The following is a 288358-nucleotide window of genomic DNA, read 5'->3' on the forward strand; positions in this document are numbered from 1 at the left end:
ACAGGTCTGTCTCTCTTGAATGACCGGAGGCTAATGGAGAATTCTAAGATGGCCACGATTTATAGTGCTGGCTGGCTGCTGATTGGCTAATGCGATCACATGTCATGAATGCATTATGGGTCAGTGCGCCTTGTCTGTGTGCCTTCCCAGAGATCCACGCCCCATCTTCTCTGTCCATTTTCTCCGTGGCCACACATGTCGCCGCCATTTTTGGGAAAATTCGATTCGTGCATCCGAAGTTTGCTAATCTTCGGATTCGTCGCGAATAGAATTTTTCCAAATCTTCGGAACGAATTCCACTTCGTCATGTTCGATTCGCTCATCTCTAATAAATACAATTGTTTGCAGCACTAATAAAAATAAATAAATAAAATCCAACAACACCCGTAACAAGTGTGTTAATTAACACACTTGTCACAGGTTTTGTTTATTTATTTTGTTTTTTATTAGCGCTGCAAACAACTGTATTTATGTATAGTAGATCTCTCTTCATCTAGGACTCCAGTCTGTACTGTAGACCCCCCTTTATCTAAAACTAGAGTCTGTATAGTAGATCCCCCTGCCTCTATGACTCCAGTCTGTAAAGTAGATCCCCCTTCCTCTGACTCCAGTCTGTACAGCAGATCCCAATTCCTCTATGACTCCGGTCTGCACAGAAGATACCCCTTCCTCTATGACTCTATTCTGTACAGTAGATCCCCCTTCTATGACTCCAGTCTGTACAGCAGATCCCCCTTCCTCAATGACTCCAGTCTATATAGTAGATCCCCTTTCCTCTATGACTCCAGTCTGTACAGTAGATCCCCCTTCCTCTATGACACCAGTCTGTACAGTACAGTAGATCCCCCTTCCTCTGTGACTCCATTCTGTACAATAGATCCCCTTTCCTCTGTGACTCCAGTCTGTACAGTAGATCTCCATTCCTCTAGGAATCCAGTATGTACAGTAGATCCCCTTTCCTCTGACTCCAGTCTGTACAGTAGATCTCCATTCCTCTAGGAATCCAGTCTGTACAGTAGATCCCCTTTCCTCTGTGACTCCAGTCTGTACAGTAGATCTCCATTCCACTAGGAATCCAGTATGTACAGTAGATCCCCCTTCCTCTAGGAATCCAGTATGTACAGTAGATCCCCCTTCCTCTAGGAATCCAGTATGTACAGTAGATCCCCCTTCCTCTAGGAATCCAGTATGTACAGTAGATCCCCCTTCCTCTAGGAATCCAGTATGTACAGTAGATCCCCCTTCCTCTAGGAATCCAGTCTGCACAGTAGATCCCCCTTCCTCTAGGAATCCAGTCCGCACAGTAGATCCCCTTTCCACTAGGAATCCAGTCCGTACAGTATATCCCCCTTCCTCTAGGAATCCAGTCCGTACAGTATATCCCCCTTCCTCTAGGAATCCAGTCCGCACAGTAGATCCCCCTTCCTCTAGGAATCCAGTCCGTACAGTAGTTCCCCCTTCAACTAGGAATCCAGTCCGTACAGTAGATCCCCCTTCCTCTAGGAATCCAGTCCGCACAGTAGATCCCCCTTCCTCTAGGAATCCAGTCCGTACAGTAGATCCCCCTTCCTCTAGGAATCCAGTCCGTACAGTAGATCCCCCTTCCTCTAGGAATCCAGTCCGTACAGTAGATCCCCCTTCCTCTAGGAATCCAGTCCGTACAGTAGATCCCCCTTCCTCTAGGAATCCAGTCCGTACAGTAGATCCCCCTTCCTCTAGGAATCCAGTCCGTACAGTAGATCCCCCTTCCTCTAGGAATCCAGTCCGTACAGTAGATCCCCCTTTCATTGATGTATCTGCAATGAGATAAATATGTATATTGTGCCGAGATCACAGCTGTGGTCTCTCTTGCTCCCTCTAGCGGCCGTCCCGGACATCGCACTGGTACCCTGTCCTACTGTTGCAGTGCAGGTATTTCTTCTGGCAAGCACCGCTGACGTCAGCATGGTGCATCCCTCTCGCAAGGGATGCTGGTAAAATCCCAATGTTTTCTGCTGCTGCTTTAGGAAAAGCATTGAACGGGAGGATTTGGGGAGGGGGGAATCTGGTGTCTCCCTGGCCTGGGTGGATTATGCACAGCAGGTTCTGGAGATCCAGATGATGCAAGGCATCCCAGGGGGGATAGAATCCAAGTGATCTCCATCCTCAGCATCTGCTGAACTGAGGTCTGCTCCTTCCACTGCTCAGCTGGCTCACATAAGCTTCTTTAATGCAACCTTCTCAAGCAACATCGCAGCTGACAGCCCATGGCAACATCACAGGAGCTCCCGGGGTCATACGTGCACAGAGGGAGATCCAACAGTGACCCCAACATCATCCACGGTGACCCCACAGAGCTTGGCTCAGAGTCAGAGGATTGCACAGGTAGGGAAGGGGGTGTGTATGTGTATGAGAAAGGGGGGAGGGGAGCTGTGGTACTCAAGGGGTTAATGGGAGCAACGGACATCACACCCATCGCTTGCGTCCAATGTGATTGTAGATTAAGTAGAGGCTGTGACCAGTATTAGCGAGGATTAATTCATGCTTCTCTAGCCACCATTGATGTGCATTTACAAGACATCATACAGATGCTCCCATTCTTAATGCTGCTAATGCTCTTTCTGTGGCAGCAGCTGCTAATGAGCAGATAATGAATGTGCCCAACCAGTGCATGCACTCTTTTCATTATAAAATGTAAGATACAAGAAACAAATATTATTATTGGGAGCCAGAATATATTTTACAATCATTTTTTCCCCCTTGTATTCTTACATTAAAAAAAAAAAAATACTAATAGAAGGGTGAGCCATGTTCATGAATGAATATATCTTTTTTTCCCCTTACATTTTTTTTTAAATTATTTTTTCATTTTTATTAATGTTCTTACAATTTTTTCGCTTCCTTCATGTGTATCCCTCTGTATTTGTAAATAGGAATTCAAGTTTGAGTCATATGTAAAAAAAAAAAAAAAATTTATATATTTTTTATTATCATTAAATTATTATTTTTGAGATATATGCAAAACATTATATATATATATATATATATATATATATACACACACACACACACATACACACACACACCCAAAATTTATTTTGCACATGGCTCCAAAAAATATTAATAGTAATATTTTATATTATATATATATATATATAAAAATTTAATTACATTTTATTTATTTTTTTACATTTATTATACCCCAAATCCTACCGTAGCATTACACTTTGCACTTAAGTATTAAGGCAGGGAGAATTATGGAATGTGTGATTTTTTTTTTTTTTTTTTTTAATTTCCCTGCCTGCTCCATGCGGATGAGATTTGATTGGTTACCTTGTTTTACTGCGCTTTGGACATGCTGTTTGCACACTTGTGCTGTGTCATGAGTTACTGGGGTTGGAGCACAGCTGTGCTGAACAGGATATTGCTGCAAGACTAATAGGGCAGGGCATTGAGGTCCTTTCAGGAAGTGTCCAAATGCGTTTCAAGGTAGGGAAAATATTTAATATTTTTACAAGTTCAAAAACATGTATGTGGGTTATATGGGGGGGGGGGGGCATTTTTTTTTAACACAGAGAGAGGAACAACAGGTGTGTGGTCAGTGGTGACCATCCAGGTATAAACATTCCTACTTGGGTGCAGTTTGTAGTGACCATCCAGATGTTCAGATTCATACTCATGTGTGGTTAGTAATGGCTATCCAGATGTTAACTTTCCTACTTGTGTGCAGTCTGTAGTGACTATCTAAATGTTCATACTTGTGTGCAGTCTCTAGTGACCATCCAGATGTTCACATTCACTCACGTGCGGTCAGTAGAAACCATCCAGATGTTAACATTCCTATGTGTGACGCCTGTAGTGACCATCCAGATGTTAACATTCATACTTGTGTGGTAATGACCATCTACATGTTAACTTTCCTACAATGTGCAGTCTGTAGTGACTATCTAAATGTTCATACTTGTGTGCAGTCTCTAGTGAGCATCCAGATGTTAATATTCCTACTTTTGCTAAACCCATAGTGACCATCGAGTTATTAGAGTTGATACTTGTGCGCAGTCTGTAGTGACCATCGAGTTATTTGAGTTGATACTTGTGCGCAGTCTGTAGTGACCATCGAGTGGTTAGAGTTGATACTTGTGAGAAGGAGTGGACTGACAACTCATGGGGCCCCTGGGCAATAGGGGATCATGGGGCCCCTGTGTCCTTGCCCAAACTCAAAAAATCCTATGAAAAAGGTACCAGGGGCATCTCATGGGGCCCCCCTACTGACCCCGGGCGCTCGCGCAGTGCCCGAGTTTCCAAATGGTCAGTCCACCCCTGCTTGTGAGATGTCTGTAGTGACCATCGAGTTGTTAGCGTTCACACTTGTATGCAGTCTGTAGTGACCATCGAGTTGTTCGCGTTCACACTTGTATGCAGTCCGTAGTGACCATTGAGTCATTAGAGTTGATACTTGTGTGCAGTCTGTAGTGAGCATCCAGATGTTCGCATTCATGTTTAATGACAACTGGAGTCTGTTTAGTTGTCAGGTCAATACCTTCACTTTGGTTGATGTTCTTAGGGCTCATTCACAAAGAAAAAAAAACGTTGCATTTAGATGTGCACGGTTTTGTGTGCATCTAAACGCAATGAGCCCATACACACAACTGTGTCTTCAAATATGCGCTGCAAAAAAAAAAAGGGGGGGGCGCAGCTGAGTCCAGGGTCTGCGCAGATGTGTAGTCATTCATCTGAATTCAAAAAAGAATTGTATGCATCTAAAACTCTGTACCTGCTAAACACAAGTACATTAGACGCACATTTTACGCAGGATCATCTGCTAGCTCTGTCAGCAAGAACCTCCATTCCCTGCAGAAAATACACATACTGTATGCACTGTGCTTCACTTTTTGTACACTGCTCTTTGAAAGGACTATTTTTGGAAAATCTAATAAAGTCTTCTGTAAAACAGAAAAGGCAAGCATGCGCACAATTTCCATGAACTTGAATTGAGCTGCATTTTCCCTATTTTTATTCAATAGGATAGAAAATACTTTGATTTATTTTTAAATCGTGTTCTAAAATAGCATTACATCTCCAGATGACAAACATTATTTAAAGGGACAGACCCCCTACTAACAGCCAGGACCTATGCTATGTGAGATTTTGGGAAAGCAAAGTCCAATTTATGAGGGTTTTAGGATAGAACATTATGAATTGACTTTGTGAATTTTGGGGATCATTGGAATAATAGTCCTTCTTGTGCTGGTTGACTGTAGCATGCAGGTATTCTGCTGCCGTTAGCACGAGCCTGTAATAGAACGGGACCCAAGAGGTGAATTTTTTTGTCATCTCCATGGCAACGAGCACAAGCAGAGTCGTAATTGCACCCATTGAAATGTTTCATAGCAGGGCAGCAATTAGCAAGTGGTTTTGTATGTTTCGGTTAGAGAGCGGTGCAAAATGCCAGATGTGGCCATTTCTATTTATATCGACATCTCTGCAGTTCACCCCAAGAAGGATGAAGGCTGCCTTCTCAGTTCTCTGGAATGGGGGGGGTCACCACAATCACACATGAAGACTGACAGCTCACGGAGGCCCATGGCTTTGCAGGGCGATCATATGGCTCAGGCTGGTCTGTTGAGCCTCTGGGCCCTGTAGCCACTACTCTTTGCAGCTCCATAATTGGCAGATCCTAGCATGCGTGGAGGTGTTTAGGAAATGAATCAGACACAAAGGGGGGGGGGGGGGGAGGAGGAGGGGGTGAGAGGGGAGAGGAAATAGGCAGGAATAAAGTCTTTGTTCATACAAAATAATCACTACACCCCTCCCGCAGACAGCAAATCTATTAACACGTTTTAGGTCACGTGCCCATTGTGACATTGTCAAGTGACCATAGAGCCATCGTCACCGCATCATTAGACATTGGGGGGGGGGGGGGGGGGGGGTTTAAAACGTCATGCAATGGTGGAATGCAAGCTCATTAATTTTGCCATCTGAGGCCTTTTCTAATGATTGTCATGCATTGCAATTTTAGAGTGTGCATGTGTTAGAATGTGCCCACTCAGCGAATTTGGCTGTCATTGGTGGGGGATGGGACCTCCCCTGAGATCACCTGATTCTTGTCACACACACAACAGACACACTGCTCCCCTAAGGCTCTTTGTCAGGAGTCATTCCAGAGCCTGGGACCCCTGAACAAAGAACAAAGACTACTTGTGCTGAGAGCCAACCACAACGTCATGCCAGGTGACTATTGGGGGTTATTACTGTGCTAGGGACTGCTGGCATGAATAATAATATATTACCATAAGCTGAAAGACAGGTAACATGATATTATAATAATGACCCTCATATGTCTTTATATCATGGACAATGTCTTCAGCCATTATTATCATCATTTTATAAATTCCAGGCACTGACAGGTGACTTTGCATAACTGCTATATATAGGGCAATGTCTTGTTTCTTTTTATTATTATTGTTATAATATATCGATCACTGACAGGTGACTTCATATAGATGCTATGGGCACAGCATGCATGGAGAGTAGTAGTCGTTACAGTAGAATTATAAAAGATAAAACTTTGTAATATTGTATAAAGACAAGAGGCATATATATATATATATATATATATATATATATATATAAAATTAAATTTATTTTTATTGTGGTTGCACATAGCAGCAATGTGATGTTAGTTATGGGGAGGTAATAAGCAGTTGTAGTGGTAGAAATAGCTAGGCACCGGCTTTATATTATTATAGCATTCCATAGAATGTTTAATGACTGGATCAGCTAAGTAGCAATGTAAAATCTGTGTAAGGCTGGCCATATACTATACAATATTCTTCCAATTTTCTGTTCAGTTTCTGCTCAATTTCCTTTAGATTTAATTTCAGGTATGTAGTGCAAGGGCCTGCCTAATTGGATGCAATTGAAAGGGTTGTTTAGGTTTGACCTCATATGTTTTTGGTAAATCTAATGCAAAATTCTCAAGAAAATTGTATGATGTATGGCCAGCCTATTTTTGGAGAGGTTTGTGCCAATAAATATCTTAAACAAAGTAAAACAACAGCACTAAAAACAGGGGGACCTTTCTACAAAATCTGTAACAAATTGATTGGTTGTTGCCACAGAAATGCCTCAGTTTTGGAAATGCATACAGATAATCTAATCTACAAAGAGCGTAAACATCAAAAAGGACACTCCATCTTCCTAAGGCTCGTCCCCAGTAGCCAAATTTTAAGGTCCTATTGAGCAATATATATGCCTTTACTGAAGGAACATTTCTACAATAATACGGTGGTATCCATTCTTGTCACTAACGTACCTGTTCAGGGGGCAGCCAGGCAGCTAGCATTTTCAGAAAGACAACTATGGCAGCCTTCATATTCCTTTTCATAAAAGTTTACTCTGCAGCTCGTTCAAATAATGAATTTTGTTAATGCAATGCATTATTGTGTATGAAGGCAGCACATTCATGGTAGGGCACCTTCTGCACAAAAAAAAAAAAAAAAAAAAAACCTAGACTTTTTTTTTCATGTCTGTGCTGCAATGCACTGCCTGCTATAGTACTGTGTTGCAATGTATTTCAACATGTATGGCGCCACAACACACTGCACCAAGGTTTGTGTGTTTGTTACGGTAGCACATAGTGAAACCATGCATGTTACCACCTAGAAATGGGACCTCATAATAAAGGGCTTTAAAGTAAAGGACATTCATGTATGTGCCTAGAGGTTCTATTGTGCAATATAACTTTTCAACTGTCTGCCAAACACAGTTCACTTTAAAAACACATATCAGCATGTACTGTATCTTTAACAATCATCTTACAGAGTTTTTAGTAGGCATTTTGCCTTAAAGCATAAAACACATGTGAGATCACTCTTAGAAGAATATACTACTTCCAGAACAAGTAATATGTAAAGTCACCAACCATTTAAAAAAAAACAATTTTGTACTGAAGGTGATGCTACATACCTGATCATGAGGCTCTCCCAATAATCAGAGATTTTCAGGTGCAATGCTTCCAACAGGTGACATAATTAACACTTTTGCATGGGTTGCTAATGAGCTGTGCTTACACCTGGAAGTTTGCAGAACATGGCATGTTTCCTACTTGAACCTCATTTATAACATTTCCATGTTGCCTTGGGCTACAGCCACATGGGTGACTTTTGATTGTGTATATTTTTTATTTAATTGAAAAAAAAACCCCATAATGTTATATGTACACTAATGTGTGATTTTGCTGTGATCTTTGTTAGAGTTAGGTCGATTTTTCGATCGTTCAAAAATCGGACCTAAGAACAATCGGACGATTTTCGCTCTGTTAGTGGGGTGATTTTCGTAGTTCCTCCCCATTTCGTTTATTGGGCATGCTGGAAAATTCTTGAAAAATGACCGATTTTCGAAATCATTGGTGGCACCATCGGATTACAGAACGAACGATGCTTTCAATTTTTGAAAAATCGTTCGGAATTCGACCCATGTATGGCCTGCTTAAGTGTTGAAACTAATTCTCTGTGTGCAAAGCTATACAAAGACATAGAAAAAAGAGCATAGTCTAGCTAGAGTTGCTAATTTAAAAGATAGAGGAGAATATTACCATGCTATGACTGGTTTGGAGCAAGGTGCTCCTGTCTGCCTTCAAGCAAGTGACCAGTCATGTTCAAATGTAGTTGCACAATTGTGCGATCAACATTTACCCAAGGAATTCAAACCTGTACTAGGAGATACCAGCCAGCAAAGAAAGTTTGATTCAGGTTGGTATAGAGCAATACAGATAGCTCTTAAGAAAACATTTTCTATGGGAAAATGGCCCAGACTGAAAGCAAATATGATTTCTAAAACAAACAAAACTGAAGCAGCATGACTGTTACCTATAGAAGTTGTAACAGAATGGGTTCATTCAGTTTCACACATTCATTGGTGATTGGATTAAGGTGATTAAGTTAGTTGTGTAGCTATAAGGCAAATAGACTGCTGAGTGCATGTGCGGCGAAATATGACCACATATAAACTGGTTGATTAACTGCAGCCTAACCCAGAGGCATCCCTAGGGATGGTGTCACCCCTCCAGAGAGGAAGGAGCGGTGGCGGTGTAGCGGTAAAAAGAGTATCCCTGACCCGTGAAGATATGTATCCCCTGAAGCAACTGCGCATGTGTCGGTTTCAGGCCGAAGAAGCCGATCTCCGACTTTAGCACAGAGCTGCCACAGTTAACCTCTTACAGGCTGCAAACCGCTGAAGCTGATCCCGCGGATCACTATGGGTTGCAAGATCATTTAACCCCATATAGGTTAAACCTATAGGGGGTTAACTGATTTTGCAACTCATAGTGATCCGTGGGATCAGCTTCAGCGGTTTGCAGCCTGTAAGGGATTAACTGTGGCAGCTCTGTGCTAAAGTTGAGTTGGAGATCGGCAATCAGCTTCTTCGGCCTGAAACCGGCACATGCGCAGTTGCTTCAGGGGATACATATCTTCACGGGTCAGGGATACTCTTTTTACTGCTACACCGGAGGGCCGCTGTCACTGTGCCAGGAATCCGGGATCACCCCAATAACTGGCCAGGACCTTCACAGAGCCCAGAAGCTCTGCTTGCATCCTGCTCCCGCACCCCTGTGATGGTGTCATTCGGTGCGGCCCGCACCCCCCTAGGGACGCCACTGGCCTAACCTTTGAGATTTCAAAGTCGGGTGAGATGCTGATTTCAGGTGCGATTTGCAAGAAATCTGACACAGATGTCTATGCAAATCACACCAAAAGTAGTACATGTACTACTTTAGAAATCGGTGCGGCTCTGACCAAGTCGGAACCGCACCGATATGACCGCTCTAATTGCAGACAATAGGGTGCGACTTGGCACACGATTTGCAAGTCGCATGGCATGCAAATCGTATGCCAAGTCGCACCCAATGTGACCATGGGGTTAAGGTCACCCTGGACTCAAAGGAGGAGATTTACTAAAACTGGAGCACTCAAAATCTGGTGCAGAGGTGCATGATAGCCAATCAGCTTCCAACTTCAGCTTGTTCGGTTAGGCTACTTTCACACTGATCCCCGTTTGTACCCTGTTTTTTTAAAAGGATATGTGACTCAAAACCCACAACAACATTGTTTTTCCCACGTTTTCAATTTATTTAAATGGGGAGGTGTTTTTTTGGTGCGTTTTGTTTACCACACCAAAGATGCAGCAAGCAGGATTTTAAAAATAGCACCGGGCCCACGACAGATGATGGACCACTCGGATGAGCATTAGAACAATGGTAGTGCCAGCCATTGAATAGTACAGGGCTGTTAATTTTTTCACCAGTAGGAAACGCCAGTTTCTCGCCAATAGATGCCTGTCTGAATGAGCCTGGTTGCTGGGGTTGGCCTGGACACTCACTAGAACTAAAGAATCTGTTTGGACAAGCAGCAAAACATCTGCAACATTATAGAACAAGTCTAATTGAAAGTGACTGACTACTAGCAGCCATACTTTGACTTATATAATGAGACCCTTCATAGACATACTGCCTATGGTAACCAATCAGACTACCTGTCTAAAGCCGGCCATACATGGGTCAAATACCGAAAGAATTTTCTTTAAAAAATCTTCTCTAAGAATTTTCGTTCGAATTTCGCATCATCAGTGGACCACAGAAACGGCCGATATTCAGGTGACCATCAAATTTGAGTGATCGGGCATGTTGGAAATTTGTTTTGAAAAACAAATGAATTTTGAATCAATGATGGGAGAATAGTGTGAGAAAAATAATCGAAAAAGAAATAGGCATGAGCACTGTAGTTATGTATATATACATGTGTTTCTCAACCTTTTTTCAGTCAAGGCACCCTTAAAAATAATATACAGTCTTGAGGCACCCCATTCTAAATGTGAAAAGTTTTATATAACGCAGTAACATCCACACATGTAGGACACCCAATATTAAAGGTGATTTATTCTTCCAAAGCAAATACACTTTTGCACACTGGTACTGACTAGTATTCCATTGTTTCTCTTCTCCTTCAGTTTTTCTCCATCACTGAGCTAAAGTGAGCCCAGCACTGATGAAGAGTGGCGGGGGAGGGTAAAACTAGGATGCTGTGCAGGCAGCCGATATCCTCCTTATCAACTGATGATGTCATTGGTTGTCAGGATGCCGGCAGCTAGAAGGTCATAATGGTGCACAATGCAAACCTGTGGCTTTGTGTAACTAAAAGGCAGGCTTGTATACAAGTTTTGGGCAATTTGTAGACATTTTGCCAAGGCACCCCTGAAGAAACCTCAAGGCACCCCTGAAGAAACCTCAAGGCACCCTGGTTGAGAAAGGCTGATATATACCACAATGCGTTAACAATTCTGTGTCAGTTCACTACCGGACAGCCAGAATTATTTGTTGTATGTGAATGTTTTACCTTGGAGTTCATTCATAGGGGTGTGTTCTATTCTGTTCAGCAGGGGATCCATGAACAAATCCCCAACTGAATCAGAGCAGAACAGGATAGATATCACTTTTCTGTCATTTGTGCCAGTTTACTTTTTTTTTTTCACAGTGGACTGTGGTATACCCATGTTTTTCTATGGACTGCCACATATAAACGGACTTGTGTTCATATATATCAGGTTACCTCCAACCTGTCATGTTTAGGTCTGGAAAAACAGAAAAGGACCCGGAAGGACTCGGAGGTAGGCAGATGTAAACGGACACAATTGCGTTTACATCCATCTGCCCATAGACTTAGAGCAGTTTCTCAATCTGAAAAACTGACAGGCGGAAAGCTTGTATGAAAGGGGACTTTCCAAAATGGTCTAGATACAGTACAAGTATATATATTTGCAGAAAAAAATGTGCATATATTATTTATTTGCACATGAGTCTTTAAGTATTGCAACTATGATCAGTGGACTTTTGGTAGACAGCTGGAAGAAGTGTCAATGGACTATGAGTGCAGTGATCACCACACTTGTGATGCACTGAGAACTACAAGTCCATCAGCTGCAAGCCATGCACAGCTGCACCAATTTCAAATCTGAGAAGAACCCCCATAAGCTGTCAGAGGAGGGTCTGTTTTGGGGATGGGGGTCTGCTTGGCATCATGTTACATCCTAAATATGGGAATAACATGGCTTTAAATGTTTAGTTAGCCTTTAAAGGATAAGTTCATCTTTGGGAACATGTTACATGTTCCAACCGTTTTAGGGTGGAACATGTAACATGTTCCCATAGCTGCCGCCACCCCCCATCCCTCTGACAGTTAGTACAGGGAGAAGTTTCCCTGTACTATCTGTCATATTTGAAAACAGCGCGGCCGTGTGGGTCTTTGCCTACTGAGCTGCATCATTCATTCACGGACTTCCGTGAATGAATGAACTGCAAGTCCCGGCATCCTTAGCGGCTGTGGGCTTGTGGTTTTCAATAAACTACCACGGCGCTGTGGAGCACTGTGATAGTACATTGAAGCTTCCTGTCAGAATATCTGCTTGCCCGTACATCCCCCATGGCAAGCAGATATTCTGACAGATCTGCAGGAGACCTGAATGGCATCAGTGATCTACTGATCACTGGTGCAATGCTTTCCTAGCTCCCATAGACAAAAAAAAATAAACGCACATTTTTGTTACCTGTAAAAAAATGTGCATTTATTATTTTTGTCTAAAAGGTGAACTTATCCTTTAAGCACAGTCAACTAGACTTCTGTCATATTGAAGACATTTTCTATTTATCCAAGCAGCTTCATCAGTTTTTATGAGTATGAGGAACGCTAGGGAACAATGACAACACATCAGAAACAATAAGTGAGGCTTTATGTTGGGAAATGTTCCAGGCACTCAGTTGAAAGAAACCATTTGGGTGAGTACTGATGAGATATCTTCTGCCTTAAGCAGGCCATACATGGGTCAAATTCCGCATGAATTTTCAATCGAAAATCAAAAACATTGTTCGTTGTGTAATCTGATGGTGCCACCAATGATTGCGAAAATCGGTCGTTTTTCACAAATTTTCCAGCATGCCTGATAAACAAAATGGGGAGGAACTATGAAAATCGGCCGGTGCCATTGCCCCACTAACAGAGCGAAAATTGACCCATTATTCTAACAGAGCGGAAATCGCCCCATGTATGGCCGGCCTTACAGAACAAACCAATTTTAATGTAATTAACTACTTCAAGCTACCCAGTCATAGAAACATTTTGTGCAGCACATTCCTTGTATGGTCTTCTCTACCAGGATTATAATCTTTAGGCCTCATTCACACAGGTGTACTAATCTGGACACCCTTGTGAAGGGCCAGCATCATCTACGAGGGATGTTGTTCTGTGCAGCCCCATGCAGGCAGCTTGTTCAAATCAATGACAGGTGGGTGGCTGTATATACCTGCTCGGATCTCTAAGCACATCCCTGACTGTACATCCATGATGCACAGATTAAAACACAGACTATCAGGTATGGCTTCCCCTGATGTTCAGCATGTTGTAACTGAGCAGATCCAAACCAGGATGGGAAAATAACTTGTCTTTCGTGGTGCAACATGCCTCTGCTGCCTCTGTTCTTGTTCCTTTAAAATCAATGCTTACAGTTGTCATATGTAGAGGAATAGGCACATAAACACAATTATAGATTCTGCATGAAAGTGGATGTAAATTTAAAGTGAATGACATGTACCTTGCTGTGTACACGCAAGGTATATTATAAACAAACAACATATGAACACAATGAAATATTGTTTTCACCTTTTTTTCATCCTTTGTAGCATCTTAGTGCTGTTGATCATCTGCAGCCACTTCCATTTTACATACACTCCAGCTGCATGATATTTCTTTGAGCGGGTTTCCAGATGGTGATAACAGTAACCTGTGCCTGCAAAATGTGTATTGAAACCTCTATTTGTAGTCTCCTGGTGACAACAAGGAGCACATTTAGAAGACAGGATAAAAGCGTTGTCACCCTGTTACATTGCTTGAAAAAAAGTCCTTCATGGCTTGGTATCATTTTTAAAAAATGCAGTTTTAAAAGGATTTACAACTTTTACAATTATATTAACATGTTGAAGATTATATGAGATTTTAGTGTATAGGTTTACGTTTACTGTAAATATTAGCTGCTGCAACATTGTGAGAAAATGTGCTGAAAGTGTTAACTGATTTCTGATTGAGCTAATATTAAATAATCGTTTCATTAGATCAGAGTTCTTCTTTAAGAGTCTTCAATTACCGAAGGGAAATCTGTGTTATCACAGAAGGTATGTTATATTTTTCCAGTTCTTTTGAAGACGCTCAGTAGAGAAAGACAAAGAAAGATTCCTGTGGATAATTTAAATGCTCTTGTCATTGATCTTTCATTACACTCCGCAGTCCTCATGTGATTTATTACTGGTTCTGTTACAGCTTGTCCTCCTGGGAGCTCTGTACAGTAAGTGCTTGCTGTACACTGTAAATACAGCTGGCCAGTCTTGATACAAAACTGCTGCAGGATGGAGACAATACGATAGGCCCTGTGTGAAGGTTTTATATCCCACTACTGCAGAGAGGAAACAAATATTCAAAGGTGGATTAGTACCCTCCAGAACTTGTAAAGTCAAGCTGTGACCTGACTGGTATGGTTCATCACCATTGCTGGCAGCTTTACTATACAATGGTAGGGTACTGGAGGAAGTGTGTGGTCAGACTAGCCCTTCATTGTTACATAGTTAGTCTGGCTGAAAAAAGACAAAAGTCCATCCAGTTCAACCATTAAAAAAAAGTTATAATCCTATACCCACAGATGATCCAGAGGAAGGCAAAAAAATAAACAGCAAAGCACAATCCAATTTGCTCCTGCAGGGAAAAAAATTCCTTCCTGATCCCCCGAGAGGCAATCGGATATTGCCTGGATCAACTTTACCTATAAATATTAGTATCCAGTTATATTCTGTGTATCTAAAAAAGAATCCACTGAGCTGGCCAGAACTCTTGAGGGAGTCTATTCCACATTTTCACAGCTCTCACTGTGAAGAAACCTTTCTGTGTTTGGAGATTACATTTTTTTTCCTCCAGACGTAAAGAGTACCCCCTTGTCCTCTGTGATGACCTCAGGGTGAATAACTCTACACCAATGTATTATACATGTTGATCATATCCCCCTTATGTATTATACATGGAGATCATATCCCCCCTTATGTATTATACATGGAGATCATATCCCCCCTTATGTATTATACATGTTGATCATATCCCCCTTTATGTATTATACATGGAGATCATATCCCCCTTTATGTATTATACATGGTGATCATATCCCCCCTTATGTATTATACATGGAGATCATATCCCCTCTTATGTATTATACATGGAGATCATATCCCCCTTATGTATTATACATGGTGATCATATCCCCCCTTATGTATTATACATGGAGATCATATCCCCCCTTATGTATTATATATGTTGATCATATCCCCCATTATGTATTATACATATTGATCATACCCCCCCCTTTGTATTATACATGGAGATCATATCCCCCCTTATGTATTATACATGGAGATCATATCCAGCCTTATGTAATATACATGGAGATCATATCCCCCCTTATGTATTATACATGGAGATCATATCCCCCCTTATGTATTATACATGGAGAACATATCCCCCTTATGTATTACACATGGTGATCATATCCCCCCTTATGTATTTATACATGGAGATCATATCCCCCCTTATGTATTTATACATGGAGATCATATCCCCCCTTATGTATTATACATGGAGATCATATCCCCCATTATGTATTATACATGTTGATCATATCCCCCCCTTATGTATTATACATGGAGATCATATCCCCCCTTATGTATTATACATGGAGATCATATCCCCCTTATGTATTATACATGGAGATCATATCCCCCCTTATGTATTATACATGGAGATCATATCCCCCCTTATGTATTATACATGGAGATCATATCCCCCTTTATGTATTATACATGGAGATCATATCCCCCCTTATGTATTATACATGGAGATCATATCCCCCCTTATGTATTATACATGGAGATCATATCCCCCCTTATGTATTATACATGGAGATCATATCCTCCCCTTATGTATTATATATGGTGATCATATCCCCCCTTATGTATTACACATGGAGATCATATCCCCCCTTATGTATTATACATGGAGATCATATCCCCCCTTATGTATTACACATGGAGATCATATCCCCCCTTATGTATTACACATGGAGATCATATCCTCCCCTTATGTATTATATATGGTGATCATATCCCCCCTTATGTATTACACATGGAGATCATATCCCCCCTTATGTATTATATATGGTGATCATATCCCCCCTTAATCTCCTCTTTTCAAGAGAGAATAAATTCAGTTCCTCTAATCTTTCCTCATAGCTGAGCTCCTCCATGCCTCTTATCAGTTTGGTTGCCCTTAAAATTGTATACCATAAATATGACACAACCCGTCTTTAAAGCTGAATTCCAGGTATAGTATATTTTTACATAGTTAGATTGATCCAGCATGGACCAATGTAACTATGTATATACAATACCTGGCTAATGCCCCTGGAAACTGTAAATCACTGAAGTAAATGCTGATACGCCAGTGATCTTTATTATCTTCTGAGGTCTGTGCTGAGCGACCAGCCTGATGCATTTTGAACACAGGAGGTCAGCCATTTAACACAGGTGGCATTCAGAGAATGCTTAGAATGAATGCACAGCATTCTCTGATTGGACGAGGTGGAGAGCGTAAGATCACCATCCTGCCTTTCCCCTACATCTAATCAGAGAATGCTTTGCACTCAGAACGGGACCTGGATAAAAGTGGAGATCACTGGAGTTAGAGGTGTCTACTTCAGTGATTTCCAGCTTTCAGGGGAAATGGACAGGTATGGTATATACATAGTTACATGGGTGCAAGCTGGACCGATTTAACTATGTAAAAAGATACCATTCTTGGAATTCATCTTTAAAGATGGGTTCTACTGATTGACACAAGGACTGTCATTTCTATTGTATACAATGAAGGTCTACTTTGCAAAACCCACTTCCTCCTGTGCCTTCTTTTGTATAGTATAGCTGCCAACAATGGAGATGGACCACAGGAGTCAGGCCACAGCTTGACTTTACAATTTTTGGAGGGTACTAATCCACATTTGAATATTTATTTCCTCTCCACAGTATTGGGATGTAACCCTTCACACAGGGCCTCTGCTGGACCAATGTAATTATGTAAAACTATACAATACCTGGAATTTATCTTTAAATATTAGTCCATACACCAATACATATTCTGTGGGACTTTTAAGACATCACTATTAATCTCATCTCTCAAAAATTCTCATTGTATGTTATACATAATTAAAGCATCATTGTAAAAAACAGATATACAGGCTCCCCAAACTATGAGGAGCATTCAAGTCAAACTTTTGAGTTTATATAATAAAAGAACAAATTTCAAGGAGTGGAAGCTTTATTTTCCAACATACTCCCCTGCTACATTTACACACTTGCCTGGAAAGCTTCAGCATAGAAAGATTCTTCAGCACGCCTGAGCCATCCTAGATCAGCCTGCTTTGCTTCATCACCATTGTGTTCAACGTTCCCATAGAAAGATTTGTCTCTTGTGCAATTTCATGACAGGTTATGCATTGATTATCCAGGATCAGGCGTTCCACATGCTGAATGTTCATAGGAATGACTGCTGTGGGCTTGGAACCACCATTACCGGGATTGTCACACAGTGATGGACCTACGGCCATATTTGAAATGTTTACACCACCCAAATGTTTTACTGCGGCTGAGCATCTCATCACTGTACTGTGCATAAAGCCTTCTGTAGATATCCAAGGGTTTTACACTTTCATTCACAACTTCATCACCACACACTGCTCTATGCACGCACTAACACTGTTGTCTGCCATCTTGATTAACGGTTTCTGGACAGGCCCTGCGACATGTGTGCCACCTATCAGTAATAGGACACACTTGTCACTACTGTGTGTAGTACCACCACGCTAGTATCCCTTTTTATACCGGTTTGACTTGAACGCCCCTCGTAGTACACAAACAAGAGTACATACTGTATACATAAGTGTCATAGGTATCCTTACAAGGATAGACTACCCTTTCCCAGCCACCTAAAAAGTCCTGCAAAACAAGTACAGTGCCTTGAAAAAGTATTCATACCCCTTGAAATTTTCCATATTTTGTCATGTTACAACCAAAAACATAAATGTATTTTATTGGAATTTTATGTGATAGACCAACACAAAGTGGCACATAATTTTGAAGTGGAAGGAAAATGATAAATGGTTTTCAAAATTGTTTACAAATAAATATCTGAAAAGTGTGGCGTGCATTTGTATTGAGCCCCCCGGAGTTAATACTTTGTAGAACCCCCTTTCTCTGCAATTACAGCTGCAAGTTTTTTGGGGATGTCTCTACCAGCTTTGCACATCTAGAGAGGGACATTTCTGCCCATTCTTCTTTGCAGAATCGCTCAAGCTCTGTCAGATTGGATGGAGAGCGTCTGTGAACAGAAATTTTCAAGTCTTGCCACAGATTCTCCATTGGATTTAGGTCTGGGCTTTGACTGGGTCATTCTAACACATGAATATGCTTTGATCTAAACCATTCTATTGTAGCTCTGGCTGTATGTTTTGGGTCGTTGTCCTGCTGGAAGTTGAACCTCCACCCCAGTTTCAAGTCTTTTTTGCAGACTCTAACAGGTTTTCTTCTAAGATTGCCCTGTATTTGGCTCCATCCTTCTTCCCATCAACTCTGACCAGCTTCACTGTCCCCTCTAAAGAAAAGCATCCCCACAACATAATGCTGCCACCACCATTTCACGGTGGGGATGGTGTGTTCAGGGTGATGTGCAGTGTTAGTTTTCTGCCACAGTGTTTTGCTTTTAGGCCAAAAAGTTCAATTTTGGTCTCATCTGCCCAGAGCACCTTCTTCCACATGTCTGCTGTGTCCCCCACATGGCTTCTCACAAACTGCAAATGGGACTTCTTGACTTCTTATGGCTTTCTTTCAAAAATGGCTTTCTTCTTGCCACTCTTCTATAAAGGACAGATTTTTGGAGTGCACAACTAATAGTTGTCCTGTATACAGATTCTGCCACCTGAGCTGTGGATCTCTGCAGCTCCTCCAGAGTTACCATGGGCCTCTTGGCTGCTTCTCAGGTTAATGCCCTCCTTGCCCACCCTGTCAGTTTAGGTGGACGGCCATGTCTTGGTAGGTTTGCAGTTGCACCATACTCTTTCCATTTACGGATGATAGATTGAACAGTGCTCCATGAGATGTTCAAAGCTTGGGATATATTTTTATAACCTAACCCTGCTTTAAACCTCCCCACAACTTTATCCTTGACCTGTCTGGTGTGTTCCTTGGCCTTCATGATGCTGTTTATTCACTAATGTTCTCTAGAAAACCTCTGAGGGCTTCACAGAAGGGCTGTATTTGAATTGAGATTAAATTACACACAGGTGGACTCTATTTACTAATTAGGTGACTTCTGAAGGCAATTAGTTCCACTAGATTTTAGTTAGGGGTATCGGAGTAAAGGGGACTGAAAACAAATGCATGTCATATTTTTCAGATACTTATTTGTAAAAAAATGTTGAAAACCATTTATCATTTTCCTTCCACTTCACAATTATGTGCCACTTTGTGTTGGTCTATCACATAAAATCCCAATAAAATACATTTACGTTTTTGGTTGTAACATGACAAAATGTGGAAAATTTCAAGGGGTATGAATACTTTTTCAAGGCACTCTGCCTACGAGCTAGTAGACCTCCATTAAAATTAGATAACCCTAGGTTTCAGAGTGCTTTGGAGCAAAACTGAGCCACTTACAAGCACTTTTTGGTATCTGCTGCTTCACTAAAGAGTCAGTTAATTCATTTGACACCTTCTACAGAACTGCTTTAAAGCTGTCCTTGCATCAAAATGAGATTGCTAATTACAAATTGTTTTAGTAGTAAATTGTGAACCAAGTCTCAGTTTTCAGAATGTAACAGAATTTGGTCAGTCAGTAGTACTGTCAGTAGGAAGAAGCATTATGTAGGGAGTAGCTGACCAAGGTGCTGAAATGAGAGCTTTTTGCCTTTGCAGGGTTTTATTGTCTGAGCAAGGGACTGAAAGTATTGCAGCCAAAGGGTCAACATAACAATCAGGCATCTATCACTATTTAGCTAACCTGAAATAAACATGTGCATAGCAAGTGATGTGTATGATTGTTGCAGGGCAGTAATTCACAGCTCCAGGCTCGGACCAGCAATGGTATTTCTGTCCTAATAGGTTAAATTTAAAGCTAAAGTTTAGATATGGCAATATTTACATAGTTCCATTGGTCCAGCGTGGAAGTCCATGTTCGGAGGTAAGGTTTGGGGGATGATAAATATTTGGGGCACCTTTCCTGAGTGTTCTGTCCCTTCTAGGCTTCTGCAAGGAGAGGATGTGTTTTCTGGAAAGATCTCAAAGGACTTTGGACTTGTATTGACCAAGGGCATGTACTTTAGCTGCCTGCTGGAGTGTGTATCTGGATGGAGCTGGCCTTTCAAAGAATCTTCTTGCCAAAGAGTTTTGTTGAGGGCCTACATGGAAGCTACTCCTGGACAATGTAATGAGGATCCCTCATCCTTCAGTTGAAGTATCCAGATTCATTCATGCACGGTAAAGAGATGAACCGCAACTTTAGAAAGACGGAGACAGCTCTTACAGGGTCATAAATCTGCCTGGCTGATCACAGAGGACCAGCATGTACCAAGAGGCCACTCTAAAAGTATCTACTACTTCAACTACAACCAGAATACCTGTCCTATATTTGTGCAGTTTGTGTGTATACTGCACCCTTTCTCATACATTTAAGTTCAGCAAGAAAAGGTAAAAAGGCTAAAGTAAATGGCACTTATTTTTCAGCCTACCACACCCCAAGAACCCAACCCTGAGATGGAAATGTTGGACTGCTACAATACTTTGGGGGTCATTCTACATCACCCTAAGAGGGGAAGTGCTACAATAAAGCAATCCGACAGGAATAATGGGAGCTAAGTAGAAAGAAAAAATCCACACTTTCAGCAGGTCTCTTTTTTCCTTGCAAACAACTTTATTGTCCACAGGATTATGACATCTCATTGCCAGACTGTGCAGTTGACGCGTTTCACCCCTTCATGGACTATAGGGATAAAGGGAACCCTTCATAATGGCCACAACAGGTGTGCAGACCTGGTACCTCATCACTGTCCTATCCAGCAGACCAATGCTTTATATCCCGTGCAAGACTGAACACTGTTGGACTCTACCTAAAACTGAAAAGTACATTTTAGGTGGAGAGACAATTTTAGATGCCACCCTGGATGTTTCTCTATCTTCTATCCAGATGGATGTACAGATAAAAAAGGATCATGGCTGTTATGTCAGGCATTACTCAGGAGATACCTGTCCTCCAGCCAGCACTGTAATTTTCTCCCAGTGCCTTGTATCATCTACCGGTGTCACTTCTCGGCCCACGCTGAGGATATAATGCTCCATCTCTCTCACACGCTGCTCTACATTACAATTTACATGAGAATGACTGAGTGGTCGCAAGGTGACAGGAAAGCTCTCGAACAAGGCACAATGATATAATCACTCCACCGGCAGTCGCTTTCACTCCGGTCACAATGGGGAACGTGTATTATTAATTTTCTCCCTATGATTTCAAAGAGCTGCAGCTGAATTTCAAACTGTGCTGTTGTGACACAAATACGCCAATCAATATGCAAATCTATGGAAAGCACATATGGAATCGGAACACGACTTTAAGCTTTTTTTTCAGAAGGAGGTAAAGCTTGTGGTTATTTATATTTTGGAAGAACAGTCTTGGATCCCCAAAATGGGGCATGGGTGAGGATCCACTGTAAGCAGGACTGTGTGGGTGTAGTTGACTAAGTTTTGACACCCCTTGCTTTTTTATGATAGCAAGGCTTGTCTTTTAACTGACACACAGCATGAGCAGCAATGCATTTTAGAAATTAATTCAAGAGAGGGTTGGGGGATTTTTGCTAATCATTACAATCTTAATGAAAATCTGTTGGTTTTGAAAAATAAATGACCCCCCAGCCCATGTAACGTGCTAGGCCTTATGTATGGTAACCTACCTTTGGCTCTCAATTGGCACTGCTGCTTGGTTTAAAATTCAGGTATGGGGAAAGACATTTTGTTTCCTCTGCCTTCCCACACTGCAGTGTCCAGTTCCGGAGTCAGGATTGGTCAGACTCCAACATGGCCACATTGGGCAGGAGAGTGTGGGGAGAGTGCTTAGCTGTGTACAAGTACTGACTCAATCAGTTATAATGACTGAAGAAGTAGCAGCATTTGATAAGCAACACTAACAGGAAGTTAAAGTTATAAAGGTTTGTTTTTTTCCTCTTCTCAGGTCCCTCGCCAGTGCCTCTGGCCTCTCCCCCCTGCTGAGTGCCTTCAGAGCAAGCGTTTTGCTGTGGGGGCACACATGCATGCTTGCTCCCGAGCCACCTCTGTGTTGTCACCTTCTTGGCTTTGCAGGCATACAGAGCTTGGCTCAGTCCCCCCGCGCCATCCTCACTGGCTGCGATTGACAACGCCAATGGTTCCCGCTGCTGTGTCTCAGCCAATGACGAGAGAGAAACCTGGCAGAGCCTTGGCTCTCATGCACATTGCTGGTTCGGGATTGGGCAGCAGAAGGTTTTTTACCTTAATACAGGGAATGCATTAAGGTGAAAAACTTTTTGACTTTAGAACCACTTAAAGTGATTGTATAGGATACATTTGTAATTGAAAAAAAAAACAAGCATGTTGTACTTACCTGCTGTGCAATGGTTTTGCACAGAACAGCCCTGATCACTCTCATCTGGGGTCCCCTGCCAGCGCTCCTGGATCCTCCTCCCCTATGATTGCCCCCATAGCAAGTTGCTTGCTATAGGGGCACTTGTGTGGGCTCTCTCCCAAGCCGTACTCTGTATGTCCATTCACACACAGAGCATGGCTTGGCCTTGCCCCTGCTCTCTGGTTGTGATCAACAGTAGCAGGAGCCAGTTGCTCCCACTGCTGTCTCTGAGGCAATGAGAAAGGAAAGAGCTGAGAGAGCTGCAACTTTCATGCACGTTGCTGAACTGAGATAAGGCTCAGCAAAGCATAAGGGGGATAGGGGGATAGCTACACACAGAAGGTTTTTACCTTAAAGGAGAAGTACAGCCAAAGCTTGTCTGGCTGTACTTCTCGTGTGACTCACAGGAGTGCAGTTTGTTCTGCACTCCTGTGACCCGTTTTCAGCTGACAGTGGGCTAAAGTCTGCTGTTGGTTGACGTCACTTAGCCAGTCCAGGCTGGGGTAAGATCCCGACCTTATGGTCAGGATCCATCCAGGAGCCTAGGCCGGCACTTGGCTCAGCCTCTCAGTGAGTTGCTGAGAGCCTGAGCCAGCTGCTCACACTTCACAGCCCAGGGTTCCAGGGAGTGCTGGGGAGGGGGGGAGCAGAGCAGAGAGGTGGTGACTGACAGCTCTGGCTTTCTGTTCAGAGCGGCAGAGAGAACTGAGCGATCATCCCGATTACCTAGGTGGATGCAGTATCCACCTAGATAAGTATAATTTAAAAAAATATTTCACAAACTTCTCTTTTAATGCAGAGAATGCATTAAGGTAAAAAAAAATTCAAAAAAACACTTCTACCTTTAGAACTGGTTTAATGGCACCCCCGTGCATCTGAAAATGCAGTGCATTATACTAGTGTGTGAATCCACATACAGTAGTGCTGCAGCATCATACCTATCGGTGCATTGTGGGAAAAAGTTTTGGGTCCTTTTCTCTGTTTCCTGCATGTACAGCAGCCTATTCAAATGAATGTGCTGCTGTGCCTGTGCAAGTGCAGCACGCAGGAAACATGAAGGTGTGAACCTGGCCTAACACAGGAGGTGTGTTCCTGGGCAGATCACCAGGTGAAAGCAGAGAGGAAAAAGCCAAAGAAAAGAAAACTAATGCAGCCACCACATCTAATGATTAGTAATCTGCAATATATTACATTTTGTAGGTTTAACACCGCTTTAACTCATGGTAATATTTTGACATTCATCTTTAGGTAAAATCACAGCCTCAAATTGCATCTTTTTTTCTATCCCAATCCTGCCTTTAAAACCCTTTTACCCAAATGGTATTATATACTTAGTGATCCTATCCTGTTGGTGGTCTATCTAGGACTGTGATCTGTACCTGGAGGTGTGGGGATGACACAGGAGAGCTCTGTCCAATGCTGGCACTGATATGACATTGTGGGTGGCAGGTGACTGAGGATGGGGACCAGGTGACTGAGGATGGGGACCAGGTGACTGAGGATAAGGACCAGGTGACTGAGGATGGGGACCAGGTGACTGAGAACGGGGACCAGGTGACTGAGGACGGGGACCAGGTGACTGAGGACGGGGACCAGGTGACTGAGGACGGGGATCAGGTGACTGAGGACGGGGACCAGGTGACTGAGGACGGGGACCAGGTGAGGCACTGCAGGAACTCCCGATGGTGGTGTAGAGGAGGGGGGATGAGTCATCTCCGGAGACACCTCCTCACACAGGAGCCGATATTTTGGCCGCAGTCTCCCCCACATGGGATCCTGCAGCACTCCGCTGACAGCTCCGGGAAATAAATTATTCTGCAAGATGGGACGAGCGCTGCGAGCTGCTGAACGTCCGCGAGAGGCTGCGGGCTGCCGGAGGGTGTAGGCAGAGCCCGGATCTCCTTCCCAGGGATGTCCGGATCACTGGCTGAGCTCAGCGCACAAGGACGACTCGGGGCTTTCCTGATCATGGCTCCGGGGATGCCTGGCAGCTGTCATTCCGGGGAGCTGTGAAGGTGAGTGCTGGGAGAACGCAGAGTACACGGTGTCCGATCACAGGGGATGCCGGACAGAGTTGGTGCTCGGTGCCCAAGGTCAGAGGAGCAGAGAGGGCACATCCCTACACTCCACATACCTCCTCTCTGTATGATGAATCATGGCATTGTGTACTCAGCAACGCTGCCAGCCGGCATTTATTACAGCTATTGTTACTGTCTAACCATTCCCATTATTACTGGGCTGCGATTAACTACACAGGCTCTCTACTCACTTCATTCTCTTCTCTGTTTCATCCTCTCATGTTCTCTCCCATTATACCCTTCTCACCTTTCTACTTTATTAGGCTTTCTTTCTCTGTCTGTCGTCCCACCAACCCCCCTCACTCTATGACACTTTCCTTATCTCCCTTCTCTCGTTTTTCTTTTTCTCTCTCTAATTATCCAATTTCTCTCATCCCTGTCCTCTGTCTCTTATATTCCACCATACTATCCCTTCCTCTCTCTCCCCTCTTTCTTTCTTTCTTTCTTTCTTTCTTTCTTTCTTTCTTTCTTTCTTTCTTTTTCTTTCCTTTTCATTTCCCCTCTCTCTATCTCACCTTCTATCACTCTTTCTTCCTCTAACCATCCCATTACTCTTATTTAGTCTCTCTCTCTCTCCCCCCCTTCCCCCCTCTCCTCTTTCTCTACCCCTTCTCCCCCCTCTCTCTCCTCTCTCTACCCCTTCTCTCTCTCTCCCTTCCCTCCCTCTCTCTTCTCTCTCTCCTCTCCCCCTTCTCTCTCTCATGCTTTCTCACTCTCATTATCTCTCTCATGCTCTCCCCCCCTCTCTCTCATTCTCTCTCTCCCCCCTTCCCCCTCTCTCTCCCCTTCCTTCCCTCTCTCTCGCTCTCTCATGCTTTCTCAGGGTCTCTCATGCTCTGTCTCCCCCTCTCTCTCATTATCCCTCTCTCTCCCTCCCTCTTCTTAGCAGTATAGGTTGTACCATAATATTCATGGGTAGAGGAAAATGTAATTACTAGTTTTATTGGCTGGGCTTTCTTTTTCTTGTTTGCTTTTTCATCCATCCACCCCTTTTTATCTCTCTCATCTCTTTCTCCTCTCTCTCTCTCTCTCTCTCTCTCTCCCCCCTCTCTCTCTCCCCTCCCTCTCTTCCCCCCTCTCTCTCTCATGCTCCCTCTCTCCCCCTTCTCTCTCATTCTCTCTCCTCTCTCTCTCTCCTCCCCCCTCTCTCTTTCTCCTCTTCTCCTCTCTCTCTCTCCCCCTTTCTCTCACCCCCTTCTCTCTCCCTCCCCCTTCCTCCCTCTCTCTCTCATGCTCTCCCCCCTCTCTCTCTCCCTCTTCTTAGCAGTATAGGTTGCACCATAATATGCATGGGTAGAGGAAAATGTAATTACTAGTTTTATTGGCTGGGCTTTCTTTTTCTTGTTTGCTTTTTCATCCATCCACCCCTTTTTTATCTCTCTCTCTCTCTCACCCCCCCCCCCCCCCCATCTCTCTCATGTATTTCCTCTTCTTAGCAGTATAGGTTGTACCATAATATTTATGGATAGTGGGGAAATGTAATTACTACTTTTTATCAGCTTTCTTTTTCTTGTTTGCCAGCTTTTTCATCCATCCACCCCTTTTTCACCCACCTCTCTCTCTACCTCACATTCTCTTTTTTCTTCTTAAAATGCTAATTGTCTGGCTATTTAAGGTCACCACTTTCACTTTCCCAGAACATGTGTGCATTGTGAACTCAGTAGTGCTAATACTTCTTCGGGGCCGAGTGACTCTAAAAGTCTTGAAATCTGTGGAGATGTTTAATAGCCAGGTAACTAGCATTTCCAAAAGGAGGGGCAGTGATAGTGGGCAATGGCGGCCTATTTATTTTCTCAGTATAGGTTTCTTTTAAAGAATATGTAAACCCAACATTTCATATTCCTGATATGTGCCTGCTGTACCTTGTACTTGTATGAAAAAGTATCCTGTTCTCCTTTTATTACTTCCTGCATGTGAAATCCCTGGTGTTCCTGCCAGTCCCTCTGCTTTCCTATTAAAAACTGACTACACTAGACTTGAGAACACAGTGTGGTCAGTTTTCTTCATTATCTTCAGTTCTTCATTTTCTATGTGTTTATTATAATACTGAGATCAGAGCTACACCTTCTGTTCTATCCATATCTTATAATACTGAGATCAATGTTGTTCATCCTGTTCTATACATATCTTCCAACACTGAGATCAGAGATGTGCTCCTGATCTATACATTGCTTATAATATACTATAAAACTGAGATCAGAGCTGTGCTTTCTGTTCTATACATATCTTATACTATTGAGATCAGAGCTGTGCTTTCTGTTCTATACATATCTTATAATGCTGAGATCAGAGCTGTGCTTTCTGTTATATACTATAATACTGAGATCAGAGCTGTGCTTTCTGTTATATACTGTAATACTGAGATCAGAGCTGTGCTTTCTGTTATATACTGTAATACTGAGATCAGAGCTGTGCTTTCTGTTATATACTGTAATACTGAGATCAGAGCTGTGCTTTCTGTTCTATACATATCTTATACTATTGAGATCAGAGCTGTACTTTCTGTTCTATACATATCTTATACTATTGAGATCAGAGCTGTGCTTTCTGTTATATACTATAATACTGAGATCAGAGCTGTGCTTTCTGGTATATACTATAATACTGAGATCAGAGCTGTGCTTTCTGGTATATACTGTAATACTGAGATCAAAGCTGTGCTTTCTGGTATATACTGTACTATAATACTGAGATCAGAGCTGTGCTTTCTGTTCTATACGTATCTTATAATGCTGAGATCAGAGCTGTGCTTTCTGTTCTATACATATCTTATAATGCTGAGATCAGAGCTGTGCTATCTGTTCTATACATATCTTATAATGCTGAGATCAGAGCTGTGCTTTCTGTTCTATACATATCTTATAATGCTGAGATCAGAGCTGTGCTATCTGTTCTATACATATCTTATAATGCTGAGATCAGAGCTGTGCTTTCTGTTCTATACATATCTTATAATGCTGAGATCAGAGCTGTGCTTTCTGTTCTATACATACTGTAACTCATAATATGGAGATCAAAACTTTACTTCTGTTTATAATTGTATCTCATAATATGGAGTTCAGAGCTGTGCAATGTTATATGTATTTTATAATTCAAAGATCATAGCTGTGCTTTCTTTTTAGTTGTATATTTTGGAGAGCAGATAGCTTATGTCCCATGTCTGTTCTAAAATATAAATATTAGAGCTGTGTTTCCATTTCTATATATATTTTTAATATAAAGCTTAGGGCTGTACTTCCTGTTCTATATTTACCATATATTACAATTTGAAGATCACAGCTGTTCTTTCTCTTCTAAATGCACCTTTTAATATGAAGGTCAAAAATGTGCTTCTGTGCGTACCTAGGAAGGCCACAGCTGTGCTTCCAATATTTCCCAATCATCCTTGCGATTCAACCATTTTATTGCTTTATCTATGAATTTTTTTGTATACAACAACTCTGGTTGCAAAGGGCCAGCTATGCATCAGTTCAGACTTTTCTTCACAAACTGCTTCCTTACCAAGGTTGCTGTTAATTGCACTGTGAACTACAGAGAGGAGTTCTGCATTGTGCACATGGCAGGCCCATTGTTATTTTCTTGGTCACAATATGTGGGCAGAAAGGAAAAGGAAACACTTGTTTGTTAGGTTCCCATACTTCTAACTGTTAAAGTGCATGTGATAGTATTTCTAAAAATTGGATTTATATCTATCCACTTATCAGTCACGGTTGAAAAGTAGCTTCCTCTTGTTCACCCTACATTGGTTTTTCAGTCAGCATGATGTAGAAGAGAGGACGGCACAGACAAAAAAATATTTTCAGACCCTGAACTGTGTATTAGCACCTCTCCGACTGTAAGAAAATAAGAATGGCAATTGGTTCTATTATTTTAAAATAATTTTATTTATGAGATTGATTATATTTAGTGATTTCAACAGCCCCTCATTTTACCCTACTTTTCTAAATTACTTTTCTAAAAGATTTAAAATCTTTTAGGTAAACCTATGATTTCCCATTTGCTCACCTCTAGTTTTGGATCTTCATGTACCGAAACAGGTTTTGGATAGAGTGGTCTAGGGGAATAGGAAGGTTTGGGGGGGGGGTTATGGGACACATGCCCCCCAAGTTATTTCAGTAATTTACAGCAAGACTACACAATCTATGCAGACACTACAGCCCTGGAGATTGACCATCCACATACATAATAGATAACTGTGTTAGTCGTGTTCAGGCCCGATTCATTATTAATGTGACGGCCGTTCCTTGTTTAAAATCTGCTGATTTTTATTTCCAACCTCAGTTCATGACAAATGAGCATGTTATTATGTAGAAGCGATCCGGCCTTTTAAAGACGGCTGGTGGTTTTCTGAAATCGATCACCAATTCTGACACATAAAATACAGGAAGGTGTTGAGCCACTAGCTTGTTAACCCTTAGGATGGCCGCAAAGGATGATATGGGGCCAAATATCTTAGGTTTTCCCTATATGTTAAAAGATGTCTGTACAAAGTGAATGGTTTTTCACATGCATATAGATGAGAAAATATGAAGAGAAATTGCTGTGGGTCCTTTTGCATCTGCAATTTTTAGCATGTTTTGTTGTGTACATTTTAGTTCATTTTCATGTGTTCTGGGTTTTTTTGTTTGGACATGAAAGTCAAATAAAGTAGATGTCACTAGAGGTTGGGTTTTTTTCAGGAGCTAAAACACATGAAAATGCATGCTACATGCATTTTTCATTTACTATCATTGAAGTTTACTGATGCCAAAAATGCACATTGATGCACCAGAAAAAAAACATTCCTGTACTATTTTTCTCAATGCACAGCAGCACAGCACCAAGGTGTGAATGGGCACCATAGGAAAAAAATTACAATTCCTTTTTGTGCATTAATACGCATTGGACAATGCTTATTATCACAAAGGTGTAAATGGGGCCAAAGGAGTGTGAGCCTTTGTACTTTGGGAGATATCTACCCATCCATGGGCAGCTTTACTTGATCACAGGGCTATATTCTTAGGTTATGCTGCCTTGGTACATCTTCATTGTAGTGCACCTCTGAAAAGGCTCTACCACTTATCCCACCTAAATATTACATAGCTACATTGGAGCAAAATGAAAGGACATTTATATTGAGAGGGATACGGAAGCTAGCATTGCTTACTTCTTTTTAATAATGTTTTATACATGACTGACCCAGACCAAACACACAGAGTAGAAGCACACTCGGATCCATAGCACCGCTGAAAACTCACTCCTCTTTGCATACACAGACAATCCGCATGCCGGCTCCCATAACCTCTCCCTGCTCTTCATTAAAAGATAAAAAGATATCAGTTGCATTCCAACTTTAGCTCTTGCTGCATTTATTTGACTGTTAGCAAAGTGACTTCATGGATTATGTTTACACACAAAAACCAACCTTCTTTGGCACATTATACTGCTCCCAGCTTGTTCACAAGAATAGGGGCAAGTCCTTTGCTGATCAAATAAATATAGGAAGAAGAGCTAAGGTTGGAGTATGGCTGTAATCTTTTTAACTTTACATAGACTAGAACAGTGGTTCTCAACCTTCCTAATGCCGTGACCCTTTAATACAGTTCCTCATGTTGTGGTGACCCCCAACCATAAAATTATTTACCCAGTAATCATAATTCATGAGTGTCGTTTTACCTCCAATACTGCTGCTGTCAACACAGTAGCTGCTTTTAACAGAGTAGCTGCTTTCAACACAGCAGCTGCGTTCTACACAGTAGCTGCTCTTTACACATCGGAAATATGTGTTTTCTGATGGTCTTAGGGGACCCCTGTGAAAGGGTCGTTCGACCCCCAAAGGGGTCGCAACCCACAGGTTGAGAACCAATGGACTAGAAAAACAGACTGAAGTCAGAACGCCCGATCTGCATACTTGTTTCTGGTTGAAGTTAATAGCATGACAGCCAGACACCCAGCATTTTCAGATATAAAGTAGGCAGCTCAGTACAAGTTTTATTTTTAAAATCAGACCATACTATTGCAGATGGAACACAGTCTGATCTACATGCAGACCTACCATTGATCTGCACTGTCCATTTATTAAGGATCTGCAGAAAATAACAGAGCGAGTAAACAAAAAAGATACATATGATGATCATGAAGTGGCCCTTTTCTTTCTGCTATCCTTTGCAGGGGCCCAGTATTTCATTATAGTATACATCTGCTTGGGTTTGATTTATCAGATCCAAAGGCTAGCATCTGATATTTATGTAACTTTGCTGTGCAGACATTTTTGTGTTAGGGCCTATTCATACTTGTCTGTTTTTCTGCACTAAAACATAAGCGCATGAAGCTGCATTTTTAAAGGGAAATTGTAACAGCCCATACATGTGTGCATTAATACACATGCTGAAACACACATGCAAAGGGCTGATGTGCTTGTTTTAGGCTGAATGTGCAGTTCCAAACCTTCCAACTTTCTGAGATAAGAATTAGGGAAAACCATGAGCTCAGCATACTGTATGTAGGCAAGGAACAGGTCCCTCTCTTTACAGGGACTACAGAGAATTAATGCACAGTTTAAACCCACAAGTATTATTTTCACTAATAGTTTTCCTTTTATGCCCTGTGTGCATAAGGCCTTAAGCTCTATGATATTGAACATTATGTTAACAATTGCAATGTACAATGCTTTACCCCCCAGAGGGAGAGGTTTAAAGTTTAACTACAGGCAAAATCAAAATGACATCTATGATACAGTTTGTACGTAGCATTAATACAGCTTTTTTTGTTTTGTTTTGTTTTGTTTTTTTAATCCCCCCAAAAGACAGTTTTTATTACCTGTTGATCCTGCCAGTAGACCCATTGGGGTTGATTTACTAAAAGTCGAGCATGCAAAATCTGGTGAAGCTCTGCATAAAAACCAATCAGCTTCCATATTGTATTGTCAAAGCTGAATTGAACAAGCTGCAGTTAGAAGCTGATAGACTACAATGCACATCTACACCAGATTTTTCACTCTCCAGCATTAGTAAATTAACCCCACTATTTTCCTCCGCTGTTCCTTCTCGTCTGAAATTTAAAAGTAAAAAAAGAACAATAAAAAAGTAAAGTTGATAGAATAGTAAATATTTAAAAAACTGACAAGAAAGCATTTTTCTTTTAATTTCTCTGTAACCCATTTGTGTTTCCTCATTTTGCTGTGAGCTGGTGACTGCCTTCTTCTTCTAATTCTACTGATAGCCCTGGGTGTTCATGCACAGACTGTCCCCACTTGTACGCAACTATGGCTGTTGGAGGCCCCCTAACCAGGCTTGTCAAACTGGTGGTTTTTTTTGGCCACTTACAGCTCTCTCACACCTTCTACGTGGTCCTCAGTGGTTTAGGAATTTACGTGGAACAAGGTCGCAGCTGTCTTCCAGTTGCTAATAGCTACACTTCCTTACATAATTTTGTAGCTCAATACTGCAATTATGTTTTAATCTCGATTTTGGGGCCACCCACCTCTAACCCATCCTACCAGACATTTAGATGTTCTTACCTTGTGAAGTCAACTATACTTACCTGAGTCACCCATCCAGGTCCCTTGATTTTTGACTGTGGGGATCTCTAGTACAGTGCCATGTGTTAACCCTTGTTGGATGGTCCCTTTGTTCCTCTCAGTCTGACATCAGATGTCTTTTGGATCATAAGAGAACCCCTCTGCTGCCCAACCAAAGGGAAATGTCCACAGCACTCAGGCAGTGGTGACGTGGATACCCGGAACAAAGACCCCTTTGTGAGAGGAGAAGTGCACGGCGCAGGATGATCATATGACCACACCTTAAGGTAAGCGAAACCAAGTTTCAGAGCGTTTATTTTTTTTTTCATCTCAGAGATCAGATAGTGAGGGGTGAAAGGGGGTGAATTTTATCCCTGAGTTGGGCTTTAAACTGGAGTTGTGGGAAAGAAAATGATGGTATATATAAATCATTCTTTCACCAGCTGTAACAGCAGTTTTTGTTTTTCTTCCTCCCCACTGTAACACCATTTTATTAGAAGTTGATCCTGCCAGTAAGTCAGAAGCAGCTCAATGCAACTGTATGAGTGACGGTGAAGGCAATTGAAGGCAACTCGGAAGCACATGACAGCATGTTACAATTGACCATATACTTCAGCTTCAAAGCCTGATCAGTAGGGTTTTCATGCTGCTTCTGGGTGGGTTTGGTTGGCCCTCATCGCAGCCAATTAGGTTTACTGAACAAATTCACAATTTAGTAATATTGTAAATCTTTCTCCCTTGTCACACAGAGGAAATGGCTCAGTCCCCGGCCCTACGGACGGAATATCTTGTGTCGGGCATGCGGACTCCCCCTGCCAGGAGGAACAGCAAGCTGGCCACGCTGGGCCGGATCTTTAAACCATGGAAATGGAGGAAAAAGAAAAGCGACAAGCTCAAACATTCGCCTGCAGGTGGGAGCAAATCTATTCATCTTTCTATATTTGTAGCTGTTATTTATCTATTCACCAATCGTGTTCCTATTCTTTAAGGCTGCAATGTAGGTAGAACAAATGCAGGGGCGGATTGACCATTTGGAAACTCGGGCACTGCCCGTGGGCCCAGGGTCAGTAGGGGGCCCTATGAGATGCCCCTGGTACCTTTTTCATAGGCTTTTTTGAGTTTGGGCAAGGACACAGGGGCCCCATGATCCCCTATTGCCCGGGAGCCCCATGTGCTGTCAGTCCACCCCTGAACAGATGACCCTTAATTGACTCCTACAGGCCTCACAGACAATATGTAACTCTCATTAATAATATTACAAATTGGAGGAAATAGTGCATGTAACTTTCAACCATCCTTCCAGCAGAGTAAGAGTAGTGGGTGGCAGAGGAAAGAAGTTTTTACAGTTGTCCCTTCAGGCATAAAAGAATGTTCATCCAATTAACTGTAACATCAGAAAACAGTTGTATGTACGTAGACTCTCCATAGTGTCTCCTGGTCAAGCAAGGGGGCAAGAATTAACTGTAGGGGATTAACGTTTTCCAACTGGTTGCTGTTGATTTTTTTGAGACAGGTAGGCATCTAAGAACGCCCTCCTTTTGAATGTGCATATTTGTACATGCACTAGTGAGAACGGTTATTTGGCAATGCATGCATGACTGGCTGCCTTATCTTAAGCTATCTTAAGGACTTAGAGCTTAATTACACTTGTAGCCTCCATCTCTTGCACCTCCATCCTGCACTTATTTATTTTTTTCTTTTACATGCATTTTAAATGTAGTCGTTTTTTGCCTGGCCACATAACATCCCGTGGTTCTGCCTCTTCTGCTTCAGTGTTTGCAGTGGGTGGTGTTCAGTACTGAAGAGTTTGGCATTGGCGATATGTTGTCTCTCTGCAACATTGTACTGTGAGCCCAGGCCAAGGTGGTGACGTACCCCTCCAGAGGTTGTTTCCGTCACAGCCTGGGCTCACATGAAGTGGTTTAAATGATGCTGTCTGTCCTTCAGCCTGGAGGAGGACTGGTGGCTGATAGCAGATTGGACGTTCAGTTGTTAGCCTTGCAGGTAACTGAAGTGAGAGCTGCATGGCTTTATTCTAAAACTTCTGGACATTTTGTGCAATTAAAACAAGGTATTCTGCTTTACTATACTATATGATAAACCATGGATATGAACTTGTGTGAAAAGTGTAACCAACGTTTTGGGTAGATTGGGTGGGGGAGGGGGGATTATAACTCCTATCAGATTTTTATTGCCCGTGTCCCCTATTAGCCCTGTATACGGGTATCATCGAGAATAAAAGTGAAAGAAAGTCCCGGGTGGGGGTGGGTGTCACCAGAATAGGAATAGAGGAGAAATCCTCTAATAGGGACATTCATTTGGGTGATCCTGGTGACAGCACTTTGGAGGGATTTCCTCTCTCTTCCTGTTTTGGCTATGGGAAAATGTTTGCTTTCAGTTCTACTTTAAATACGTACAGAGCATTAAAAGGAAGAAGTTCCTATGGAAGCAAAGTAAATACTTTGATCCAAACACCTAGGCCATAAGAAGAATTTGATTGGTTGCTCTGGGCACTCTGACAGTGGGAACTCTGGGCTTTTTTGACACATTTATATTTAAAGTAGAACTAAATGCAAAGCTTTTTTCATATTGGATACAGTACGGGAGAGTTTACCCCTGTCAGTTTTTTTTTTTGTGCCCTCTGTGTCCCTTTGGAGAGATTTCTCTTCATTTCCTGGTCCAAAGCCAAAACAGGAAGTGAGAGGAAATCCCTTCAGAGTGAGGGAATCCCTGGGTGTCCCCATTGGAATATTTGCCATCTACTCCTGTTCTGATGACCACCCAAAATTTCAAATTTTCTTCCACTCTATGCTATAATGCTAACCAGGACAGATAGAGAGGGTGAACCTCCCTAACAGGGGCACAGACAGCGATAAAGAGCCAACAGGGATTCTAATCCCTCTATACTCTATCCCAGTGGTCTCCAAACTGTTGCCCGGGGGCCCTTTGCTTGCCTGTATCTGGCCTTGGGGCACTATTTCTTCCACTGACATCTACTATGGGGCATAATCCTGCCACCGATGCCAACAGTGGGGCACTAGTCCTCCCACTGACATCAACGACAGAGTACTATTCTTCTCAATGACACCCACAAAGGAGCACTATTCCTTCCACTGACAACCACGATGGGGCACTACTCCTCCCACTGACACCCATGATGGGGCATTATTCCTCCCACTGACACCAATGATGAGGCACTAGTCCTCCCACTGACACCAACGACAGAGTACTATTCTTCCCAATGACACCCACAAAGGAGCACTATTCCTTCCACTGACAACCACGATGGGGTACTACTCCTCCCACTGACACCCATGATGGGGCATTATTCCTCCCACTGACACCCATGATGGGGCATTATTCCTCCCACTGACACCAATGATGTGAGACTATTCCTCCCATGGACAACAACGATGCGGCACCATTCCTCTCGTGGACTCCAATGATGGGGCATTGTTACTGATGCTGCGATATTTTCTACTCCCACTGGCTACAGTCTGGCCCCTCTAAAGTCTGATTGGTGGAAAACTGGCCCTTTGTTTAGAAAGTTTTGTGACCCCTGCTGTTTCCAAAAAAAAAAACAGTTTTGCCTTTATTATTATTAACTGCAGTGTTGTGCACATGATGTATTTTGGAAATACAGACAAATGTTTTAGCAATTATTTGTTTATCCTCCAGGTCTGGAGAAGAAGAGCAGCACCAAGCAGAACCGTGATGAGGTCATTAGGAAAGGACTGATAGAGATTGTAGATATAGGTAAGATGCCACCAGCAAAGCTTCAGCCAATTGACTACAACATAAACCATTTGCAGATCTATAAAATACCCTTTGGTTGAGTGCCCCCAAGGAGCCTATAGTCCGACATCTTTATTATATGTACACTGTATAAGCAAACGCCTAAACATTTAGATAGAAGAGAATGTTTTTGCATTATGGAAGCCACAGGAGAGCATACTACTTTCATACACTTAGTGTCCCCAGGGGGAGTTAATCGTAGGACCCCTGCACTACCATTCTCAATCGCTAATCAATCAAAAATATAATCATTGTTATTGCATTTTGACAGGCTCTACATTTTAATCTTAAAGCTGAACTCCAGCTAAAAACAGATGAAATATAAATATGGGAGCTGCTTTACCTGCCAAAGGATTTGTAAATGTGTCTATTGTATATTTGTCTGTTTGTTGGTCACCCCACTTTTGTTTACTGCTGTTAAGTGATACAGTATGGTCACCCCCTGCTCCCAGTCTGTGACTGCACAAGGAAGGATATGAAACAGCTATTGTGGTGTTATCTCCATCCTCTGTAACTGTGTTTTTTATAACACATGTTCATGCAGAAGAGCCTGGTTGTCTCAGAGTACTGCCTCACTTTCTCCCAGGCCATTTGTACAGATGAGCCAGGGTGTATTTACCACAAGGCAAACAAGGCATTTGCCTAGGGTGGCATTTTTCAGGGGGGGCAACACCCCCCCAGGAAGAAGAGACAGGGCTGCTTGATGGTGTATGCAGAGCCCGACTCTCATTCCCCGGGATGTCAGGAGCTGTGAAGTTGAGTGTCTTTCTCTCTGTTGCTGGAGGGGGGGTGTGTGTGGGTATTTGCCTAGGGTGGCATTTCTCAGGGGGACCAGCACTGCCCCTCGGAAAAAGGGACGGAAGTAGGGACACATGCAGCATGGGAACCTGGTGGGTTCCGAGAGAGGCTGCGGGTTTCATGACGGTGTATGCACAGCCAAACTCTCATTCCTGGGGATGTCCAGAGCTATTAAGGTGAGTGTCTGTCTCTCGCCATGGGGTATGGTGGCTGATGTATGGGGGGGGCAGTGGTAGTGAAAGGCTCTCTTGGGTGGGAGGCAGGGGTGTTTTTGGTCAATGTCAGGCTCTCTCTGTGGGGGGAGATGATTTTTTTGTTGCCTAAGTCAGCACAAAACCTAAATACACCAATGAAGTTGAGGGTGATATGAAGACAGATTCAGGTGCTTATATTGGAAATACATGTGATTTTTCAATGCAAAACTCTATTACAATGTGTTTTTTATGTTTGCCAGGAAATTTGCGTTGAGAGGAGTTTGGAGGCTGCCACTGCTGCTGACTTGCCTTCTGTAAATACTAGTTTCCTGGGTGTCACGCTGACCCAGTGGTTCTAATACTGAGTCACTGTTCCAAAGTAAAAAAGCAAATCAAGAGCTGTGACCTCACTCTGATTTTTTACACTGCATGTTTGTTCTAGGTCAGTGATTCAAAATCATTGAAGCTTGAAACGACTAGGCACCGAGTTTTCCTGGAAGTAGTTTGGTAATGGCAGACCTGGTATTCTACTTTGTACAGCTTTCTTTTAAAGTGGCTGTAAAGGTAAAAAGTTGTTTTTATCTTAATGCATTCTCTGCATTAAGGTAAATAAACCTTTTAAGAGCAGCCCCCCCTCCCCGCAGCCCCCCCTTAAGCCCGGTTTCACATACATGCGGTGCGGTATATCGCATGTGATTCGCACAGGAACTGCACCACATTCCTGTGCAAATCACATGCGATTTGTAAGCGGTGCGATTTGAGCCATACATTTTGTATGGCTCTAATCGCACCGCACCAAAAAGATTTTTTTTAAATTGCCAAAGCTTTAATATCACTTAAAAGATTCAAAAATAATGTGTATAAATGTTAATTTAATATTTAAAATAAATTGCATTGCTGTAAAAGACACTTTTCAAATAGAACTGATGTGTGCGTCTCACATCAATTCTAAAATCCAGGGAGTCAACCCTTCAGTACATGAAAGAAAATCCATGCAAGAAGTCTCAAAGTGTGTGATGGACACCAATTGCCAACACTTGGGGTGCTCACTCACCAAGCTGTAGGACTGCACATGTACAAAGCTCAGTATACGTCTGCTTCCATCGGGGAAAAGCCAGGGGTGTATTTACCACAAAGCAAACAAGGCATTTGCCTAGGGTGGCATTTTTCAGGGGGAGCAACACCCCCCCAGGAAGAAGAGACAGGGCTGCTTGATGGTGTATGCAGAGCCCGACTCTCATTCCCGGGGATGTCTGGAGCTGTGAAGTTGAGTGTCTTTCTCTCTGTTGCTGGAGGGGGTGTGTGTGTGTGTTAATGGAAGGTTCTCTTGGGTGGGTGGGGGCAGGGGTGTTGTTGGTGGTCACTGTCCTGCTCTCTCCAGGGAAGGGGGGGGGGGGATGGTAGTCGCTCTCCTTATCCACAGAGTAGAAAAAAAGACTCCAAATAGCAGAAGATTGACTGTAAAATGTACTCAACAGCAGACTAGATAAAACAAACAGGCTGGAAGTTACAGTCGGCATTGTCGGTAGGATTTCTGACAGCGTTGAACGTCAGTCCGTTTAGCTCTTCCCAACACATTTAGTCAAATGGGACATCCTCAGGGGCTCTAGGCAGACTCATACATCTCACTTAAATATTAATGAAAATTGCAGCCATAGCCATTTCTACAATACATTCGGTTTGCAATACATCCACAGATCCACAGCCCTTATCTGTGTAAACGTGTAAAGATGTGTAAAATAAACCGAATGCAAAATATTACGTTGCATTCTTCAAATAATAGCAGGATTGGCAATCATAGTCACCACTGCAATACATTGGCAGGTCTGCAATATATTGGCAGATGATTTTTAAATGTACACATCATAGCCCACTGCAGGGGCGGACTGACAACTCATGGGGCCCCCGGGCAATAGGGGATCATGGGGCCCCTGTGTCCTCGCCCACACTCAAACCACACCCAAAAAAGCCTATGAAAGGTACCAGGGGCATCTCATGGGGCCCCCTACTGACCCCAGGCCATCAGGCAGTGCCCGAGTTCCCAAATGGTCAGTCCGCCCCTGGTCCGCTGTAAGTTGTAGCCTGCTTGTGTAGTTTGCTCAATAAATTTTACCAATGATATTATTTTATTTGGAGCTTTTTTTCTATTTTTCTCTGTGGATTGGAAGAACATCTACCATCCTAAGGTATTAGGAAAGGTGGGTGACCTAAGGGCTCATTCACACTAGTGGTTGAGTGTCAGTAAAACCCTGCTGTTGAGCCATGTTTTTACTGCCCCCCAACCGCTCCCCCTTTAGCTGAAAGGCAGCAGCTGGTGGTGTACGCATGCCCCAGCTGTGATGCTGCTGCAGGAATTATACCCCCTATCAGTTTCAGCAGGCATAGTGCCTACTGAGCACGACCTTTTCACCCATTCAAGTGCGTTGCATGCATATGCGCATGCTAGTGCAGGGCTCAAGGGCTTAAAGCAGACAATGAGGAGGCAATACAGTGCCTGTCAAATGCTCTCTGAAGAGCAATCTAGCAAGTTTGAACAAGCCCCAAGAGTGCAGGTGCAGATTCTCCCTAATGGGAATAAATGTGTACTGACCTCTGTACATGTTTGGTGAGTGTGCAGCCTGTATGTTTGGTGGCAGTTGCACAGATTTCCTCTTGTACTGAATAGATTCATAACTTCACCTTTCATTACATGTTACATGTTGTACCTATATCCAGGGTGTATCATGTTAATAAATGAGCAGCCCTCGCACCCTCCTGAGCCCCCGTTGTGAGAACGGGCCGGGGATCTTCTCCCCACACCCGCTATCACAATAAAAAAAAAAGCTGCTGTGCGGGGCTCCGCCTGTCTGCCGTCATCATTCATTCACAGAGTTCTGTGAATAGAAGAGCTACAACTACCATCAGCCATTGCGGCTGAGAGCTTGTAGTTCTCAGTGAACTACCAGGGCGCTGGTGAGCGCTCTAGTAGTCCATTTATTCTTCCCGTCATTCAGTAACTGCCTGCCCATACAAGGTATAGCCAGACAGCTACATTGACCATCTGCAGGAGCCTGATATTGCACCCACAGTCTGTTGATTGTGGGTGCAATGCTTTACAAGCCCCTAATAAAAAAATATTATAAATGCACATTTTTTTTAACTATAAGCAGCCCTTACACCCTCCTGAGCCCCCAATGTGAGAATGGTCTGGGGATTTTCTCCCCACACCCGCTATCACAATAAAAAAAAAAAAAAAGTTGCTGTGCGGGGCTCCGCCTGTCTGGCTAGAGCATTCATTCACGGAGTTCTGTGAATAGAAGAACTACAACTACCATCATCCATTGCGGCTGACAGCTTGTAGTTCTCAGTGAAGTACCAGGGCGCTGGTGAGCGCTCTAGTAGTCCATTTATTCTTCCCGTCATTCAGTAACAGCCTGCCCATACAAGGTATGGCCAGACAGCTACATTGACCGTCTGCAGGAGCCTGAGATTGCACCCACAATCTACTGATTGTAGGTGCAATGCTTTACAAGCCCCTAACCAAAAAATATTATAAATGCAAATTTTTTTTACCTACAAAAGGATGTGCATTTATTACTTTTTTTTAAAAAAAAGATGAACTTATCCTTGAAGGGCTGACCCCCAGGATACCAGGATTGGACACACACTCTGGTATCTAAAAGGTCTGTTTACATAGCTACAATTTATATTAGATTCTGAACAAAGTCTTTATAAATCATTCTTTAGCGGCAGGTTGAGTTGTTTATTTTATATAAATAACTAATGTAATGTAACATACTAAAACACGGATTTTATTGTGACTGTAGGAAATGTTCCATGTCACTGTTTTTTCCAGGGAGGGATCTTAATACCCAGAGGCTGTTCCTGGCAGCTGGGGAGAGATGGAAGCAATGGATTTATATTATAGCTATAGTTGGAGAAACCCTTTAATGTTCTTTCTCCATAATGTGTTGAACATGAAGGTCTTTCTGTAACTCCGCGCTCCTCTCAGTAAGCATGTAAACACAATGCCGACTGTGTTCAATTAAGAGGAATCCTGCAAAGCTTACTGGGCTGTGCAGTCACGCTGCTCCAATTATTTGCTGCTGTTCTCTTGCTGAATCACAAGGATATTACGTGGGAGCTTTTAACATGCAGTTTTGTATTCCCGCCCACATGTAGCTCACTGATATGCCAGTTTAGCTACCCTGTCATTTCATGGCTCCGTTCTTGGCTACAGAGTACATTCCAGCTTCCAAGATATTTTTGATTACACAAAGGCTGATCCTTCCCCCCTTAAAGGGAACTTTGTAAAGTGCATGTAAAGACAATTTTTTTTTAATTTGATAGTGTAGGGAAAGGTCAGAGCGTTTGCCAAGTTTTTAGTATTGTCTGTATCCCTGATGGGGAAATTTGCTCCCTCACCTCGTCCTGGTTATCTGTCATCAAGACAGAGAATAAGGGGAACTCAAAATTTTACACTAAAGGAAGAGGTCATGAAAAATCCTCTATTGAGGACATCTGTTTTTCTGACAACTTCATTTATTTAGGAGTGATTTCTTTTTATTTCCTGGATGGGAGGTGAAGCAAAATCTCTCCAGCAGGACACAGGCAACAGAAAAGATCCTAATTCTTCCATACTCCATATTTAAAACAAACCAAAACATTGTCTTGGCTTTACACACAGTTTGAAGCAGGGGCGGACTGACAACTCATGGGGCCCCCGGGCAATAGGGGATCATGGGGCCCCTGTGTCCTTGCCCAAACTCAAAAAAGCCTATGAAAAAGGTACCAGGGGCATCTCATGAGGCCCCCTACTGACCCCGGGCGCTCAGGCAGTGCCAGAGTTTCCAAATGGTCAGTCCGCCCCTGCTTTGAAGTAAAAGTGGACCCGTAATAAGCGAAGCATGGAAATGACCATGGCTAAACTCTTTCTGAAAGTGTTAACTGCTTGGCTAACTCTGGCTACCATACTTTCAGGCACTGACCTGAAACAAGTATGCAGATCCGGAAAAACATGGGGGTTGTTTATTAAAACATGCATGGTGCAAAATCTGGTGCGCAGAAACCAATCCACTTCGAGGTTTTATTGTCAAAGCTTAATTGAACAAGGTAAAGTTAGAATCTCCCTCATAATGAATCTGAATTTCCAATCTCCTGCCAATATTAAAGTTGGTGGATCAATATGTACAAATATCGGTAAACAAGTTGCATTGAAGCAGACCAAGTGTTAGCCACTTTGGCCGGACGGGAGCAGTTCTGGAGCGGGTTGCTGTTTATAAACGGTGCCCGCCATTTTAGCCTGTGCGCGATCCCTGGGAGCGTGTGGCACCACGATCCGGTGCCCGCTGTGTCCTCTGAACACCGATCGCTGTATGGGACCTCTGTGTGAGGTCCCGATCATGTGATCACTGATTGGCCAATCAGTGATCACATGAATAGTAGTAAGCAAGATATCACTTCTGACATCATTGCTTACTACGTGTGAAATCTGTGAATGATCACAGAGATCACATGGTACAAGGCTATTCACAACAGCCTTGTACCATGTGACAAGCATGACCAATCACAGCTCTCACAGTATTTCTCAATGGCTGAAAGAATGCAGCCAGAAAGAAAGAGAAGTTATTGCTTTTACAGCCTTTATGGGTGTAAAAGCAATCAGTGTAAAAAAAAAAAATCTTCATCACCCTCCACAAGTAGTACAGTATCACTATGGTGACACTGTACTGCTAGGGTGACAGTATGTTAAAAAAAACATAAATAATAATATAAAAAAAATTTAAAAAAAGTTTGTAAAATTATAATTTTTGGTTATAAACTAATTTGGGTTATTTTTTTATTTACTAAAAAGATAACTGAATACATTTTGGCCATGATTTATGAAGAAAGATTATTTGCAAAATTTTATAAGAAAAACACTTTTTTTTCAAACTTTTTTGACTTTTTCATTTATATAGCAAAAAAAAGTTAACCAAAAAAAAAATAAGAAGTTGTAATCCTATACCTACCATTGATCCAGAGGAAGGAAAAAAAACCCCCCAGCAAAGCATGATCCAATTTGCTCCTGCAGGTATATTCCCTGGATCAACTTTACTTACAGTAGCTTTTACTTACAGTAGCTAGAAAAAAGCTGTTAGGAGCATTTTAGTAACGTTATTCTATTCATTTATACACTTTTTATGGATTTATTTTATGCTTTCCATGTGTTTTTATGTGATCTGTGGTCCTTATATGATTTATATTATCTATTCTATATGGCATCACTCAAATGATGTCTGCATTTATGTTTACATTCTTATTTATGATGACATGTAAAAACAGCTCATGTGACGCCAGTCTCCACCTCTGGTGCAACCAGGGACGGCCCACTTGTGTTTCTAGAATCTGCATTAGTTACATATATAAGAGAGGTACTGACTCACTGCTTGGTGCCTCTGAGGAAGAGGTTGAGACCTCGAAATGTGTTAGCCTGTTCAGGGGCGGACTGACAACTCATGGGGCCCCCTGGGCAATAGGGGATCATGGGGCCCCTGTGTCCTTGGCCAAACTCAAAAAAGCCTATGAAAGGGTACCAGGGGCATCTCATAGGGCCCCCTACTGACCCCGGGCCGTCGGGCAGTGCCCGAGTTTCCAAATGGTCAGTCCGCCCCTGAGCCTGTTGGAAATCCAGGGTTCCATTTTTTTGGACTTCTATGCAATTTGGATTGGACACCGCTGTCTAGCGTGATGTGCCTCTGACCTGTTTGCCTATTGTGAGTACGATACTTACTTTTTATCCTTCCAATAAAATTTGTTATGATAATGCACTAGGCCGGTGAGCCCTCTGTTTGTTTTTCTTTGTATCCAGAGCAATTGGTGTGTAGTCTCAAAATTTGAGTGTGTCATGAGGATGAGTACACAAGCCCACAATCCCGCCCATTCACTACAATTTGCATAGCATCATGGGAACTGTATTTTCTCATCCCTGTGCTGTGAGAATGCAGGATGTGACGTCTATGCCTACTTTACTCCTCCTCCTGGGACTGGCAGAATCTGATGGTTTCTTTAATTGGAGTTGTGACGTCACAGAGTTTTCTTTCAGTTTATCTTCTAAACGGTGAGGTTTATTTCTTACTTGGTCAAACTTTATAGGTTTTTCATAGGTGATACTACTGATTGGTACTTTAGTGTATCCCGGAGTTCTTCTTTAAAACAACTGAGGGGACAACCACAGAGGCATAGACTTTTACATGCTATTTCAATCACTCTCTGTTTTGCATTCAGTAGGAAAGCCTTCACACTGATGGCTTGCTCATGGTTATTTCTTGATGAATACTGCCCTCTTATGGATGATTAGTAATATTACAGTCTATTTGGTGAAAAGATACAGTAGCCATTTCTTATGCCGTGTGTGTTTTATTTGTGTATTTTATATATATATATACATGTGTTTGTGTGTTTGCAGATGCAATCAAAACATACAAACCTACACAATAAAAGCATTTCTGTGTATTTACATTTGTTTTCATTGGACCTGCTTAAGGCATGAAAATGCAGCAGATCCTAGATTTTAAAAACGCACTAAGCTAATGCATGGATGGGAACTAGTCCTAAAGGACTGAATTTCTACTTTTCATTTTAAAAAGGATGCATGTATGAACAGGCGTGGGCTAATCTATTCAGTTTACAGTGGAAGTGAGGAAGTTTAGTTCATAGAAGCCAAGTTTCATTCTCCTAGCGGAGGGTTACAGAATAAAATCTGCTACTAGATTGGCTGCAACGGGCAACAACAGAGACTCAAAAGAGATGCATCAGACCAAAGACAAGCTGGTACGATAATTGGATCCTGTCTAAATTGGCCCTAGTATGTATGTATGTGTATGTATGAATGTGAAATCGGGACCTTAGATTGTAAGCCCCTTTAGGGCAGGGACTGATGTGAATGCATAATATAGAAGGGATGCATACATTGATAGCACTATACAAGTACCTGTAATAAATGAATAAATACATTAGTACATTTGGAATTTACATTACATTATTAGGAGGCATAAGGAATCACAGGTATGAGGAAAGATGGACTTCACTCAATTTATATCATCTGAGAAGAGGTGAATAAGTGGGGATATTATTATTATTATTATTATACAGTATTTATAAAGCGCCAATAGTTTGCTCAGCGCTGTACATTACAAAGGGGGACAGAACATGTGACAGAACAATACCAATACAATGCAAAACATGAGGGGATTGAGGGCCCTGCTCTTTCGAGCTTACAATCTAGGAGGGAGGGGATGGTGGCACAGGAGGAGATAGCTGCAGGGGACGGAGTGGTAGGAAGAGTGGAGGAGGTCGGCAAGTTAGCAGGGGGTGGGGTAGGCTTCCCTGAAGAGATAGGTTTTCAGGGTGCGCCTAAAGGAGAGGAGAGTAGGTGATAATCTGATGGGTTGGGGCAGGGAGTTCCAGAGGATGGGTGACACCCTGGAGAAGTCCTGGAGGCGGGCATGGGAGGTTTTATGATCACCTTCTATAAAAATCTAATAGTCCATATAATAAAGTCAGTGGAAAGTTGTTCACTTTAAAGTCTAACTGACCCCTTGTCTACTTGTTACTGTAATGCAGTCAGGCTGCATATACAGTTATGAATACATTTGTGGTTTTGTTTTTTGTTTTATGTACAGTACTTGTTGGAGTGCTGTTTTCACACAAAACACTGTGGCCAAGTTCTCCAAAGGTCCATGCAGTCATCCTCTCTCCTGAGATGGGCTGTGGACTATGGTATTTGTAGTGTGCATAGAACAGTGCACATGACTGCAACAAATGTGAACTATTAGTTCAAAACAAATCGAAATGAGGGGAGAAAATGAGAGGTTTGGGAGCTCACAGGAGGACCTTACAAGGAGGCAGAAAGACACAGTAAGAAATTATTTATTGAAAACTAGATTATAGGACCATTAAATAGTAGTTGTGTATGGATTATTTTTGGAGAATAGGATATGGTTTATTGTCCCTTTAAGGTCACCACAAGACACAGATGCACTCTTTGGCACTGGAGGAAGATACGGGAGTTAGACAAAAAAATGGAAGCACTACATGATTTGCAGGTCTGAAAGTGACGACATGTTTCACGATGAAAGCGGAAGTGATGTAACATTTTGTTGCTTCTGCTGTGTAATGAGACACCTAGCTAACAGGTGGGAAGCCTCACTTTCGTCTTTCACTGCATGTACTGCTAGTAATACGGAGTCATATCAGAGCTTACTGAGCTCAATCTCGGTCTTCACGGGACTGAGATTGAGCTCTGCAGTCACTTTTGCCACAGTTTTCTTATTCCGGGTCACAATCCTGCACAATGTCCTTTTGTGTCTTTCGGTCAGTTGACTATGTAAGCCGTGCTTATGCTTATCAGACGAGGTTTTCTCGGAAACTGTATATGCCGTCATAACCTTTCATACTGATTGACAATTAGCATCATCTGAAGGCAGGTGACGCTGCCTGTATAACGTCTCTCCTGCTTGTGCAGTTTTTTCTTATTCATTTTAATGCTATTGATTGTTCAGATCCTGATTCTAAAGAGAGCCCATCAGAGGACACCACGACTGAGGACTTCAGTGATTATCCCTCTCCAACAAGCCAAGCACCTTCCCCTGAAGAGACCCTGCAAGAAATCTTATCCGCAGCAAATATCAACTCCCTGGATGAGGACCAGCATGAAGAAGAGGAAGCAAGTACGGTGAAGAACATCTGATTTTTATTTGGTTCTGATTCTGTTTTTTTTCTTTGGTTAAACAGGTGATTTTGCAGAATTTCAGAAGATTGGTAGGTGTTAAGGCCAGAGATGTGTTTTTCAGATATTAATGGCCAGTTTCGCACTGTGTGCCCAGCTCTTCAGAAATGTCAAAATATTGATGAGGGGGGGGGGGGGGTGTATCTGCAGTAGGCCAATGCAGGTTAAAGTATGTAAACAAGAATGGGATGTTATAAGGTCCAATAAAATGAAGCCTGTTCATTCTTATTTCTCATCCCTGAAGTATATTATTCATATGGAAAGGTCCACAGTGGGACTGCAGACACCTCATTGTTGGTGTCACTGGCCCCCTAGTGGACTTTCCATAACAATATATTGAAAGTGTATAATAAGAATCTCACAGCAAAGCCCTTTTTGTCATGGCAGAGCATAGCATGGGTCTTCTTCTCTCACGCTTATTCATTTATCACCTAAGGTAAAATGCAGATGACGTTGGAAGAAGAGCTGAAGGACTCTGTGGAGAAGACATTACAAGCCTTACTGCTCACTGAATCTCTAGAGTCTCCACCTCCAGAGAGAAACACAACACTCCTCAGCAGCCCTCCGCTACTTCCATTGATCCAGCCTAAGCTATCCACATGGGTAAACCAGTGTGTACCAGGTAAGGGAACCCCTGACATATCAAGCATGCCATTCAAAATACAGCAGAACAAAATGGTAATGTCATTCGAGGAAATATATCACATTCTAGCTGTCAAAAACACTAAAAGCCAGCCTCAGCTGAATGCATTTGATAGTGCACTCCAACCAAATGTGAAATTTCACAACCAGGCTGACTCTGCGAACACAACTTACCTGATTAAAGCCCAGCATTCACCTTCACATTGGAACATGAGGGGGAGGTTGCACAAACCATGAGACATAAAAGTGTCATCCCTTCTATCAACAAAAGGAAACCTGCTGCATTTGGCTAAATGTAATTTATTTAAATACAATCCAGGCTAATGGTATTTTTTGTATACTTTTTGGTGTTACTGCCAAACACCAGATAAAACTTTTTGTTTTGTTTGGAGAGAGAAGGTAGTGATTTTTGGGTGAAGACAGGAAGTGATGTTTCCAATCATAGTACAGACAAATAAAACACATTGCTTGAAGAGTTAAAGGAAAGTTAAAACTTCTGACTGCAAGCTTTGGACTCAGACACTCCACAAGTTGATGAGGTCCAAATAAGATGCCTCCTGTGCCAGAGGCCAATCCCAAGCTCTTTGGATTGCCTAGGTAGCAGTCTTTGTGTATGTGCAGATAGTTAGGGAAACTGGGGCCTGTGCAGATGCACACATCTTGGAACCCGAAGTCCTACAGCACATTTGTGAACGCTCATAGGGCAGGGAAAACGAAACATAATTTTCTTCTAGGTGAAATGCTTAAGTGCTGCTTACTTTGTTGAAAAGAAAAAAAAAAATAATAATGACCATTTGTAAGACAGGAGGGGAGAGGAGGTAGGGCAGCACAACATGACCTTTAGGGTGACGGTCTGCTTTACTTTTCTGCCTGGAGTTTCACTTTAATAACAATAGGCCTTAGCTATCCAAATATATGCAACAAGAACTGTCTGTATAGCTGAGCTCCTAGAACGTGATTAGCACTGTACTCCTTGTACTGTTGCCCCACAGGTACAGAAATGGAAGACATCACCTCCCCTCCAGCGGGCATCATGAAAATTCCTGCCTCCGTTGGCTCCTCCCATATCTCAGGACACACCAATCTCTTCCAGCCATCTGGCCAGAAAATCTCAGAAAACAACGGTTCAGTGATGAAGGGACAGAACCCGACTCCAAAAGGCTCCCCAATTCTGCCTGCCATGCATATGCCTTTACCTCCCAGCCGAGTCATTGAGGAACTCCACCGGGCACTGGCCACCAAACACCGCCAAGACAGGTGAATGCACATACAATGCAAAACATGGCCGTAAGAGAATTACATTTATATTATAGCAAAGGAAACCTATAGGAATAGAAATAGGGGAGCTGCCATTACTGATCTGGTTATTAAAAGGGCAGGCTCTGGCCATTTATCCTGATTCTAGCTGCACTATTTATTGAGGCATTGACTTGAAGCAAATATGCAGGACAGGAGATCGTACTCGCTGGACTTCACTACCTGCATGCTTACATGACAAGCTGCCTGAATGCACATGACACACTGGGTCCTATCCCTCTTCCATCAGTTAGTAATCCTCCAAATGCAGAGATCAGTGCTGATATGAGTCCTGCTATATGCATGAAAATACTTTGATTAATGGGCACCGTCGTGATGTACCCTCTGTGGGAAGACCAATGGCACCCTGCAGTCACAGTATCAATTCAGTACCCATAGGTTGAATGATGCTGGGAGTCATTTATCCCAGAAGACTGAGGATTTGAAAAATATCAAACATGTTATACTTACCTGAGCTATGCAATGGTTTTGCACAAAGCAGCAATAATCCACCTCTTCTGGGGTCCCCCATTGGAGCTCCTAGCTTCTCCCCCTGCTGAATACCCCCCCCCCCTCCCCAGCAAGCCGCTTGCTAAAGGGGCTACTCCTGGGGTTCACTCCCGATCCCTGCTGTCAGTGTCTATAGACACAGACAGCGGGGCTTTGCCCTTCCCCACCTCTCCATCATAGGATTTGATTGACAGCAGCATAAGTCAATGGCTCCCATTGCTATCAATCTGCCCTGCGAATAGGGAGAAAGCAGAGAGCAATGCTGCCTTTGTGCACATCACTGGATTGGAAACGGGCTCAGGTAACTATAAGGGGGGCTGGGGGGGCATCCTGGACACAGAAGGTTTTTTTATCTTAATGTAGAAAATACATTAAGGTAAAAAAACAGTAAGGTTTTACAACCACTTTAAAGTGAGTATTGCAACCTAACCTAATTTTGCATTTTTTGAATCTTCTAGGAACTATGCTAATTTTAAAATAATTGTGCCTGGAGTTGAGCTTTAAATTTAACTTATTGGTGACTCTCTGGGAATAACAACGCTTTTCAGTGCTAACACTCCTATATTTGTTTCCTGACTTATTTCTCCAGTTTTCACAGTCGGGAAGTGAAGTCTTCTCCAAAGAAGAGGGTGGAATTTCGAACCTCACGGACCTCCAGCACTGAGAAGAGCAGAGACAGCTCCACTGAGAGCGACTGTGAAAACAAGTGCGGCTCAGTAAAAGAAGCCGAGGAAAACAAAGAAAACTTGATCAGGGATTCCAGCCATAAAGACAACGTGCTGTTATATGAGGATGAAGATGAACTCAACAGCTCTGTTATCTCTGGTGAGAAAAAAAAAATGTACAACACTTACACCCAAATGACACGTTTTTGACCTTTCTAAATCAATGTGGTTACTTTTTCTCCCTTGTGAACAGAGCTGTGAGTATATGTGGTGGGATGCATAGCAAAAACATTCTCTAAGGCACTTTTTTCTAGAAAAATATCATACTAATTGCTTTGTTAGCAATTATATAGATATAACCAAACCAGACAAAACTCTTTTCTGTTTGGGATAGAATAGGGTTGAAACAGATCCACTATCAGGTTTTTACTGCCGCATGTGTCCCAACTAGGTAGATTCCCCATTTTTCTTGGCAACCAATGTCACAAGACTGAAAGTGATGAAAAATCCAAAGTTTGAGTGTTTAGAAAATGTAAAGAATCCTTTCTATAGGAACACCTTTTCTAGTGAAAACTGTCTAAGAGGTGAATTGCTCTCATTTTGCAGAGCGTTCCTCTCAATTCCAATTGCATCTCCAGAGCAGGAAATGAAGAGCAATCTCTCTAATGGTATGCAGACTGCAAAATATTAACTCACATGGGCTTCAGCCATTCCCTGAGCTATAAAAAGAAAAGTAAACTTACCTGCCAGCCCACAGTCTTCCTCATGCCTGTGTGCTGGAAGGACAGAACTCCTGAGCAGGCACGAGTTACATCATCCCTTACTGGCAGATCAACATGGCCAAAGACTGGCACCTGGAACAAGTCAGGGAGAAGATGCCAGCAAGGGATCTTGTGAATGTCAGACACTTGGAGAAGAGGTAAGTATTGCCGACTTACAGTGATTGTAAAGGCTTGTGTTTTTATTAATAATAAACATGTCATACTTTCCTGCTCTGTGCACTGGTTTTACACAGAAAAGCCCTGAATGTCTGCTTCTGGGGTCGCCCGCTGGTGCTCTTGGCTCCTCCTCTTTTCCAGTTGCTATGGGGGCACTCGTTTGGACTCCATCCTGAACTGAGCATCTACTGACACACAGAGCGCAGCTTGGCCTTACCCCTGGCTCCCTTTTCACGGGATTTGATTGACGGCAGCAGGAGCCAATGGTTCCCACTGCTTCCTCTGAGTCCTCTGAGGAGAGAGCAGTACTGCTGCTCTCGGGCACACCGCTGTATTGATGTGCACATTGTTCAAGTTGTTAAAGCAGAGCTCCACCCAAAAGGGGAAGTTCTGCTTTAAAGATTTTCTCCCCACTCTCCATTAAGGATTGGCACGTTTAGGGAGCGGGTACCCGAATTTGACAGGTACCCACTCTCACTTCTGCTGCCATCGCCTAAGCAATCAGAAGCAGAAGTTGTCCTCCCCCCTCCCTCCCTGCAGTCTTCTGGGACACGTGACAGGTCCCAGAAGACTACATTCACAAAGCGCAGCGTTTCTCTCACATGCGCAGTGGGCACCCGGCTGTGAAGCCGCAAGCTATCATAGCCGGGTGCCCATACTGAAGATGCCGGAGCCAGGGAGAGAAGACGGCCGGTGAAATCAGCATTGCTGAGGACACCGCTGGACCGAGAGATAGGTAAGTGTCTGTATTTTAAAAGTCAGCAGCTACAGTTTTTGTAGCTGCTGACCTTTTTTTTTTTTCAGATGGAGCTCGGCTTTAATACTGGTGAATGTTTTATATAGTTAAAATGTAAGTAGCACCAACATTTTTACATTCCAGAGGAACTATTGCAGGTCTCTTCTGCAAAGTGCCAGCCTGCTCAGAATGATTTTTGTTCCATTTTAGATCCCTTCAAACTGACACACACCACACTTGCTCAGTGTCGCAAATTGATGTAGTTCCAGCTTTTACCACAAGAGGGAGTAGATAGCTAAAGGTACATTTATTTATCCTGTGAAGTGTAGAAGAAGCAGCAGTGCCTAAATATCACATCAACCATTTACACTGTTCTGCACCTTGCCAACATCTGATATGTATAGAATATGTACAGGGGTCTCCAAACTATGGCCCTCCAGCTGTTGAAGTACTACAAGTCCCATCATGCCTCTGCCTCTGGGACTCTTGCCTGTGGCTGTCAGAGTCTTGCAAGGCCCCCATGGGACTTGCAGTTCCTCAACACCTGGAAGGCCATAGTTTGTTGACCCCTGGTATATGTATGTCAAAACTGTATAATATGACCTACTATACTATCCAATCAATTTCTATCTGGTCAAGCATGTCTTTGCAGCACATACTTGTAGGTAGATCTAAAGGTCTATGTACAATCAGGTTGTAACATGTGTAGTGAGCTTTACAGTGTATTTTTTAGGCCTGAACTACGAAGGGTGGTTTATAGCAGTTCAATTTTGACACATAAATTGATTAAAATAATAACAAAGTGTAAAGAACAACCACTTACTGACGGAACAAAGGGTTCCTTATAGTGTAGACTGACACGATCGAGAACCCTTGTTTCCACAAGAAAGCAATTTATTGTACTCTTTGTATTTATTCAAAAACAATTTTGTCACGGTAATCAGTGGTGTATTTTTTTGTTTTTGAGTGGTGTGTTCTTTTTTTGATGCATTTTGCATTGAAAACACATCAAAATGTGTGTCACCCTGCACTGTGCATCAAGGCATCATGGTCAATACCTTCAGGTTATAGAATTTCTGGTTGTCCTCCAACACAGGTTAGTAATTAATGCATTCCCCTAGCTTTCTTCTGATTATGTAACACACACAACCTCAGTAAGGTAAGACATTAGCTGACATTACGCTGTACCTCACTAGCATAACTTTACCGCACATTAGCAACAGGCGTATCAATTACGCCCTGTTCTGCGGGTGGTTAAATGTAGTCAATGCCCTGAATCAAAGGAAGGCCTGTGTGCACGGAAAAATAGCTTGTATCTGAGATCAGTTTGAGATGCATTTACACAGTAACAGAAGCTCCGTAAATGTCAGCTCAAAAACTGGTTTCCCAATCTGATGAAAATACTTTACAAGGTTATGTCATAAGCAAAACACAGATGCTGGCATTGCAGTTATCAAACTCCTCAAGAGCCATAATATACTTACGGGTGAGTGTTTTACTGCATGATTCGCTGTTTTGACACTCATTATGTTGAAGCAGCTCATCTATTTCTTACGGGACTGTAACAATGCAAGTCAGTATTCATTCTATGCATTGCAGTGCATTGGAGGGACCAGTGCATGGATTAACATGCATAAGGGAACCATTAGAAATGAATGGGACTTTCCTCAAAACATATCTACGACACGTGTTATCACTCACACTAATGCCCCGTACACACGATAAGAAAATCGTCCAAAACATTTTGCGGAACCGCTGATCGAATGATTTTCTCTTCGTTAATGAGCAGGATGTTTTAACCTATAACGATATTTTGAACGAAAAACTCCGGTTGAACAGCAGTGAAAAAGTTTGTCGTTTCGCATACGAACGACCAATTATCAATGCGGTAGTATGACGGTCGTATGAAAAAATTTATCAAGCGCTATCACGCATGAGCAAAAACAGAAGATGACCCAAATGTTTATGTCCAAGAAATTTTCGTAAACACGAACAAAAAATCCAAATGTTAAAAGTAGATCGGCCTAATGAGATAATGAAACCAGAATTCTGCATTTTATATTTTATGTATCACTATTTATGTATATAGATAATGTAATAAACTATATTATACTCATTGCTGGTAATTGTTGTGTATATCCTAGATTCCTAGATTGTAAACTCGAAAGAGTAGGGCCCTCTAACCCCTCGTGTGCTGTTTGTTGTTGTACTGTTTCATGTATTGTCCCCCCCTCTATTGAACAGCGCTGAGCAAACCCTTTGGCGCTATATAAACTCGATGTAATAATAAGAAAATATCGCTCGTTCTGGCCGGAAGGGCGTGGCTGCAAGGTCACACGCACACTGCATCACTTCCACTTGTACAGAAGACGTCAACACTACGTATCGCCTGACAAACGATTTTTTTAGATTGGTTAATGTGGGCCACGATTTCAACCAACGAACGAATGCCTCTCGGTCGTCGGATGACTGATTGGTCGATTTTCTAATCGTGTATTCCCACCTTAAGGCTGAAGTACATCAAGCAAAACTCACACATTCTTGCACACGTAGCTTCCGCAATTTATCTAGTGAATCTCCCAGTTCATACTTGAGGTAGTTCTCATGCACACGGGATGTTTTTACAGCGGCTGTTTTTGGCTTTTGACATTTTTTTTCTACAGCAAGTAAACCCCCCAGCATGTTATCCTATGAGTCCATGCACACATAGACTGTAATCAATGTTTTTTGGCAGGAATGTTTTTTGGCTGGGAAAAAACCCCAGAACTAGTGGGTTTCTTGAGTTTTTTAGCTGTAAAAACACTCTAACGCCGAAAAACGTGGTAAAATGCCACAAAACGGCATTTTCGGACTTTTTTTGACCAAAAAAAATGGGAAGGAATGCTAACGAACACAAACACGGTAAACCGCAGCTAAACGCTAATGCAAAAACGCTACAAAAAGCTGCAAAAATCACGTATTTAATGTGACTTTACACAGCTAACATTACCAGTGTTATCAAAACGCCCCGTGGGCATGGAGCCTTAAAGTACACCTGTCATGATTCATAACAGTTGCCATTGCTAACCTCCATCTGAAAAATAGATTCATGGATTTCATGTTGACCATTTAGATTTGCTGAGGTGCATGTGGCCAGTGGAGTTAAAACTCCTGATCAGCGTTCCTATTGGAGACAGTGACTTATAGTATTGAAATTAAAAGATCAGCATGACAACCAGGCAACCTGTATTTTCAGGAAGTGTTCAGCATTGGGAGCCCATGTTTTTCCTTTAAAGAACAAGGGTCATCTGAGAAATATGGAGGCTGTCATTGCTGGCTTCCCTCTGAAAATGTCAGTTGCCTGGCTTTGGTTTCAATACATTTGAGTCAGTCTTGAAACAAGAATACAGCAAATGAATGTCAGATTTTTGGGGGGTTTATTGACTTAAAAGTATTATATCTGAAGCATAAATGTGGCAGCCATGGAACTAGCATTTTCCAGAGACCTGCAATGGCCACCGCTGATTTACTCATCACTGTTTTATTTGTGTATCTGATAAGGATTCTGCTGACAAGTGTTTCTAAATACTGAATTAAATTAGGGATATCAGAATTTCATTGCTAGTGTTGACAATCATTTCTTTCTCTGTTGGGGCTAATTCTTCTTCTTCCTTTCAGGCACTTTGCCTAGAAAGTACAAAAAGGAATTGTTAGCGGTAAAGCTGAGGAATCGACCCAGCAAGCAAGAATTGGAGGACAGGAACATCTTCCCGCAAAGGACGGATGAGGAGAGGCAGAAGATAAGACAGCAGATTGAAATCAAGCTTTCAAAGTAAGTGAATGGGTGCGACAGGGGAAGGAGTCTGTATAAAGAATGTTCTGAATAGTGCATATTGTCTGCAAAAACGACTGTGACTACTGATCTACATTATACTAGCTAGTTACTTGGACGGAGCTACAGGGTGTTACAGGGCGGAACACACAGGCATTTTCTTTGCCAGGTAGTTAGGAGGAGGATATATGGAAGATCCCACACACAGTCCAAGGTTCCAAAATATGTTACAAAGGCATACAGTAAAAAGCATGTGATGATTAAGGCCATTTTTTAGGATGACACAGGATTTTAGCTGTTTGCCTCTGTATGGATAAATCATTTTTTTCGTAGCCTTGGACTGTGTGTGGGATTATTTATATATACTCTGCAGCTTGGGTCACGGAAATCTTTCCTAGCACTGATGCACTCCTTCAGAAGAGAACAGAACACAACAGAGGTGGAGCAGGTATACATTTTGTATATCCATTGATTAGAGGGAGGCAAAAATTTATCTCCAGTGGTACTCATTTTGAATCATTGTATCATGAATAGCACAGGTGCTACCTTTGCTAGCTTGTATTTTTTTTTATAGGTGCAAGCCTTAAAGTTGTTGTAAACCTCAGACATGCAATATGAACAAAGCATATCCCTCTATAGTGTGTACTTGTCTCAATCCAGAGCACTAAGTGTCATTTCTGTCTGCTGCTTTGTTCCTCTGCTATCAGCATGAATCACTTCTGACAAGTTTTCCTGACACCAAGAGAAAAAAGGTGGCATGGGAGGGACCTCCATCTGATTGACAGCCTTAACTCGTTCCTGTGTGCTGTGTGAAGGGGATGTGTCCCTTCCCTCCAATGAGATCTCCGTCCCCTTTTTTCTGACAGCTCAGACAAGCTGTAAAAATTCTGGACTTTGAACAGATGTAGAGAAGAGAAGGCTGCAGATAAACAGGTACAACTTATGTAGGAAGATTTGTTTCATCTCTGTGTATCACCTAAGGCCAGTCACTTCACTGGGTATATGTAAGGGTTTACAACCACTTTAAGGCTATCAATTTGATCCTTCTTTATTTCTGCAGTAACTGAAATGAAACAAACATTTTCTTAAAGGATTATTATTAAAGGGACCTTTTCTTTTTAACTATAGGATTATCCACGTTTGCATCTCTGAATAATGAAAATATAAAGTTGGTGCATCCTCTGAGAAACAGATTTCCTGATATCACTTACTGCAACAGAGCCCTCGTCAGTGGTTATGTTGTTCCTGCATGTTAGTTGGCAGGTTGCGTGAGCAGAGCAGTTTCCATTGTGTGGATCAGAGAGGTGTGGATTATTTCCCAGCATGAGTGACTTTTATAAGTGTAGAACAGTTTATTTTGAGGAACATAGTGGACAGTTTTGTGGCAAGAGTATAAGAAATGGATTCTGAGTGTGTGACTTATCTTGGAATGTTGGTAGCTTACTTTTGTGCCAATGGCAAGCTGGGTTTCGCCTAGTTAAATCTTACTGTAATACATTTTTGTTTCGGAGGCTTTTTTTAATTAAAGTTTTATAGACTTGCAAGATATATAAACTGCGAGAAAGGAAAAAATAACAGTCAGGCAGAAACAAAAGAGAAAATAACGGTGGCTCAAGCATGTCTAAACCTTCAATGGACAGAGAGTGATGCATAAATTGCAGGGCACTTGGCACAAACATTCGCAGGTGTGCATGAGCTAGGACTCCATAAGAATAGAAACTGTTGCACTGATATGAACTGTATCATTCCATATTTGAAAAATAGCTAAAACAATTTATTTGCCGGAAATAGCATATGCAACGACTGTAGAGTCAAGTAATTTAAATTGTGACCTGCATCTCAAATACCAGCAGTAAGCCACATGTGACATAAAATGATGTTTTACATATCGATGGTATATTGCACTCCTCAGGCAGTTGCCTCTCAATCCCTGTCAATTGAGGAAAGTGAAACCACTAACAAAATTGCTGGGACCGGAACAATGTGGCACCAACACCCCTATTTATGACAAATGGTACAAAACTTTTGATGAAACTTTTAAGGTGCTAATATAAATATATAACATGCAATATATTTTAAAAAATCTCAGTATTCTTTATTATTGTCATTTAAAAGTTGATCTCTTAATCCATAAAACACACCACAGAGTGTATGTGTTGAAGGAGATTGGGATATTGTAATATATTAACATACTTTTGAAGGCCTACAATGGTGTGATTTAACGTTCAAGAGATCAGCTTTTAAATAACCATAATAAAAGTTACATGTTTCTTTTATATACATTGTCTGTGTCATAAATTTGTATTGGCACCTTAAAATTTCCATCAACATTTTTGTGCCACCTGCAAGGAAAAGTGAAGATGTCATTAAGGATAGGGTGGGAGCTAACTTATGTAAAGTGTCCATTATTTTAATCCAACAGGACCAAAGGACAACAGGAGATTCATCTCCTTCATCCATTCTTTGAACAAAGGTGGGGAAGAGAAGATCTCTTTCCTTGTAGTGACTAGGACCTTGGGTACAATGTCAGCCACTGGTCAATCCATAGTAGTAACGTAAAAAAATCCCAAATACAAGTAGTAGAACCATTCAATATAGAGACACTAAAGACCTAGTTTATGGTATGAGTTCTGGTGTGCCAGTAGCCACATCTAGGACAACAATGATCGCTCTGCAGCCCAACACTATGAAGGAACTTTGGGGTTCATTAAGCCTTATGCAGGATTAATTGGTGAACCTGTTAAATTGAGACAGAAACTTTCAGGAGTAATTGTAGGATCTCATCCCAGTATTTGATATAGTACTCAAGTTTCCACCTATGTTGCTGCGTGAACCTGGATAAATACCAAAGCAGTAAACGAGCATACAGATAAGAGATCAAACCCCTGGTAACACATGTCGGAGGTACAGTATTGAGAATCAGAGTTACTTCAATGTCATCACATTTATATGGAAAAATAAAAAACCTAGAATATCCTATGACCTGATGAGTAGAGGTAAAGAGAAAGGGGGATTGGGAGTGCCAGATTTTAGGAGATACTATAACGCTGTAGTTTTAACAAGAATTTATGACTGGACACACAATATAAGGGGAAAAAGGTGGGTTAAGATAGAGAACGAACTGAGTGGAGTTGACCTGAGTAGAAGCATATGGGCACCAATACAATATAGAGGTTTAAAAAATACCACGAGTGTATATACACTGAATGTTCTAAAGGTTTGGGATAATTTACATAAACGTATGAAGTGGGATTTTAATTCACAATTAATGTCACTAAGAAATATGGAATATTTTCCACCAGGTATAGAGGGGATTATGGGAAAATGGATTAAAAAGGAAGACATTCAATTAAGGGATATTATGGATGGACAGAAATTGAAAACATTAAAAGATTTAAAGAAAGGTGGAGGGGAACTTTTTATTAAGATCGATGAGTGGAAATACCACCAATTAAAACACTTTGTTGAGAGTCTTCCGAAACCTATGAGAGGGAGAAAGGATTGGAACTTATTTGAGAAGTTGTTGGAATCACGGGGAGAGGGGAAACGGGGCACGGCAAAAATATATAAAATTCTCACTGAATTAGTCACAGAGGTAAAACCAATGTATATAGAAAAATGGGAAAAGGACTTGGGGACAGAGATAGATGAGGATAAACAGAGGAAAATATATAGACTCACACTGAAAATATCAGCATGAGAGAAGTGGAGGTAAATTATAAAAGTTTGGTAAGATGGCACATCACACCAAAGGTAGAACATAAAATGGGTATAGAGAGAACACAAGAGTGCTGGCGTGGGTGTGGAGGGATTGGTACGTGGTTTCATATTTGGTGGGAATGCCCAAGGATTCAAAGTTTTTGGGAGAAAATGGTCAACTTAATAGAGAAAATCTCAGGGATAAAGATAGGATTAGATCCAGAAGTGTGTTTGTTACATAAGACAGATATACCAGTGAATAAATACAAGGATTCGGGTATATGGTACTATGCAAATGCAGCAAAAGGGTTGATACCTAGATTCTGGCATAGTTTAGAGGTCCCGAGAGAAAAAGATTGGGTAGAGAGAGTAAATCAGATTAGTAAAATGGAGAAATTATACTATATCCAAGAGGGTAAGATGGAGATATATAATAGGAGATGGGAGAAATGGGAGGATTTTGTACTTCAAATGAATATATATGAAGCAGTAGAAATGAGAAGAGAAGAGGGGTAGGATACGCTTGCTTTAGACAGAAAGTAGGGAAGAACGCAGAGTGGGGGGGTTGTTTGGGGGGGAGGAGGAAGGGGGTAATGTTTTAAGAAGGGAAAAATAAAGGATAAGAAGGAATTGTGTATTTATTATGAAAAAGATGAAAGTGTATTGTTATCTTTATGAAAAATTAATAAATATTTAAATAAAAAAAAAAAAAAAAAAAAAAAAAAAAAAACAGAGTTACTTCAATGTATTTTTTTTTTTAAATCAAATTCAGTGCCTGCAGGGCATGTCAAAGCTGTAAGTATTGATAGAAAGCTTTCTTGATAAGTCCAGATTCAAAGCAGAGTTGGACTCCATGGCTCCTCTGTATACATTGTTGACATGGTGTGCATATGTGCCCATTTCCCTTGAGGACATATATCCAGTTTTTAAATTTCTGGAAAGAAATCATTAAGCCACAGGGCTTACTGACCTACAGTCAGAAGGCCATTGGTACCCGGAGTCTTGTTATTAGGAAAACTTGCCATTGACTTCTCTAATTCCTGAAGTGTCACGGGGAGTCTAGAAGTTCCGTATCCTTATAAGTCAGCTGTGGGAGAAGGAAGCTACCTAAGAAGATCTTAAACTCCTCCTTAGTGTACTGTGCCCTGGCCACAGGCAAAGATTGGTGGAAATCACTAAAGAAACATCATTAGGTGATAATATGCCTGCAGAATTGGTGACAGGCCTGCTAACATCAGGCAGCAATGAAGGTTTTAATGGTAAGGACAGAGCAAGAGTAATCAATGGCGTGGTGCCCCACTACTCTTGCAAATTTGTCCAAGCGGGCTGTTGCCTTTCTTCGCTCTGTCCCACTGCCTACTAATCTGTAGCATATCTGTAGCATACCACTGCCATTTTGTGACCCCCTTTCTGACTGTCCTCTGACCTCCCCATTCTCTTTAGTCATCATGGAAGGCACCCCAAGGGTTCAGAAGGGATCTGTGAGGTGGTAGGTTAGAATATGAATCCACTTGAACAGGGTTGCAAGATCGTCTCAGGATCAGGAAACAGGTCAGCTTATATGAGCAGAAGGCCACATCCCCTAGAATATAATTTTTTTGTTGCTTGCTGTGCCAAACTTTCTGGAACCAGGCAGATGCCATCTGGGTCCCAGCAGGTGCATTGATCTGGATGAGAGGGACAGTTGTTTCACTGCCTATTCTTGGTGGGAGATCTGTCTAAGAGTTTCCACAGAGGCAGATATTGCCCAGCGAATAATGGGCAGGGGGACATCTACCTTTCTGTGAACAAATCAGTGAAGTTCTAGGACCTATTGCAGAGGAAATCATCAGGCTAGCTCATGGAAATACATAAACTGGAAAATTATCCTGTGCAATAATAAGCATCTCCAACCTCTGAACTACAAGGTCTGAAATATCCTGTTAATGCTCACCAAGGCTCACCTGTAAACTATTGCATAATAAGCACAGGCAACTGCACCTATATCCATATTGACTACCCTGGGAGTCCTAAATCTCAAGAATCTGTGGAATGCAATCTGTGATCAGCTCTTGAGGTCAATAGCTTGGGTCTACCTCTTTTCACTTACTTTGATTACTACTGGCCCACTACTCAGTGGCTTCACTGGCTATTAGTTAGGTTCAGGAGGATGTTGGGTCCAAGGTGGTTAACATTAGCATATACAGTATCATAACACCCTGCAATTTAGGGTTCCCAGGGCACTCAACAGGAAAGTTAAATTGACATGAGGGCCCCTGGGGGAATTTATGTCATATGGCTGGTGCTTCTTTTACCTGACTTTCGGTTCTGTGTGTGTGAAACTTATGTTTGTGGTTTCCTGGGCATACCTTTTGCAAATTACTGATGGATTTAATTTACCATCTGGAATGTTTTTTTTTTTTAATTTGCTGTTCTCTGTATTGTAAGAATGTAAAGTGTAATGTAAACAGTCAGGATTGTAAAAGCAAACAGAGAAGCTGAGTGTACTTGTCATGAAGTTTTTTCTTGTTATCAGTCCAAAGTGTGGGTGCATTGCAGCATCATTATTGGAGGAGGAAGTGGAGGCTCATTGTGGAGGGAGACACAAAGTACAAGTCTTTGGCAGTAGGTCCCTACCTGGGGAAAAAAACAGGCATAAAAACAGGGAGGAAACTTTGGACATCAGCGAGCAGTGTCTACAAGAACTGGCCATGTTAACCCTCATGAATGTGTTAAAGGAAGGTGATCTCCTTTCTGATTTTGGCTGTTGCAGCTTAGCTTAGTTTATACATGCAACAGTGTTCTGCTAAAAAGGGTCAGTCCACCCAAAAGTAACATTTCAGTTTTTGGTTGAAGCTGCAGAGTTAAGCCAATTACATTTTTTTATATTATTGAACACCTGAAAATTCTAAGGGGACAGGAACAGATTTGGGAATTATGTCCTGGAGGCAACCACACATACAGATCTTTGCTTGCCAGCCTGTGGGCTGAATGAGAGAAAAATCACATGATTTCCACTAAACAACATGGGTGGAGGACTCTTCATTTCCAGTTATTGTACTCAGACAACTGCGACACTCGTGGCTGCCTGAATACCCAAACAGTGACTGCAAACTTGCTAACATTTTATATTAAAACTGATTTTGATTAGGCGGAAGTACCAAAAGGTGTCTGTGTGTTCTTTCTTATTAGCTGTATCTTTTTTTCCTGTGTTTAGGATTCCTACTATCATGAGGGAATGCAGGCTTTAAATCTTAGCTCTGATTAGCCCTCGAACCAATGAGAGTGCCTTCATTTATGTTGACTTACTCACTGGTTTGTAGTATGATGGAGCGTGCACTGGCATTGGGGAAATTCAAATCTTAAAGACAACCTGTACTGAGAAGTGTACTGAATTGCTGACAATTATGCAAGCAGTGAATTCAGAATATGAATATGCCTCATCTGTATAATTGTTGCTGATCAGCTATCCCTTGAAGTTTATTGGATTAGTGTGACAGCCAGGCTGCTTGTAGGCAGCTGCCTACAAGGTGAATGTATCGTGTTAGTGAGCTGGCTAGTCTGGTTAGGGGAGGGTTAATGCAGTTTTCTGGCTTTTTGCAGGGCTCTGCCCTCCTCTTTGTATTAAGTAAAAAGGGGAAAGTCTCTGCCCAGGTAAGCCCACCCATATGGGCAGATGCAAGAGGCTCACAGAAGTTAATATAGCCCTTTACCAGGGTTATATAACCACCCAGGGCAGCCAATCTTTTCCACTCTTGATTCAACTTGGGGAGGGACTGTTGCACCTTGCAGTCTGCCACAGACATTGGGGTTCTGGAGGATCACCAGCAATGGACTTAACTGCACGGACTACCACCTAAAAGAGGTAGGCCTGGGCAGCCACCCACAGGTAGTTAGTGTTAGGGAAATTGTTCACATTGGACTGTAATGCTGAAGTTCCCTTAGTAAAGTTGCATTAACTGTTCTGAGCTTGGTCTGAAGTTATTCAAAGGGGTGCATGTTGGTTCTGGCATTTTCAAAAGAACCAGGGTCTGCAAAGCACAAACGGGGTATAAAGTCACACTACATGAAGTACACTACACAAACAGAGCTTTATTCAGCAAGTCACGAAAGAGTAGAGCCATTGCTAGGACTAACCAAGCACAAGGTCAAGATACAAAGCAACCAGTCGTAGGAGTGGTACCTGGTAAAGTGGTAGGTCCTCTGATTTGTTTGGTTCCCTCTGAGTGGTCCGTCTCCCATAGCCAGACCAGGATTATGGAGATCAATGACCTAGCCATAGGGTATGGGCAGTGAAGGAGTTAACTTTGAGTACACATGTGGTCCGTGCTATGTTCTTGGTGGGACCCCATTCTGTTACTGAGAGTAAGGTGACAGAGGTACCCTAGACTGGTGGAGTGGGCGCAGGCTCAGTGCGTTCCTTCTAATGCAACAACTATGGAAGGCACAGTGTGTAGTGACATGGGACACCACGGTTTGGAGGCACTCTGTAATTTAATGCACATAGTGCTTTCCACATCCACAGGACCACAGTACCTGCCTGGTCCCCAGGCATTAATGGGCACGCTTACAAGCAAAGGTACTCCACATACATAGGCGAAGGTAGACCCCGCCCACATGCTAGCTTTTTCACAATAGCAGTCTACATTTTTCTTTCAGCGCAGGTTTCTCTTAACTCTAGGCCTTAGGTCATTGGGCACCAAAGTCCAGCACTAGCCAGGTACAGAGAAGGATTATAAATTGACACTGTTAATCTGTAACATTAGTTATGAAATGTGGCTGTAAATGGCAGGTTCCCTTTAAGGGATTTAAGCAGGAACATGATTATTTGCTGGGGCATACCGGGGCACCTGCCATGTCTAAAGAGCGCCAGGGGCCAGCATACTCAAATGCTCTCTCTGAGCAAATAAGAGACAATTGAAAACACAAGCCTGATATTCTAACAAGAGTAATCATCTTTCTGTTGCTTAGTAACCAAGAAGCATGATTAGATTGCTGTGAGCATTCCTTCATGACTGTACCTGCAGAGCTCCTCTTCTTTGCAGCAGAGCTACATTCATGCAGCATAAGCCAGGTATAATGGCAGTATAATCATATTAATGATGGTAATTAGAACACCAAGGTCCCTTATCCCCATTTTGCAGTGATTTATATAATGTTTTCATGTTTAACGAAAACTGTGTTTTGTGTTTGGCTCCCTGGCAGGCAGGTCGTGCTAAACCCTTATTTATTTAACAGCTTGTATGAAAATCAGGCATACCTAGAGCTTGCAGAGCTATGGGCAGGCTGATTTTGTTGTTTTATCTGATGAGGCATAGTACAGTAAGTCCTAAAGACTTGGAGCTAAGGAATTAGAATTCACTTTTTAAAGTCCAGGCCCAGGATAATGTGAATTAGTGACCTGGGCTACAAATCTGTCCTTAGAGAAAAACCAAGATTGATACCATCAACCTCCCTCTCAATGTCACACTGACCCAAAGGCCACCATGCTTTTAGTCAGTGACCTGGAACAAATATGTAGACAGACAAAAGGAAAAAAAAAAAGTACCACTCGAATGCTCCTATCACCGATATCAGCCAACATGAGATGTAATGAACTGGTGCAGATAGTATAAAACAAAATGGCAAACAAGCACACACAGGACACCGATTTACTGTGACCAAAACTAAACCAGTAATGTCATTTTAATCTTTGAGGCCTCAAGTCAATTGCCTTGTAATTTATGAGGCTTCAATGATTAAGCCCACTAGAGTGCTAAAAGTGTCTGAGGGACCTCTCCTGTGGGTGGAGAGCAGAGCTGAAACCATCTTACATTACTGGTTTAGTATTGGTCACAGTGAGATGGTGTCCTGTGTGTTCGATCGGTTGCCAACAGTCATTTTCAGAATAAAGGTAGCAATGGCCACCCCTGTAGTTATTCATGACCGATCCACTATAAGGGCCGGTACACACCATGTCCACACATGAATGCACTGCACGTTCCTGTGCGATTCACATGCAGCTCTGCTGCGATTTCAGACCATTCATTTTGAATGGGCTAAAATTGCACAACACTGCGCCAAACGTAGCACATGCACTACTTTTTAAAATGCCCTGCAACCGTACATGCGATCTGGCCTGGGTAAACGCACTGCCCATGTGACCTGCGTTTAGCGTGTCGTTAACTTTCTATTGCAGATCGCAAATAAGGGTGCGTTTGCATGTGGTGTGGGCAATTCTGACGCTTTTTGTTTACATGTAAAAATCAGTATTTTTTTCTAGAAAATTATTTAGAACCCCCTAAAGAATTAAATGGTGGTTGATTAACATTTTTATGTCAGGTGGTATTTGCGCAACGGTTTTTCAAACGCAATTTCTTTGGAAAAAATACACTTTAATGCACTTTAATGCACAAAAACCCAATATAATATCCAATTGTTGGTAAAATATAAAAGACGATGTCACGCTGAGTAAATATATACCTAACATGTCATGTTTTAAAATTGCGCATGTTCATTGAATGGCGATAAACTAAGGTACCTAAAAATCTCCATAGGCGACGCTTTAAAAACTTTTACAGGTTAACAGTTTAGAGGTACACATGAGGTCTAGTGCTGGAATTATTGCTCCTGCTATAATGTTCACTACAATACCTCACATGTTTGGTGTGAACACCATTTACATATGTGTGCATGACCTACGTATGTATTCACCTTTGCATGTGAGCACGGTGGGAAGGCGGTGCTTAAAATTTTTTTTTAAAATTATTTATTTTATTACAATTTTTTTATTTTTACACTGTCCCTTCATTTTACAAAAATCACTTTTATTGCTATCAAAAGGAAAGTAAACATCTCTTGTGAAAGCTCTTTACTGAGACATCTGGGGTCTATTTGACCCCAGATCTCCCCTCTACCACTTACAGATTTGGATCAAACTCGGATCGGTGAGATCCAAAGCTTTCCCTTGCTGGTAATGGCCGGTAAACAAAAGACCGAAACAGGAAGTGACTAAACAATTGTTGCTTCCAGTTCCGTAGACCATAGAGATGATTGAGGACATTCTGGTCCCTGATCAGCTATATGAAAAGCTGGCAGAACCACCAGCTTCAGTTCTGGCTCACCAGTGGGACAGGAGAGCCCAGAGAGGCACCAAAGTGCGATGCGGGAGGCGGGTTTGGGGGGGGGGGAATAGACCCTTCTCAGTGCCTGTAAAAGCAATCCAGAAGGTAATTAACCGCTAGAATTGCTTTTACAAAAAAGGGAATTGTCCACTGAAAAAAACAATACTGGAATGATGACAGTAGCTGCAGGCATCGTCCCGGTATAACACTTCGAACTGCCACCGTATATATACATATTGTGGTCAGCAGGTACTTAATTTTACAAGTTGGGAATGGTCAAACCCATATACTGAAGCCTGTTCATGTTATAACACTTCAGCTAAATTAATGCTCTTCCTGACCCTTCTAAGCAAAGTACTCTTTAAATATATTATTTTGTCCTTTATCTATCAAAGTGAAGCACTTTCTCTTTATTTATAAGACAGTGCTTGTGTTGCTGGAGCCTGCTTTTGTTTAGTAACCGTTCTATCTGTACCATCAGTACTCCCACTGGATGCTGCAAATATAGGTATATAAAGAGAAAACACTCTGCTAACTCTGAGCAAGAAAGAAGAAAATTGATGGAGGACAATAAGGAAAGAGATGGTGGGTGGAAAAAACAGGCCTAAGTCAGTTTCAGCCAATGTGCTATGGCTTATTGAAAATAACAATAATTTGCAAACAGCAGCCTACACAGGTCACAGGTTAGTCCACACTACTTTATCTCTGTGAGAAAATGAGGAAGAGCAACAACAGGAATTTACGAAAAAAATATAAATTGGAGTAAATTAGTTTAATCCCTTGGCTGAATGATCCAGGCAGACCCGATTGGGTGCATGAATGACAGTCCCTCAGGACTATCCAGCAGAGACAACATGATGTCCCCTTGATTCTGGTATCAGCTGTTTCTCAACCATGATAATAATTGTGATGTTTCACTCCTTTTTAAATAAAGTTAGGTGTTTAAATATTTAAAATGAGTATATATCCATTTTCAAGGGATTAATTGGCCCTGTATGTTGGAGTTTCCATTAGTGACGTGTTTTTAAAGATGCAGGCTCCAGGACTATTATTCTTGTTCCAGCTTCACACTACTTGGTAAGGCACAGACCTGGAACAAGTATGTTGGCAATGAATTCTGAAAAGTCAAACCCTCCCAAACTACATGTTTGTTTCTGCTAGCACATATTCTGTGTCTTTGAAGATTTTACCCTGGCCTTCCATGGAGAAGTCCAAAAACATTGTAAGAAAGTCTATAATCACAAAAATGTTTAGCCTATAAAGGTACTGAGAATTAGATCTTGAGCCTTTATGTAAAAGTAACGCTTTGCTCAAGGAAAATTACAATGGCTCGAAAAGTGCATTCACTGCAGCCATTTCTATCAATTCTCCCAATGTAGTATATGTGCACAGAGTACTTGTACTCTGTTCTGTTATCCTTGTTTTGTTTATGGCATCCCTGGCAGCTTTTAGTCTGTACAGATTTCTTCTTGCCTCCCCATGGAATGAAATAAAACATCACTTTCATTATATCCTTTAAAGCCCAGCTATAGCAAAATGTCAAATCTTAGATAGAGAAGTGAAAGGTCACTCAGCTTTTTGCTGTGATGTGTGCCTATTGGGCAGATTTTCTCTTATGTCTGCCAATACAAGAGCTGAGGGGCAAACATTCCAACAGTAACACTGATAAAAACACATCTATAGTAGTGAAGAAGGTTTTATTCTTGTTTCTACCATTCAGTCCCAGCAACAACCATCCCCCCCACCCTCATTTCTTGTTGGGAAGTCATGATCAGAAATTGAGGAATGACCCTCTCACTTAGAATAAAGACCTTGGTAGGCATAAGGAGAACACCAAACCAAAGAGTCCAAGTATATTTATTTCAATAAAAAAGTCTAAAAAACAAAGCTAATATGTTTCTGGGAATACAGGGTTCCCCTTTAATCAGGGCTTAAACTGGTGGTTTGACTGGACCTGTCTCACAACCAGTTGCTGAAACATGTTTTTGAAATAAAGAAGCCAAAGGGAGGACCTTGCAGCCTCTGAAATGTATTGGCTTTACATATCTGTTGTCTTTGGATTTTTATAATGAAATACAGTAAATATGGATATACTTGGACTCCTATACCTTTGGTGGGATGCTCTTGTTTTACCTGTAACCTTCATTTTTCACTGAAGACCCTTTAAGTCCTCATTTACATGGTATTTTAGTACCAACTGTGGCAAGAATATAGCAGATTCTTGCAGCTAGATTCATTGATGGATGTGGATTGTTGCAGCTGTTCAGCCTGTACAAAGCAATGACAGGCTGACAGGGATCAGAACAGTCCTCAAGTGTCTGTATGTAATCGCACATGGAGCGATTATCTGCGGTTGGGGACACATGATCACTCATCTGTTCCTAACCCCAGATAATTGTTCTATGTATCATTACATTCGAATGCCTATGGCCCCATGTTAGCCTGTTATGAGTGGCCACAATTATCCCCATCTACTCTGCAGAGTGCTAGTGCTGCCCCAGCGGATTTAACACATATTTTCTAGCACTGTCCATTAATTCAACACTGTTGGACGGAGGTCACTAAATTTATTACAGACACTACAACTCATGTGGTCCCCCTGTTCATTCTGGTATGTCTGTTGGGTTTCGTGGCAGGCCTAGCCAACACCGTAATGCATCGAACACTACTGAGCATAGTTCTATTTTACACCCATAAGGCGATCTTGTTACATTGGAAGAAATCAGCACCCGCTTCCCTGCAACATTGGAAAGGTCTGGTAAACGTGGCACTACCATTTTATAAGGTCACATATCTGAGTAGAGGTTGTCTGCAAAATTTTAAAAGCTCTGGAGTAGCTGGACATCCACGGAAGCCACATATAAAAAAAACCCCATCCCACTGCTAATCATTGTATGGTCACCTGTTCCTATTTCTATGAGTCTCCCTATGAGCCAAGGGATTTGTTGATTTGTTGCTGCCAAGCCTCTGAAATTTATACCTGATACTACGCTGTCGAGTCATACTGAAAGACCAACACCTGTTTGGTATGTTGATGTAGGGTGAATCCTGTTAGCTATTCTGATTACTTTGCTTTTTGTATGGTTATGCCATTATCTTGCTAAGTTTGGGCAGAAGTTGAATGGAGAGAGGCGGGGGGGGGGAATATGAGCTAGTATAATTGTGTTGAGTGTATAGGGTTTCATTGTTGCTGGTCCTGCGTGACCTCGATTGGGCTGGATGTGGCCTTTCTTTTCTTTACTTGGGCTTACTTTTGTATTTTTGTACTTACTTAGAAAACATAATAAAAAGAGTCTTTGAAAAAAAAACTATCCCCATCCACCTGTGAATCCAGTTGCAGGAATCTGCTGGATTCTAGTTGCAAATGGCACTAAAATACCAAATACTGTCAAAGAGGTCTAAGACCCGTCTTGTTCGGGTTTGACCCACCAGACTCACAGGGTTCCACAGTATGAGCGTACCTTTAAACTGGAGAACTAACCCAATTTCAGAACTAGCACCTACATTTTTTTTTAAGGTCAAACCTGACAGAAATGGTAAACCTTTCCATTCTATTCAAAACTAAAAAAAAAAACCTAAAAACTGGATAGAGTTAGGCTTTAATTTCTTGTATCCAAACCCTGTTATAAGTTGGAGTAGTCCTTTTCCACTGCTTGGCATTTTTCCCAAGCAGTATATATTCTTTTAACAATAATCTAATTCGGTTATAGTGGCTGAACTTCAGTAAAGAGTATCTTAACCAGCTGATGACCTTTTACTGGCCTTAAACTTTATTTCTTTGATCATGAAATGTTATTAGCGGTATGCGGTGGTCGTTGTGCTGTTATTTTGATGCACATGTGGGCAGGATACCATGGAAAATATTCCATATTCTTCCAGTCTACATGTACCCATGTCCTATAGGGTTAGCATGTGACTAGTACTTCAAGCAAATGCTAAACTAAAGGCTAAAGGCTAAACAGAGCAGCGTGAAGCTTCTAAATACAGTTTTCAGCAGCAAACAATCAATAACATTGAAAAATTAATGCAGACAATTTATAGAGTTCAAAAGCCTGTGCGTATTAGACACATCAATGTTTTTTTTTTTAATCTTTCATTTCTGTTGGGTGTTTACCTCATTGCAGGCACGTGGACCATTAATACACGTGAATGGAAGGCACGTGTAGGCCAAGGACCTCAACATTGTGTTGAAGGTTGCTTTGGATTTTGCTTTGTATAGTATTTTGTTTTTTTAATTTCTGTAGGCGTTTGTGAAATGGCAAAACTTGTCAACAGAAAATGTATCTGATTAATAAAAAAAGGCACAAGTGAAGGTTTCTGCAGAAATGGTTGTACGTAACCTCATATCAGCTAGGCATCCTTCATCCCAAGCACACCATAAATCATAGCTGAGTTATGATCCAGGGCAGTTTTCTCTGCTCTGATCCTGCATAAGCTGCACTATCAAGCACCAGAATGTAGAAAAGAAGGAATAGGTTATACACACAAATTTCAAGATTGCCAGGAACAAAAAAGTGGTTGGATAAAGTTTAGAATAATGATAGTTAAATTAACGTGCATGTCTGGAGAAGATTAGGAAAAAAACTAAGTGCATTACATCTCTGTTATACAAACATCCCAATACAAATAAATACATGTTGTGGCTCTATATAAACCCTATGAGTACAGAAAATTACTTGCTGATCCTGCCAGAAAGCCATAGCACCCCTAACATTTGGTTGGATCTCACAAAAGAGCACCACATTTGCACTGAAATTCCATCCAGCATTATCAACCCTACCTGATTTCTTTTAGGTTATACCACAACCCTCCCCCTCCAGACCTTCCCTAAGAGGCGGAGGTATTCCGTAATTCAGCAGAGGAAAATTTGGTTAGGCTGACAACACAGCTTGTAATTTCAGGGCAGCAAAGTCAATTTGTTGTCAGCTCAAACAGGAAGGTATTTCTGGAAGATTTGTGGCAGAGCAACGGGTACTTTCTGCACTGTCAGCATTTTAAAAAGATAACATAGGTGGAAATGTGCATATGTGGTGCATTTTTTGCCTAGACATACAATTTAAAAAACTATTTATGTACATTTCTTCCAAGTGATCCTTCTTGAAATGTTATATCATATGTATAATATGGACAGGATTGAGATCATTTGACAAAAAAGAAACCAAAGGCTGTTTTACTGAAAAAAAAATCTAGGAAGGATGGTGGGCCCCCTGGTCACAGCAAGTGTGCAAACCCAGAAACCCAAGCAGTGAGAGCTCACAAAGGAACTATCATATGTTTTAATTTCCCAGCATCTACCAAAAACTTAAATATCAATTTTGGGCTGATACCATTTACCTGGATGATTATCCCTAATGTCAGAAAGAAACAAAAGGAACTTTTTATGTTGACTTTCATGCTACTGAAACTAGTGAAAAGTGCAGTATATTGTGGCACTTTATACGCACTGGGACCTTACTAAACCATTGCCTCTGCTGGAGGTAATGAGGTCAATGTACCCTATTATTTAAAATAACTACAAAAAAAAACAGCTGCGCCTTGAATATGGTACATGAGACTTACTGCAGATTAACAAAGAGGAGCTTACGTGTGTGCTGCATGCTGTCGTGAATGGACTACTTTATATGTGAATTAAATTATACAACGTTGGTGTTTTAGCATTCAGCTAAGTGATGCTGAGAGCTGGGTATTAAACGCACAACCAATTTAATATATATGGAGTCATTTTCCCTGCAGGTGACAGCTGACACACAAAAGAGGCTCCGTAATCAGAAGCAGACGAAAAGTTCAGTGATATTTTTTTAAGTTTCATGCCTTCTTTAAGTTTTTGATTTGTAGAAACAATGCATTAGAATAGAAGAACATCTTAAAAGTACACTCCAATCAAACCTGTTTTCAACTAGGAGTGCCACCTATTGTTTCCAATCACCTTAAAAACTGGTGTTTTGGCTTCTTATTTGTTTTTATCGGCCACTAGAACAATTGCCCAGGCCTGGAAGAGTCTGTTTGTCCCTCTTCAGGGGGTGCGGGATCGTATGACTACTATGATGCTCAACGAGCAGATGTCGAGTATCCGCAACGACTCCCACCGTAAATGTTTGAAAATATGGTAGCCGTGGTTGCAATATGCCTTTCCCACACTCCCCCCGGCTAGCCTGGGGATGTAATGGCGTTCGATACTGGCGCTCTTGGGACCCCTGCTTTTTGCCCCCCCCCTTTTTCCCCCTTTCTCTCTCTGTTTTTGGTGTGACTGGACAGCTGCCTTTAGTTGTTAGAGTCAGTTGCATTAATGTTTTGTTCCTTATGTGCCATTGATAGCCCCTGCGTGGGCATACCTTTTGCCCTGTTGGTGTTAGAGCACTGTTTTCCTTTTATTTAGCATTTTTTTTTTCTGTGCAATTGATAGCCCCTGTGTGGGTGAGTTTTATTGCCTCTGTTTTATAATGTTTAAAAATTAATAAAAACCATTGGAATATAAAAAAAAAAAACTGGTATTTCGGGAAAACCAACTGTCGAGCCATATGAATATGCAGAGTGGAAAATAATACTAATAAACTTTTTAGATGTGGCAGGTTTCAAATCAAAGGTTTACAAAGTTATTTTCAATAACTGAAAAACATAGTGTAAAATGAATCAAAATGGTGTTACTTACTCATCGGACCAAACAACTCAGCTATGCTGTGCCTAGATGAGTCCCAATATTTACTTGAATGGGTTATGATTGGCAGGCGGTAGCACCCACCAAAACCAACATGGGGTTTAATTCCTGCTGCGGCATGTGTACACCTTTGGCTGTTGCCTCAGCAGCTATAGGGGGCTAGGGATTGAGGGCAGTACAACCACCACTCAGCTGAAGGGTTTTGCCACCACCCCAACTTTACGTGTGAACGAGCCCTAAGGGTGCCGCTACTGAATGCAACTAAGGGCTCATTCACAAGTTCAGCGGGCACTGCTGCTCCTCTGAAAAGTGATCCAAGTGTGTTTGACAGGTGATGAGATGGCGATATGTTGCATGCTCATCACCTGATTTAAACTCATGATGCACACAATTGCGACATGGTAGTAAAACAATTAGAGGTTTAAATCATGTGCTGAGAAAACCGTTGGCACTATATAAATCCTGTATAACAATAAAAAATCAGGTGTGAGGATGCAATACTGTGTCCAGTGATCTTTGACTTCTCCCATGTTGCTCGGGTAAATCTTCTCTTTAAGGTTGCCTACCCCTGCTGTACTGAATATACTGTACAGACTGATTTTACTGTTGTGGGTTTAGTAACGCTGTAAGAATGGAGCTAGCCATGGTGCTGAACTGATTTTCTGGAAGAACCATGGTTATTTTTGACATTGTATAATCAATCAGTAACCTGTTGGACTACACAATTACCTAAACTGCATAGAATGTGAACAGGAATTTGGTTGCTGTGGGAAAGCCCATGGCTTTTTCAAATTGTTTTCTTAATTAAAACCAGTTTCAAAATGCAAACTGAAGCAATCAGTAAGATTTTTTTTTATCTCACTTCAGGAAACTGAATGCTGGTTGGTTGTGTGGGAAAATGTGTTTTCCTTAGTAGGATTACTCTTTGCATCGCTTTACTGAATAACCAAGCCCTTTCAGTGCCTCTTAATCTTGTATTAGTTACAGTATTATTGATGGACATGGAAGAGAGAACTGTATTTTTTATTCTATAGTTTATTCAAGAATCTGACAATTTACTGTATAATGTGCATAATATATTCTGCAGATCCAAATAAAGACTGACTCATTGACAATTCCCTTGCTATATTTATATTTAGTTTGTCAGGTACAATCTTGGTATGTGCGGGGAGACGTATACCTTTTTGTTGCCGCAGGCCTCAATCTTGAGTCTCCAGCTGTCATTAATCCATATTTGTCTGTGCAAAGTCATCTGCAGCACACAGGGGGTGGCTCAGTTCAGGAGCCCAGCTATATGATATATCCTTCAAGCCCAGGAGAGAACTAGATTTCTGTCTAAGCTATTTTAAGGGCGCTGCCTGGAAGACTGATATGGAGATCCCCCTCTGTGTGGAGGATTCCCTATTCCTCCTGAGCTGGCTGGGATAATTCCAGCTATTCTTAATGGATGGGTGGGGGTCCTCTAGTGGATGGAGGGATATATCGGATAAACCCAAACACTCCTTCATCCAAGTTTCTATTGATCAGTGTAAAAAATGAAGCAGAGTTAGCAAATTTAGGCTTTAACCCCTGGGCTTTCTGAGGGCAATCTGTGACAAGAGGTGGGCGGTTTTCTTTGATGGACTGGATGTAATGCTCAAGTTTTTCCTGGTTTAATACTTCTCATAATTCAGAAATGATTGGTGTGAGTTTGTACAATTTAGACTGGTACACCTTTTTTAGTTTAGTTTTTTATTTTACATTTTTTTGGATAGTTACATCACTGGATAGTTTCTTGTATTTCTTGGGGGATTTATTGGAGAGATGTCTCTGAGTTCCTGTGTCTGCTCACTGGTTACGGCCGTTATGAGGGGCTTCCGCTCTTCCTGCTAGATTTGTTAGTGTACTTCATATTATGGAAAATGTTGGTGGACAGGAGCAAATTTGGTAATAATGATGGGAAGATCTCACAGTTGGAGTTAACAAGAAAGCCCCCACCTTCTCAACTTGCCAGGATCCACCATCACTAAATTATCACTTTTGGGTGTACTGATCCCTCATCCTCCCAATTGTCAGCATATCTAACAAACTACTTTTTGTTATTGTAATCATGCCAGATCTCTCTGAGGAAGCTGGCTTGTCCTGCAAAACGCGTTGGAGTTGACTGCCTAAAACCCTTCCCTATGATTACTGTGGGTTGCAACTGTGAATTTCTGGCATATTATGGGACTGTGTTGTTTTTAACAATATCTCAATGTTTGTTGTCTTGAATTTTTAATGTTTTTACAATAAAATGTGAACTTTTGTACATATGGTATGGTACTTTGAAAATCCTAGTCGTTTTTTGTTTGGTAGGGAATTGTGTATAGACATGAAAAGTCTCCTTTGCAAAAAAACCCCCCAAAAACATCCAATAGTTAGTTGATATGTTGGTAAGTTGTCCACAGAGGGATAAATCTTTCAGTGTGGTACTTGTGGAGGTGATCTAAGAGGGTGTTTCTCATATTTACTCTCACTACCTGTTTTGTCTTCAAAACAGCAAATGAAGGGAAATCTCCCCAATGGGACCCAGATGAAAAAAAAAATTATAGAGGTTTTAGCCTAATACTCTCAGGCTGTATTCACATTACATGTGCACAAAACCTGCAAAAATACTTGTCATGTTTTCGGTGCTATTCATTGTTATTGGCACCCCAATTGGGGCAAACAAGACACACAGCTAAAAACTCTCATATCTCAAAAAGATATGTGGCTTTAGAAATACTTTTATCAACATAACATTCATAAAATTCTTGCCACCTAATTTTAATTAAAAAAATATAATAAGCTGGTGTTCCCTTCTAGTCTGCACTCCACTGAGCAGTGACAAAACACCTGCTGCCGCCATACAGTACACGCTGTCTGTACACGTCATGATTTTATACAGCCTTAAATATGTATCTCACAAGCAAGTGATGATAACCATTTAATTGGGTCCTGAAGTCATTTCTCCTGAAAAACGCCTGAGAGATTTCTGACATATTCGTCTAATTACTCAGTCCCCATCCTGTCAACGCAGCCATTGCACAGAGCGACAAGTTAACACCTCCCAGAAAGACATGCGTGCGTACTCTCTCTATATTTTCCTTCCCGATTTTACTCAACTGACACAGAATTAGCAAAGTCTTAGGAACAAATCTGGTCATTTGCTCATAGGAGACATCCAGATGGGGGTGCCGTGATTGGCTGCTTTCACTTGGCCGGCAACTTAGAACAGATTATGGCTCTCGTGATGAGAGTGAATTAGATCAGTAATTAGCTCAGAGCTTGTAACGAAACACTGTTTATGAAAGTATGAATTCTTTTAAAGTGAACTTGTCATCGCTCTCACCAATTCAAACTGAGCATATGATGGAAAAATTCACAGAAAGTGGATACCTCCAGAGAAATGCCAAAACTATCAGTAGATCCATAAATATGAACAAATATTTTTTTCCCTTCAGATGTCAACTTGGCTCCATCTCCTGAGCCTCCCATTAAAGAAGCTTTAGTCACAATAAATGACCTAAAGGATGTGATAGTGGTAACGTAAAGCTCAAAATTCACTGGATTTGGATCTGTTGATGGTTAAGAAATGCAGTTTTCATTTAGCTTTTAAACTATTGCTTTTGTGTCTTTTTATCATATGGTCAGTTTTTTTCTGGTTTAGATACTTGAAACTACACTGCGGAAAAGGAACGAACACAGAGTGTCAAATTTAAATAAAAATTTAAGGACACTATAAAAGTAAAAGGCAGTGGAGATGTCAGACAAAGGGAATCAGCATCAGCTGCAGAGCTCTTTTTTTTTTTTCGGGCCATCGGTGGCGACGTTCATCATGATTGACCCTGGATTTACTTTGGCGGAAATTGTTTTTGTTTTTTTTAATAAAGGATTTGTCAAAAACCGTCTCTGTGTTTTTATTTTTGACACTTTCTTTGGTGAATGAATTGGGTACAATGTGCCCCATACTCATTCACACGGGGGGGGGGGGCGGGGATCTGGGGGGCCCCTTGTTAAAAGGGGGCTTCCAGATTTCGATAACTCCCATGCCCACAGACCCCCACAACCCTGAACAGTGGTTGTGGGGAAGAGACCCTTATCACCATCAACATGGGGGCAAGGTGCTTTGAGGGGAGGAGCTCCCCGCTCCTAAGCACCCCCCCATGTTGAAGGCATGTGGCCTGTTAAGGTTCGGGGGGGAGCGATTGTGTGTTCCCTCCCCCCTTCCCTGCTCTGCATGCTTGGATAAGAGTCTGGTTTGGATTTGGGGGGGCACATAGTTTTTTGTTTAAATTTTTGACGTGGGGTCCCCCTAAAATATGTACCAGACCCAAAGGGCCTGGTAAGGATTGGGGGGGATCACCATGCAGTTTTGGTTTTTGCTGGCATTGTTTTGCTTACATTTAGCTTTAAGCAGGGAATCCCACTGACAGCTGATTAGTCACTGGTTGTTAGGGATGCAGGCAGCCGCCCGCTCCTTAACAACCCGATATATACTGCTTAACGCCAGCAAAACGCCAGCACAGAAATGGAGAAATGCTAGCATAAAAAGCAAATATTGAAAGTTTTTTTACCCAGCATTTGTCTGTCATCTTTTTTCAGCTTCTAGCGTACATGGAGCTTCAGTGTTTTTCTTCACTCTCAGCCTGACTTGAAATGGCAGCTAATAGACTGGATGTTGAAAACAAAAATATTTTCTCCAAGGAATTTTTGGAAACACAAGTTTTAAATTTTAAACTACCCTAGAGGAATGCTAGTTGGAACATGGTTGCTGTGTGAAACTGTCTTTTAACACTTCAGAGAACCCCAGAGGGCCAGTGCCATCCTGCATCAAGCAAAATGATAAAACCTAAAAAGCAACAACAGCCAGAGACACTGCAACCACTAAAAAACCCACACCGGATTGGCAGGCCTAGGTTTAACCTTGCTCCATTTTTTGGACTAATCAGCCAAGGTGTTTTCTTCCTTCTTTTCAAGCCTATTGTTTAGTTCTATTACTCATTCCTCCTCTTCGTGTCATTCTTTGTATAATAATCTACTTCTGAAAAGCACAGCAGCTATTTCACATTCAAATGTTCCCGTAACAAGTCTTAAAATCTTTTATCTACTTAATGCCCCTTCTGTAAGTAAAAACGTTTGTGGTGTCTGAATGTCATGTTCCCCCTGCTATTACTGAGCATTTGACATATTAACCAGCATTAGGTGGGGGTGTCTGCCTGGCTTTTGTCTTCCTGGTGTGAAGTTGTATATTATGATTGTTGTGCTGAGACTGCAGACTGACAGATCTAGTACAGAGTGTTCTTTGTATAAGATGTGTAAGATGCTGAGTCTGCTGCGAGATGGAGATCTGTCAAACCTGCCACTGAGATAGCCTATTTGATTCAATAACTTTCACTCTTTCGCAAAAGATTCTGGTGTGTCTAGTACAAAGGCCATTCTTTAGTAATTTTCTTTCTGGTCTGTTTAGTCATTTTTATATATATGTTTCTATCTGCCATATTTTTCTGTCCTTGTGACCCCCTCTTATTCGCTCCTTCCCAGTTCTGTATTTGGTTGAACACAGTGACTGCATAGCATGTAGGCTTCCATTAGCGGTTTCCAAAGGTGTTTAGGATGTCTGAGGGGATGTGTGCCATCAGAGCCTATAGGAATGGGAATATAAATCTTTATAGTCTTGGCAGCAGGGACGTGGACAGACACAATGATCTTTTGCATCACTCCGAGTTCCTGCTGCTATTAACATAGAGCAGTGAATATATCTGTTTCAGCTGGGGGTAATAAAAGGCACGAGGCCCCTTTTGGGTCGGTGTCTTCTACTATGTCTAAACCTTGCATTTACAATTTTGCTGTAAACATTCTCTAGGGCTGTTTTTTTTAATACTGGTGCAAATCTGAATATTTTGCTCATGTTCTCAGTAAAACAAGAATGGTTACTACAGGCAATAGCTCCACCTATGTCTATTTTTCTTTTTGTTTTCTGTGTTTTAAATTCCTAATTCAATAACAAAAGTTGATGCATCAGTTTATTTTGTTTTTCTCAGATTTGTGGAGTTACAACAGTATCAAAATCCAACTACATGCAAAATGGTGCTGGTGAAGAGGACAATGCAATCTTTTTTATATCTGTAAATGCATAGTGCTAAGGTGGGAGTGCTGAGGTGTCAGGTGTGGACTCCTATTCCAAGGGAGATTCACCCTTGGCTTTGATTCATACAGGAAGCCCAGATTCTGCATAACAATTGTACTGTGTTCTAAGATCTGCTAAGGGTGTCAATGGAAAGTTAACCACACCTCAAAAGCAGGTCGCAAACACAGTGCAATTGCCTGAACTGGATCGCATGGGTATAAACACCCGTGCAATCCAGTTCCAGCGCAAATAAAAAAAAAGCTGCTTGCACCTTTTTGACACAGATACGGTACGATTTTAGTCATTCAAAATGACTGGCATAAATACCACTGCACAGAATCATATGTAATTTTCTTAGGAATTCAGACGATCACATGTGGTTCATAGTGTGAACCTAGGCTAAAGGCTTCTGCGCACAGCACAGAGTTACCACAGTTTATTAATCTTCAGACATAAAGCTAAAAACAGAGTTCACTTATGCATTTCATCAATGAAGGGCCTTAAAAGCTAAGTTCGGCTTTTTGAGCGGGTTCACACTATAGAAACTCCGGATGCGTTTCTGTATGCATATTTTTTATGCATTCCGGAGCGTTTATGATGCTTTCTGGTTCCTTTTTTCCCTTTTTCTTCACTTTAACCACTTTCCTACCGGGCACTTATACCCCCTTCCTGCCCAGGCCAATTTTCAGCTTGCAGCACTGTCGCACTTTGAATGACAATTGCGCGCAAAACTGTACCCATAATACATTTTTTATCATTTGTTTTCACACAAATAGAGCTTTCTTTTGGTGGTATTTAATCGCCACTGGGTGTTTTATTTTTTGCGCTATAAACAAAAAAAGAGCGAAAAATTTGAAATACAAAGTTTTTCTTTGTTTCTATTATAACATTTTTCCAAACAGGTAATTTTTCTCCTTCACTCATGTGCGTTACACTGATAGGCAGCACTGATGGGCACTGATAGGAAGCATTGATGAGCACTGATGAGGTGGCAAGGATAGGCAGCACTAATGGGCACTGATAGGTGGCACTGATGAGCTGGCACTGATGGGTGGCACTGATGGTCAGGACTGATGGGTGGCACTGCTGGGCACAGGTGCGTGGCACTGTTGGGCATAGGTGGATGGCACTGCAAGGCACAGGTGGGTGGCACTGATGGGCATAGGTGGGTAGCACTAATAGGTACAGCTGGACGGCACTGATGGGCACAGGTGGGTGGCGCAGGTGGGCGGCACTGCTGGGCACTGATCATCAGTGCCCTGATGATCAGTGCCGATCACTTCTGTAACAGCGTGAGGAAATGCAGCTGCTAACCAGCAACTGTATTTACCCGGTGATCTGCTGTGTCATTGGACATAGCTGATCACATGGTAAAAGGCCACTGTGATTGGCCGTTTACCGTATCACATGATCAGCTGTGTCCGTGGACATCATCCCAGAACTAGACAACCGCACTGTATCCGTCTTTCGGCTATAGCGATGTAGGGAAGAAGTTAAATAAGGACATGTGCCTTCGGTGCACTTTTGATGTGTTTTACTGCGTTCCAGTACAGTTCAATGCTGAAAAGATGCGGCATGGTCTACATTTTTTTCTGGAACTGGAACGCACTGGAACTGACTGCACTGATGTGAACTATGCACTGGAAACCATGTAACCTACTATCAATGCATGTTTATGCAGAAAAGAAACGCACTGTACTTTACGTGGTGTGAACTGGCCCTTTAAGAAAAAAAATAATGCATTTTTTTGTCAAGAATCTGCAAAGCATTGCGCCTGCGATCAGTGGATTGATAGAACATGATGACTCTTCCTCCAGCTGTCTGTACGAGCTTTCATTTGGAGAGCTGGAGGAAGTGTCAATGGACTAGGAGTGCACTGATTACTGCGCTTGTGTTCCATTGAAAACTACAAGTCTGTTTGTCACGGGTGTTAGGGGTTGCTTAGCAGCATGTTACACCCTAAATACGGATGTAACATGTTGCTAAAGGTGGAGTTACCCTTTAATCATAGCTATGAATAAGGCCCTTAGTGGCTAAAATGCGTAAGCGGCCTCTGTTTTTTAGATGTATGCCTTAAGACTAATACAGTGCAGTAACTCAATGCTGTGTGCAGGAACTTTTGCTATATGCATTATAGATATATGGGTGAATAAAAGTCACCTTAGGCACCAGTGTGTTTCCATGCAATCAATGCACTGTTGAGGTTAAGCAGGTTACACATATTCTCTTCATGGATTTGATTGGCTAAATGGGCCCCAGCGAAAGAAGTCTAGGTAGCCATAAGCAACTGCCAAGGTTAACCTATTTTTTGCCCAAGAAGAGCAAAGCAACAGGTTCACTTAAATGTCGCCCCTACTAGCTGTGAGTAATTGCCTTTTCTTTGCTCCCCAGTAACAAATAGAAGAAGCTCTGTGTAAGCTCTGCACCATGACTTGGGACTAACACAGGGCTGACAACTCTCTTCCTGCCCCTATGCTTTGGTATGTCACTATGTGCCTAAGCAGGTAGTCACCAAACAGCACTGGCACATGCGGAGTAGGGAACTGAACTCCCGGAAGCCACATGAATGGCAGGGAGGGAAGAGAATGTAAGTATAAGCTACTGATGGGGCTGCTATTAAACTTAACCTGCACAAGCAAAGACCAGGTTCCCTTTAAAATGGCACGGACTATTAACTTTTGCTTATTTTTTTTCTTGTGGCTTGTACCAAGTATCGCTCCGACCCTATTTTGAGCCGCTATCAGAACTTGAAACCCATTTCTGAAGCCTTGCTTTACTGTGATGTTGGAAGCAAAATGACCTCAACACACAATGCAGTTTTGTGCATTAAGGAATATAGTTTATCAAGACAATGTTAAATCTTTATGGTGGGAGTGTCCAAAAATTCAAGTATTTTGGAAGACAATAGTTCATTTAATTGGGATGATTTCTGAGATGAATATAGGATTGGATCCAGAGATTTGTCTATTACAAATAATCGGGTATATGGCACTAAACGCAGAAAAGGGTTTGATACCCAAGTTTTGGCATAGAACACAGGTGCCGAGGGAAGAGGATTGGGTAGATAGAGTGAATCAGATTTGTAGGATGGAGAAATTGTACCATATGCAGTAAGACAAGATGGGGTTATACTATGTGAAATGGAGAAAATGGGAAGAATTTGTACTTAAGGCGAAATATATGAAGCTTTAGGGAGTGATATGTGAAAGTGCCTCTTACTTTTGTAGGGCAGACGTGGAGAAATGCAGGGTGGGTGGTATTGGGGGGGGGGATGTTAGTTGGGAGGGGGAATAGATATAGAAAGGGATATAATTAATGGTTTTGTATGTTGCATGAGAAAATGATGGAATATGTATTTTATCTGGAAACTTAATAAATAATTAAATAATAAAAAAAAAAGACAATGTTAAATCTGAAACTTGAACTCTTTGGGCTGGAATTATATTTTTAACTTGTAACAATGGCACATTCACAAAAAAAAAATAATAATATTAATAATAATGTGCACATATATTGATAATTTATAAACTTGCTAACATGCTCTAAAATCCAAACCCTACGGTTTGGATTTTAGTAAATGAGGTTCAGCCTTTCTATATAGTGAAAAAAATGTGCATAGTTTTATAAACTCATTTATTTTTCCATACAGAGTGGTATAAAAGCTAGCACATGACCATGCCATTACAGCAGTTGGAGAGCGCTTGGACATGGTAAAGCACTTTGCATTAATGGAAATGGTAATCACGTATCAGAAAACATGATACAGATTTTCTTTTGAATGTTCCAAATGCATGGCGAGCACTGCAGGATTAACATGTGGTGATATTGTGCTAAAATCACGCCAAGGAAAACAGTGTCACGTTTCAAGGGTCAGACTCAAGCTTTATCCCTTAATCAAAATATTGATAAAAATGATCGCCTGTTCCCCAGATAGAACACTTGGAGAAAACACAAGCGGTGACATTTATGACGTGATCTGGCATTCGTGATGCTATTACTGCACCATGTTTAACAGGTCTTCCGCCAACGCTTCTGCTTTCTGGGTGAACTCCACCAGGCTCCCTCGCCATGGGGTGAGCCAAGCGTACATGAGACTAGCAACTCACATGTCTGCTCTGCTATTAAAAAATCACTGCGTTCTAGAACTGTGTTTCTAAATCCATGTTTTGTGCATCTGAGTAGCCCAAGGGGTTAATTTGCCTGTTAACCCCTTCACGCCTAAGGGTAAAACAAATGTAAATGCCTAAGCAGAATTTTGCAACTTTGCCATGTGTTAGTAAAACCGTACATATCATCACAACTACTTTGTACATCCAGGTGAATTATATATTGTTTTTTTCAGGACAAATTGGGCTTTAATTTTGTGGTAAATGGTAATGGATATCTCCTGATTTCTTTTTTTTATTATCAAAGGAAAACTGGCCCAAAATAGTAAAAAAAAAAATCATTTTTTTTTTCATTTAGCTGTGTGTTTCTTGTTACTACCATAACCTACCACCAAAGAACAACCCAAAATAAATTCTCCAGCTCTTGACGATCACAGTGATACCATATGTGTGTTATTTGTTGTTTGTACCCATAGTACAACCCAGAACAATAGTGCACATTTTGTTTTAGTTTTTGTTTTTTACCTAAAACACACTGACACCAAATTTTTTTTAAATCCTGACCTTTGACCCTGACCCAAACACTAACCCTGACACTGAACTAGATGAAACCTTGATCTAGTTATTTTTTCTTTTATTTTTTAATATTTATTATTTTTTTTAATACAAACATTTTTCTTTTCCCTCTATGCCAGGAGTTAGAGAAATACAATGTATCTCTCCTCCATTCACAGAGAAAAAAAAAAGGGGACGGGCTGTACAGTGACTGATCACTGTGATAGCCAATCAGAGGCTATCACAGCAATCATGTGACCCGGAATCGGGAGTCCCGGGTCCCGACTGTGACACCACGGTCTTTGTGCTGGGAGCGTGCCGCACGGCGTGCTCCCAGTACAAAGACAGGTATGCAAATATGCGGCCCCGAGGAAAAAAGCCCTGTTCTGTGAGGCCGCATATTTGTGTTACGTCGGCATCAAGGGGTTAAATTTGTGAAACGAACTAAAATGTTGTATTTTATTGAGCGGGATGGAGAAGGTTTTGAATTAACCACAAATAAAAAGGTACAGGCAATAATTGCATACAAGTATTAGGTATTTCTAATAAACTGGCAGGTTGTGTAAAGTGAAACTAAACTCACAGAAATATTCACCTCCTCTAGTCTAGTGATGCAGCAGTTAATCCCTTACTGTCTGCTGTCATCTTCTTCCTGGCTACTTCATGTGTGTGGGAGTCAGCCATTCGGGCACAGCCATAATGCGCTGGGAATGCATGCTAAGCTGCGCATGTGCAGCTCAGTGTGCATTCAATAGAAGATCTCAGTGTTTGCTGATGATACAAAGCTAAGCAGGGCAATAACTTCACAGCAGCATATAGAAACTTTACAAGAAGATATCAATAACATAAAAGGGAGGGAAAATGCATTTAAAATGCAGTTTCATGTTAAAAATGAAAAGTAATGCACTTGGGTGCTAACAATGTGAACGCAAGTTACTCGCTATTGGGAGAACCTTTGGGGGAATCCAGGATGGAACAAGATCTAGGGACCTAGTAGATCACAGGCTCAGCAATGGCATGCAGTGCCAAGCTGCAGCAAGCAAGGCTAGAAGACTATTAGTAAGGTTTAAAAAGGCTATTTACCCAAGAGATAAAACTATAATTCTACCACTTTACAAAACTCTGGTCAGGCCACATCTAGATTATGCTGTCCAGTTCTGGTCACCAGTCCTCAGGAAGGATGTACTGGAACTGGAGAGAGTTCAGAGCAGGGCAACAAAGCTACTAAAAGGGCTGGAGGACCTCAGTTACGAGGAACAACTGCAAGAGTTTCCCTGGAGAAGAGACGCTTAATAGCGATATACAGATATCTCCATGGTGAGTCTAGCATAGGATGAAAATGATTTAGTCTCAGGTTACTTAAAACAATACGTGGCCACTCAAAGAAGTTGGATGAGTGGTTTACCTTAAACTGTGTAAGTGGTTCATTTCTGTCAGAGCGGTAAGGATGTGGAACTCCCTTCCACGATTGGTGGTGTCAGTGCAAGGTTTGATCATTTAACCTCTTCACGCTGGCCGCACACAAATGTGCAGCCGCCCGGCATCTGGGCCTAGACGCCGAGCGGCCGCACATTTGCGTACAATTAACAAAAAACATATGAGCTGAGAGCGCGCAGCCTGCGCACTCCCAGCACACATGCCCGGTACTCACGGAAAGGTCCCGGTCTGTTTTTTCGATCGGGACCTTTCCCGATCATGTGACCGCCGTGATGACGCGCCATGGCAGTCACATGATCCCTAAACCTCGCCCCGCCGGTCCCGCCTCCCGGCTTCTGAAACTCTTAAAGGGCTGGGAGGCGCCAACGGGAAGGGGTTAAAAAAAACTCTTAGATGGGTATCTTAGCAAACATAATATACAGGGATATGGGAAATGGTATGGACATAAAAACACACACACAGGTTGTACTGGTGTCTTTATTTAACCTTGCCGTCTATGTAACTGCAAGCAGGCAGGCTTTTTTTTATTGCCGAAGAGACATAGCATGCTGTCTGCTCGCTGTTTTTTAGTATTCGAGTTTAGTTCCACTTCAAAGCGGAACTAAACCCATGAATTTAACGGTTTCCAAAAACAGTTATTCAAGGCATGCCGTAAATATCAGTCACAGTTACTTGTGCTCTCAACGGAACTATCAAGCTATCAAATGGCTGGTGTCATAACTGGTCACATGTGAAGCACCAAGAAAACTGCAGAGTAAACAGTGAGGCGAAGATAGCAGCTTTTTTGGATGTAAAGGATAGGAGGGTTTAATTCCACTTTAACCACTTCCAGACCAGCGATCGTTTATGTACATCTCCATTTCAGAAGCTTATACCGGGCTGAGGCCTGCAGCTGCAGGCATTAATCTGGTATTTTTTTCTGTTAAGCTACCAGAGCAGTTTTATGTAAAAGCAATTCTACCTGATAATTTGCTTTTACAGGTGGCAGAAAAGAAACCCTCCCTCCTCCTGCCGATGCCTCTCCCGGCTCTCTTGTGCAGGCAGGGAGCCCAGCACTGAAGTTGGCGCTTTGGACGGCTGTATATGCCCAGCCGAAACATTTTTCTAGTTTTTTGTACAGAATGGGGAAAGGTTGGAACACTTTTCAGGTTTTACAGCTGTTCAGAGATCCATCAGAGCGATTTACCCTTCCTGTCCCGCTGACATTTTAACAGACAGGAAATAAGGGTGACACTTCAACAGCAGCACAGATTCCAAAACTTATCAATGTTACTATGTGAAGCAACATTATGGTCAGGACTGTTTCAACCCATGTTGATTAAGCTGAACAGAGCATGACACTGTGAAAGAACATCAGTACCTGGATTCATGTGCCAGTTGTACAAATTAATTGTGCTGATGCCGGTTTTGTCCACAGTTCAAAGAATGGAGCCGTTTCAGACTTCTTATAGCCTTGACTACCATCAGAAACCTAAACCTCTCAGGTTTATAAAATTATGGCAAAATGTTTTTTTGAATAGGACAGAACAATGAAGTTACAATGGGTAATCTGTACACACATGGGATATAAATGGAACATAACTGCCACTGAAATCTCCTTTTGCTCCTTGTGACTGTCCATTGCATTGCAGACTGCAAGGATACACTGCATACATGAAATATGACAATTTTTACGTTATGCCTTGCTCACATATCATCAAAATAAGCTGCAGAATCTTCTAAGAAATTAAGTATATTATAGATTTATACTTATTTGAATATACATTTATAGTCTAAGGCCATATGGTATACAACTCATGTGAAGCTTTTTTTGTGGGGAGTAAAGATGGCCCCTCACAATCTTAGAAGGTGACTAGGAGATTCTATGTTCTATATTTGCCTTGTATGTTGTTAATTTTTGAAGCCATATTGTGGATTCTATTTCTTGTTTCTTGGGCGTTAAGGACTCCTACTCACTGATGTTATTCTTACTGATCGTAAAACTGGAAGGATTTAATAAAAGCTAAAAAAACAATGCTTCACTTTGATTAAGCTCTATATTTTTTGCTTCCTCCCCCCCCCCCTAAAAATCTGCACAGCTTCTCGCATACACACAAAATCTTTTTCCATTTTAATGCAAATCCTGCTAAGGCAGACACTGGGGTGAAATAACCAGCAATTGAAAACATATTATTAGCCAACGTGCTGTGACTGTAATGTGCAGCGCATGTGTAGAGAGCTCCATCAAATGTAGTCTAGCATGTGCATTGTATACAATATGCAATGTAACTTGTTAGCTGGCCAGTGCTTACATTGGGCCCCAAGTGAATTGAACCTCTCTGTATTAGGTTTTTAGAAAGCAAAGCTTTCATTTTTTTCTTTACTGCTGCAGAATTTCTAATGTAATGATAGTTTTATTCCCGGTGCTGCAGCATCCTATACCTGCTTGGAGACCCAGCTGGATGCAGTAACCAAGGACTCATGCAGGGAGGGGTCTGAGAACATAAGGGAAGCCCTGGACCTCTCACACTGCTGCAATTGGATATATATATACCCTGCCTGACAACAGTGTGCCTGCCTCCTGCTGGGGACAGGAGATTCCACGACTCAACCAATCGCAGGGGCACATTCATACTGACTTTGGAGTTAACCCTTTGCCTGCTGTGAATTTATGCAGATGCAGGTCAAAATTTCCTTTTAACTATTTACTGCTGGAAGAAAAATAATTATTCTGAATAATTTTTGTTATATTCTGTGCTGCTTTTTTGCCTCAACACAACCATTTCTTTTGGTTGGGCTTTGCTGAGATGTACCACCCACTGCCTTCCTATATCTACTGATGCTGGCCATACAATACAACCTGACTGAACAATCAGTTATGTTAACATAGGATTGTACAAAAATCTTTACTCGTATATACAGTTGTGGTCGTAAAAATTGGATGAGGCTTACAGCTGCTCCTAGGGGCATCTGGCATTTTGTTTCTGCCTCTAAACTCCCAGCATTTTAGCCTATATGTCCATGCATACATAAATGTTTAGAAGGTGTTTATAGGCAGATATAAAACCCACTGCCAGTGTTGCATGCTTGGTGGACTTGCCCACTGATTCAGGCCTTTTGGAAAGACGTGTATAACTCAATTGTCCGCATCCTTTGACCTAGATTTTAGCCCTCCTCAATACCTATTCCTGCACTCTTCAGTTATGGGCTCTTCTTATTGCAGATCCTTACCCATGTTTTTGGTCATGGCATGCGTATGTGCATTCCAACACACTGGTGCATGGCCACTATACCCACCTTACGCTAATGGATTGTTCAGGTGAATAGACTAGCTGAGTTGGAGGAACTGATCCATATTGCCCGTGACTCCATTCACAAGTACTCCCAACGTTGGGCGTGTTGGCTCCATTTTCAGTCCACTGGGGAATATTGTGATCTCTGGAACGGATCGACAACAACCTGATCTAAATTGCCAGTGCCATTTAGAATCCTACGGAGACTCTGTGTTCTTGTTGAACCGATACTCTGCCCGATAACTGAGCACCTCATGGTCTTACTGTCCGTTTATGTCTCGGACATGTTGGTGCATCCTACTTGGCTAGAGGATCCTGGCGTGCTTTTGGAATGGGGACTGGGTACCTTTTCTGGCTTTATTCTTTTTAACCCCTCAACTTTCAGTTTTTCTTCATCCTTCTCTGCCTCTCTCTTGTATCTCATTTTTCGTAACTGTTGTAGTCTGTTTATTTATAAGCTGAGTACAACTGTTTGGGATGTCTAGGTTAGACGATCTCCTGTTTCGTGATTATATATGCAGCTCCACTGAGGTTAATTCCAGGAGACTTACTGTATTTCCTACTTTTGATACCTTTGTAACAGCTATATTATACATTTGGCTGCTACCCATTTCTTAGCTTTTGAATGTGCCTACTGCTGTAATTCTTCTATTTTTGTCAAATGCAAACCTTTTGCTTTCTCTGTATGTTGATATTGACCTTAATAAACATTTTTATGGGAAAAAAAACCCACTGCCAGTGTGTCCAGGAGCAGCACTGTTTTGGCAAAAAAAAAAAAAAACTTGACACATGTAAATGGCAATTAATTTCAATGGCCAGAATAAATTATTTATTCTGATCAATGAAATGAATTCATGGCTAAAGGCTTGCACTCACTTAGCAATTGGTGACATTATTAATCTGTGCAAGAGCACTATTGCAAGACTTGGGATATTCGCTTAGCTTTCTCAGGATCACATAGCTTCTATTTACTTTTTCTAATTTCAGCTTGTTCAATTCAGCTTTGGCAAAAAAATCTGAAAGTTGATTGGTTTCTATGCAGAGGTGCACCATATTTTACACTCTTCAGTTTTAGTAAATAACCCCCATACTGTTTGGAGAGTTACCAACACTGTTCATGACCCTGGTAGGTCTACAAACCTAGATCCTTTCTGCTTCCATCATGTTTTTAGCGTTCCATAAGGTGAAGTCGTTTTGTTTATTCTACTGCTTGTACGCATTTACCACAAGTTCCACCTACTCACATTTCAGAGACAGAAGGAACAGACACCCATAATCACAACTCTCATGACAAGAATCCTCTTTTTTCCGCTCCGGGATTTTTTTAAAATAATTACTTACAAATACTTAATTACGAAAGCTCCAAATTAATTTTAGCTTGTTTCTGCGTCATCCTTTACAAGGACTTTATGTAATGGAATGATGTTTTTTTTTCTAGCGATGTGTAGAATAATCTTGAGGTGGATCATGGGCTGAAGAGGCTTTCATTTTTTCTTTCAGATTAGTGTGTTACTTTTTATGTTTTTTATTTCAATCATTAAATGTATATACATACTAACAGCCTGCTCATGAATCCTCCTTGGTGTTAGCGTCCTGTAATCCCCTGCACAGCAGAATTCACACTTGGAGAGGCAGTACTATGAGTAAATCAGGCTCTATTGCTGAGCACAGTCCAATACTATGAACATGCCTACATGAAGGAAAATAATGAGGAAGATTTAAAGTAGAGCTACAGGCCAAACTTTTTTTTATTTTGAATAGAGTAAGGGAGGGTTATAACCCCTGTCAGGTTTTTTTTGTGCCATCTGTGTCCCACTGGGGAGATTTACTTTCACTTCCTGTCCCATAGCCAAGACAGGAACAGAGAGGAAATCCCTGCAAACTAAGGGAATCCCTTGTGGTCCCCCAGGTCTCCAGAACTAGTATCCCCATTGGAAGATTTCCCCTCTATTATTTTTCTAGGGACAAGGCAAAATTTGGGATTTTCTTTTACTTTCACTTTCATTAGTAATGGTAAACAGGACAAACAGAGACGACGAATATCCCTAACGGGGGCACAGAAAGCAATAAAGAATTCTAACCCATCTCCACTCTGTCCTAAACTAAAAAAAAAAAAAAAGTGCTGTCTTTAGTTATACTTTAATTCTATTTCCTTGTCTAGGCAGCACTATGTTCTGGACAATAATACATTCCTTAGCTGTAGTATGATCTGGCTGTACTGTCTGACAGGTGTACCCGGACCAAAAGACTGGTTGAACAGAATTAAAAATCCTTTGGCAGGTAAAACAGTTAAAACTGATTTCCAGCCTATACCTAACTAGTCCTAAAAATGTCCGCCCTTCCCCATAACACCTATGCTGACTAACTTGTATAAGGGTATATATATATATATATATATATATATATATATATATATATATATATATATAAAAATATATATATATCTGTTTTCAGCCGTTCCAGTCTGGTCATGTGATCTGGCTCTACTGTGTCAGCCAGGGGTGGCTGCATGGGAGAGGAGGGAGCATCAGCAACGGCTGGGACATGGGAAGCCCCTGAGGTGATGCCACCGCCGCTACTGGAATTTCCAGCGATTGTCAAGCGCTCTCTCCTTTCCCCTGCAGCTTCCACTGGCTAACACAGGGGATAACGTGACGGGACCACAGTGGACTGTGAATAGGTAAGTATATACGTCTTTTTTTTTTTTTTTTTTTTTTTTTTTTTTACACGGTTTAGGCAGTATAGGTGTTAGAAGGGGGAGGGAACATTTTTAAAACTAGTTGGTATTAGGCTGGAATTCTACTTTAATGCAGAGTATATTTTAATTTATGATGACCAGTCTACTGAAGCCATCCTGCATACTAGTCTTTGACTGGTATTGTTGTTGCACCCCTACTGGCCATCACAATGTCTGTAATCCATGCAGGACTAGGGCCCAGATTATCGGGGTGGGACCTGGTAAAAATACCCACTCGCTTTTTAGCACTGAAGAGCATAGGAGACACCAGGAGACATAGAAACATTGATTAAGGCTAGTACAGTATTACCTGTTAGAGCAATTATTTTTATTATGTTGCTAATGACTTATAAAGTATAGGGAGAGGGTATGCAGTTATGGTCAGGAGAATCAGTAATCTTTTTTTTTAATGTGACTTCAATTTGGCTTTAAATAGTAGTTTCTCAGTTTCTATTTGACCTTTTCCTTGGCCAGTCCAGTGACGCTTCCTCAATAAGTACATTAGTCAGTTATGCTAGGTATTAGCACAACTTAGCAAAGAAGTAGCAGCCAAGAATCCAGATAAGTATGTTAGGGTGGGGCATTCCCAGTCACTAAAGTGCAGATTAGTGGCTAAATCAGATGAATGCTTCTCAGGCCGTGTCTGGCAGCTTTTGGGGAAAAAATAGATACAATAAAGGTAATCTTTTACCCAAAACTGATATTTATTATTTCATGGTTGTTGGCAAGTTGAACCAAATGCTAATTTTTAAAATCTCACTGGAACTCTGATAGTTAAATATCTCAGTTCTGCAGTTCAGCATCCATAACAAAAATGAATAATTGTTAGGCACCCCCAATGGATTCTCCATTAATTAGACTAGGGAAAAAATTGGAGAACACAGTAGCAAGGGAGACACCTTTGTTGTAGATTCATTGGAGAGGATGTAGACTCAAACGACTGCTCATGAAACATCACTAAATTCTCTGAGATAAAGGAAGCTGCTGAGTGATTCTCCCCAGCAGAGCTGATGCAAAATGGTATCGGACGTTCTGGATGGAACTGACGTTTATAGGATAAGTTCACCTTTTGGACAAAAATAATAAATGCACATTTTTTTTTTGCAGGTAAAAGAATGTGCATTTATTATTATTGTCCAAAAGAGCCTGGAAAGCATTGCACCAGCGATCAGTAGATCATTGATGCCATGCAGGTTTCCTGCAGACCTGTCAGTATATGTGCTTGCCTTACAGGGATCTATGGTCAAGCAGATATACTGACAGGAAGATTCAGTGAACTACCATGGCGCTCCACAGTGCCATGGTAGTTTATAGAAAACTACAAGCCAACAGCTGCTAAGGCTGCCGGGACTTGTAGGCACTCACTTGTAGAACACTGTGAATGAGGGACGAGGCCATGAGGGCGAAGTCCCACGCGGCCACACTGTTTTCACATTTTAGAGATAGTACGGGGGAGCTTCTCCCCATACTATCTGTCAGAGGGAGGGGGGGTGGCGGGTGCAGATGCAGCTATGGGAACATGTTGCATGTTCCACCCTAAAAATGGATGGAACATGTAACATGTTCCAAAGGTGAACTTATCCTTTAAGTATTATCAGTAACATTTTACTAGAGGGATGTGTGATCCCAGAGGCCAATCACCAGGCCTGAACACTGTAACAAGGCCAGTGATGTCATCACCCAAGTGAAGCCCCAACAGCATTCATCACGTAGTTCACACAGGGTTTGGACTCCTGTTTCTTATAGAGCAGGGGTGGGGGAGAGTCAGTTAGAATTCTGATCACTGACTCTGCAAATTGGCTAACTTCTCTCTTATGCCTAGTACACACAATGAGAAAATTGGATAAAAAAAAAAAAAAGAATTTAGAGTGATCATTCGATAATCTGATCGTTGGTACACCACTTTTGAGAGCTGATCATGACAGTTCATGAAAAAATATCCACATGGACAAGCACAAATTTCATAAGATAACAGAACAAGCAATTTTCATGCAATTAGTATAGTATATGGAAAAAAACAAGTATCCAAGACCGCGCATGCTCAGAAAACAAAAGAATACATTACATAGCTTCTGAAGTTGTATTATGTCTTCTGAGAATTTTCGTAGCTTTAGTAACCTATTTGTTTCTGATATGAGACTAGCATGCAATAAAGAAGGACAATAATTCGTCTGGTATTCTTATCGTGTTTTGTAGACATAGGAAGGATACAATCATAGTGCAGGCACCTAACTGCTGTATTACATGGCACAGGCCATACATCAATAAAGGAGACAGATGAGTGGCTAATAGTCTAATCTGGGTGACACAGGTACATTACAATGTATTTTCTGTGAGTACAGATCAAGATACAGATGTGCAAATCTGTTCTTAAAAGTTTAGTTGCCAAGGATGAATGATTTCTTCTGATAGGTGAACGAACCAACTTGCTCAGTGATCTAATACTATATCAGTTTACTTCAGTGGAATATAGGCCTTCCTGACCCTAACTTCTGATCTTGGTTAGAAGGGTCCAGTGAGGTTCCCGCTTTTATTTTCCAGTGAATGGATCAGGGATTTATGAGATGGGATTTCATGCTCCCCTGTGATGTCACTGCTTAAAAAAGACAAGTTTTGCCTTTTAATTCTAATTTATCAAGGAAATTGTATTTTTTCATTTTGGATAGAGTAAGAGAAGGTTATAACCCTGGAGAGGGTTTTTTTTTTTTTTTCACCAGGGTTACCAGAACTAGTGTCCCCATTGGGAGATTTCCCCTGTATTACTGTTCTGAGGACAGCTCAAAACGTGGGATTTCTTTTCACTTTTGGTGATAATGGTAACCCTGACCAATAAAAAGGGTGGATCTCCCTAATTTGGGCACAGACAGCAATAAAAACTTGACAGTTGTTCTGATCTCTTTTCACTTTGTCCAAAACAAAAAAAAAAAAGGTTTTGCCTTTAATTATACTTTAAGTGTTATCCTAATGTAATTAGGTGTCCATTTATGACACACAGAATAGCTGAGATTCAGAGGATCACAGCTATTCTCTGGTCATTCACAGTTTATAATACCCAGGAGAATATGTTCAGCCCTTCTCTGGAAATCTGTGTTCTCCCTCCAGATTCTCCAGCCCAGAGCTGGAGAATCGGAGGGACCGAAAACTAAGCAGAGATAATTTACCTCTGCTTAGTAAACTGATCTTTTACTGTAATCTCGCGAAATTATAGTAAAATCAGCCATTTTCCAGAGTTTGTAGACCGTTCTCCAGCGTTTGGAGACCGTTCTCCCTTCGATCGGGGAACTGCTTCATAAACTGCATTCACAGGAGAACTGTGTTCTCCGAGAATGCCGGAGAACTGAGCAGCGATCTATTACCGCTGGTTCATAAACGGACACCTAAGTACTTTATTTGAGCAGTGAAATCACTGTGTGGGTATGCCTGTTTCACAATTCCCAGTGCTCTCAGTAAATAAATAAAAGTGGGATTCCCTGTGGAACCTGTTCATGCTGCTGACCAGGCAGTTACTGTGGGAGTGGGAAACCCAACCTCATGGTCCTCCATTGGTGGACCATTACGAAGCTGAACTGGTACAGAGTCTAGTAGTGAAGTGGTTGACGAAATTTGTTCCCCTCTAATTTTCAGTTATTGAGTATGTTTCCTGTGTAATTTTTATATACATTTATATACATTTTATATACCTACTGTTTACATACTTTATGGGATGGTATTTCACGTAGATATGTGTACTTCATACAAAATCTTGTAGCTACCTTTTATACCAATATCAAAATCTGAAATACAAATAGACCTTGGACGCTAATTCAGCTTTTCCCTTTCTGGCCAGGCAATGTACTCACCTTCTCTGCCATCCTCTGAACATAATGGGGTTGATTTACTAAAATTGAAGAGTGTTAAATCTGGTGCAACTCTGCATGGTAGCCAATCAGCTTCTAACTTCAGCTTGTTCAATTAAGCTTTAACAAAAAAACATAGAAACTGATTGGCTTCTATGCAGAGCTGCACCAGATTTTGCACTCTTCAGATTTAGTAAATCAACCCCAATGTGTGTTAACTGGACCCAGCCATAGAGAGTAATATCCGTCTCCAACTCTGCACCAAGGCCAGCTATTATTTTTCAGCCCATTAATTTTCTAGCAAAGCTGAATGCCAGATGATATGACCAGTGGCCTTCTTGCCCAGGAAGTTTGAGTTTGTCTGCATCTGAGGTCTGTATTTGGGATTCAAATTCTGGTTTGAAATGGGGGTTTGTATGGAAATACATTTGCCCTTCAGCTCAGACTGATACAATTAACGTGAAGCTTAATACATTCACAAACCTATTTTAAAAACTGGTGGGAGTTAAACATGCAGAAAAGCATCGTACCACTATTGTATGTGGCAGGAAATCGTGAAGGTGAAGCCGCCTCTCTGAACATTCTCTCATTTGCCTGAATACATGATGTACAAGGCCAGCTCAGAGAGAAAACCCATGCAGTTGCCATGTTTGTAAACACAATGTACAGCCAGTGATTTGCTGAAGAATGTGAAGTCTTTGTGCTGGTTTAGTGTGTCCCTTCAGAGGGTTTTTATTGTTTTGCGCTGTGTGGCAGCTTAGCTCAGGTCTGTCCACACATCTCACAGCTGTCCAGGCAAGCAGGACCAGCCTTCTATAATTAACTGTTCATTCATCTTCCGATCTATAGTCCTGTGAAAACAGTACCAGCAGCCTCCCAGCCTGGGGGATTAATTGGAGGCAATGCTGTACAACAGCGTGAACTGTTAGTTCATTGCAGGTACACTTCAGCTGCACAGCTTGATATTGGATGATAACCAGCATTTTTTAAAAAGGCTATGTACTTCTAAACTAGACACAATACGATTCCAGAACAACAGCAGACAGACGTTCCTGTTGAAGACACGTATTCTTTATGGGCTCCCAAGACTCCAAATGTCATGTATATCTTAACAAATTTATGTTTGGTCCTGCACTGCATATTAAGACGCTTTCGTTGTATGCATAGCAAACACTTTTTTGTAGTTTTTGATAAAGTATGAAGAATTAAAACCCCTCTCAATCTTTAACTACTGCCTATGTCCCGACTGGGAAGATTTCACCCTATCTGACCTTGTGACTATTGTCACTGAGACAGAAACTGATGAGAAATCCCCATTTTTAAGCTGTCACCAAACAAGAGGTGAGGGGAAATCTTCCAATAGGGTAACCTGTTCCTGTGACAACAAAAAAAGGAATTTCCCTTCATTTTGTGATTTCCTCTAAATTTTTGTTGCATTTCTGGCAAAGAAATTGAAGGAAAATCTCCCCAATGAGGAGATCAGTAAACCAGACATGAGTTCTAATCATTCCCCAATTTAAGGATAAAACAAATGCTTTTGCCTCAACACACAGATTACTGTGGTTCAAGTAACCAAAAATACTGTACTCAGGGGCGGACTGACCATTTGGAAACTCGGGCACTGCCCGAGGGCCCGGGGTCAGTAGGGGGCCCCATGAGATGCCCCTGGTACCTTTTATATAGGCTTTTTTGAGTTTGGGCAAGGACACAGGGGCCCCATGATCCCCTATTGCCCGGAGGCCCCATGAGTTGTCAGTCTGCCCCTGACTGTACTTGTCAACAACTTTGTACATCCTAATGTACTCCTGGCTCATCAGAGACCTAATATACATCCTAATGTACTCCTGGCTCACTGGGGGCCTTTTGTAGTTCTTTTGGCAGATTTCTGTGAAAAATGTTTCTATGTATTAAGGCAAGAAAAAAAACCCACTTTTTACCCTGTACAACCAGTCCTAGTTTACAAAGTATTGTTACTGTAGATAAAAGTTACAAATTGTATGTAGGCATTTTTACTGTTACATTATGTGTTTGGTACAAAGCATGGCAAAGTTATATGCAAATGAAATAAAGGCAGTTTCTGGAATTAAAGAGGTTGTAAAGGTAAAAGTTTTTTTTATCTTAATGCATTCTCTGCATTAAGGTAAAAAACTAAAAAACTTTCAATGTCAGCTCCCCCCTGCCTCCCTTTAAATACTTACCATATCTAGATCCAGAGCTGTGCACATCTTCAGCAGTGCTGCTCCTTTCTCCCATCTTCGCCTCCCCAGGGTTGTGCCACATTGTGTGTGTCAATAGATGCATGCAGTGCAGCTTGGGTTTGAGCCTACATGAGTGCCCCCATATCACCCAAGCTTGTTATGGGGGCACTCAGAGACCAGAAGACTGTCAGGTGGGGGACCCCAGAAGAGGAGAATCGAGGTAAATCCATTGCAAAGGGCAGGTAAGTATGACACTATACCAGGAGGCTTTACCTACAGTGACAATTTGGTGAACATCAAATTCTCAATATAGCTCCTAAAGTGTATCTATTAGCAAAATAGAAAATTACATATAGGATACAGTCTGTCACTTGAAATAATACAGTATTTTTTTATCTAAGTCGCCTGTAACATAATTTTATTATCTGTAAATCCTGCTAGTAGATCAATTTCCAAGGTGACAATCCTTTCTACAGTGAAATCATACAGCAACATCCTGTGGACCTAGACAGACATGTAGTTTAAATGGACTTAAAGTAATAGACAAAAAAATTAAAGCAGTACTCCAGCTATCACTTTTTAAACAGTTGCAGCAAACATTTTTGTTTCTTTTGATAAAAAGGGTTAAACAATAAATAAAAGCTGACTATTGTAAACACCCCAGCATGGCTTTAACCAACTCCTGTAACTGCAATTTTTGCCCAAAAAGAAGTGAGCAGACAGGCTGTTTATTGCAGAAGAGACAAGCAATGTTTCTTCAGCAATAAAATAAACGTACCTGCCTGCTCAGTGTTCATTACAATGTACACTGAAGTAGGCATGTGCCTGTGTGATGGGATGACTGAAATCAAGATGGCCAAAGATCATCACCCGGAAGAAGCCGGGGAGAAGATGCCAGTTTTGGTAAAGGACTTCAGAGTGTTGGAGTGTTAGAGCTGCAAGTTAAGTATTGCAGACTTTAGTTCTGCATTAAGCTGGCCATGCTCTAGTAGATTTTTTAAGAAACGTTTGTACTGATATTTGCACAAAACATTCTGTACATTTGATGTCTGGACGAATGTAGTTTGAAAGGATTTCAAAGTTTTGTTTGTTTTTTAACATTCAGTTTTGGAAACATTGTAATTTCCTACATGAAAACCACATACACTATTCAAGAACTCATTTAATTAAAAAAAAAAAAAAAAAGAATTTCATCCTGCTCCCATTTTTCATCACTGTGGCCAAAAATGTACATTGATTAGTTTCCACTAACGATTACAAAATCAAACGAGCATTCTTCAAATGAAAATTTTTGAACAAAATTCTACTAGTGTAAGGCCAACTTCACTGGTAGGGCTAACTGGTAATAAGACTATGCTAAAGAAGGCGAATAAAAAAAAATGCTGTTTTATTGTTACGGACAGACTGCATCATATTATTATTTTTTATTATCATATATAGTATGTCATCTTTCATTTTGCTCATAGTTTGACTCATGCCACAGATAAAAGATCACCTGAAGTCTGACAGTTGCTATCAATTGTCAGTGCTCTCACACTGCAGATTTCAAAAACAGTGAACAGTGACTTTCTAAAAAGTGTTATTCCATCTTTAGACTAGATTTTTAATCCGACAAGGATCCTACACCTAAATGATGACCTATCCCCATAGTAAATGTTTGGTACATGTATAATGTTATGGTGTGTAGTACACAGATCACCTGCACTGGTGTCTCCTCAGTGAATTGTGTGGGTGACCATAAATGCGCCTCTTTCTGAAGGAAGCAGTGCTTCCGCAAGTAGACTGATTTGTCATTACTGATATAAATAGAGACCTGCAACCTGTGATGTGTATATATAGCAATGACTATTTTTATTCCCCTTTTCCTTGAATAATTGAGAAACACACAGTGACAAAAATCATACAATTCTCTGTCAAGCCCAACATGATGTTCTTCATCAAAGACAATAGTACAAGGAAAACAGAGCCCTGAAACATGTTTTCATGTGGACAATTAAACATATGACCCAGAGGCAGATCATGTAATATTACATCAGCCATATGTGATTGCTGTAATTTGACTGAATTGTACTAGAATTATGTATTTCATATCACCTCTGGTGCTGAGGTTAACAAGTCCAGTAAAGCAGACATACTGCATACTGTGATAAGAACCTCCTAACATGTCAATCAACCTTCCAAACCAAGCCCATCTTCACCCCCCCCCCCCCCCCCCGCACACACAAACACACAGCCAATAAAAAGGGCCTCTCTGACCAATCACTCCCAATGGGTAGAAGTGAGGGATTTCTGGCGGTGGGCTACTGAGGCTTCAGGGCAGGGTTTAGCCCTCAAAATTGAAGAGTCAAGTCACTTGTAACAAAATATACTAAAAACAAAAAGGTTTTTCTGGTAAACAAGGATAATAGTAGACAATGTGTAATGTTTAAAATGGATGTCAGATGCACTTGAAATGCTGGTGTAAGAGTAACAAACAAACCTATTCTTGAGAAACCACCTCTTCACTTGCCAAACTATCAGCCATATGATTTCAAACAAAGGTGTTTAGGGGATTGCGTTTCCGGCAAAGCTGACCAGTCTGAAGCTCTGACTCTTAATCCTCCTCTATGGCTGAGGTCACATGACCAATTTATCAGCATTTTTGCCAAGTGACCAGTGATGTGAATTTCCTTTCCCTTAGTATCTGCACATGTAGTATGGGTGTAAGATCAGGTTACAAGGGGGTCCTAGTATAGCTCTGCTTTAAAAAGTCTTTGAGTGACACACACTGGGGGTTATTTACTAAAACTGAAGAGTGCAAAATCTACTGCAGCTCTGCAATCAGCTTCCAGGTTTTATTGCCAAAGCGTAATTGAAAAAGCTAAATTTAGAAGCGGATTGGCTACCATGCACAGCTGCACCAGATTCTGAGTGCTCCAGTTTTAGTAAATCAATCCCACTGCTTCTGCGCCTATGACTGCTTTTCTCTTTTATTCATGAGCTATGTGCTATATTTACATGGTGAAGAGCATCTCAATTTCTCTAACCTTAACAATTCTTTATTTCTTCATTATAAACTGACAATAACCTAAACAGTCAATTTGGAGAAACTTCCTTTCGAAGGAAAAACAGATATTTTCAATACTTGTATTTTATATGTTTAGGAAAATTGTAATTGTATTTCCCCCCGTTAAAGATGAAGCTTCACTTCACGTTCTTAGAATGTGTATGAGGTGGCCACTTTTCACAGCACACACCTTTGCCCTGCGGCTACACCCCTGCATTTTTTTCCTTTTTTAACCTTGAAATTTTTGCTTTATAGATAGTGTGACAAAAAGACATCCCTGGTGAATTTATCACGCTAAGGAAACTTTTGGCCAAAAGGTGCAAATAAATGTCACAATGCCACCTTAAAAAATGTACAACGTATTTGGCCTTTTTGTTTCCTTTATTTTAGCATCCATTGATGACACAACTTGATAGTAAATAACCTATGGTTATATTGCTGCCTACAAGAGCACTAGGCACATAGGAAGCTGAAGGCCAGCCCACTAGAAGCTATACCTTCTCTCATCTTGCATATACTCTAAGAAAAGGGTTTCAAGGCGAGTACAAAAATCCTACTATCCATCGTCCCCTGAGAGGCACATCTTCATAGTAAGCAAACTAGGGACTTTCAAAAGCAGTCCAAACCCAAAGACAGGCACACCAAAATAAACACTGGTGAACCAGCCCAGCAAGAAAAATACAAAGCAAAAGTACAAACCTTGTAGAGCCTTTTGACCAAAACTAGCATCTATGGGGACTGGGACATCAACCTTGCAAATTGTATAGAAAGCATATGCAGAACACTAGGTCGCAGTCCTACAGATGTGAGACCAGATGACAAAATCCCAGGAGGCACTCATTGCGCTAGTGAAGTGAGTTTAAAGTAGCTGTAAGGGCTCACGTTTTTTTGCCTTCATGAATTCTATGCATGAAGGTAAAAAAAAAACCTTCTGTGTGCAGCAGCCCCCGACCCCCCCAATACTTATAAAGAATGCAAGAATACTCTCAAAAAGTATATTTTAGTGTGCCAACTCGCTGCATTCAGTGTTGTCACCATAACTCCAATAAATACATACCCGAGTCCCCTCTTGACCCAGCGGTGTGCATGACAGCAGCAGCTCTCCCAGGACTCTTCTCATCGGCTGAGACAGCAGTGGGAGCAATTGGCAGCCAGTGAGTCAATGAGGAACCCTGAGGGTCTCTTCTGTTATAAAAATCCTGCCTGTCAGTGATTTTTGTAATCCTCAAGTTTACTACCACTTTAAGCATTGCCAAGATTACTGAACCTAGGCCATCAAAGTCAGCAAATGAGAAGCAGAGTGGTAATGTCAGTGGAGGAAAGGCATACCAAACTCATGGTGCCACCAGCACATATGCTACATCAGCATTTCCATACTTGAGACAGATCTATTTTATTTTTTATTTATTTCAGGTACTTATATAGCGTTGTCAATTTACGCAGCGCTTTACACATATATATTGTACATTCACATCAGTCCCTAACCCTCAAGGGGCGTACAATCTAAGGTCCCAAACTTACATTCATACATACACATACTAGGGCCAATTTAGACAGGATCCAATTAACCTACCAGCATGTCTTTTGGAGTGTGGGAGGAAACCCATGCAAGTACAGGGAGAACATGCAAACTCCATGCAGGAGGCGCCATGGTCAGGAATCAAACCCATGACCCATTTACTGCAAGGCAGACATGCTAACCACTAAGCCACTGTGCTGCCACTGTTGAACCAAGAAGCTAGAATCATCACATCCAACATTCCCAAATACAGATGCATTTTATGTCCTAGAACATCTCTTGAGCAGACCATTCTCGCAGGTCCAGACTTTGTTAACAAAATCTGCCTGCCAGTGTTTCACCCCAGGAAAATGCACTGTGGATATCCTTGGAACATGACTCTCCTCACAGGACAGGGTGGATTGTGTTGCGGCGTTGATTCTTACTGAGAAGCATGTAAGAATGTATTTATTTGTATTATTAAAGAACAGAAAGTCAGCTCTGTATTGGAAAGTACTATCCCTCAAAGTACCACCTTGTTTACAAAGTAGCTTTTCTTTGAAAACCTTCACAAACGTTTATGCTAGACACTATTGTGTGTATATGTGCATGCAGGGGCAGACTGACAACTCATGGAGCCCCCGGGCAATAGGGGATCATGGGGCCCCTGTGTCCTTGCCCAAACTCAAAAAAGCCTATGAAAAAGGTACCAGGGGCATCTCATGGGGCCCCCTACTGACCCCGGACAGTGCCCGAGTTTCCAAATGGTCAGCCCACCCCTGTACATATTACACCTTCCCTGTCCAGAGCAGTGTTCTCCCCTCCATCATCTATTTAGTTAGTTTACCCATTTGTCCCTCTTATTCTGTTTTTGTTGTCTGTGTTTGTTAATTAAAACATGTGACCCAGGAAGATACACATGCAGTGAATCAGGGGCGGACTGACAACTCATGGGGCCTCTGGGCAATAGGGGATCATGGGGCCCCTGTGTCCTTGCCCCAACTCAAAAAAGCCTATGAAAAAGGTACCAAGGGCATCTCATGGGGCCCCCCTACTGACCCCGGACCCTCAGGCAGTGCCCGAGTTTCCAAATGGTCAGTCCGCCCCTGTGTGCATGTGTATACATACAGTCAGGTCCATAAATATGGGGACATCAACACAATTCTAACATTTTTGGCTCTATACACCACCACAATGGATTTGAAATGAAAGGAACAAGATGTGCTTTAACTGCAGACTGTCAGCTTACATTTGAGGGTATTTACATCCAAATCAGGTAAACAGTTTAGGAATTACAACAGTTTGCATATGTGCCTCCCACTTGATAAGGGACCAAAAGTAATGGGACAGAATAATAATCGTAAATCAAACTTTCACTTTTTAATACTTGGTTGCAAATCCTTTGCAGTCAATTACAGCCTGAAGTCTGGAACGCATAGACATCACCAGACGCTGGGTTTCATCCCTGGTGATGCTCTGCCAGGCCTCTACTGCACCTGTCTTCAGTTCCTGCTTGTTCTTGGGGCATTTTCCCTTCAGTTTTGTCTTCAGCAAGTGAAATGCATGCTCAGTCGGATTCAGGTCAGGTGATTGACTTGGCCATTGCATAACATTTCACTTCTTTCCCTTAAAAAACTCTTTGGTTGCTTTTGCAGTATGCTTTGGGTCATTGTCCATCTGCACTGTGAAGTGGCGTCCAATGAGTTGTGAAGCATTTGGCTGAATATGAGCAGATAATATTGCCCGAAACACTTCAGAATTCATCCGGCTGCTTTTGTCAGCAGTCACATCATCAATAAATACAAGAGAACCAGTTCCATTGGCAGCCATACATGCCCACGCCATGACACTACCACCACCATGCTTCACTGATGAGGTGGTATGCTTAGGATCATGAGCAGTTCCTTTCCTTCTCCATACTCTTCTCTTCCCATCACTCTGGTACAAGTTGATCTCGGTCTCATCTGTCCATAGGATGTTGTTCCAGAACTGTGAAGGATTTTTTACATGTCGTTTGGCAAACTCTAATCTGGCCGTCCTGTTTTTGAGGCTCACCAATGGTTTACATCTTGTGGTGAACCCTCTGTATTCACTCTGGTGAAGTCTTCTCTTGATTGTTGACTTTGACACACATACATCTACCTCCTGGAGAGTGTTCTTGATCTGCCAACTGTTGTGAAGGGTGTTTTCTTCACCAGGGAAAGAATTCTTCGGTCATCCACCACAGTTGTTTTCTGTGGTTTTCCGGGTCTTTTGGTGTTGCTGAGCTCACCGGTGCATTCCTTCTTTTTAAGAATGTTCCAAACAGTTGTTTTGGCCACGCCTAATGTTTTTGCTATCTCTCTGATGGGTTTGTTTTGTTTTTTTAGCCTAATGATGGCTTGCTTCACTGATAGTGACAGCTCTTTGGATCTCATCTTGAGAGTTGACAGCAACAGATTCCAAATGCAAATAGCACACTTGAAATGAACTCTGGACCTTTTATCTGCTCATTGTAATTGGAATAATGAGGGAATAACACACACCTGGCCATGGAACAGCTGAGAAGTCAATTGTCCCATTACTTTTGGTCCCTTAACAAGTGGGAGGCACATATGCAAACTGTTGTAATTCCTACACCGTTCACCTGATTTAGATGTAAATACCCTCAAATTAAAGCTGACAGTTTGCAGTTAAAGCACATCTTTTTTGTTTAATTTCAAATCCATTGTGGTGGTGTATAGAGCCAAAAATGTTAGAATTGTGTCGATGTCCCAATATTTATGGACCTGACTGTATATACAGTGCATTCTAACAGCAAAAACCTTCCTGTCATAATTCCAGGGGCAGCCTGTTCACCTAGCTTCAGGTGTTCCTGTCTACCTTTGGTGCGCAGACCCTGGAAATGAGGTGATCTTGCCAAGACATTCCCCACGAGCTTTAGAAAATTGTCAAGTGATTTAACTTTCAAGCAGCTACCAAAAAGTGAAAATGTTCCGTTTTTATATGTTGCAGACACTGCTATGAATACATTTACTGCTTTTCTGCTGCATGAAACACAGACATCTTGTATGATTCTCTGGCACAGCTCTTGCTTTGCTTCCTTAATCTATAGTGTGTGAGGTTCCCATGGTAACCTCATAGATTGCAATCGGCTCAAGGAGACATCCATGTTAATCCAAGCTGCACTTAATATCTCAGATCCAACCCAGGGTGATTGTACGGAAATCACCAGATAACTGATGGCTACTTTAATTTTGTGCTCCACTCTGTGATTGTTAAATGCACTTTTATCCCAGAGTTGGATTTTAAGAAGCCAAGCCAAAGAGCAAAAAATAGAACCAAAGTGCTGTCACCCATAGCAGCCTGATCTCCAATAACTCCATTTGATAGCGCTGGGTGCCACAGCGCCGTCATGTGGGAGGCACCTACAGACAACTTTCCTTTACCCCTAGCTGCTAAATGATGTGGTGGGTGAGCAAAAGCAAGGTTTGTATATGCTACTGGGGAGGGCTGAGCTAAAGCATATCTAAACCAAAGAACAGAAAAAGTAATATATTGGGCAGCACAGTGGCTAAATAATTAGCACTTCCACCTGGCAGTACTAGGGTCGTTGGTTCGAATCCCAACCACGGCACCACCTGCCTGGCAGTACTAGGGTCGTTGGTTCGAATCCCAACCACGGCACCACCTGCCCGGCAGTACTAGGGTCGTTGGTTCGAATCCCAACCACGGCACCACCTGCCCGGCAGTACTAGGGTCGTTGGTTCGAATCCCAACCACAGCACCACCTGCCCGGCAGTACTAAGGTCGTTGGTTCGAATCCCAACCACGGCACCACCTGCCCGGCAGTACTAGGGTCATTGGTTCTAATCCCAACCACGGCACCACCTGCCTGGCAGTACTAGGGTCGTTGGTTCGAATCCCAACCACGGCAGCACCTGCCTGGCAGTACTAGGGTTCGTTGGTTCGAATCCCAACCATGGCACCACCTGCCTGGCAGTACTAGGGTCATTGGTTCGAATCCCAACCATGGCACCACCTGCCTGGCAGTACTAGGGTTGTTGGTTCAAATCCCAACCATGGCACCACCTGCCTGGTGTTTGCATGTTCTGCCTGTGTGGGTTTCCTCCGGGTACTTCAGTTTCCTCCCACACTCCAAAGACATGCTGGTAGGTTAATTGGCTCCTGTCTAAATTGGCCCTAATATGTGTATGTATGAATGTAAGTTAGGGACTTTAGATTGTACGCCCCTTAAGGGTTAGGGACTGATGTGAATATACAATATATATGTAAAGCGCTGCATAAAATTGACTGCGCTATATAAGTACCTGAAATAAATAAATATATTGAAGCTTACCAGTCTTTGGATGTGGTACTTGCACATCTTTTTTTTGAAGGCTCAGTACATTTTCTGCAAGTAGAGAAGTATAGTACCTGTTGATCCTTGCACACGTTTTGATTACATGTAACTTTCTCTGCGCTAAACTAAAATCTCAAACAATATTATCAGCTCTCTCAGTTTTCTTATGTGGATTTAAGAAAACACCCTCTTCTCCGTGTTAGAGATGAGAGGGGCTTAATCTTGTAGTCCTTAGCAGGAGAGCAGAATAGGGTGACAACATTTCTCTCCCATAGTACAGTGAAATGAGCAAGTGTTGCCAGCCTATGACAGAAGGTCCGTTACTGGTACCATTAACAGGTGAAAAAAGTAAAAAGGCCTGAAAAAAGAGCACTAATGTAGTCATCACATCTACAGACCGGGCAACTTGCAATATATCAAATGATTGTTTTTGGGTTCAGATTCCCTTTTAAAGTGAAACTGCTGTTTTTCCTGAATATTTTGTCTTAATTAGGCAGGAGTCTTTAACTCAGCAGGTAGCTTTTGATCTGCTCATAAGAACCGTATAATGTAACAGATGGTAAAACAGATGTGAAAGGATTTGACAGAATCTGCTAAGACAATACCTTAAGCAACATCAAATAGAGCGGAATGCTACAAGTGTCTTTCGAGCTGTATGTTGCAGATCACTGCAGCAAGGCAGTACTGTAATTTATATTCTGTGTAGGGCTTCTTGGTGGGTTTTAGCTCTCCTCACATCAAAAAGTCATAGTGAATGCTATAGGGTCTGGCCTTTCACCTTGTGGAAACAACCATCCTTGTACTATCCATATAATTAGGCTTCAGATGTAATATTTTGTGCATGTAATAAATGATAGAGCACATCCCCTCCCCCAATGCATAAATACACAGCTACAAGTGCAGTCACGACACGGTAATCCTCACATTTCCACTCACTGAAAGCTTCGTAAAATACTCGCCTGTATGGAAACCTCTGTTCAGAAAGCAAGAGAGAGTTTATGGCTGAGATCATTTGGGTGGTATTAAAAACTAAAATACATACGTTTTTTTTAAAAATACACACTTGACATACATACAGTGCAGTACTAGCAGAGAGCAACTAAGAGGATTAAATACAGTCTTTGATACTGGAAACCATGGAGATTTAATAGAAAATGATTAACAGAAACTATTTTTTTTTTCTGGGTGAAGGGTGATACACAACCTATATATGAAAGAACTCTCGACTTTGCAGTCCCAATGTAAAGCTCCACTGCCATTCAGACCCCTCTCTTTCATTTGCTACATGCTAGCTCTGGGTCTTTGAGTAAGAAAATATTGAAGCATGAGATAGCCAATCAGGTAGTGTTTTTTTTTTTTTTTTTTTAAAAGGTCAGCAATGGAAGTCTCTTCCATTCCTCCGGGGAGACTGTTGTTGGTGATCAGGCCAGATAACCACAAAGATCTCTCAGTAAACAGTACCAGTCACTGCCTATGCTATCACAAGGGATATCGTTCATCTCTTTTGATAGCTATAAAGTTGATAAAAAAAAATAAAAATCTGAAGCAACAGCATAAAAAAATTATTACAAAAAAAAAAAAAAGATTTAAAGCACCCCCTTCCCCCATGCTCATGCACACATAGGTCCACACATATATGTATCACTGTGAACGTCACAGTGAGAACAATAGCTCTTGCACCAGAAACTGCATTTGATAAACCACTGTGCAAATATCGTGTGACATAAAAAAATTGCACCAAAGACAATTTTATTATCCAGGGTCTTTGCTTTCAGAAACTATATAGTATAGTGGGGATTCTAAGTCATTTTCAAGCAATAAAATGCTGATTGTTACATGTGAGAAAAGTCAGAATTGGCCTGGATGGCAAATGGTTAATCATACTTTACAAACAGCTATTGGTTATAGAAGTGTGTAAAGGCTTCATTTACACCAAGGTAGATGCAGAAAAGCAGAGTTCTGGGTGTTGCACAAACACGGTCATGATGGGGTGACAGGACATTGAGAGAAGCCAATAGGCAGCATGTTCTGACCGCTGCAAATGGGGTTCAGGATCACATGTAAAGCACTGAGAAAAGGAAAAATGCAGTATGAATGAGTGTGTTACTGATAGAATATATTCACAGCAGGTTTGATGTTCATCTGTTTCTGCTGTAAACTACTGTATACTTGTGTTGGCATCAGATACATCTGTGTTTGTTTGTGTGCCTCACATTAAAAAAAAAAGAACACTTTGTACCCATTCAGGATTCCATGGACCAAAATGTGGCAATTGTAGGGCTGGTGGACAGCAGCTGGTGTTCTGCACACTTCACTGTCTAAGTCAGGGGTCTCCAAACTGTCCTTTGCTTGCCTTTATCCAGCCCTTGGGGCACTACTATGCCTTCCACTGATATGAGACACTATTCCTTCCACTGACACCAACAATGAGGTGCTATTCCTCCCACTGCCACCAGAGATGAGGAAAAAATTCTCCCACTGACACCAGTGATGAGGCATTATTCTTCCCACTGACATCTATGATGGGGTACTACTCCTCCCACTGACACCAACGATAGGGCACTATTTCGCTCATTGAAATTAATGATCTGGCACCATTCCTCCCACTGACACCAGAGATGAGGAACAAATTCTCCCACTGACACAAGTGATTGGACACTATTACTGACACCAATGATGTTATTTTATTACTCCCTCTGAACACCAAGACTATGGCATTGTTTACTCCCACAGATGGCCTTGGCATTTTCTACTCTCACTGGCCACAGTCCAGCCCACCTAAAGTTTGAAGGGCAGTAAACTGGCCATTTGTTTGGAAAGTCTGGAGACTCCTGGTCTAAGACATTGTAAGTGCAGGCATAAGCACCATCCATCTCAGCTAGTAGGTGGCGGTGGTTAGGAGCGTACTTTGGTATCTTTACCAATGGTCCCTGCACTTCATCACAATTGATGCTTATATCTGTTACATTATTAGATTTTAGGGTTTAGTAGCACATTGCTAATAAATCTCTGAATATTTGATCAACATTACATTTAATTCTGCTTGAAGAATTTCTGTGTGACCAGTTTCACACACCCATTTTCTTGTAAGAGGTGTGTCTGTTGGTGGCTTATTTGTAAAAGCACCATTTTTACAGGCTCTATTTACCCCAATAAATGGGTGGAGCAGGGGCGGACTGACCATTTGGAAACTGGGGCGCTGCTCGGGGTCAGTAGGGGGCCCCATGAGAAGCCCCTGGTACCTTTTACATAGGATTTTTTGAGTTTGGGCAAGGGCACAGGGGCCCCATGATCCCCTATTGCCCGGGGGCCCCATGAGTTGTCAGTCCACCCCTGGGGTGGAGTTGTAAATTACACACAATGCAGGTAGCAGACACTTTCCAAGTCACAGCCCTTTACCAAGTGTTCAAATCAGGAGTTCTGACTCCATTGACTGCATACTTGTTCCAGGTTAGTGAATTAGAAAGTACTAAGACCAGAAAGGCTGGGCGATCAGAAACTTTACAAGGTCAGCAGTGGAAACCTCTGTTTACATCTCATGACAGATTACCTAACCAAAAAGATCATGTAGTGTATATAGTAGAACAATGGCCAAATGTCTCAGCTACAACCTTTATACTCATGGTGGGAAATGGCACAAATTGTCAAAGCCTGACACTTCATAAGTGAGGATGTACTTGAAGGTAGTTGGTGATTGATGGGACCTTGCCAGAACAGACAATGCAAATATGGTGGCTCTTCTGTGGATATTGCAATGCTTGTCAGTTCCAGAGATTGGGGGGGGGGGGGCAAAGCTGTTGCCTTGTCTAGGGTCCCATTCTGCCACAGTCTGTTCCTGGTACATACGCTGCAACGACATAGCTGGGAAACTTGTATAGGGGGAAATATGTAGGCTTGATCTCTCTTGAAAATGCCTGTGGACCAATACCTTTGGTTTCTAACAGATTTTTGATCCTGCCAGCCAGAAAAGGGTATTTACATTACGATTTATGCTTAATTGTATGCTGTGTATTTCCCTTCATAGATTAACACAGGAAAACACTATTTTGAGTCCATTCAGAGCTGGTTCACACATGTGTGGTGCAGATTGAAGCTCAGGTTTCACAGCTAATTGACACAGTAGTTGTTCAGCAGTTCAGTTCAGGTATACATCAGGTTCAGAACTGGATGAGGTCAGAATTTTATCTTGTTCACACATGTACGGTTTAGAAATGGTTCCCATAGAAGCCAATAGCCTGTAATCCACACCTAAACCAGACCGCACAGCTCCGAAATTGTACAGGACTCTTTTTCAATCCGCACTGAATCCGCACTTCCAGTGCACTGGACATATGTGAACAGGCAGCATAGGAAGCAATGTTATTTCACATGTCATGTGGATTGGATGCGGATCAAACCGCCTCCAATTTGCATATATGTGAACCGGCACTTAAGGTTCTTATTTTACCTAAAGCCTTGATGAAGGGGGGAGTCTTTTCTGACCCTTAAATGCGTTGGCTGTTGTTTTAGTTTAAACCAATAAATTAATGTGGAACTCTTTTAACCTTTTGGTCTAGCACTCCTTCAATTGGTGCATTTTTTTTATAAAGATCAGCAGAAGACTGCTTAGAAAAAAAAAGCAAAAAAACAAAAAACAAAATTAGGATTCCTACGTGCTCCTGACTGAAAACCACTGGGATCCTGTTTTTTTTGCTCTAGCTCTACTCTAAACATACTCTACAGCAGGGGTCTCCAAACTTTCCAAGCAAGGGGCCAGTTTACTGACCTTCAGGTTGTAGGAGGGCTGGACTGTGGCCAGTGGGAGTAGAAAATGCCCCAGCATCAGAGCCCCATCACTGGTTTTAATGGGAGAAATAGTGTCCCATTGTTAATATCAATGAGGTGAATAGTGCCCAATTGATGGTGTCAGTAGGAGGAATGGTGACCCATCATTGGTGTTAGTTGGTGGAATAGTGCTCCAAGGGCCAGATAACGGCAACCAAAGGGTCACATCTTGCCCCCGGGCCACATTTTGGAGACCACTGCTCTACAGCATTATGTTTCCATTTATATAAATAGACAAAATACAGTGCAGCGCTAAAAAAAGATGATACAGTGCAGGACTAAAAACTGATGATAATCAATCAATAATACATATAAGTCATAACAAATCTAAGTCAATGAAGCGCTATGAGTGGCACAATAAAATAAGTGCAGCTGTGAAAGTCTTAAAGCAAAAATTGTTCATAAGATGGTGAAGGTCTAGTATAGTGTATAGTGTTGAAAACTGGTCCTATTGCACAGGTGGTGTCAGATTATTCCATGTGACTTTTATCCGTGCGGGAGATTGATAAAAATGCACACTTACCATAGTTAAAGCGCAATGTGTTGAACAGTATATTGACCAAGGATCTGCAGGAAGCCCCCTTTAGTTGGATCAGACAGACAGCATGGGAGGAGACTCCCTCCTCTGGATAGGAGACTGCTTTGCAACCATAACCCTACTGGGGGGGGTCCTGGGAAACGTTAGCTCAATAAAGAGCCAAAAAAGGTGTTCATAGTGTAGTATTATTCTTTTTATTGATAGCTACACTGGAAGATGACACTAAAGTCTGCTGTACTTGCAAGTGGATTCTTGGGAATACAAAGAACCAGCTGTCTGTACTCCCACATTCATACAGCTCATAAGTACATACCTCGAATAGCTGTACTATATGTACCTGGAAATGATTAAAAAAAATCCAAAAAATAGCTACTCTCAATGTAGATTGTGCAGTGCTAGACTGTGAAGATGGTGTAGCTATCAATAAAAAGAATAATACTACACTATGAGCACTTTCTTTTTTGGCTCTTTATTGAGCTAACGTTTCCCAGGACCCCAGTGGGATTATGGTTGCAGAGCAGTCTCATATCCAGAGGAGGGAGTCTCTTCTCATGCTGTCTGATCCATCTAAAGGGGACTTCCTGCAGATCCTTGGTCAATATACCGTTCAACACATTGCGCTTTAACTATGCACATCTGATGAGTGCGCATTTTTATTAATCTCCTGCACGGATAAAAGTCACATGGAATAATCCGACACCACCTGTGCAATAGGACCAGTTTGCAACACTATCCTCTGACCAGAGTTTGTCAGACCTTCACCATCTTATGAACACTTTTTGCTTTAAGACTTTCACAGTTGCACTTATTTTATTGAGCCAATCATAGCGCTTCATTCACATATATTTATCACTTATATTTATTATTGTTTTCTTATCATTATCACTAATAATTATGTATTTTTTAGTCCTGCACTGTATCATTTTTTTAGCGCTGCATTGTTTTTTGTCTGTATTACATATAAGGTCTAGGGTTCCTATTTAATGCATTTGCGGTTGATCTTATCAGATCCCTGAGCGCTCGCTGTCCCTTTATTCAGTTTATATAAATAAGTTTTGTCTTTATTATGCACAGCAGACATCCAATATTCTCTATGGCTGTGTTAGTACATACATACATAGCAGATAATCTTAGCTGACTGAACATTGAGGTAGGTGAGCACTGGCTGGCCCTGTGGTGAGGTGTAGGTGCAAAGGTGTGAAAAAGCTCAAACTGTAATTTGAATTTTGTACTAATATTGCATAAAAGAAGAAGGAGCCTGTTTTTAAATGATAAAAAATATTGTTCAAGCAGTTTGTAAACTTTTTTGTATTACTTGTTTTATATGTGAGATCTTCATTTCCATATTTGATTGTACAGTAGTGTTTTTAACAGTGTGAAATATTTGCTTAAAAATATTTGTAAAGAGACATACATTTTTTGGAGAATTAACATTCATCAACCTCTGTGTGGTATCAGAAACAGAACTAAAGGCTGCAGAATATTAATTACAGTTTTGATTGCTAGGAAAAGGTGTATTACTTAATATACTTATAGTTTCTTATTATGGAAAAATATGTAATAATTGTACGTATTTAAAGTAAATAAAAATGTGTATTTGATACAGTTTATACACTATAGACAAGATCTAAGAAAAACTAGAACATTATGTGCCTTCTCCCCTTTTTTATGGCTGGTTTTATTTTTCCTCAGCTTTATAAATATTAAACTCAATTGATCTTCCTGAGCACGCATCTCTTCATGAACAGACCCTTGCTGGTCCATGTTCATCATAAACTGACACAAGGTTGATAGTCTTTGTTCTCTAGCTGCAATTTATGATTGGTAACTTGTTGATATAATAATGCAGATCAGGGAGAGTACATCTATGTGTAAGAAAATGATCATTAGCCATCATTATATATTTTATTTTAGAGCAGTCAGCAGCAATTTCAGCAAATGTGTTAAATATAGTGACAAACGATTGCGTGGAACGATGTGAAGAAGACACTTTGTGCTGTGCAATACTTGTGGATGTACAGTACAGCGAAGGGAGGGGAGGGAGTTAATAGTAGGGGAAAGCCTCATTTATTATGTGCACAACAGCCTGCTGATTGGTTGGGCAGTGCAGGTGGGTGTGATCAGGGAGCTGTAAAGACGGATTGCCTGAGCTAGAGCTGGGAACACCACACAGTACTAAGAAGCCTTCAGTACGAGGGGAATCCGAAAGAGGATCTCTCTGTTCTGATCAACTCACTACACCTTGCACACCACCAACACTGCCTGCTCTCAGCTCATCCCCAAGTCAGCAAGGGATTTCAACTGGTCTACACCTTCTTGAATATAAAAGAGCTGCACACTTCTCCTGTCTGCAAGCATGGTTCAGAACGTGATTCTGGTCTTTTTCCGCAGGCGCCTGAGCCAAAGACCAGCTGTGGAGGAACTGGAAAGAAGGAATATCCTAAAACGTGAGTATGATGTTACTTTCTCTCGGTTGTGTGAATGTGAGGATCCAAGGGTGCGTGGAGTGTTGTATACTTATTTATAGTAATGGTTGAGATCCAGGCATGGAGAAGGGGATGCTTAGCATATCTGAGATAGATGGTTAGATGGCTATTGGCATGTTGTACAGCACCTGCCTCTGGCTTCAGGCCTGGGAAAATCTAGTTATGTATGCAGTTTACATACCAGTTTGAATATAAAAGTGGAGTCATGGATGGGCTTGGTAATCGGCATTCAAATGCTTATGGCCTGCCTGTGTCTATACCAACAGTTTAGCCCTAGTTTAGGATCAGGGCTCTCCTAACCAGGGGCGGACTGACCATTTGGAAACTCGGGCACTGCCCGAGGGCCCAGGGTCAGTAGGGGGCCCCATGAGATGCCTCTGGTACCTTTTTCATAGGCTTTTTTGAGTTTGGGCAAGGACACAGGGGCCCCATGATCCTCTATTGCCCGGGGGCCCTATGAGTTGTCAGTCTGCCCCTCCTCTTGTATTGAACTGTACTGTTGCTGTATTGTCTCCCGTTATATTGTAAAGTGCAGAGCACCCTGTTGGCGCTATATAAATACTGTATAATAATAATAAAAATTTTAATAATTTAACCTCTAGGGTAGCGTGGGATATACCATGGACATTATGGTATAAAAATACCTGAGCAAACCTTTTGGCGCTATATAAATACTGTATAATAATAATAATAATTATGATCGATATCTATCTAATAACCGAAGTTGTTATTTTGGTTCAACATTTTATACACAGAACAAGTTCTACAGGGAGAGGGGGATAAAAAAAAACACACAGGTTGCCATATGCAAAATTTGCAATCACTTTTATAACAAGGCCCAGTGTGAGGTTTTAACTATATAAAACTAATGTAAGTGACACTTCATACCTAAAACCTAATCATTCACGAAAAATTAGTATTGATGATTGAACACAATGAAACACATACAAAAATATTTAAGGAAATTAACTGAATGGTTGTTACGAGTAATGCCACTTCTTATATAAATTAATTAAAAAAATTAGTATTAATTTACTAAAGAATCCAGTTCTACATGAATCTGTATTTTCTTTTTCTATATTCCTCTAAACCTGGTTGGGTACTTGAAGTAAACACAGGCCTGTGTAAAAATGGCTGAATCCTTTATGATCAATTAGCCTCAACTACAAAAACAGAGGGGCTGATATACTAAGCAATCACGTGTATATCATTTGAAAGCCCTAAGAGCTATTATGTGCCGTAACACTTAGCAACCTGATTTTGCCAATCAGCTGAGAGCAGTCAGAATAAAACTTGTTAGTTGCTATAGGTTGTTGCATACTGCACTTTGCGTTTAGAGCTTTTCTGTACTAAAGACCTACATGCAGCCATCTTTTTCTAAAGTCAGGAGATCAGGCATCAGAAGAGGGACAATTCCCTGTTTTGAGCCTTGGTATTTTTCCTGCCCAGCCTCAGAGCATTCCTCCTCTTCTGCACCTGTTTGAAGAAGGCCATGTTTTGACAGTTTTCCTCAGGCGTCAACCCCATGACCTCTGCTTTCAGACTGAAGATTGTATTAAAGCACAAAGCCCTAGTTAGCTAGCTGTCTGTAGAGTGTCCCTGCCCCAGGCTAATCCTGGTGTTTCCTGAAAGTAGGCTTCCCTGGATAACAGACACTAGTGACCTGCTGTGTAGTCCCACACACAAATCTGACCTTTGCAGTCTGAAATTTCACACCATACCGAATGATGCATCAGTGCTATAAAAATAGTGTATGCTAAATCTCATTAACAGAGGAGTTGTGACATAGTTCATGATGCAGGCCACACATCGGGACTTGTAAGGGTCTTTTTAGAAAGAACCTACAAGCAGAGTGCTACTATGTGCAAATAACGATGACATTCAAACAAAAGTCAAGAAAAGCTGATTTTAGATTGGTTACAGTGGTTTACTGCACATCGCATCTGTCTACACTATCCTGTAAAGCTGACCACACACATTACAATCCAACTGTATAATGTCCTACAGACTTACAAACTATGCAGAGTGAGGGTCTATCTGTCTGCATATACTATACATGGAATAGACTGCTTACGTAAGATCTTGTACTCAGTGGCGTATTTAGGTTTTGTGCTGCCCTTGGCAACACAGAATTCGCACCCCACTCATAGAGAGCCTGACATTGACCAACAACACCCCTGCCCCCATCCATAGAGCCACTACCATCGCCCCCATACACCGGCCACTCCCCTCCCAGCGAGAGAGAGAAAGACACTCGCCTTCACAGCTCTGGACATCCCCAGGAACGAGAGTCAAGCAGCCCGCAGCCTCTCTCAGATCCAGTCTGGTCCCTCAGCCGCATGTGTCCCCTCTTTCGTCCCTTTTCCAGGGGGGCGATGCTGCCCCCCTGAAAAATGCTGCCCTATGCAAATGCCTTGTTTGCCTTGTGGTAAATACGCCCCTGCTTGTACTACATAATGAATATAAGTAAACAACATACTAAGGTATGCCAGTCATCTAAGTATACATTTGATAATACGCTTTATCAACTCACCACTATGTTTGTTATAAGCCCAATTGCAGGAAATAGCTTCTGAAAAGAAGGCAAGAACAAGATCAAAAGAGAACGTTCAATGTGAGCGTCCTGCTTTAAAAATGCAAAATTTTATTGGAATAAAAACTAATAAAAACACCACATTCTTGTTTTCAGAAAAATTAGTTTGTATATCAGAAAAAGTGTTTACTTTTAAATGCAGGATCTAAGAAAGATCGTTTTGGCTCATTGGGCGTAAAAACATTTACTAAAGGCCTAGGTTTCCATCTGTGACCTGCAGTAACTCACAAGTTTTAATATGCGTGGTGATAAGGCAGCCGATTCATTTGAATGGGTTGTGTACTTCACCAAATTCACACCCAAAAGGTGCATGCAATTTTTTCTAACATAGTTTACCACAACACACTGTAGTGCACTACCATGCAGTGTGGTGTGCTGTAATAAATGTGGGTTGGCAAAGGGTGTCACTAGAAATGAATGGCACTGCAGTGCACCAACGCACAACTACAACAGGTGTATGAATTGGAAAAATCATACTTTCACACTGATCCGTAGTAAAAAACGCAATAAAAATGCACGAGTTTTTGCTGTGTTTGTATCAAGTTTGTGGTATGTTTTACACAGGAAAAGTGACTCAAAATTGCAATGTGGGTGCATTTTTGCCATATTTTCAATGTATTTCAATGGGGAGGTGTGTTTTTGGTGCTGTTTTTTTACCGCATCAAACCTGCACCAAAAATGCAACAAGCAGGATTTTACCAATCACAGCAGACCCGCAAAGGATCAGTGTGAAGAGTTCCATAGGATTACACGGTCATACGTTTTCTTCCGCTTTTTAATGCAAAAGTAGAAGTAAACAGATCAATGTGAAAGCAGCCTTAGGGCACTTTCCCACATTGATGGTCGAAGAGTAAGTAAAAATAGGTGGATGAGCCATAGTTTTGCCACCCACTGAAATTCTAACATTACAGCCTGACAGGTCTGTAAACAAGCCACAGCTGCAGCAATTTTAATTCTGGCTGCTGAGTTTGACAGGAGGCACCGCCTGTCAAATCTGCTCATCGAGGTGGGGCTGCATCACTACTGCAAACCAAGTGCTCGTCTTGCTGCTGTGGTGTGGTCCCCGCATTGTGAAATTGCCAATTGGAAATTTAAAAAAAAAAAGTTAAATATTAAATAAAACAGCTAACAGGAGGTGTCAGTGGCACTTCCTGAATGCCTGTCAGACATTGCTATACCTTCCTTTGAAGGAGCCCTTAGGCTACGTTTAAACAACCCTTTTAATTGAATGCCTTACATACTGTCCTAATTATAGAATCTGATTGCCTTAATTTGGACCGATGTATTATAAATGCAGCAGAGAAAATATTCATTGCCAATACCACAAAAACACTGTTTAATTTTCCCAGAGCAAGTTAAAAATTAAATCTGATTGATTGTTATGGGTAATCAGGCAGTTAGAAAAATAAAATGCCAAACAAAATGGGGGTCTGTCTATATATCGAGGCCACAGTAGAAATCCAGACATCAGAGACTTGGGGTACATTTATCTGCACTAATTGCTGTAAATGATCACATCTCTCTGTTATACAATGAATAGGATATACAATGAACAGGATATTCCTAGATGAGAGTCTAGTACATAATCAGTTTCTGCTGTAGCGCTGCACTTATAGCTAGAGTCAAGGACAACGGCTTCTTCGAAAAACGATTCGTGATGTCTGCCTTGCACAAAGCACTGACAGCTTGCCATCTATGTGCTATTGAATAGATGCTGCATTCAACACAGGTGTATCCTGTGCACAATAGACATCAGCAAATCTGTTCTCAGCATAATAAAGAGGGATTAGCTAGGTATTCCCAAGATGTACTACATGTCCTCATATCTCCATAGAAACTCCAAATCCACAGGCATTTTATACAGTGATCCACCAGAGACGTTTAAAAAGCAAATAACTTGATAGGTATAGAATAATGCATTAGTGTGGGCTAAATTCTTGTCTCTAATATACAATCTTGTATATAATTTATACAAATGTATGCTGATTTAATTACAGTGGATTTTGATTACACTGGGCTAGTACTTCGACCATGAGGGGTCTAATTTTGCTATAGATGTGACTGTTTTTGTCATCAGTACTAATAATCAGTTCAGGGGACATTGGCGTAACTGACAGAGAGAGAAGGTTGGCCACAGAAATCATATCTAGTGCAGAAAATATCTGACAATGGTCATGTGACCATCTCTTTGGATTAAGAAATCTCTATGCCAGTGCATACTATGTACAGAGTTTGGAGGAAATAGCTTTGTGATATGAGAAAATTGTTGAGGTTGTAGCTATGTGGTTCTCCCCTTTAATTAGTACCAGGGACGGACTGGCAACTCATGGGGCCCCCGGGCAATAGGAAATCATGGGGCCCCTGGGCAATAGGAAATCATGGGGCCCCTGTGTCCTCGCCCACACTCAAACCACACCCAAAAAAGCCTATGAAAGGTACCAGGGGCATCTCATGGGGCCCCCTACTGACCCCGGGCCCTCGGGCAGTGCCTGAGTGGTCAGTACCTATAAAATACCCATTGTAGCTGGTATTCAGAATCAGAAAAGGATGGTATTTCTGGGGCTGCTTTAAACCCATGCTAAGACCTCTGGCCTATCCAATTTTTAAGAACCAGTTGTGCAGGGTGGATTTTTCCTGACAACTGCAATTGTTCCCCAGTATTTTTTTGCTGCAATGTCTGCACAGGGTATAAGAATTTATGCGTGTCTGACACAATCATGCATGTTTATATCACAATCCATCCACAAAATAATATGCAGAGCATATCTTTAAACAGTCAAACTTATGTTTGTGGACACTTTTAAAGAACTGTCGGCTGATCCAGGAAGGTCAATTTTCATACAGCCAATTTTTAATTACTTGAGTTTCTTGAATCTAGAAATAATATAGTTTATTTGGTTAGGTATGTGTAGCAATCAGGAACCAAAATTGTTGAGTGGCTCGTTTACTTCTGTGTAGTGGCAATGTATAAATGTGTTTCGGTCCAATTTTTGTCATATCAGGGTGCACTGGCAATCCATTAACTTCAGTAAGCTAGTAATGTGTGACCTAATGCGCTGCAAAAATGTAAACGGACCATAAAAGAGAACTAGACAGTGTGTGTGTGTGTATATATATATATATATATATATATATATATATACACACACATACATACACACACACATATATATATATATCAATGCATATACTGTATTACAATTGTTAAGTAGTATAATAAAGATAGTTGGGGTACTACCAGTAACAAGAAAGGTATGAGGGAAACACTGGATGACAATGGTCACCTGGCTGATTTCATACTGTCTGCAAGTGTGCGGGATTAGAGGGATTTCCCAAAACGCAAATCTGAAAGCAGGCATCCCTCCACATTTTGATACAGACTTCGTAATGGTGACCTGAATCTTTTTTTAGCTGACAGAGCCAAAAATAGCAATCTCGTTTACTACAATCCTACAGCAGATAATGAATTCCACCCACCAGCACTGCAGTAGGAGCTATTTTTAGCTTCTGTGCAGAGGCGTTCTGAGAAATTGTAAAGCGGCTACAAGAATGCGAAGAGTCTCCCAGGGAAAGACCTTGCCACAAAAGACACCTCTCAGTTCAGCAAAAGGACGACCATTACCTAATAATCAATACTACTAGCCATTTGCTTCAGCGGCCAGATTACGGATTTCTTTAGCTGCTGATGTGAGCATCAGGTTAATATTGCCAAATGTCTAAATAAAATATTAAATACAATACAGATTACAGTCCATACAGCAAAATTATGATGATTATTATTATTATACAGTATTTATAAAGCGCCAATAGTTTGCTCAGCGCTGTACATTACAAAGGGGGACAGAACATGTGACAGAACAATACCAATACAATGCAAAACATGAGGGGATTGAGGGCCCTGCTCTTTGGAGCTTACAATCTAGGAGGGAGGGGATGGAAAAAATGCCACATATATAAAAAGTTAAGGGGTTGCATTAAAGAATATTAGATCATAAGATATGCGAAGTACTATGGATTAGTCTGTAAATACTCCATATATAACTACAATGTATTCACGTTGTTAGGTGAAGAGAAAACAACATATGTATGTACAATTAATAACTCGTTCAAGTCCAAGCATGTGACTGACCAAAAATGATATGCAATGCTATTAAATTTCAACAGATTAAAAAGAATAAAATGAATTTTAGTCCTTCTTTAGATATGTAGTTTGCCATGTCCATTGAGGTTTAGATATCTAATATCTAACCATTTCAAGATTTCATAACTAACCATTTTGGCTATTTCAAAATGGCCCCCATTCTGCCAATTCCACTCTTGTATGACTGCACTGCTTTAAGAAAGCAGTTTGGGATTTGTTCAGTTAAAAACACCAGGTGGATCTATCAAATGGTACACTCATATTACTTTATATAATACAACAATCCAGACTTCTTAATCTGGCTTAGTCACAAGTCAAGGCAGTGAAAAATGGACATTCATTTCACAGGCTGTAGACAGTGCTTGCTGGGTTTGTTCATTACATGGCTCCATTAAATATAGTGACCTTTTATTATGACAGTGCTGCAGGTCATCTGTTGTCATTGGAATGAACATAAAGTGATCTAATTTAGCATCTTCACAAGAGGAAAAATTTGCTAAGCAAAGGAGCCAAGTTGTAAAAGATCTCTGTCAAGACAGAGCAGGCAACAGGGCCCAAAGTGTACTGTATAGCAACCCCTCTACCAATCTATGGACAGTTCCAATGCGTCTTGTTTTAGATACATGCTAAAAAAAAACTTGACAACTTACACTGTGTTTTCTTCTTTAACAGAGAGAAATGACCAGACAGAGCAAGAAGAACGAAGGGAAATCAAGCAGAGGCTGACAAGAAAGGTGAATAACCTTGTCTTCATACCATAAACGCATTGTCAGGAATGCAAAAAAGAATCCCACTGTCTACAGACACCATAATTACATATCTATCGCTGTAGATACAGGCTTGCAAGCAGGCACAGCAGCTTATCAGAATGCACACAACAATGATCTGTGGCTTTTGACTGATTAAACCCAGTTACTGAACTTTACACATCATTGCTTTTGTGCATTCATTTATTAAATTAGCCGGATGGTTTTGTAATGTTTCTTGCAGAAACGTAACAGGCCAAGGTGAAAATTCCCTGCAACCTGATGCAACCTCTTGACTGAGCACTATATCTCTGGGCCAGGCTCTACTTTTCTATCTTCCCTGCCACTATCATCATGGCACCTGCTTTCAAGTCAGAAATCCAGGGACAGGCTCCCAATAAGATTTTACTCCATGACTGTATAATTGTAGGCAAAGAGCTGAAATACTTTATTGCAATGAGGGAGGAAAATTTACAGTGCTGTAATCTCTGCTATTGGGCACTATGTTTATCTTAAGCCCGGTTCACATGTATGCGGCTCAGTGTGTGGTGGGTGCATGGGCAGGGTAGCCTGTTCATTTGAATGGACTGCTGTGCCTGCATTTCCTGCAGGGAGAAGGTCCCTGCACCTTTTTAAAAATGTGGTTGCATGGACCATGCAATTTTCATGTGCAGAAAACTGCACCACATTTTTTTAAGAATTAATGGCACCCCCTTGTGTTTTCTTTGCGCCACGTCTCGTGTGTGGCTGCAGGAATGTGTGTGATTTACTAGCACTCCCACACCCTCATATATGTGATGTTCGGATACCCATTTGGGTTATTTGACTTTTTTAATTAGTTTTAAACAAAGACAATTTTGTCCCTGATATATTGCTTTTGATTCTGCTTTCTGCCTCTTGCATTGGGTTGACAAATCCAAGGGACAGGATTGTGACCACTGTCTTTGCAGCTTGATTTGAACGTCTGCATATTAGGGTATGACCTTTGAAGCCAGACACCTTTTGATTCATATAGCGCAAGTTAAACAAGTAATTTTTTTTTACCAGTCTCAGTAACCCCAATATATCTTTACTTTTACAATGGGGATTTAAATATTGAAACCTCACTGAAGAAAATACTGAAAATGTGACCTGTTGAGGGTTTCTAAAGACTAGTTACATAGTTAGTCTGGCTAAAAAAAAGACAAAAGTCCATCCAGTTCAACCATAAAAAAAAAAGTTATAATCCAATACCCACAGTTGACTAGAGCCAAGAAATACGGTGTTAAAAGGATAAGCTCACCTTTGGGAGCATGTCATGTGTTCCACCCATTTTTAGGTTGGAACATGTAACATGTTCCCAATGCTGGAGCCACTGCCCAATCCCCCACTCCCTGTGACAGCAGTACGGGAGAAGTTCACCACACTAGCTGTCACTTTTTGAATAGAGAGGGCGATCTGCTGATCGCTGATGCAATGGTTTATAAGCTCCTGCAATCAAAAATAATAAATGCACATTTGTTAACTGCAAAAAAATGTGGTTTTATTTTTATTTTGGTCAAAAGGTGGACTTATCCTTTAAACGAGAGGGGGAGAATGATAAGTTGCTATGGTCAGGACAGGCTTGCTTTCTCAGACATTATCCTCCTACGTTTGCTTTTGTCTGTAAATGGTTATGTAGGAGATACAAGGCAGTTTCCTCCTTCACCAAATGGAAATTTCCTGAATGACAGTCTGTAAAATACCCATATCACAGTCATCTTGTACCATGTCACACTGATATCCTGCAGCTTACAGGTGTTCCATGCATAGTCATTTACTGCTATTAGGCTGCATAAATATCACTCGCTCAGTGGGATTTAAGCTAAAGTGGAAACGCTTTGGGCAAGAAAGCACCACTAATTTCTAGAACATGCTTTCATGTTTGCTTTACACTCCTCACTGAAGCAACATAATCTGACTAACTCTGTAACGGAACACTGAACTATATAACTGATATTTTATTCTTTTTATGTAGCTCAATCAAAGGCCAACAGTAGACGAACTGCGAGAGAGAAAAATCCTGATACGATTTAGTGATTATGTGGAGGTGGCAAAAGCCCAGGATTACGATAGAAGAGCAGACAAGCCATGGACCAGATTATCTGCAGCAGACAAGGTACCGTGTGTGATATAATGAGACAGATTTACCATGATTGGTACTAAGAAAACTGAAGCAGAAATGGGGCAGTTGTCAAAGCCCACCAATCAAAATGTGTATTTATATGAACACAAGGAATCTGGTTTCTCTGGGTAACTGCCTCACTTTTTGCTCCAGTGAGCAGATGTCCCTCTGTATGGCTGTATGGACAACCTTTGCATGATGCACATTAATTATGAGATAGTAACTAAGAATGTTGTGTATTATTACTTTGTCTATATGACACCAAAATACAAATGTCCTAATATTTTTTTTGCTGGACAATTTAGCTAACAATGCATTGTGTTCTTATTTCCAGGCTGCCATTCGAAAAGAACTAAATGAATATAAAAGCAATGAGATGGAAGTACATGCTTCAAGCAAACATTTGACCAGGTTAGTGTTTGTAATATAATGTATTCTGGCATTGCCGTTTAAGCTGGTTATAGTCAATGATGAGATTTATTTGGAAGGGCTGAGGATAAGAACTTGTGTAATATATTATGTAACTTTGACGGAAACAAAAAAAAAGTATATAAGAGAAACAACTGAGCTGGGGTTTCAGTATTACTGTAGTTATTACTGTGGGTTTTATATCATCTGCCATACTGTAGATTTACCTCTGCAAATGTATTAAAGGGATATAAGCCTTGCGCACGGTCATCAAAGCCGACTTTTTAAATATGCCTCCCACTTTCTGTCTTTGTGTGGATGCCCTTTATATAGGACCAACTGGCAATCTGACAGTCACTGGTATTTATCAAAAGTGGTATGAAAATACCACCTCATGGTTATCAGATTTAGAAGTTCAAGCCTGAATTTTACAAATATATCTCATTCTCATATCGTATGAATAATATATGTGTTCAGCACACAAACGTTTTTCTTATTTCAAGTGCCTTCTCCACATTTAAATTCAGGCCAAGCTGTCCAACTAGTGACGGTGACATAGGTTGGGACAAAGTATACCACAGCCAGCAGTGCTGCAGCAGTTACAGCAACAATGGTTGGGTTGTAACACCTTTATATGGATTTAAACCATAGTTTGTCCCAACACTTCTAACTGTAACATTCTCTAGACGACTTGGTTTGCATTTTCATTGGTACGTGTATTCACACAAACTTAGATATTTTGACATGGTGACCTTAGCTTATTCAGGCATATAACAGCTTGACATAGTGACCTTATGTTAGTCAGGCATATAAAAACTTTGAGCAGAGAAGTGATACATGTTTTTGTGTGGGTTACCTGAGCTTTTCCATAGACTTCTATGATGTCATTTGGTTTTGTTGTGGTTTTAGAAAGCACCAAGCTGCAGCATGCTGGAGTTTTGGTTCGCTTTCTGAAACTGCACCAAAACCACAAGACCTCATAGAAGTCTATAGGAAAGCACAGCTAACTTGCACAAAAAACACAGGTAGGCTGCGCTTTAGCATAAGTGCGTTGGGCCAATGTGAAGCCGTCCTTAAATTGGAATAAAAAATTACATTTTCCATTCAAAGTATTAACAGATTACTTTAAAGCTCTTGGACTAAAACTCTCCTTCTCTTTCCTTTTCAGGTATCACAGACCGTAAAATCTTTCATGCATAGGAGAAACGGTCCTACTTTGCAGTTACAAAAATCGCTGAACATGTTCCATGAGGAGCAATGAGGTTCAGTTGTGAAGTTGAGCGCCTGGAGCTCTGAAATTTTCGCAGAGAGTTCATTGTGGGTGATAAGGAGAAACTGTCTGCTACACTTCCTGATGTGGAGTGGAATGGCGATGAGTTCACCGCGCATGTCTGCGGACTGATCAGCCCCAATAGGGGAGAGAAACTAAGCTCAAGGATACACACGCAAAACAAAAGTGGGTGTCGCTGAGAGACACTGGATGGACACTGGATTGACGCTGTATATTGCAGCAAGACGCTGTGCATGGCGACATCATAATGGACAAACGCAGCCAGCACATCTATCAGTATTACATCGACATGTCCGCCTCGTCACACTTTCTTTGTAAAGGTCATGCCTCGGCAAAGTATTTTCATGTTTTATATTATGTTTCTTTTTTTAATGTCTGAAAATGTTACATTTTCCTGGTTACGTTATTCTTATTAAAAAAAAAAAAAACGAACATTGCTGAAAATGCTGATCTGAGTCTTGTATGTACAGCGCTGGAACAGCAGATTAAAAAAAAGTAATGTAAATTACATAGGCCTGCCGCAAAACAAACACCGGCGGACTGGGGACAACTTGTTTTCCTGATTCAGCTTTGCAGTTTCTGGTTTCACAACTTTGCCTCCAGTCTGCTCACTTGAGGATAAACTCATGCCACCACCTTTGTCCAGTCAACAAACAGATAATCGAAGAAGCTGAACCAGGGAATCAACAGAAGCATCATCCTGGTTGTGCAGTGTGATAGAGATATGTGAGATGCAAGACTGGCTGAACTCAATTCCTTTGGAAGGTTATAGATATCTCACATACTTCAATGCATTATTTAGATGTTAGTATAGACATCAGCTTCAATATTACATAGCAGAGCAAAGTATTACTTAGCCATAGCAACTATGCTTTGGTTACTATGATTAAATATGTTATTTTGATATTGACTGCACATAAAATAAAAGCTACCATTTAGATTCTAAACACTCATTCAATTGTAGCAAATAAAATGAAAGCCAACTTCTAGCTGTATCCTAGAGCCAATGTTATAATGAGTGGGAGCCGGAATCTTAGAGCTAGGGGTAACACACTTTTCCTTCTGTATTAATAAATCTTCCATATTTTGTAGATGCCAACAAAAGACATTTTTTTAGATCTCTTTTCATGCCAGATAGGTTTTTTTATAGATTAATGCTGATAAAAAAGCCTGTACTCTTACCTGCAAGTTTTGAAAATGTGTCCTGCTGGTGGTCCTCAAACAAAATATCATTGTTTTTATTTCCCATAATAGAGGCAGTGAGGGCTGTTGTAAACCATATCTAAAGCAAACCTGTGATACAAAAAAACCCTACCAGAAACCAACACACACGCAGCACAGAAGGCACCGCAGATGCACTTCACACTTTCTATTTTACTATATGGCCCTCCAGAGCTCAAAAATTCCATTAGCAATGACCTCCTGAATGCTGAGGCAAAGACAACACCGACATCCAACGTGGCAATGACAGGGCCTAGTGTAAGTGTAAGTCAGTGAGGCCCTCAGCATTAAAGGATGCAGGGTGGATGTATGCCTGTGTTCTCTGCAGGTAACAGAGGTGCTTTGGAGAGTAAGGCAATAAATTGGGTGGTAAATGTGATCTTCCTAACATTGCCTGTAGCACCGACTTGGATGAAAGAGTAAACAGCCAAAAAGCAAAAATAACAAAAAATGTTACTGACCGTGCTTACCAAAGGGCGAGATGGCTAAACATGAGCTGTGTTCAACACTGGGTAACAAAAGCACATACTGTAACCAACAATGAGTTTGATTTACTAAATACAAATATAATGTGCACTGTGCAGTTGCATTGATTTTACCCAGAGCTTAGTGTATGTGTTGAAGCTCTGCTGATTTCCATCATCCAGTCATGTGCAGGCAATAATGCTGTTTTTTTATTTTCCATGCACTTGATTTTGTATGCTTCACAAAGTGAAGTTTCACCACATTCACTAAGCCCTGGGGAAACTGAGTTCAACTTCACTTGCAAAAAGCAAAGTCTATTTGCCTTTAGCAAATCCACCCCAATTTGTCTTATATGAGGGGTACGACGAGAATGATCACTTTAATGTTACCAGCAAAAGCACATTAACCAGTTTCTTCTTGCAGATACCAATAAAACTATTGCTCTGCCACCACAGTGACAATTAGGGCTCATGTACATGGGACATTTGGAAAACTCTTCTGAATGATGGAAACTGACTCAGTTTAGCCGGGGTTGCATACCGCGTTTATGTGCGTTTGCATTTAGAAGCGTTTTTAAAAGATAACCTCCGGAGACCTTCCCAAATGCCCAGAATGCACTGAAAAATAGTAAATAATTAACTATTTCAGACACTTTGAGAGAAATAGAGAGATCAGAAGCAGAGAGAGCAGTATGTGTTGCGATGACCTGTCTTTTCTGGTTGTATTCACTATGGATCCCATCAAGAGCATAATGCGGCACGTTCTATCATTTTTTCCTTCACGCAAAACCTGGAACTGACTGTGCTGGTGTACCAGGTCCATTTGAATACATGGAAACACTTTGCATGCATTTCTGATGATGAAAAAAAGGCTCTGGACAGCATATGGACATGGAACAGTTAAAAAAGCTTCTAAACGCGGTTAACCATGTTTACACGCGTTTACAAGCATTTGGCATTTGAAACGCTGGTAAAATCTACTGCTGAACGCAAGTTTGGTGCGTTAAAAAAACGACTGTAAACTCAACTGCCTGTAAACGACTATGTGTTCATGGACACATAGGAAAACATTAGGGAGAGTTCAGGGGCTGCTGAAAAAAACTCTCAACAGCTCCTGAAAGACAGTTTAGCAGTTGCAGTGTACATGAGCCCTAACTCCTATAGTAGTTACAGCTGGCTTGTGTATAAATTGTGAAGGGACAGATAAGTATCTGTGTTGCCCACAAGCACCCACTTGCAGACTGCCAGCTGTCATTTTCATCTGCAAGCTTGAGCTGTTGCCACTATCTCTTTACCTTTCCTCTAGTTTTAAACCAGAAAGTCGAATAGGAATACTGTATAACAAATGCTGATGTGTAAGTTTTTTCATATATAAAATAAATACACCCGCACCCAAGATTTTTTTCATATGGCTAAGTACAGTTACAGTTTTATAAACACCAGCCATTCATGATTTGCTTGCCCAGCACAACAATGCACTATTGTAGTGTCCCCTATATTGTTTTACGTATGTTCAACAGAAAGAATATGCATCCTGGGAACATCAAAGTAACTCTTTACTGTTACCCCTTACATATCAAACTCCAGACTGTTTAAAATTCAACTTTTACATCACTTAAGTGCAATTAACAAAGCAAAGACATATTTTAACAAGATAAAACAAATTAACAACAAGTGCAGAACAATCACAAGTAATGAACAGCTACAAACCTAGGTGAAACAGTTCTTTCCCAAGTTAACAAGGCAAAGTATAGTAAACCAGCAACTGGCTTTCGTCTACCAGAAGTGACAAAGCCTAACTCTAGTCAGTTCTGGTTAGAGCAGGGAAGATTAGAACCTTTGCTAGCTGTTGTCTGTGACCCAGTTAAAGGAGACTTCTGGTCCTGGGGACCATGCATTAAGTGGGAGTAACCTCCCCTTATGGGACATATACAGAGTGAAAGGCTGGAAAGAGGTTCTAACAACCTTGCCAATCTATCTTACGCAAAAATTGGACTTCATTTCTGCTTGTTCTGGGTTACTGCACTCCACACAGCAGTACTGCCTTTCGTAAAACAAATGCGTTATGCAAACGATTTAGCAGGAAAATGTACAACTAGTGCACAGCATTGGTAATCCAAATAAATTCAGCCTATCATATTTCTGAAGTTGTGTAGAAAAATCTGAATAGCTCAGTCTTTCGTAACATTTATATTCTTGTTTTTTTGTCCTTTCTTTGCATACACTCTTCTAGAAATCGTTGGTACAACTCAACAATCTAAACAAAACTCACAAATAATTAAACCAGTAAAATAAATCTATCAGCATACACATTCTGTAAGACATAAAACTACATGCCTGGCACAAGGTACTGAAACTAAAAGGGACCTGCTCCTGCCATAAAGAGGGACTCTAGTCCTCTTCGTACACTGAGAAGATCCTCTTCGTGCTGTTTTAAAAACAAGGAATTTTGGAAATGTTTCAGAAGGTCATATTTTTTCGACATAATTCCATACATGTGAGCAAATGTCATTTTCTGATCTATAACACTGTTCAACAGGTAAAAAGTTTTGGGCATAAAATTAGCTAATCTTACATAATTTTGGGGTGCTGAAAACGAAAATGACCCTAAAAAATGTTGATTGGCTCTAGTTTCCATGATATATTCACCCATCTAATGACGTAAGCCATTCAAAATTATGATGCAACTTCAGCTGCATATTGCGCAATTGATACTGGTGACCAATAGAAAATTGCATGTATACTGAGATGATGCAATATTAGCCTTTAATTGCATCACTTCACTGCATAAAAGCTGCAGTATCTGTAGCTGATTGTAGTTCGACAGCGTCTTTACATTTCGTTTTATGCTTATATAGGCTACTCAGTAATGCCTCGAACTTGTGTGAATAAAGCAGATAATTTCTGCTATATCTGCGGTGAAATAACTTTTATCTCACAAAAAAGGAGGATAACAGGAATGATTAAGAAAGCCTACAACTTGTATTTTGGCTGCAAGATAGGAGACCAGGACAAGAGCTGGGCACCACATATATGCTGCAATTCTTGTGGGACGGCACTGGAGCAATGGTTGAATGGAAAAAAGTCATCTATGCCTTTCGCTGTGCCAATGATTTGGAGAGAGCCAACAGATCATGTTAGTAATTGTTACTTTTGTATGGTGCCTCCAATTGTAAAAGGGCTAAATAAGAAGAAAAAGTTATCTGTGCACTATCCAAATATTCCATCGGCAATACGTCCAGTTCCTCATGGAGAGGGGCTACCAATTCCTAAAGCACCAGAATCCTTCGTGGTTGAGTCAAGTGAGGAAGAACCTGAAGCGTGTAGTCACGTGCAGTTGTAAGAGATAGCCCTTTCCTCGAATACAAGAGAAAAGCCAAGAGAAGCAAAACCGACACAAACTGAAGACAAAACTAGTGAGAATCCTAAGTATTAAAATGATTCAACTTAGCTTATGGCTATAATTTTTCTTGGTAATCCTATGCAATATATTATGCCATTTAGGCTTTGTTATGTAGTCAATATCACTTGCTTTATATTTGTGGAAAGACATCTATCTATATAATTATTGTGCATTATGTAGTCATTACGCCTATAGTAGAAAACTTTCCGTTTACAGAAAAACTAGAGCCAATTGACAAATTTCATTGTTATATTTGAACTCAGAATGTGAAATTCATTAAGAAATGGATCCTTTTGTTTCCAAAACTGGCAAAAAATAAAAATTTGTTGAACAGTGTAATTAATGAGTGCTGTACACTGGATTGTATATATCATTTTTCACGAGAGAGAGAGAATTAGATACACTCAAACATATTGTGGAACCCTATTTCGGTAGTGTAAAGCAAGATTTAAAGTGTAGGTCTAGGAAAATATGCAATCCTCCTCTGCAACACGTGCACTATTTTCCATGTTTTCAGTACAAGAAAATAACTGTTCATCTGCCAGAAATCCAATGAGCTCCTACCTTCCCATTTGAGCTGACAACACAGTGGTTCTGCTGCACTGAAATCCCAAGCACTTTTGTCAGCTCAGCCCTGCCTAGTTCTCCTCTGCTGAGCCACAGAACACTTCCTCCTCTCCACATCCATATAACGGGGTATCTGAAGTCCACAGATGAGAATTTGGCATAGCTCAAAACACTGTTTGGGATTTTAGTGCAGAAAGGTACAAAGCACAGGAAGTTAGAAGCCGATCAACTGGCAGTGTATTTACCGGGGCAAAACGTTGGGAAATGTTCATATATTGCAGAGATGTGTTGTGTAGGTTTTTTCCCCAGACATACATTTAAACTCAGTGCATTTATCACATTCAACTGAGAGGTTAGCACACTATTTATCACAACACGGGAATGAAATGAGATGGAATCTACTTGGCGCCACCTACAGGAAAGACATCTTATTAATACCTCAAAATTCTATTTTCTTTTACTAAACATGGAAAGGATTACGAGTGGGTGGTTTAAATTGAGCGTGTCATATTTCTAGAAATACAAGAGCTTCCATTTCCATTCACATTTAATCTGTAAGCAGTGACTATGAGATAGTAAGATATTTCTCTATATAATAGATAATAAACTGTTATTAAATGTAGGGAAAACTGGAAAGTGCTGAAATTACCATTTTTTTGAGAAGCGATTCTTGAACATTCTTCATGTCTTCTTTCATAACATGCATCTATAGAAAGACAAAATATATTCCATTGTACTGTAAATAGATTATTTTTAAGAACTACAATATATCTTCAGTTTCTGCACATTTTGCTTCAGACTGTGTAGAATGGGCTTTAAAAAAAAACAGTTATATGCACCAGGAGGATGAAGCATTGATCAGATACTGCATCTGTCCCCCCTCTAAGGGTGAGAACTGAGCAATCAAAGACTGCTGATCGCTCAGTTTTCCCTTCCGAGCTGAGCAGGGAGCCTTGACTTCCATCTCCGGCTCTCTGCTCTGCCCCCCCCCCCCCAGCACTCCCTGGAGAGCTGGGCTCTGGAGGGTTTGGAGGGGCTGTCTCAGGCTCTCAGCAGATCACTGAGAGGCAGAGCCAGGTGCCGGTCCAGGCTTCTAGGTGGATCCCAGCGGTGGATCAAAACAAGTCACAGAAGCGTAGATTGAACTGCACTCCTGTGACCTACAGGAGAAGATTAGCCAAAATAGATTTGGCTTCTCCTTTAAAAGCTTTTGGTTTTGTATGGTTTTCTTATGAGGTCTTCCACTTCAAACCCATAAAGAGGAATATTCCTCCAATGCTTATAATGACCAGCAAGGTTACACCATTTGGCTGTCTGGATGAGCCTTTAAGCAGTTCCAGGTCTGTTAAGAATTTTTCAGCGCAATGCAGGCCAACTTAGGAAACCTACTGAACTCAAAATGCCAGTCCTGACTTTAATATATACAGTAGAGTTAATTTACAACAGGCAAATAGATGGTGCATTTTGCAAGTGCAATTGCACTCATTTTCCCCAGAACTTAGTAAATGTCGTAAAGCTCTTCTGATTTTCATCATCCAATCATGTGCAGGCAAAAATGTATTTATTTTTTTATTTTCCTTGCATCTGATTGGGTATTTTTCACAAAGTAAAGTTTAACCACATTATATTTACTAAGGAAAATGAGTGCAACTACATTTGCAAAGTGCACAGTCTATTTGCCTTTAGTAAATCAACCCCAGTGTGTCATTGACTAGAAACAAGCAGGGGGTTCAGCACACTTACTTGCTGCATGTCTTTTTGTGGTATAGCCAGAATCAGGATGGCAGCTCTGAAATGTTCACTTTAGAGAATAATTATTGCTATTTTTTTATTTAGTTCCTGATGGGACAAAGAATTGTAGTACTTTGCTCCATCTTCCTAGGTGCCCTACTAGCTTCTAAGTCGGACAGGACACTTCATCTTTGACACATGGCCCCCAACACCATAGCTAAAAAGGAGCTTAGTTTTGAAAGTGAGAACCTGTTACCGGCTCCCAAGCACCGACACAAGGAATGCACAGGGAGGTGATGTGTGTTGAGGCAGTATGAAGGATACCATAGCTGACACATCCTTCTGAAATTAAAAGTTCCCTAGCATACTGATACGTGACTGCTCTTAGTCACTTAACCAGAACAAATACACAAATTGGTAGCTCTGCCTTCACTCTGACTTTCCTGATCTGAATGTTTACTAAAGGACTATGTCTCAATGTACTTTTATCAGCTGCTAAGCAACTAGCATTTTCCGAATAATGCAGGCCACAGACGGGTCGAACATCGGCCGATTTTTCGAACAATAAACGACAAATCGGTTGTTCGTTTGACGTTACCACCGATTACAAAAAAAAAATTCGGCCGACTATATCATAAAGTTCACCCCATAACTTCTGTCCCTTGCAGGTCACGGCTCATGCGCAGATTTTTTATCGTTAAAACGATCGGCTGATTTGGCCATCATTGCCGGGAAAATCAGCCGATCGTCTAAATCGGCCGTGAATTTTCCAACATGACCGATAATCTCAAAGTGCGAAAAACGGCCGACCAATTAACCCACTAACAGTGTGAAAATCGGCTGATTTTTGAACAGTCTATGGCTGGCATAAGGCTGCCTCCATATATCTCTCACTACAGGATTCCTTTGAAAACAAATTAGCAATGCCAACTCCTATATTTATAGCCTTGCATGTTCATTTAAAACCTAAAATATGCAAGGTCCATTGAGAGCCCCTAAAGTAAATAAAACCTTCACTCTTTTCACCCACTTAGAATTTGCATGTTCTGCGGTTAAGTAAAGAAAGGTAAAACACTGACCAGTCTAATAGCACAGAATCTCTAACTTAGATGTAACAAAATGGGTCTTGAAACTCTGGTGTCACAACCCATTATACCATTTCTCAGGTTACTTCAACAAAATAACCTGGGTGTCTTTTGAACAGAATGTGTTATAAAATATCTGGAGTAAATGTAAACAAACACAAATCATAAACGTTTTTTTTGTTTTTAATGCATTTGCTTTGGAAGCATACTGGTGCATCTTTCAGGTCATTCAGCAAAATTGAACAAAGAAACATGTAAATATACTATTTATATAATTCTTGCAATACTTTTGTATGTTGTAATTACATACTTCAGAAGTAAAAATCTTTCCTTCGATGTCTGTGCAGTGTGATACATTCTTTTCAAATGAAGCCTTCAGGCAATGAATCCTAAAATTAGAAGCAGCAGATTTAATAATGAGAAGGGCTAAAAACTTTGCCCTGTAAGAGTAAAACTGACCTTTTTTGTTCATTGCTGTGATAGACACTCAGCACTTGTGTCTGCTGGCTCCAGAAATTCTAAAAGACATAGGGTAAGGATGAGAAGCTGCTGATATGATCTGAGATGTCATTTTATCACTGTGGGATGCACATTTTAATACTATGGAGGATGAGGGTGATGAATGGCACATGGCCAGAGATCTGATAATTGTACTACATAACCATTCAGATGATAAGAACCCAGTTATCTATAATATCAGCCCTTATAAGAACAAGCAGGAAACGATTACGCTGCCAACTTTTCCGCCGACAGATACAGGTGAAAACACGCAGAAAAATGTCTTACAGTAAATTCTTTTTCCATTTGCTTTAATGCCTTAGAATCTTTTTCAAAGCTTTCAATCTCTTCCAGAATGGTCTGCTGGAACTTTTCCAGATGTTTCATTCTAGGACAGGGAGAATTGTACTGAATGACCATTCCGTTCTGTACAGACTGCACAAACCACTGTTCCCACACTTACCGACATTGCCGTACTTGTACCTCTACCGAGGTCAGGTGTTTCTGTGCAGACTTCACTGACTGTTCAGTAAAGAAATCCATTTTTCGGGAACGATCCTAAGGTAATCCAACATAGAACATAGAGAATTTTTAAATATTCAGTAGGAGCATGTGTTTAAACAACTTAATATGCATTCCTCTGATCTTGAAACATTTATTGGCTAGGAAAAATTGAGTTATGTAATCCAGATAAACTAAAATCATGGTGACAGAACTGCAGAATAAAATGCTAGAGCAACAGTTATTGACCCCTTGCCCTCCAGAGGATTTAGCTCCCTTCCTGACCAGGCCATTTTTTTACGTTACGGCGCTGCGTTATTTTACAATTGCGCAGTCATGCAAAGCTGCACCCAAATGAAATTTACGTCCTTTTGTCGCCACAAATTGAGCTTTATTTTGGTGGTATTTAATCGCCTGTGCGGTTTTTATTTTTTGATCTATAAACAAAAAACAATAATTTTGACTTTTTGCTATTAAACATGTCCATTAAAAAAATTAAAAAAATCAAATTTCATCATAAATTTAGGTCAAAATGTATTCTGCTACATGTCTGTGCTAAAAAAAATCCCAATACATGTAAATTAATTGGTTTACGTGAAAGATATATAGTGTTTACAAATGGCAGTATAGATACTGGAAGGTTTTTTTTTTCACTAGTAATGTCGGCGATCAGTGAATTACAGCGGGATTGCGGCGGACGTTCTGACACTGGGGAGAACTGACTTGGTGTCACGGATATCCCCAGTGACACCAATACAGTGATCAGTGCTAAAAAAAAGCACTGACACTGTACTAATGGCACTGGGCAGGAAGAGGTTATCATGCTGGGCGATCAAAGGGTTAACTGTGTGCAGAGAGTGTTTTACTGTGCTGTGCACAGCCATCCAAAGCAGTGTGCCCGAGCTGACAAGGAGGAGAACTGTTAGTACACAAAACAGTCCTCCTCCCTGTCAAAGATACTCGGCAAAATCACGTATATATACACGTGATTTTGCACACCTGTGCAATCCTGCAGCAGTATTTCTGCTATAGGGTGGTCGGGAAGCGGATAAAGCTAAACATACAAACTGCTTTGCATTTTCTCATCACAACTTGAAAAAAGTCCCCGCAAAATATATGGAGCAGAGGTGTGATCTTGCACCAGGTCTGCACTGCTGTTCAGAAGCTCAGCTAGATTTGTCTCTTTCCTTTCTAACTTGATCTGTTCTCAGGTTTGCAGCTCAGACACAGTTATCACAGGACTGGTTGGGGATGTTTCCAAAAGTGTATAAAAATCCACAACATTTCAGTGCCCACCAAAACCTGTCAGGACTAACAAGATTAGGTACCAATCTGGCATGTTTATCAGTATGTTTAGCAGACTCGCTTTTCCTAAAAACAGTTATTTGTATTTCCTATAGGTTACTCCTGACAGATTCATAGGACACGGTGCTCTCCAAATGAAACTCAACACAAAATGTCCACCTTATCCATATACAGTCAGGTCCATAAATATTAGAACATCGACACAATTCTAACATTTTTGGCTCTATACACCACCTCAATGGATTTGAAATGAAACGAACAAGATGTGCTTTAACTGCAGACTGTCAGCTTACATTTGAGGGTATTTACATTCAAATCAGGTGAACGGTGTAGGAATTACAACAGTTTGCATATGTGCCTCCCGCTTGTTAAGGGACCAAAAGTAATAGGACAGAATAATAATCATAAATTAAACTTTCACTTTTTAAGACTTGGTTGCAAATCCTTTGCAGTCAATTAGAGCCTGAAGTCTGGAATGCATAGAGATCACCAGACGCTGGGTTTCATCCCTGGTGATGCTCTGCCAGGCCTCTACTGCAACTGTCTTCAGTTACTGCTTGTTCTTGGGGCACTTTCCCTTCAGTTTTGTCTTCAGCAAGTGAAATGCATGCTCAATCGGATTCAGGTCAGGTGATTGACTTGGCCATTGCAAAACATTCCACTTCTTTCCCTTAAAAAACTCTTTGGTTGCTTTTGGAGTATGATTTGGGTCATTGTCCATCTGCACTGTGAAGTGGCGTCCAATGAGTTCTGAAGCATTTGGCTGAATATGAGCAGATAATATTGCCCGAAACACTTCAGAATTCATCCGGCTGCTTTTGTCAGCAGTCACATCATCAATAAATACAAGAGAAGCAGTTCCATTGGCAGCCATACATGCCCACGCCATGACACTACCACCACCATGCTTCACTGATGAGGTGGTATGCTTAGGATCATGAGCAGTTCCTTTCCTTCTCCATACTCTTCTCTTCCCATCACTCTGGTACAAGGTGATCTCGGTCTCATCTGTCCATAGGATGTTGTTCCAGAACTGTGAAGGCTTTTTTAGATGTCGTTTGGCAAACTGTAATCTGGCCTTCCTGTTTTTTTAGGCTCACCAATGGTTTCCATCTTGTGGTGAACCCTCTGTATTCACTCTGGTGAAGTCTTCTCTTGATTGTTGACTTTGACACACATACACCTACTTCCTGGAGAGTGTTCTTGATCTGGCCAACTGTTGTGAAGGGTGTTTTCTTCACCAGGGAAAGAATTCTTCGGTCATCCACCACAGTTGTTTTCCGTGGTCTTCCAGGTCTTTTGGTGTTGCTGAGCTCACCGGTGCGTTCCTTCTTTTTAAGAATGTTCCAAACAGTTGTTTTGGCCACACCTAATGTTTTTGCTACCTCTCTCATGGGTTTGTTTTGTTTTTTCAGCCTAATGATGGCTTGCTTCACTGATAGTGACAGCTCTTTGGATCTCATCTTGAGAGTTGACAGCAACAGATTCCAAATGCAAATAGCACACTTGAAATGAACTCTGGACCTTTTATCTGCTCATAGTAATTGGGATAATGAGGGAATAACACACACCTAGCCATGGAACAGCTGAGAAGCCAATTGTCCCATTATTTTGGTCCCTTAACAAGTGGGAGGCAGATATGCAAACTGTTGTAATTCCTACACCGTTCACCTGATTTGGATGTAAATACCCTCAAATTAAAGCTGACAGTCTGCAGTTAAAGCACATCTTGTTTGTTTCATTTCAAATCCATTGTGGTGGTGTATAGAGCCAAAAATGTTAGAATTGTGTCGATGTCCCAATATTTATGGACCTGACTGTACATCTAAAGGGGTACTGGAAAATTACATACACCAGCTTTCCTATACCTCTTTTTCTGTCACAATACACAAACTACACTCACATTCAGTTATTGTTAGAGTGCATGTAGATTTTAAGTGACTGCAAACAGGCTGCAGAAGATCAAAAGCAACGAGGTGCAACAAGGGATAAAAAAATTGTGAAAAGATTTCTCACTAGTAGCACTAGCACTTTGTTGCCCTCATTCTGTAACATAAATACAGGCTGATTAATCAATAGTGCAAAGGGTTAAAGGGTTCTATAGATATCATGTCAGAGTCATAATGTATAGTTCCAAACCAAAGAACAATACAAACTAACAGGTATATGTTTATCATTTGGGGGAAATGGCAATTTACACAAACTTTAGGGGTTCTTTATTTTAAATGGAATGCTCAAAAGGTACACTCAACAAAAATTAGCGCAACGAGGAAGTACAAAGGGCAACACCCTGATACCCACCAATAAATATTCACTCTACTGAAGTCATGCCAGTACAAGACAGACTGATTGCTTGCTAAGGGATAGGAAGCTTGCACTACGCTATTTACAAAAATTAAAGCTGGTGATGAACGTGATAGTTTTCACTCACAACGAATTTCCATCCACCAGGAATTTCACATAAAAACAAGAGTAACCACCACAAAGTAAGCAATCTACCTTCCGGAGTTCCACTTACCACCAGAATTCTTTTAATTACACTGTTCAACAGGTAAAAAGTTTTGGGCATAAAATTAGCTAATCTTACATAATTTTGGGGTGCTGAAAACGAAAATGACCCTAAAAAATGTTGATTGGCTCTAGTTTCCATGATATATTCACCCATCTAATGACGTAAGCCATTCAAAATTATGATGCAACGTCAGCTGCATATTGCGCAATTGATACTGGTGACCAATAGAAAATTGCATGTATACTGAGATGATGCAATATTAGCCTTTAATTGCATCACTTCACTGCATAAAAGCTGCAGTATCTGTAGCTGATTGTAGTTCGACAGCGTCTTTACATTTCGTTTTATGCTTATATAGGCTACTCAGTAATGCCTCGAACTTGTGTGAATAAAGCAGATAATTTCTGCTATATCTGCGGTGAAATAACTTTTATCTCACAAAAAAGGAGGATAACAGGAATGATTAAGAAAGCCTACAGCTTGTATTTTGGCTGCAAGATAGGAGACCAGGACAAGAGCTGGGCACCACATATATGCTGCAATTCTTGTGGGACGGCACTGGAGCAATGGTTGAATGGAAAAAAAGGCATCTATGCCTTTCGCTGTGCCAATGATTTGGAGAGAGCCAACAGATCATGTTAGTAATTGTTACTTTTGTATGGTGCCTCCAATTGTAAAAGGGCTAAATAAGAAGAAAAAGCCAAGAGAAGCAAAACCGACACAAACTGAAGACAAAACTAGTGAGAATCCTAAGTATTAAAATGATTCAACTTAGCTTATGGCTATAATTTTTCTTGGTAATCCTATGCAATATATTATGCCATTTAGGCTTTGTTATGTAGTCAATATCACTTGCTTTATATTTGTGGAAAGACATCTATCTATATAATTATTGTGCATTATGTAGTCATTACGCCTATAGTAGAAAACATTCCGTTTACAGAAAAACTAGAGCCAATTGACAAATTTCATTGTTATATTTGAACTCAGAATGTGAAATTCATTAAGAAATGGATCCTTTTGTTTCCAAAACTGGCAAAAAATAAAAATTTGTTGAACAGTGTTATTAAATCAAAACTGGGCAATTGACAGCTTCAATACAGTTTATTGAAAACTTAAAAACAGAGGAACAAGTGCAATTTTATTGAAGACTATCAGATTTTTCATTTGGTTCAGTCGGAGCAATTTCAATTTCCCCTGCTTGCGGATAATCAAAACCACCATTTGATGTCTTTAACTGCTTTGTGATTGGAAAAGGCTGGATTGCTCTATCAAGTTGTCATGTGTACGGCCAGCATTAAAGCCTGTGTTAAGGGGCTTTTGTTCACTTCAAATTGGTGCTGCATTACAATACAATGCAAACCTACTTGGAGCAGGTCAAATGCAGGTAAGGAGGTAAACTGCACGTCAATTAATTCTGAATGATCTCAGAAGCATCTGAAATTGATGCCATCAACACAAGCAGAAGGCCTGTTGACACAGGCCCTTAAGGTACCACGTTTGACAAATGTTTGCCAGATTTGTAAAAGATGTTGTTTAGGGATGATCATTTGTAAAGAAAAGATCCTTCACACAAATTTACATGGAAATAGATAAAAGAAAAATGTTCACTTGAGAACAGCTGAAATGTTCCATCTTTGCAGATCAAGTTTTCGGGGACATTTAACTAGATATTTTGTACAAATGTTTGCCTTGAAATTTACTGTTCTTTTAAATGTCTTAAATGTGCAGCCTGAACCTAAAATAATCGGATCTACGGTGTAATCTGAATTGCTGTGAAACAGTTAAATGTATTTAAATACTGTCCTTCATGTTATGTGTGGACTTGCAGCCCTGTGCTTAGAATGCAAATTATCCTAACAATATAGGCAGGGAATTCCCCCAGGGCAACTCTCTCTTAATTAAAAGAACATCAACATGTTTCAGTTTCTATCACTGGAACATATCTTACTTTCCTGTGATGTAATTAGAAAAAAAATACATGTATCTCTGTAAACCATCTAATTTTTCACCATCATCACAATAACTGAACATATTTAAATATGCATCTGAGGAACAGATCTTCCTTTTCAATAAGCTAGAATACATTGTTCTGATGAATCTGTCCTTCAGATGCCGTCAATGAAACTTGCTACCTCTGCTAGGTTCTGTGAACCCTGGCCTGCAGTTTCTTCATACTGTCTTTGCTCCAGGATGCTGTAACAGTCTGTGCTCTCTGGGCAAAGAATTACGTACATTGCCAAGAGCCGTGTTTTAGACCAGACCTAGAGCAATGTACCAGCATTGTTTGCCTGATTAACAGCATGTTATTTGCCATGAAAAGACCATTAGCTAAGGCCTAGAAAGCAGACGCATCTTGTAAGTTGCTCCCGTCACAAGTCCCATGTTATTTTCATCTTACTCCCCTGTGAAAGGGTACACTCAGATAACTTTGTGTTATGTTCTAATATCCTGTGGGGAGGCTTCTAATTCTCAGCAACTTAGGTGAATGCTATAAAGTCTATACAACATCAACACTGTAAATTATTGTTAGAGGGTACAGAACATACCGTTTCTTTGTATAAATTTACTCATACATTGACATGTCAGAGTGGCCCTTAAAAACATTTCTTACACACAGATATCAGAACTGTGGTAAAAAATCCTTACTCTACAACTAAATACCCTAAATATACAAAACAGTGCAGTCCAGTACATTCAACAGCCCCAAAGATACTGCATGATTAAGATATTCAGATTTGGATCTAATATTATTGAGAAGATTTGGCACTTTTAATATTCCCCTAAAGCAAGTATATGACTCTCTGAGCCATTTCTACTACATTTTTCTGCTAAAGCACTTTCAGCAAGTCTAAAATGAAACCCCGAGGTAAAAGCTTTAACCTTAAGTCCTCATGCACATTGGACATTTTTACAGTGGCTGTTTTTGGCTTTTGGCATTTTTTTCTACAGCCAGTAAACCCCCCAGCATGTTATCCTATGTGTCCATGCACACATAGGCTTTAATCAGAGTTTTTTGGCAGGGGCGTTTGTTGGCTGGAAAAAAAACCTAGAACTAGTGGGTTTTAGAGGAGTTTTTTAGCTGTAAAAACACACTAACACTGGTTAACGCGACATACCAGCATTTTTTTTAGCCAGAAAACCATGGATAAACGTTAATGCAAAAATGCTAAAAACTGCGGAAAAACGTGCGTTTTTAACTTGTCTTTATACAGCTAACGCTACTGGCGTCTTTAAAACACCTAGCGTGCATGAGGATTTAGCCAGATGCTAGAAGAGGCTACTATTTGTACTATTTTGGCATTATTATATGTTAATTTCCTTATGCAACAGCAACAGAAGAATGGAGAAGGTACATTTTTCCTTCAAAATTCTATTCATTGGTGATGTTTGCACCAAACGTTGTGCTTGTGTTTACTACCAGGGGAACCAACAGATTATTTTTTCTAATGACACGCTGCTTTGTACTACTACATTTGGCTATACAGATCTACCTGAATTTTCCGGGTATAATCCTTGCCAATTTTTTGGCACATCAGTCCAACATCAGAATCACTTCTGTCCCAGGTGTCTAGACCTCCAGTGGACTCATCTTTCCCAGAGCAAATTGACAGACTCCCTAAAACAACAGACACTGCTTTGTAGTTTTATTAATGGTATTACATTGATTACATCAAAAATTCTATTCTGAATAGTCTGATTGACCTGTTGTTTGGTTATAAAGAAAAGGCAGAATAGACTGTGAAAGCAACTACTTAAACCTTATGGATGTAATAGATCTCCTTCCGCAGTATTCAAGAAGTTGCAAAGTCCAGTTCCAACATAAGTATGATGAGAAAAATGACTAGTATTATCCCAGGAAATGGAACAGTGACAGGAGGAGAAACCAGTGTGAGAGAATCCTTGTGTGTTTGACAGATTGAGGGGCAATGCAATTTCTGATTTTGTATTATTATGTTCTACATGTAGACTAAAAAATTCAAATTCAAAATAATACACTTATGGGAAATAAAGTTAAGGATAGTTTGCAGCCTTATTTCAGTGTCCTTCCTGACATAAGACAGCATAGTGATCTGGGCTCAGTCAAGGTCCCCCCTATAGGAGAAAGACTTCTAACTTCCCTGCATCTAAGATGCCTGTCAGGGATCGCCGCTTCGCATAGGTCTGCGCATGAGCAGATTGCCAAAACGTACTAACACGTGGGCGCTAGGACCTGGGCGGCAGTTGCGGCCGCGCATGCGCACTCGCGCACACGGGCCACCAATGACAGTGCAGGGCGCTCTATTTAAAGCCGGCTCTTGCAATGCTCAAGTGCCATATGGTCTTATTCCTGTGTTCCTGTTCCTAGTTCTGAGATTGCCTAGTTGCCGAACCTGCCTGACCCGGATTATCATGACCCTCTCCTACCCAGATCCCTGGCTTGTCTGACCATACTTCTGCCTTCTCCTGTTGACCTGACCTCCTGTTGCTGAACCTGGCCCGTGACCCGTTTATCCTTTTGCCTGCCGCTCTGTACCGTTTACCTCCGCTGTTACCGACCTGGCCTGTCTGACTACGCTACACACTATCTCTTCACATCTGGCTCTCACCTGCTACCTACCACTGTCAAAACCACCTCTACCACAGCTGGTTGTACTCGGGAGTCGCGACCTGGTCTCAGGCTGCTTCAAGTCCATCCCCACCATCAGGGGCCCTGGTAAAACAGCAGACTGAGGCTTAGACTCCGCGCCCTGAGGAATTCCGGCTTGTGGGTCGCTAGAGGCTACTGCCAGTCGGTCCGTGACAATGCCTCCTGCTAAAGCAGACACTGGAAAAACAGTGAATGAATCAACAGACTGAAGGAATCTATGCAATCCTTTCATATGTACTAAATACTGTGGGTACATTTAAGTGCTTTCTCAGATGACACAAAGGAACAGAAAGTTCCTGCTTTAGACTCAAGCAAAATACTCATGGTCCTGAAGGGCTGTAACCGTGATCTGTCAAATATGTTTGTATGGTCCTGGAACCATGCCATCTTCAACTCTACTTACCTCTGGGCTCCTTTTCTCCTGTAGCTGGAAAGAGTCTACGCGGAAGCAGCTTTATCTTCCTATGTTTTGTCCCATTGTCACTTCCTTCCATACTGTTGTCAGCAAAATGGCTGCTCTCATTGTTAATGTGCCTGAGATCCAACACTGCTTTATGTATTGCAGGACCTGTAATAGACAGTATTATATATGAAAACAAATCCCCTTCAATTATAAAAGATGAACTGTCATTTTTGAAAGCCCTGCACTGTACATCCAAAAACAGAGATTTTCAGAAATAATTTTATTTACAGAAACTGCTGGCCTCCCTCTAAGGCCCAGCATTTTAGGACATCCCTGTTCCAAATACCTTTTCTACACTAGCTTTCCTTTTACCCTAATTTATCATTCCAAGAAAGTAACCTCTTACTGACTGCAATTCTTAAAGCGGAGCTCCAGGCTCCCCCAAAAATATTAAAAGTCAGCAGCTACAAATACTGTAGCTGCTGACTTTTAACATAAAGGACACTTACCTGTCCAAGGATCCAGTGATGTCCTCACCTGAGCCAATTCTTCAATTGGCTTCGGTTGCAGGTGTCGACATCTTCAGTAACGGAAACCGGAAGTGAAGCCTTGCAGCTTCACAGACGGTTTCTCACAGTGCATGTGCAAGGCGTGCTGCACTTTATGGTCCCGCAGTCTTCTGGGACCTTTAAAGTGTTGCAGAAGGCTGTTGGGGAAGGAGGGGAGGGCCGAACTTCCAACTCAGATCGCTGTAGTAAATCTGACCGGAAGTGGAAGCAGGTACCTGCTCCCCCCAAAAAAGTGGCAAATGTGGCAGTGGAGGGGGAGGAAGCAGACAAGCAGAACTTCCCCTTTAGGGGGAGGTTCTGCCATAAAGTGTACATCCAGGCAAAATTGACTATTCTCAGTGTCAAGCATACATTTCTTGAAGTTTGCTTTGATTAAATCCTCAGTGTTTTGTTCTACAACCACTCCCAACATCTTAAGAACTGATCCTACAGGTATGCCCCTTTTTGCACCACTTCCTGTGGCAGTAAGGCAATGCTACTCTTCTCATTCTCAATCTGAAGCAGTGTATCCCCCACCAAAGCACCTCCCCATAGGACAGCTGGGTTACAAAGTCACAACAGCATTTTGTGTCTCTTGCAAACCTTATATGAGACCTAGTATTAAAGAAGGCACCTCCTCACAATGACATGTGTGCCGTAAGTGCCCACCTACTGGCTCTGCAGGAAGAAAGCATAGCAGAGGCTGATGTGACCACATTAAAAAAAGATATTTACCTTCTGCATTTTTAGTTCAATAGTTCTTTTTATTTATCCCATTGCTTCCCATACATTTCAAGGAATCATCATGATACATTAGAAAAATCGCTCACATGTGGCTATTTAGTTAGAAGTACAGCAGTTTAGACAGTTCACATAGCTTGGCATATTAATACAGATGTAGCATTTTAATCAGGAGAAAAGGGGGTAAAGGAAAAAGAAGGAAGCTGAGAGGGAAAGTCTATTTAGGCCTAGAGAGTTAAGCCTACTGATTTCATCTGTTCATCAAACGACAGTCAAAGTTGGCTGGTAAAGGTTGTGAGACTCACGGATTTTTTAAATGTGGGCATTGTATCTGTAATTTTCACTGTGAGTTTCTTATTAAAGAAAGTCCGATGAAGTCTAATTTTTTAGTTCAGCTAATCAGAGTGAAACTAACAGTCAAGCTTTTTATATTGTTTGTTTGGTGGCTGTTAGCACTATGTCATTAATTTGAACTGGTATTTCATTAGGCCTCTGGTTTGAGATTAAATAATGTCTTACCTTGCAGCAAAAGGACAGTGGTATCGAGCAGTGTGGCTAGCACATTTATACTTAGATCCAGGGCATTCTGTGGGCTTGACTTAGAGGTATTCCAGATTTGGGTCCATGCATGCATGTAATCATGTTGAGGTGGCGTAGGGCCTGTTAAAAGTGAATTTCACAGCAAGGAGATCAAGCCTGGGTAGTGGGGGGGGTCATCTCGGCACCTTTGCTCAAAACAGGTTAGGGTCATCTTCGTCTTTAGGGGGGTGGATTGTGGAAGCAATAATATATTTTACTTGTAGATAACGGAACAGCTCTATCCTAGGCAGTTTAAATGCAGTTTTTAGGACTTGAAATGACTTTAATATTTTATTATTACAGGTACTTATATAGCGGCATCAATTAACAAAGTGCTTTATACTGTTCCTCATGAGCAACTAATGGAGATGGGTTAGGTTCAAATGAGTCCAGTGCTCAAAATACCTTCTACATTTGTCTGCTTAGGGAGCTGGTTCTTGGAGGGTGTATTGTGTACCCTCTTGACTGATAATCCAAAAGCAGAAGGTATGCTGGGATTTGTAGTCTAAAACTAATAAGCCAATATACCAAAGTGGCTGAGGGAAGCCTGGAAGATAAGCATTGCACATGGACTGCCAAAATAAACGTTTAACAACATATAAAAGAAAAAACATGCGATTATACCCATAAGTAGATTACTCAATAGGAGGTTTTCTGAGGGGGTTTTAACTATATGTTAAAGAAGAATTCCAGTTGTGGCATTTTTTTACAGTTACATTAGTCCAGCTTGGACCAATGTAGTTATACATAAACCATACACGTGGGATTCCTCTAGAAGCTAAAAATCACTACAATAGACACTGCTATTCCAGAAATCTCCATTAGTCTTCGAGCCCAAAGCCAGGTGGCTGCCCAGCTGCACTGTGAACAAAGGATTTTGGCTGCCCGGCATGGGCACTATTCAGAGAATACTTTGTATTTTCTCAATGAATTCAAAGCTTTTTCTGACTGGACAAAAGTTGGAGACATAGGGCACTGACATCAAGCTATCCACCTCATCCAATCAGAGAATGCTTTGCATTAACTGAGAAAATTGAAAGCATTTTCTGAATGGCACCAGTGCCAAGCGGCTGACATTCTGTGTTTACAATGCATGCAACCTGGAAGCTAGTGAAGATCACTGGAGAAGCAGTTTCTACTAAAGTGATTTTAAGGTTCTAGAGAGATCCCACAGTTTTATGCATAGTTACAGTGGTCCAAGCTGTAAAAATGCCATACCTGGAATGATTAATGGAATCATCACTTTAACTAGTGTATGATACATACCAGATTCATGGAAAGTTGTGTGTGTAACATTAGTTGTTTTTTTTACAACTGAGCCTGAGCAGTAAGAGGCACAACTGTTTTTCTGGAAAGAAAAATATAAATGACAATTAGTATAAGCGCCTTTAACCGTGGCACATATCTTCCACTGCTGAAAGCCAACAAGCGTGAAACTGCTTTATGCAAGTTGGGACACTTGGTTTTTTATATTTCATATTTTTGGCTCTGTCAAAATAGTTTTGGATACAAAGCTAGTCGCAGAGCAAAATAGGATTTTTGTACTCACCACAAAATCTATTTCTTGAAGTCCATTGAAGGGCACAAGAAGTATTTGACCCTGTAGTGCTTAGAGATGAGCATAAAGTCTACAGAGGGATTGGACACTGGCAAACAAACTGAAGGTCACCTCAAGGTAACCCTTCCTACTACCAGCATGACTAAGTTTTGTAGCAAAGGTGTAACAAAAGCAGAACCATAAATTAAGAGGGGTGGGACCTGTATTCCTCAATGGACTCTAAGAATAAGATTCTATGGTGAGTACAAAAATCCTATTTTTTCTCATCTGGCAAGGGACACAGGAGATCTTTACCCTTCAGGACGTTCAGAACTAGTCCAACTGAGCGCAGTGGGAAAAACAAAAATCACGAACAGGCCCATGAAAATAACAGAGCTGGGGACTGCTTGCAACCTAAAAGCTGGCATCAGATTAAGCCAACATGTTCACCTGTTAAAATTTACAGAATGTGTGTGGATGAAATGTCGACCTTGTAGAACTTAGAGAACATGTGAGGCAGAAACGTTTATCTGGCAGTCGTTCGAGAAAGTGTGAACAGAAGACCTGGAGGCAGCTTTGCAAATCTGGGAAACAATCAATATCTGCCTTGGTACATTCATAGGTGATTGGATTAAGGTGTCTATGCCACCTGTGTGGATATAAATGCTAGGGTATGTTCCCATCACTCACGAGAACTGAAGAATTGGACTGGATAAGCCAGGTCCGGTTGAATGTGACTAATCACTACTAGGAAACAGTTGATGATGTCAAAAAGCCCAAGTGCACAGATCTAGCAGAGTCCGCCTTGACAGGAGAGAGTGGAGCAGGCTCCTTGAGACTATGAGGGGTTTATTTACTAAAGCTGGAGAGTCCAAAATCAGACTCCCTTCTGCATAGAAACCAATCAGCTTCTAACCTCAGCTTGTTCAATGAAGCTTTGGCAATGAAACCTGGAAGCTGATAAGCTGAGAAGCGAGTCTGATTTTGGACTCTCCAGCTTTAGTAAATAAACCCCTAAGTGTCAGAACCTGAATAACCTGTTGGTGGCACTGTAGTTCCCAGAGTTGAATGGTGGTCACTAGCAGGTGTCTCCCAGCAGCCAGAAAATCCCAGTAGTTAGGCTCTACTTCATGCTGGCTCGGAAGGTATATAACCCCTCAATTGATTTGTATCAGTGCTTCAGTGTTTTGCCTGTTAGCCAGGTACCTGCTTGCTGATTATCCTGATCCCTGCCTTATCCATATTTTGCATCTAGTTCCCTGTATCCTGATACCCCATCTCTGCTCCCCTTGTTCCCAGTCCTGGTCATGCCCTGTTTATGTCAGCTTCAATTGTATATAGTATATTACAGTTACTGTAGGTTGTTGGTTTGGTTTTGCTTCATTGTCACGTTTATTCACTTTTGCTTTGCTTACGGTCTGTTGGTGTTGGAATGGTGTTGTGTGCATAAATAAACTTTATTTTAATCTTAGTCTGATTACAGTTTCCTAAATACAACTACACTGAGCTGGACAGTCTGCCACTGGATACCTGCATTCTGTATCCCTTACAATAAACTTGAATGATTGTTTGCCTGAACCACTTAGAGATGGTTGAATGAGAACCTGGGGCACCCTTCCAGTGTGCTTTTACAACTGAAAAAAAAAATCCTTTTTCTGAAAGAAGCAGATACTGACAACGATAGACACATAGCGTGAACCACATTTAGACAATGGAGGAAATGTTCCATGTGATGAACTGCAACCAGACAGAGGGACAGAACAGCAATGTCTTGGTGGAGGTGAAAGGCAGAAACTACCTTAGGCAAGAAGTCCTGGACCTCAACACAACCTTGTTCCTATACAAGACCAAAGGGGTTTTCAAAGACCTGCCTCAATGAGCTGAATGGCTACAAGAAAAACAACTTTGTGGGTAAGAATAAAGAGATGAATAGGGTTTAAAATGGTGGTTTCTGATCCCACAGAATCACTGGGAAAACAAACAGGGCAGCAAAATAGGAGACTTCCTGAACAAAGGTGTTAATCAAAGAGGTTGGCCGGCCATAGATGGTCCTACTGAACTGGCCAAGATTCCAATTATGTATGGGCAGGATGAATATACCCAAGTTGATCAACTAATCAACCTCACTACAACCAGGCTGTCAGATTTTACATGTGATTATTGCTAGTGGCTGTTATTGCAATGATCACTGTGTTCTCCCAGCGAGAATGGCTCCCCCGCTGGAAGAACAAAAAGGCTTGGAGGGAGGGATTCCGGTCAACACTGTCTTTGTTGCAGGAAAGAAATATGCTCTGTCTACGGCCTGCTTAAGAAGCCAACAGTCTCTGAAAAGGAATATAAAGAACAGAAACCGGACCCTTGATAACCGAATGCTGGTCCAAAACCAGCTGCAGGAAGGGGAGGATTCAACCCACAGATAACCCCCAGGGGTGAAAGCCCAAGACTCACACCAAGTAAACTATGCCTTCTTCAGCCAAAGATAGACCTTGCAGGAAGTAGATTTACTAGCGTTAAGCACTGTAGGAATCACACACTCGAAAATGCCCTTGTCCCTTGGAACTTGGGCTTCAAAAGCCATGCTGCTCAAGCCAGCAACCAAGAAGCACAATGATAAATCTATTCTTAAAGCAGAAGATCCTAATGATCTGGCAGAGCCCATGAAACATCCGCCTTAAGTCTTACCAGGTCGGTGTACCACATTCACCTGGGCCTGTCAAGAGCAATGAAGGTACTGATCCCATGGAGCCACCAAAGCATCCATTGCTTCCACCAGGGAATCCTTGTACCTGGATACAATTTGTCTATATCTGAAATCCCCCACCTGCGACACACCTCTCCCAGGTCTAGATGCTGCAGGCTGAAGAAAACTTTGCTGCTCAGAAACAGATGTCAAGTTGTTACTGCATGTGGAGAGTATAATACTGGTTTTAATATATTGTATGAATATGTGAAGTCCTGTTCTGTATTGAGCCCTAATGAAAGGGGAATGGCTGTTTTTATATAACTTTTTTGCCAACATTCAAAATTATTTTAGACTCTTATCTGGCTTTGGTCTGGTGTGTCTGTATTTACAGTGCCTTGAATAAGTATTCATACCCCTTGAACTTTTCCACACTTTTTCATGTTACAACCAAAAATGTAAATGTATTTTATTGGGATTTTATGTGATAGACCAACATGAAGTTTTTATTTGTAAAAAATGTGGAAAACCATTTAGCATTTTCTTTCCACTTCACAATTATGTGCCACTTTGTGTTGGTCTATCATATAAAATCCCAATAAAATACATTTACATTTTTGGTTGTAACATGACAAAATGTGGAAAATTTCAAGGGGTATGAATACTTTTTCAAGACACTGTATATGGCAGAAGAAATCATTCTGCCAATTGTCTAGACCTGGAATGTTTGCAGCTGACAAGGCTAGAACATAAAGCTCTTCCTAGGATAGGATCCATTCTACCTCTTTTGCTGCAAGAATTCTGATTCCTCCGAGAAGGCTGGTGTATGGCAGGCCACAGCATTGTCTCAATGAATACAAATTGAACAATCCTTCATCTGGGTGGATGAACAGTGAAGGGACAGCCAATTGCCTGAAGCACCAGGATGTTTATCATAAGAGGGACCAAGCCCCCTATATCAAAAAAGTGCCCAAAGACTCCTTCCAAGCCTGACAGGCTGATATCTGTTGAAAGAATCTACCAAAAGACAGTAAGAAATAACTTTGCTGAGTCCAAAGTGTGACTCCTGAGCCACCAAGCCAGGAATACCTGTTTTTTGGGGTCAAGTGAATTGGCCTGTACAGAGACAGAATTGACTTGTACCAAGTATTGTGATTATATATACAGATGCAAGACGATGGCACTGCAATTGAGTTTGATACCCCTGCTCTCGAGTGAGATGTGCCTAGGACCAGGTTCAGGATCCGCCTGAACCTCTGCTGTCCAAACAGAACCTTCTCTGACTTTTCTCTCTAAAGATAATCAAAGTCTCTAACAATGGGGATGCCATTACAACACAGCAGGATTAACAGTGGAGGCAGCATCTTGGTGAACACTCAAGGAACAGAGGAGAGGCAGAAGGGCAAGGCCACAAGCTGGTAGTGTAGGGGCTCCACAACAAACTGTAAATATTTCTGATGTGCTGGAAAGATGGGCACAAGTAGGTAAGCATCTTTAACGTCCACAGAAGTCAGAAAGTGTCCCTAGTGGAGGGGGCTGATGACAGATTTGGTGGATTCCATCCAGAATTTTTGGACTTGACTGTGAACATTCTAAGACTTGAGATCCAAGATGGGGTGAATGCCACCTTTAAGAACAGTGAACAGGTTGGAAGAAAACTGCTGGAACCCTTATGCCACAAGGACTGGGGAAATTATACCTTTTTCCAGAAGAACAGAGAAGGTTTGATGAAGATCTGCTAGTCTGTGTGGAGACATACAGTAGGAAGGTTTGAAGTAAGGAAATGATGAATGGGCTAAAAGTGAAACTTTGTAGCTATGAAACACCACTTCCTTCAAGCTGTCCAGGTGTCTTCAAAGGTCAACAGGTGTCCTCCCACACTGGAAAGTTGGGCCTTGTTAGAGGATTTGGGAGACTTAAAATGCCAGACTTTGCAGGTGAACTGGCAGACAAGCTTGAGAGAGTCTTGATGTTGAAATTAAGAGTATGGCAAAATGAATGGGATGTTTCTTGATGGTGGGAGAGGGAATCAGTTTCACAGTCTACTCCTTAGGCTTCTTCCATAGGAAGATGAGTACTCTTGCCACCAGTAGGATCCTTGATAAAGTGCTAATAAAATTGCAGGTTAGTCTTTACAGAAGCAGATACCCATCCCCTAAGTACACTAGAAAAGGCATGCTGGTAGTAGAAGGAGTTATCCTGGGCCAGTTTATGCTTTAACATAGTATAACCCCAACTTAAATGGGGTTATATTATATGGAGAGTAAACAAGCCTGGATGGTAAGACAGTAAAGGATGTCACATCTTAGTCCCACTTTGTGTTCTAGAAATTCAAAAATTGTAGCATTTGTTCAGAAGGCGTAATTTGTTTGCATTGTTAACAAATCAATATTAGAAAGGTAGCAATCACATAAAATGAAAAACACGCAACATTATAAAAAAATGCTCGTTAACTGCACATTTCTTCAAAAGAAGCACTAACCTTTAGCGTCAGCGTGCGTGACTGAAGACATGCTTGAACAGTGATGGGAGATGTGTTAACACGCTGTTCATAATAATCAGGATCTTGGGCATCTAGGGAATTGATACCACTAACAGTTGAGTTATTCAGAGTTACACTCACCTAGAATATAGGGAATTTATTTCAGAAGGTTAATTTTAACCTAAAAGTATCTGTAAAATACAAAATAAAATGCAAGCTCTTGCATAGCTCCTCTAATTTTTAAAGCCCCAAATCAAGAAAAAATGTTTAGTTTTGGGCACAGTGCAAAAGATTTAAAACATATGTTTCAATTGTTCTATATACCCCGACTAACATTTTTCTGGTAGATTTAAAATGCAACCTCTATAAAAGGAAATTGCCCCATCACATCATACTTTAGTACCTGGACAGGAAATGAGGTCAAATCTGCTTCATGGGGACACAAGCAGCAATGAAATTATGAAATAGGGGTCTAAACATTTAATGTATAACAATGAACATCCTGACAGAACACCCTGTAATGTGGAACCCCTTCTTCCTATTCAATAACAACCCCAGTGAAACTGCATAGCTTAACCACTTGAGGACAGCCCGCAGTAAATTCACGGGCAGCCCAGCCGGGCGGGCACCGCAGATGGGCTGGATCATGTACATGCACATGATGCAGCTCCTCTGGGTATAGGGCATGTGCGCACAACCCCCCGCCCCATCTGTGCTGTGATTTGCTACAGCACAAGTTTGGCAGCAAGTCCTGACCAATGATTTATGGATAGGACCTGCTGATCGGTTGTAGCCAATCACAGCAAGAGCCTTGTGTTCACAGGGCTCTGTACACAGTGCAGCAATGTGGCTATTTCTTTTCCCTGAAAAGCAGGGATTAAAAACAGCCACATCTATTAGCAAAAGCAGCACATATTACACACATTACACATTGTTAGGCACACAGTTAAACCTTTGCCACTAGATGTGAACCTCTTCTCAGCCAGTGCCATTAGTACAGTGACAGTGTACAGTATTAGCACTGATCACTGTATGAGTGTCACTATTGATGTCAGTGTTAGTGTAAATCCCAGCCAATGTCAGCTAGAGCCAGATTGCCCACCACACTATCGCAGTCCCACTATAAGTCACTGATCACCACCATTACTAGTGTCTAAAGCTGTATAAATTCCAGTATATATATCATGGTTTGTATTTTGATGATTTAATATTCACAATATATAAAATCTTTAGCGCTGCACTATATACACAAAAAATATTGTGTTTTACTCCTTCTGATATCGATTATTGGGGCTTATGTTGAGGCTAATGTTGACAACAACAATTTGACTTATTCTACCCCCACTTTCTTTTCAATATACTCTTTATGCCCTATTTTGTCATACATAATAAAACAAAAGCCAAACCCTCATTGGTCAGATGGGTGATTCATTTCGTATACCATGTTTCCCTACTCAAAACCCTTTAAGATGTCCCTCCTAATTATTTTCAAATGTTTGAAACTATACCAATAAGCCATGTCTGCTTATTTATGTTCAGTTTTGGTCATACTCATTGTTTGAGTTTTTATCAATAAAAAAGACAGTTTACTTGTCTACCATCTTTTTGTTTTGTTTTTTATACAGTTTATAAATGTTTAAATAATGATAGTTATAGTTTGTAATAGCTTTTGTGATATCTGAGACCGTATGAAGGAGGATTGGGCAATGCAAACAAAAAAACTTTAGGTCAGCCCAGGGAAAAACCCTAATCCTACTACCAGCATGTCTCACTTTTGTATAAACATAAAGGGTGGGACCTGTGTCCCAGAGGGACTCCAAAAAATGGACTTTAACTTGAGTATCTGTCTGTCTGCAGCCTAAAGAGATGCCTGAAGGATCTTATGTCCAAAGCTTGCATCAGATGAGATAGAAATGTCCACCTGGCAGACTGGATGGCAGCCTTACAAAATCTGGGAAATAGCTGCCCGATATTTAAAAACCCAAGACCTAGAGAAGCAAGCCTTAACAGGGAAGCGGGGAACCCAGTCAAAACCTTAAGCATGAACAGTGGTCTGTCTAAGCCACCTGGAAATGGTGGAATGAGGAGCCTGGCTGCCCTCCAAGAAAGACAAAAAGAAAATCAGTCTATCTGAAAAAAGAAGTGGCTGAACACCAGACTTGAACAACCCAAACCACATCCACACAGTGGAAAGAAATTTACTTGTGATGAACTGGAAAGGACAAAGGGATTACAGAACAATGTCCTGCTTGAGGGGAAAGGCAGAAACTGCCTTAGCCAATAAGAGAATCTCGGACCTCAACACCCAATTGTCCTTATGCAAGATAACAAAGGCTACTTTGCTAGAAAAGGCCACAAGTTCCGAAACCTCGTAGAGTTAATAGCTACAAATAAAAAATCTTGTGGGATTAAGTAGAGAAAATATCTCTAATGGGTTCAAACTAGAGCTTCTAAAGCACAGAGACAACCAGATTTAGATCATGCATCAGAAGGGAACAAAATGGTAGGAGCCACATGGGGAACCCCCAGCACAAAAGACTTAATCAAAGAGTGAGAGAACAACCACCTCTGAACAGAAAGGAAAGAGTCGAGTCTTGAGCTTGAGCCAAATGTTGGTCTAGAATAAACTACAGGAAAAAGAGGATTCGACCTATGCAGAAACTCCTGCACACCAAGTGAAGTATGCCTTCCACGTCTGAAACCAGACACAGCAGGTAGTGGAATAAAGACTCAGAGATCCCTCTGTTATTTAGAAACTTAGGTTGAGCAGCTATTCCATTAAAGCCAGCATTCAACAAGATGGCAAAGAGACAGTAGATCTGGATCGATGTCAGAGCCCACAAGGTGTATGCTAGAAGTCTTAAAATACCATATCTCCTTGGGCCAATCTGAGGCAATCGGAATCACTACAATGCCTCTGGTCTCAATTTGTGGATCAGACAAAAAAGAAGTTTCAGGGAATGAAAGGCATATATTACATGAACTGATCCCATGGAGCCACCAGGGCATCCACTGCTGCTCTTAGTGGTTCCCTTCACATGGAAACAACTTGTTCAGTTTGTTGTTGAGCTTCAAGACTAAAAAGGTCCAAATCTGGCATTCCCCATCTGTGACACAGGTCCTGGAGCATCAGGTGCTGCCAGCTGAGGAACTCTGCCAATTGTCTATGCCTGGAATGTACACAGCCACCTTAAACACAAAGTTCTGCCAAGGACAAGATCAACTCTGCCTCTCTTCTGGTGAGACTTCCGATTCCTCCCTGTTAACTGACGTACACCACCACCATGTAATCATCTTTTATGTCCACAGAAGCCATAAAGTATCCATGGTGAAAGGAGGCAATGGCAGATCTGGTTGACTGGGTGCAAGCGTACAAATTCTATGCTTTGAGGTCCAAGATGGGTCAAATGCTCCCTTTGTGCTTTGGAACCTTGAAAATGTCAGTGTAAAACCCTTGAAACTGCTCTGCAACAGAAATCATTGCTATCATACCTTGATCCAGAAGAGCTGAGAAGGCCTGGCAGAGATCCATCAGTCTGTGAGGAGACACAGAAAGGTTTGAAGTGAAAAAATGAGGGGGGAGACAGAGATTAAAACTCATATTGTTGCTCTGGGACACCACATCTTGCACCCATGCATCTGGGATGCAAGATGCCCAAGTATCTGCAATGGTAAACAGATGTACTCCCGCATTATGGAAAGTTGGGGCACATCTTTGTGCAGATGAAGGCTTGTGTTAGGTTCTGGAACACTTGGAGTGCCAGATTTTGGTGGATTGTGGGGCATGCTTAGAGGGCCTTGAAGCTATGCCAGGGACAATTCTTAAAGTTCAGAGAGGGAGGCAACTTTTCAGTCTTCTGCCTAAGCTTCTTCAGCTGAGAGGGATGAGTGCTTTTGCCACCCGTACCTTCCTTGATGAGAACACCTAGAACTGGTCAGAAGAGGCTTTGTCCCTCAAATACCATGTGGATCAAACACTTCATACGAGAGAATTCTGCACTCCAGCACATTAGCCAAAGTACCGTATGCATACGTACCAACAGGAGACACATGCTTTAAGTAAGCCATCCCAATGAAAATTTAGCGCCACGTGGTTTGACAAAGTAAAGTCACAATCAGAATAAGCCTAGGCCCATCATTGAGAACAGAGTTCAGAAAAGGGCTTCTAATGGTTTATCAGTGGAGTTCTGCATCCTCCTTCAGTATGTTGGTCAACTTGTTAAGACAAGACATGGCTGGATCCACAGTGGGAACAGACCACTTCTGAACAAAATCGACACCAAACGTATACAAGGTCAGCACTTAGAAAAAAAGCAAACAACCTATCAGGGCACTTCAAAGCTTTGTACAGAAACAGGAAAAGCAGATGCAAAGGGAAAGTACTTGCAGTCCTAGGAACCCTAAACAACCCCTGACTAGAACCCCAACACTAGATGAAAGCTTGACTCTAGCCTTCAGATATTGGTACCATCAACGGGCATAGTGCAAGCAGTCACTGATCTGTTAGTAGAAAGTGAGCCCAGTACAGTGGGACTGACCCAATAACCCCCAACACACACACACACACCAAAGTCACTATAGGCAGGAAGTAGGAATGGATCTGGAAAAGTGTTTTGCAGCTAACTTAACCAGAATGGAGTCTGGAATGCTCCCTACATGGAACCTAGAGCCCAGAAGGTTACTATCAGACTGGCTCCACAATGTTCAGTTCAAAAGGGCCTGGATACCTATTCTTTCTTGGATCCAGGCCTTGTATTCTTCTCCTTCGGCCTCCGTCAAATACGCTGGGTATTATTCAGATCCCTTTCCTATTGGGCGAGGGACAAGACAGGGTTGTCCCCTGTCCCCAGCGCTCTTTGTCCTGGCGCTTGAGCCGCTGGCTTTAGCGCTTCGGACCGATTGCAATGTATCGGGGGTTCCTTACGCGGGACAGGAATTCAAACTGAATCTTTTTGCGGATGATGCCCTCCTGACTCTTACTAACCCCCTGACGACGCTTCCTAATTTGCAACAGGTTCTTGAGCGCTTCTCCTTGATTTCGGGTCTCCGTATCAACTTGGATAAGACTATAGCCCTCAATATTACTTTGGCTTCGGATTTGGTTTCGCGCCTACAATCCCACTTCCCTTACAAATGGGCTTCCTCTTCTCTTGAATACTTAGGCGTTCGCTTGACCCCCACTTATGACTCCTTGTTTGCTGCAAATTATTATCCATTGCTTAGCTCTCTATCCTCTCTTATGCATTCTTGGCAATTTCCGCACCTGTCTTGGATAGGACGGGTTAATTCGGTGAAAATGACCATCTTGCCGAAATTGTTGTATTATTTTCGCACACTCCCGGTGCGGGTTCCCCCTCATTTTCTTAGGTTGCTTCAGGCGAAGTTAATGCGTTTTATCTGGGCCGATAAGCACCCCAGAGTATCCAAAAGTACGCTTTTTGCCCATAGACTTCAGGGTGGTCTTGGGGTGCCTAACGTGACTAAGTATTATCAAGCGAGCCAGATTGCCCCGCTGTCTATGTTGCACGCCTCTTCCGACGTCCCCCTCTGGGTCCTGTTGGAACTACCTAATTGTGCCCCTATCGCACTGTCGACGCTTCTATGGCTTCCCCCTGCCCTGCGCCCTATGGCACTGAGTCCGATGTTACTTCATGGCCTACAAGTTTGGGACTCGGTACGTTATTCTGGTGGTCTGATGTCACCTTTTCTGCCTTTGCTACCTATTATTAACAACCCTCTTTTCCCGCCGGGTTTGGATCACCCAGGGGCGTTTTCTTGGTGGGTGACTAATGGTTTTTCGCAGGTGCGACACTTTTTGATTTTTCGGTCCTTTCCCACCTGGGACTCTCTTCGGGAATCCCGGAATATCCCCCCAGCGGAATTTTTTCGATATCTTCAATTGCGACACTGGCTGCTCTCGCTGCGGGGTACTTCTGCGTTCCCGTACCAGAAATCTGCCTTTGAACAGCTTTGCCAACAGCGTCCGGGCGCTCCGGGCCTTATATCCCTTCTTTATGCAGCTCTGAACAGACGCTCATCGCATACTTCTCTTTCATATGTTGTTCAGTGGGAGCGCGACCTGGGAGTGGCTGTGGATCCGGAGGACTGGAATAAGGCCTGGTCACTCATAGCTAAATGCTCATTTAATACGACCACACTGGAGGCAGCCTATAAGGTTTTGTTTCGTTGGTACTGGGTTCCGGCTCGGTTGGCCCGGGCTAACCCTGCCTGTAGTGATCGATGTTTTCGGGGTTGTGGTCATCGTGGTGATGTATTGCATATCTGGTGGTCATGCCCGAGACTGTTTCGTTTTTGGTCTCGTGTATTTGGCCTCCTTTTCACTTTGTTCCATCTCTCCATACGCCGGGATGTTCGGTATGCTTTGCTTCATTGCCCCATACCGGGCCTCTTGGCTCACCAGCAGAAGTTGGCTTCCTATCTGTTTTTATCCGCCACTAGAACAATTGCTCAGGCCTGGAGGAGTCCGTTTGTCCCTCTTCAGGGGGTGCGGGATCGTATGACCACTATGATGCTCAACGAACAGATGTCGAGTATCCGCAATGACTCCCAACGTAAATTTTTGAAAATATGGGAGCCGTGGTTGCAATATGCCCTTCCCTCACTCTCCCCGGCTAGTCTGGGGATGTAATGGCGTTCGGTGTTGGTGCTCTTGAATCCCTGCTCTTTGCCCCCCCCCCCTTTTTTTTTTTTTTTTTTCTTTTTTTTCCTTTTTCTCTCTCTCTCTGTTTTTGGTGTGACTAGGACAGCTGCATTTAGTTGTTATAATCAGTTACATTAATGTTTTGTAACTTATGTGCCTTTGATAGCCCCTGCGTGGGCGTACCTTTTGCCCTGTTGGCATTAGAGCATTGTTTTTCCCCTTTTTTTTTATTTGGCATTTTGTTTATCTGTGCGATTGATAGCCCCTGCGTGGGCGTGTTTTACTGCCTCTGTTTATACTGTTTAAAAAATTTAATAAAAACCATTGAAATAGAAAAGGGCCTGGATACAGTATGGTGCAGAAGCCAGGTCAAAGACAACTGCACCAGAAACCTGCAAAAAAGAGGGAAACCTGCAGAAGCAGTGTAGAGAAAAGTCAAGATTAAAAAGAAAAGTGAATTAGAAAAATTTCCTAGAAAAGTCAAAGATTAGTCTTTAAAATAGGTTTATGGTTATACTCAGTTCTTCAGTAGGAGGGATTTTTCTGGGCTAGTCTACAGGGTTTTTTGTTTGCCAGCATCCAATCTTACCGTAGTCAGCAGTATAATGAAGTTTTAAGACTTCAAGACTACTGAGGTCCCTCAACAGATGACAAAAATAAAAAAAATCTTGTCACAAGCAATATGCATAATTTCAGGGCATCTTAAGAATCCCTTCACCTAGACAACTGTGTTCTTTTTTTCTTTTAGTTTTAGTTAGACTTCTGTCATGTTTTTATTGTTGTCAGTGATCCTGTCAAGGAAATGTTGCCTAACTTCCTGCCCTTGTGACAGCTGGACATAAAATAAGAGCAGTTATCTACGTCGGGTCTGTAAGTAGCAATGTCATCCATTTTCTGCCACTTGGGACTGACCCAACTGGATTTGTGTCTTGTGTAACTGTATGGAGCGCCCAGATATCCTCCCCCTAGGGAGACAAGAACTAATAGGAAATCTTGCCAGTGTCTTCCCATTCTAGTCATGACTATTCTCATTTCTTGTTTTGCTGTCGCAATAATAGGAAGTGAGGCAATATTTTCTCAGCAGGTTCATGGTCAACAATAAAACGACATAAGTCTATTCAAACTAAAAGAAAACATTTTTGGAAATGGACTTCAAAGTGAGCCAAAAGCTAATCTTACACCTAAACCGAAGTCTAATACTAACCCCTAAACTGCTGCATACTTACCTCATCCTATGCTAGCAGCCTCTTCACTGATAGCAAGAAGTCCCACACTAATATCCTGCATTCCATCTCCAAAAGAAACCACTTCATACAGTTTTAAAGATAGCCACAACTGAGTGTACCCAAGATGGCTGCCTCCAAAAGCTGATAAAAAATACTTCAGTTTATATATAGAAATAGGTTAAGTTATAGAAATATACATTAACAATAATAAAAAATAACAAAGAAACAAATTTCTCTTTACCATTGAAGTGTTACTGATGGCTGGAGACAGGTTTTCCTGATCAGTTTCACATACATGTTTATTTCCAGTCCTATCAGCACTAGCCCAGTGCTTGCTCATATTTTTCACAGCTGTTGAAATGCCAATTGACTTCACTGGACTGGGACTAGCTAAAGGTGAGGAACACGGTGAAGGAGAGGAAGGTAACTGAGTAAAAGTTGTATCCTTATCTGGTAACCCTGCATCCAAATCCAGGTGCTCAGCTGCAATGTGAAAATACTTTAATGACACAACTTAGCAGAAATCATTGGTTCAACGTTGAATTTTTTAACTTAACTGGGTGGGGACTTCTGATCTCACCCAGTGCAGCGCTTTCAATAACAAGACCCCCAAATCAACTGGAACTATTTATAGGAACTCATATATATTATTATTCACATACTTAACGGGAAATTATACAGGTTTGGATTCATTTTAGTCATTAATTTCCTAGGGCCTATATTTCTTAAAATTAGAATTACAGGAAAAAAAGACAAATAGAATAGTAAGAATAGGTGTTTTTAGCGGGAAAATGAAAGATTCTCCTAAACCTCCTTAGAGAACACGTATACCATAAGTTCACAATACTCTTCAAACTTCTCTGTCTCTTCCACAAACTCCCCATTTTTTCTGTTTCAAATATTCCTGTTTTAACACCTTGGGCTCTTCAAATAGTGTTTTTTTTTTACTTTTAATAACACTTTGGATTAGATTAGAATTTGCTGTAAATATTCTGTGTGCACAACAGTTTACACTTTCCTGCAGCTCATCATGCAGTGTTAGTTCTGCATTGTTTATATGGACAATTACTGTATAGTGCCTAAAACCCATCTCCTGGGTCCACTATCCAGGAAGCAAGGAATCCATGGGAAAATGGTGGCTGGAGTCCAGGAGTAGACACATTCTTGATGGGAGACAAACTCGGTGGGAAATAGAATAGTAACATTTAGTGGTGAGACTCTGCCAGCTACCATGAGTTACTGCATCAGCACAAATTCTTAATATGTCCAACTTGTGGTAATGACCAATGTGTTGCGCACCCAGGATCTAAACCAAGTATACATTTCAAACAAAAAAATATATATATTTTTGGACTTGGCATAAAGTCTATTGAGGGAAACAGGATAGCGGTAATTCTAAGATATGTTGGTTATACTGCCATTTACAGAGGTTTGGCAGACAAAAAAATGATAAGCCCCCATATACCTCAATCATTATGCCTCAATTTTTTGAGCAGGCAATACACAAGGACTAATTACACACGGGGGAATGGAAACCTGCGTCCCTCAATGGATTTCAAGAAAAGGATTTTACAGTAAGTGGATGTCAGGGAAAGGAAGCTTGGACTGACAACGTTTGCCCATAAAAACAATCAATAAGTTAACAGTTGGAAGGTTTTAGTTAGACATCCCCTCATCCCTTTAGGAAAAGGGAAGTCCATACATAAAGGGTGGGAAATACGTAATCTCTATAATATATAAGTATGGGCATTAGAGCCTTCTGATCATCAAGCCTAAAAAGAAAGAGGACGAGCAATCTCAAATCCCATGGAGAAATTATGCAGGGATCTGAAAAACTGTCTATTTGTCAAACTAGACTCAAGGAGTGTGCGGGAAGATGAATACAATGAGTGAATGATCCCAGGATGCATGACAGTGAGAGAATGATCCCAGGATGAATGAAGTACATAGATTATTTGCCTTTAGTAAAACAATCCCATAGGCTTTGCTGATCAGCCATGGCAATGGGCAATTAATCCATCATTTTTCTTCCTGCTTTGTTTCCTTCAAGGAGTTGGATGGCAACTCAAAAGTGACAAAGCTCCTAAACACAGCAGCATGTGTAATTAAGAATGCAACTTCTTCTTACCCCAGGCTCTCCAGACACCACAGTGCAGTTAGTGTAAGAAAAAAATACCCAGTGCACTTTGTGGTCTAATACTCAGTGAAGAGGAAAGTGGTCCTTTAGGGCGTTTACAATTCAGATACACACAGTGGGGTTGATTTACTATAACTGGAGAGTGCAAAATCTGGTGCAGCTCTGCAAAGAAACCAATCACCTTCGATTTTTTCTTTTGTCAAAGCTTAAAGTGGTAGTAAAGTCACTTATTGCAAAATTAGCTGACAGGCAGGGTTTTTATAACAGAAGAGAACCTAGAGGGTCCAGCGGGTAATGTGATCTGAGCCACACAGGCACAGCTCAGATCACATTTACAGCCCGCTCTGTGTGCCACCGTGATGTGATGGCTGTGTGCATGTGTCCATTCAAGTGGACAGCTGCACCAGATTTTGCACTTTCCAATTTGACCCCAATGTGTCCCTCCTACCGACAAAACAGATGTCTGCCTTTTTCTTTCCACAGTACAGACTACAATAACTCGAACTAGAGATACATAAACAAAATGTCCAGTTAGAAAGTGACTCCCAGTTTTTGTAATACAAAATAAAACAAAAAGCTTGGTACCTCAAACATGCAAGTTCATGAATTATACACTATACACAAGTTGTTACTATACTAACCTCTAACCTGTTCGATAGATTCAGGACTTGAAGAGATAGGAGATATTGCTGGCATCTTGTATGGGGTCTTATCCACTTTGCTAGAAGCCATACCATCCTCAGGTTTCAGTTGAGAATTCTGATTTTTTCTAGTGAGATTCTCAGGTTTCTGTGGTATTTCTATAGACACCCTTTTCTTAATTGATTGGAATCCATACTGAGAACATAAAATCATGTTTAGATATTTGTTGTTCTATAAAGGTAATATCATTATACTAATCATACATGGAACAACCAAGCTGGAAGAAAATAAAGTACAGCCATTTTCCATGACCATGTTGAATATAAACCTGCACTGATGGAAATACATATTTGGGACATAATAATAAACATAACAAAAATAAATGTAATAATGTTAATCATTAACAAGGGAAATTACCAATAAATAATAAGACACTATAACGTTGTCCATTCAGGGCAAATAGGCAAAGTGACAGTGTTTCCACACAGCCCACTTCCTAGATATGTACACTCACCCAGTCAAGCTCACTTGCTGTATCATTGCTGTAGCATTCCAGTCTGTTGGAGCCCAAGTATCAACTAGTGTCTGAACTTAGACAGGGTGGTACTGTCATGGCATACCCCATATGATAGTGTTCAAACCTAATGATTGGGCCTGGCAGGTTATCAGGTCTGTCAGATTTGCAACCCAACAGCTATCTGAACAAGCTTGCAAGGAAAACTAATAGTGCTGTTACTAATTGTGAAAGAGAGGCTTTGCATTGTCAGCCTGCAACATGAAGTGCAGTCACTTGCAGAATCTTCAGTTAACAAAAACTTTGCAATAGATTACAAAATATTTGCTTAAAGAATAACTAAAGGCAAAACATTTTTTTCTCATTTTGGATACAGTACAGGAGCATTCTTCTGTCAAGTTATTATTTTCTGCCATCTGTGTCCCAATTGCGGAGATTGTCCTAATACCACGCCATTCTATCCAAAAACAAGTTATGCCTTTAGTTTTAATTTTAAGAAAACTGCACAGTGAGGCATGATGCCAAATATACTGAGAAACAGATTTATGGTTTCCATACACTTCAACAAATCTGTACAATATACAATATTGCAACATAGCCACTAGATGGTGGTGTAGTTGCAATTCAGCAAAATGAGAACCTTTATGAGCTATACAGAAACACACACAGCATTTGTTAAATGTGAATGTTGTCTTTACTAGTTGATAATATTTTCTAACCACACACCAAACTAAATTACACCAGATTGATGACGATGCTTTAACAGCCCCTGGCTGGCGTTGTGTAAAATTAAAACAAAAGTACAATATGTCACCAGCACACACAGCTTGCAAATAAGTGCAGCTTTATTTCTGCATATCAGAACAGAATATGCTTAAATAATACTAGACGTCTCTGAGAGATCCAAGGTGTGCTAGTGACATAATATACTTACTCTTTACAGATTAGACAGCATGCATGCATTGATGTATTTGGTAAGGCATCCCTACCAAGAAGGCAATCGATTGCAGCTTTTGACTATTGTTTTGCATTTATATTGTTCATGGAATATCATTTCTCTCCAAGAAATATTTAGAAATTTACTGAGATATGTCTGTCCAGAAAAATACAGTATTAGGTCACTGAGAACAATGGATTCAAACCATTAGAGCAACATATTCCTCAACATAAAAGCTGCCAATGTAGGAAAAGTATTGCTTCGCTTGCTCTCTTTCACCTTGCACAACCAATTAACCCCCATGCCCATAGTAATTTGGATCAATTAGGCAAGCTAACAAATTCCAGGTATGAATCTGAAAGAGGGAAACCATTCCAAACCAAAATTCTGAAAATATCATGCATATAACCTCCTAACATGTTAGTTAAAGACAGGTTGCAACTCTTCAAAATGGTCCCTGAAGTATAAAACACTTTATGCTCATTCTGTGGGCCACAACTGTATTACCTATCATTTTTTTAATACAGTAAGCTGTATCATTAAGAAGGTAGTCTAATAGGAAAAGCCTTAGCATGCAGAAAAGAAAGTGGTCCTGGTGACTGGGGTGTGCTAGGCTCCCGACCCTAGAGTGGACTAAGTAAATTTTGGCACCCTACCTTTTTTCCCATGCATTGGTAAATCTTGGAGTAGGTATGCAACAGGTTCAATGAAAAATTCAATGATCACCTTGATAGTGTACTGACTCAACAAAAAGCAATTGTGCATTAGCAACATGCTGTGTATCTACAGTTATATAAATATTACAAAATGTTTTCATTTTTTATTCTACAAGAAAAGTAATTTTCAATAAAGTCTTAATTTGCAAGAAGCAATGTCCTGCTTCATGTTAATAAAATATTGCCCAGTAAGCTAAAAAAAAGAAAAGAAAACACAGTACAGAGTTTATTACAAGACAAAAATGATGGAAAAATAAATTCAAGTGGGAACTAAACACATTGATTTAAATGTTTCTCAAAACAGTTACATTAAAAGCATGTTGTGAATGATAAAAGTCACATTTGCTTCTGCTCTCAGCCAAACTGTCAATCCATCAAATGGCTGATGTCATAACTCAACACACGTGCAGCACTTTAGCAAATGCAGATCAAACAGATACCAAGATAGCAGCTTCCTTGGCTGCAAAGGATAGGAAGGATTAGTTTCGCTCTAAGCAACAAATAATAAAAAGGAACATTTCTCAAGTCCTGAGAAATTAGTAGTTGCCTCTCCATAAGTATCTGTGTCTTTTATCGGTAACTAAAAATTTTGAAATGTACCATCTGCACGCTGCTTTCAACCCGTACTAGAAAAACTTGCACAAAAACAGGGATATTTCGTTCACATACATGTTTAAGCTGTTCAGTTGGCTCAAAGTAATCCCTTTCTGGCCAGTCCCTACTCTGCAAAATGCAATTCTCCAGTGGATATAGTGCCAATAAGGGGCAAATAGACACAAACTGTAAGAGGTTTGGGTTCAGGTTTGGTCATAGACCTGCAAAGTCACATACTGGCATTCTATCCACTGGAGCATTTACATTTTGCAGAGCAGAGTAGAGACTGGCCAGAGAGTGATTACTTTGATGTATTTGGCCAGCTTAAATATGTGTTGAATTGTATGTGAACTATTTTTGTGTTACTTGTGGTTACACCCTTTTAGTGCCTGATGTGTATAAGCATTATACATATAAGCTATTGGGATTTGAGCAGAGGTATATCTTATTTTTGGTTATTATTTGCTGGAACCTGATCTCTGGGAGTTTCCTTTCTAATAGGCAGTGAGGGATCCTCAGATTCGGACTCCGAATTGGATACTTCCTTATAGCATTTCCTCTTGACAGTCCCTCTTTGAGGGCGTTTATGTTCCATAACTTGTCTATTATTTTCATTGTCAGTGCTCTGCTGAATTGTTTCCTTGAAGCAAATAGAGAAAACATCTGTAATTTAAAAATATACCCCAACTAGTATAATTTACCAGTTAGCAGAGCTGCCAAGCTCTTTAGTCACCAAGGCTTTTAAAGGCAAATTTGTCTTTATTAAATTTTACATCAAAATTGAACAGAATAAAACATGAGAAATAATAATAATATATATAAGTAAATGAACATCGATATAGCACAGGTATAGCGATGATCCATGTGGATAAGTGAAAATGTTTCCATACAACAAAATGGAAGGATCAATAACACATAGTACAGAGTTATGAAAGAGCGTAATTTCCAGGGGTATCCCCAGGCGAGATGTATGAAACCAAATGAGATAGCTCCGTAAAACCACATATCCGAGCTGAGAAAGTAGAACAAAAAAGGAAAAAAAAAAAGAATAAGGAGGAGAGAAAAAAGAAAAACCAGTTGTAGAAGTAGTGAAAGATAAGAAGAGAGAGGGACAGGAGATGGTAACGACAAAAAGCAGAACCAAGGCGGCTCTCCATCTGTATCCACCGGGGTACCAAGGCTTTTAAAGTACACAAAGTGTGGCAACTAGCCACCAGCATCTACAGCTTGGTGTAGGTGTACGTCTGAAGGAAATAGGCACAGTTTGTAAGTGAAAAACCTCTGCAGAGGGGGTGCTTCCCCAAGCCCAATAAGCACTTGAAACTCGTTCCTCCTCTAAACCCTTCCACAAAATTTTTCCCATTCTGTTAAGGTTTGCGAAACCAGCACCAATGGTACAACCAGAAGCAGTAACAGTCCAGTAACCACAGGGCCCGGATTTCCCACTAGGCACAGTAGGCATGTGCCTACAGGTGCCCTTCCTAGAGGGGCGCCTGTCTGAGTTGAAGGAGTGCTGCTCCTCTTTCCCAGAGCTAAGCAGATGGGGCTGAGTGCCTATTAGGAAATCAAGCCCTGCGGACAACTCCCTTGGCCTGCCATCAGGGGGCACTGGAAGCTCTCTCTGCTCGGGCTTGTGTGACGTATTTCCACAGGACCTCTGTCTGGGCAGCTCCTCCTATTGGCTGCAGCTGCTGATAGTAGATACTTACAATGTAGCGAGGGAGTACCCGCCGCCCCCAGGACTGGAGAAGGACTCTGGATCAGTGCTCACTCTATGCAGTCAGGGAGCAGCTAGCCAGCCACAGGACACAAAATGCCAAAGAAGAACATTTCCGGGTGTACTCAGTCCTGACATTCCTCATTGTGGGGAAGGCGGGGGTGACACTTGAAGCATGAACTCCTCAGGTATCACCTTGTCTCCCTCAATCAGAGATGCTGACAGTGACATCCAATGACACCCCCCATCCCCCATGGATATCGCTATGATATACAGACTTGAGGGGGAAGGGGAATTGGTTGCGAGGACCGCTTAGCAACCAATTACTAAGCATTTCCCGCCCCCTCCCTCCATCCAGCACTATGATGCCTCCTGCTCTCCGAGGATGGGGGGAGGCAGAGCTGTGGTCACAATCGCCCTGTCGGCTCCCCATGGTCAACCGGTCGATCGTGTTCTATGGCTTGCTAACCCCCGCCCTAGACTGTGCTTTGGTTTTTAGTTGCACCTAGTGTCCTACTCTGTAAGCGGCACTATACCAATTGGGTAATTATCTAAAGCAGAGCTGTGTCATCCACTGAGTGAAAAGAAAAAACTACTTTGGGATGGGTAAAAGAACTACAATTTTCTCACCAGCTGAAGGCTAGTTTACACTATGTCAGTTGAGCTGCATTGCTCAAAGCAGACATGATGCCATGGCCCATAGAAAACAATTGTTATCTATGCACTCAGTTCACACTAAACATGTGTGTGTGTGTGGGGGGGGGGGGTGTTGCATACAAATGCAGCATATTTATTTTTAATTTTGTTTTGGTTTTAGATATGCTTTAAAGTTGCATATCTCCTTAAATCAACAATGTCTTAAAGTAGAACTAAAGGAAACCCTTTTTTCCATTTTGGATATAGTAAGGAAGGGTTATAACCCATGTCAGATTTATTATCTGTGTCCCTTTGGGGAGAATTTCCCTTCACTTCCTGTCCCATAACCAAAACAGGAGTTGAAAGAAAATACCTCCAAAAGGTGAGTGAAATCACTGCTTGCTCTAGGGTCACCAGAACTAGTGTCCTCATTGGAAGATTTGCCCTCTATACCTGTTCTGGGGACAACCCAAAATATCAGATTTTCTTTTATCGTCAGTGACCATGCCAAAGAGGACAAATATCGAGGGTGAATTTTCCAACAGGGAGACAAGCAGCAGTATAAAAAAACTGAAAAAATTATCTAATCCCTCTCCACTGTATCCAAAACAAAATTGCCTTTACTTATACTAAAATAAAAACAAAAAGCAGCCTGTAAAGGAAAAGTAATACTTTCCTATCTTGAAGCTTGTGCCTCACTTATTTTGCTCTCTTTCATAGCCAAACCAGACAAATACACTTCACGAATCACAATTTCTGGACCACTTTAAAAGCTAATTGGCTTAAAAACATACAAATTAAGATAGTATTTTGACACTTTAACTAAAATGTACACGCTGGAGTTCCTCTTTTGATGGTACCTTGCAAGATGCCTTCCTTTTCCTATTTTGTTTAGGAGATTCCTCTACTCTGCCTGTGAACAAAGAAATCAAAACACAACACTTGATAGCTTGAATTTATTGGTGAGAAAAGGAAGGTTGGAGCACATTACAGATGTATACTCACATATCATAGTCTGCTTTGAATGCTTGGTTTGCTTTTGTCTGCTGTAGCCAACAATCTTGGGTTTCTTTTTGCTGGCAGTGTCCTTTAACCAGCTATGATCTGTTTTGGTATCATCGCCTCCTCTGTCAGTATCGGTGTCACTGAATAGATGCCTGCGTGGGCTTTTGGACTAGCAATAGAAACACAAGTTTCAGTTTTGAATTTTTTAAATAAAATTGCTCTAGGACTATAAAATAATTCTATAGCTCTATGATGAACCCAGGGAAACAGAAAGTATACTACATATGAAAGTGCAAATAAGAAAAAGGACCAAACATGGCTGGATACAAATTTCCACAGCTATATTCTCTTTTTCCAAAAAGCTTGAAAAGTATCTAATCCCCCCCCCACTTTATCCAAATGAAATAAGAAAATGAGAAAGCCTGAAAACGTATTCTACAATACAGCATGAGTGATAAACCATTAGAAATGAGGACCTGGATACCTTTAGTGATGTTACTGGAGGAGGCCTAAACAACTGGGTGTCAAAGTGGTTAAAGCGCGTGTTGGTTCAGCTCATTAATGAAAGGAGCAGACCAGGGGTGGACTGACAACTCATGGGGCCCCCAGGCAATAGGGGATCATGGGGCCCGTGTCCTTGCCCAAACTAAAAAAAACCTATGAAAAAGGTACCAGGGGCATCTCATGGGGCCCCCTACTGACCCCGGGCCCTCGGGTAGTGCCCGAGTTTCCAAATGGTCAGTCCGCCCCTGGAGCAGACAATCAGCATTACAGCTTCATCAGCTCAACCCAAAACCCATACATAAAAGATCTAAAACAGCTCTTCTGTGGTTATCAGGAGCCATGAACATGGGCAATATACAGCAGTGTACAATGGACACATGTATAGTACAGTATATGGCTAGGATGCCATGTTCAGTCCCCGCAAAGGACACCATTTTCATAAGGTTTATGTAGGTTCCTCTGTGATTGCATTGGTCTATTCTAGGCACTTTTGATTCCCCCCCGATTTCAAAAACATAGAAACAGCGGGTTATGTGGATTTCACCCAAAACCGGCTACACAATGGATGTTATTTGGATGACATTACTCAGGTAGGGACAATTGGTTGTACATGCCTTCAGGTCATGAAAATGTTCTCTGTAAGGTGCTTTGGATAAATGGTTAGGGATCTATATTACACACATACAGTACATTAATAAAGCTTTTAATCTTCTATTTCTTCTTATGTCATGCCCACTATTTTCGTGTCAAACTGAACAACCTCCACTGCAGTAGAAAAATAACATAGTCATCAAGACACCTTCAGCCTGCCGATTAGACAATGATGTAATAAGAGCATTCTAATGAGGTAATTTCTCCTGCTGACAGTATTCTTTCACAAAGTGGCAGAGCCTAGCTGCTGGTTCACCTTCACATAATGATGATTTTGGTCATGAATACATCAGTACTTTAATTTGTGGGGGGGTTTTTATACCTACCTGTACTTAAGCTTTAACAAAAAAACAAGCACAACATTTACCTTTTCCTTAGTCACTGTAATATGTTTCTGTCTCTTTTCAGCTGGTTTCCTAGAAAGAAAGCAAAAAAACGAAAGTCCCTATTTATCAATCCAACATCTATCTTGGCTAAGTTCTAAGAAACAAAAACCAGATGAGAGCCTTGGGATGCAAACATTACAGTAGTGGCCATGTCTATAAACCCCAAATACTGCTTTATAAAAAAAAAATAAAAAATTCCAGCTCCTGCACACTGCTTTGTATGGCTCTGCATAACAGAGCCATACAAAGCAGTGTGCTTACAGTGAAACACACACACAGCCTACATAGTAAAATAGCACACAGTTAACCCTTTGATCACCCCACGTTAACCCCTTCCTGCCCAGGGACATTAGTATAGTGTTCATGCTTTATATTAACACTGATCACTGTATGGTGTCACTGGGGATGTCAGTGACACCAAGTCAGTTCCCCCTAGTGTCAGAATGTCCCGCTATAAGTCGCTGATCGCTGCCGTTACTGGTAAAAAATTTTTTAAAAATTCCAGTATATATACTGCCATTTGTAGACGCTATAACTTTCATGTAAACCAAATAATTTACACGTATTGGGATTTTTTTTTAGCAAGGACATGTAGCAGAATACGTTTTGGCCTAAATTTAGGATGTAATTTTATTTTTTAAATCTTTTTACTGGTCCTGTTTAATAGCAAAAACTCAAAAATATTGTTTTTTTTCTCAAAATTGACGTGTCTTTTTTGTTTATATTGCAAAAAATAAAAAACCGCACAGGTGATCAAACACCACCAAAAGAAAGCTCCATTTGTGAGAAAAAAAAAGAAAAAAAGTTTACTTGGGTGCAGTGTTGCATGACCATACAATTGGCAGTTAAAGTAACGCAGCACTGTATCGCAAAAAATGGCCTGGCCAGGAAGGGGGTAAATCCTCTGGAGGGCAAGTGGTAAATATCATTATTGGGATATATATTGACTGTAACAGCAGAGTTTTGACCAGCTTATAATATATATTATCCAATTGAGTACCATTATTATATGGGAGGCATTGTGGCAGCAGTGTGTGTACTGTATATATGAATTACTGTATGTGGCCAAGGATTTTATAAAGTGTTTCATATTTAAAGTGTTTTTTATTAATGTGTAATTTTTAGTTTTCAACCCTGACAAGTCCTATAATCTAAGTATAATGATGCTAATACCAAGAGGGTAACAATCAAAGTCTGGGTGCTTTTATTTTTGTTATACATTTATATGGTTAAACCGACGACTCCCCCTAGAACTACTTATTTGCCTTTTTTTGCTTTGAGGTTTTGTTGATGTAGCACTGAGAGTGAGGACCTGGTTTGAGTATTTTTATAGTTAAAATTGTTCCTCTGTGCTGAATAACACCGAGTGTCATCCAACCCACTTCCTGTAAGCCCAGGACGTCATGGAAACACCCAATGGGAGGGGGGTGTCATCATACTGGCCTGGGCTGACTGTACCTCTGGACAAACAGCCAATGACAATTCAATATATGTAGTAAAGACTGCCTTCCGCCACTGCTGGAAGAACAGAGAAAAACCTGTGACATCACAAGAATAGCCTAAAGACTGCTGTATTTAGGGTATGTATAAAGGATTTAATTTAAAGTTGCGAGAGGAAGAAGTAAATGCATTCAAAAAATGCTGCAGTTAATTGTCATCACACCAAAAGAAAAAGAAAAACGATTAAATGTACTTTGTAATTAAAATTTGTTTCAGACAGAAAACAGGATTTTTTCAGCTAGTGAGCCATACAACTGGACATTGTTTTACATTGTCTATGGGAAAGGCTCATGCACTTTGTGGAAGCACACAAGCTAAAAAATGTACAACTCATATGGAATTGTGCTGATGGTGCAGATGTACTAACCATAAGGCTCAGTGGATCCTAGAAAGACATTCATTTCATCTTAAGATGATCTGAATAGGGTTTCTGACTAAGGAGGCTTGGCTTTTGCCAAGATACTCAAATACCTTAGAAGTAATGCATAAATCTTTGATCCTAAGCACAAGATCTGGTGAAATGAAAATAGAAAAGGCTTACTCATTGCTAGCCATTGATACACTGGCTGTTGGCTTTGTTAGAAACGTTGATGAAATCTTAAATAAAAAAAGAGAAAATCACTATGTTAGCGTTTTCCATACTGTTCATTTGTTTACTGTTTCATAACGGCAATAATCTACATAGCAAACTCGAAAGCCCAGCTCAGGGAATTACAAAAAAACTACCAGTGTACTTTCCTTACTCCATGATCCAACAGGCTTCCTTTATCTGTGTAACCGGTCCTGTAAAGGATTTCCAGCAAGAAGAATCACGATCGGGAACACGCATGCGCGAAAGAGATCCCGTGGAAGAATTTCCGGTTGTGCGTAGGCGCGCAGGAATGCGCGATCGCGCACATGCAAGCACACGTGCACACGCACGGTGAAAATTGGTGCCAGACGGGCTATTTAAGGAGGGCCTCTGCTCAGGTTCAGTGCTGACTGGTCTTCAGCTCCCCCCCGTGTCCTGCTTGTTCCTGTACGATTCCTTTGTTGCTGACCCGGCTTGTTCCTGGCCCGACTCCGATTACGCTCCTGCTCCTGGTTCCTGACTTCGGCTCTGCTCCTGACTTTAGCTTTTCCTTCTGATTCTGTACCGCGCTGCTGATTGTTGATGACCCCGGCTATCCTATGACCCTGCTCCTGTCCTGTGTCCTGGCTACCTACCTTGCTCTGCTGCACATCGGGCACTACACAGAACCTGCTCTGTCTGCTATTACGGTGCCCAAATCAGAGGATAGTCTGCCTACCAAGGTCACCACCTGCAAGAGCCGCAAGCAACAACCACTGGCGCTCTTGTCCCCCTGGTTCCTAGACTCCCTCTGTTCCAACCTCAGCGGGGTCAGGGCTAGTGACACAAGTGAGGCCGACCTCGTCAATTCAGTCTCCAATCAGGTACGTGACAGGTTCCCTGAAACCTCTTCACACACAAAGATGTAATCATATAAAACACAAGCTGATAGCCATGCAATGAACATAAAGAAAGCAAGGGACCATCTACCAGCCAGAGCAGAGGATAGTGATGAGACATGTGGGAGCGAGGAAATATTTTTTTAAAATCATACTTACCATGTCTTGCTTTTACACATTATTCCTTGCCCCCTAGAGTTCACCCTTGCAGTGGGGGTGGGGGGGAGAATCCAAGTGTAGTATTTTTGGCATCCCGTGAGTGGGCTTTCAAACACTAGTCTGCACCATGATTTTAACTTCTTGACTTACCCCAAGCTCTATTGTAGGGTTATCACCTTCTGTAGACTGAAAGCTGTAAACATCATTCCTGCCAAGAGAAACACAATTTTTCTCCAAGCTTTGCTGCTGCTGAAGATCTGGGGAAATTTTTTTTTTATGGCTACATATTTACAACTTATTTTTTTAAAATCATACTTACAATGGCTTGCTTTTTCTAATCTTGTTGAACACTCCCTTTTCTGTTACCAAAACCTTATTTTGCTTTTTCTCCTTGATACAACAAAACAGATACACATTTTATATATAAATCACAAAATATTAAAAACACACACACACAAATCAAAAAGGGAGGTTTTCCATGTCACCAGTATATCTAATGCAAGAAACTTTGGAGATAATTCTGGCCTCTCCAAAGCACTAGGTAACAGAGAACTCCTGCCCATCTCTGATACATGAGAGCTTGCCATGAAGCAAACAGCTCTGTCAGTTAAATCCGGAGGTCCACTAATAAAATAACAGACTGGAGTACAGGGGAGGTCGGGTGATGGCTTACATACAAAGACAGATTTTTTTTCTTTGTAGAGGAATGCAAGGGAATGTGGTTTTCCATCTCTTACACTCAGGGACACGGGGTGTCTTAAACCTTCTATACTGCGCCCTACAGGAGGATGGGATACTAGCAAACTGCCATACCCCTCATACTACAAGCCTTCCCCAGTTTGTTGTGAGTGTCTTAAGAGAGTGGATGCCTTTTCTTTGGCTCTACTGCTTTAAAGACTGACATTTCATTAACTAGCAATTTTGTCTTCTTTACATACTCCCTTGCCCATTCTAGCAGATTCTAAATCTGATTCATCTGCAGCTTTAATGACTCATTGGTCGCATAGACTGTTTGATTCTGAGTCACTCAAATCCTTGTGGGATGAGCTTCCCTCTGAGGAGTTGCAGTTTTCTGCTATTTCTCCCAACACCATTTTGGTGCTGCTGCAAAACTGTTTCAGGAGCATTACTCAACTATAAAGGGCCGTTCACCCCATCTTGGTTCACTGAGCCTTGAATGTTTGCATTATGGCTGAAAATTTTCAGATAAAATCATCTGTCATTGCCTGCCTTTACCAGGGAGATTTTCTGGATTCTGTGGACATCTTTCCAGCACACCAAGGCTTTCTGATTTTTGCTGTTGGACCTCTACATTACCATTTAGTGGCCCTGGCATTTGGCTTGTTCCCTCCACCCCAAGTGTTCACCTAGGTGCTGGCACAGCTGTTAGCCCCACTGCACTCTCAGGGCTTTCCCATCAAGAGATACTTGGGGATAGTCAACAAGGGCTTTGTCAGACAACTTTTCCCTGATTGTGACAATCAGAAAAATTTCCAAAAATTATGCTTTATTACATATACAAGTTTGACATTTGGGCAATCGCCCTGGTTTACCATCACCTCAGTATGAGACAATACACACAGACCTAAAACCATATAAAATGACACCAAGACCGGTCCAAATAATTGTGCAACAAAGACAGTGACTACTAGAGCCTAAAGTCTTTGTAGCACTGGTTCACAGGTGAACACTTCCCACAGGAGGTGTATACAAAAATTATACCATAGGTATACCATGTAACATGTTGTAAATATGTAGACATATGCTACTACCAAAATGGTTATATCCCAAGCAGGGAGTGTCAAAACATTACACTATAGATATAAAATATCACATGTATGCAGTGCAGCAAGCACAGTATGCATCAAAAAGAGAAACATGCCTCTAGGCCTATAAGGGACAAGAAAAAATGAATGTCATATATAAAATGCAGTACACTCCTATGCCGGCACATGTGGTTGGGGCCCATTCATCTGTAATATAAGCGACTGTTTCCTTAGGGCTCTTAAATGAGAATAAGCCCCATTTGTTACCAGGATGGAAGGATAGATGCAAATAGCAGAGCACTGCTTGAAATGGTTTCTTCACCACTATATGTGGACTACACACCACTTTCTGTAAGGAAAACAAGACAAATCCCAATAAATCTTCTGCCTGTTGAGATACATGTAGTATATCCTGTTTCCTATGAAAAGCACCATGATGTCGTCAGGACCAAAGCTGAGTGAGATACGCCCATCGGCGAAACGCGTTGACGTCATACGTCAGATACGTCACTTCCGGTCATGCGCACTAGGTGGAACGCACGCTGACCTACAAGGAGGAAGCCATCTTCACATGCCATGAGGCAGGCTTAAGCAGCACAGGCGCCGAGAAGAGGCTGGAACCCGCGGTATATCGGCTGATGTCAGCGGTTGTTCCCTGGCCTCTCTGGCCTTGTAAGGCAGTACCTATGAAGGACATCTTTTCCTCTCCTACTATCCATTGCGCAGGTGGTGAGTGGATTGTTACAGGACACTAGTTATATGGTCCTCTGTGATCGATATAACCTATACATCTTACATAGAGTAAAGCTCTTCCAGTGACTTTCCACATATTGTTTGTTTGTTTCACTACAGGATGGGGACATCATGGTGCTTTTCATAGGAAACAGGATATACTACATGTATCTCAACAGGCAGAAGATTTATTGGGATTTGTCTTGTTTTCCTTACAGAAAGTGGTGTGTAGTCCACATATAGTGGTGAAGAAACCATTTCAAGCAGTGCTCTGCTATTTGCATCTATCCTTCCATCCTGGTAACAAATGGGGCTTATTCTCATTTAAGAGCCCTAAGGAAACAGTCGCTTATATTACAGATGAATGGGCCCCAACCACATGTGCCGGCATAGGAGTGTACTGCATTTTATATATGACATTCATTTTTTCTTGTCCCTTATAGGCCTAGAGGCATGTTTCTCTTTTTGACGCATACTGTGCTTGCTGCACTGCATACATGTGATATTTTATATCTATAGTGTAATGTTTTGACACTCCCTGCTTGGGATATAACCATTTTGGTAGTAGCATATGTCTACATATTTACAACATGTTACATGGTATACCTATGGTATAATTTTTGTATACACCTCCTGTGGGAAGTGTTCACCTGTGAACCAGTGCTACAAAGACTTTAGGCTCTAGTAGTCACTGTCTTTGTTGCACAATTATTTGGACCGGTCTTGGTGTCATTTTATATGGTTTTAGGTCTGTGTGTATTGTCTCATACTGAGGTGATGGTAAACCAGGGCGATTGCCCAAATGTCAAACTTGTATATGTAATAAAGCATAATTTTTGGAAATTTTTCTGATTGTCACACTCTGTTCATAATGTAGCCACTTTCTTTGTGAATTTCTTTTCACAACCCCCCTTTTTTTGCATGTCTTTTTTGGCTACTGAATGGAGGCCATCTACTGGGTGATATGGTAATTTATTATACAACCTCTAAATAACTATCTTTAACTAACTTTTCCCTGATTGCCCGGATATTAAAGAGGTCCCAGACCTTCAGAAATTGACGGTGTAATTGACATATTACCTGGAGTATATGAGTCAGGTCCTGGACATGTCTGCTGCAACAGTGTTTCTTTCTTAGGAGAAATACAAGACTATCCTTTCCCAGGATCAAACTCTTTAATCCAGAATCCATCCATGTCTCCACTAATATTCAGGAAACTAAGAGATGTCCACACACCACAGCAAAATACAGTGTGATGCTTTTATTCCCAAAATTACAGTTCATGTAGCACAAGATACAAGGATGTTGACGCATTTCACCCAACACAGTGCTTAATCATAACAAGGGGCTGTTGTGAAGTCCACCGCTAAAAAGCCAGGTATACACCTGTTCAGTAGCAGAGCCCAATCAACACTTTTAATCCCTACTTGACAACTGTATTTTGCTGTGGTGTGTGGCCATCTCTTCTTAGTTTCCTGGATTATCACAATGGTGAGCCAGGCAGGCACCTCCAGAAGGGAGCTGTGATAGGGCTTTCTTATTACTCACCTTGAGCGCTGCTTTTTAATGTTTGGTCTCCACTATTATTAACAACATATCTGATTTTCTAATTAATTATTAAAACTGTTAGCAGATTGTGAAGTTCTGGACTTGTGCAAGGCAACTACTTTAAACATATATGGTCTATATACACTCACTGGCCACTGTATTAGGTACACCTGTTCAATTTCTTGGCAACACAAATTGCTAAATCAGCCAATCACATGGAAGAACTCAATGCATTTAGGCATGTAGATGTGGTGAAGATGACTTGCTAAAGTTCAGATCAGAATGTGGAAGAAAGGGGGCTTTAACTGACTTTGAACATGGCAGGGTTGTTGGTGCCAAACGGGCTGATCTGAGTTCAAAAACTGCTCATCTAACTGGGATTTTCACGCATAAGACTGTAGGGTTTACAGAGAATGGACTGAAAAGGAGATAATATCCCGTGAGCGGCAGTTGTGTGGATGAAAATGCCTTGTTGATGTCAGAGGAGAAAGGGCAGTGTGTGTGTGTGTGTGTGTATATATATATATATATATTATACACACACACACATATATAGATAGATAGATAGATAGATAGATAGATAGATAGAAGGAAGAAGCCAAAACAGATGGGGACGAGGGGCACTGAGGTCAGATTAACATATGTGAACTACATTTCAGGGAAGGCACAACACAGACGGCTTACCTTGTTTATATGTGTGCTGTGATCACTTATATTTTGCCTGAAAAAACATTAAGAGGAAGCATTACAAAACTCCGAAATAATAAAATACAACATTTTTAAAACTGCACATTCATGCCTTAATAATTTGCAAAAATTTCCATTGACTTAAAGGTCGATCTATCAATAAAACTCACACTATAAATAATTTAATATTGCACATACCCTCTTCACCAAACCACACGGACTAACTCTTGCCTTTTACATTAAAAAAATACTGCTCGTGACCTACAACGAGGCAAAAAGCCTAAGCTGCCTAGATCACTTGGTTTCCAGATGCTAGAAGTGATCATTCTTAGCATTAGAGGCATGGGGGTGATTAACAAAAAGTTTTGCAAACACAAGCATGCACAACTCCAGTGAAATTAAAACATGGAGCAGATGTTCCTCCTATCACTTAGGAATGATATGTTTTCTGTGGCTATGACAGGCACAGCACATAGAACACAGAGCTGGAGCTGCATCTTACAGCTATCCACACCTCCCTGACTTGGCTCAGAGCTGAGGTAGGAGGTGTTCACTCTGTTCGTGCTGTGTAATCAATGTGCAGGCAGAAAGAGGGATGTGAGCTGTCTGGTGGGAATCTGTGGCAGCTTTCTATATAGGAAACTGCTGTATTCCCTCTGTTAATTTGGTGCAGATATGCACTAGTTTTTGATTTCACTGTGGTTTAGAAACTGGCACATATAGACCTGAAAGAGGTCTATCTGCTCTGTTAATGTGGTAGATGCAAATTTTGACAGTTTCCTGCGCCATTTTGTTGCTAATATGGTCCCCATACTTGGTAATACAATTCATGTCTGAGAAATATGAACAGAAGTAATAAGTAGTTTGGTATACCTAAAAGACTATGCATGCATAATACAATACTTGAACAAAAATGAGCTATATGGTCAAGGTGCCAGAAAGAAGCCTTTAACGCGCCATTGCTACAAAAAAGCCCAGTGAGGCATGTCAAGGTCTTGTCGGGCATATTGTAACCAGTCTTTTTTTTGCATTGGTGCAGTAAAGGCTTCTTTCTGGCACCTCGACCATGCAGCTCATTTTTGTTCACGTATTGTTGTATTATACTCCTTAAAAAATGCAAAGTCTTTTTCCAGAGTCGCCTGTAATTCTCCTGAGGTTACCTGTGGGTTTTTCTTTGTAACTCAAACAATTCTTCTGGAAGTTTTGGGTTCAATCTTTCTTGGTTTACCTGACCTTGACTTGGTATCAAGAGATGCCCACATTTTCCACTTTTTAATAAGTGATTGAACAGTACTGACTAACATATTCAAGGCTTTGGATATCTTTTTATATACCTTGTTACACAGGTCTTTTGATAGTTCTGTTCTGCTCTCAATGCCTCAATATCTAGACTGCTCAGTGCATCCACATGAGAGATAACTCACTATTTATACACAGACACAAATTGCAATTTAAATAGTCACAGATGAGGGAAATTAAACTTTACTTGCCATTTTAACCCCTGTGTCACCTTGTGCATCTGTACCAAAGCCAAACATACCAGGGTATGTAATCTTTTGGGCAATTTCTGTTATCAATACGATTTAAAAAGGAGCCAAACAACTGTATGATAATAAACAGCTTCACATGATCACTATTCTTAAATAAAAGACAGTTTTTTGGCATGATAAGTCACATTTTCAATATAAATGCCAACATTTCTAGATTATTGCCAGGGTACGCAAATTTTTGAGCACAACTGTACATTCAAGTTCCCTCCAGGACAATGGACTTTAACAGTGCTCACTTATTACTGAATCCTGTCATTTTACTCCAATCTTTAGTTTCATTTTTTTTTTAAAGGCACTTGGATATTGCTATAGGTAAAACACTTACAAAAGTGTGTACTTTAGTAAAATAAAAAATTACCTGCAATCCACATATACAAAACCTGCTTTCTATGTTAAGAGCTGACAGTTTATAGTTTTTCCCCCTTGGTAATAAAAACGAAATGTGCATATATTAACATACCACACTACCGCAGCTTGCTTTTTATTGACAACATTACAGGAGTATTTGCTTCCTATTTTAGCAAGGAGTGACTGTGTTGCATCATGTAGACTTCTGTCCTTTTCATCCTGTGAATACATAACACCAGAACAATTTTTCACAAGTATACCAATGAGCTGTAAAATCCATCTAAAGACTTTTGTCCCCCTATCAAAGTAAATGTCTTTAAATTGGGTCTACTGGTGGGAACAACAGGTATTTAGAAAATGTTCAGGGGTATTTTTTAAACAACCAGATGTGCATTTGCATTTGTGCGTGAGCACAGAGGGAGGCTTCCAGGATTTCCAATATCTGGGCTGAAATTACCAAGAACGGTTTATTTTCTATGTGCCTAGTGTCCAATTCTCCTGTAGACAGCAATATAACCCAAGGTTGTTTATTAACTCTAGGTTTATTACTATCAAGCTGTGTGCCTAAATAGAAGTTGGCGGAAACCCTTACAAAACATTATCCAATTTGCTCTATCAGGGGAAACATTTCTTTCTGCCCCCAAAGGCAATCAGAAACTTTCTGGACTAAAGTGGTAGAAAACACTGCTTGGTCACTTGTACCTACAGGTAAGCTTACAATAAAATGACCTGTAGGTACAGCAGACATCTTCTAAATGTGCACCGTTTAGGAGATATTCGCATCTTAAGGAGTTGGTGACATCACCGGCACAAGCGCACTGCGCTCTCAACAAATGACATGCTGTCCATTGAGAGAGCTGTACCACAGCCGTGACTCAGCACGAGCCATTCAAATTGCTGGAGCGCAAAAACTCGGAAGGAAGACTGGGTGAAGATGGAATCCCTGTCAGAGGCACCACTGGAGGGATTTGTTTTGTAAGTAAGTCTTTCATAATGCACTAGTATGCGGTGCACACTACCACATTATGTCATTATCTTGCAGGGAGATTTTGTTTTTACTTTTGAAAGACTTACTTATATAAGGTATATAAGGCTATATATGTATTTATGTAAGGTGCTCATATCCTCCTAATATGTTTCTTTTTTCATGGGCAGAAAATTCAGTTAGTCTTTCCTTAGAGCTCTTGTCCTCTGAAGTGCAATCTGCACTGGATCACTCTTCAGAGTGTGTTTGACAGGACGTGAGGAATTGTTATGTTATTGCCTTACTGGCTCTTTTAACTGCTAAAGCGCACACCAACAAGCTACAACTGAAAACATTTCAACTAAATGGGTCGCATTTGGCAGACGGTATCACAAGTGGCCCAATAAGTGTGAGAGTGGGGGATACATTTTATGGGGGAGCGGTGAAAACACAGCTCACCCATGTTTTTAATGTTCCCAACCACAAGGGTAAACCAGGCCTCAAAGATGAGATCTGTCATGCACATTTTTAATTAAAATTTCTTTTTCTGGACCCTAATCATTATAAATAACAATACTTAATGCTGGAAAAAAGTGAAAATCAGTTACTCCATTTAAAGATGGATTAAGATAAAGAAGTCCAATTGTTCATAAAAAAAATAACCTGGACATTGGTTATAATGATGGCATTGTCTTCAACCAGCCTGCTGGATTTTACATGCAATTATCACTAGCGGCTGTTATAGCCGCTAGTAATAATCACTGTTTTCTATCAGTGGGGACGAATTCTAAAGAAAAGTTTATATATTACCTTATGTCTTGACGATTCTTTCTTTTTGGCTATGCTTTCAGAGTTTTTCAACTTCGCTACCTTTGCGCTTTCCTTCTTACTATTATTGTCAGGTGTCTTAGCCGGATCATGAGAATGAACATCAGACTCCTTGCTTTGTTTGTTCAAGGGTATGTCAGGCTTTTTGATGCTCTTGAGGTTTGGTCTTTCAATAGCTTTTTCTTCAGCTTTTGTATTTTTTGTTTTTTTGTTTTTGCATATCTCTTGAGCCTGTGATTTTGTCCTTGGCCAACCAGTACCTGGGGGTTTTGCATTCTGAGCACTTGCTTCATTCTCAAAGGCTGAACGCTTTTCCATTTTGGCAAACAGATCACGAACAGATTTATCTGAAATATAACACATACAGAAAATTGTGTATATCTGTTTATAGTAAAACTGTGGTGTCACTTCACACCACTTCCTAAAACCAGAAATAGCTGGCACAACTGCAGTGTTATGAGCTTTACAGTGGAAGATGAAGCTAGTACTATGCTTAAAAAGTTCCCTCCCCCCTCCATCTACCTATCCAGCATACCTTGTATAAAAAATGATCTGTGTACCTACCTATTTTTAATCCACTTCACTTCTGTCATATGATGCTGCAGCTCCAGCTCCTCTGTTTTAGTAATGGGCTCCTGCAAAGGAAAAGAGGGGGCCTTCACAAGAGCTGGGCCATGGGAGCTTCTGGATGATCTTATGGCTCCTACAATTCACAGCCATTGTCAAGAGCTACATTATAAAAGGAAGCTGGAACTGCTGAATCACGTGACCAGACAAGATTAAAAAAAAGGTAAGCATACCAAAATTTTTTTATATAGGATATGCAGGATGGAGGGGAACAAAGGGGAGGGAATGTTTTTAAGAAGAGCAAAATGTAGCCTTCACTAGCACTTTAAAGTACAAGAGTACATTTTTAATGCAAACCATCAAGGGGTTCCCCAACCCCTTCCTACCTAGTTGCCCCCCCCCCACACAGACAGAGGCTGTACAGACCTGTTCTCTATTGTCAGACTGATAAAGAATGATAAATGTTACCTTTATTAGACAGAGACTCATTTGCTACACTTGCTTTCTCATTTGGATGTAAAGCTCTTGAAGGCTTCTTGGTTAAACTCAGACTAGTATTTGAGAGACCCGGCAATCTATAATTAATATCCCAGACAAAGTATTGGTTAGGTTTCTGCATATAGCCATTAAAGGTACCATGTGTCATGTATACAGACCAAAGAGTTCTGTATGCCAAGTAAATAGAAAGTAGTTAGCAAGTATTAATTCTAGGTGGGAGGCAGAAGGCTGAATCACCACTTGCTTTCCTCTCAGTCTCAGTGACCTTGCTCAGTCTTTAGCCTATAGCAGTGGTGGGCAACCTTTTTTTTCAACGGAGCCAAATCTCGCCAAAACCACGATTGAAATTTATTTTGAGAGCCACATTTTTAAAACTGAAAATACATCCCCCATATAGTAATTCATCCCCCATAGTAATTCATCCCCCATAGTAATTCATCCCCCATATAGCAATTCATCCCCCATATAGTAATTCATCCCCCATATAGTAATTCATCCCCCATAGTAATTCATCCCCCATATAGTAATTCATCCCCCATAGTAATTCATCCCCCATATAGTAATTCATCCCCCATATAGTAATTCATCCCCCATAGTAATTCATCCCCCATATAGTAATTCATCCCCCATAGTAATTCATCCCCCATAGTAATTCATCCCCCATATAGTAATTCATCCCCCATAGTAATTCATCCCCCATAGTAATTCATCCCCCATATAGTAATTCATCCCCCATATAGTAATTCATCCCCCATATAGTAATTCATCCCCCATAGTAATTCATCCCTCATATAGTAATTCATCCCCCCTATAGTAATTCATTCCCCATATTGTGTCAATTCACTTACCTTTCTACCGTTCCTCTCGCTGTGTTCCCACACTGTTCCGGTCTTCAGGGCGGACTGTGAGAGGAGAGGAGTTTGTCACGCTGCCCCGCCTACATCCTGACAGCTAATGTTTGCCACGCTCCGCGGGCCGGATTAGAAGGTCCACCGGGCCGTATACGGCCCGCGGGCCGTAGTTTACCCACTGCTGGGCTAGCTGCAGAGTCCTGACTTTTGGGGTGGCCGCCCGAGAGGAGGGAGGGGAGCGGGCGCCCGGCACACAGAAGAGCCGCATTAAAGTGTGTAAAGAGCCGCATGTGGCTCGCGAGCCGCGGCTTGCCGACCACTGGCCTATAGTATAGTGTATCTCATTGTGCACTTATATGAGTTATTATTGTAGTGTTTACTTTAAAGTGAACCTGAACTAAAAAAAATAAATATATGCTACTATAGGGAATATCAAGAAATGTTTATAGGTCGTAGGAGCTATCTTAAAAATTTATCTTTGTCCTAAATTCCTGCTGAAAAATGTTTGTACACTTCCTGGTATGCAAGTGTGTCTAGAGTGCCAACATGCTCATTGCTGTATATATGCTGTATATATGCATTAAATTGTATTGTAAGTGTAAGGAGCAGACACGCTTTAGGAGCTCCTGCGCTCCTAGCCCCAATCCGCTGCCATCCGGGCCGCAGCGGACCCCAGCGGGGCCCCTAAGCCACTCCCGGCCCAGCCTGACCACCAGGGACCACTTCTGGACCTTTTCCCGGAGCCCCGGAAATCGCGGCCTACCCGCGCACCCGAAGCCGCGGCCTCGATTTTGGCCGCGGCCGACCCGCAATCGGACTGGATCGCCGGACATCTACCCGGACTGTCACCGCTCTGCCCACCGGGTCCCGCCGACCTGCCTGCCTGCCCAGGGCCCTCCCCATCAGCCCTGGGTCCTCGCTGATCACCCTGGACCACCAGGAACCGGTACGGCCTCACGGTCTCCCTGGAGCCCTCCCTAGCTCTGGGACCACCCCAGACCACCCGGCACCCAGCCGCCACCTCGGGGCACCCAGCTGCTCGCACCCGGCGACCCTGCCTGGGAACTGCTTCAGGCCTCCCAGCACCCTGCGGGCCACCCTGCACCAGCCAGCCCCAGACCAGGAACCTTTCCAGGACAACGCCGCACCTCCGCTACCTGCATCGAGGGGATTCCGAAAAACCATGGGTCTTTAATGCCGTTCCAGATATTGCAATGCATTGCTGATGAGGACTCTCCCGTCCTTCCCATCTCCTGGCCTTTGCTTGGCAACTCGAAGTCTAAGCTCCCAGCTACCACCCCTGGACACCCAGCACCCAGCTACCACCTCTGGTCACCCAACACCCGGATCACCCAGCGAATCGAGACGTCGCCCAGCGAATCGAGACGTCGCCCAGCGAATCGAGACGTCGCCCAGCGAATCGAGACGTCGCCCAGCGAATCGAGACATCGCCCAGCGAATCGAGACGTCGCCCAGCGAATCTCCCGGACACGGACCACCCAGCGAATCTCCAGTCACCGAGCCGCCAGCATCACCACAGACACCAACGCCCCCCAACACCACACCCTACGTCCCCTCCACTCGCCGATCCACCAGACCCACTGAAGCCCCCTCGGACGCCAGCATACTGCACCCACAGATTGCAGCCAGCCAGCTGCTGGACTCTACTCCCACTCTCCCCCTACAGAAGGACTCTAGTGGACTCCTCCACGGTGATATAGACTCTCCACATCACCTCGCCCTGACCCGTATCCCTTCACCTCCCCTGACCCGAACAGCACTGCACTCACCCCAGCATGCCACCTGCACTTCTCCTCCTCGTTTTCCTCTCCTCCATCCCAAAAATCGCCTCCCTCTACCCGCCCACCCCCCCAAAACAGCTCTACATTGCCTCTTCACTTCTGCCCTCTCCCCACTACGGCACTCACCACCTCCTCCTGGTACTCCACTCCCCGGTCGGCCCACGTGCCACCACTACCAGACCCACACGCTCCTGCACCTCCCGTTCCCATGCCACCCTCCTCACCCTTCTCCTTCTCCTATCCGCTGGGGACATCTCCCCGAACCCTGGCCCCTCACCACCTCTCCCCCCCTCCAGGGACCCCCCTGCTCCCGCCAGCCGCCGCAACCCCCTCAACCTCATACCTGTGCACCTCCTCCCCACATCCATCCCCCCTCTCTCGGTTGCACTTCTGAACGCCCGCTCGGTTTGCAACAAACTAACTGCCATCCATGACCTCTTTATCTCCCACTCCCTCAACCTCCTAGCCATCACCGAAACCTGGGTACAGGCCACCGACTCTACCTCCCCTGCGGCACTCTCTCATGGAGGTCTCATCTGGTCCCATTCACCAAGACTGGGCGGTCACAAAGGTGGTGGTGTCGGCCTGCTCCTATCACCGCTGAGCACCTTCCAGGTCCTCCCTAACCCCCCCTCCCTAACCTTCTCCTCCTTCGAGGCTCACTGCATCCGGCTTTTCTCACCCACCCCCTTAAGGATCGCAGTGATCTACAGGCCCCCCGGATCCATAGCCCGCTTCCTGGATGACTTCGCCGCCTGGCTTCCCTTCTTCCTCTCCTCTGAGCTACCGACCATCGTCCTCGGGGACTTCAACATCCCCATCAACGACAACACCCCAGCTACCTCTCAACTCCTCCACCTTACCACCTCCTTCGCGCTCACACAACACACTCAATCCTCCACCCACATCAATGGGAACACCCTGGACCTCGTCTTCTCCCACCTCTGTACCCTTAACCACTTCACTAACACCCCCTACCCTCTCTCCGACCACCACCTCCTCACGTTCTCCATCTCCCCTTCCCCTAACTCCCCCCCCCCAGTGCGCCAAACCATCACCAGCCGCAACCTCCGCAACCTGCACCCGGCCCCCCTCCACTCGGCTGCCGACCGCTTGCACGACAGCATCCTTCCACTGTCATGTCCTGACCTAGCCACCACCTTGTACAACGACTCACTATCAGCCACCCTAGACTCTCTGGCACCCCTAACCACACGCAACATCAAACCCAGACCGCTCCAACCATGGCAGAACGACCACACTAAATGCCTCAAACGTCGCAGTCGTGCGCTGGAGAGACTATGGCGCAAAACCAGGTCCCCTCATGCATTCTCCCTCTACAAATCTGCCTTCCTCACCTACACCTCCTCCCTCCACGCCGCCAAGCAGGCCTACTTCGTTGACCTGATCAACACCCTCTCAAACTGCCCTCGCCGACTCTTCTCCACCTTCAACTCCCTGCTCTCTCCCCCCCCCTCCTCCACTCAGTACCTCACTTACCGCCCACGAGATTGCCACTCATCTCCACAGCAAGATTGACGCAATCCGCAAGGACATAGTCAACTTGCAGTCTACCTCCCCATCTAGCCTCCCCCCTTCCATCACCCTCTCATCTCTCCCCTCCTCTGACCTTACAACGGCACTGCCCCCCACCACACCCAAGGCCCTGCCTACCGTAACCCCCCCATCACTGCACTCCTTCAGCCCTACTACCACTGAGGAAGTCACCAGAGTCTTCTCAGAAGCCCGCCTCACTACCTGCCCCCTGGACCCTATCCCCTCTCAACTCCTCCGGTCACCCCCCTCTTCCCTCATCTGCTCCCTTACCCACATATTCAATCTCTCCCTCGCTACTGGCGTCTTCCCCTCCCCCCTAAAACATGCGCACATCACCCCCATACTCAAAAAGCCCTCCCTGGACCCCACTGACCTCAACAACCTCAGACCAATTTCCCTGCTGCCACTCACGTCCAAGCTCCTTGAGCGCTTGGTCTACGATCGCCTAAGCGCCCACCTAACTGACAACAACCTCCTTGACCCACTACAGTCCGGCTTCCGTCCCCTACACTCCACCGAAACTGCCCTCCTCAAAATCACCAACGATCTACTAACCGCCAAAGCCAAAGGCGACTACTCTGTCCTCCTTCTCCTAGACCTCTCCGCGGCCTTTGACACAGTCGACCACCCCCTCCTCCTTAATAAACTACTCTCCCTTGGCATCAGAGACACCACTCTCTCTTGGTTCTCCTCCTATCTATCCCAACGCTCCTTCAGCGTTTCCTACAACGGCGCCACCTCCTCTTCCCTCCCCCTCTCTGTTGGTGTCCCCCAGGGCTCTGTCCTTGGACCCCTTCTCTTCTCCATCTACACCTCCTCCCTTGGCAAACTCATACACTCCCACGGCTTCAACTACCACCTCTATGCTGATGATACTCAAATCTACCTATCCACCCCTCACCTCACCCCCACATTCTCCGCCCGCATCACTCACCTCCTAAACGACATCTCTGACTGGATGTCGCTCCATTTCCTCAAACTCAACCTCTCCAAAACCGAGCTTCTCGTCTTTCCCCCTTCCCGTGCCCCCCCCCCCCATCCTTTCCATCACTACCAACAACACCACCATCAATCCCGCCCAGCAAGCCAAGGTCCTTGGCGTCATTCTGGACTCAAACCTTTCCTTTCAACCTCATGTCAAATCCCTCACAAATACATGCAGGCTCCACCTCCGGAACATCGCCAAGATACGCTCCTTCCTTACCCCAGACACCACTAAACTACTCGTTCACTCCCTGATTATCTCACGCCTGGACTACTGCAACTCCCTCCTCACCGGCCTACCCCAGTGCAAACTCTCCCCGCTTCAGACCATCCTGAACTCAGCTGCCAGACTCATCCACCTCACCAGCCGCTCCACCTCTGCCACCCCCCTCTGCCTCTCCCTCCACTGGCTCCCGATTGCCCAACGCATTAAATTCAAACTGCTCACTCTGACCTATAAAGCCATTCACAACACGGCCCCTAACTACCTCACCGACCTGATTCCCAGGTACCACCCTACCCGTACCCTTCGCTCTTCACAGGACCTCCTTCTATCTTGCTCCCTGGTCTCCTCCTCCCACGCACGACTGCAAGACTTCTCCAGGTCCTCCCCCATCCTCTGGAACTCACTACCCCAATCCATCAGACTGTCACCTTCCCTCCTCACCTTCAGGCGCTCCCTGAAAACCCACCTCTTCAGGGAAGCCTACCCCACCCTCACCTAACAGCCGCTGCCCTTCCCTCCTCCTACCACTCCATCCCCCACAGCCATTTCCTCCTGCACCTCCACCCCCTCCCTCCTAGATTGTAAGCTCGAAAGAGTAGGGCCCTCTTACCCCTTGTGTGCTGTTTGATGTTACTGTACTGTTTCATGTATTGTCCCCCCTCTATTGTACAGCGCTGAGCAAACCCTTTGGCGCTATATAAACTCGATAAATAAATAATAAATAATAATGCTGTGTGACACACACTATATGCCTCCTACCACCATTCTCATGGGTTTTTGAGTGAGTATTTTTATGTCACTACTGTGCTGTTTCCTGGAGAGAAACCTGAGTTTAAGGAACTGCACTGCATGCATCTCTCTGCTTCTGCTTCATCCATTCTGTGGGCCTTTTCTCCTTTCTTGAGTCGTCAGAACCAGTCATCTCTAGTCATCAGATTACTAGTCATTTGACATGAGGAAGCAAAGCTCTGTCTTTACCAAGATTGTCAACATAACAGTATAGGGAAGTCATGGTATATCAGTAATGGAGAAAAGAACAAGCTGCAGGGAGACCATCAGCAAGACTACAGATTAGTCCATTGTCCTCTGCTTGCTTTGGGCACAGATCCAACAGTTCAGGCCATCTTTAAAGTAATTTTGATGTGATGTTTAAATTATTACAAGCTTTCTATTCGATTGTTTTGTGTTTGTATTTAGCATGTGAGCTTTGTAAATCAGCCACTAAAAACAGCTCTGTACCCCACAACAGTCAGTCCAAATTCCCTGTTTAGTACTTGATTAAACTAGGTATCAGACATCCAGTAGGCACATGGTTATTTAGGAGTCAGCTGACTCATAGATCTGCCATTGTCAGAAGCAGCAGTAAAGCAAATTCATTGTGCAACAGCACAAAAGCAGAAATCAGAGCCTAGGTAATGAGCAAATATGGATGCTTTCATGTCCAGAGTATGTATAATTACTACATATAAGAACAAAGTTTTTAAAAAGTGAACTCACATCAAATGTATAACTACATAACAATTGTGTACACAATATAAAATAGATACTGTGTATATTATATATATATATACACACACACACACACACACACAGTTAGTTCCATATATATTTGGACACAGGCACAATTTTAGTTTTCTTCTGGTATTTACCAAAACATATTCAAGCTGTAGTTATATAATGGATATGGGCTGCAAGTGCACACTCTCAGGTTTAGTTGGAGGGTATGTACATCCAAATTGGAGGAAGAGTTTAGCAATTATAGCTCTTAAGAGTAGCCATCACCCTTTTTCAAGGGACCAAAAGTAATTGGACAATTGAATATAATCATAAATAAAATCATAAATATTTTTAATATTTTGTTGAGAATCTTTTACTGGCAATGACTGTCTGAAGTCTGGAACCCATGGACATTACCAAAGACTGGGTTTCCTCCTTTCTGATGCTTTGCCAGGCTCTAACTGCAGCGGTCTTCAGTTGTTCTTTGTGGGTCTTTCTGCCTTTTAGTTTTGCCTTCAGCAAGTGAAATGCATGCTCAATTGGGTTGAGATCAGGTGATTGAATCAGCCATTCCAGAATATTCCACTTCTTTTCCTTCCAAAGCTCCTCGGTTGCTTTTGCAGTGTGTTTTGGATCATTGTCCATCTGTACTGTGAAGCGCCATCCAATCAACTTTGCTGCATTTGGCTGAATCTGGGCTGAGAGTATATCTCTATACACTGCAGAATTCATCTGGCTACTTCTGTTTTCTGTCAGATAATTAATAAACACCAACGACCCAGTGCCACTGGAAGCCATGCATGCCCATGCCATCACGCAGCCTACAAAATGTTTTACAGATTACTTTGTGTGCTTTGGATCAGGAGTTGTTCCAAGCCTTCTCCACACTTTTTTTTCCCGTCATTCTGGTACAGATTAATCTTAGTTTCATCCATCCAAAGAATGCTTTTCTAGAACTGGTCTGGCTTTTGTAGATGTTTTTTGGCAAAGTCTAATCTGGCTTTTCTATTCTTCAGGCTTATGAATGGTTTGCACCTTGTGGTGAACCCTCTGTATTCGCTCTCGTGAAGTCTTCTCTTGATTGTAGACTTTGACAATGATACGCCCACCTCCTGGAGAGTGTCCTTCACTTGTCTGGATGTTGTGAATGGGTTTTTCTTTACCATAGAGAGGCTCCTGCGATCATCCACCACTGTTGTTTTCCATGGACGTCCATGCCTTATTATGTTGCTGAGCTCACCAGTTCTTCTGTCCACAGAATGTACCAAACTGTTGATTTAGCCACTCCTAATGTTGCTGCTATCTCTCTGATGGATTTGTTTTGGTTTTGAAGCCTTACAATGGTCGTTTCACTTGCATGGACAGCTCCTTTGAACGCATGATGTAGGTTCACAGCAATAGATTCCAAATGCAACTACCACACTTAGAATCAACTCCAGACCTTGTACCTGCTTAATTGATGAAGAAATAACAATGGAGTAGCCCACACCTGGCCATGAAACAGCTTTTGATTCAATTGTCCAATTACTTTTGGTCCCTTGAAAAAGGGGGGATGGCTACTCTGATGGTACTTGATATCAACTGTCATTCCCCACACAAATAACAATTAGAAAGAAATAACCAGTAAAAGCATATTAATAATATTTACCAGTCCTGCCAATGTGGAATGGAATCTATGGTCACCTGCAGCGCTGCACCCAGCGCTGGAGCTTTTAACATCTGACACTTCTGGGTTTGTAGTGATCTTGTGTCTCCCTGTAGTGTGCCAATGTTGGCCCACCACCCACTAGTGTGTCTTTGTAGCTCTGAAGGGGCACAATAGGGATAAGCAGGACTCTGACACACCTGGAAATGCTGGATGCTGAAATTTTCAAAGGCTAGTGTAGTTGTGAGAGAGAAAATGCACTTTGCTAGTATCTGAACTGGCAAGTATTATTAATGGTCTTTAACTGGCTTCTTTTATTTTTTTTTTTCATTTAGCAACAAAGTAGTCTTAAAGCCATGTAATGGTCAGCTAGAAATTGCTATTGTCCAACTTGGGAACTGCATACTAATTGCAAGACAGTCAGTCCACTCACAGTGATGCTGAATAATTTATTTTCTATCCTTGAATTAACAGATATCTTGTGAATCAGACAGTTATACCCTTCATCAGAACATCAGGTTCCATCAGGTATTTATCTTGACATATCCTTATTTAAAACACATTAACCATGGTATGGTACCTACATTGGCATATTCTTTCCAGCAGTAAACTGTGTGTCCGGCACAATATCCATTTGTTCTTCTGGGAAATAAATTGTTAAATTATATTATTTTGACAAAGTATTATTAACATTGTAACAATATAGGAAATGCTACTAACCGTGACCTCCCTTTGAAACATGTGGGAAAGTTTCATCAGTCAACATATTGTCTACATCAGCTGCTGTAGGCTAAAAACAGACTGTCAGGTTTAGCATTGCACAGAAAACAGTGTGGCAGGAATAAAGCTTTCAGACATACCTTGTTAGAGGCTCCCTTTTTCAGGCAGCTTGTATTCTTCTTGTGATTAGGCACATCAAATGTCTTTTTTTGTGCAGAATTTATCATTTCTAGGGGTGGTTTCATCCTTGCCTTTTCCAGCAATGCTGAAAAACATTTTAGTGCTTAAAAATGCAAAGGACATCACCTGTTTCCTGGATCACCTCATGTTATTCCCTCCAGACCATAAGGACCCCCTTCCAATGTATCAAAAACAGCAAGTTCCCCCTCCCCCCAGCGTTCTCTTTTAGTCCTCAATCCAGGGCTACTTCAGTACTACGAAGATCCCTCCCTACTGACCTCCCAACAGGGTTCAACCTCTACCTGGCTAGAAGACCCTGCAAACAAATATGTGCAGCTGAATGATTTGTTGAGTTCGATTGCCAATGCCTACCGCCACATACCAATCTAACCAGGCTCTCCTAAGTCTCCAGAACATTTACATTTTCCCTTGTCTGGAAGAATTCCTTCTCTTGTCAGGCTCCAAATGCCAGTTGTTTGTGACCAAGGAAGTGATGCTTCAGGAACGGTTTCGGTTTGGGTGGCTTGTGAACTTTTGGAAGAGTCAGCTAGAACAATTTCAAAGAACAGAATATCTGGGCATTGTGCTGACAAGAGTGTTTCTGCCTGAGTGGAATATTTGGGAAATTATACAGCTCTCTCAGAAAGTCATCCAGAATCTGAATCTGATTGTTTGACCTTTGTAGTAATGTTGACTGTATGTATTCTGATGCAAATGGCACATGAGATAGTTCCAAGTTTGTTTTGTTTAGCAGTAGGATTGTTTCTTCCAGGATCAAATGATGCTGATCACGTCACAGTAAAAGGCCAATCACAGATGCCATTTACCACGTGATCAGCTGTGTCCAATCCTCGCTGTGGCAGTGCGAGGAAAGTACTGCTGATAACCGGTAAGTGTCAAAGGAGACATCTACACTGATAATCAGGGCACTGATTATCACTGCCTTGATTAGTGCATCCCTAACAGTGCCCATCAGTGCTGCCTATCAATGCCAATCAGGGTCCATCAATGCTGCCAGTCAGTGCCCATCAATGCTGCCAGTCAGTGCCCATCAATGCTGCCAGTCAGTGCCCATCAATGCTGCCAGTCAGTGCCCATCGGTGCCGCCAGTCAGTGTGACCTATTAGTGCCACCTATCAGTGCTGCCTATCAGTGCCCATCATTGCCGCCTATCAATGCCCATCAGTGCAGCCTCATCAATGTCCACCAGTGCTGCTTCATCAGTGCCCATCACAGAAGCCTATCAGTACTCATCATTGCTGCCTATCAGTGAAGCCTATCAGTGCAGCCTCATCAAAGCACATCCGTGAAGGAGAAAAATGACTTGTTTGCAAAAAATTATAATAGAAATTAAGAAAAACTTTCTTTAAAAATTTTCAGTCTTTTTTCATTTGTTTAGCAAAAAATAAGACAAACACTCAGTGGCGATTAAATACCACCAAAAGAAAACTATTTATGTGAAAAAAAAATTATAGAAATTCCATATGGGTACAGTGTTGCATGACCGTGGAACTGTCATTCAAAGCGCAACAGCGCTGAAAGCTGAAAATTGGCCTGGGCGGGAAGAGGGTAAAAGTGCCCGGTAGGCAAATGATTAAACCAGAAGAGACACTGGGGTTTATTTACTAAAACTGGAGAGTCCAAAATCAGACTCCCTTCTGCATAGAAACCAATCAGCTTCCAGGTTTCATTGCCAAAGCTTCATTGAACAAGCTGAGGTTAGAAGCGGATTGGTTTCTATGCAGAAGGGAGTCTGATTTTGGAATCTCTAGCTTTAGTAAATAAACCCCACTGTGTCAAAGTGAAATTTCTGAAAAGAACAGTGCCGCAGAGAAGGCACTAATTGAAATACAAGCTGCATTTTTATTTGGAAAAAAACTGGCCAAATTATTTAAAAAAAAAAAAAGGGGAATAAAACTGGGGATCTGCTTTCACACAAATTGGTTTCTGCAACCTAGAGAGGACTTTAATTCACTGTTAAATGCACTTTACCAAAGAAGAAAGTGTAACTCACGTGTTGTTACTGATACAAATGAGCTAGCAGTCTTGTGAGTACTAGGAACTATAATATTGATTGATGCCTCTGAAACTTTTAGTCGACTTGGTGTAACCAACTACAAAAAGCAAGCCAGTAGAAGACAAGAATTATTTATGAACAGCATGATCTGTAATATAAATTCAGATTATTCATTTTTATATCCAGTCTGATTATGTCTTTGCTGTAGAAAATAAACAGTGTTTGATTCATCACATGTTGGAGGAACCACCTGTTGTGCTGGCTTTGCATACAAGGCATTTTTTTGTATAAGCAGCCCATTCCCTGTACCATTTTATTTCAGCACAAGAAGAGTATTATCATATTCCCTACAACCTAGTGCCTTCATTGACAGCTGCTTATCAACTCTTTAGTCTAAACCTGGTATCACTAAATGGCGGACCGTGGTCCGAAAACAGACAGTCCTATCTGGACCGTGACTCCGCCACTTAGCAGCCTGGGTGTCCTCTCCCGGGTGAATCCTGCACCCTCCTTCCCCACTTTATTCCCTACATAGCAGGTAGACGGAAGAAGGTGTGGCATGTCCGGACAGAGGGCGGGAGCTGCCCAGTTAACAAGCCTGTGATTTGCTGCTAAGGGCAGTCCTAGCAACCAATCATCTGCCTGTTAACATGAAAAGTTAGGTAGCTCCCGCCCTCTGCCTGGACACGCCAAACCTTCTGCCTTCTACCTGCTGTGTGAAGTAGGATGGAAAAGGTTGCAGGGGGACTATAATTGACAGGGGAAAATGTGATGTAAGGGAGGGGGCAGCTGTAAAGAAGACTGAGGTGCAAGGAGGGGAGGGGGCAGTGAAGGGAACTAGTGTGCAAGGATGGGGGCTAGGAAGGGGACTGGGGTGCAAGTAAAAGAGGGTTGTAGAGGGGACTGACTGGGGTGCAAGTAAATGGGGGGTGTAGAGGGGACTGGGATGCAAGGAGGAGGGGTTGCGGAGAGGACCACGATACACAGAAGGGGGGCTGTGAAGAGGACTGAGATGCAAGAAAGGGGGGCTGTGAAGGGGTCTGGGATACAACTAAGGGGGGCTGTGAAGAGGACTGAGGTGCAAAGAAAGGGGACTGTGTAGAAGACATGGATGTGGGGGGGGGGGGTGACTGTGATGTGAAGGAGTGACAGAGTATACTGATGTGAAGGGGAGAGGGACTGTGATGTGAGGGGATGGCTGGGGACACTAATGTATAGGAAGAACTGTGATGTAAGGAGGGGGGCTGTGATGTGAAGGGGGGAGGAGGAGGGCACTGATGTAAAGGGGGGATGTATTGTGAAGGGGGGCTGTGATGTAAATGGGGGGACTTGAATGCAAAGGGGTCTGTGATGTAAAGTGGGCACTGTATTGTAAAGAGGGGGCTGTATTGTAAAGGGTGCTGTGATGTACATGGGAGTGCTGAGATGTAAAGAGATGCAATATAATATAAAAGGGGGCTGTATTGTAAAGGGGGTGCTGTGATGTAAAGAGGGGGCTCTGCAATGTAAAAGGGGGTACTGTGATGTAAAGGGAAGAACTAATGACACTGATGGGGAAACTGTAATGTAAGGGGGTGGGGCTGTGATATGTAGGATCCGAGTCATAGCACTAAAATGAGGCTCGGACCTCCGTGAATTTTAATTCATTATCCCTGTTCTAAACCAATGTCTTAAGCTGGCCATAGGCTACAAACGTGGTAGTTTCTGTAGGCACAATTCGACCACTCTCATGAGAACCTGTCAGTGTAACTCGCCAAAAATGTTTTACTTTAGCTCTGCTGACGTTTTGGGTTTAATTGGAAAGTAAATGGTAGGCTTATTCTAAAAAAAAAACAAAAAAAAAAAACACATATCCACTATTACTTTTTCAAGAAAACATTTCCTACTGTGTTTTTCTGCTTCTTTTGTAATGTGCTTTGTGAGCTCCCAAACCCCTCCTTTCCCCTCCTCACTTCTGTTTGTTTTGAAGGAAAGTTGCATGTTAATTGCAGTCAGATTCACTGCTCTATACACACTGAACATCCCATAGTCCACAGTCCATTTCAGGAGCAAGCAAGAGAGTGTGGCTACAGTGGCACCATGGAGAACGAACACAGTCACTTGAGTAGAACTTTTTTTTTTTAGCAAACGTTTAGTGTCACTTTCAGTCAGGGAAGAAAGAAGGACGCAGATGCCAATTTATCAAAAGAAACAATAGCAATCAGTTTTCCAGCCTGTCAGTTTATCCTTCTACTTGAACAGTGACAAATGGCACACAACATACATACATACATGAAAGACTCCAAAAATGGTGGTATTGGGTGTGTGGCTGTCTGTTAGGTCTATAGCTACATAAATCACATATTGCCTACACTGTTTGTTGACATGTGCAGGAAGCTAGGCTATGGCAATATTCAATATGTCATATCTTGGACAGTAGACATGAATGAAAAAATGAAAACATTATCACAGGCTGATATAGACTATATATGACAACAGATATAACATTTCTTCATATGTATATCCTGAAGCCACATGTGTGTTTATTTCACTGGGTAGACAGACATAAACATGCATATACACATAATATAAAACATTCATAGGTATACTGCCACCTTATTACAACTTTGAGAGCTGTCCAGTTCACAATTTTGTTGACTGCTACTTGGTGTTATTAAACAAGGTTGGTTTTTGGTTTTGACATCACTGGTATCCACCACAGTTATATGCTTAGCAGAAGACACAGATTCTTGACTTTCAGGTATAAGGATCTATAGCAAACAATAAAAACTGCTGTATCCATGATTTCCTAAACAGCTAAAAGTGCTATGTATAGACACACCCCCCCTAAAGAATGGAGTGAGCATTCCAGGACAGGAATTGTGTAACTGGCAGGTTTAGAATGTAAAAATAAAATAAAAAGCCTGAAAAAAAAGAAAATAATACAGCTAACATTTCCAAGTACTGGTAACCGCAGTCTGTCAGATTTTACTAGAAATTTTACCTGGTCAATATACCACATCTGCCTAGGCCAATCTACAGCAATGAGGATCACCAGAATGGCCTGCATCTCAAACCTACCATGCAGACAAGGAAGAACTTTCAAGGAGGAAAGGCACAAATCAGGGTGTACTAATCCCACAGGCACCAGAGCACCAACTGCTTCTGCCAATGTATTCCTGCATTTGGATACAAACCTGTACAGTTTGTTGCTGAACCTGAAGGCCGGGAAGCCCACATCTGGAACCCTCTACCTCCAACACAAGTTCTGGAACACCTATTCTGAGAAAAACGTCTGGTTCCTCCTTGATGAGTAATGTACACCACCTTGGCACTGTCCAACTGAACCAAAACCAGCTGGCCCTACAAAAGCTAGGTCCAATGCTGAAGAGACAGCCAATTGTCTCAAGTTCCAAGATGTTGCGTGTGAGAGGAAAGTCCTCTGAAAACCAGAGGACCACCAACAAAGTGCCCAGGACTCCCCTTCCAGACCAACAAGCTGTCATCAGTCAAGAGAATATTCCATAAGAAGGTGGTAAAAGTGGAAAATGAAAACCTGTGACTTTGCATAACTAAAAGACAGGCTTCACCCACCAGCTGGCTTGTACATGGTTTTGGGCAATTTTGTGGCATCTTGCCAAGGCACCCCTGAAGAAACTTGAAGGTACCCCAGGGTGCCTGGGCACCCTGGTTGAAAAAGGCTGTATTAGATTATTGTGTAAACCGACACAGTTATACAGTTAGCATTTTCTTTTCACCAGTTTTGAATTGGTCTTAATCAGTTTTATATGCTGGCAAACACTTCGCAAAGCAGTAGGAAGGAAAATAAAATAGCCTAAATGTTTAATAAAACTGAAAATCTCCAGTACCTAAGCTTTGCTCTGTTTTATTATAGTGCTCAAAAAAAAGTTCATGATTCCAAAAATCAGTTACATCAAAATAATATCGCAAAGCAATATGGGAAAGTTAAAGTGTTACTAAACCCACAAACAGTAAAATCAGTCTGTATATGCAGTAAAGCATGCTTGTTATACTCACTGTAGAACCTAAGAGGTTAATCCTCTGCATTGTGTAAAAACACTGTTTGATCCTGACTTCTCTGATCCTCCCTTCTTCCAGTGACCCCGTTTTATATACTTATAAGACATTATGTGGAGTCCCTCTGCACATGCTCAGTTTGGTGTGTATTGCTAGAGAGGTTTTTTTCTTGGGAGAGTGTATGTGATCAGCACAGGGCCAATCAGCACTGTCCAGACAGGGGTCATGCATCTTCCTAGAGCAGAATGAAATTTCCTCCTACAAGCTTTAACCAGTGCTCTGCTGGACACTGAGATAAGTAACAAGACTGCTCTAACTGCTGGTGAGAAATGGTATTTGGCAGTTTATATTTACTAAAATAACTGCATTTCCATGTTCTGTGTACTGTGGGAGACCAGATATAGTAAATGCAGGGTCCTGGGTTTAGTAACACTTTAAAAGCAAAAAATTACACTTTTTGTTATTTGCAACAAGAACTGGTCCGCCTAGGAATATTTGCATTAATGTGATTTATTCCTAGTAGTAAGCCAAAAACATTGACATTTTTTTGTTCTATATAAGGAACACTAAACCATACTTAAAACAAGTACAGATAGTTAGGATCTGGCAATAATAATCCCACAATCAATATGTAAAGCAAAGCTTTTAATACCTGAGATCCACTTTCATCAAAAATAACATGAACCGTTGTCTTTGCTACTGAAATGCCTTGTTTCTTTATAAAGCCCTGTAATAAAAAAAAACAATATTAACAAGAAGTCTGACGTTTTAAAAGGAAGCTTCTAATTACTTAGCATGTTAAGCCCCTCCAGTTCTTTGCTGATGAGGCTGATCCTGGTGATCAGCTCATTGCCATTGCAAAGTAGCTTTGATGGTATTCCAAAGCAAAATGGCAAGTAGTTGTAGTTGTAAATGCCTAATAGGTGCAAGTTTAAGGTCAGATGTACATCACTATCACTGGACAAGTGAAAGGGTTACAGTGGGGAAACCCTCTTAAATTATCGTGTCAGCCACTGAAAGTGACACTAAAGCTTTTTTTTTTTTTAATAACAAACATGTCTATACTTACCTGCTCCGTGAAGTGCTTTTGCACAGAGCAGCCCCGATCCTCTTCTTTAAGGGTCCCCACTGGCGCTCCTCCCCCAAAAACAATGCCCCCAGGGAAAGCCGCTCGTCCTGGGGGCACCGCTGCATGTTTGTCCCTGAGCCACTGCTCTATGCGTCCATAAGACACATAGAACCGTGGCTAGGCTCAGCCCTCTGCTCTCTCCTCATTGGCTCACTGGCTGTCACTGACAGCAGCCAATGGGCTCCCACTGCTGTCTCAGCCAATGAGGTGGAAGAGTCCCCAGACAGCAGAGGCTGTTCAGAACACTGCTAGATTGGAGGGAGCTCAGTAAAGAACTGGGGGGGGGGGGCGCTGCACACAGAAGTTTTTTTACCTTCATGCATAGAATACATGACGGTAAAAAACCTGGAGTCTTTAGAACCACTTTAAATGCAAAATTAGGAAATAAAGAGCTATTGTCACAGTTCCAAAGAAACCAACTCTCATTTCCCGTACGGTGCCCGTTTAAGGATATCCCCTCTAAAATCCTAAAACAAATCTGGTTTACTATGACACCTGGAGAGTGGTAAAAAGAAAATCTGGCTAAAATTCAAAGGAAAAAAACCTTCATTTATGCAACACTTACACATTTCACCATGGTCCTGCCCTTTTAAAATTGCAATTACAGAAAAATAATAACCTGTCAGAATTTCAGTGAGGGAGCTGATAATGCTGCCTCTGCTGCACCAAGATCTCAAGCAGTGTTTTTGGCCTGCTCATTTCTTTCTTGCTGGACTAGAGTACACCTCCCAATCTTAATTTCCATTCCATAAAGAGGAGGAGCACTCAGGCATGGCTCCTATCATCGCTTAGGATTTTAGTGTTAGAGAGACAGTATCGTCTGTGCAACTGAGAAATTAGGAGTTTACTGGAGTTCTAGCAGGATTAACAGACAAAACATGGGAGGATGTACATGTACTGCAGAGGTGTACTGAATATTTACTCAATACGTTTCCTGCATATTACAGCTATAGATAAAGAATGTCCTAAAATCTACTCCACTGGCTACACTGTCAGTCAGCTGTTCTAATGGATAGTGGGCACTCTAAAGAAACTGTAAAGTTGATCTTCAAGGTGTTTGATGAAGGTATTTTAAATGAGAAATGTTTTCTTTAACTATTTAGCCTTTAAAGTTGCTAGCTTGCCAAACGCACAAAGGAGACTACATACCTTAAACTTATGTGCTCCAAACACTTTCCTGATTACGCTGGTAATATCCAAAGCACTATCAAAATATATCCGAAGGCAAGATCCCTTTATCTGACCAACTGTTGCTGGAGTATTTAGGGTGACAGTTAACAGCATCTTGTTACCAACAGCTGAAACAGAAAGAAAATAGGTTCTGTAAAAATATATCATAATAATAAATCATTGTATCCTGTTTGATCTGTTATACAGGTCTGTGATAGGTGTTTTTTGTTTGTTTTTTTTACTGCTGCTCAGTTTTCAAATGTGCAGTGTTTAGTCTTGTATTTCTGTTTTATGATACACAGTATGTTCTATGAACAGTTAGGAAGGCGAATCCACTATTCATTTTCTGGTTCAGCTTTGCAGCTTCTCATGACATCTCACCAGCTAAAAAAAAATTCACTACACAATGATCACACCACACTGACGATTCGCTGTGACGCAAGTCAGCAGGTGACACAGTAAGCAGAAAAGGCAAAGCTTCATAATTGTGACAACAATATTCTATTAACAAGACTCCCTAAAATTTTCTCCCCTGCTAAAGTAACTGGATCACTGCTTTTGTCAAAAGGTATGCACAGAACTTGAGGTCAAATTGGTTGCATTCCCAGCAAGATCATTGGGTTTACTGATAACAGAGGAATGGAAGGATAAAAATTCCCACAAACATTGCCATGTTTTTCTTTAATAAATTTCTCTTTTTAGCTTTTTTTTAATCTTTGTTGCATATCAGCACTTCTACTATTCTGTAACTTTTTTTCAGCCACTTCCTGTCTACATACACCCTAGAAACTTGTGCATGTCATTTCTCAGTGAATTTCCTAAGGATGACAAAAGTGGATCATTTTCGGGTAATGTGTGTAGACACAACAGCTTGTAGTCTCCGACTGAACAGCATCTGCAGAGTACAATGTAAGAGAAACAACTGGGATACACAATGAGAGAAATTTACTAACACTGTGACAGAGCATGTAGCAGCTGTGCATGTCAACCATTCAGCGTCTATCTTTCATTTTTAAAGCTAAGGCTAAAGGATGATTGGTTACTATATACAGCTGCTACAGCTTCTGGCTGCTCCAGTTTTAGTAAATTCCCTCCAGTGTTGTCACAGCAGTGCATTGAGCCACTGAAAGCTCCCTGTATTAGCTCAGCTACAAATCTCAATAGTTGAATGATTGTGTTCTCAATTGTTAATGTAACAACAACAAAAATATGTACGAGAAGTTCTTTAAAATAGGAAAATAACCTAAAAAGTACTTCATATGGAATAAACTGAAATAAAAATGCTAAATTTGTTCCAAGTAACAAAATTCCCTTTAAAGCAAACCAGTACCTAACACCAGTGCTGTTAACAATGACTTGCACCATAATTTGCAACAAAATGCCTTCAGCATTCTGTTTAAAAGTGTCCCTCAAGCCTATCCCAACAACCCCAACCTCTGAACTAGCAGAACATAACTACAATATTGTATGTGATGGCTGGGGAGCCTATAGTCAGGCCCAAGTGCTGTCACATAGGAAAGTTCCTAAACCTATACAAAAACTGACTTTCACAAAACTGGCAGTTGTGTAAGGCATTGGGGAATAATTGTGGCAATGAGAGAAGTTTTGCAGAAATGCTTGAGGCATGCAGAAGTACCTTATGGTGCTGACTAAAATTATTGTTACGCTACAACATGATTCTTTAGTACAGGATAGTAAAGAATTAAGAGAATTAAGAAACACAAGTGAATAAGTTGGTTTATTTGTTTTCTTTACAACATTCAATATGAAAAAGCTCTGAGAACTTATCAAAACTAAAACATTTCAAATGAAAGAAAAGAGTGGGGAGTGATATTTCAAACCCACAACAGACCACCTGCCTCATAATTCCATAGAAGAATAGTGCCAATGGCTAGCTGGAAACCTTTTGAAGCAAAAATATAAAAAAAAAAAACACAAAAAAACAGGTTTTCTTTTACTCCCCTCCCCTGCACATTAAAACCTTTCCTTCACTCCCCTAGAATACCGTTCAATGCAGGAGCCAAAGGAAATACCCAGTACTCCCAGGTATTGAGGAGAATCCAACTTACTACATGTGACAGCACTGCAGCCTTTACATAGAGCTTTTCTTTGCTCCTGGCGGAATGTTTAAGTACAGTACATGCTGCTGGGGAGAGCTAAGTTAGAGTGATTCCTTTTGCTTTGCTCTGCGTGGGCAAAGCACAGGTTCGGTTTAATAATGGCAGCTAAAGTAGGACAATAACTCTTACAGCAAAGTTCCATACACTAAATACATAGCATCACATTTTTCTTTACAGGTTTCTTAAATGTTTTAGGTTTACTGACACTTTATTACTATTGTGAGAGGCAGTACCTTCAATATTGTACAAATCCACGTCATTCTCTGTTACACACACCGTCTCCCACTGGTGATCCTGATATGATAGGATAATCAATATACACATGCAAACTATCAGGAGATTAGGTACAATGGTAATGTTATTAGGTATATACATTAATGCACTACCTCATCATCAGTAGAAACATAGAAGGAAAGGCTTTGAGTACCAATATTGAAATCAATCCAGAATTCTTCCAGCTTTTCATCAGATGGTGTCTGGAGCTGAAAAATATCATGGTTAAAAGTATTCTACATACTGTACATCACATCAAATTTAGTCAATTTGAAATTTCACAATGTCTATTTGTAATAGTGATAAAATACCTTGTGATTTTCCAGGTGTGCAGCAAGACAAGGAAAGGTAAAAACTCTTAAAGAAAAAAAAATGCCATTTTAACTAATACTAATAACTAAAGTCCTTTTAAGTATCTGAAACTTGAACTGTATAAAATATGTATATTTAAAATTGTTGTAAAGCCTTAACATTTTGTTTTACCTGAACACATTCTATGCAGTAAGGTAAAACACCTTCTGTGTCTGGGATCCCCCCAGCTCCTCCTTACACTTACCAGAGCAACATTATAATCCAACACTGTACACAGGGAAAATCAATCAAACTGTGACGAGGGAGCGGCAGTGGGGCCATGCTCTTCTTTTCTTGTCTATGGACACAGGCAACGGGGCTTGGGAGTGAGCCCGCACAAGTGCTGTCATAGGAACTGGCTTCCTATAGCGGTGTCAGGAACTATAAACCAGGTAGAGACAGAAAGTGCAGTTAAAATCACACCTTTAATAAAATTCAGTTCAGGAACGTAGTCAAAACAGAATCCAGGGTTTGGATGCCAGAGCGGGTAATCAGACAAACCAGGGTTAGGAAACCAGAAGTGAGCGTAGTCAGGAGCCACAAATTAGGTACAAGAATTGGAAGAGAAGTCAGCCAGACCAAGTTGTACACAGAAATACTGGCAGGAAAACACTGGAGATCATGGACCACGCAAGGGCAAGGAGGAAATGAAATGAGGTAAGCTGCTACAATAGCAAAAAGGGCTGGCTGTAAGCTGGACTAATGAGGCAGGTAACGGTATTCAGGTGAGTCACTATGGAGACAAGTGGCTGAGCAGCTTCTGAGCACTGAAAGAAAAGAACTACTTGTTGAGCAGCAGGAGCCCATACCTGAGAAGGGGTACTGGATGAACAGGAGGAACCAAGAGCGCTCATGGGGGACCCAACAAGAGGAAGATCACAGTAGCTCTGAAAAACCGTTGCACAGAGCAGGCAAGTATGTCATGTTTATTATTTTCATTTAAAAAATTAAGTTTTACAACAACTTTAAATACACTGTATATATGTGCAAAAATGTTACCTTCGCTTGTCACCCAACATACCGTTCACCAGATTGAGGAATTTTCTGCAATCCTGAATAAAAACAAATAAAATAAATAAGAGAGAAGGAACTTATAAGATTTCTTTAATGTGTAATTCAGAAATAAAACATACGGTTTCAAACTCTGCATCCTTTATTTTTTTAAATGCATTAGAGACAAATTCCATAGGAAACCAGTGGTTGGCTAGCTCCACTCGCTGAGCCTCTGTTGTCATTCTGCACAAAGCTTCTGTAATTGCCACTTGTAGATCGTAATCTGTAAAACAGGTTCACCTTCAATGTATATTAGTAAAAAAAAAAAATTCTGGCAGCAGTCATTTGTCAAAATACTGGGCTTAACCGCTTAAGGACCGCCCTATAGCAGATATACTGCTACAGGGCGGCACCTGTATGCAGAATTATATATATATATAATTTTTGCATTTCCGGGTAGGGGGCGCGCATGCGGCTTGCAGATTTCAATCACCGGGTCCAGTCCGGTAATTACCCGCCGGCACCCGGTGATTACCGAGCATCTCCAAAGGGGAGGAAGATTGTTTTGTTTGTCATCCAGATCAGTGTGCTTACAGTGAAGAACCCCCCCCCCACCCCCTAGTAAAATACTCCCAGCACACAATTAACCCTTTTATTTCCTCTCACATTAACCCCTTCCTGCCCAGCACCATTAGCACAGTGGCAGTGTTTTTTTTAGCACTGATTGCTGTATTGGTGTCCCTGGGGTATCAGTGACACCAAGTTAGTTCCCCCCCAGTGTCACAATGTCCGCCGCAGTCCCACTAAAAGTCGCTGATAGCGGCCTATTACTAGTAGAAAAAAAAAATCCCATTATCTATATCGCCATTTGTAAATGCTATAACTTTCGCGCAAGCCAATTAATTATTTTTAGCAAAGACATGTCGTAGAATACATTTTGGCCTAAATTTATAATGAAATTTGATTTTTTTTTATTTTTTCACTGGACATGTTCAATAGCAAAAAGTAAAAAATATAGCTTTTTTTTTTTTTCTTCAAAATTGTCTGTATTTTTTTGCTTATAGCGCAAAAAATAAAAAACGCACAAGCGAACAAATACCACCGAAAGAAAGCTCAATTTGTGGAAAAAAAGGACATAAATTCCATTTGGGTGCAGCGTTGCATGACCGTGCAAATGTCAGTTAATATAACACAGCGCTGTAACGCAAAAAATGGCCTGTTCATAAAGGGGGGTAAATCCTCAGGAGGGCAAGGGGTTAAATAAAGCAGGCCATACATTAACCAGGAAATTGCTCAATTCTCCCTTCAACACAGTCAGGGAAACTATTGTATTATGACAGTGGGAGGTTTCTCAGTCATCAGACGACAATGATTACTGCCAGCTGCTGTAGTCGCTGGCAGGGATCGAACAAAAAAAAAAAAAAAAACTAACAGGCTGGCTGTACTGAAGTTGATCAATGGATCTACTTCAGTACAACTAGCCTGCCCATAGATGCATCAAAATTCGTCCGATCCACGCTGAACCACCCAAATTTCGATCCATCTATGGCCAGCATAAGCCTGCATAGAACATTTGGCCAATCAAATATCTGATCACTAAAATAAGACAGATCACCTTTGCACGGCATCATGGGTAATATACATACATTTACTATACATATAATAATAAACATATTGGATAATACACATACATTTTAATATAGTTATGGTGCTGACATCATTACATCCAACTGTTCTCTCAAATATATCCATAAGCAATAGACCAAGCATAACTGATCATTTTGTTTAATCCTTTAAGTTAAAAATCCTTACCTCCTGCATCTAAGATTCTTTTACCCATAGCAGACCTAAAAACAAATAGTAGACATATTCTTATAACATAGACTGTACATTTAACTGTAGTCATAATGATCTCAAACAGAGCAAAACAGTTGTTTTGTTCCATACTACCAGCAAATAAACCTGAGACAAAAGAATTGTCTCTCAGTTAAATGGAAAACTTCACACAGAACAGTCCCGATTCCTCAGTTTGGGTGAGGTACGTCATTTATTCTGTCCGCTGTTCTTGGTATATGCAGCTTGACTACACTACAGTTCTAAATAAAGAGGGTTCTGCTGGGCCTTAAACAATAAGTCTATCTTTGGGAACATGTTACGTGTTCCAACCGTTTTAGGATGGAACATGTTCCCAATGCTTAGGCCGCTGCCCCCTGCCCCCTCTCCCTGTGACAGAAGTCCGGGAAGAAGTTCCCTGTACTAGCTGTCATTTTTTAAAAACAGCTCCGCCCGCACGGCTGCGTCATACTTTCAGTGTTCTGTGAATGAATGAACTACAAGTCCTGGCAGCCTTAGCGGCTGTCGGCTTGTAGTTCTCAATGAACTACCATGGTGCTGTGGAGCGCCGTGGTAGATCACTGAATCTGACAATTTATCTGCTTGCACCTACATCCCATACGGGCAAGCGGATATACTGACAGGTCTGCAGGAGACCTGCATGAGACCAGCGCTCTGCTGATCACTGGTGCACTGCTTTACAGGCTCCTGGAACCAAAAATTATAAATGCACATTTTTTTTAATCTAAAAAAATGTGCATTTATTATTTTTAGGAAAAGGTGAACTTATCCTTTAACGTCTTTGCAGTACATGTACATTTTACCGTTGATCCTCCAGAAATCTAATGAGCTCCTAAGCAGTGTTCTCATATCTGTACTACAGCACCCACTTATGTTATAGGGATGAAGAGAGGATTAGGTGTTTTGTAGTCCAGCAGGGGAGATCTGATTCAAGGTGACAACACTGCTTGAGATTTTAGTGCATTAAATGTGTTGCTGTTTGCCAAAACAGGAGGTTAGGAGCTCATTGTATTTCTAGCAGATTAACAGGTATTTGTAGATACTTGCAGCGTTTGTAAAAGAAATAAGGATGAACATCGTTGAACTTAAAAGAGTTCAGCAAAGGGCAACAACATTATCATGGTTACTGGAAGATCTCAACTACGAGGAATAATTACAGAAATTACACTTATTCACCCCACAGATTAGGTGCTTAAAGTGGAACTAAACCTTCTTACCTTTATAACCAAAGAAGTTGTTATCTTAGCCTTTTTTTGATCTGCATTTGCCATAGTACGGCACATGTGATCATTTATGGTACCAGCCGATTTGATGGCTTGACCATTTGGTTGGGAGCAGAAGCATCTGTGACAATTTTCATTAATGACATGCCTTGAATGTAACTGTTTTGGATAATTGGAAATGAATGGGTTTAGTTGTGCTTTAGGTCTTGTTCACACCATGTGCCGAACGCGAATTTGCAAACTGCTCATGAAAACTGATTTAAACTCATGTATCTGTATGTGAAATCTGTGCAGTTTTTCCATTCGATTTTATGCATGTATGGTCTGAACGAGGTCTTAGGCTAGGTTCACACCTATGCAGTTTGCGTTTGATCCGTATTTGCAGTGCTTTCTGCGGTGTGTTTTTGCACACATGTTTTGCTTTTTTCTTCTAACTTGTTGCTGGGCAGATTAAAATGCAAAACACATCAAAAATGCACTACATGCATTTCTGCAGTGTCTCCATTGAAGTCTATTGAACCAAAAACGCAACGTTTTGCGTTTAAATAAGTCCCTGATCCTTTCCAAAAAACGCACTGGGTAAAAATGCAGAGATGTGAACCTGTCCCATAGGAAATCATGGTAAATGGACTGCTGTACGTTTCTGAAAAACGCAACGGAAAACGCATAGGTGTGAACGTAGACTTATGGCCCCTTTCACACAGGGCGGAATCCACTTGCTCAGCAGGAGATCTGTCCTCTGGCTCCCACTGAACAGAGCGGATCTAGCAGATGACAGGTCTGTGTCCACTCTGCTTCTGCAGAGCAGACAAAGACACAGCCCGCTCTGCAGATAGTCGAAAGTAAATGGACTGGCTGTCCATTTACACCTGACTATCCCTCCAATCCATCCAGAGGGGAACAAATCCCCTTCCATTTGCAGCACTTTAATTCGTGGCAGCATACTTGTAATCAAAACAATGCAACAAAGACTTAGCAAATTTTAAATGATTACATTATAGCCATCAACTCATTGGAGAAAATCAGCTTTCTTCTGGTTTCATGGGGCATGCTGTCAAGCATGAGATTAAGCTTACGCACAGCCTAGGAAAGAAAAAAAGGTGATCATTACTGACAGTGTCAAACAGACCACATAACATGACTTCATTGTCATTTTAGAAAAACATCGAACTTGATTTATATGCCTTCCCTCATTTTAAAACAATATCCTGCTTGTTTTTTGTAAGGGCCTTGTTCATATGTGCTTTTGCATATATAGGAGCAGTGTGTACAGTAAGATTTTTACAAAGCATCGTTTGGTTCAGGCAACTTTGTTGAAGATTCAAAAGCAGCCTTCAGCTCAATTGGTGAATGTTAAAGGTTTAGTTCACCTTCACAGAAAAACTGTAAAGGTAACCTAGCACTTGACCCCCGCCACATCCCCTTGGTCCCTGCTGTACTTACCGCCGGAAATCCTCAGAGCCAGATAGATTCTGATTGGTCAGGGCTGTCTATGTGGTTATTAGAATTAATTCGATTCCATCTTGTCTGTCCTAGCAGCGCAGGATGGAAGAGAGGGTCCAGTGTAAGGCTACCTTTACAGTTTTTCTTAAGCCGGCCACAGATCGACTGAACCTTGGCTGGTTCAGCAGGGACTGGTGGAGATTTGATCAATCTATAGGCAGACTTAATGTACCCATTGACTGACTTGGGTATAACCAGCATGTCGGATTTTTAGCATGTGATTACTGCTGGCAGCTACAGCCGCTATTAATCATAGCTCCGTCAGTGTTAATGGGGGATTTGAGCGATTTTCTTTCCTGCAACCTGTGGCTTCAGGAAAGAAATTGCATAATCTATGGCCTGCACAGATTTATATGGGAGTAGTGGCTGTCAATTTATACAAGTTGCTGGCAGGCTTTACTCAAATTTTAAGCAATACTGAAGCCAGCTGGCAGTGATAAAAGTATTCCGATTTAGGTCAACGTTTAACATTCTCACACTGGAGGAGCTTGTGTCTAAAAAGAAGATTTAATTGTTGCCTGTTACAACCAAACATTTCTTTTCATTTTATGACTAGTAATAAAAAAAAAACATTCAAAGCATGAATTCTTTACAGGCATTCTTGGGTAAAGTTATATCACATTCACTGCAAAGGTTTCTCTCACTTTATTTTCAAAGCCAGCTGAATGACAACGTACCTCTTGTTTGATAAAAATATTGATTGCTGCCTCTGATACTAAGGAACAAATTCTTACGATAAAATGTTCAAGTATCTGGGCTTTGCCTGTGGAAAAGAAGCAGTATGCAAGGTTAGTAGTAAAAAGAAAAAAAAAATGGCTTTCTTTATTGAAGATAATCCCCACCTACCATCACTACTGTGGTCATGCACAACCTAAAAATTAAATTAAAATAGCCATTAAAAAGTCAGATAATGCATTGGTAGTAACAGTACATTTTTAGCAAACAGTGTGTGTTTGGGGCCGTGCATCTGCACTTCTTGCATGGCTGTCAAATTGGGAGCAGCTTCTGTGTCCGTGAAGCCACTGCATCCCAGGTTATATGGAAGGGACTGCCTGCACACGGATGCATGGAACACCTGTGCATCCCTGTGTGGGCAAACACGGCCCTTGTATGGGAGTAGGTTATAGTACACAAGTGTGAACGGGGCCTAAGAAACCCATTATGAATTTCCCACTATATGTCTAACATAAAGTAAATAACCATTTTGCTGACACGATCAACTCTGTCCTATGCTTGGTGTCCTGCCCTATTTTTCTGGTGCATATGAGAAAATGAATATCTGACTATATATAAACAATATTGGAATATAATTTGCACTTTTTTCTCCATAGCAAGTGTTACAAAAATCTGAAAAGTACACCCATATATTAAACAATACCTCCCAAAATAGATGTTTGTTGCATTAAAAAAAATTTGCATGCTGTAAAATGTTTTGATGAATCACCTGGGTCTTTCCCTAGAAGTTTCTTACCAAGCCTGTGTAAACTGCTTTTCAGGCCAGAGTTCCCATAATGCTTTGCAAGTTTATTTCATAATACATCACATAGTAAAATATATTCCATGTTGTATATACATATTTTCTAGATACAGATTGTATGGAGAAAAAAAACAAGGTTCTCTAAATGATAAAACCTATCCAAATTTTAGATCACCTGGCAGTCATTAAATAACACACCTGTTTATCCTGCTGCTCAGCATAGGCTATACTGCAAATCATACTGACTGTTCAGGAACTATCACCAAGGTAAAACACTCTTCTGCTGTTTTGTTCAGTTTCGTAATCCTAAGTAAGTTTTTATTTTTAGACAACTTTTCTAATTTGAATGCAAGATTTTTACATTGGTATAAGATTTACTTTTATCTCTGAAGTGTGGCCCACACCCACAGACAATAAGATAAGCTCACAGTCTGGCATTACTTGTCCTACTGCACTTTTTAATGATCTGTCAGCTGCAACAGAGTGTGGGTTAACACAGAAGAAATCAGCATGTATGAGAATGTGAATTTGTGCATTTCATGACTATGTAAAACAACTAATTCATTTGAATTTAGAGTGTGTATCTGACAGCTTAGTTTTGATATAACATAAAAAAAATAACACACGCTATACATATACATTTTGGATGATAATTTGCATTTGTCTGACACAGCTCAACTACTGAACAAAATGTTTGATCTATAAATGAAAAATCAGGATAAAAATATTTCTACATATTTACAGCTTTCTAGTACTTAATGACTTACTTACAAATCCCATACCCGTATGTAATATGAGGGGGAATAAAAGTGAGTTATGTTGCTTTACTCACTATTCTAGCTGACATATATGTGCTATTCAATACAATGCTGACTGCCATCTTCCTGCAAGTGCCCATGAACACCAACAGAGGCCACAACACAAACTCCTGCAGTGTTCATAGAAAACCACTCCACAAAGTGCCCTGGAACTCTGCTTTAGGTATTCCACTTCTTGGTAGTGTTAGGGCTCATGTACACTGCAGCTCCTAAAGTGACGTTCAGGATCTGTTCAGCATTTTTTTCAGCAGCCCCTGAACTCTCCCTAATGTTTTCCTATGTGTCCATGTACAGTCATTTACAGTTGTTTACAGGCAGTTGAGTTTACAGTCATTTTTTTTGAACCCACCAAACTTGCGTTCAGTTGTAATTTTACCAGCGTATAAACACTTTTAAACGTGGTTATCCGCTTTTTCTTTTTTTATACTTAATGGGGCAGCATAGTGGTTAACTTGTTAACACACATGCCTTGAAACACTATGGTCCTGGATTAAATGTTTAAAGGATAAATTATTCCTTAACCACTTCCCGACCGGCCGTTGTATATAAACGGCTGGACAGTGGCACTGCAGGGTCGGGTGGCCGTCTATAAACGGCCTCCCCGCACCCTGCTTGTGTGCGCTCCCTGGGAGCGCGCAGCACCGCGATCCGGTGCCCGCTGTGTCCTCCGGACACAGTGACACACCGATCGTCGGACGGGACCTCTGTACGAGGTCCCGATCATGTGATCACTGATTGGCCAATCAGTGGTCACATGCAAAGTAGTAAGCAAGATGTCACTTGTGACATCATTGCTTACTATGTGTGAAATCTGTGAATGATCACAGAGGTCACATGGTACAAGGCTATTCACAAAAGCCTTGTACCATGTGACAAGCTGTGACCAATCACAGCTCACTCTGTATTTCTCAATGAGTGCAGGAATGCACACAGAGAGAAAGAGAAATGATTGTTTTTACATCCTATATGGGTGTAAAAGCAATCAGTGTAAAAAAAAAAAAAAAAAAAATCTTTATCACCCCTCACAAGTAGTACAGTGTCACCATGGTGACTGCTAGGGTGACAGTATGTAAAAAAAAAAAAAAAAATAAAAAATAATAATATAAAAAAATAAAATAAAAATGTAAAAAAAAATGTTTAAAAATTATAATTTTTGCTTATAAACTAATTTGGATTTTTTTTTTTTTACTAAAAAGATAACAGAATAAATTTTGGCTAAGATTTATGATGAAATATTATTTATTTGCAAAATATTATAAAAAAAACACTTTTTTAAAATTTTCATTTACATAGCAAAAAAAATACAAATCCCAGTGGTGAATAAATACCACCAAAATAAAGCTTTATCTATCTAAAAAAAATGGTAAAAAATTAATTTGGGTACAGTGTTGCATGACCGCGCAATTGTCATTCAAAGTGTGATAGCGCTAAAAGCTGAAAATTGCCCTGGTCAGGAAGGGGGTAAAAGTGTCCGGTCTGGAAGTGGTTAAGAAAAAGAATAAATGCAGGAAACAAAATGTGCATTTACTATTTCTTTCTGATGAGCCTGCATGGTATTGCACCCATGATCCGTAGATCAAGTGCAATGTCAGGCTCTTGCAGACACTGCCTCCAGTGTGCCTGGCCATACCTCCATATGGGCAGTTACAATGCAGCTGTGTGGGCGGAGGAGACCCGGCATATGTGATATATCACATCCTAAATGGGTTTAATCTGTAATACGATCCAAAAAGTGAACCTCTTAACACACAGAGGGAGATTTACTAAAACTGGAGCACTCAGAATCTGTTGCAGTTGTACAGGGTAACCAATCAGTTTATAATTTCAACTTGTTCATTTAAGCTTTGGCAATAAAACCTGGAAGCTGACTGGTTTCTATGCAGAGCTGCACCAGATTTTGCGCACTCCAGCTTTAGTAACTATCCTCCACAGTTTCCACATTACTGCTCAGCCAATTGCTACACAGTCCCAAGTATTGCTAAGTCCTGTAACTTGCATTTACTGAGCGACATTGAATATGATGATGCCATCGAGTATTTTGCTGTAGTAAAACTCCCTTACCATGATGACATCAAAGAAATCTTCTATCACAGTTATTAAAGCCTCATTTTTTTCACCTCCTGCGCACATCAAAATGTCTCTGATCTTTTCAAACCAAATTACCATGTATAAAAAAGGAAAAGGGTTTTAATTACATAAATTAAAAGCAAGTGCAAAAAAGATGCAGTTTAAAAAAATGTTTTTATTCTATAATAACTATTCTTATACAATATTTAATAATCCTAATAACTGCCAGACAGGGGACTGGAGTTATTTTTACCAGGGATTCCTAACATCAGTTTAACTTAAATTTTGACCATTCAGTAATTTTACAAGCTTGCATCAATACATTTCTGATATGCCACAAAATACCCCAAAAGAATAATTTTTCAAAATGGCATTACATTTTAACTAAACCCAGGACCCTGAATTCACTATATCTGTGCTTCCACTGTACACAGAACATGGAAATTCAATTATTTTAGTAAATATAAACTGCTAAATACCCTTTGTCATCAGCAGTATATAGCAGTCTTGTGACTTCTCTCAGTGTTCAGCCGAGCACTGGTTAAAGCTTGTAGGAGGAGTTTTCATTTTGCTCTGACTGTCCTATGAGGCTGCATAACCTTGACCCTCTGTCCATACAGTGTTGATTGGCCCTGTACTGATCACATGCAGCCCCCCCCAAAGAAAAAACTCTTTAGCAATACACACCAAAGTGAGCATGTGCAGAGTGACTCCTAAGGCTCTGTACCATCAGCAGATGGATTGGGGACAGTAAAAGAAGGGGTAAAAGAAGGGGAGGAACAGAGAAGACAGGATCAAGCAACCTTTTTACACAATGCGGAGGATTAACCCCCTAGGTTCCACAGTGAGCATAACAAGCATGCTTTGCTGCATATACAGACTGATTTTACTGTTGAGGGTTTAGCAAGACTTTAGGAAGTCCTTGAACTCCAGTCAAGTGACTATCCCCAGGCTGATAGTATTTCAGCTAGGCACAGGCACATTTATATACTTGTGTCAACTATGAACCAGCATCACAGCCCAGGAAGTAGATAATTCCCCCACATAATAAAAAACAGATGAATCAGATGAATGCATTGTCAGGAGTACCTTTTGGTCTCTGTAAAAAGTAATATATACTGCAGGTATGCTTACATCAAATGTATACATAACTATGCTTGCAGTTATAAAAATGGTATCTAAGCTAGGTCCGCTTTTTTTTTTTTTTTTACATGCAAAGATAAATTTAGAAACAAGATCAAGAGAAACACTTATCTTCCTAACCAATCCTTGTTTGATTGCTGTGGTTAGCCATTTATCACCATTTGAAGTCAAATAGTTTCCAAACTTAAATAAAACATTGAGCAGTAGAGAGACATTCTTCATTTCCTCTTTATCCAGCTCCTATAAAACAATTGTGACCTTGTTATATTTTCAGTATTTAAAATGTACCTACAGCTGATCTTACGTACAGATACAATATAACATATATGGGTTAGAACTTATGCCAAGTTTTTATTCCTGTGTCTATCCCTTTTTGTTTCAGTGACAGCAGTGTCACATGGGCAGGAAGTGAGGAGAAATATCTAAATAAAATTACAATAGGAGGCAATAAACACTTGGCAGAGGCTCTATGTGCTTTGACCTCTCTACAGTTGCAAGAAAAAGTATGTGAACCCCTTGGGATTACATGGAGTTTTGCATGAATTGAGCATAAAATGTGCTCTGAACGTCATCTAAGTCACAACAATAGAAGAACACAGTCTGCTGAACATAATACTACACAAACATTAGATGTTGCCATGGTTTAATTGCACATAACATGTAAACATTCACAGTGCAGGGAGGAAAAAGTATGTGAGGCCCTAGCTTAATGACTTCTCCCAGAGCTAATTGGAGCCAGGAGTGAGCCAACCTTGACTCCAATCAGTGTGATGATATTGGATGTGTTGCTGACAGCTGTCCTGCCCTTAAAAAACACACACCTGTTTTGGGTTTACTGGTTTCAAGAAGCACTGTCTGATGTGAACCATGCCTCGCAGAAAAGAACTCTCAGAAGACCTACGATCAAGAATTGTTGACTTGCATGAAGCTGGAAAGGGTTACAAAAGTATCTCCAAAAGCCTTGATGTTCATGTGTCCACGGTAAGACAGACTGTCTACAAATGGAGAAAGTTTAGCACTGTTGCTACTCTCCCTAGGCGTGGTCGTCCTGTAAAAATGACTGCAAGAGCACAGCGCAGAATGCTGCATGAGGTAAAGAAGAATCCCAGAGTGTCAGCTAAAGACCTACAGAAATCTCTGGCACATGCTAACATTTTTGTTGACACATCTACAATAAGGAAAACATTAAACAAGAATGGAGTACATGGGAGGACACCACGGAGGAAGCCATTGCTGTCCAAAAAGAATATTGCAGCACGTTTTGAAGTTTGCAAAAGAGCACCTGGATGTTCCACAGCACTACTGGCAAAATATACTGTGGACAGATGAAGCCAAGATTGAGTTGTTTGGGAAGAACACACAACACTATGTGTGGAGAAAAAAAGGCACAGCACACCAACACCAAACCTCATACCCACTGCAAAACATGGCGGAGGGAGCATCATGGTTTGGGGCTGCTTTGCTGCCTCAGGGCCTGGACGGATTGTTGTCATTGATGGGAAAATGAATTCCAGAGTTTATCAAGACATTTTGCAGGAAAACGTACGACCATCTGTCCGCCAACTGAAGCTCCGCAGAGGATGGGTGATGCAACAGGACAATGACCCAAAGCATACAAGTAATTCAACAAAACAATGGCTGCAACAGCACAGAATACGCCTTCTGGAGTGGCCCAGTCAGAGTCCTGACCTCAACCCGATTGAAATGCTGTGGCATGACCTTAAGAGAGCGATTCACACCAGACATCCCAAGAATATTGCTACACTGAAACAGTTTTGTGAAGAGGAGTGGTCCAAAATTACTCCAGATCGTTGTGCAGGTCTGATCTGCAACTACAGGAAACGTTTGGTTGAGGTTATTGCTGCCAAAGGAGGGTCAACCAGTTATTAAGTCAAAGGTTCACATACTTTTTCCTCCCTGCACTGTGAATGTTTACATGTTATGTGCAATTAAACCATAGCAACATCTAATGTTTGTGTAGTATTATGTTCAGCAGACTGTGTTCTTCTATTGTTGTGACTTAGATGACGTTCAGAGCACATTTTATGCCCAATTCATGCAAAACTTCACGTAATCCCAAGGGGTTCACATACTTTTTCTTGCAACTGTAACTCCTCTTTTTGAAGTGACCAACATGGTAAAACTTTGATTGGCCCAAGAATCATAAGTATGATGCTTACACTTTGCTAACATTTGAAGTACTCACAATGCTCACAGAGTTTAATTACTCTAGAAAGCTGACCTATTTTTGAACAGACCTGTGGGAATTGATTCAGCTCGCTTTAGACTCGTGGGTATAACCTTCATTTACCTAATATACCTGTGGAATTTCGGAGCAATGGAAGAAGGTGGCCTGGACTGAGGACTTATGTTTTCTTTTACAAAATGTGGATGGCTGGGTCTGTCTGCGCCACTTGCCTGGCAGCAGGCCGGAGGCAGTGTGGGCAATGTTCTGCTGGTAAACCTTGGTTCCTGCCATTTTGTGGATGTTACTTGACATGTACCACCTCTCTAAAGATTGTTGGTGACCGAGTACACCCCTTCATGGAAACCATATTCCCTGATTGTAGTGGCCTCTTTCAGCAGGATAATGTGCCGTCACACTGTAAAAATGGTTCAAGAATGGTTTGTGGAACATAACAAGTTCGAGGTGATGATTTGGCCTTCAAACTCTCTAGATCGCAAGCATTTGTGGGATATGCAAGGAAAAACAAATCCATGGAGGGCCCACCTCGCAATGTACAGGATTTGAAGGATCTGCTACCGACGGCTTGGTGCCAGACACCACAGCATACCTTCAGAGGTCTAGTGGCTTCCATATCTTGACAGATCTGGGCTGTTTTGGTGGCAAAAGAGAGACCTACTCCATATTAGATGAGTGGTTATAATGTTATGGCAGATCGGTGTATATACTGTGATCTGTTATCAGTTGTGATACATTTTTCAGCTATTCCAAAAACTGTTAATGACACACGTAACAGAAGTCCCCACCCTTCCATAAGTTTTGGCTGTAGTGCCAGTGTACCTAAACTTTGTCAATTAATAGTGGGGGATAGAGCAGTTTGTTTAAAAAGATAAGCAAACAGGCTTGCACCGTCGTTTTAAATTCAGGCCCTGGTAGGCGACTGTAAAATGTAAGTCGCCTTTATGCACTGAAGCTAGCCCTGAGAGCTACCTGTTCCTGGGGTAGAACTAAATGCACTAAAACTGCATTCACAGCAATTTTATTGCCTCTAGGGTGCACTGATATACACTAGATCATGGGTGTCAAACTCTATTTCATTGCGGGCCATATCAGCATTATGGTTGCTCTCAAAGGGCCAGTTGTATCTGTAAGACTTGATCTCCAGAGCACTCCACCCCCCATTACATCAGATGTCAAGAATCCCACACTCTCCCTAACATCACCGTGCACCCCCTTTCGGGGCAGAGCTGGAAAGCACAAATTTCAGGGTGTGAAGGAGGACCAGAGGACAAGTGGAGTCAGTTACCATAGTCTGCTGAATGCCGAGATCAGGGGAGGCAGAGATGAGGGGGTGCTGCAGCTGCACTGAGAGGTGCAGAATTTGGCAGAGGAGTTCTAATCTCCTCTCTGCTGCCGACTGCTGAGACAAGGTGGGGGTGGAGACAAGAGGGAACCTGCAGGAGAGGTGCAAGGGCCACATGAAATGGCTTGGAGGTCCTAATTCGGCCCACGGGCCTTGTGTTTGACACCTGTGTACTAGATGAACTTGAGTAGACCTGCATTGATATCCACATTGTTGATGTGCATTTTGTTAATGCATTGCATTGATGTTCAGGTTTTTTGGGGTTTTTTTTGTTCGCAGCAGAAGCCAAAATGCATTATTTTTCTTTCCTTCAAAAGCATTGCAGAATACTCTGGTGTGTTGTAATGTGCAACACTGTGTTTAAAAAAAAAATAACTTCACGTTTTTTAAAAGAATATTAAATGCACACCTTTTTGCAGGTAAAAAAATGTGCATTTATTATTCATTTTGTTAGAAGTGTGTAAAGCATTGTACCCGGGATCAGCAGATCATGGTTGCAATCTCAGGCTTCTGCAGACTGCTAGTGTATCTGTCTGTCCGAACCTCATACAGGCAGGCAGTTACTGAAGGATCAATGATTTACCTAGAGCGCTCATCAGCTCCCTGGTAGCTTAATGAGAACTACAAGCTGTAAGCTGCAATGGCTGACAGTTGTTGTAGTTCTCCCATTCACAAAACTCTGTGAATGAGTGAGTGATGCGACCGGGTAAGCAGAACCCCGCACAGCCACGTTTGCAGAACTCCGCACAGCCACGTTTTTGTTTTTTGTTTGCAATTGTGACAGCAGTTGTGGGGAGAAGATCCCTGGCCCACTGCCACAATGGGGGCAGGGGATGCAGGGGCTGCTCATTTAGTAACGTTACACACTACACCCTAAATATAGGTGTAACCTGTTACTAAAGGTGAACCTATTCTTTAAATGCAGCATGTTACATTTTCACTCAATGCACACCTGCACAGTGCATTGATGTAAACTAAGTCTATTGGAAACAACACATTTCGGCTTGTTATTGCATTGGGCATGCATTCAGGCATGCAGCCAACACACGTGGTATAAATGGGCCCTAAGCTGAACATCCACAAAATAAGAATAAGGATTATGCAGCCATATTTAGACTTTAACTTTGCACACACCTATGATTTCACAAAACACCATGGACAGAGGGTACCATGAAAGGCCGAATACACAGCACACTAGGTTCAGTGTACTCTACAGGTTAGTGAACGTCTGTTTTTTCTTAAGTTATACATTAAATTGGACTCTAGCAAAGAATTTTTGTTTGTGCAATGGAGTCTCCAACCCCCTCAATGGAAGCATTTATTTAGTGGCAATATCAGTAGTGAGAAGTGAATATTTCAAGAAGACCTTCACAGCAATCTATCAAACTGCTGTAAATCTTTTTAAAATTGAATGTATACTTGTCACAAGATGCAGCAGATACCATTGCTGACCTCCTGCTGAAAATGCTAGTTAAATTTGATAACCTTTTATTTATTTAAAAGAATTGCAGAGCTAAAGAGTTTAGCATTCCTGCAAACGCTTTTCTTATCCTTGTGTAATGAGCAACCTCCTATGAGATCTATGTAGGTGCACTGCTGAAAACCACAAGACAAGCTGGCCAAATTTCTGCAGGCTTAGATTTGGGGCCATTAAAAATAAATAATATTTTTCTTATTTGACTGAAATGTACTTAAAAAAAAAAAAAAAAAAAAAAAAGATGGTATTTTTGACCTCTAATTGTGAGAAAATAGGTTCCCTTGATGTCATGCTCAGGATTGGGCCAAGGGGTAGCTAGACGAGGAAGCCGCATTGGGCACTTCAGCAGACGGAGGTGCAAAAAAGAATAGGACCTAAAGTGGTTCACAGCTCATGAGGGGGTGCACTTTAGACTTTTGCTTTGGGTGCTAAAGGACCTTGTCACGGTACTGAGCACAGATTTTGAAGTTTTCAGCACTCTGAGTCATTGACCTTGAACAAATATGCAGAGTACGAGTTCTGCCTTCACTTATAGCATACTTGCTCAGTGTCAGTGACCTAGTATTGAACAAAAGGTACATTTTCAAACAAAAAGGTAAATGTATCTATTTTTTCCTTCTCTAACTTCCCAGATGAATACTTGCCTCCAACCTGCAGATAGCCACAATATTATATATTCTCTGTCATGGCCAAGCCTGTACAATAGATCCCATAGAGTTCCATAAGGCTGGCTCCAAAGTCCAGATACACTCAGGAGACTTTCCACAGAAGTGGATTGGAGGCTAATACAGAAACGTTTGGCAAAGGAAGTAAACCTTGTGGGAGGCTGGGGCCACAGGATGGAGACAACTAAGGTAGAGGAGGGTGGGGTAATTTGTACACTTGCGTGTTAAACCAGAGTTAGCCAGGCAACTAGCATTCTCAGAAGGTCAGCAATGGCATCCTCTGGATTTTTCTCAACACAGGTTTCCTTTAAAACTTACATCAAGATTAGCCCAGGGCTATGACTGTTGATCTTTTTCATGAAAGATTTAGTTTTTTGTTGGCAATACCCTTATTTATAACCTATTAAAATCAAAGAGCTGGCCAGTACTTTATTATAGCCTTGCATGTCAGTATGGGACACTGCTGCTCCTAGGTTACACAGAGATGATATTTGGGAGGCCCCATTACAAATTCCTGCATAGGATATATTTCACTCTGGCCAGGCTATATAGAAATCAATCTTCCTCTTGCTGGTGTTGTTTATCTATATATGTTCATTTCATGTACATATTTTAAAAATATCCAGCTATTCATCTATGTTGCCAAGAAATTTTAGCTTGCATAACTTTGATCACTACTATTCCCATAACTCCCTACATAGAAATTTGCCTGTTGAGTTTGGTGGATTTCCTGGCTCCAACAAATACTGTACGCACTCATTTCACCCTATCCTTATTCTTTGCCAGGAAATTGATTGTAGTATCATGAAAAAAAAATATTGGCACCAAAGTTAGTGGCTTGGAAGTCACTAGTGAATAGGGCTCTCCCCTACTACAAAACTACTTAATCAAACAGAGGTGCATTTCGTAAATTTAACAAAGTCTGGGGCGGATGGATCTTCGTCCACATCCACACCTTCAGATTGAGGTTAACTGTTACTGTCTTTTGTAAGAGACACTTTATTTAGCTCTCACTGTCATTTTTAGTGCTCCTGTATATTGTATTGCACTTTATCTGCTGGGGCTCACTAGAAATATTTCAGATTTTTCTGCCCTTGTGGATGGCTCTATATATGGGTCATTCCTTTTTGCTCAGCTTATTCTTGCTATCAGGGTGGTGGAGATGAGAACAGGACTGTATCCTCCATTTGATGTATTTGTTATAAATGGAGATTGTACCTACAGGTTTTATTTTGAATTATGTTTACCTGCTGAATGGCGGGGTAATGTTTATACTTTTACCTTTTTTTGTTTTTGGGTTTGTTATAACCCTTTTCATATGTAATGTGAACATTTCTAATAAAAAGGAATTTGACCAAAAAAAAAAAAAAAATCAAGAAGCTGATTTTGAAATGACGGGGAGCAAGTACTTAAATTGACAGCAAAGAGATTGAATTGCCAGTGTAGCCCTGACAAAACACTTTGCTAACATGCACCATCAGCAGACACACCAGAAGCACACAAGGTCAATAACACAAGTAATAATACCCTGCAAAAAAGTAAGTCAAGTTTCTTAAGCAAGTCCTTGCTGCATTTTTGGGAACCGGGTTCCTTCTGTTGAAATCCTTCTAGGCGCTGAAACTCATGTCTTCTTAAAGCATGGTCAATGTGTGTCTCTAACTAAAAAGAGAAAGTCATGTAGTGATTATTTGTTACTGACTACTGACTACTTCAATTCTGAATAATACTGATATAAGCCTTACCTGCTTATCTTCTTTAGTCATGATTTCTCTGTGCTCAAGAATTTGATCTGTTAAAAATAAAAAAGAATTTAGGACAAACTACATTGATATTAAAGGGAAAACTCCACCATTGCATGTGTCTGTGTGGAGAGTTTCTATCTCCACATCACTAGTCTAAGAACATTCAGAGCATTTTTTAAAAATCCTGGTGTTACCTACAATTTGTAATCTGCTCTTAAGTTGTTTATAGGTATCTGATGGGCAGTGAAACCAGTATAAGCCACGCAGTATTTTGCCAACTTTCTGACAGAGTGATATGCACATGTAATGAAGTACTTCCTTCTCTTCTCTTATTGAGGATAATGTATGGTTGCTTCCATTACGTGGAGATTTTAAAAGACAATGGAATCAGCTCTATGCAGTGAGTACTTCTACCCAATCCTAACCAAGGCATGGCATCAGACTAATGGCTGGGCCATGATGACATTGCTCCCGAGCATGCCCATGGAAGCAACTTCATCACAGCACAGAGCAGTGCCATACATATACTTTCAGCTACACATGTATGGCTGTTCAAGCAGCCAAACCAAGAAGGAAGACTGGCGCAGCATGAGGGCTGGAAAGCTTCATTTAAGGGTCTAATGTGACAGTCTGATGCCATGTCTTGGCTAGGATTGGGCAGAAGTGCTCATTGCGTACACTGTATAAATACCGTGTAACAATTTAGTATTTCACTGAATTTACTGTTTCTCTTACGTTCATTGACACACACAGCGTCTTCTTCTTTGTCCATGACCAAGCAGATTTTTTTGAGCTGCCTTACAGGAGGAGGTAGAAAAAAAACTTGGTACCTCCTATGGGCAGTCCTCTCTGGGCATAAAACTCCCTCTCTACTATAGGCCTCCAGTCATTCGCAAGCAGTGTCGAAGGAGAAGAACTCCCTAGAGGGGTGGGTGCTGTGTCCGTCAATGAACTCCGAGAAAGGGATTTTATGGTGAGTACAAAAAATCCTGTTCTCTTATGTTCATCGGCACCTCCTATGGGCAGTCCTCTCTGGGCATAAACCCCCCTCTGTTATAAGCTGCCAATCATTCTGCCTAGTGTCTTCAGGAGTATAAACATTAATTTTTGCTGGGACTTCTGGTCCCAAGACTTTTCCTTTTTATTTTTCCTGGAATTTTGTTTTTCCTGCGGAGATCTTCTATCAACAGTTGGGCTGGGTGATGGGCTGGATAATCTAGATCCAGTGGTCACCCCAGTCTGACCAGCAAGTGCGCGCAGACTGCTTGCTCTCCGCTCAGTCGGCCACAACTATCCCTCACCCTGGACCGGGGAGGCCAACAAGACCTCTATCCTAACTTGTAGCCGCTGTGGGGTTTCAGCGGTTCCCTTGGCTAAAAGTGGTGGGTGGTGACCCAAACTTCAATCAGGTTCTGGCGGACCTGCCCTGCTGGGGTGACCATTTGTTTGGAGCTGTTCTGGACGGCATTGTCTGACACCTTACGGGTAAGTGTTCCTTCCTCCTTCAGGTCAAGAAGGGAAAGGGGCTGTGTCCAGAAACAGGGCCCGCCTTCCCCACATAAGCAGAATTTGCTTTGGGTCCAGTCCTCTACAGTGTTTAGGGTGATGAACTGCTAATCCATTGCACTCTGCATGCATGGGTTCATATCCCATCCTCATTAGCTGGAACTGATTTGTCTGATACTGATAGTATAGTGGCAGGTTACGGTAGTATAGTGGCAGGTTACTGTAGTATAGTGGCAGGTTACTGTAGTATAGTGGCAGGTTAGGGTAGTATAGTGGCAGGTTACTGTAGTATAGTGGCAGGTTACTGTAGTATAATGGCAGGTTAGGGTAGTATAGTGGCAGGTTAGGGTAGTATAGTGGCAGGTTAGGGTAGTATAGTGTCAGGTTACTGTAGTATAATGGCAGGTTAGGGTAGTATAGTGGCAGGTTACTGTAGTATAGTGGCAGGTTACTGTAGTATAGTGGCAGGTTACTGTAGTATAGTGGCAGGTTACGGTAGTATAGTGGCAGGTTACGGTAGTATAGTGGCAGGTTACTGTAGTATAGTGGCAGGTTACTGTAGTATAGTGGCAGGTTAGGGTAGTATAGTGGCAGGTTAGGGTAGTATAGTGGCAGGTTACTGTAGTATAGTGGCAGGTTACTGTAGTATAGTGGCAGGTTAGGGTAGTATAGTGGCAGGTTACTGTAGTATAGTGGCAGGTTACTGTAGTATAGTGGCAGGTTAGGGTAGTATAGTGGCAGGTTAGGGTAGTATAGTGGCAGGTTAGGGTAGTATAGTGGCAGGTTACTGTAGTATAGTGGCAGGTTAGGGTAGTATAGTGGCAGGTTAGGGTGGTACAGTGGCAGGTTACGGTAGTATAATGTCAGGTTACTGTAGTATAGTGGCAGGTTGCGGTAGTATAGTGGCAGGTTAGGGTAGTATAATGGCAGGTTACGGTAGTATAATGGCAGGTTACGGTAGTATAGTGGCAGGTTACTGTAGTATAATGTCAGGTTACTGTAGTATAGTGGCAGGTTAGGGTAGTATAGTGGCAGGTTACTGTAGTATAATGTCAGGTTACTGTAGTATAGTGGCAGGTTACGGTAGTATAGTGGCAGGTTACGGTAGTATAATGGCAGGTTACTGTAGTATAGTGGCAGGTTACTGTAGTATAGTGGCAGGTTAGGGTAGTATAGTGGCAGGTTACTGTAGTATAGTGGCAGGTTACTGTAGTATAGTGGCAGGTTGCGGTAGTATAGTGGCAGGTTAGGGTAGTATAGTGGCAGGTTACTGTAGTATAGTGGCAGGTTACGGTAGTATAATGGCAGGTTACGGTAGTATAATGGCAGGTTACGGTAGTATAGTGGCAGGTTACTGTAGTATAGTGGCAGGTTAGGGTAGTATAGTGGCAGGTTACTGTAGTATAGTGGCAGGTTACGGTAGTATAGTGGCAGGTTAGGGTAGTATAGTGGCAGGTTAGGGTAGTATAATGTCAGGTTACTGTAGTATAGTGGCAGGTTAGGGTAGTATAGTGGCAGGTTAGGGTAGTATAGTGGCAGGTTGCGGTAGTATAGTGGCAGGTTACTGTAGTATAGTGGCAGGTTAGGGTAGTATAGTGGCAGGTTACGGTAGTATAGTGGCAGGTTAGGGTAGTATAATGGCAGGTTACTGTAGTATAGTGGCAGGTTACTGTAGTATAGTGGCAGGTTACTGTAGTATAGTGGCAGGTTAGGGTAGTATAGTGGCAGGTTAGGGTAGTATAGTGGCAGGTTACTGTAGTATAGTGGCAGGTTACTGTAGTATAATGGCAGGTTACGGTAGTATAGTGGCAGGTTACTGTAGTATAGTGGCAGGTTACTGTAGTATAATGGCAGGTTACGGTAGTATAGTGGCAGGTTACTGTAGTATAGTGGCAGGTTAGGGTACGCCATATATACATATATGTGGATAATAGAAGTACCTGTAATATGTACACAACACTAGAGGGGTGCTTTCCTGGCAGGAAAAAGAAACATTTGGAGCATTCGCGTGTACATGGCGTCTACAGGCCTCTCATTATATACAGTGTATATAGGGTGTGTCCCAGGGGCGGACTGACAACTCATGGGGCCCCCGGGCAATAGGGGATCATGGGGCCCCTGTGTCCTTGCCCAAACTCAAAAAAAGCCTATGAAAAAGGTACCAGGGGCATCTCATGGGTCCTCTACTGACCCCGGGCCCTCGGGCAGTGTCCGAGTCTCCAAATGGTCAGTCTGCCCCTGATGTCTTCTAACTTCCTTCAGAGGTGAGAGGGGCACAGTATAGCAAAATAAATGCATTTAAAGGACACGTCCCCTCCAGTTCATGCTTTCATTTAAAGGACATGCCTGTTCCACTCCCATAAATAGCCCTCCAGGTGTGAATCCTGGGTGAAAGCTATCTCTAAGCATTCATTAATAGCCCCTTAGGTGTGAACCCCTGGTGAAAGTTGCTTATAAACTCTCATAAATAGATCTCTAGGTGTGAATTCCTGGTGAAAGTTGAGTCTGAACCCTCATAAATAGCCCTCTAGGTGTGAATCCTGGGTGAAAGCTGTCTCTAAGCACTCATTAATAGCCCCCCAAGTGTGAATCCCTGGTGAAAGTTGTGTCTGAACCCTCATAAATAGCTAGGTGTGAATTTCGGGTAAATGTCTAAACACTCATAAATACGCCCCTGGGTGTGAATACCGGGTGAAAGCTGTGTCTAAACACACATGAACAGTTGTTGAAAAGCACATCACGGTCCTTCTTTTGTATCTGTAGCACTCCCTGTGGCACTTTCCCTCGGTACAATACACATTACCGGGTCATGAGTCTCATACACAACACCGGACACGCCGATTACCGTCCGCTATCCGGTAAAACGCATGTGACGTCACCGAATTACCTCAGAGAAAATTCTAAAATTCTTCTTCCCACCCGTCGGGGTCACGTGAGATCTGCAGATCCGCGGGTCCCGCCTCCCCGGGGGCTCGTCAGCCAATCGGGCGTCGTGTTTCAGGGATGAGGAGACGGCGGTGAGCAGGCCTGAGGAGAAGGTGAGGAGAAGGCCGGGATAGGTCTACTCTCCGGGACTAGACATGAATAGAATACAGGGGATATGGAGCAGAGAATGTGAGGTGACAACGTCGGTGACACAGAGCCGAATTCATGGGGAGATGTGGTAGAAGCTCTGTCAGGTTTTTATTGTATTGGCTTCATTAAAATGTCCAGAGTCATATTTGTGCCCAGCGTTTGGGGTGATAAAGAAATGCTCCAAGCCTGCATTTGGATTGCAGGTTATCAGCGTCTTTTACCAGCATAAATTATTCCAATTGCCCGAAAAAGTAAATATTGGGACCAATAAAATGTATTTATGCTGAACGCCATCTATACATATATGTGGATAATAGAAGTACCTGTAATATGTACACAACACTAGAGGGGTGCTTTCCTGGCAGGAAAAGAAACATTTGGAGCATTCGCGTGTACATGGCGTCTACAGGCCTCTCATTCTATGCAGTGTATATAGGGTGTCTCCTAACTCCCTTTAGAGGTGACGGGCGCAGTATAGCACAAGACAGGCATTTAAAGGACACGTCTCCTCCACTTCATGTGTTCAATTAAAGGACATGCCTGTTCCACTCCCAAGTATTAATTTAAAGGACACATTCGTTCCACTCCAGGTATGCATTTAAAGGACACGTTCCTTCCACTCCAGGTATGCATTTAAAGGACACGTTCCTTCCACTCCAGGTATGCATTTAAAGGACACGTTCCTTCCACTCCAGGTATGCATTTAAAGGACACGTTCCTTCCACTCCAGGTATGCATTTAAAGGACACGTTCCTTCCACTCCAGGTATGCATTTAAAGGACATGTTCCTTCCACTCCAGGTATGCATTTAAAGGACACGTTCCTTCCACTCCAGGTATGCATTTAAAGGACACGTTCCTTCCACTCCAGGTATGCTTTTAAAGGACACGTTCTTTCCACTCCAGGTATGCATTTGAAGGACACATTGCTTCTACTTCAGGTATGCTTTTAAAGGACACGTTCCTTCCACTCTAGATATGCATTCATTTTTTTTTTTATTATTATTCAAGATTTATATAGCGCCAACAGTGTGCTCAGTGCAATATAAAAGGGGACAGTTCAGCAACGATACAGTTCAATACAAGAGGGTTAGGAGGGCCCTGCTCCTTGGAGCTTACAATCTAAGGGGGGGGGGGGGGGGGTGGGTGGCTGGTGGGACAAAAGGTAGTAACTGTGGGGGAGGAACTGATGGGAGAAATAGGAGATTTGGTTATTAGCTGAAGGCAGGAAAGGCTTCCCTGAAGAGAGAGGTTTTCAGAGATCGCCTAAAAGTGAGCAGAGTAGGCAATAGTCGGATTTAAAGGACAAGTACCTTCCACTTCAAGTATGCATTTAAAGGACAGGTATCTTCCACTTCAAGTATGCATTTAAAGGACACGTTTGTTCCACTTCAAGTATGCATTTAAAGGACAGGTCCCTTCACTCCAGGTATGCATTTAAAGGACACTCCCTTTCCACTCCTGAATATAATTCAAGGACATGCCCCTTGCACTCCAGGTATGCATTTAAAGGACATGTCCCTTCCACTTCAAGAATGCATTTAACCACTTCCAGTCCGGACACTTTTACCCCCTTCCTGTCCAGGCCAATTTTCAGCTTTTGGCGCTATCGCACTTTGAATGACAATTGCGCGGTCATGCAACACTGTACCCATATGAATTCTTTAGCATTTTTTTTAGACAGATAAAGCTTTATTTTAGTGGTATTTATTCACCACTGGGATTTTTATTTGTTTGCTGTATAAATGAAAAAGTCCAAACCTTTTGAAAAAAAGTGTTTTTCTTATAAAATTTTGCAAATAAATAATATTTCACCATAAATCTTGGCCAAAATTTAGTGCCAAATATGCAAATAATATAACCTACTATTCATGGGGAAAGTGTTTATTAATCTAAATTCAGTTCTAGTTTACTGATATTTTACATGCGTTTGTGCACAAGCTCATTGAAAGCAATGAGCTGCATTCAGATCAGTGAAAAAAAAATGCCCGGACTCCTTATATTGTGGCATTTTTGGTGCCTGTGTGCAAGAGCCCTACAGCTGCTGGAAACACTATGAAAGCCAGATGTGACACCCAAGTCTGAGAACTACTACAAACAATGTGCAGGAGCACAGACCCCCAGTGTGCAAGAAAATACACAGCATTTGTTTTGAATTCATTGGATTTTATTTTAGCTGCAGAAATGTTACATTTCAGAACATTTAAGCACAATGTATCCAAAATCACCTGTGAGTGGGAAAAGTAACAAAAGAGTAAAATATAAAAAGAGACAAGATTCGACTTTCAAAATGTAACACATTTATTGGATTGTGAGGGCCATGGCATTTTTCCATCACTTGAGTGCCATTCCAGGCAGCGACAGAGTGACATCTAAAAATGGTAATCTGGGTTTGAATTTCAGCGATTCTTCGGCTTGCAAAGTCTCCCCAGTACCAGGATTGCCCATCTGTTTTGGCTGCATTTTTACAGAAATCGCAAGGTACATGTGCTGTGTACCACTTTTGTCAATAACAGTTTCCATCAGTGTTTTTTTTTTTTTTTTGTAGGTTTCAGGTTTTCCAAAACGCTCTCACTGGCTTTTTCTCTTTATGACTTCAATGGTACCATGTACAAAATGCACGTAACAACTACACTCCATGCATTTTGAATGCATTTCTTTTATGTTTGAAAGAGTAGGGCCCTCTAACCCCTCGTGTGCTGTTTGTTGTTGCTGTACTGTTTCATGTATTGTTCCCCCCCCCCCCCTGTATTGTAAAGCGCTGAGCAAACCCTTTGGTGCTGTATAAAGTCGATGTAATAATAATAATAATAATGTTTAGGCCATAACACACACCGCCTCAAATGAAAGTTTAAATGAACCCTAATGTTATATATCCCATTACCTGCGGGCGGCAGCTTCTGCTAAAAAGTTTGCCTACCGAGCCAGGTGAAGGTGGGGAACAGTTGCACAAATTAAATAAAAAAAATGTTGAAATTAAAAATAATTTATGGAAAGGAAAAAACACTGCAAGTGACCATGTAAAATACTTTATTTTTCTGTGCTTTAACCTTCAGATTCTCATTTTTTTTTTCTATACTTTTCAATTAAAGCTCTTTTGGCCATACTTCTGTGTATCGCAGTAGTACAGATTTCTGCACTCCTGTGACCTCTTATCAGCCGACAGCAAGCTATAAAGCCTGCTGTTGACTGACATCACTCAGCCGGTTCAGCCTAGGTTCACACTACAGTGGTGCGGTAAATCCCATGTGATTCGCACAGGAACTGTACCGCATTCCTGTACAAAGCACGTGCGATTTGTATGCGGTGCGATTAGAGCCATACGTTTTGTATGGCTCTATTCACACCGCACCAAAAATGTGCAGGATCCTTTTTTGGTCCGCACTAGAATCAGATCACGTAGGTATTCACACCTATGCGATCCAATTTTGTTCGTATGAACAGGGTGCGACTGTGATGTGGAACTGAAAACGCTGCAAATTCCGTACCGCATCAGTGCGAACCAGGGATAAGGCTCAGGAAAGATCACGACTTTACTGCCAGGATGTACCCAAATGCCTGGCCTGGCAGCCTGAACTAGGTGCTCCTGGCCCCTCCACAGTCCAGCACTCCAGTGAGCACTGGAGGGGCAGAGCAGAGAGTCGGAGACTGACAGTCACTGGCTCTCTCTGCTCTCATATGACTGAGAATCGAACAGTCAGCCGTCTTTGATCGCTCAGTTCTCAGTCTTAAAATCAGCAGGGGGCAGATGCAACATTGGATCGATGCTCCATCCAGCTACTGTAGGTGAGTATTTTTTTTTTTTTTTTGATGTTAATCGCAAGCTTTTGTTTTAAAGGCTAGCTCCACCTCCATGACCATATTACATTTTACACCCATATTTGGAGGTGTAACATTTATAGCAGAACTTCACTCTCTAGAGCAAAACGCTGACTATTTTGAATCCTCATGCTGCTAGCAATAGTAAATAGGAAAGTATGTCACATTTACTTGTTTTAAACAGATTTTTACATTACTTTAGTTACCTTCTAGTTTTCATGCCTAGGCAAATTATGTCGTACATCCCAGGAGCAGGGGCAGACTGACAACTCATGGGGCCCCTGGGCAATAGGGGATCATGGGGCCCCTGTGTCCTTGCCCAAACTCAAAAAAGCCTATGAAAAAGGTACCAGGGGCATATTCATGGGGCCCCTACTGACCCCGGGCCCTAGGGCACTTGTCACCCAAACCGTACTCTCCGCCCCCCGCACGACCTCCTGCTCTCTAGCTCCCTTGTCTCCTCCCATGCTTGTCTCCAGGACTTCTCCAGAGCTTCCCCCATCCTCTGGAACTCTCTACCCAAATTTAACCAAACTATCGCCTACTCTGCTCACTTTTAGGCGATCTCTGAAAACCTATCTCTTCAGAGAAGCCTATCTTGCCCTCAGCTAATAATGGAATCTTCTACTCCTCCTACCAGTCCATCCCCCACAGTTACTACCTTTTGTACCACTAGCCTCTCCCTCTTAGATTGTAAACTCCAAGGCACAGGGCCCTCCTAACCCTCTTGTATTGAACTGTATTGTTGCTGTATTGTCTCCCGTTACATCGTAAAGCGCTGAGGAAACTGTTGGAGCTATATAAATCCTGTATAATAATAATTGACATTTCCTCCAGCTTTCTAAGTCAAAAGCTGTAACTTGGTATGGGCAAAGAGCTGGAAGAAGAGTCTGCAGGAGCCTGGCATTGAACCAGTGATCCATAGCTCATGGTTGTAATGCTTTACAGGCTGATTTGCAAAAAAAATTATTTGCCCTGCAGATATACTGTCTGTACATTTAATATATTTTTTGCATCCTTTTACATCATTTTTTTTGTGCCTGTTGGCATTCATGTACATCTGATATCCTCTTGCATTCTGTATGAATAGGTCAACTTCCTGACCGACAATCTTCCATTTATAATTTTTTGTATCAGAACAAACTTTCACTGTGGCTTTATTTCTAGTTGCCTTGATAAACAAATGAGCTGGGAACTAGCCTTAAAAATAGTTGTTTTTGTACTTTTTTTTTAAAGTTGTTTAATACCTACTCAGAGCTTTATCTACATCAGCTAAAGCATTTGATGCCAGAAGAGTAATGTATGCAGCAATGTCTGAATGTGCTCACAGCTGGGCTTAAATACAGATCATCATAAATCACTTGTATTTGTTTCTTCAGCTGTTTGGAAGTGTGGTGTGTGGGGTAGTTTTACTTGACCTTTTATTTAATGATACTCTTAAAGCTTCATGCACACTGGGTCCTTAGTCCCAGTGCAAGAGATTCTGGCGGTTTCATGCGGGTGGATGAACAAACAAACTGTCCAGTCCCTCTGCTGGCAGAGAACACAGACTCCTTGCATTCTGGACATTAATCTCTGGGCACATACTACTCTAAGCCCAGGTTCACATATATGCGGTGTGGTATGTCGCATTTGATTCGCACAGGAACCGCACCGCATTCCTTTGCAAATCGCATGCGATTTGTGTGCGGTGCGATTGAAGCCATACATTTTTTATGGCTCCACTCGCACCGCACCAGAAACGCGCAAGACTCTTTTTTGGGTCCGCACTAGAATCAGATCGCATGGCTATTCACACCTATGCAATCTGATTCTGCACATTGCACCACATTTTGCAGACCGCTTTTGGGGTGTTAACATACACACCCGCAGTGGTTCGCATGAAAGGAGTGCGATTCTGATGTGGTGCGGAATTTGCACTGAAAGCGCTGCGAATTCCACACCACATCAGTGTGAACCAGGGCAATGTTAGTAACACTCCATGCACCATGTGGCCACAGCAGCTCTCAGCCTTCCATAGAGTTTTATTAGTAGGGCTGGATGGTTCAACTGTGCCTTTCGCATAAAACTGCCAAAAGCTAATGCACAGGGGTAAACGCCCAGTGTGCACGAGGCCTAAATCAACTTAATCTAATGGTCAGTAAGGGCTCACTCACATGTGCAGCAGCCCTTGCCACCCCTTTGAAAAGCAATCAACTGTGGATCACTTTTCATATGTGTTTTGAAAGACAGGAGGTGATATGTCACTTCCACGCTGTGCTGTAAATTCTGCACCGCGATCATGTGCATTGCACACAGTTGCGGGGCAGTTGAAACGCAACCCCATAGACTTACATGGGTCATGTTCGGTGGCAGTAACGCTTGATGAATGTGGAATGCCTTTTCATTTTTGATGCGGCCACAAATCAGAGCATCAGAGCAGATTCTGGGTCAGCAAGGGAGTGCCCCTAATTACAGTAAATAATTGCTTCATCTAGTTGATTCTACTGCTGGCTTTTGTTAGAAAATGTTGTGTGGTGTGGTAATTCATCCATTCATTCATTACCACAATATATTTTTTTTTTTTTTGAAAGAGGGTTAGGACAGGAAAATGTTAGCATTTTTACAAAAACCTTTGGCATATACACGTTTGCATAATATATAAAGTATCTGTGAGCATGCAGAACTCCAAAAAAAATGCTTGAAAACATCATTTTGGTAGCAGTTTGGAAAATGAATGAGCCAGCACTCTCCATCACAGTGTTTATATTTACCAGCATAACTACTGTGCATAGTTCAAGGAAATGGAGCCAGTGATAGTTTAACACAGAGGTCCATCATGTGTGACAGATTGTTTAAACAGTCATAAAGAGCCACTCTGTAAACACAAGTTGAAGTAATCATTTACTGAATACTTCTTTCAACAAAAAAGTGGATATAGGATTTGCATAATATCAAACATCAATTTTTTTACATACTTTCAAACATGACAGGTGATTTTTAAAGTAGCTGTGAAAATGTCCATAGTTCTATTAAATTACATCTGTAAATCAGAGTAAGAATGTCATGTTCCCTTTTTAAAAGGCTTTGCATAGGTGTCTGTTGTGAATCCTTTTTCTTGAAGACGAGATACATATCAAATAACTGTAAGCTATTGAGAAAATGCTGTCATTTTACATTTTATGAAATTTTAAAAATCTTGTCAGTTCAAAGCTTTTCTTTCTGGTTTATGATTACAGTAATAACAGTGGCAGCATACCAATATTTTAAGGAGTTATCCGTTGGGTGGGTCGTTCAGAAAGTCTGGGACTATAGAAATAAAGGAAATCAAGTGGTGATGTTGTCCATAGCAACTCTTCATGGTTTGACCTAGCACTTTGTGAAATGTTATAGAAGGAAAAACCTTGGATACAAATAGTTGCTTTGGATAGCACCACAGATGTACATTTCTTCCTCAGTCAGTCCCATTGTGGCTTATTTATACAAACTGGAGCAGTTGGAAAATATTGCTACTGCCAACTGCAACAAACTTTGGAATGTGATTGGTTGCTGGAGCCATAATCAACTTAGTGGTTGTGAACCTCAAACATTAAATATGAACAAAGTATATCCTTCTATAGTGTGTACTTGTGTCAATCCAGAGCACTAAGTTTCATTTCTGTCTTCTGCCTTGCTCCTTGTCACTTCTGACAAGCTTTCCTGACACCAAGAGGGGAAAATAAGGTGACAGGGGAGGGAGCTCCAGCACACCGCCTGTGACTAGCAGCCCCGGCTCTGTTCCTGTGTGCTGTGTGAAAGGAAGCATGTCCTGTCCCTCCAATTCTTGTTTTAGAGCATCTGAAAAATAAGTGCGTGTTTGTCTTTTTAGTGCAGAATGTCATGTGCAAAATACAATTTCCTGAGCTCTGTCCATGGTTCCTGCAGTGGTTATTTATAATACCCAATAGCTGGAATTTCCAGGCAGTTTTAATGATGATGAATAATAACACCCTCTGTACATTCCAGTTTTCTTAGTGCTCAATTTTCCAGCTTCTCCGACTTGGCATTAATTGATAAATAAAAACAAATTCACAGCACTGTAACATTGTGTCACCTTACATGATGCATGATTATATGAAATACCCTCATCACCTTACAAAGTGAAAATAGAGCTATTTCCTAAAGAAAAGAAAGTATACATTTTATGAATAAGCTATTTAAAGTGGGGAGTTCCCTGGAACAAGTGTCCCCATTGGAAGATTAACCCTCAATTTCTGTTCTTGTGACATCTACAAATGTTGAATTTTTCTCTCAGTTTCAGCCCTGGTGACAGTGGTAACCAGGCCGTATAGAGAGGGTGAATCTCCCTGGCAGAGACACAGACCGCAATAAAAGTTTGACAGAGGTTCTAATCTTTCCCTACACTATCTAAAACTAAAAATAAATAAATGTGAGTTTGGATATACTTTTAAGTTGTCAACTTGACATGATGAACACGCTGTTTAGACTGTATTTTAATACAAAGTGCCAGTACTGGAAGCACTTTTAAATCCCAAAAGTGACATCTAAACCCATGATTATAATACAACTTTTTTTTTTAATCCAAAAGATACAGCTTTAACCCCTCACACAGTGTCATAAGATGCAAAGTCTGGAATCCGCATGTCATTCTGATTCATCCCTTTTTCTTTAAAACAGCAAACCGTCCTGGGCAGCCATAAGACAACAAGATGCTAACACCTTTCAGCTGAAGCCTTACTCATAGCTTCTTACACTAAGGGCCCTTTCACACAGGCCGACCGATTGGGTCCACCTGTCCGTTTTTCAGGCAGACCCGATCGGACCACCTATTGTTCTGTATGGGGAGGCAAATGTAAACTGGCAGTAGATCCACTAAAAACAGAAGGATGGGAGATTTGTTCCCCATCCATCTAGCAGATCGGATCAGATGGCAGTCGAATGTAAATAGACAGGCAGTCTGTTTACATCTGACAGCCCCTTAGAGAACAGCAGGCTGTGTCCATGTCCGCTCTGCACAAACGGAGCAGACACAGACCTGTCATATGCATGCTCAGCGGGGATCAGTGGACAGATTCCCCGCTGAGCAGGTGGATCCACTCACTGGAGTCCGTCCGTTTGAAAGAGTCTGTTTATCTGCGTGGGCATGTTTTATTGCCTTTGTTTATACTGTTTAAAAAATTTAATAAAAACCATTGAAATAGAGTCTGTTTATAACAGCTGCTAGGTTTCAACGCAGCAGTGGGAAGCGGCAGAATCACTTCAGTGCCAGTGCAGCACATCGCACTGTTTTTTTTTTTTTATATCTAATGAACTTTATTGAAATGTCACATTTCAATAAGTTCTATTAGCTACCGCACTGCGAGGTGGTGGATTGCCTCGCACTGTGCAAGAAACAAGTACAGCTGTGGGACTGCTCTCGAATAATTGCTCAATGCAGTCCCAACAAGTCCTGAGTATTAAGAGTGCATCCACCTGCAAATAACTTTAGTTGTGTCCACCATATGTGGTAGAAGACTGGCTGGGCATTGTGGTACTTCCTTCATTAAAGGGAAAAGACCTAAAGTGAGAGGACTGGTTTGAACATCTGAAGAATTGACCAATACATTTTATAAGTGAGGGTGACTGATACATTGGGGGGAGATTTACTAAAGCTGGTGCATTCAGGATCTGGTGCAGCTGTGCATGGTAGCCAATCAGTTTCTATCTTCAGCTTGTTCAATTAAGCTTTGACAATAGAACCTGGAAACTGATTGGTGTCTATGCAGAGCTGCACCATATTTTGCACCGTGCAGTTTTTGTAAATAATCCCCACTGTATCTACCGTATAATGAGTATGCAGTGTATTCCAATGAGTACCTAATTCACTCTTTTAATGCTCAGTTTGAGGGGTTGAAGCTCTGATTTTTGAGATTTTAAAAGTGGTGTATTATGTGTTTTTAGATGTCAGGTTTGGAATTTAGAAGTGCTTCCTGTATTGGTACTTTATAATACTTTTATACTCGTAGGTTGGCAATGATGTTTGTGATAGCTGCCTTTTGCAGACCATTAATTCCTTTTTGTTCCATGCTTATTTTATAGCATTCTCTTCTAGAAAATATTATGCCATTTAAAGTCATACTCATGGAAACTTACCCTAGCCTGAGGGCAAGTTTCTGCTGAATTCCATTCACAGTTTGGGAATGAAACTGAGTATGCTACTGTCTTGAATACTGTCTAACTCTGTACTTGGCAGACCTAGCTATATATATTAACTGCGGAGAAAAAAAAATATCCACAGTCCTTCATCAGATGCCTTTGCACATTCTCCTCATGCACTGCATGGCTTACTCCACAGTTCAGTGCAGACCTATTTGCAGTACCTGAAACAGAATCCTGAACAAAAAGCCCTGGTCACATAGATTTTCTGTACACACAACGTCCAGTGATAAAGTGCAACCAGGGAAAGAGCCCTAAATACTGTATAACAAAGCTATTATCTTTGATTCATTGGCTTATCAGATGATCAGTTACAGAATAACTCTTTTTTTATCTTTTCACATGCATACAATTTGCATAAAAGTTATACCTTCTATCGTCTTACTTGAAGATGCAAGCTTTTGGGATGTCTTAGATCCCTTCTTCAGGCTTTATACAATACTCATGCAATTCTCTTTTCACAAACAAGGTGAACAATCCACCACTCCCTCCATTTTTTTTAAACCATGTAGAAGTAATTATTAAATCATGCATAACTACTTTATAAAGAATGAAACCAGCAATGTAAAGGGTTTATCTTCATCCAAACACATTTTAAAGAGGAATTCCAGGCTATTGCCTTACCATGCTTAAAGTGTTACTAAACCCCGGACTCTGCATTCACTCTATCTGGTCTCCCCGGACCCTGCATTCACTCTATCTGGTCTCCCCGGACCCTGCATTCACTCTATCTGGTCTCCCACAGTACACACAACATGGAAGTGCAATTATTTTAGTAAATAGAAACTGCTAAAAAACCTTTTCTCGTTAACAATTAGAGCAGTCTTGTGCCTTCTACCATTGTACAGCACTGGTTAAAACTTGTAGGAGGAGTTTTCATTCTCCCCTGATTGTCCTATGAGGCTGCATATCCCCAGCCCTCTATATGAACAGCGCTAATTGGCCCTGTGCCGATCACGTGCAGTAAAAAAAAAAACCCCAAAAAACTCTCTAGCAATAGACACCAAACTGAGCATGTGCAGCGTGTCCCCAAGGCTCTGTTCAGTAAGCATGTGGATTGGGGACAGTAGAAGGAGAGGATCAGAGGAGACAAGTTCAAACAGCCTTTTTACATGGAGGATTAACCTCTTAGGTTCCACAGTGAGTATAGCAAGCATGCTTTACTGCATATACAGACTGATTTTACTGTTGTGGGTTTAGTAACACTTTAAACCTACTTCCGCCCTCTCTTAACCCCTGTTCTAACTACCATGTGAAATGAATATGCTTATACCTATTCTGAGGGTGCTTTAGTCCAGTCACGCGATCTACCCAGCAGCCAGCTCTTGGGGAGAGGTGAGATTGCCAACAACAGCTGAAATGCCCCGGCAGTGAAGTCACCCATGGGCTTACTGTGGGGCATCCGTTGTTGCCTATCTCTCTGAAGGTGCTGCTTGGAGCTGAAGACATGACCAGAATACCCTCAAAATAGGCAAGGAAAAGCAGCTTTCCTTTCCTGGCTCTGAGGAAGTGGTTCTGCCTCAAAACGCGTCAGCTTTTTGGAGGCCTACAGTCCCCCCAACAGCAACCAGCTAAGGAGATTTGACCATGCTGTCTTTTTTGTTATGTGCCTTTTGATTCTATTCTTTTGTGAGTATACTACTTTTTATTCAATAAATCAGATTTTTAGAAGGTAATGCACTAGGCCCGTGCGCCCTCTGTTTGTTTCTTTGCACAGGGCATCCGTTGTTGCCTGTCCCTCTGCAGGTGCTGCTTGGAGCCGGAGACATGACCAGACCAGAGTACCCTCAAAATAGGCAAGGAAAAGCACCTCTTCTTTCACAGGGTAGTTAAAATAGAAGTTAGGAGGGGACTGGAAGCAGGTCTAAGTATAGTCAGCCTGGAATTCCACTTAAGCTGCTGGACCTGTATTACAGGTAACAAAATGTGTATTGTTGCTCAGGAGATATATATGTTTATATATGTGTGTGTGTGTGTATATATATATATATATATATACACTTATTTTTTCAGAGTTTGGTTTTCCTTTTGGTCCAGTTTTTTATATGGGTGAACCTTTTGAGTGTTTGCCTCAGCTTTTGCAGTGCTATAATGCCTTTGATTACTCTCAACAATATGCATTGAAGCAATGTTCAGTTCGATTATACTCTCTTTACATCTCCACACTTGTTAATATCAGCGTCCCAAATACCCCAACATTGTAGCATAAAGAAAAATTCCTTGCCAAAAATATTACATTTCAGGAAATCACTGTTAATTCTCTTTTGTATGGCTTTCCAGTGAAGTCCTTCTGTTTCATGAAAGCACCAACACCACTATTGTACAAGAAAGCATGCTTAACAAAAAAAAAAAAAAAAAAATCCTTTTCATCCAGCTTCAGTATATCTATTACAGTTGTTTACCTTTTGTCAGTTTGTTCTAGTAGAAGCTCTTATTTGACCACATTGATGAAATGTACAAACCTGAACCCACTAGAAAAAGTATAGTGAGAGTGATGTTTTCTAATGAAACATGAAGATCCAATATGCTCAGAATTGTATGTTGATCAAATAAAGTGGATCCAGCTTTGCTCACTGTCCTTCGGCATTTTAAGTGTGTGGCTTCTTGATGTAAATGTATAGTTTCTTCCCTGATTGTTATCCCAGAATTCCTCACCAGCGACCTTGTATCTTATAGCAAACTGTATCGCTGAACAGATTTGTGTGAGAAAAGGTGGTAATGTGATTGTAAAGGCAAATCTATCCTCGTCCAGAATATCAGCTTTGTCGCTCTTCTGCCAAACTGCGGGCACCTCCAAATGGGTTTTCCAGTTGGTGAATGAATACCTGACTGTTACTGTCTTTTCGAAGGCCAAATTCAAAACTCGAATGGTACCAGAAATCCCCAGCTCATCGGAACTGGTGACATGTTCCAAGCAGACACAGTATTGCCTCAGACGGTCCAAGAAATCTTCGCAATCCGCTGGCTGTTTGAAGTCTGGCTGCAGATATTGGAGAGACACTTCCAAATCCTGGCTGCAGCACAAGTCCGAGTTGATGGAGAGTCGTGAGAGAACATGCAGTGGAATAGATGGGTTGTCCCCAGCATTGAAAACTTTTACCTCTGCCAGCTCCAAGCCAAGCGAATCTGCAAATCTGACTTTGTTGCACTGGGGTCGGCATTTGGCAGCTGTTTTCCTCTCTGGAGAACTGGGTAGAGATTTGGTTCTACGGCGTATAATCGGTCGCAGTTCCGGGTCGCAGCTTTTGCCCGATGTGTTCTCTGTCCTTATGAGGTCACGTGGTCTCCGCTGCTCTTTTAACCTCGTTCCTTGGCCACCAAAGCCTTCTGCCAATTGCACATTCTTGTAAAGGTCATTAATATAACTTAAGCTGCGAGGGATGCCGAGTTCAGCTTGTTTGTTGCACCCGCGAGACGTTATGAAAGGGTGTATTTTGTAAGACATGGCGATTTATAAAGGTTACAAAGCCAATAGCTGGCTTTTTGGCTCTACATAGTGCAATCAAATCCAGTGTCTGTTTTCCTCCAGTGCAGTGCTGTTTGGCAGACAGCAGCCAGCTTCTACGCGGGCTAGGTTTAAATGGGGATTTTTCCACACAAAAGCCCAACTAATCCCAAAATTTGTAGCAGTGCATGAAATCCAACCCACCTTTTATTCCAATTCCGGGTTTAGAAACAGCAGTCCGTGCACACCCCTTCACTGGGAGGCACTTGCAGCGACAGCTGACCCTATGGATATACACTCCCACCTTCCCTTACTGGCAGAACAGAAAGCTCCACTAGAGGACTCTGTATTGTTCTGCGCTCTGCCGCCTATACACAATTGTAATGTCACACTCTGTCTGATGGTGCCTTTTGCTTTCTAAGCAGCCGGGACTGGGAGGGGGGGAGGGGAGGAGGGGGGGGGGTTGTCTGCAGTTAACAGGCAGTTGTCCTTTTTTGTGATTGGACTATTGATTCATCTGTCACAGTATAATAGCCCAGCCTCTGTAGCCTTAGAAACCATCTTTACACTGTTGAAAGGAGGAAGATCTCTGTGAATCGTCATCATCTGTCTAGCTCTGATTGGTTAATTCTAGAGTGCAAACCATGTAGTCTAGGATTTTATTTGTCTGCTAATGAATATCGCCTTTTCAGCTTCGTTCATTTCCTTGTGAGGAACAAGGCTGAACTGACCCGGATGGGTGGGAATTGAATCCAAATCATGTACGTTTTGGCTGCACCTATATGTTACAAATCATGTTTTAATATGCTGAAGTCTGATGGTTATCTGAAAGCAAGATTAGTGCGGTGGAACATTACCCTCCCTTTAGCCTGAGTTCACATATATGCCGTGCGGTATATCGCATGTGATTCGCACAGGAACCGCACCGCATTCCTGTGCAAATTATATGCTATTCGGTGCAATTGGAGCCATATTTTATTTATTCATTTATTTCAGGTTCTTACATAGCGCCGTCACTATACGCAGCGGTTTACATTTATATATATATTGTACATTCACATCAGTCCCTAACCCTCAAGGGGTGTACAATCGAAGGTCCCTAACTCACATTCATACATACACATACTATGGACAATTTAGACAGGATCCAATTAACCTACCTGCATGTCTTTGGTGTGTGGGAGGAAACCGGAGTACCTGGAGGAAGCCCACACACAGGGAGAACATGCAAACTCCAAGCAGGTGGTGCCGTGGTTGAGATTCGAACCAACAACCCTAGTACTGCCAGGCGGAAGTGCTAACCACTAAGCCACTGTGCCGCCCCATACATTTTTTGGTCTGCACTAGAATCAGATCGCATGGATATTCACACCTATGTGATCTGATTCTGCACATCGCACGGCGTTTTGCAGACCGCTTTCGGGGTGTTTTTAACTTAAAATACACACCAGCAGCGGTTCGCATGAACCAGGTGCGATTATGATGCGGTGCGGAATTCGCACAGAAAACACTGCGAATTCCACACTGCATCAGTGTGAAACAGGGCTCATACCAAGGACCCTCTGATATTATTTAACCAGTAGCTATATTAAGAACAATTAAGTAAAAATATTAATGATAAAGTAAAAAAAAAAACTCCAAAACAGCACTGTGGTAGTTTACCATATAGTGTGGAGCTGATCTGTCATTTCACTTAAAAGTATAACTAAAGGCAAAACTTTTAATTTAGTTTTGGGTCGAGGGGATGTAGTAGCAATTTCCACAAAACCAGATAAAACTCCAGACTCGGACTTCTGAAGGAAGCAACTAATTTATTAAAAACAGCGCTGTAGTAACCCAGCAGACGGCAAGCCGCTCTCATCTGCTAAGTGAGTTGTAGAAAACTTCTTACAAGCGTATATGCCAACGATTACGTCACAAGGCATACATTCCTTTCCTACTTTCTATACACTCAAAAGGCTTACTACACTCTACAGGATAACCTTGGCCAACAACTAGAGATGACTAGAGTGGCTGTGTGGGCAGAGCCCTACATGGCTATTTTTAACCAGTGCTATAGCTGAAGGACGACTACAGCGCGGTTGCCCGGTTCTGGGACAACGTCCATGGACGTCATTCCAGAACACGCCCCCAGCTGTGCGCACCCAGCACGGGATACAGTAAACTGCCAATCATGGCAGCCTTTTACCACGTGATCAGCTGTGTCCAATGACACAGCAGATCACTGGGTAAATACAGTTGCCGGTTATCAGCTGCACTTTCCTCACGCTGTCAGTGTGAGGAAAGTACTGCCGATAACAGCAATTGTGCAAGAAGTGATCGGCACTGATCATGAGGGCACTGATGATCAGTGCCGCCCACCTGTGCCCATCAGTGCCGCCCAGCTGTGCATGTAGTGCCACCCATCAGTGCCCTGCAGTGTCGCCCAGCAGTGCTGCCTATCAGTGCAGCATCATCAGTGCTGCCTATCAATGCCCATCAGTACTGCCTATCAGTGCAGCCTCATCAATGCACATCACTGAAGGCGAAAATTACCTGATTGCAAAATGTTATAATAGAAACAAAGAAAAACCTGGGTTTTTTTTCCAAATTTTATGCTCTTTTTTTTGTTTATAGCGCAAAAAAATAAAATGTCCAGCGGCGAGTAAATACCATCAAAAGAAAGCTCTATTTGTGTGAAAAAATTATAAAAATTTAATATGGGTACAGTGTTGCATGACCGTGCAATTGTCATTCAAAATGTGACAGGAAAAAGGTTGAGAAACACTGATATAGAATGAGGTGCATGTTTCTATATACCCCTTTAAAGCAATTATGAAAAAGCACCATATAATTGATTAAAAAAAATCATTTGGGCCAGGTAAATTCTGCAGATTTTTACCCCCCCCCCAAATCCTTAGTAATATAAATGTACATGTGAGAAACATTGCATGTTTGCTAAAAAAATGTACATGTGAGAAACATTGCATGTTTGCGAAAAAATGTACATATGAGAAACATTGCATGTTTGCTAACAAATGTACGTATGAGAAGCATTGCGTGTTTGCTAAAAAAAATGTACATATGAGAAACATTGCATGTTTGCAAAAAAAAGTACATGTGAGAAACATTGCGTGTTTGCTAAAAAATGTACTCATGAGAAACGTTGCGTGTTTGCTAAAAAATGTACTCATGAGAAACGTTGCGTGTTTGCTAAAAAATGTACTCATGAGAAACGTTGCGTATTTGCTAAAAAATGTACGTATGAGAAACATTGCATGTTTGCAAAAAAAAAGTACATGTGAGCAACATTGCGTGTTTGCTAACAATTGTACATATGAGAAACATTGCGTGTTTGCTAAAAAAAAGTACATATGAGAAACATTGCATGTTTGCAAAAAAAAAGTACATGTGAGCAACATTGCGTGTTTGCTAACAATTGTACATATGAGAAACATTGTGTTTTGCTAAAAAATGTACTCATGAGAAACGTTGCGTGTTTGTTAAAACATGTACGTATGAGAAACATTGCGTGTTTGCTAAAAAAAAGTACATATGAGAAACATTGCATGTTTGCAAAAAAAAAGTACATGTGAGCAACATTGCGTGTTTGCTAACAATTGTACATATGAGAAACATTGCGTGTTTGCTAAAAAATGTACTCGTGAGAAACATTGCGTGTTTGCTAACAAATGTACATATGAGAAACATTGCATGTTTGCTAAAACAATTTCTGGTAAAGCGTTGAGTTGCTTGTACATCTCTCTGACGTTTTAGTTATATAAAGCAGCTGCCTTGCACTTGGGACTTTATCTTTAATATGTTGGTTTAGGTATGCTTTTACTGCAGCATTATCTGTATTATGCTAGATTTTACCCACAATCCTTTGCATTCTAGTGACAGCCCTGTTTCTTTGAGGTTCGAAGGGAGGAGCTGTGGGCTGTGCTCACCTCACATCAAGAATTTCACCCGTGACATCAAAACAAATAGTGCCAGAAGGATTGTAGATGATGGAACGGAGAAGAGAGGCAGTGTGTGTTTATTGTGTCTCGGAGTGCATGGACAGGTGTCTTATTTAAGCAGATGTTCTGTCATTTAATTTCAGCCTACACTCACACTCTTGCCAAATCTGTGATGGGACCTGTAGTCCAGAATTGTCACATTCTACAATGAAAAGGAACAGACTGCAGAGACATGGTAATGTAAGGAAATATGTTCTTCTAATCTACTCAGTAGTGCACAGTATTTAATCCTGATATGGTTATGTCTGCAGGGAAGCAACATACAAATGAGCAATTACACGGGTGAACCTTTATATGGTGTTTTGATGCAATATTCTGTCATTGATCATCTCTGATATATTCTAAAATGTACATGTTTGTTTTTATCATATTTTACCAATACACGTTCTGTTTACATTGTTGTGATCTTTTTTTGGTCCAATAATTAGATGCATTGGTTAAATTAGTTTTCTTTTCTTTTTTTTTCTTTTTTTTTTTTTACCCTTTTTTTCCCCCCCCTGTTTTCCTCTGGTGATCTATGCAGTAACCCACCACCTGCATTATGCAAGTGTGGCAAATTCCAGAAGTTCTTACTACTATCACAACAATGTAAACAGAACCTGTCTTGGTAAGTATAATAAAAACAAACATGTACATTTTAGAATAGATCAGAGATTATGAATGACAGAATATGCATTTATCAGTAAAAATAGGCTGAAAACAAGTTGGGTCACATCACTTCCTCACCTCATGTCAGTATCCTCTGAGGCGTAATCCAAATGCAATTTGGGCTTTAGAGGAAGAAGAGATTTAGACGTACATCTAAATCTACCCTAACTGATTATAATGTATTAGCTGGAGTTCAGCTTCAATTTGTCAGTGCATTTAAATCTGCTAGTACTTCTAACACTATCCTCCCAGACTGACAATGTTGCTATCCAAATCTGCCCCCTGTTCCAATTCATACAGAGTGGTTCCTGTATAATACTACAGGAGGTATGCTACTGCATAGATCACCAGAGGAAAAACGGGGGGGGGGGGGGGGGGGAGCAGGGTAAAAAAAAATACAACCAATGCATCTAATTATTGGTGAGCTGTAATATATTACATTTTTGGGGTTTGGGTTTTAATACCACTTCGATTACCGTCAGTTTCCTAAATGGAGAACTGATGACTTCTTTAAAAATCTGTCTCTGCCATATCAATAGATTCTTAGGTGAGGAAGTGATGTGACCCACCTTGTTTTCAGACTATTTTTACTGATAAATGCATATTCTGTCATTCATAATCTCTGATCTATTCTAAAATGTACATGTTTGTTTTCATTATACTTACCAAGACAAGTTCTGTTTACATTGTTGTGATCTTTTTTGGGTCCATTGTGTTCTGAAATTGCAGAAGCCAGTTTCGCATTTAGCATTTTATTAGATAAGGACATGTTCTTTTGCACACTATTAATTAGACCAGTGTTTCTCAACCTTTTTTTCAGTCAAGGCACCCTTTGAAATGATGGACAGTCCCGAGGCACCCTTTAAAATTATGGACAGTCTTTAGGCACCCCATTTTAAATGTGAAAAACTATTCTAATAGTTTTTATATAACGCAGCACCATCCACACACGTAGGACATCCAACGTTGGATGGGATTTATTCTTCCCAAGCAAATACACTTTTGCACACTGGTACTGAGTAGTATTCCAGTGTTTCTCTTCTCCCTCAGTTTTTCTCCATCACTGAGCTAATGTGACCCCAACACTGATGCAAAGGGGCGGGGGAGGGTCAAACTAGGATGTTGTGCAGGCAGCTGACATTCTCCTTATCAACTGATGATGTAATTTGGTTGTCAGGATGCCAGCGGCTAGAAGGTCCTAATGGCGCACAATGAAAACTTGTAGCTTTGTGTAACTAAAAGGCAGGCTTGTTCCACCCGCTAGCGTGTATACAAGTTTTGGCTAATTTGTAGACATTTTGCCAAGGCACCCCTGAAGAAACCTCAAGGCACTCCAGCGTGCCTGGGCACCCTGGTTGAGAAAGGCTGAATTAGGCTTTTACTCCTGTGCTAGGAGTATCTGCTGTTTCTAAGAATGATTGGTTATAAGAAAACCAATGTGCATGAAAATTGTATATGACCAGGGGCGGACTGACAATTTGGAAACTCGGGCACTGCCCGAGGGCCTGGGTTCAGTAGGGGGCCCCATGAGATGCCCCTGGTACCTTTTTCATAGGCTTTTTTGAGTTTGAGCAAGGACACAGGGGCCCCATGATCCCTTATTGCCCGGGGGCCCCATGAGTTGTCAGTCCGCCCCTGTATATGACATTTATAAAATATCTCTGTAACCAACCTTCTGAGATCTGTAACCAACCTTCGGGTCTGCCAGGCATTGTGATGTATCCCTGATAAGATTTGATGCCCATGGTCATGAATCTATAGACATTGGTTATATTTCTTTTATATATAGTACATTGATTATCTGAATCCTAGGGTTTACCCAGCCTTGAAATAATTCTATAAAGTAACAATTATGTAGAGAAACGTCACAAACATTTTAATCCAAAGCAAATAATGGACCATGGTCATTTTATAAACTAATGCAGGCCATACATAGTTCGACTTCCGAACGATTTTTCGTCCGAAAATCGAAAACGTTGTTCGCTCGGTAATTCGATGGTGCCATCAATGATTTAAAAAATCAGCCGACCAAGTCATAAAGTTCACCCCATATAACAGGCAAAACTTCTGTTCCTTCCAGGTCATGGCTCATGCGGCATATTCTTTTCGGAAAAATTATTGTACGATTTGCCCATCATTGAGTCGAAAAACTGTAGTTTTTCCCAAATTTTCCAACATGCCCGATCACCGAAAAGGGGAGGAAGCACGAAAATCGGCTGGTGCCATTGACCCCTTAACAGAGCGAAAATCGGCCGAATATTCTTAGGTCCGATTTTCAGACAATAAATCGGTCGAATTTCGACCCATGCATGGCCGGCCTAACACTGGTGCAGCAAAGCTGGCACCATAAAGAGCAAATGCTTTATTTTACTGTAAGTATTTTAGTAATAGTGGTGCTAGAGCCACTAAAGTTCTTACGTAGGAGGTTTGTTTTGAAGGCATTAAGCAGTGTATGAAAAAGGGTCTGTTTTCTGACTTGCAGAAAGTCAAAATTTATAAGGCACTTTGGTATGACTTTGGCAGCGCTCTTTGCGCACACAACTGAAGCACGGCTGTGGCATCTTGCTGTGCAGCTTCACTTTATAGGGATTGTCCACTTTGAAAGGAGCAAGTGGACCTCTACCAGAGACTACATGCAGTAGAGATTTGTATACTAATCACCAGGTACTAAAGAACCAATGTTATGAAAAATAGTCAGGGGAATCCAAAATGGCTCTATTGCCACTACCTAATTCAGGCAAGCATTTGCTCCAGTGTTGGTAACATTGCCGACACGTATGGCAAATGCCAGTAGTTTTTACTACTATCACTTGTTAGAATCTGTTGATATGGCAGAGACAGATTTTTAAAGAGGTACCGCCAGTTCTCCATTTAGGTAATTGAAGTGGCATTAAAACACAAACCCAAGAAATTTTTATATATTACAGCTCACCAATAATTAGATGCATTGGTTGTATTTGTTTTCTTTTTTTAAACCTTTTTTCCCCCCATTTTCCTCTGGTGATCTATGCAGTAACGCACGTCCTGTATTACACAGGCACCACTCTGGATGAATTGGAACAGGGGGCAGATTTGGACAGCAACATTTTCAGTCTGGGAGGGTAGTGTTAGAAGTACTAGCAGATTTAAATGCACTGACAAATTGAAGCTGAACTCCACCTAATACATTATTATCAGTTAGGGTAGATTTAGATGTACGTCTAAATCTCCCTTTCCTCTAAAGCCCAAATTTGCATTTGGATTACGCCTCAGAGGATACTGACATGAGGTGAGGAAGTGATGTGATCCAACCTGTTTTCAGCCTATTTTTACTGATAAATGCACTGCAGCATCATGCATTGCACACAGTTGTGGGGCATTTGCAGCACCTCAGCATTTGCTTGAGTTTTTAGTGTTCAGTGGGCCTGCCGCCCACAATTTCTACATGTCGGGTGAACTTTGCTGTGCAGCATCATGACTGTAAACACTCCTGCCTTTTGCAGCTTAAAGGGGTGGTGGTTGGCAGACGGCTCAACCACATAGTTTTTGCTGCCCCCCAACAGCACGTCTAAATAAAAAATGAAGCCTTACAGCAAACAATTTTTTCTTTTTGAAAGCCAAGATTTTACATAAATAAAAGCTGATCATTTAAAGCACCCCTGTCAATGTTAATTGGTCTGTTTTGTTCATGTAACTGCATGAGAGCTTTTCTGTTGGGAAAACAGACTTCTGTCTGATCTATCTGGATCACCAGATAGAAGAATGAAAGCCTAAAAAAAGGAAACTAATACAGCCATCAGGCTTAGGGCTCATTTACACTTGCTTCCATTTTAACATTCATTAACACTAAAAACATGGTATTGCACACACTTTTTAAACACACTCTGAACGCCAATCAAAGCACCTGTCACTAAATAAAATGGTTAGCCTACAGTCCTGTTAACATGTTGTGTTTGCTTTATTTTGCTTCAAAAAGTATACACATCTTTTAGTGGTGTTTCAAAGCGTCTTCAAAGCCTCCATAGAAGTCTGACAATGCTTGCTTACAGCTTTTGAGAGACTTTTATTCAGCTTTGGCTTTGCTTTGTTTTGGAGGTATTGCAGGTATGAAATATCAACATACATACACAGGTCATCTGTAAGGCTTCAAAAAAGCATCATCGAAGAACCACCAAACTATTGCAGAAGCATCAACAAAAGTGTAAACGAGACCTAAAGCCCCTACCACTTTAACATGCTTTTTTTAATGTGCTTTTGATGTTTTGGTGTTGCATCTGTGATGCTTTGGTGGTGCCTCAGTGATGCTTTAATGAAGCTTGTCAAATGCCCTGTGTGTGTTGATTTGCTATTTGTTTTAAAGGGGACCAGTAGAACCCCAGCTCAGTATTACTCCTGTTCAGCAGATCCCCAACTTGTTTGTACCCATGTTCAGCAGATCCTCAGCTCGTTTGGACCCATGTTCAGCAGATCCCCTGTACCCACGTTCAGCAGATCCCCAGCTCGTTTGTACCCATGTTCAGCAGATCCCCTGTACCCATGTTCAGCAGATCCCCAGCTCATTTGTACCCATGTTCAGCAGATCCCCAGCTCATTTGTACCCATGTTCAGCAGATCCCCAGCTCGTTTGTACCCATGTTCAGCAGATCCCCAGCTCGTTTGTACCCATGTTCAGCAGATCCCCAGCTCGTTTGTACCCATGTTCAGCAGATCACCCACTCAGAAGTAACCTCCAGCTCTGCTAATCTCCCACTCAGTAGTAACCCCCAGCTCTTCTCATCCTCTGGTTTCCTGATCCTCCTCCTCTCTCCAATCCCACTCACTTCACACTATATTGCTCCCATGCTGTGCACCATGTGTGACATCTGCTAGTTTCTCCTGCTGCAGTTCCCCAGCTCTGCTGATTTTGTGCCGCTCAGTCCTCTCGCTCCCTTTCCACTAAAGCGTTCCCATGTTGCACACCACATGTGCTGTCTGCTAGTTGCTCCAATTCAGTTCATACCCCGCTCACCTTCCTGCTGCTCCATGCTGCACACCAGATGTGACGTGCGCCAGACACTTCCAGAATATTTACACATGAACCAAATGTAACTGCTGATTACATTTTTCTGATTCACTTGTTGGTTTACCAATGCATCCTGGGCTCTCTCACACCTGCAAAACAAAACGAAGCTAAAGCTCAATAGAAGCCTCTCAATAGCTGCAGGTTCTGTAAGCGAGCTTTGTCATAGACTCCTATGGAGGATTTGAGGCACCAAGAAAGCGACATGGGGTATCGTTTTTGAAGCAAACCAAACACATGTAAACAGGACTGTAAGCTTACCATTTTATTTAGTGACAGGAACTTTGACTGGCATTCAGAGCACTTCAAAAAAGCATATCCAATTCCACATTTTGAAGCATGTGTAAACAAGCCATTAAGTAGAGCTGACACGAACACCGCCTGCTCTCCTCTGTGGGTGGTCGGATGTAAACAGATTGCCTGTCTGTCAGTTTACACCGGACTGCCATCCCAAATGGAGGGGAGCTGATCCCCATCCATTTGTTTTTTTATTGAATTGGATGTAGGCAGGTGTAAACAGATGCATCACAGAAGCATCAAAACACCTAAGAAAAACAGACACCTGTCACAGACAGGTACATGAATTGGGTGCAAGCACCAATACTTTTGATGCTGTGCCCCAACTGCGTTTTAAAGGGTGTCTGTACATTACCTCCATATTTACATACAGACCAGGTGTTTTAAATGTGTAAATCTAGCAGTGATTTATTTTTTTTTTTTACAAAGGGGTGTTGTTTTCCTGTTTGTTTTAAAGGCACCCCAGTTCACCTACAGAATGTACCTGTGTACAGTAAAAAAAAAAAAGTTGTATACTGTCATTACATGTATTTACTGCATGCAGTTCTTCAACATAAGATGACCACAGAACCCCTGAAAAGTTTCCTTTTTAAATGTCCTTTAGTCACAGAAAAGATCCCGGTCTGTCAGATCCAAGACAGAAGAACTGCAAAAATGTGATCCCCTAAAGAATCCCGTGAGAAAATCGCACACATTCAGCAATGCACAGAAGGTACAGTTCTGGCCTTTTTATTGCTTGTTATATATGGATTGAGCCTGTTTTAAAAGCATTACAAAAATCATTTTTTTTTTTAATCTTTTAGTTAATCCAGCCTTCAACCTTGCAGTATACAACAGGAGGAAATCTCAGTGCTAATAAACTGGTAGGTAACGTTGCATTCACTTTCTTTGGGCCATAAATTTTACAGTTGACTGTTGCACACAGTTTGTTGCATGTCTTGTCTCACTGGTTAAATCCATACTGTTTTCACAGTAGGTTTATTTTGCTTGTGTAGCCAGACATATATTTTATGTCGTACTAATACATTGTTTTACTTTTCTTAGGTGTCTCAGTCTCCATTGGAACACTCCATAAATGAGAAAATTTACCCAGATAATCCTCAGCAACCAGCAAGGTAGATTTGTTACACTTAATCTCTCTATTCTGGTGTCTCATGTCCTGTTACTTCACTGTTGACTGCACAGCAATGAGGCTTTCATTACCTATTTCATATTATATTTATGAAAGACAGGCTACAAAGCAATTTGTTTTAGCAGTTTATATATTGTAACTAGAGATTTTGTTTCTTCAGACTGTGCTACATTACAACCCTGGTGCACTGGCCCATGACAATAATGACCTAAAATTAATCGGTACTTTCTGTAGTGTGAACAATGTGGACAGCTATAGCAATGTAAATTGCTATCGGAACCCAAACATTTGTTTCCTCCTTTTCATACACAATTGCATTTATTGTTCGTGTGAAAGAGGACCTCGGTGCTCCATGTTTACTGAAGCAGCCTGTTTAAAAGCCTGTCTTGTTAAGTAGCAGGAGTAATAGATGCTGTATGAAAGTAAATTGAAACCTTAAAGTGGAATTAAAGTTCTGCTGTCTCAACCAGGAGGCAGGCTAAAATACATCTATCTGCCTGCTTGCTGTCTTCTCTGATGACATAAACCAAGCTGCGCATGTGCAGCTCAGCTAACATCTTCAGCACTGTCCCTGTGTGCAGGAATGATGGCCCCCTGTGCATGCAGAGAAGGGTAAGTATAGTTCCTCTTTAATAACAACCTTCTCTTATTTGCTCCTTTTTCATCTGTTCAGTATATAATCTGTTCAATACGTGCAATAATACAATATACAATGTGTTCAATACGTGCAATTATACAATATACAATGTGTTCAATACGTGCAATTATACAATATACAATGTGTTCAATACGTGCAATAATACAATATACAATCTGTTCAATACGTGCAATAATACAATATACAATCTGTTCAATACGTGCAATTATACAATATACAATCTGTTTAGTAAGTGCAAATAATAACTCTTGATCCTGCCAAAAAAAAAATAAGCTTACAAGTTTCAGTTTACTGTTCCTGTGCTATCTGCAGTGTTACCACAAGCACTCTTAGGGTGACAATGCTGCTCCTCCGTGATACAGTACGGTGAGTAAGCATTTTCACCCTAGCACAAGATATGTATTACTGGCAGGATCACCAGGTTAAAATAAAGGGGAAAACCCACCACATCTAAGGACTTGTACTTGAGATTAAATACACTTTAAGGGACACTTGGAACTTTATGAGAAAAGAAAATGGTATGTTGGGATTTGGAGGCTGCTGCTAGCACCTGACACAAATGAGTGTGATAAGTAAAAATAAATTCATGATATGCTGCCAATCCTACTTTTACCTGTGATGTGAAAAAAACAATCCAGGTGTCTGTGTTTGTGTGCTACAATACACCTCCCCCATGCTGGAAAATATTATGTGGACAATCCCACCTCCATCCAGCTGGAGTACAACTGAGATATGTGTGCTACAGTGCACCTCCCCTACCTAGGAATGTGTGCTCTATAAAGGAAAAAATGTTTGGAAGTATGTCCGTGAATACAATACATCTCCCTATATAACAATGTGATCAAATAACAGTGCATCCAAAATGTGTCTATGAAAATATTAAATCTATCACCAGTTCACCATTTTTCTCTATGGGTGTGGAAAGTGTTTTGTAGCATGGGAACATCGCAAATATGTGGCCCCACGGAAAAAAGCTCAGTTCCAGGAGTTCCGGGAGGCCACCTATTTGTGTGACGTCGGTGTCAAGGGGTTAAGTTGCAGATTGGGCTATAAGATTGATGTGTTTTAGATTATTGTGCATTCATGTTTTTTTTGTTTTTTTTTTCACAGGGCTCAAAGTAAAAGCAAAGTGCAGAAAAAGGAGTCCTTACGGGAATGTAATCCTGATGAAAAGTTTCTTACTGATGACTTAGTTCTTTGTAATGGATTACATGATCATACCAAAGTTTCAGGCATTAACATGTTGCAACCTGGTTTTTTAAATGCACAACATACCGGTATATCACATCCCATGTCTGACAAGTCACCCAGCAAAAATGTGACCTGCTTTCCACATGAAAAGGAATCTATGGAAAAACTATTTTTGGACTTGGAATTGGTTAAGCTCACAAAAGAAGATGAGGATAGTGCCAGTGACCTTTCCGATTCAGAACGACTTCCCATCCCACCATCCCCTCTTTCACCACCAGAACTCAATCTGCGTGCTGAAGAGATCAGTCCAGGTTATTTTAGTCATTATTTACAACCCAAGGGCAAAGATTATGACTATCCAGATTTTCTTCCTCCTCCTTACAACTCGTGGAACCTTAGTGAGGTCTCTGAATTTGTAAACAAGGAAGGAAAAAACACACTGCAAGCAACACCTTCAGGGTTTCTAGACCGATATGTTGACCGTCTTCTTCAGCTTGAATGGTTACAGTTGCAAACTGTGCAAGCCGAGAAAGCAAAAACCACTAAATCAAGGCCTCAAACTACGCCTGTTTTTTGTCGTAATGGGAAATATTTAGGAAAGAGTAAGTCTTGGCACAGCCAGTCACCCAGCAAACAGAATTCCAATCAGGATAGTGTTTTTAAAATGACTTGTGCACAAGAGAAAAGTTCCCACAGAAAATATGCCCATCGTGATAACAGTGATATAACATGTCCTCGTAAAAGCCCCTCAAAAGTTAGTGGATCAGTGGATGTACCTGCATCTATGTCCAAACAGACTCAGGATGTGAAAGTTGGCACAAAGAAAAAATCTACACTGAATTACCAGCAGACTAAGGACTCAGCATGTGGAGGTAGTTCAAAGATGTACAGTGTCGGCAACATTAGACCTCAGAAGCAAAGCTCTCTCTCTAACTATTTGCTAAGTACTCCAAAGCAGGCAAAGTCATGTAAATTAAAAAAAACAAGTTGTCAACCAGCAACTCTGTTGGATACAGATTGCAGCATAGCAAAAAGGAATGGAAAACCCAGTCACTCACCTTCCTATAAAATGAAGTGAAAACTGACACATAAATATACTTGTGTCCGATGTAAGTGTAGTGCCTACTGATGGCACAGGTCTGATAAATGTTATTTTCAGATTGATAAGGAACAAATATTTTTCTGCTGGGTTTGCTTTACGAACCGACGCAGTAGTTTACATGTCAGCTACTCTAAGTACTTTTCTGCTCTGCAATGGTGTGAACTATGCCCATAGATTGCCTGAATTTTGGACTGTTTATGCAGTTGGAGTGCAGTTCAAAATGCAGCCAACTGCATTCAACTGCGTTTGGTGTAAGGGCCTTAATTTGAATATGACTTGAATAAAACATTCCAAAAAGTGCAAGCTCAGTAAATGTTTTAGTATTATAAAAAATCCCTTTAGAACTCCTATTGATTTTAAGCAACGCTATACCTTGGACCCTGGTTTCTAACCCGAGTAAAAATTAAGCCCCACCCTCTTAGTGTAAAGCCCCACTTGACTTTTAAATGCCATAACCAAAAGCCCTCATTTTCCATTCATAGAAACTGTACAATAGCTTTCATGAATGAAAAGCGCTGTATGGTAGAACCCAGGCAGATGAATGAAAGGTCTTCCTCTATGAAGCCAGTTCTATGGTAAGAGGGGGGGTGAAAGGACAGGCCTAGTTGCCAGTCTAAATGAGTGCATATGGAAAGTACCATGGCTTGAATTAACCCCCACAGCATTAGATTACCACTGCAGGAGGTAGGGGAGAACAAGGGGCTCATCAGAGACCCTTGTGGTGATTTAAAAAAATGCTTTGGCTAAACTTTAGGCTTTAAAGTTGACACAAACTGGCATTGGCTGTAAATTAAAGTTTGTGTTGAAAGGTATAATTCCACCTCAAACCACAGTGAATATGCATGGGAAGCAAAGTGCTTGGTTCATAGGTCATTTTATTACTGTGTCATATCAGAATAAAATGGAAGCGTGAGCCCTGCAACAGTTTAAAGGTCAACACCTATATATTTAGGTCGCTATGGTTGGTTTTTAAACATACCATCAGCAAGAAATAAACTGTTAATTAACAGCCTCAAAAATATCTTCAAGCAATTATAGTGGCCACCATAAAGCTCTTTATAGACTTTGTTCTGTTGGTACCACCATACTGTATGTCTGTTTTTATGAAAAAACAAAAAGGGAAGTGTTCCACTAGCACAATAAATATTTAATTTAACTGCAAAACATAAACACAACAACATATATGCACTTACATTTCCCTGACAGGTATGAACCTGTAAAATTTCACACAGTACATAGTGTTGTATCCCTGGTCAGGATTCTGGTGTACTGAGTGAAATTTTACAGGCGCATACCTATCACCTATTGGGCAAATGTGAGTGCATATATGTTGTTGGGTTTATGTTTTTCAGTAAAATAAAGTTTTTATATTGCACTAGTTGTGGCCTACCCTTTTTGTTTTTCATGTTTCAAAGCCAATGTATTCCCTTGTGCATGTTTCCCATGAGAACTGCAGTTCAGCCTCTGTAGACTGCGAACTTTTTAGTGCCAACGTTTTGTGAAGCTGACGATAAGGATACTCTAGCGCAGTATAAGTGGAAACATTTTTTGTTTGGCATGTGTGTTTTTATGAAAAGTGGAACACTTTCAGAACAGATCAGTGCCCATGAAGTTCACAACCACAGTTTTGATACCGAGGAAGGAAAAACAAAACCCCTGGCTAGCTGTTACAAGTTTTGTTTGGCCTAAATGCCTCCTCTCTCTATTCCAGGTGTCAGTGACTCTTGTGGTCATGTCAGACAAGCAGTCCTTATGCTGGTGATAACTTGCCACCAACAAGATCGCAAACAGACAATTTACTTTTCCCTGTGGAGTAGCTATCCAGACCAGCGAGATGTCACTAGTTGTCTTTGCTCCCTTGCTACCAAGTATGTAATTAAACAAGGATTGCACATAGCACAATTTTAAAGAATTAAATAGCAATGATATGATTTATAGATAACATTATATACTACCTGCTTTTAACTATTTAAAGGATAAGTTTACCTTTAGAACATGTTACATGTTCCACCAGTTTTTAGGGTGGAACATGTAACATGTTCCCATAGCCGCAGCCGCCCTACCTCCCTCTGACAGGAACGTCTCCCCATACTATCTGTCAGATTTGAAAACAGTGTTCTGTGAGTGAGTGCCTACAAGTCCCAACTGCCTTAGCGGCTGTGGGCTTGTAGTTTTCAATGAACTACCACGGCGCTGTGGAGTGCCATGGTAGTTCATTGAAGCTTCCTGTCAGTATATCTGCTTGCTCATATCCCGTACTGCAAGCAGATATTCTGACAGGTCTGCAGGACACCTGCATGGCTTCAATGATCTACTGATGGCTGGTACTTTACAAGCTCCTTTGGACAAAAATAATATATGCATTTGCACCTGCAAAAAAATGTGCATTTTATTTTTTTTGTCCAAAAGATGAACTTCTCCTTTTAAGGCTGTATTCCTGGTGTGGATTTTATATCTTATTTACAGTACATTGGTCCATCTTGGACCAAAGTATGTATGCATATGCTATACCTGTGGAATCCCAGTGTAACCTGGAAATCCATATAGTAGCCTTCTGGGTTCCATGGCAAGAAGATGCCATGTTACATAGTGAACACAGGGTCGCTTGCTCGGCACAGGTGCCATTCACACAATCCTTTGCAGTTTCCTTAGTGAATGCAAGATGTACTCTAAATGTACGAAGTGTAAAAGCAGGGTGGTGGTGATATTATCTCCACTTAATCCATTCAGAACACTTCCTGCATTTATGAAGAAAAATGCAAGTTGTGTGAATGGCATCTGTGTCAAGCGAGTGAACCCCCCCCCCCTTTGTGGGCACTATGCCGCAAGTCAGCTGATCAGCACAGGAACCAGAAGACAGCGGTGATCACTGCAGTGATCTTTAAGCTTCAACGGGGATTCAATAGGTATGGCTTATGCATCGATCCAAGCTGGACCGATGTAACTATGCTATAAAACCCTTACCTGGGTTTCAGCTTGAAAAGATAACTGTATGATTACATTTAAATCTGAACAAGTAGAAGCCAGATGTGGGCTGTCTAAAAGGAGATACAGTCAGGTCCATAAATATTGGGACATGGACACAATTCTAACATTTTTGGCTCTATACACCACCACAATGGATTTGAAATGAAACGAACAAGATGTGCTTTAACTGCAGACTGTCCGCTTTAATTTGAGGGTATTTACATCCAAATCAGGTGAACGGTGTAGGAATTACAACAGTTTGCATATGTGCTTCCCACTTTTTAAGGGACCAAAAGTAATGGGACAATTGGCTTCTCAGCTGTTCCATGGCCAGGTGTGTGTTATTCCCTCATTATCCCAATTACAATGAGCAGATAAAAGGTCCAGAGTTCATTTCAAGTGTGCTATTTGCATTTGGAATCTGTTGCTGTCAACTCTCAAGATGAGATCCAAAGAGCTGTCACTATCAGTGAAGCAAGCCATCATTAGGCTGAAAAAACAAAACAAACCCATCAGAGAGATAGCAAAAACATTAGGTGTGGCCAAAACAACTGTTTGGAACATTCTTAAAAAGAAGGAACACACCAGTAAGCTCAGCAACACCAAAAGACCCGGAAGACCACGGAAAACAACTGTGGTGGATGACCGAAGAATTCTTTCCCTGGTGAAGAAAACACCCTTCACAATAGTTGGCCAGATCAAGAACACTCTCCAGGAGGTAGATGTATGTGTGTCAAAGTCAACAATCAAGAGAAGACTTCACCAGAGTGAATACAGAGGGTTCACCACAAGATGTAAACCAATGGTGAGCCTCAAAAACAGGAAGGCCAGATTAGAGTTTGCCAAACAACATCTAAAAAAGCCTTCACAGTTCTAGAACAACATCCTATGGACAGATGAGACCAAGATCAACTTGTACCAGAGTGATGGGAAGAGAAGAGTATGGAGAAGGAAAGGAACTGCTCATGATCCTAAACATACCACCTCATCAGTGAAGCATGGTGGTGGTGGTGGTAGTGTCATGGCGTGGGCATGTATGGCTGCCAATGGAACTGGTTCTGTTGTATTTATTGATGATGTGACTGCTGACAAAAGCAGCAGGATGAATTCTGAATTGTTTCGGGCAATATTATCTGCTCATATTCAGCCAAATGCTTCAGAACTCATTGGACGCCGCTTCACAGTGCAGATGGACAATGACCCAATGCATACTGCAAAAGCAACCAAAGAGTTTTTTAAGGGAAAGAAGTGGAATGTTATGCAATGGCCAAGTCAATCATCTGACCTGAATCCGATTGAGCATGCATTTCACTTGCTGAAGACAAAACTGAAGGGAAAATGCCCCAAGAACAAGCAGTAACTGAAGACAGTTGCAGTAGAGGCCTGGCAGAGCATCACCAGGGATGAAACCCAGCGTCTGGTGATGTCTATGTGTTCCAGACTTCAGGCTGTAATTGACTGCAAAGGATTTGCAACCAAGTATTAAAAAGTGAAAGTTTGATTTATGATTATTATTCTGTCCCATTATTTTTGGTCCCTTAGCAAGTGGGAGGCACATATGCAAACCGTTGTAATTCCTACACCGTTCACCTGATTTGGATGTAAATACCCTCAAATAAAGCTGACAGTCTGCAGTTAAAGCACATCTTGTTCGTTTCATTTCAAATCCATTGTGGTGGTGTATAGAGCCAAAAATGTTAGAATTGTGTTGATGTCCCAATATTTATGGACCTGACTGTACATTCCCTTTTTACACTGGTAGCATTACCATTGAACTGCGTAGCCCGCATGATGTTTTTGGAGCTTTGATCACTCTGTTTAAGAAATTCTCAACTTTTGTGTCTTCTGTGCCTGCAAGCTGAAGATCCATATAGGTTAGGCTGTGGGCTGAGCTGGCTCAGGCTGGTCATCATTTTCTGTAATCCAGCTTGAGGCACTCCGCAACCATTTACCAGCAGCTTGCTGACATGGCGGAGTGAAAAGCTTTGTGTTTATTTTTTTTTTACAATCATGTAGTTATTCTAAACAGTAAAGCTAACTTTATAGAAATTTTGGGTCTTCCGTTGCTGATCACCTAAAAATGCAAACTCCTGGTTGTCACGCTGATTCTTTAACATCATTGTCACTAAATTAGAATAGGCATGCAGATAAAGGGCTTTACCTGTATGCTTGTTCTGGGTCTGTTAGGCAGGGTATACACATACAGTTTTCTTTTTTCATTCAACCACGAGTTGAACAAAAAAGCCTTACAGATCCCTGCATCAACAGGGCGGACCCCACCCTCTGCCAGAATACACTGATCAGCACTCACAGCCATTTGTTGCAAGCGCTGATCCAGTGCTGGTTTTACAGCATGACCATTCAACAGACAGTCAGACTGACTTCTGTTGAGCAGAGAAGAGTACACGCATACCAAAAGTCTTTTGGTATGTGTGGCTTTAGTCAGCAATTATTGAAATTAGAAATAACCAGGTTACTAGAATTTTCTGAAAGAAGTCGGCACCAGCAGTCCATTTTTATTTTTTTTTTATTTATTTTTTTTATGATGAATGTCCTTTCAAAGTATACTTGTCCCTTTTTATATCTTTTTCCAAGCGACTGAAAAGTCCAAAAGTAGGTTCTTAGGGCTGACTACATATTCCTTGGTATATGTAGACTAGAACACCCTGATAGACCCAGAACCTTGGCGTTACTATTTGGGAAACACTTCACAGAGTGAAACTTCGTTGGGCCACATCGCTTACATTTTTGCTTCTCTATTGCTTTGAGAGGAACCAGAGTTATGGCAGAGCTCAGACTTCTAAACTAGAGTCTACCACTGAATACCGAGGCTAAGCCACAGAAGCTCCTGAGATGCTCTGGAAGATAAAATGATGTATATGCAACCACCATTTGTTGTTTTTAAGGTTTTCTTTTACTTGGACAACTTTATCCATATTACAGGTTTTCTTAAAGAATCCAGCATATTTTGAGATTTTAGAGGGCTATTTTATAAATGAATGGAATAGAGATTTCTCAAAGTTCTGTCATATTTTTTCATATTTCTGTCTTTCTAATAAATATATTTTTATAAAATTTGCAGAAAAGCTTGTGAAAGGCCTGAAAGAGAAGCAGATGGAAAACGCACCTTTTAAGCACAACATATTTTGGCAACCTGCAGCTTGGCATAAAGCTTTAGTTTTTCATAGGGCAATCTGTTCAGGTGTGTAAATCTAGATATTTATTAATATTTGTACTGCAGATAGTTCTCATGCTTAATATATGCCCACAGACTTGTCCATGTGGTCATGGTAACTAATTTGTTCCTTTTACCAGGGGTGTGGAAATTTTTGAAAAACCTACTTTTCCAGGGACTAAATCGGTGTCCCAACCTACTTGTCCCTCATGAAAATCTACTTGTCCTGATAAAAAAAACATACATTTTAACCAAAACTGTCTTTTAATCTACTTTAAGCAATGTCTGGGGCTTTTAAAAACGAGAGGGGCTTTATGGCGACTTAAACGTTCAATATGTTTAACATTGCGCTGTTTATCTCCTCCTCCCCCCCTTCCTCTCTCCAGCACTGCAGCCGGGGAAGAGCAGGGAGGAGAGAGACCTTCCAGTCTAATGACTACCGATTGGCTGCTCCTCAGGAAAGGGGAGTGTCGGGGCTTATCCTGTATCCATTTCACTGCCAGAGCTGTTGTTGCATTTTTTGCACACATTTAAAAAATAATTTAAGGCCTAAAGATGACACAAAACCCCCAAAAATATATATATTATATATTTTCTGAAATCAGAGATCCTAGAGAATAAAATAGCGGTAGTTTTAAATTTTTTATGTCACATGATATTATCACAAAGGTCTAGGAAATGCAAAATTTCAGTAAAAAATACACTTAAGTTAATTTTAGGGCACAAAAAGCATTACATTTATCCAATTTTTTGTAAAATATAAAAGAGGTTGCATCGAGTAAATAGATATCCAGCATGTGAAACCTTAAATTTGCATGCACTCATGAAACTGCAACAAACTTTAGTATCCTATATGTTCTATAGGTGGCACTTTTAAAGCTCCTTATAGGTCATCAGTTTAGCGTTATGGAGGAGGTCTTGTGTTAGAATTATTGTTCTTCTTCTGGCGTGCACGACGATATATAACATGGGTATCGCAATTGACGTTTTCTTGTGTAGGCTACCCAGCGCGTTCTTTTACATTTGTGCGTGCATACATATGTGAGAGTGGGGGCCTTGAAAAAATTTTGGGGGGGGACGGTTATATGCTTGGGTGTAACTTCCATTTAAAAAAAAAAGAAAAAAAAATGTATTTAACTTTTTTTTATCACATAGGGGACAAAACATCTTTTCTGGCCTCAATGACCAGAAATCTGTCAAACAGGGACCTGGAAGTGACATCACATCATTTCCGGGTCAGGACAAGAAGGGGAGGGGAGCGGATGTGTCCGCTCTGCTCCCTCCCCTATACCAGATCCCGCCGGCACCCACTGAACCAGTCCTGGATCCGCAGATGGGCAAGCGGAGCCCGGGACATATAGCAGGCAGGGGGGAGAGGCTGGCACTGTGGGCTGTGTGGAAGCAATGAGGCTGCAGCGCTGCCTCCCGAATGCTTTCACCTGACAGGTTAGCCCTGCTGCTTGCCCGCAGCAGAGCTAAAGGCAAAAAGACACTACCTGCCCAGCGCCCGGAAATGCATGTCCCAGGCATCAGGCGATATGAATTGCACATCCCTGTTTACACTGTCACATTTTTTTTATTGATTTATTGTAACTACCTCCAAACATACCTATAAATAACAGGGTACTGTTCAATTTGGCCTAGCCGTGCTCATAGGGTACCTTCTGACCTCTGCTGACTGCATCAAGCCAATGGACCTCTATAGAAAAATGAAATTGGCTGAGATGAACTTGTGTAATATTTAAGGCCAACTGAAGGTTAAACTCCAATTTTATTTCATTTATTAGTGCACAGACTGCTTTGTAATTTATTATTCTTAAAAATTGCCTTTTGGCCATACATTATTTTGACTACCGAAAAAAAATTATATTTCTCTTTCTTCCAACTATGGCAACAGGCTTCAATTTGTCAGTTTGCTCGTATTGCTCAGTTTCTGTTTCTGCAATAAGCCCTTTGTTGTTCCTCTATGTCGGCACAGAGCCTCAGGTCAAATCACAGACATCCCTGGCAATGTCCTTTTATCATACTGCACGGGCAGTTACATGTATTTTAAATGTCTGCCAAGGATGTATTCTTTCTTATTATAGCAAAGGGGCTGACTACTGACCAACTTAAAGTGGTACATTTTTTGAATGTAGGTAAAAAACATCCCAATATCTTTTATGGCCCCATTCCCAAACACTTATCGGTTTGTCAATGCTGCTGACTCCATGATAGTTTGCACCACCTCCCTGAACTTCCCAATGTAGAGAACAGTACTGCTTCCTTAGCAGCTGGCTAGCTAAGGAAATACAAGCAAAATAGGCAGGGGTGTCAGCAGCTTGGGGACTAGCCACAGGTGATGAAAAAAGGTTAAAGGAAAAAAAAACATCATATATTTAAGTGCGGACCTCCTCTATAAATAAATAAAGGTTTAATATCACTTTAAGACTCACTTCAACAGTTGTGCTCGAGGTGTTTATAAAGTTTGTTAAAATCATTGCACTCTGTATAATTGACCAAGGGGTATATTTAGAAAGCAATAAATGTGCCATTTACCAAACATTTCTTGCAAGTAGATGAATCACTAATTTGCACCAAGAAGATTCACTTGCAGTGAATGTTTGGTGAATATCACATTCCTTGCGTTATAAATCTACCCTAAAGTGTTTTAAATGTGAACCTATATTTCAGTGAAAAAAAGGATTTTTTTTTAAATTTGTTTTCATTAGGCTGCATGTAAAGCCTTTGACTGATATGAAAGCCTGCAATATATTTATATTTTTATTCATTTGTTTAAAACAAATCAGGCAAGTAAATATTTAAGATATTTTATCGTTTTGAAAAAGACATTAACTGGACAAAGTACGTTTTTGTTTTCATGTGACGTATATTTTGCAAATAATGTTGTATGAAAAGTTTGATGGTGTTGTATAAAATAAATGTTTTATTTCCTGTTAAGGCTTGCAGTGTTACTAATCTATATACATTTATTGGGCTTCATGTACACAAGCCTACTCTGACCGTCGGCTGCTGCGGTTGCCACGTTTTGCTGCGTTTTTACTGCATTTCGCGTTTCCCCGTGGTCAAAACGTTCCTATCCTGAACACGATTCTTTTATGTTCAGGAGAGGGAGGTTTAACCTCACCCGAACGTGGCAGCTCTTAAACTCTGCTAAAAGCCTATGTGTACATAGTTTTTTTTTTTTTTCTTTGCCATTGTCCAATCCTTCTGTAGGCAATGGAGCCTGGTTTAATTTAACACCAGTTACATTTTATCTTTTTGTTGGAGCATTTTGTTGCTTTCACACTTATCTAGAATGCATTTAACATCCCGAATTTAGCAGCAGGTAAATATTGTTGTATATAGTACATGATGTAGCTAAAGATGCATTTTTTAAGTAAACTAGTGATACTAAAACTACGATACCTTCAAATGTAGCAGTATTGCCAGAGGTTTTGTCAGATTGCAATCTTATCTGTGGCCACAAGGTGTCATAAAAACCTTGTCACATTAAAAAAAAACTAACACACTTGCAAACCCAATATATACTTCTGGATTTGGATTGTCAATAACTGAAAATACATTTTGGCAGGAAGCTTTTAAAGTGGAACTGCACTGCATCTGAGCACCACAAACAAAAAATGTTATTTAATTCATTGTTAATATTCAAAGTAAACTCGCCCTTCAATCCAAGACTCCATAGTTTATTTTACTGAGAATTCATTTTAAAAAACACCCCTTGCCATTTCTGGCAGTGGCCATCTTGAGTAAGGGCAGGCGATTCATGTAGTATTTACTTCTTGGAATCCATCTATCCTAAGCTAAGGCATTGGCTTAGCTGAAAACCCTCCCTCCCCTCCTTGAGTCTCCTTGGATTATTATTATTATACAGTATTTATAAAGCGCCAATGGTTCGCTCAGCGCTGTACATTACAAAGGGGGACAGAACATGTGACAGAACAATAACAATACAATACAATGCAAAACATGAGGGGATCGAGGGCCCTGCTCTTTCGAGCTTACAATCTAGGAGATGTGTGAAATCATTTGCCAAGGCATGGAAACCAGGAAGTAACTGAAGAAATGTAAAAATAAATAGATATGATATACTTTCCTATTTACTAATGCTAGCAGCATAAGGATTAAATAATAGTCAAAATGACTGAGAGCGAAGTTCAACTTTAAATTATTGTGAGGGAAAGGGGGTGGTTACCTGTTCTCATGTATAGTTGAAATGTTCATAAAATATACAGCCCTTGCTGTTTCATTTCTAATAAAATGTTAAAGAGCAAGTTTAATTTATTTACATAAAGTTTTAGAAATCTTTCATTAAGGTTTTCATGTTATATAGTTTGAATACCATGTCATAGATGTATTACTTTTCATTGTAAAAGAACATATTCCACACTTAGTCAGTTTTTTCAGAAAAAAAAACGGCTTTGAAAAAAAATTGGAAAAAAATGTTTTTTTTGCCCAATGTTTCCCTATTTTCAAGGCCTTTTCCATCTCTATACCTGATGGAATTGTTTCTCTCCAGGAGTAAATGAAATTAGTGAAGAAACAGGAGGCTGACATTCAGTTTTGTACTCTTAAGAAGATGAAAAGTGTTCCAAATGAGGATATCCGTTCTAACTCTCCCCAAAAAACACCCTGAGTCCTACCAACCTAAATTTTTGGTTGCTCAACCAGTTGATTTACAGACAGGGAGGAATTCTCGAAAGTGCTTCAGGTGTGGTCACTCTGTCCACTCTGCAAAACAGTGTCATGAGGACTCTGGGGGAAAAATGCTAAGTGTGGCATTCCCCATACAGAAGCAAAGACACAGAAGGGGAATGGATGTAGGCTGTGCTAAAAGTGCTCAACATACATGTAGACTAAGTGATTCCAGAGGATAGCACCAAAAGATGTAGATGAGCAAGATCCAATAATACATCAGATCAGGGGATCATTTGGATAGTAAGAGTCCCTATGGCTCCCCCATTGTGTTTGTGAGAAACAAATTTCTAATCTATCCGCCTATGTGTAGATCACAGAACTCTGAATCAGTTGACAATACCTGATCAGTATACACTGCCAAGAATTGAAAATGCTCTGGTGGTTTTAAATGGAAATTGTTGATTCATTGTGTTTGGCAGTCTGGATACTGCCAAGTTCCCATGACACTTGAACATGTGGAGAAGAAGGCCTTTATATGTCCTTTTGGGCTTCTTTCAATTTACTTGCATGACACAAGGCATAAGAGGTACACCTGAAACATTCCCTAAGGCAGTGTTTCTCAACTCCAGTCCTCATGGACCCCCAACAGGTCATGTTTTCAGGATTTCCCTCAGATGAAACAGCTGTGGTAATTACTAAGGCAGTGAAACTGATCAAATCACCTGTGCAAAATAATGGCAATCCTGAAAACATGACCTGTTGGGGGTCCATGAGGACTGGAGTTGAGAAACACTGCCCTAAGGTCATTTAAAATGTTTTGGGAGACCTAGTGCCCAGGGAATGTCTTGTGCACCTTGATGATGTTGTTCTGTTTGAGGCTACACTAGAAAAGCAGAATTCAAGTATTAAATTGCTTAAAAGAAGAGGAGCTGAAATTGCCAGCAGACAATTGCAAGTTCTGCAGGTGATCAGTCACCTATGTGGGTCACATAATCTCTGCTGAAGGAGTGGCTACTGATCTAGCCAAAGTTGAAGCAGTGATGAACTGGTCGTAGCCTCAGATTGTTAGTTATTTCCTTGGATTTTGTGGATACTACCACAGATTTATAGAAGGCTATTCAAAAGTGTACAAAGCTCTTTATGACCTGTTGAAGACTAATGTGTGCAGTCATGGAAATCAAAGGCAATCTTCTAAAACTCCTTTTGGGGACCACTGGACTTCTGCATGTGAAGAGGCATTCACTCTATTGAAGAAGCACCAGTCTTAGCATATGCTGATGCCCGGCAACCGTATGTGCTCCATGTGGATGCCAGCTTTGAAGGAGTGTTGCACCAAGAGTATCCAGCTGATCTATGACCAATAGCCCTCATCAGCCAAATCTTAACTCCTAGTGAGCACAACTATCCAATCTGCAAGCTAGAATTCTTGGTAGATGATAGGAACAGCCGATAATCCTTTGATATATACCACATTCAAACTGGATGCCACAGGGCATCGCTGGCTGGCTGCCTTCTCCAGCTATCAATTCACCCTGAAGTACAAACTTGGCCCTAAAAATAGTTGAAGCTGATTCTCTATCTGGACATCCAGGATGGACTTCTGTTACCGAAAACCATGCATGGGAAGCTCTCCCTGGTCTCAGCATTGGGGCTATTTGTACTATGGCTGCAATAGTTGAAGATCAAGTAGTCTATTCTGAAATGTGGTTGATAGACTCCATAGGAGGTGGACCAGAAGCATTGACAGGCAGTTCTCCGACTATGCAGCATTGGGGTCATTTGAATACTGCTCCATATCTCCACGGTGGATGATCAGGAGTCAAAAGGCTGACGCCCAAATTTGACCTCCATATAGGGCAAGAAGTGTTGAGGAATGCTTTACCTACCCAGTGTGGTCAGTTCCTAAGAGATTGAGAGAAGTTTAAGAGACAAAGGAATGTTGTATCATGACCACCCTGGGAAACAACTGTTTCTCCCATATTGTTTCCAAAAAAATTATATTCAGAAGTCTGCATGATCACCATGGCCATTTGGGACCTGAGAGACCATTTCTATTGTCTAGTGAGTAGTCTATGTAGGCATGGCCTCAGATATTTACAGAAAATAGCTCTGCCAATTAGATTTTCTCTGCATTGATGATTCAAAAGGATTTGGAAAGAATGGATGTTGCTTTTGTCTCCTCCCGCCTACCATTTTAAAGCCATCCAATATGGTCCTGGGCTCCCATCAGTTTGTGGCTATCTTTCACTCTTTGGACATATGTATAAATCCAAAGAGCTGAACTAGTTAAGAAACGTACAGCAGAATTAAAGTCTGCAATACTTGCTTCTGCTTCAACAGTCCGAGGTCCTTCACTAGCATGGGCACTAGCATGGGCATCTTCTACCCAGCTTTTTCCAGTTGCCAGCCTGCAGCCATCTTGAATTGTGAGCGCAGAATTAAGTCACTCCCAGCACACAGGCGCTGGGAGTGTCTACTATGGGTGTCGAGTCATCTCGGCACACAGGAGCTTTGTATGTGCAGCTCAGTGTGCATTCTAGAGAAGAGTGTGAGCAGGCAGGATGGTTTATTCTATTACTAAAGAGATGTTGCATGCCTCTTTTACAATAAAAAGCCTGCCTGCTCACAGTTTTTAATTTTAGAATTTAGTTTCACTTTAACAACCTTAACAGCTTGTGATTCTCTAGCTCACATGTGTCAAACACAAGGCCCACAGGCCGAATCTGGCCCGCCAGGCCATTTCATGTGGCCCTTGCATCTTTCCTGCAGCTGTGGCACCCCCCTCATCTATGTCCCCACTTTGTCTCAGCAGTCCGCAGCAGAGGGGCAGACAGAACTCTGCCCCAGCACTCCCATCATCTCTGCCTCCCCTGGTCTCAGTATTCAGCAGATCCTGGCAACAAATTCCAGCCCTCCTCCAGACCCTACACTTTCTGATTCCCAGCTCCACCCCAGCTTCTTCCTTGAAGCAGCAAAGGTAAGGTGGGTGCACTGTGATGTAAGTGAGGGTGGGGGACTTTTGACTTCTGATGGTGTGGGGGCTCTTGACATCTGATGTAAGAGGGGGTAGGGTGCTCTGGACATCTGCTTATAATAATTATGAGAATAATATAGTTCTATACCAGTTACAAAAGAGGGTTGCACACCACTGGTATTATCCACAAGAAACTTTATTGGAGATTTCTCAGACAGAACACCATGGCAAAACCATGTTCTATCTGAAGAATCTCCCAATAAAGTTCCTTGTGAATAATACCGGTGGTGTGTGACCCTCCTTTTTCCTTTCAATACATTTTTATTGAAAAAGTTTTGTTTTTAAAAGATACAATGGCAGCCATAGTCATGTATATAGGTAGAACTATAAAATCAACAATGACAAAATGAATGGGGGTGTGTATAAATCTGTAAAACCGTAACAAAGGTCAAAATAGTTGGCATTGCAGAAGAACAGTAAACATGTCATGACAATTAGATAATAAGGATACCAGACAAGCTGCCATATGCCAATGCCACAAGAATAGGAGTTGGTGAGAGAAATATCTGAATGTAAAGTGAACTAAAATTCGAACTAGGAAACAGAGGAACAAAGCATACATTGTCCCTGTCGAAAGAGCTGAAAAGTGACCCTGTTATTCAGACTGGCATCATCTGCTACAGGAGTGTGAGTGGGCTTTGTGCTGGTCTGCACCTACCCTTCACCGCTTAAGTCGTAAGTTATTACTAAAAACCATAATAATCAAATGCCGAGGCAATTATTTAATATGATAGAGTAGATACATTTATATAGTCTTACAAATAACGTTTGAGGGCAATCCTAATGCTCACACGGCCCTTGATGAAATTGAGTTTGACACCCCTGTTCTAGCTTTTCATAGTAAGATTCCAACTATTTTTGTCCCACCTTGTTCTGCTTGTCACTTGAGGTTCTGCAGAAAAGCTCAGCCTTTGAATCCTCTACCTTTGTCCTATATGTACTAATTTGAGTGCTGAAGCTGGAAGAGCAAAGATCACATTCAAGAAATGAGTACCTATCCTGGACAGCAAATTTCCCTTATCTGCCACCAGTAAAATAGATAACTTGACCATCTTTAGTTTATCTTGAAAGAGACAAGAAGGAAAACAATTCTCCTTTCTGTGAAAACTTTATTTGACAAGTGTGATTTATTATTAGCAACTTTCTCACGAACACTTTTTTTTTTCTTTTCAATACATGAATAATGTATGGTTTTTATTATGGACACTCAATCCACTGGAGTTACTTGATGATTTTACAGTTTGCCTTGCATAGACCTTAAGTGTAGTCATTAACAGACCCTTACCTTATGGAATAAGCCCCTAGACTTGCCAAGATTGTTACACCCACGTTGAGAAATAATAAACTTGGACTACACCCATATAACCTTTTCAAGCTGTTATATTTCAGTGTCTCTTATCAGCTTTATTATTGTGCTTTCGGCTGGTTGTCGCTTTTATTAACAAATGAAAAATATTGTTTTTCTCTTGGATTTATTTATTGTGATATTACCGACAAGCATCAGCTGACAGCAGGTGGCAGATTATCGGTCTCCAATTGGTGTGGGCTTCAGACAAAGACATCAGGAAACTAATTGACCATTGCTTGAAGAGTGTTATTTGTGCAAGGAATCCCCAAAGGGTTGATGCCTGAGTTCTAACATTGCTGTTTTTATGTTTAAAGTGTATCTAGAGCCAAAATGTAGAGGAAATGAGTACTCCTGTCAAGTATTACTGCTTTCAGAGTCTCTATTAGAGAGATTCCTTCACTTTACGTCTGGTAGAAATGTGGTCCCAAAGCCTAGAACTGAGGGGAGATCTCTGTAACAGCAACACATACAGTCTTTGTTAAAGCAACGCTCCAATCGGTTTTCTGAAAATTAAAAGTCAGCAGCGATAAAAACTGTAGCTGCTGACTTTTAATAATTAGACACCTACCTCCACCAGGATCCAGCGATGTGCTCACTGAGGGGGCACCAGGGACCGCGTTTGGTATCTTAACTGTGGGCACCCGATTGTGACATCTTTCAGCTTCACAGCCGAGTGCCCAGTGCACATGCGCAAACCACGCTGCATACTGGGAATGATCCCGCAGTATTCTGGGACCTGTCATGTGTTCTAGAAGACTGGAGAAGGAGGGGATGAGGAGAACCTCCATTGCTGATTGCTTAGGCGGTAGGAGCAGAAGTGGGAGTGTTTTACCTGTCAAAATCAGGTACCCACTCCCCAAAAGTGCCAATTCCTTACCAGGAGCAGGGAGGCCTTAAAGTGAAATTTCCTCTTTTGAATGGAGCTCCGATTTAAATAAGGGTATGCTAAAACCTCGGTCAGCTTTTTTCTTTTTTTTTAATGTTAATACTTTATTTTGTACACATCTCAACGACAATGATAAACTTGTAAATACATCTCCCATTCATGGCTAAATTAGATGATGTACATTTTACAGAGAATATCAGCAAAGATATTCACATTTACTAAGGCACATAGTTATACTTGACCACATTTCCGTTATGCTTTGCCTCTGTACTTTGGACATATGGGGGTTTGTTTACTAAAGCTGAAGGGTGCAAAATCAGGCTCTCTTCTGCATAGAAACCAATCAGCTTCTAACCTCAGCTTGTTCAATTAAGCCTTGGCAATAAAACCTGGAAGCTGATTGGTTCCTTTGCAGAAGTGAGCCTGATTTTGCACCTTCCAGCTTTAGTAAATAAACTCAATGTTCTGCAAAATAACAAAAAGTGAGTTGCACTTGAGTTGGTCCAGTGGTTTGTGTTTTTTTCATGCATGTGTTCTATGCATGTTATATAGGAGTGTCTATAGTTATTTACAGTTGTGTCCAAAATTATTCAACCCCCACTGAAATTGAGTGTTTTGGCCAGTTTGACATTGCTTTTGATCATTCAGTCATCTTGCTTACATTTACATTAAAGAGGCACTTGTAGGTCAGACAAATATAACATAACAGTTATAATGAAATAACCACAAATGTCTTTTCTGTGCTCACAGCATTATCAGTTTTATTCAACCCCCAAGTGACATTCAATCTTAGTACTTAGTACAGCATCCTTTTACAGTTATAACAGCTTTTAAACGTGAAGCATAGCTTGACACAAGTGTCTTGCAGCGATCTACGGGTATCTTCGCCCATTCTTCATGGGCAAAGGCCTCCAGTTCAGTCACATTCTTAGGCTTGCGCACTGCAACTGCTTTCTTTAAGTCCCACCAGAGGTTCTCAATCGGATTTAAGTCTGGTGACTGCGATGGCCACTCCAAAATGTTCCAGCCTTTCCTCTGCAACCATGCTCTAGTGGACTTGGAGGTATGCTTGGGATCATTGTCCTGTTGAAAGGTCCAACGTCTCCCAAGCCTCAGGTGTGTGACGGACTGCATCACGTTTCCATCCAATATCTCCTGGTACTGAAGAGAATTCATGGTACCTTGCACACGCTGAAGCTTCCCTGTACCTGCAGAAGCAAAACAGCCCCAAAGCATGATTGACCCTCCACCATGCTTCACAGTAGGCAAGGTGTTCTTTTCATCATAGGCCTTGTTCTTCCTCCTCCAAACATAGCGTTGATCCATGGGCCCAAACAGTTCTAATTTTGTTTCATCAGTCCACAGAACACTATCCCACAACTTTTGTGGTTTGTCCACATGGCTTTTGGCATACTGCAGTCGACTCTTCTTATTCTTTGGAGACAGCAAGGGGGTACGCCTGGGAGTTCTGGCACGGAGGCCTTCATTACGCAGTGTGCGTCTTATTGTCTGGGCTGAAACTTCTGTACCCACATCTGACAAATCTTTTCTCAGTTCCTCAGCAGTCACACGGGGACTTCTCTCCACTCTACGCTTCAGGTAGCGCACAGCAGTCGAAGTCAGCATCTTCTTTCTGCCACGACCAGGTAGCGTTTCAACAGTGCCCTTTGCCTTGAATTTGCGAATGATGCTTCCTAAGGTGTCTCTTGGTATGTTTAACATCTTTGCAATCTTCTTATAGCCATTGCCCTTCCTGTGAAGAGAAATCACCTCTTCTCTTGTCTTCCTGGACCATTCTCTTGCCTTCACCATGTTTGTAACCACACCAGTAAATGTCTAGAAGGAGCTGAGTATCACAGTCATTTTAAAGCTGCCTAATTGGTGCTTATTATGCTTGATTGCTGCTCGGTGACATCCACAGGTGTTTTCAATACCTGATGGAAAGCACCTGTATGAACCTCTGTTCTTCAGAGTGGTAGTCTTTAAGGGGTTGAATAATTGTGGCAATGAAGAAACCACATAAGAACCATTTACTACTGTATTACATAAACAATTGATGTCATTTTAGTTGCATTTGGGTAGTTACAACGTCCTTGTAGGATTTGATTCTGAATACAATTCCAAATGTACACTATAGTCCCTAAACCCCTTTACAGCATTGGGGGTTGAATAATTTTGGACACAACTGTATATGGAGATCAGGCCACATTGATACATAAATCAAAGGGTCTGGAAAATTCTTCTTGCACCTGACCAGTATTTGCTAAAATCAACAGACGTAGCAATACAATAAACAGTAATATAGACACAAGTGGCTTTTAACCCCTTGCCCTCCACAGGATTTCCCCCCCTCCTGACCAGTCCATTTTTTGCAATACGTCGCTGCATTACTTTAACTGACAATTGTACGGTCATGCAACGCTGCAGTCAATTGAAATTTGTTCTTTTTCCCATAAATAGAGCTTTCTTTTGGTGGTATTTGATCGCCTCTGCATTTTTTATTTTTTGCACTATAAACAAAAAACCTAGACAATTTTGAAAAAAAAATATTTTTGAAATTTTGCTATAAAACATATCCAGTAAAATACATTTTAAAATCAGATTTTGTTATAAACGTAGGCCAAAATGTATTCTGCTATATGTCTTTGCTAAAAAAAAATCCCAATACATGTAAATTAATTGGTTTACATGAAAGTTATTGCATCTACAAATGGCGGTATATGTACTGGAATTTTTAATTTTTTTATACTAGTAATGATGTCGATCAGCGACTTATAGCGGGACTGTGGAATGCATTCTGACACTGGGCGGGGGGACTGACTAACTGCCACTGACATCCCATTGACACTATTACAGTGATCAGTGCTAATAAAAAGCACTGACACACTACTAATGACACTGGCCAGGAAGGGGTTAACATCTGGGGCCATCAAAGGGTTAACTGTGTGCTGTGTGTGTTTAACTAAGGAGACAAGCTGCTTTGTATTGCTCTGCTGTGTAGATTTTTTTTATTTTATTTTTAAGAAGCACAAAAATTATAAGGTCCATAAATTCTAACATTTTCCTAATTTTATGTTCATAAATATTCATGTTTATTGTAATTGATCCTATTTATCTTTATGTAAGCCATAACAATGAACTTCTCATTTGCTTCTTTTTGAACTGTCAAATATGCCATTAAAAGTGTAATTGTTACACAATTCAAACTGTTCAATAAGTGCAAAAATATTGGCTCCCATGGCCAGAAATCATGTGAGCTCATAACATTCTGAGCTTTTCTGTCTCTTTTGACTGTTATCTGTTATACTGGGGGAGATTTACTAAAACTGTAGAGTGCAAAATCTGGTGCAGCTCTGCATAGAAACCAATCAGCTTTATTCTTGAGGCGTACTCCTGGGAACCTTCTTACTTCTGGGTCTCCCTTGACGTTAGTTCCCTATACACCTCTATCCCTCACGATGTAGGACTAGAAGCTGTTCTACACTTCCTGTCTTTGGATGCTTCCCTCCACCCTAGCCAGATTAATTTCATCCTCACTGCTACAAAATTCTGCCTCCAGCACAACTATTTTTTGTTTAATGATAGTTTCTATTTACAAAAAACGGGCACAGCCATGGGCGCTAATTTTGCACCTAGCTATGCCAATCTCACCATGGGCCTCTGGGAAGATCGCTATGTCTGGAGTAATAACATCTTTGCTGCCCATTTGGTGTTCTATGGTCGTTATATAGATGACATTATCATCATCTGGGATGGCCCTGTCACTTCTCTTGCACCTTTTATTCAACACTGTAACAATAACCCATTCAACCTTTCTTTTACCCACGTTATGGACCCTACCTCACTAAGTTTTCTTGACCTGGAACTTAGCCACTCGGACTCTAATATTATAGCTAAAAATTACACCAAACCAACCGCTGGTAATTCCTTTCTTCATTATACTAGCTGTCATCATCCGAGATGGCTCAAAAATATACCCAAAGGGCAGTTTTGCAGACTTCGACGCAACTGTACCTTACTTAAGGACTACAAAGCCCAAAGCATTGAATTAAAACAAAAATTTACAGAAAAAGGATATCCCTCTGAGTTAGTGGAACAAGCATATCTCAGCTACTTATCAGACACGATCCCCCCACCTAAGCCCCAATCATCGAACAACAACAATATCCGTTTCATTACACAGTTCCATTCTAAACATCACAAAATGGAATCCATCCTGAAGAAACACTGGCCTATCTTACATCAAGATCCACACCTTAAAATGATTATGCCTCCTACCCCCACATTTGTATATAGAAGAGCAATTAACATTAAGAATAAAATTGCACCTAGTAAAATTCCCCCCCTGAAATCCCCTCCTATTCACAATAGACCGGTACTAATCCCACTTATTGGGATGTTCCGCTGCAACAAACCGCTCTGCCTCACGTGTGCCCATGTGAAGCATGGCCAACAAAATTTTACAATTAATGGAAAAGTCTATCCCCTCCAAGCCTTTTATAATTGCTCTTCCACATATGTAATTTATTGTTTGTCCTGCCCGTGCGGCCTTTTATATGTGGGACGTACCATTAGAACACTGCGAAAAAGATTTGGAGAGCACCGGAGGTCAGTTGATGATGGCATTACTAAATATAGTGTTCCCCGCCATTTTTCAGAGTTTCATTCTAAATCCTCTCTCCATCTACAAGTATGGGTCATTGAGGCTATACCAGACCATCTCCCCCCAGTTGAACGTTTCAAATTATTATGCCAACAGGAGACCTATTGGATTTTTACTTTAGATACCCTTGCACCTAGGGGCCTCAATGAAGAGATTGAGATACACACGATTATTTAATTTTTTTTTAAAAAAATTTATTTTAAAAAATTATTTTAATTTATTCTTCATATCTTTTTTATTATTTATTATTTTTTATCGTATATACTTCAATTCCCACCACTTCCCTTTTTTTTTTTTTTTTTTTCTACATGCGTTTTTTTTTTTTTTTTTTCCCTGATTGTCTCCCCCCCCCCCCCTTCATATTCCACCTTCTTACCTGCCCATCTTACCCTTTACAATCCACATCATAGTAATAACGTTTATAACTAAATATTTCCTGTGTAATCTTTTATCTTCCACATGCGTTTTTTTTTTTTTTTTTTTCCCCATTTCTTTCCTTTCCTTCTATTCTTCCTATCTTTCACATGTTCTACAGAAAGCAGCTGCTCACCGTTTATTTCTTATGTTTTCCACCACTGCTTGTTAAGCCTGTATGCATTATACATTTTTTTAATTTCACTACCCCGCCCTCAGTTGCCCCACCCCTTCCTCCTCTCCTTATTTATTGGCTTATTCCACTAGCCAATCAGGTCTGATGAAAAGGCAGGTTGCCTAGAAACGCGTCACCGCCCCCTTGGAGGATTCCCAGCAACGTTCTGATGTCATTTCCTGCCCGGTGGCCATCTTGGATGTGCCTCAAGCTGGCTACTGTACCCACGCTGATGTGAGAGATCAGCAGTGCCTGCCCTGGATCCCGGTTCTTATCTGCGCCGCGACTCCCGGTTACTGCGCCTGCCATCCTCGCTTCCTCCTGTGGGACCCGCCTAGAGCGCCAGCCACGCAACACCTTGACATTACAGCCATCCATTTGTGAGGTGCAGCACAGATGACATCCTCCTCCTTATATATTGATGCCTGATATCTACCCACGTCTTGTGAGTTTTTATAATCTTGTGTGCAATAAACTTTTATATTCATACTGCACTTAGTCTGGCGCACTTCTCTTTCTTCTCCAAGTTTCCAAGATGAAGTTAGAAGCTGATTGGCTACCATGTACAGCTGCTCCAGATTCTGAGTGCTCCAGTCTTAATAAATCTCCCTCTCTGTTCTGTATGTTATGGAGAGGAGGTGTTCTGTATACCTAACATACTTTTCTAGGGTGACAACATTGCTACTGCATACAATACAGATACAGTCTAGTGAGTGAGTGGTATCACCCTGTGACAGTAAGTGTGTTACTAGCAGAATTAGACCCCATTCACACCTAGCGATTTTAAATGTGCATTTTTTTGCCCAAAACACGTAGGGCAACCCATTGTTTTCAATTGGCTGCCCAACACAAAACAAATATGTCAAAGTAGCTCAAGTAGAATTTTGTTGTATTCTGGTTTGCACATTTCTTACAGCTTATTTTGCTGCATTTGTTGAGCATTTTTCTCCATGGTAAAATGTACGTATTCTTTTGGGGTGCTATTAACAATTAAAGTATAACTAAGGGCAAGACTTTTTTTTATTTAGTTTTGGATAAAATGGAGAGAGATTATAGCACCTGCCAGGTTTTTATAGCTATCTATGCCCCATTTGGGATAATTGCCCTCTCTATTTGTCTGTTCACAGTTATCATTGAAAGGGAAAGTAAAAGAAAATCCCATATTTTGGGTTGTCCGCAGAACAGTAATACAGAGCAAATCTTCCAATGAGGACGCTACTTCAGGTGACACTGGTGACAACTAGGAATGCCCTCACTTCCTTTCACTTCCTGTTTTAGCTATGGGAAAAAAGGTGAAGGTAAATCTTCTCAATGAGACATACATGGCAGAAAAAAAAAACATGGTGGTGTGATAAACCTCCCATACCCTGCCCAATATGAGAAAAAAGGTTTTGCCTTTAATTTTACTTTTATGGCTCCACAAATGCGACATGCAATTTTTTTGTGTGTTCCTGGAATGCGCAAGTGTGAACAAAACCTTACATTGCATGCTTTAAACTTCAAACTGTAGGTCAAATACAAGACCCTAATAATGAAGAGTCAACATAATCTCTATGGTTACCAGAATTATTCAGTTGAAAGGTCAAATAACCTCATAAACTGTCAGCCAGAGACCAGCTATTTACTTGCTGCCTGAAAACTTTCTTTGGCCTTAACAATGGCTTTTTTCCTCTTCATCCAGCGTGATATAAATTCTGGATGCCTCTATCCTCACATGTATCCCTTTTTTAATACATATTTATAGTTCTACTTATAGCTGTTATCTCTTTATACTGTTTAGTGGCTTATCTGATAATGGACTTTCTCTCAATATTTAGTAAGGACGCTAGCAACAAGGAATGCTGTTGTTAATAATAGGAAAGAAAAATGTATACAGTATAGGCCTACATATTAATATAGATAAAACAATAGCTCTAAATATTATTCTAGCTCCTGGATTAGGTACAGGCTTACAGTCCCATTTTCCCTACCACTGGGCATCTTCCTCCATTGAATATCTGGGTATTAGATTAACCTCCACTTACTCCTCCTTATTCGTAGCCAACTATCATCTATTACTCCAATTTTTGTCCACCCTTACGCAGACCAGGCAATTTCCACATGTATCCTGAATCCTGGTCCTATTAATTTGGTGAAAATGACGGTCTTGCCCAAGATCTTCTGTTACTTTCGGACCCTGACTGTACAGGTTCTTCCATATTATCTACATTTGGTGCAGAACAGGAATTACATTTTATATGGGCTAATAAGTGCCCTAGAGTCCCCAGAGCTATCCTTTTTACACACAGTTTACAAGGCAGGTTGGGGGGGTCCCGAATATTTCCAAATTTTTTTTAGCTGCTCAGATCTCTGTTTATCTCTGCTTCATGCTTCTTCAGACATCCCTTTGTGGGTACTTCTGGAACTTCCTAATTGCACACCTTTCTCTCTGCTGGCACTTCTTTGTCTTCCTTATAAACTTTGCCCTGTGACCCTAAGTCATCTCATGCAACATAGCATGAAAATGTGGGATTCTGTTAGATATTTGGGCAACCTCATGTCTTCCTTTTTATACCTTATTTACCTATTCTCCACAATCCCTTATTTCCTCCGGGTCTGGCTCAGCCCCAGGTGTTTTCCTGATAGACCTCTCATAGTTTTATGCAAATGTGACACTTTTTGTCCACCTGGTCCTTTCCGACATGGGCCACCCTTTGCACGAGGCCCCTTAGTCTGATTTTTTTTGCTATCTTTTGAACATATTTGCCAGCATTCCCTGGGGTCGCCAGGCCTCATTTCCAACTTTATGTGCCTTTTAATTGTCAAGCATCCCCTACTTCTCTCTCTTATGTGGTTCAGTGGGAGCGAGACTTGACATCTGAGATAGACCTGGCAGACTGGAGCAGGATCTGGTCTTCTGCTCATTTAACACCAACATGCTGGAGGTGGCATATAAAGTGCTTCTGCAGTGGTATTGCATCCCAGCCCGAATCACCCATTTCTAGTTCTAGCAATTGCTGCTTTTGGGATTGTGGCCAGCATGGGGTTGTTTTACATACTTAGTGGACATGCCTGCGATTGATAAGCTTTTGATATTGAGCCTTTGGCCAGTTGCACACTCTGTTCCATTTTACTAATTGAAAGTAAGCCAAATTTGCTTTGCTGCATAGGCCTTTATGCCCATCAACAAAAAATAGCAACCTATCTATTTTTGTCAGGCTTGAGAACAATTGCTCAGGCCTGGAAAAAACCCATGATGCATTTCCAGGGCATGACAGACCGCATGACTGCTTTGATGCTTAGAACAAATATCCAGTGTCCTCAAGGACTCCCAAGCAAAGTTTCTTAAAACCTGGGAACACTGGCTTGCGTTTGCTTTCCGTTCACTTCCCCCAGCTAGCACTGAGTGCCTGTGACCAGCTCCCCGGATGATCCTGATTCCCTTGCCCTCCCCACACTCCTTTCTTTCTCATTCTTCATTCTTGTTTTCTTCCTGCCCCCTCTTTTATCTACTGTACCATACTGTGCTATTGTTAGGAAGTTTGCTTGTCCAGGCTTGAGATTGCTATCCACATGGATCCTACCTGGACCTTTTTCTCATTTGTTTACATCTACTAGGTTTAGCCACTGTGGTTGCTTCCTATTCCTTTGGCACTGTATAAGGCTTTGTACTTAAATTTCAGTTCAGATCAGGTGGTTTTATTTTTCCTAACTGAACAAAGATTATTGAACCAGAAAAATGAATACAGTATAACACTTAGCAAAGTGTATGTGTCTGCTGTATTAAAAAACTGTGTTTAGATGTATTTTATTACACAGACCTAAATAGACCTAAGCACAATGCCTGCATATTTTACCATCCTCGTTTCTGTCACTTCCATTTAAAATAACATCTCACTTTGAATCTACAGAAAAACAAAGAAGCATCCTGGAGTTTACCTAACTGAGCTTTTAGATCCAGGTCTCCTTTGGCTACCCCTAAAGTGAAATTCCAATCTTATCCTAACTATACTTAAACCTGCTCCCACCCCCATTCTAAGCCTATTGTAACTACATTGTAAAAGAAATATGTCTATAGTTTCCTATGCTGAGGGGGTGGGATCAAGTTTAAGTACAACCCCTGACAAACAGTATGGAATCACCACTCTTGGAAAATGTTTAATTGTGTAGAAAAAAAAAACTAATCACAGACATGCCTCAAAACTATTTTCATTTAACATTACAAACTTCTGGCTTTAGGAGACACTTACAAAAAAAAAAAAAGACAGAACTGTAATCAATTGCAACTGTTTTTGCAGATCAAGCAGAGGAAAAAAAATGGAATCACTCAATTCTGAGAAAAATACTATGGAATCACCATGTACTTTGCAGTTCTAAAACAAACATCTGTATCAGATTACATCTGCTAATCAGTCTGCAGTTAAAAAAAGAGTGCTTACACACCTTGATGAGCTGTTGCACCAAGCTGATTGACATGAATTATGGCTCCAACACAAGAGATGTCAGTTGAAACAAAGGAGAGGATTATAAAACTTCTTCAAGAAGGTAACTCATCACAGAATGTTGCAAAAGATGTTGGTTGTTCCCAATCAGCTGTGTCTAAAATCTGGACCAAGTACAAATCAAATGGGAAAGTTGTAAAAGGGAAGCCTACTGGTAGACCAAGGAAGACATCAAAGCGTCAAGATAGAAAACATAAAGCAATATGCCTTGTAAACAGAGAATGCACAACAAAACAAATGAACAAATGGGCAGAAACTGGAGTCAATGTCTTTGACCAAACTGTAAGACATCTCCTAAAGGAAATGGGATTTACATACAGAAAAGCCAAATGAAAACCAACACCTAAACAGAAAAAAACACAGTGGGCTAAAAAAACGCAATTGTGGACTGTGGATGAAAATGATATTTAATGATGAATCACAAATCTGCATTGAGCAGGGTGATGATGCTGGAACTTTTGTCTGGTGTCGTTCCAATGAACTGTATAAAGACGACAGACTGAAGAAAACATGCAAATTTCCACAATCATTGATGATATGGGGTTGCATGTCAGGTAAAGGTACGGAGGATATTAAAGTCATTAAATCTTCAATAAATGCACAAGTTTGTATTGAGATTTTGGACACTTTTTCTTATTCCATCAGTTGAAAGGATGTTTGGTGATGATGGCATAATTTTTCAGGATAATAATGCATCTTGCCGTAGGGCAAAAGCCATAACAACTTTCCTTCAAGAAAGACAAATAATGTCAATGGCATGGCCTTCAAATAGTCCAGACCTCAATCCAATTGAAAATCTATGGTGGAAATGAAAGAAAATGGTCCATAACAAGGCTCCAACCCACCAAGCTGGTTTGGCAACTGCAATAAGAGAAAGTTGGAGCCAGACTGAAGAATACGGTTTGTCAATAGTTAGATCCATGTCTCAGAGAATTCAATCTGTTATAAAAGCCACAGGTGGTACAACAAAGTAGGTAATGCCTAGTAGGTAGTGGTGTACTGTGGTGTTTTTTTTTTCCTGATTCCATAATATTTTCCTCAGAATTGTGTGATTCCATATTTTTTTCCTCTGCTTGATCTGCAATAACAGTTCCAACTGACTACAGTTTTTTCTTTCTTTTTTTATTTTTGTGAGTGTTTCTTAAAGCCAGAAGATTGGAATGTTAGATGAAAATAGTTCTGAGGCATGTCTGCGTTCAGTTTTTTTTTTCTACACAATTAAACAATTAAATGAACATTTTCCAAGAGTGGTGATTCCATACTTTTTGCCAGGGGTTGTATAGTTAGGATTCGACTGGAATTCCGTTTCAAACAAGCAAAAAAAACCGTCAATGTTTTGGTTCGCTAATGTTTGTTCCTGTAGTGTCAGCTGCCATGTCCCATGAGAACCTCCTCCATAGAGAACAGATCTGTGCAGGCAGTCAGTGACAGCTTTGAGACTCATAAGAAGTTTGTGCAAGCATGAGGATCCTAGGGCTTCATAATTCTGTAAGGACAGACTTACTTGAAGAATGAAATTCAAGATGGATAAAATTTATATACTTTTAAATATTTTAAAAAATTAAGTTTATAAAAAGTGATGTTGATTCTTTAACATTCATTCTTTACAGATGTAAAGCTATAGCCAACAGTACTGAAAATGAAAGGAACAGAAGTTCAGTGTATTCACTGGATAGCTTCTTGATACTTGCGCCGCCAGTTGCCACAAGTGTGTGAGGCTCCAGGTAACAAATTACTCTGAGCTGTGCTTTTGATAGGTCAACCTTTTGTCTGCACTGATCAGCTTTCCCAAAGATAGCAGCACACACCTTTATGTGGAATTACACAAGATGATTCAAAGCTAGTCATGCAGTATTTTACTTGGCTTGAAGGGACACTTAAGGCTATGGTAAACATATACAGTCTTTCTTGCCTATAAACACTCCTCGGCAGACTTCCAGGCACAAGCAAACAGGAGGTGTGGTCTACAAATGATATTGTAACATTAGTCACTAAAACTGACTGACATGCACTAAACAATTGTATCCTTACAGGTTTCCACACCGAACCCAGAGAAATTCAAACAATATATTGTTTTGAATTACTAAGCGTGTCTTACGTGTGTAATAATATATTTTTTACTTGGTAAGAATTTTGAAAGCTTATATTATCTTCCTAAACAGTCTGAATAGAAATAGTCAACATTTAATAAACTTGATCTTTTTAAAGGTATGCTGTATTCAAATGGGGAAATCTTGCTTCATCTCATCCTATATGCTAATCTATTTTTCATAGAAATATATGAAGAAGTACAACTTAGTGTAGCTATGGACAGAATCAAAGATGCATATAGTATATGATATATAGTCTGTCTTTAGAGTTTTCTTGTTTTTCTGGGTCCCCCCATAACATAGATTTATAACCTGTGGAACTAATAGTTTTCTACTTTTTTTTTAACAGGGTGACAACACTGTTCATTCTGCAGTGTGATCAATCAGCAACGTTGTAACCCTGTTGATGGCATAGTCTTAGATGGACAAGCTTTTTTTTTTTTTTTTTAAACTTTAAGAAATTAACAAATCATTTTCTTTTATCAGTAAAAATTGTTTATTGAAGTATACACAGAGAAATACAAAATGCACCAAATCAAAACAGTAGTTTGCCGGTATCCGTTCCACACTGGGGACAGACAATTGGCAGTTGAGGGTAAGTAGTAGTCAATTTTTGAGGAGAGTAGAATACATGATGAATACATTTAAGCTGGATAAGCCATCCTCTAGCCGTTATCATTGACTGAGAAAAATTGCGAGGAACGTTTAACACAATTTTAGCCCAATATGATATGTCAGCGTGCCATTTGTGGTACAGGAAGAAAAAAAGAAAATCACAACCACACTCAAATGCATAACAATACAAATCCTCAATGAACACAAAATGTAAATATTGTTGCGCTATGTTAGTCATAGAATCAAATATTGTGTGAAGTGAAATGTAAGATCATTACATATAGTGTCTTAAAAAAATCACCAAACCTAAGAGCAACTCGTAAAAAGTCCATAAATGTGGGGGTCTAACAATCTGGTAAGAGACAGTGTGTTTTGCGTGTTGGGTGCACTTGTCACCTGGTTGGTTAGTTTGGAAGGTATCGTGGACATGATTTTATCTATAGCAGCACATTATTGTTTACTGAAACAGTTTGAATAAAAAACTGTTGCAAGCAACTCTGGGTTTGTTATGCAGTTTTTCCCAGCCCCTGTAACATTTATGTTTGCTGAACAACCTGGTCTGTGTGTGACGGTGGAAAAAAAGTACAAATAAAGTCATCTGAAATGTAAAAAAAAGGAATTCATATACCAGTTCAGCTCTCTATAGGGCATTTAAACTATGACAACAGTAACTCAGCTTTAGGTTGGCTATGCATTGTGGTCACTCTGTATAGCCTCTCAATTTGACATGGCAAAAGCAGTATCACTGGGATCATAAAAGCAGTACTGACATTACAGGGTATCACACTAATGCACCCTCCTTCAGATAATCAGAAATTTATCACTTTTTGGTATGCAAGGGTATTAATTCCTGGTAAAAAATATCAAGAGCACTAAGGCAATCTATTAACATCCTGTAATGATCACACTCAGAAGCCAGCCAGAGAAAGCTAGAACAAGTTTAGAAATACCATCATAGACTTGGTGAAGCACAGTAATAAGACATATAATTTACTGACACGGCTGAGCTGTGAAGAATTTGTTTGCTATTATAGTTGTAGAGCTGTGCAATAGATCTGTCAAACCCCTATTATAATAAAGAATTTTAAAATAAAAGAAAACTGTTCCCGTCTGTCATGATGTAATGGATAATGTGGAAGTGACACCATCGCTATCTACTATTCTTTGGTATGAATCTTGTGGGCAGTATGATTGCATGAGTGCAGTTGTTCAAGAGTAACACTATTCTTTAGAGAAAATATTGTTTTCAGCAGTTGTGATGGCCTCTGATTTAAACTCCTCTACCCTCAGTATTTTGTGGTTCTCCCTGGACTGGTCTAAAAGGGCTACGTATATGAGCACCAAAATTGGATGGGCACAATGAGATGTCAGCCAGTATTGTGGTGTTATGCAGTTTTATGGTTTTACTTTGTTCTCTCTGCTAAATACATGGAACAATAAATAATTCTTGGAGCACAGTGCTATGAAACGGAAGCCTTGTTTGTGTCCCCCCCCACTTCAAACATGTGTCACTTAACAGGTTTTGACAAAGTTAGTGTCAAATCAACAGGCCTATACCAGGTGTGACAGCTAAAGTGGTTAATCTCTCTAGTTCAGAATTTTCATACCATAATTTTGTATTTTTGAAAGCCTTCATACAGCTACGCAAAGTGGTGTGGATTAGAAGAGTTTGGTAATCAGGGGCTTGGCTCCAGGGATGAGAGTTGCTTAGTAGGTAAGGGTAGTAGCTTGCTTTGTTCCAGTACTTTAAATGTGGAATGCAGAGAGGTACATTTCTCATCAATCATTGTCTCTGAGTGCTGAGTGAAAGGATATCTAACAACATTAGTGTAAATCTGGGTGTAGTCCTAATAAACAAGAGTGGGAAAGTTGTTTCAAAAGTGCCACTCCAAATTTTCACAATGCTGAACTTCCTTCACTAGAGTGTTATTAAACTATAATTCAAAAGATAGTTACTAAATTTATCATTCATTGATAGGAACCTTCTGTGTTTGTGTGTATTTATACAGTCATGGGCAAAAATATTGGCACCCCTGCATTTCTGTCAGATAACCACTTCCCATCCACCCTATAGCAAAAATACCGCTACAAGGCGGCACGGGTATATACACGTGATTTTGCATTTCCCAGTAGGGGGCGCGTGCCCTACCCACGCCGCCATTCGCTACTGTCAGTCACCAGTGATTACTCGCCGGCACCCGGTGATTGCCGAGGATCTCCGACGGGAAGGAGAACTGTTTGTAAATAAAATAGTTCTCCTCCCTGTCAGCTCATGCATACTGCTTTGCATGGTTGTGCGCAGCACAGCAATACAAAGCAGTGTGCTTACAGTGAAGCACAAACACAGGGCCCCATAGTAAAACACACCCAGAACACAGTTAACCCTTTGATCGCCCTCATGTTAACCCCTTCCTGCCCAGTGCCATTAGTACAGTGTCAGTGTTTTTTTAGCACGGATCACTGTATTAGTGTCACTGGGGATGTCAGTGACACCAAGTTAGTTTCCCCCAGTGTCATAATGCCAGCTGCAGCCCCGCTATAAGTTGCTGATCACCGCCATTACTAGTAAAAATAAAAAATCTAGTATATATACTGCCATTTGTAAATGCTATAACTTTCACGTAAACCAATTAATTTACACATATTGAGATTTTTTTTAGTAAAGACATGTAGCAGAATACATTTTGGCCTAAACTTGTGACGAAATTTGATTAATTTTATTTTTTTTACTGGACATGTTTAATAGCAAAAAGTCAAAAATATTTTTTTTTCTCAAAATTGTCAGTCTTTTTTTTTTTTTTTATAGTGCATAAATAAAAAACGCACAGGTGATCAAATACCACCGAAAGAAAGCTTAATTCATGGGAAAAAAAGGACGTAAATTTCATTTGGATGCAGCGTTACATGAGCGCACAATTGTCACCTGTTAATTGATACAGGTGAGTTGAATTACAAATTACAGGAGCATCACAAACTTTGAATTGTTTCTTACGATTTTGAGAAGGTGACAATTATTTTTGTCCTGTTCACTATTGGGGTTTTGCTTGGAATGTGTCAGATTTGGCTTTTTGTTTCTCCACTTTTATGTGTCATACCACTACAAACAAAAGAAATAAACATGAGAATGCCTAAACATTTGTAATTGCAACAGTTTTCTGGGTGAAGTGGTGCATTATCTGACAGAAATGCAGGGGTGCCAATATGTTTGGCCATGATTGTATACTGTATATATAATATATATTTGGTAAGAATGATGGTTAAAATGTTTTACTAGTTGTTCAGGAATCCCATAAGCAGACTTACAGCTATGCCTATTTTTATTTAGCTGTTCTCAGTAGTCAGTACATTGGGATACTTTTAAAGTTTTACTAAACCCAGGACCCTGCATTCACTTTATCTGGTCTCCCACAGTACACACTACAGGGAAATGCAATTATTTTAGTAAATATAAACTGCTAAATACCTTTTCCCATCAGTAGTTAGAACAGTCTTGTGACTTCTATCAGTGTTCAGCAGAACACTGGTTGAAACTTGTAGGAGGAGTTTTCTTTTAGCTCTAGGAGGATGCAGAATCCCTGACCTCTGTCTGGATTGGTCCTGTGCTGATCACATGCACTCTCCCAAGAAAAAAAAAAACTCTTTAACAATACACACCAAAATGAGCATGTGCAGAGTGTCTCCACACAATGACCCTGATTTACTATTGTGCTTAGGCACATTTCCGTGGGCTAACGTCTACTTTTTAATAGTGACTGTCTACTTTTAGACAGCAAAGACATTTACTGAAGAAAGCATCAACAAGTAAACGCCAAAGCGAATTTACTAACCAGACACAGTCCAGGAATCAGACTCAAAAAGCAGACGTGCTAAGAAACACGTCTAACACCATGAAAAATCACTGCAGAGACATGTTCACATTGAAATTTGTTTTGCCAAATATCAGGACTTCACTTTAAACAATATCTGACATTTCAAAACATTTTTAAAATGTGTAAAAAATAGTTTTTTTAAAGCAAGTCGTCGCAGTGAAGAACTAGACACTTTTCCAGCGTCTATGGCCGGATATAAATGCGCATGTGCAGAACACATTTTAGACGTCTGCCGTGGGCGGTTTCATTTTAGATGCTGTTCAATAGTAAATCTCTGTGTGGAGTCCTCTGACAGACGGCACTCAATCGCGTCTACAGTGTTTAACAAACAGCACTATTTGTAGCTAGGCATATCTTTAGGTATTGTAATTTGATTTCCTTAGTTCTAGTGATTCTGTTTTTGTTTCTTATCCTTTATAATTATTTCTGTAATGATTTTACTTATGTCGAAGGTCTAGATAATATTAATTTTGACAGCTGAATGTAAAAATAAAGGTCTGCAATAAAAAAAAAAAAAAAAATGGCGTGGGGCCCCCCCTCCCATCCATACCAAGCCCTTCAGGTCTAGTATGGATATTAAGGAGTAACTCCACGCCGAAATTAAAAAAAAAAAAAAACGTTGTGGGGTTCCCCCCAAAATCCATACCAGACTCTTATCCGAGCATGCAGCCCAGCAGGTCAGGAAAGGGGGGGGGACAAGCGAGCGCCCCCCCCTCCTGAACCATACCAGGCCACATGCCCTCAACATGGGGGGGTGCTTTGGGGCAGGGGGGCTCCCCCCCAAAGCATCTTGTCCCCATGTTGATGGGGACAAGGGCCTCTTCCCCACAACCCTGACCGGTGGTTGTGGGGGTCTGCGGGCGGGGGTCTTATCAGAATCTGGAAGCCCCCTTTAACAAGGGGGCCCCCAGATCCCAGCCCCTCCCCCTACGTGAATGAGTATGCCGTACATGGTACCGCTACTAATTCACAAAAGAATCCAAAGTGTAGTGTAAAAAACCACAGGACACGTCCTTTGTCAAGTCCTTTAATAAAACAATTTCCCCTGAAGTAGATCCAAGGTCAATCACCACGGTGTCACGCTCCGGCGACCCGAAAAAAGAGAAAAAAAATGTTCCGCTTCCGACGGAGGCTGCCAGCCTTATGCAGTGAGCCAGGGTGAGCCTGCGTTGGGAGCGGAGCATTTTTTTTTTCTTTTTTTGGGTCGCTGGCGCCTGACACTGGGCAGACAAAAGCTAACCTTTTAAGATACTGATTATACACATTTAACCTTTCTAAATGTTGTATAGCATAGCAAGTCTTTAACTTTTTAGTTCAGATACACATAACACAAAAATAGCACTGGATCAAAATGCATACTTTTATACAATGTAAGTGACACAGATATTATCATACACATTGGGGTTAATTTACTAAAGGAAATTGACTTCACTTTTCAAGGGACTTTTCCCCTAGAGTAGTGAATGAGGAGGAGCTTTTCTGACTTCATCATCAAATTATGTGCCAACAAAATACTGTACTGTTGTTTTTTTTATCTTCCTTGCATGTGATTTGTTACTGTTTGCAAAGTGAATTCACCACATTCAATAAGCTAAGAGAAACTTACCTTGCAAAGTGAACAGCCTATTCATCTTTACTAAATCAACCCTGTTTGCTTGTAGTCTCCAGAGTGTTTAACTGCTTTAAAATAAGCAAGTATTACCATGGCTTTGTTGCATTTATGGAATACATGCTTGTCACTATATGCAAATTATTCTCAGCATGTATAGGAAAT

At 41.3% G+C, this 288358-nt stretch overlaps 4 protein-coding genes across 9 annotated transcripts; 2 read left to right on the forward strand and 2 right to left on the reverse strand.

Moving 5' to 3' along the window:
- Positions 1-1974: 1974 nt before the first annotated feature.
- PHACTR3 (phosphatase and actin regulator 3) lies at positions 1975-192229 on the forward strand. 5 transcript variants are annotated; one of them, XM_089658654.1, is made up of 13 exons: positions 1980-2364; positions 33143-33304; positions 36072-36149; positions 46702-46869; positions 47365-47550; positions 48563-48827; positions 49966-50201; positions 55373-55526; positions 113870-113925; positions 121371-121432; positions 123441-123581; positions 123922-123998; positions 125164-125730. In XM_089658654.1, the coding sequence occupies exons 1-13, from the start codon at positions 2247-2249 to the stop codon at positions 125177-125179; spliced, it is 1719 nt and encodes a 572-aa protein (XP_089514780.1). In that variant the 5' UTR covers positions 1980-2246; the 3' UTR covers positions 125180-125730. The 5 variants fall into 5 exon arrangements, with proteins under 5 accessions (XP_089514784.1, XP_089514780.1, XP_089514783.1 ...); XM_089658657.1 differs by lacking the exon at positions 1980-2364 and adding an exon at positions 3446-3468; XM_089658655.1 differs by lacking the exon at positions 1980-2364 and adding an exon at positions 6187-6210.
- SYCP2 (synaptonemal complex protein 2) lies at positions 128511-222165 on the reverse strand. The gene is made up of 43 exons (XM_089658653.1): positions 222145-222165; positions 221930-222061; positions 214824-214952; positions 213564-213668; positions 210054-210078; positions 209885-209970; positions 208699-208787; positions 206440-206474; positions 204768-204910; positions 204634-204686; positions 203595-203640; positions 203397-203492; positions 203244-203304; positions 200870-201018; positions 199244-199318; positions 197169-197324; positions 194572-194671; positions 192518-192642; positions 192378-192447; positions 192242-192299; positions 183066-183172; positions 182013-182377; positions 180351-180457; positions 178338-178374; positions 173927-173997; positions 173758-173815; positions 172541-172596; positions 170481-170529; positions 168959-169127; positions 168814-168866; positions 166073-166240; positions 162839-163034; positions 160302-160543; positions 152174-152314; positions 146741-146822; positions 143607-143771; positions 142068-142192; positions 134719-134813; positions 134544-134643; positions 134217-134275; positions 134068-134146; positions 131591-131647; positions 128511-129399 (listed from the first exon to the last, which is right to left on the reverse strand). Exons 1-43 carry the CDS (start codon positions 222163-222165, stop codon positions 129328-129330), a joined length of 4407 nt encoding a protein of 1468 aa, XP_089514779.1. The 3' UTR covers positions 128511-129327.
- A 6704-nt stretch (positions 222166-228869) lies between these two features.
- Positions 228870-240537, reverse strand: PPP1R3D (protein phosphatase 1 regulatory subunit 3D). Its single transcript, XM_089658659.1, has one exon. It carries the CDS (start codon positions 240160-240162, stop codon positions 239263-239265), a length of 900 nt encoding a protein of 299 aa, XP_089514785.1. The 5' UTR covers positions 240163-240537; the 3' UTR covers positions 228870-239262.
- Positions 240538-244074: 3537 nt separating this feature from the next.
- Positions 244075-258836, forward strand: FAM217B (family with sequence similarity 217 member B). 2 transcript variants are annotated; one of them, XM_089658660.1, is made up of 5 exons: positions 244075-244343; positions 250751-250858; positions 250950-251009; positions 251191-251261; positions 253047-258836. In XM_089658660.1, exons 1-5 carry the CDS (start codon positions 244311-244313, stop codon positions 254203-254205), a joined length of 1431 nt encoding a protein of 476 aa, XP_089514786.1. In that variant the 5' UTR covers positions 244075-244310; the 3' UTR covers positions 254206-258836. The 2 variants fall into 2 exon arrangements, with proteins under 2 accessions (XP_089514786.1, XP_089514787.1); XM_089658661.1 differs by having other exon boundaries at positions 244075-244338.
- The last annotated feature ends 29522 nt before the right edge of the window (positions 258837-288358 follow it).

This window comes from Staurois parvus, unplaced genomic scaffold, assembly GCF_062004578.1.
Source record: "Staurois parvus isolate SC_StPar_1 unplaced genomic scaffold, SC_StPar_1.0 ptg001087l, whole genome shotgun sequence".
Classification (NCBI taxonomy): Eukaryota; Metazoa; Chordata; class Amphibia; order Anura; family Ranidae; genus Staurois; species Staurois parvus.

What these genes read in the sequence shown, in the direction of transcription:
- PHACTR3 (XM_089658654.1), top strand. Translation starts at nt 2,247, where the DNA reads ATGGCAACATCACAGGAGCTCCCGGGGTCATACGTGCACAGAGGGAGA. An exon ending in CAACAGCTCTGTTATCTCTG is followed by an intron (nt 50,202 to 55,372) that starts GTGAGAAAAAAA and finishes TCTTCCTTTCAG; the next exon opens with GCACTTTGCCTAGAAAGTAC. An exon ending in AAGAAGGAATATCCTAAAAC is followed by an intron (nt 113,926 to 121,370) that starts GTGAGTATGATG and finishes CTTCTTTAACAG; the next exon opens with AGAGAAATGACCAGACAGAG.
- SYCP2 (XM_089658653.1), bottom strand. Translation starts at nt 222,165, where the DNA reads ATGACTAAAGAAGATAAGCAG. An exon ending in TTCAAAGCAGACTATGATAT is followed by an intron (nt 168,867 to 168,958) that starts GTGAGTATACAT and finishes CTTTGTTCACAG; the next exon opens with GCAGAGTAGAGGAATCTCCT. An exon ending in AGGAAACTCCCAGAGATCAG is followed by an intron (nt 163,035 to 166,072) that starts GTTCCAGCAAAT and finishes TTATGTTCTCAG; the next exon opens with TATGGATTCCAATCAATTAA.
- PPP1R3D (XM_089658659.1), bottom strand. Translation starts at nt 240,162, where the DNA reads ATGTCTTACAAAATACACCCTTTCATAACGTCTCGCGGGTGCAACAAA.
- FAM217B (XM_089658660.1), top strand. Translation starts at nt 244,311, where the DNA reads ATGAAAAGGAACAGACTGCAGAGACATGGTAAT. An exon ending in ATCTCAGTGCTAATAAACTG is followed by an intron (nt 251,010 to 251,190) that starts GTAGGTAACGTT and finishes TACTTTTCTTAG; the next exon opens with GTGTCTCAGTCTCCATTGGA. An exon ending in AATCCTCAGCAACCAGCAAG is followed by an intron (nt 251,262 to 253,046) that starts GTAGATTTGTTA and finishes TTTTTTTCACAG; the next exon opens with GGCTCAAAGTAAAAGCAAAG.